This window comes from Oncorhynchus keta, chromosome 26 (genome assembly GCF_023373465.1).
Source record: "Oncorhynchus keta strain PuntledgeMale-10-30-2019 chromosome 26, Oket_V2, whole genome shotgun sequence".
Lineage (NCBI taxonomy): Eukaryota > Metazoa > Chordata > Actinopteri > Salmoniformes > Salmonidae > Oncorhynchus > Oncorhynchus keta.
The window spans coordinates 25124553-25412910 of record NC_068446.1 but is presented as its reverse complement, the minus strand read 5'-3'; the positions used below and the strand labels follow the sequence as shown (position 1 = coordinate 25412910).

General features: G+C 43.3%; 7 protein-coding genes and 1 long non-coding RNA gene across 16 annotated transcripts in view; 6 read left to right on the top strand and 2 right to left on the bottom strand.

Annotated features, from left to right (window-relative positions):
* LOC118359149 (leucine-rich repeat-containing protein 7-like) overlaps nt 1–6025 on the bottom strand; it is a 225930-nt gene extending 219905 nt beyond the window's left edge. The window contains exon 1 of the mRNA XM_035737450.2: nt 5780–6025. The gene's annotated coding sequence lies outside the window, so the exon portion shown is untranslated. The remainder of the gene's footprint in view (nt 1–5779) is intronic.
* Nucleotides 6026–27000: 20975 nt separating this feature from the next.
* Nucleotides 27001–48852, top strand: LOC118359148 (retinal Mueller cells isomerohydrolase). 4 transcript variants are annotated; one of them, XM_035737445.2, is made up of 15 exons: nt 27001–27214; nt 37525–37662; nt 38066–38148; nt 38276–38426; nt 39854–39961; nt 40083–40224; nt 40318–40465; nt 40564–40645; nt 40738–40870; nt 41012–41151; nt 41239–41368; nt 41486–41600; nt 41753–41847; nt 41967–42078; nt 44346–48852. In XM_035737445.2, exons 4-15 carry the CDS (start codon nt 38380–38382, stop codon nt 44492–44494), a joined length of 1401 nt encoding a protein of 466 aa, XP_035593338.1. In that variant the 5' UTR covers nt 27001–27214; nt 37525–37662; nt 38066–38148; nt 38276–38379; the 3' UTR covers nt 44495–48852. The 4 variants fall into 4 exon arrangements, with proteins under 4 accessions (XP_035593338.1, XP_035593336.1, XP_035593339.1 ...); XM_035737443.2 differs by having other exon boundaries at nt 37525–37670; XM_035737446.2 differs by having other exon boundaries at nt 37525–37670; nt 38066–38152.
* A 6058-nt stretch (nt 48853–54910) lies between these two features.
* Nucleotides 54911–131498, top strand: LOC118359147 (formin-binding protein 1-like). 2 transcript variants are annotated; one of them, XM_052480443.1, is made up of 15 exons: nt 54911–55110; nt 107844–107959; nt 111422–111472; nt 119135–119282; nt 119770–119832; nt 120603–120707; nt 120828–120956; nt 121119–121265; nt 122641–122850; nt 125204–125313; nt 125463–125595; nt 126376–126470; nt 126823–127010; nt 127522–127680; nt 128475–131498. In XM_052480443.1, the coding sequence occupies exons 1-15, from the start codon at nt 55087–55089 to the stop codon at nt 128480–128482; spliced, it is 1686 nt and encodes a 561-aa protein (XP_052336403.1). In that variant the 5' UTR covers nt 54911–55086; the 3' UTR covers nt 128483–131498. The 2 variants fall into 2 exon arrangements, with proteins under 2 accessions (XP_052336403.1, XP_035593332.1); XM_035737439.2 differs by lacking the exon at nt 128475–131498 and having other exon boundaries at nt 127522–127998.
* Nucleotides 131499–131836: 338 nt separating this feature from the next.
* Nucleotides 131837–232048, bottom strand: LOC118359145 (breast cancer anti-estrogen resistance protein 3-like). Of its 5 annotated transcripts, none has more exons than XM_035737435.2 (14): nt 231656–232048; nt 215555–215755; nt 203498–203612; nt 179414–179771; nt 165468–165510; nt 144440–144568; nt 139625–140070; nt 138898–138998; nt 137639–138402; nt 136281–136396; nt 135995–136166; nt 135324–135435; nt 135033–135239; nt 131837–133068 (listed from the first exon to the last, which is right to left on the bottom strand). In XM_035737435.2, exons 2-14 carry the CDS (start codon nt 215642–215644, stop codon nt 132893–132895), a joined length of 2829 nt encoding a protein of 942 aa, XP_035593328.1. In that variant the 5' UTR covers nt 215645–215755; nt 231656–232048; the 3' UTR covers nt 131837–132892. The 5 variants fall into 5 exon arrangements, with proteins under 5 accessions (XP_035593328.1, XP_035593327.1, XP_035593329.1 ...); XM_035737434.2 differs by having other exon boundaries at nt 215555–215696; XM_035737436.2 differs by lacking the exons at nt 203498–203612; nt 215555–215755; nt 231656–232048 and adding an exon at nt 187517–187673.
* Nucleotides 142362–143785, top strand: LOC127912024 (uncharacterized). The gene is made up of 3 exons (XR_008080164.1): nt 142362–142489; nt 142644–143427; nt 143477–143785. It is a non-coding gene; the product is annotated as an uncharacterized LOC127912024 (long non-coding RNA).
* A 14891-nt stretch (nt 232049–246939) lies between the features above and the next one.
* On the top strand, nt 246940–250988 carry mrpl55 (mitochondrial ribosomal protein L55). Its single transcript, XM_035737433.2, has 3 exons — nt 246940–247134; nt 250376–250577; nt 250701–250988. Exons 1-3 carry the CDS (start codon nt 247091–247093, stop codon nt 250848–250850), a joined length of 396 nt encoding a protein of 131 aa, XP_035593326.1. The 5' UTR covers nt 246940–247090; the 3' UTR covers nt 250851–250988.
* A 1822-nt stretch (nt 250989–252810) lies between these two features.
* LOC118359143 (glutamate--cysteine ligase regulatory subunit-like) lies at nt 252811–261772 on the top strand. Its single transcript, XM_035737431.2, has 7 exons — nt 252811–253081; nt 253950–254018; nt 258807–258891; nt 259628–259684; nt 260160–260362; nt 260455–260569; nt 260690–261772. Exons 1-7 carry the CDS (start codon nt 252956–252958, stop codon nt 260857–260859), a joined length of 825 nt encoding a protein of 274 aa, XP_035593324.1. The 5' UTR covers nt 252811–252955; the 3' UTR covers nt 260860–261772.
* A 1283-nt stretch (nt 261773–263055) lies between these two features.
* On the top strand, nt 263056–271152 carry dnttip2 (deoxynucleotidyltransferase, terminal, interacting protein 2). The gene is made up of 7 exons (XM_035737430.2): nt 263056–263220; nt 266640–268855; nt 269147–269285; nt 269475–269570; nt 269738–269902; nt 270070–270179; nt 270355–271152. The coding sequence occupies exons 1-7, from the start codon at nt 263146–263148 to the stop codon at nt 270446–270448; spliced, it is 2895 nt and encodes a 964-aa protein (XP_035593323.1). The 5' UTR covers nt 263056–263145; the 3' UTR covers nt 270449–271152.
* Nucleotides 271153–288358: the final 17206 nt, after the last annotated feature.

Sequence of the window (288358 nt, the reverse complement as noted above, 5' to 3'; positions counted from 1 at the left end):
ATTGTCTATGTCTAGTTAGCAGCAGCAGCAGCAGCAGCAGCAGCAGCAGCAGCATTATTATTATAGCTTCACGTTTGTTGTTTTGTATAGTTAAGTGTTCTTCATTAAAGTATGTATTAATCTTACGCTGCGCCTTGGTCTCCTCTGTACAACGAACGTGACAGAATAACCCACCACAAAAGGACCAAGCAGCGTGATAAGGAGGAACAGCGCTTTGTGGAATCGAGGACTCGGGATGAAATACTAGACGGTAAAACATCCTGGACCTGGGAGGAGGTAATGGCAGGGGACAAGACCCTGCCATGGAAGCAGGTGGAGAGGGCACAGGAGGAACGGCGACAGTATATGGGTACAAGGATAGCATGGAAGCCAGAGAGGCAGCCCCAAAACATTTTTTGGGGGGAGCACACGAGGAGTTTGGCTAAGTCAGGTAGGAGACCTGAGCCAACTCCTCATGCTTACCGTGGCGGGCGTCGTACTGGTCAGGCACTGTGTTATGCGGTGGAGAGCACGTTGTCCCCAGTACGCGTGCTTAGCCCGGTGCTCTACATCCCAGCTCCCCGCATCTGCCGGGCTAGGGTGAGGATCCAACCAGGGTAGATGGTGCCAGCCCTGCTCTCCAGACAGCCAGTGCGTTTCCTTGGGCCAGGATATCCTGCGCCGGCGTTGCGCACTGTGTCACCCGTATGTCTGCACAGACCAGTACGTCCTGTGCCTGCGCCCCGCACGTGCCGAGCTTGAGCGACCATCTAGCCAGGACGGGTTGTGCAGGCCATTAGCTCGAGACCTCCAGTGCGTCTTCACGGTCCGGTCTATCCAGTACCACCAGTGCCAACACCACGCACCAGACCTCCAGTACGCCTCCACAGCCCAGTACATCCTGTTCCTCCTCCCCGCACTCACCCTGGGGTGCGTGTCTCCAGCCCGGTACCCCCACCACGCACCAGGCCACCACTGCGCCTCCAGGGTCCAGTACTTCCTGTTCATGCTCCTCGCACTCGCCCTGAGGTGCGTGTCCCCAGCCCGGTACCACCAGTGCCGGCACCACGCACCAGGTCTATAGTGCGCCTCGGCAGTCCAGTATGCCCTGTTCCTCCTCCTCGCCCTGAGGTGCGTGTCCTCGGCCCAGTACCGGCACCACCCATCAGGCTTACAGTGCGCCTCCCCAGTCCAGAGCGTCCGGCAACAGTACCCAGAGCGTCCGGCAACAGTACCCAGTCCGGAGCGTCCGGCAACAGTACCCAGTCCGGAGCGTCCGGCAACAGTACCCAGTCCGGAGCGTCCGGCAACAGTACCCAGTCCGGAGCGTCCGGCAACAGTACCCAGTCCGGAGCGTCCGGCAACAGTACCCAGTCCGGAGCGTCCGGCAACAGTACCCAGTCCGGAACCTACCACGACGGGTCGCTGTCCGGAACCTACCGATCCGCCAGAGTCTCCCTCCAGTCCGGGTCCGCCAGAGTCTCCCTCCAGTCCGGGTCCGCCACTCACTCCAGACTCGACCATCAGTCCAGTGGTGTCCTTTAGTCCGTGGTCGGCGGTGAGGGTTCCCGCTCCAGAGACATTAAGGAAGGATGAAGTGGAGCGGGGTCCACGTCCTGTGCCAGAACCGCAACCTCGGAGTCATGCCCACCCACACCCTTCCATATACGTTTAGGTGTGCGGCCGGGAGTCCACATCTTTGGGCGAGGGGGGGTACTGTCACGCCCTGACCTTAGTATCCTTTGTTTTCTTTATTGTTTTGGTTAGGTCAGGGTGTGACATGGGTGATGTATGTGTTTTTGTACTGTCTAGGGCTTTTGTAGGTTTATGGGGTCGTTTACTATCTAGGTGTTTGTTTGTCTATGGTTGCCTAGATTGATTCTCAATTAGAGGCAGCTGTTTATCATTGTCTCTAATTGGGAGCCATATTTAGGCAGCCATCTTCTTTGGGTATTTTGTGGGTTATTGTCTGCTTAGTTGCCTATGTCTGCACTAGTATTATTATAGCTTCATGTTTGGTTTGTTTTGTATAGTTTAAGTGTTCTTCGTCTTGGTCTCCTCCGTACAACATCACATTGAGTTTTTGTTGTTGAAATAACGTGCAAACCACATTGATTCAACCAGTTTTTGACCAGTGGGTAAATACGAGATTCACGACACAAAAGGCACATCTCTCCTTCCATGCTTATTGTGTGTCTTAACTTTCAATTAGCGCTGCATGAAATTGTCACTTTTCCTCTTGTTTTTAAGGACACACCTCAAATATTGGCTCCCCTCCCACCTCAGCACAAGAAAGCTGATGTTAGACAGGTGTATTGCCGAACCTGGCGGTAGCGCTGGAAAGGGCCAGTGTGCCAGGTTTTGCATGACGTAATTGCAAGCTAATGTGCCTTCGGCAATTGCGCCTCCTTAGCGCCAGCAGAAAATAAAGCCAACAATGAAAATAGCCTTAAAATTTCACGACACAATCAGAATGATTATGCTGTTTTTATGCTTGTTACCTATATAAGGAACAAGAAGTGTGCAGTAATAATGCCTAAAGCCAAACCATTCAAGCCATGGTACTCATTATTGACAAGGCAGTAATGGAATAGCATTTAGCATTACATAAATAACCTGATTAATGTATTTCAGATCATACTAATTGGAATATACAGAGCTCAACAGGCTATCCTAATACTGTACACTCCTTAGGGCACTAATGGAAAAATATCATATCCAGGCTGCATCACATCTGGCCGTGATCGGGAGTCTCATAGGGCGGCACACAAATGGCCAAGCGTCGTCCGGGTTTGACCGGGGTAGGCCATCCATTGTAAGTAATAATTTGTTCTTTAACTGACTTGACTAGTTAAATAAAGGTTAAATAAATACAAATAAAAAATATCAAAACATGTTCAATGTATGAAATGAAGAATGGACATTCATTACTTGGTGAGGTATCAGGTTAATGTTATTGACCTGCACTGCTTGCTTATTGAAGATTGTATTACATTTTACAACTGTTTTTTTTCCACCAAACAATAATTGGCCCTATTTTATTTCACGATTTGTTTGTGCATTAGGGAAAGGTTAATTGGATTTGATTGGAAGTAGCTGGAACTTAACCCAGATTGCGTCTAGTTTGAACAGGCTTTGCAATGTAATTAGGAACGTCATTACAGAGTATGCATGGGTAGTAGATCCCAAACCTATTTTATTACTGTCTGAATATCTCAAAAAATAGAAAAGTGTTTCTCTGTTTGTCCTTATAATGCTGTGTTCATGTAATGTTGGACACTCAGGACCTCTGAGTTCAAATAAGCGTTAGTTATTTGTGTAGAGTTTCCTATTGGTTGATTCTGATTCCTCGCAAGTGGGAAACTTGGAATGCGACACTTCCACCTAAGTTAACAAGTTGGAAATGTCAGAGTTGCCGATATGACGTGAACGTGGCATAAACCTCTACACTACCATGTGCACTGTAGAGTGCCCGTCATGTGGGACATTTCACTTCGCTATCCCCAGCATAATGCCCTTTTCACGTCAAGTCAGAACTCCGAAATGTCCGACTTGCTTACCTAGGAGTCGGATTGTGAGGTTCCCACTTGAGAGGTATCAGAATCAACCAATAGGAAGCTCTAGTCTACGCAAATAACTTCCGTTATATTTAACTTGGAGGTCCCAAGAATCCGACATGAAGTGAACGCAGCATTACACACGTGCCATGTTCAACCAGTTAGCAAATCAAACATTTTCGAATTTCCTGGTTCCAACTAGTACGTGAACCCAGCATTAGCACAAAACACAGATTCTAAATGTTTGCAAATGTTTGTTCATGATGCGAGCGATTCCAAACATGAATTGTTATACAAAATTTCACAAGCTATTAGAACTGTTAACATTGTTTAAAGTTAGGCTACTAAGTATACAGTTGAAGTCAGATGATTACATACACTTATGTTAGAGTCATTAACTAGTTTTCAACCACTCCACAAATTTCTTGTTTACAAACTATAGTTTTGGCAAGCCGGTTAGGACATCTACTTTGTGCATGACACAAGTAATTTTTCCAATAACTGTTAACAGACAGATTATTACACTTATAATTCACTGTATTACAATTCCAGTGGGTCAGAAGTTTACATACACTAAATTGACTGTGCCTTTAAACAGCTTGGAAAATTCCAGAACATGATGTCATGGCTTTAGAAGCTTCTGATAGGCTAATTGACATCATTTGAGTCAATTGGAGGTGTACCTGTGGGTGTATTTCAAGGCCTACCTTCAAACCTCAGCTTGACATCATGGGAAAATCAAAAGAAATCAGCCAAGACATCAGAAAAAAAATTGTAGACTTCCACAAGTCTGGTTCATCCTTGGAAGCAATTTCCAAACATCTGAAGGTACTACGTTCATCTGTACAAACAATAGTACGTAAGTATAAACACCATGGGACCACGCAGTCGTCATACCGCTCAGGAAGGAGACGAGTTTCAGATTTCATCTGACTCATAATGATTCGCACCCCCTGACAAGACCGCCTAGGGTCCACTATCTTACACATTGGTACCTGAGAGGCTTTAGTAGCTGACACATTTTCCAAATAAGGGTCCGTTTTTCTAAGGCCTAAAAAGATACCATATCCAGTTCTGTGAGTACCAATAACATAAGTAAAACAACTTTCGTTACCGGATATTGTTTTACTGGTAATAATTCAATACATTGCCTTTTGATTTCAGCTCTGGCCTGTGAGAGTGGTGTCTCAGCCCAACTGAGCTGGCAAGGACATGGAGAACCCCTCCCCTCCATAAGAAACAAATAGCTTAGGTCAGCTAGCATAAAATATCATTGTCTAATGTGAAAAATATATTTCTTACAACGGCAAAAAAAAGTTAGATCACTTATAGCACAAAAACATTTGATATGATCATTGGTATTCGGCTGAGAGCTTGGGGTGGGTTTTCCAGGGCAAATATTTTGTTCTGGAAGTTTATGAGGCATGAAGGCAAGAAGTCTATCCAGTACAGTTATGTAAAGTGCTCTTAAGTCTCAACTGTACTAGTACAAAAGTGCTAGTAGTGATAGTCGAGAGCTGCCAAACACAAAATATACACAAAGCGGATGATCTAAGATGACAGACTGCTTTCCAATCAATCCTCGCCCTACTGGAATACAGCCTGATGAATTATATTATTTTGTTCCCCTCATATGTAATTACCTCATTAGTCAGTCCCGTTGACATAATGTAAGGCATCAGCAGCTTTACACAGCACTGTGAATGGTGTTTTTAGAGTCAGAATGGATGGACTTCAGAAATCATATAATTTGGCATAATAGGGATGAGGTCAAGTCTGTATCGGCATCCACTCTAATATATGCCTATTCATAGGAGGCACCGCTCCGGGCACAGAAGCAAAGCTGTCTAAGAGCTTGTGATGTTCACATGCAACAATGACACCTGCAATGTAACCAATGTAAACTGCCCCTTCACTATTGCTGACAACCCTCATATGCAAATAAAGCGTTGCTGGAGTTTGTGTTGAAGCTTGTGTAATTCCTTGAAGTTGGGTATCACTGTATCGGCTCAGAGTAAATATTAAATAAACAACTGAGCCAAGACATTCGCTTTACTAAAAACAAGTGTTTACCTGAATACACGTAATCTGCCTAATTCAGTAGGTGTAGTTTCTCCTCCACAATGCAGATACAGTACAGTAGACTACATCACTGGACCCGTACAGTAATATGATGTAACGAGCCTTCTGCATAGCGTAGAGAACATGCACATGCATAATCACTTGTTTAAAAAATGACCTACCTTGTTGAGCAGGTCGTAGGATACCTTTTCATAAAACCCTCACAAGGGTAGTATAGCTTACCCTCTGTCAAATCCTCTATTTTACGAATGAATCACGTTCTTAATAAAATTTTCCCAAATGCCTCCTTTCGGGATTGTGACGGTTGGAGTAAATGTAGGTATGTGTTATCGCTACTTCCTCGCATGGTCTTTAGATTTCTTAATAATTTATCTACATATTGAGCTGTGAAATATTTGCTGCGATTGGCACAGTATGCTGCGCTATGGACTTTCAAAGTCAATCACACAGGTTCATTGGCAATTGGAGCTCCCACCCCTATAACGCGGATTGGCTCATTATGTTTGATTGACATTCATTTTTAACGTAACTGCACCGATGTTCACATACTGGAAGACAGATTGTAAACTCACAGGGTGCAGGTTGTTGCTACAGATGGTTACATTCCATATTTTATTATATGTATCCACGATGTATGCAGACATTTTCTGAGCAATACATATTTTCTAATCACCTCGGATAATTGGAGGGAAATTACGTTTTATGATATTGTAGCGATCCTCGCTATATGAGTCACGTTACAATTCCCATCAAATAAATAATTATATTTGCGCGATGCGTAGGGTGTTTGCCTTTCACCCCAGCGACCCCCGGTTCGCTTCCCTGACCTACCGGTCGTTACTATAACTACATAGGCCCTATAGGTGTACTTGCAACAATACCTGTTTGTGTTATTACACAATTACATTTATCATGTATATGATTTACAAAAAAACAACAAAAATATATGGGGTTAGAATAGGCTTAATGCAAATTGTGAGTTTAGCATTGTTGTACATGTGCAATTTATTGGCCACACTTGAATTGCACTGTACTTAGATGGGAATTATTACAGTGTTATAATAGCATTGCCAATAATACAATGAAATCGGATAGGCTATTCCAGACCCAACCCAGGTATCCCCATGTGACAGAGCAAAAGTAGCACCCTGTCACATAAACCTATAACATAGTTACTCAAGATAACAAACTCTTTTCATTATCCACAAGCAGGAGAATTCCATTAAGTGTATAGACTTCAACAATCTATAAAGACATTTCTTCTAAATATAATTTTATCTTGCTTGTGAAAAAGGCCATCATAATCACTCCCCTCCAAATCCTCCCACTCCTATGTAATAATCGAAAGGCCCATATCTATGCTGTGAATATGAAGTGGAGGGTGATTGGTAGGAGGCTATCTGACTTCAGAGGTTTTCTGCTTTATTTTACAGTTGCCTAGCAACAGTCTGATCTGTAGAAAGTGAAGCAGAGATGTGGGGAAAAAACTGTTAAGAGCTGATGGTCTTTAGTTAACAAGTTGTTGACTCCAGGGCCGTTTGAAATGTTTTTATTTAGTCGGAATTTAGAATATTTCAAGAACCTCTGTATATTAATTGTTGTTTCTTACTTTTTTTATGTAGCACCTTGAGAGGAGATATGCATGAATTAAGCTACTCTTTGGATATGTGCTATTCAAAGGCAATACATTATACTACTGTATCATATGCTTGTATTACGCATGCCTCTTCATTCATCACAGCCAAAAACATAGTAAAGCTCTTATTCCAACACAATTTATTGGCCACACTTGAGGCTGAAAAGATTTGTCATCCATGCTCAGATCCTCAAAAAGTTCTATAGCTGCACCATTAAGAGCATTTTGACTGGCTGCATCACTGCTTGGTTTGGCAGCTGCTTGGCATCCAACCACAAGGCGCTACAGAGGGTAGTGTGTGTGGCACTGGAGCCGAACTCCTTGCTATCGAGGTCCTCTATACCAGGCGGTGTCACAAGAAAGCCCTAAGTCATTGACTGTTCTCTCTGCTACCGCACGGCAAGCAGTACCGATGCACGAGTCTGGAACCAACAGGGCCCTGAACAGCCTCAAGCAATAAGACTGCTAAATAGTTTGTTAAATAGTTAACCAAATAGATACGCAGACTTTCTGCATTGACCCTTTTGCACTAACTTTTTTTGACTCATCATATACGCTTCTGCTACTGTTTATTATCTATCCTGTTGCCTAGTCACTTTATTCCTAGCTACAGTTGAAGTCGGAAGTTTACATATACTTAGGTTGGAGTCATTAAAACTCATTTTTCAACCATTCCACACATTTCTTGTTAACAAACTATAGTTTTGGCCATTCGGGTTAGGACATCTACTTTGTGCATGACACAAGTCATTTTTCCAATAATTGTTTACAGACAGATTATTTCACTTATAATTCACTGTATGACAATTCCAGTGGGTCAAAAGTGTTAAATGCACTAACTTGACTGTGCCTTTAAACAGCTTGGAAAATTCCAGAAAATTATGTCATGGTTTTAGAAGCTTCTGATAGGCTAATTGACATCTTTTCAGTCAATCGGAGGTGTACATGTGGATGTATTTCAAGGCCTACCTTCAAACTCAGTGCCTCTTTGCTTGACATCATGGGAAAATCAAAAGAAATCAGCCAAGACCTCAGAAAAATAATTGTAGACCTCCACAAGTCTGGTTCATCCTTGGGAGCAATTTCTAAACACCTAAAGGTACCACGTTCATCTGTACAAGCAATAGTATGCAAGTATAAACACCATGGGACAACGCAGCCGCCATTATACCGCTCAGGGAGGAGACGTGTTCTGTCTCCTAGGGATGAACGTACTTTCGTGCGAAAAGTCCAAGTCAATCCCAGAACAACAGCAAAGGACCTTGTCAAGATGCTGGAGGAAACAGGTACAAAGTATCTATATCCACAGTAAAACAAGTCTTTGTCGACATAACCTGAAAGGCCATTCAGCAAGGAAGAAGCCACTGTTCCAAAACCACCGTAAAAAAAACAACTATGGTTTGCAACTGCACATGGGGACAAGATTGTACGTTTTGGAGAAATGTCCTCTGGTCTGATGAAACAAAAATAGAACTGTTTGGTCATAATGGAGGAAAAAAGGGGGAGATTGCAAGCCGAAGAACACCATCCCAACCGTGAAGCACGGGGGTGGCAGATGTGTTGTGGGGGTGCTTTGCTGCAGGAGGGACTGGTGCACTTCACAAATAGATGGCATTATGAGAAAGTAAAATTATGTGGATATATTAAAGCAACATCTCAAGACATCTGTCAGGAAGTTGAAGCTTGGTTGCAAATGGGTCTTCCAAATGGACAATGACCCCAAGCATACTTCCAAAGTTGTGGTGAAATGGCTAAAGGACAACAAAGTCAAAGTAATTTGTAAGTCGCTCTGGATAAGAGCGTCTGCTAAATGACTTAAATGTAAATGTAAATGTAAGGTATTGGAGTGGTCATCAGAAAGCCCTGACCTCAATCCTATAGAAAATGTGTGGGCAGAACTGAAAAACGTGTGCAAGCAAGGAGGCCTACAAACCTGACTCAGTTACACCAGGTCTGTCAGGAGGAATGGGCCTAAATTCACCCAACTTATTGTGGAAAGCTTGTGGAAGGCTACCCGAAACGTTTGACCCAAGTTAAACAATTTAAATACAATGCTACCAAATACTAATTGGGTGTATGTAAACTTCTGACCCACTGGGAATGTGATAAAAGAAATAAAATGAAATAAATAAATTCTCTCTACTATTGTTCTGACATTTCACATTCTTAAAATAAAGTGGTGATCCTAACTGACCTAAGACAGATAATATTTGCTAGGATTAAATGTCAGGAATTGTGAAAAACACCTTAGCCAAATAAATGTATTTGGCTAAGGTGTATGTAAACTTCTGACTTCAACTGTATATGTACAGTACATATCAATCTCAGTTACCTCATTACCAGGCACATCGACTCTGTACTGGTACCCCGTGTATATAGCCAAGTTATCGTTACTAATCGTGTATTTATTATTACTTTTATAAATTGCATGCTATTACTTTTCGTTTATTTATATTTTTCTTTCTCTCCACATTGTTGGGAAGGGCCCCTAAGCATTTCACTGTTAGTCTACACCTGTTGTTGACAAAACATGACAATTTTATTTCATTTTAGATGAGACTGAAATCGTCCACTGCTGACCAAGAGCTGTCGAACAGTTATCCTCAAATGAAATGATCGGCATCACAGCCTCATGCCCTTTCTTCTCTGTCTTTACATCACTTTCACTCAGTGGCAGACTTACCATTAGGCAACTAATGCAATTACCTGGGGCCTCACACCATCAGTGGGCCTCGTGAACTTGGCATAATTAGTTTAATTATACAGTGTTTATGTGTGCTATTTAGCAAAATTCTCCGTTTCCGTTTCCTTCCTCTGAATTTGGCTCTAGCTTTTGAATGGTTGGGGCTATTAGTTATTACGACCCCATTCCTGAAAGCTATGACTCTCAGGAAAACGTACATGTCTTGTCTACTATTTCCTTCTACGATGCGCACAAGCCGCGCAGGACACTAGAAGGGACTGTGCTCGTTCTACAAACAATTATTACCTGATGATCTTCCCTGATGATTTCTTGAACTTTCCAATACCTTTTTGAGGCATTCTTCTTTCCAATATTCAAGCTAATTTAAATAAAAATCTTATTAGCCTTATGCAGTTTGTATTTGTGCTAGAACGGTAAAAAAGTCGATAAAATTAAGAAGAAAAATATCGGTATTGATCGATATTGCAAAGACAAAATCAGGTATGGGTGTCGGGTGTCATGAATCCCTAACTTGATAGTGCTATAAACAGATTGAATCTGTAGAAATTATAATGGACCTACAGTACAGTGCCTAATGAAAGTCTACACACAACTTGCACAGTCTGAAAGGGGATTAAGTTTGTTTTTTCCTACAGATCTACACAACCTGTACTCTACATTTTCAAAGTGAATGAAAATCATAGAAGCATTTCCAAATTAATTGTATTCCTTTGTCCAGCGGACTACCAAAACGCAACAGGCAGTAGCCGCAGGAGATGAGGTGGAGTCCTGTTGAAATTGAGGCGAAGAAAACCCTTCATTCTATAGGCAAATGTCCAGTCACTCGAGAATAAGATGGATGAGCTTTATTTGAGAGTATCCTATCAGAGATTTGAAAAGCTGCAATATTAAATGTCTTACGGAAACGTGGCTGGATGATGACGCTATGCACGTAGTACTCGGTGGATACTCCATGCAGCGGCAGGATCGGCTTTGGGGAAGTCAAAAGAATGTGGAGTGTGTTTTTTCATAAATAACAACTGGTGTGGTGCTTCAAGTGTGAAGGAAATGTCAAGCTTTTGCTCAACTGATAAAGAATACTTAATGGTAAGCTGCAGACCCTTTTATCAACCAAAAGAGTTCTCATCCATAACCATCACAGCTGTCTACATCCCTCCACAAGCCAACACCACTCTGGCACTCAACAAACTGTATGGGGCCATAAACAAACAAGAAACCGCTTACCCAGAAGGAATACCAGGGAGTGTTCTCAAAACATGCGCAGACCAGATGGCAAGTGTCTTCACAGACATTCTCAATCTCACCTTGTCCCAGTCTGTAATCCCAACATGTTTCAAGCTGACCATCATTGTCCCTGTTCCCAAGATCTCCAAGGTAACCTGCCTAAATGACTATCACCCTGTATTACTCGCATCTGTAATTATGAAGTGCTTTGAAAGGCTGGTCATGACACACGTCAACACCATCATCCCAGACACCCTAGACCCACTCCAATTCGAATACCTCCCCAACAGATCCAAGATGACGCAATCTCAATTGTACTTCACACTGCTCTCTCCCACCTGTGAGAATGCTGTTCATAGACTACAGGTCAGCATTCAACACCATAGTCCCCTCCAAGCTCAACAGCAAGCTAGGGACCTTTGGGACTGAACCCCTCCATCTGCAACTGGATCCTGAACTTCCTGACTGGTCGGCCCCAGGTGGTGAGGGTAGGCAATTACTCCTCCGCCATGCTGACCCCCAACACGGGTGTCCCTCAGGGGTGTGTGCTTATTCCCTCCTGTACTCCTAATTCATCCACAACTGCGTGGCCATGCACAACTCCAACACCATCATCAAATTTGATGATGACACAGCAGTGGTAGGCCTGATCACCGACCACAAGGAGTCCGCCTACAAGGAGGAGATCAGAGACTTAGCAGTGTGGTGCCAGGACAACAACCTCGCCCTCATCATCATTAAGACCAAGGAGCTGACTGTGGACGATAGGAGAAATAGGGAGAGCACACCCCCATCCTCATCAACAGGGCTGTTGTGGAGCGGGTCAAGAACTTCAAATTCCTTGGCGTCCACATCACTAAGGACTTAACATAGTCCACACACACCCGCACAGTCATGCAGAGGCTGAAAAGATTTGACAGCTGCATCACCGCTTGGTATGGCAAATGCACTGCCCTTAACTGCAAAACGCTACAAAGGGTGGTGCGGACAGCCCAGTACATCACTGGGGCTGAGCTCCCTGCCATCCAGGACCTCTATACCAAAGACTCCAGCCATCCAAGCCATAGACTGTTCACTCTGCTATCATCCGACAAATGGTACTTAAGCATCGGCCCTCAGACCAAAAGGCTCAGAGACAGCTTCTACCCCCAAGACAAAAGACTGCTATGTAGCCAGACTGTTAAATAGTCAATTAATGGTACCCAAACTATCTGCACTGGCTCTATGCACACTCACTAGACTATATATACACACCATATACACACACACTCACACACACTACATTGACACTCCCACACAAAACCCACACATATAACACACACACACACACACATGCATATTGACACAATACAAACACACATACACACACAATACACACACACACACGCACACACGCACACACTCATCATTCGCTGCTGCTTGTCTGTTCTTTATTACACTCTTACTCATAGGGCGGCGCACAATTGGCCCAGCATCATCCGGGTTGGGGAAAGGTTTGGCCAGAGTAGACCATCATTGTAAAATAAGAACTTGTTCTTATACTTATACTTGTTCTTGTACTTAATAACTGACTTGCCTACTTAAATAAAGGGTCAATAAAAAATAAAAAATATATATTTTTATTATCTATCCTGATGCCTAGTCACTTTACCCTGCCTTAATGTACATATCTATCTATCTCAAACACCTCGTACCTCTGCACATTGATCTGGTACTGGTACTCCCTGTATATAGCTCCACATTGATCTGGTACTGGTACTCCCTGTATATAGCTTGACATTGATCTGGTACAGGTACTCCCTGTATATAGCTCTATTCTTGTGTATTTTGTTTTATTCCTCGTGTTACTATTTTAAACTCTGTTTTGTTGGGAAGGGCTCTGTAGCAAGCATTTCACAGCAAAGTCTACACCATATGTATTCGGCCAGTTTGACAAATAAAAATTCACCCAACTTATTGTGGGAAGCTTGTGGAAGGCTACCCGAAACGTTTGACCCAAGTTAAACAATTTAAAGGCAATGCTACAAAATACTAATTGAGTGTATGTAAACTTCTGACCCACTGGGAATGTGATGAAAGAAATAAAAGCTGAAATAAATCATTCTCTCTACTATTACTCTGACATTTCACATTCTTAAAATAAAGTGGTGATCCTAACTGACCTAAGACAGATAATATTTGCTAGGATTAAATGTCAGGAATTGTGAAAAACACCTTAGCCAAATAAATGTATTTGGCTAAGGTGTATGTAAACTTCTGACTTCAACTGTATATGTACAGTACATATCAATCTCAGTTACCTCATTACCAGGCACATCGACTCTGTACTGGTACCCCGTGTATATAGCCAAGTTATCGTTACTAATCGTGTATTTATTATTACTTTTATAAATTGCATGCTATTACTTTTCGTTTATTTATATTTTTTCTTTCTCTCCACATTGTTGGGAAGGGCCCCTAAGCATTTCACTGTTAGTCTACACCTGTTGTTGACAAAACATGACAATTTTATTTCATTTTAGATGAGACTGAAATCGTCCACTGCTGACCAAGAGCTGTCGAACAGTTATCCTCAAATGAAATGATCGGCATCACAGCCTCATGCCCTTTCTTCTCTGTCTTTACATCACTTTCACTCAGTGGCAGACTTACCATTAGGCAACTAATGCAATTACCTGGGGCCTCACACCATCAGTGGGCCTCGTGAACTTGGCATAATTAGTTTAATTATACAGTGTTTATGTGTGCTATTTAGCAAAATTCTCCGTTTCCGTTTCCTTCCTCTGAATTTGGCTCTAGCTTTTGAATGGTTGGGGCTATTAGTTATTACGACCCCATTCCTGAAAGCTATGACTCTCAGGAAAACGTACATGTCTTGTCTACTATTTCCTTCTACGATGCGCACAAGCCGCGCAGGACACTAGAAGGGACTGTGCTCGTTCTACAAACAATTATTACCTGATGATTTCCCTGATGATTTCTGGAACTTTCCAATACCTTTTGAGGCATTCTTCTTTCCAATATTCAAGCTAATTTAAATAAAAATCTTATTAGCCTTATGCATAGAAAGTTTGCAGTTTGTATTTGTGCTAGAACGGTAAAAAAGTCGATAAAATTAAGAAGAAAAATATCGGTATTAATCGATATTGCAAAGACAAAATCAGGTATGGGTGTCGGGTGTCATGAATCCCTAACTTGATAGTGCTATAAACAGATTGAATCTGTAGAAATTATAATGGACCTACAGTACAGTGCCTAATGAAAGTCTACACACAACTTGCACAGTCTGAAAGGGGATTAAGTTTGTTTTTTCCTACAGATCTACACAACCTGTACTCTACATTTTCAAAGTGAATGAAAATCATAGAAGCATTTCCAAATTAATTGTATTCCTTTGTCCAACGGACTACCAAAACGCAACAGGCAGTAGCCGCAGGAGATGGGGTGGAGTCCTGTTGAAATTGAGGCGAAGAAAACCCTTCATTCTATAGGCAAATGTCCAGTCACTCGAGAATAAGATGGATGAGCTTTATTTGAGAGTATCCTATCAGAGATTTGAAAAGCTGCAATATTAAATGTCTTACGGAAACGTGGCTGGATGATGACGCTATGCACGTAGTACTCGGTGGATACTCCATGCAGCGGCAGGATCGGCTTTGGGGAAGTCAAAGAATGTGGAGTGTGTTTTTTCATAAATAACAACTGGTGTGGTGCTTCAAGTGTGAAGGAAATGTCAAGCTTTTGCTCAACTGATAAATAATACTTAATGGTAAGCTGCAGACCCTTTTATCGACCAAAAGAGTTCTCATCCATAACCATCACAGCTGTCTACATCCCTCCACAAGCCAACACCACTCTGGCACTCAACAAACTGTATGGGGCCATAAACAAACAAGAAACCGCTTACCCAGAAGGAATACCAGGGAGTGTTCTCAAAACATGCGCAGACCAGATGGCAAGTGTCTTCACAGACATTCTCAATCTCACCTTGTCCCAGTCTGTAATCCCAACATGTTTCAAGCTGACCATCATTGTCCCTGTTCCCAAGATCTCCAAGGTAACCTGCCTAAATGACTATCACCCTGTATTACTCGCATCTGTAATTATGAAGTGCTTTGAAAGGCTGGTCATGACACACGTCAACACCATCATCCCAGACACCCTAGACCCACTCCAATTCGAATACCTCCCCAACAGATCCAAGATGACGCAATCTCAATTGTACTTCACACTGCTCTCTCCCACCTGTGAGAATGCTGTTCATAGACTACAGGTCAGCATTCAACACCATAGTCCCCTCCAAGCTCAACAGCAAGCTAGGGACCTTTGGGACTGAACCCCTCCATCTGCAACTGGATCCTGAACTTCCTGACTGGTCGGCCCCAGGTGGTGAGGGTAGGCAATTACTCCTCCGCCATGCTGACCCCCAACACGGGTGTCCCTCAGGGGTGTGTGCTTATTCCCCTCCTGTACTCCTAATTCATCCACAACTGCGTGGCCATGCACAACTCCAACACCATCATCAAATTTGATGATGACACAGCAGTGGTAGGCCTGATCACCGACCACAAGGAGTCCGCCTACAAGGAGGAGGTCAGAGACTTAGCAGTGTGGTGCCAGGACAACAACCTCGCCCTCATCATCATTAAGACCAAGGAGCTGACTGTGGACGATAGGAGAAATAGGGGAGAGCACACCCCCATCCTCATCAACAGGGCTGTTGTGGAGCGGGTCAAGAACTTCAAATTCCTTGGCGTCCACATCACTATGGACTTAACATAGTCCACACACACCCGCACAGTCATGCAGAGGCTGAAAAGATTTGACAGCTGCATCACCGCTTGGTATGGCAAATGCACTGCCCTTAACTGCAAAACGCTACAAAGGGTGGTGCGGACAGCCCAGTACATCACTGGGGCTGAGCTCCCTGCCATCCAGGACCTCTATACCAAAGACTCCAGCCATCCAAGCCATAGACTGTTCACTCTGCTATCATCCGACAAATGGTACTTAAGCATCGGCCCTCAGACCAAAAGGCTCAGAGACAGCTTCTACCCCCAAGACAAAAGACTGCTATGTAGCCAGACTGTTAAATAGTCAATTAATGGTACCCAAACTATCTGCACTGGCTCTATGCACACTCACTAGACTATATATACACACCATATACACACACACTCACACACACTACATTGACACTCCCACACAAAACCCACACATATAACACACACACACACACACATGCATATTGACACAATACAAACACACATACACACACAATACACACACACACACGCACACACGCACACACTCATCATTCGCTGCTGCTTGTCTGTTCTTTATTACACTCTTACTCATAGGGCGGCGCACAATTGGCCCAGCATCATCCGGGTTGGGGAAAGGTTTGGCCAGAGTAGACCATCATTGTAAAATAAGAACTTGTTCTTAATAACTGACTTGCCTACTTAAATAAAGGGTCAATAAAAAATAAAAAATATATATTTTTATTATCTATCCTGATGCCTAGTCACTTTACCCTGCCTTAATGTACATATCTATCTATCTCAAACACCTCGTACCTCTGCACATTGATCTGGTACTGGTACTCCCTGTATATAGCTCCACATTGATCTGGTACTGGTACTCCCTGTATATAGCTTGACATTGATCTGGTACAGGTACTCCCTGTATATAGCTCTATTCTTGTGTATTTTGTTTTATTCCTCGTGTTACTATTTTAAACTCTGTTTTGTTGGGAAGGGCTCTGTAGCAAGCATTTCACAGCAAAGTCTACACCATATGTATTCGGCCAGTTTGACAAATAAAAATTCACCCAACTTATTGTGGGAAGCTTGTGGAAGGCTACCCGAAACGTTTGACCCAAGTTAAACAATTTAAAGGCAATGCTACAAAATACTAATTGAGTGTATGTAAACTTCTGACCCACTGGGAATGTGATGAAAGAAATAAAAGCTGAAATAAATCATTCTCTCTACTATTACTCTGACATTTCACATTCTTAAAATAAAGTGGTGATCCTAACTGACCTAAGACAGATAATATTTGCTTGGATTAAATGTCAGGAATTGTGAAAAACACCGTAGCCAAATAAATGTATCTGGCTAAGGTGTATGTAAACTTCTGACTTCAACTGTATATGTACAGTACATATCAATCTCAGTTACCTCATTACCAGGCACATCGACTCTGTACTGGTACCCCGTGTATATAGCCAAGTTATCGTTACTAATCGTGTATTTATTATTACTTTTATAAATTGCATGCTATTACTTTTCGTTTATTTATATTTTTTCTTTCTCTCCACATTGTTGGGAAGGGCCCCTAAGCATTTCACTGTTAGTCTACACCTGTTGTTGACAAAACATGACAAATACAATTTTATTTCATTTTAGATGAGACTGAAATCGTCCACTGCTGACCAAGAGCTGTCGAACAGTTATCCTCAAATGAAATGATCGGCATCACAGCCTCATGCCCTTTGAAGAGGAAAAAGAAGAAGAAAAATATCGGTATTGATCGATAAAAAAAAAAAATCAGGTATGGGTGTCGGCCCAGAATTTATACATCATGAATCCCTAACTTGATAGTGCTATAAACAGATTGAATATGTAGAAATTATAATGGACCTACAGTACAGTGCCTAATGAAAGTCTACACACAACTTGCACAGTCTGAAAGGGGATTAAGTTTGCTTTTTTCCTACAGATCTACACAACCTGTACTCTACATTTTCAAAGTGAATGAAAATCATAGAAGCATTTCCAAATTAATTGTATTCCTTTGTCCAACGGACTACCAAAACGCAACAGGCAGTAGCCGCAGGAGATGAGGTGGAGTCCTGTTGAAATTGAGGCGAAGAAAAAAACGGGCTGATGTGGTACTGGTACTCCCTGTATATAGCTTGAAATTGATCTGGTACAGGTACTCCCTGTATATAGCTCTATTCTTGTGTATTTTGTTTTATTCCTTGTGTTACTATTTTAAACTCTGCTTTGTTGGGAAGGGCTCTGTAGCAAGCATTTCACAGCAAAGTCTACACCATATGTATTCGGCCAGTTTGACAAATAAAATGTGATTTTGATTTGAGTCCCTGCCGGTGACAAGCATACCCATAACATGATGTTGCCACTACAATAGTCAATTTTATTTTTAGGCAACAAAATGTGAATAGTGTGCAAGTGTAACGGATGTGAAACGGCTAGCTTAGTTAGCGGTGCGCGCTAAATAGAGTTTCAATCGGTGACGTCACTTGCTCTGAGACCTTGAAGTAGTAGTTCCCCTTGCTCTGCAAGGGCCGTGGCTTTTGTGGATTGATGGGTAACGATGCTTTGTGGGTGACTGTTGTTGATGTGTGCAGAGGGTCCTTGGTTCGCGCCCGGGTATGGGCGAGTGACGGTCTAAAGTTATACTGTTACACAAGGGATGTTTAGACTTTCAGTAGTGACTGTATTTATTGAAAATAACTGCCCTTTTTCTCAAAAATTGCCTTTAACCTAAAAATCTGTGTAGTCCTCCGATTAATTTTAAATCCTGATGTGGCCCTCAAGCAAAAATTACTGCCCACCCCTATTCTATGTTTAATATTTATTTATTTAGTTGAACCTTTATTTAACTAGGCAAGTCAGTTAAAAACAAATTCTTATTTACAGTGACGGCCTACCAAAAGGCAAAAGGCCTCCTGCGGGGACGGGGGCTGGGATTAAAAATGTCAAGATTAAATATAAATATAGGACAAAACACACATCACGATGAGAGACAACACAACACTACATAAAGAGAGACCTAAGACAACAAGATAGCAAGGCAGCAACACATGACAACACAGCATGGTAGCAGCACAACATGGTAGCAGCACAAAACATGGTACGAACATTATTAGGTACAGACAACAGCACAAAGGGTAAGAAGGTAGAGACAAAAACACATCACGAAAAGCAGCCACAACTGTCAGTAAAAGTGTCCATGATTGAGTCTTTGAATTAAGAGAATGAGAAACTGTCCAGTTTGAGTGTTTTTTGCAGCTCTTTCCAGTCGTTAGCTGCAGTGAACTTAAACGAGGAGCGACCCAGGGATGTGTGTGCTTTGGGGACCTTTAACAGAATGTGACTGGCAGAATGGATGTGTAAGTGGAGGATGAGGGCTGCAGTAGATATCTCAGATAGGGGGAAGTGAGAGAGTTTTAATAAATAAGCATCAACCAGTGGGTCTTGCAACAGTAATGATGGCGCCGACAGAGATGGGCGCCTCGCTTCGCGTTCTTAGGAAGCTATGCAGTATTGTGTTTTTTTAATGTATTATTACATACATATTACACTGTTACCCCAGAAAATCTTAAGTCTTATTACATACAGCTGGGGAGAACTATTGGATATAAGAGCAATGCCAACTTACCAATATTACGACCAGGAATACAACTTTCCCGAAGCGGATCCTCTGTTTGGACCACCACCCAGGACAATGGATCGGATCCCAGTAGGCAACCCAAAACGACGGCGCCGCAGAAGGGGCAGATGGAGCAGTCTTCTGGTCAGGCCCCGTCGACGGACACATTGCTCACTGCTCCCGAGTATACTACTCGCCAATGTCCAGTCTCTTGACAACAAGGTAGACGAAATTCGAGCAAGTGTTGCCTTCCAGAGAGACATCAGAGATTGTAACATTCTCTGTTTCACGGAAACATGGCTCACTCGGGATACGTTTTCAGAGTCAGTACAGCCACCCAGCTTCTTCATGCATCGCGCCGACAGAAACAAACATCTCTCTGGTAAGAAGAGGGGCGGGGGGGTATGCCTTATGAATAACGTGTCATGGTGTGATCATAACAACATAGAAGAACTCAAGTCCTTTTGTTCACCTGACCTAGAATTCCTTACAATCAAATGCCGACCGCATTATCTACCAAGAGAATTCTCTTTGATTATAATCACAGTCGTGTATATTCCCCCCTAAGCAGGCTCCTCGACTACCCTGAAAAGTCGATATCTATAACATATATCTAGTTAACAGAAGAAAGGAAGACAAAATAAGGACAAAAGAAGGACAGAAGAAAAAGGAAAAGAAAGAGGACAACAAAGTGAAACAGTCAGCACTTCTATTGCAACTTCGTATTTCGTCGTCCTAACGTAGTCTACACTGCTATCTGCCCAGCAGCTACCCAGCTAGCAAACGTCCACCGTCTACCGAATAGCAGCACTGTAGAAACTATTACACTCAACTGAACGACTTCATTAGTGTAGTGTTAGCTAGCTACATAGTTGTCTTTGCTGTCTTCGTATCCAAGATAATTGTGTAGTTTAGAGCGTGTAGTCTTAGAGTGATTATTTTAATTTACCGAGGTTAGCTAGCCAGCTATTTGTCGTCCTTAACGTAGGAGACACTGCTAGCTAGCCAACAGCTAGCCAACGTCTACTGAATAGAACTTCCGCACTCAACAACCCGGTCGCATTCCGCTTCACTCCACAGGTAGTATCACATTTTCATTTCATTTCATTACAGCACAACGGTTTGATTTGTTTGATCGTAGCTAGCTACATAGCTAGCTACATAGCCGTCTGTGTATCAAAGATAATTGTGTAGTCTAGAGCGATTTTCTAGGTTAGCTAGCCAGCTATTGTCGTTCTTTTAACGCAACGTAACGTAATCAACACTGCTAGCTAGCCAGCTAGCCCCGAATAGCAGCACTGTAGAAACTATTACACTCAACGGAACGACTTGATTAGTGTAGTGTCAACAACGCAGCCACTGCCAGCTAGCCTACAAAGTCAACAACGCAGCCACTGCCAGCTAGCCTACTTCAGCAGTACTGTATCATTTTAATCATTTTAGTCAATAAGATTCTTGCTACGTAAGCTTAACTTTCTGAACATTCGAGACGTGTAGTCCACTTGTCATTCCAATCTCCTTGCATTAGCGTAGCCTCTTCTGTAGCCTGTCAACTATGTGTCTGTCTATCCCTGTTCTCTCCTCTCTGCACAGACCATACAAACGCTCCACACCGCGTGGCCGCGGCCACCCTAATCTGGTGGTCCCAGCGCGCACGACCCACGTGGAGTTCCAGGTCTCTGGTAGCCTCTGGAACTGCCGATCTGCGGCCAACAAGGCAGAGTTCATCTCAGCCTATGCCTCCCTCCAGTCCCTCGACTTCTTGGCACTGACGGAAACATGGATCACCACAGATAACACTGCTACTCCTACTGCTCTCTCTTCGTCCGCCCACGTGTTCTCGCACACCCTGAGAGCTTCTGGTCAGCGGGGTGGTGGCACCGGGATCCTCATCTCTCCCAAGTGGTCATTCTCTCTTTCTCCCCTTACCCATCTGTCTATCGCCTCCTTTGAATTTCATGCTTTCACAGTTACCAGCCCTTTGAAGCTTAACATCCTTATCATTTATCGCCCTCCAGGTCCCCTCGGAGAGTTCATCAATGAGCTTGATGCCTTGATAAGCTCCTTTCCTGAGGACGGCTCACCTCTCACAGTTCTGGGCGACTTTAACCTCCCCACGTCTACCTTTGACTCATTCCTCTCTGCCTCCTTCTTTCCACTCCTCTCCTCTTTTGACCTCACCCTCTCACCTCCCCCTACTCACAAGGCAGGCAATAGGCTCGACCTCATCTTTACTAGGTGCTGTTCTTCCACTAACCTCATTGCAACTCCCCTCCAAGTCTCCGACCACTACCTTGTATCCTTTTCCCTCTCGCTCTCATCCAACACTTCCCACACTGCCCCTACACGGATGGTATCGCGCCGTCCCAACCTTCGCTCTCTCTCCCCGCTACTCTCTCCTCTTCCATCCTATCATCTCTTCCCTCTGCTCAAACCTTCTCCAACCTATCTCCTGATTCTGCCTCCTCAACCCTCCTCTCCTGCCTTTCTGCATCCTTTGACTCTCTATGTCCCCTATCCTCCAGGCCGGCTCGGTCCTCCCCTCCCGCTCCGTGGCTCGACGACTCATTGCGAGCTCACAGAACAAGGCTCCGGGCAGCCGAGCGGAAATGGAGGAAAAACTCGCCTCCCTGCGGACCTGGCATCCTTTCACTCCCTCCTCTCTACATTTTCCTCCTCTGTCTCTGCTGCTAAAGCCACTTTCTACCACTCTAAATTCCAAGCATCTGCCTCTAACCCTAGGAAGCTCTTTGCCACCTTCTCCTCCCTCCTGAATCCTCCTCCCCTCCCCCTCCTCCCTCTCTGCAGATGACTTCGTCAACCATTTTGAAAAGAAGGTCGACGACATCCGATCCTCGTTTGCTAAGTCAAACGACACCGCTGGTTCTGCTCACACTGCCCTACCCTGTGCTCTGACCTCTTTCTCCCTCTCTCTCCAGATGAAATCTCGCGTCTTGTGACGGCTGGCCGCCCAACAACCTGCCCGCTTGACCCTATCCCCTCCTCTCTTCTCCAGACCATTTCCGGAGACCTTCTCCATTACCTCACCTCGCTCATCAACTCATCCCTGACCGCTGGCTACGTCCCTTCCGTCTTCAAGAGAGCGAGAGTTGCATCCCTTCTGAAAAAACCTACACTCGATCCCTCCTGATGTCATCAATTACAGACCAGTATCCCTTCTTTCTTTTCTCTCCAAAACTCTTGAACGTGCCGTCCTTGGCCAGCTCTCCCGCTATCTCTCTCAGAATGACTTTCTTGATCCAAATCAGTCAGGTTTCAAGACTAGTCATTCAACTGAGACTGCTCTTCTCTGTATCACGGAGGCGCTCCGCACTGTTAAAGCTAACTCTCTCTCCTCTGCTCTCATCCTTCTAGACCTATCGGCTGCCTTCGATACTGTGAACCATCAGATCCTCCTCTCCACCCTCTCCGAGTTGGGCATCTCCGGCGCGGCCCACGCTTGATTGCGTCCTACCTGACAGGTCGCTCCTACCAGGTGGCGTGGCGAGAATCTGTCTCCTCACCACGCGCTCTCACCACTGGTGTCCCCCAGGGCTCGGTTCTAGGCCCTCTCCTATTCTCGCTATACACCAAGTCACTTGGCTCTGTCATAACCTCACATGGTCTCTCCTATCATTGCTATGCAGACAACACACAATTAATCTTCTCCTTTCCCCCTTCTGATGACCAGGTGGCGAATCACATCTCTGCATGTCTGGCAGACATATCAGTGTGGATGACGGATCACCACCTCAAGCTGAACCTCGGCAAGACGGAGCTGCTCTTCCTCCCGGGAAGGACTGCCCGTTCCATGATCTCGCCATCACGGTTGACAACTCCATTGTGTCCTCCTCCCAGAGCGCTAAGAACCTTGGCGTGATCCTGGACAACACCCTGTCGTTCTCAACTAACATCAAGGCGGTGGCCCGTTCCTGTAGGTTCATGCTCTACAACATCCGCAGAGTACGACCCTGCCTCACACAGGAAGCGGCGCAGGTCCTAATCCAGGCACTTGTCATCTCCCGTCTGGATTACTGCAACTCGCTGTTGGCTGGGCTCCCTGCCTGTGCCATTAAACCCCTACAACTCATCCAGAACGCTGCAGCCCGTCTGGTGTTCAACCTTCCCAAGTTCTCTCACGTCACCCTGCTCCTCCGCTCTCTCCACTGGCTTCCAGTTGAAGCTCGCATCCGCTACAAGACCATGGTGCTTGCCTACGGAGCTGTGAGGGGAACGGCACCTCAGTACCTCCAGGCTCTGATCAGGCCCTACACCCAAACAAGGGCACTGCGTTCATCCACCTCTGGCCTGCTCGCCTCCCTACCACTGAGGAAGTACAGTTCCCGCTCAGCCCAGTCAAAACTGTTCGCTGCTCTGGCCCCCAATGGTGGAACAAACTCAATCACCACCTTCCGGAGACACCTGAAACCCCACCTCTTTAAGGAATACCTAGGATAGGATAAAGTAATCCTTCTCACCCCCCCCCCCTTAAAAGATTTAGATGCACTATTGTAAAGTGGCTGTTCCACTGGATGTCATAAGGTGAATGCACCAATTTGTAAGTCTCTCTGGATAAGAGCGTCTGCTAAATGACTTAAATGTAAATGTAAATGTAACCCACTATAGATGGTTAAAATGGCTTACTTACTTAATTGGACTCTATGTAAACTGGAAAACCCATATCCTGAGGCTGCATTTATTGTAGTTGGGGATTTTAACAAGGCTAATCTGAAAACAAGGCTCCCTAAATTTTATCAGCATATCGAATGCGCGACCCGGGCTGGCAAAATTCTGGATCATTGCTACTCTAACTTCCGTGACGCATACAAAGCCCTCCCTCGCCCTCCTTTTGACAAATCTGACCACGACTCCATTTTGTTGCTCCCAGCCTATAGACAGAAACTAAAAGAGGAAACACACGTGCTCAGGTCTGTTCAACGCTGGACTGACCAATCTGATTCCACGCTTCAAGATCGCTTCGATCATGTGGACTGGGATAAGTTCCGGATAGCCTCAGACAACAACATTGATGTATATGCTGATTCGGTGAGCGAGTTCATTAGCAAGTGCATCGGTGATGTTGTACCCACGGTGACTATTAAACCATAAACCGTGTATTGATGGTAGCATTCGGGCAAAACTGAAAGCGCAAACCACTGCTTTAAATCATGGCAAGGCAACTGGAAACATGACCGAATACAAACTGTGTAGCTATTCCCTCCGCAAGGCAATCAAACAAGCTAAGCGTCAGTATAGAGACAAAGTAGAGTCGCAATTCAATGGCTCAAACACGAGACGTATGTGCCAGGGTTTATAGTCAAGCACGGATTTCAAAAAGAAAACCAGCCCTGTCGTGGACACCGATGTCTTGCTCCCAGACAAAGTAAACAACTTATTTGCTTGCTTTGAGGACAATACAGTGCCACTGACATGGCCCACTACCAAAACCTGTGGGCTCTCCATCACCGCAGCCAATGTGAGTAAAACATTTAAACGTGTTCACCCTCGCAAAGCTGCCGGCCTAGACAGCATCGCTCGCCGCGTCCTCAGAGCATGCACAGACCAGCTGGCTGGTGTGTTTATGGACATATTCAATCTCTCCCTATCCCAGTCTGCTGTTCCCACATGCTTCAAGAGGGCCACCATTGTTCCTGTTCACAAGAAAGCTAAGGTAAATGAGCTAAACGACTATCGCCTCGTAGCACTCACTTCCGTCATCATGAAGTGCTTTGAGAGACTAGTCAAGGATCATATCACCTCCACCCTACCTGACACCCTAGACCCATTCCAATTTGCTTACCGCCCCAAGAGGTCCACAGACGACACAATCACAATCACACTGCACACTGCCCTAACCCATCTGGACAAGAGGAATACCTACGTATGTAAGAATGCTGTTCATCAATTACAGCTCAGCATTTAACACCATAGTACCCCCAAACTCGTCATTAAGCTCGAGACCCTGGGTCTTGACCCCGCCCTATGCAAGTGGGTCCTGGACTTTCTGACGGGCCACCCCCAGATGCACAATCGAGAGCATCCTGCTGGGCTGTATCACCGCCTGGTACGGCAACTGCTACACCCACAACTGTAAGGCTCTCCAGAGGGTAGTGGGGTCTGCACAAAGCATCACCGGGGGCAAATTACCTGCTCTCCAGGACACCTACACCATCCGCTGTCACAGGAAGGCCAAAACGTTCATCAAGGACAACAACCACCCGAGCCACTGCCTGTTCACCCCGCTATCATCCAGAAGGTGAGGTCAGTGCAGGTGCATCAAAGCTGGGACCGGGAGACTGAAAACAGCTTCTATCTCAAGGCAATCCGACTGTTAAACAGCCATCACTTACATTGAGTGGCTGCTGGCAACATACTGACTCAATCTCTAGCCACATTAATAATTAAAAATAGGATGTAATGAATGTATCACTAGTCACTTTAAACAATGCCACTTTATATAATGTTTACATACCCTACATTTGTCGTCTCATATGTGTATACTGTACTGTTTACCATCTACTGCATCTTGCCTATGCGGTTCAGCCATTGCTCATCCATATATTTATATGTACATATTCTTATTCATTCCTTTACACTTGTGTGTATAAGGTAGTTGTTGTGAAATTGTTATATTACTTGTTAGATATTACTGCACGTTCAGAACTAGAAGCACAAGCATTTCGCTACACTCACATTAGCATCTGCTAACCATGTGTATGTGACCAATAAAATGTGATTTAATTTATACAGAGATTACCTGTTTACAGAGGAGTATACAGTGCAGTGATGTATCCTATAAGGAGCATTGGTGGCAAATCTGATGGTCGAATGGTAAAGAACATCTAGCCGCTCGAGAGCACCCTTATATGCCAATCTATAAATTATGTCTCCGTAATCTAGCATGGGTAGGATGGTCATCTGAATCAGGATTAGTTTGGCAGCTGGGGTGAAGGAGGAGTGATTATGATAGAAGAAACCAAGTCTAGTTGGACACTAAGAAAGCTTTGTTGTAAAGCATTTAACAGCTAAGACTGTATCATCTGCATATAAATGGAGAAGAGAGCTTCCTACTGCCTGAACTATGGAAAGTGGTGTGGTAATGAAAAGGTTGTTACTAGTAAAGAGCATTTAAAGTATATTCAGTTAGCCTTTTCATTCTGCATAGTTCACCTAAAAGAGATGGCTCAGAACAGCTCTTCATTCAGTAGCCATGAATGTGTTAAACATGGGTGGGGGGTTTCAGACTGGCCTCTGCCTGAGTCCTCCAAATCACTAAAGGCGTCTGCATGCCTCAGTACGGCTGGCGCCTAGCCAAGTGGCTGGCCGAACCGAACAAGTGTGCTCCATACTCCCTTAAAAGATCTTAGCTTAAAAAAATTGAAAAAGCGGCAATAGTACTGTTTGTCCATTTTGAGACGCCGTAGCCAGTATGCGCACCCTCAAAATAGTCTGAATGAATTTAAGATAACTCAAGAAATCTGTCATTAATTTTTACCGATGAGATCTTTTACATTTAACTAAGATGCTTGGTGCAGTATTTTTCATTTGCAGGAAAACGAGTCGTCTCTCGTTGAATGACAATAAAGACTTTATTGAAGAATCCCAGCTGTTGACCAATCAACGAGGAAGGTGCGTAGACTTCGGCTCCGAACTCCGGGTTGCCTCCAGAATTGTTTTTTTGTGTTCAATATTAACAAAAACGTCACAAAATGTCGTAATATATGGAGGAACTGTTTCAGCTGGGAAGCATGGGGACGCCTTAATTTCGCCCCTGCCTTCACTTATGTCCATATATGTCATATATGTCATTGGGGCGCCAGCGTAGCCTAGTGGACTAGTAACCGGAAGGTTGCGAGTTCAAACCCCCGAGCTGACAAGGTACAAATCTGTCGTTCTGCCCCTGAACAGGCAGTTAACCCACTGTTCCCAGGCCGTCATTGAAAATAAGAATGTGTTCTTAACTGACTTGCCTGGTTAAATAAAGGTAAAATTAAATTAAAAATATACCTATCTTACTGCAGTAGACTGCTCTGCTGCAGATCTAAATCACTGCTAAAGAGAGTTTGGTGGCTTGTGGAGATGGTTGCACATATACTGACATTAGCAAATCTAAACCTATCCTTTTATTTACTTTCATATTTCATATTTTGTGTCACAGCAATGCCTAACTGGATAACGTACTGCAGGAGGTGGTTGTTATGAGCCTAGAGAAAACCATTTATATAATATCACTGTTTTCTTTGTGCTATTCTGCAAAAAAGAAGGGAAAGAAAAACAAGTCAAAATTGCTATACACATTGGTTTATTAGTTAATTAGAAAATGTTAGAAGCATAGTTCAGAAACATTTTTAAAGAGACAAAAGGAGAGGGCCTCATTAGATGATTTACACATCGTGTTGCTATCCAGCTGTGTCCCACTGTAATTTAACACACCCCAGCCTTTTGTTATACAAAGTAGAGTGACTTTCTTTATTTTCCCACCCTTCTGTCAAACTCTCCCCACCCTCAACATATTGTTTTTCAAAGGTTTCACGAAGATCTATGCAACAACAAATGATTACCATAATACCCAAATAACATATTGTTATTGTTATCCTGATATTGCACAGGGGTAAAGACATTCTATGGCTTTATAAACACGATTACAGTTGTTATTCCCACACAACAGTTCCCTGCTGTGTTACTACCTTTCCCATGTCCTGAGGAAAGGTGCATCCATAATTCAATATTGCAACATATGATTAGAATCTAGAGTTAAGTTGTAGAATAATATTACTATTAGACAAGGGAGGACTTGTCTACGGGAACCAGGTAGTTACCCTGGATAGTGGAGGCCCTCGGTGATGAGATGATAGTATTAGAGGTTCCTGTCCTGCACAACTCAGCAGGAGGGACTTGTATGTAGTTCTGAAGCTGCCTCCTCTGAAGATCTGATCAGAGAGAACCACACTAGTACACTTTCAGCTCAGCAGATCTGTTCCCCAAAGCCCATTTCTTGAAGTTCCAATACAGCCATTTTTATCTCAATGTCAAAACATTTCTGGGTAACAATGAAGTACCTTACTGGGATTGTTTTCAATTTACATTTTCAAAATTAATAAAAATAACTTCTTAGCAAATAGCAATTTCTCAAGCAAGAATTTTGCTAGCACTGTCTGGGAGTGGTCTGAGTGAGGGGACTAATTGGTCAAGCCTAATGGGAGGGATATGTAACCTGAAAATGAACTGTTATTGGAATAGAGGTTTGAAACTCCCTTTGTTATTGGTCTATTAACTTATATTGCCTGGTGATGTCACCAAGTAGGCTAAAACTGAAATTTCAGGTGGTCTTTTCCAACAGCTTTTACACTAAAAGGGCATTATCATCATTTTCACAATTTCACAGGAATTATTCCAACCAGACCTGGGTCCAAATACTATATCCCAATTACCTTCACATACATTTCGAAGAAAGTATTCATATATATTTTATTTGAAAAGACAAGTAGGTGAAAATGTTCATGTATTTGGAAATACACTTGGAAAGTATTTGAAAAATTGTAATACACTGACTCCAATACATTCCCATGCATTTAACCCAGGTATTTGAAAATCCTATTAAATACAATTCCATCAACTATTTGGTTTCTACAATTAACCATTGAAATGTAGGCCGTCATTGTCAATAAGAATTTGTTCTTAACTGACTTGCCTAGTTAAAATAAGGTTTAATAAAAATAAATAAAATCCTCAAATAACTGTACTGATTTTGGGTTGTGTAATTGAAAATACTCAAATAGACAGAAAAAAAATATTTTTAATAACAGATACTCAAATACACATGCATTTGAAATCAGGTCTTATGCCAACTTCATAGTGTGGAAATATATATAAAACACAGGAAAATCACGTTTGACTGTACAGGGCCTTTAACACCTCATTTTCTTCCTTCTTTCAATAGTGGAGTTTCATTTCCAATGCAATATTTATGACCATTTGCACAATTTAGCCTGCAGCTTTTATTGAGCAGCTTTATTGTAGGCAGTTTAGACAACAACAAAAAACTCAGTACCAAAGTTGGATGCCAATCACATCCAACTTGGGCTCCCGAGTGGCGCAGTGGTCTACACCACTGCATTCCAGTGTCACTGCAGTACCTGGTTGAAATCCAGGCAGCATCACATCTGACTGTGATTGGGATGCCCAGTGTTGTCTGGGTTTGGCTGGGGGAAATAAGAATTTGTTCTTAACTGACTTGCCTAGTTAAATAAATAAAACATCAAAGAACAGTAACTACCAGTTACTGAATGTGTCATGAATGGTAACATGTCACTCAATAAGTTATTCCTGCAGGCATATAGTTTATATATGCTAATGTTTACAGTACTGGCTCACTGTAGGTAGGTTTAGGCTATATTAATTAACTAAACTAAGCCAAAACAACAGCTTGTAGTGGCTTACTGTATGTACTGCTTTGTTGGTTGTAGGGTCATAGTGCATGCACCAGGTGGCAGTCTACATTCAATGTTTCACTATAAATTCTGGTTCTCAGAATTCACTGCTACATGATATATCATTTTGATAATCTCTGAGGAGATTTGATACATTGTTGCCCGTGTTGGCGTAATCACTCATGGGTCTTGCTTGTCAAAGGTTTCACCAATTTGTACAGTACTCTTTTATTGTTCCGCCTATGAATAGTCACGTGACAAATGTTCAATCAGCTGCCCCCAGAACAAGGCACATCATTAAAATAGTGTGTAACGCCAGTGAACTCTTTATTCGATCTGTGTCTTCGGCGTCGTTGAGAATGTGTCAAGTTGGCCCCTGCTAGCAACAAACTAAGACAATGTGTGTTTTTGCATGTTGATTGTCTTCCGTTTCTAGCTTCAATATTATGAGTTCGCTTGTCACTCCTGGTCCTTACAGGGCGACAAGACTGGTAATATTTTATTGTTACGAAGTTGCCCGTTAAATTAGCTTGCTAGCCAGTACAATGTGGTGAAATAAATAATGCTGCAAGTTGACTGGGAAGTAGTTAACTAAAATAACACTGTCTTTTATGTTTAATTTTTAGCCAGACAGACAACCCCGAGCCAACAATATGTTAGGATTAGCAGTAAAGCTCTCGATACAGAGCCTTACGAATAATTAGGCCTTCTTTTAGAATGTTGAATATTGTTTTATTTCTAAACATGCAGAAAGGGGGCGCGGGGGTAGTAGTATGTGGCCAATATACCATGGCTGACGCTTCGAACACACCGACAGTATCATTGCGCAAATAGTACCAGCATCAACTGGATATGTATGCTACAAAAGTTCGACATTGACTTTCTGCTACCATTTCTGTCAAGCCGTCTAAACATACAGTTTGACTCACACGTTTCGTATACTCCACACCGAACACAATGCAAACGCAGCGTTTCAATTTGTACCAAAATGCAAAGAGCGTACGGGTTGCTCTTTCGCAACGCTGAGTGCCTGGATACCTTAGCCGTGGTATATTGGTCAAATACCACGAACCCCGAGGTGCCTGAAGATATCAGCATGTTTCAGTTCGGCTGACGTTGGCTATGCGAACCTAGCGTTTGCATACTCCCTTAAAATAACGCTTGAAAAATAGAAAAAAAACACGAACAGTATTATTTGTCCATTTTGAGACATCGTAGGCAGTATCCACTTCCTCAAAATAGTCCGAATTAATCTAAGGTAAACTCAAGAATTCGGTCATTAATTGTTATGTTTTTGTCGTAAATCTTAGTTGCGAAATTTTACATCAAACTAAGATGGTTGGCACACTATTTTCTCTCGTTGAATGACTACATTATTGAATAATCCCTACAGTTGACCAATCATGGACGATGGGGCGTTGACTTCGGCTCCCGAACTTCGGGCACACAATTTTGTTGAGGCCAGCCGAACAGCCGAAAGTCACAACAAAGCCCAAATCCAACAAAAATGTCAAAAGGTATCTTAGTATATGCACTCTAACTTCCTGTTTGGTCTGGGAAACACGAGGGCACCTTTATTGCTATTATAAACTAATATAAATAGAACACTACAACAAATGTTTTGTCATACCCGTGGTAACCCGTACAATTGCCTTTATTTTAGCGCCCCAAAAACATAATACTTCCAGATCAACTGTAATGTCAATACCACGGTAAAGCACAATTTCTTTCCTTTCCAACAGAATCAATTACATGACCTAAACACTGCCCGTTTCTGCATAATTCAAGCAGGCAATGAGCCCCTTTGGGTCTTTTTAAAAATGGCGGATGGGGAAGTGAAACTAATGTGTGATGGAGAGATGTTGTGTGGGAAAATTGCTTTTTTTCACTCTCTGTCCAACTTATCACCTCTGAAATGTAAATAAAACTCTATAAAGAGTTTATATAATGTGTCATTACATACCTATTTGAAGGTTTGTGTCGAATTTGAATCGGGTTTTTAGGGTGGCGCTAAAGTGATCTTCGAAGTAAACAGCGGCTTTGAGCATGATGATCGCATACAATGATGATGCAAAAAATGACTACCCCCGTCACTGTCCATTTCTTGTTTTTAAAGGATGAGAGAAGTGCTACACCTGGTGGAGAGAGATTGTAAGACAGAAATAGTTGCTTTATTCGTGCTGTACGTTATGACACGCCACGATGTAACGGAGGGTTCGTCTTTTTCAACTTTTCTCCAATACTATAGAACCATTACCATGTCGATCAGCGCTTGAATAGAAACCTAGTTCACACCCCCGATTTTGAAGTCAACACAGTCGCTACAGTCCCATTAGTTTTCTGTGTAGCCTCGTTTGAATGTTGCGATTGCGCACATTTGTACGGAATGGGGTGAGTTTATACGGTCTGATAAACCAAGGCTGTCAGCACATCAGCATTCAGGGCTCGAACCACTCAGATTATTGTGTTTAAATATTCCCCATGTAATGTTAATGGGGAGCTAACATGGCTGCCATAGAATGTTGAAGTGTTATGTAAATGCATCATAATGCTCAAGTCATACCCTGATGTTGACAGCAGATGGGAATTGTATTCATAACTTGACTGGTTAACATGCATTTAGAGAAAACAAGTTATATTGAGTGGCTGACTAGCATTAGCATTGGCTAGCTAACCAGCAGAGCTAGCAAACATGTAACAAAAGTATAATTTCAGATTGGAAGAATACTCCAACAGACTGCATTTCAGGAATAAACAGTAGCAAGTGCCCCCCCATTTGAGTGCTGCCATTGGTTGCCCCAATGTCCAGTGTGGGACTTAGCAAAGGGTCAATTCACCCGTAATGTCATTTGCACTCCATCTTTAGCAACATTTGCAGTTATTTGTAAATTAGAGTACACATCTCAGTACACATCTCAGGTGTGGTTAATGGATTCAGGTTTACATTAGTTAATATGAGTAATGTGAATGGTGTTTTACATTTTCATCCATCTCTATGAAACGCCTCTGTAAATGGGAAAACAACTTATTTTGGATGAGATATTGTTTGAGACATATCTTCACTCTCCAGTTGAACAATACGATTGACCATATCTAATACAAGCAGCATGAAACTGCAACTGGTTTATTTGCCTCATAATAGAGGATGTCTCGACTGCGCTGTCACTTGTGTTATTACTAACTCTTGTGTCCAATTTAGCCCCCCAAGAAATGTGGCCACTCTTGTTTGTCCTGCTGGCTTCACAAGTTTTGTTTTTGTCTGGTCCCTTGCTAGTTTTATGTGGCTACGTTTTGGCTCCTAAAACTAAGGGAAGCGAAAAGGCGCTGTCAGTGCTCTCTGGACCTGTCTAGGCCGACCCTTGCTCTGCCTTCGGTGTCCACTTATGCACAGTACCGGAGTCCTAAGCAAAGTAAGCCTGCGTCTGCAAATCAAACTTTGTCTTGTGCCGAATACAAGTGTAGACTTTCCTGTGAAATGCTTACTTACCAGCCCTTAACCAACAGTGTAGTTCAAGAAGAAGAAAATATTTACCAAATAGACTAAAGTAAAAAATAATAAGTGACAATAACGGGGCTATTTACAGGGGGTACCGGTACCGCGTCAGTGTGTGTGGGTACAGGTTGAGTTCATTTGTACATGTAGGTAGGGATGAAGTGACTATGCATAGATGATAAACAGCGAGTAGCAGCAGTGTACAAAACAAATGGCGGGGGAGTGTCAATGTAAATAGTCAGGTGGCAATTTGATTAATTGTTCAGTAGTCTTATGGCTTGGGGGTAGACACTGTTGAGGAGCCTTTTGGTCCTAGACTTGGTGCTCCGGTACCGCTTGCGGTGCGGTAGCAGAGAAAACAGTCTATAACTTGTGACTGAAGTCTCTGACAATTTTATGGATTTTCCTCTAACACCACCTATTATATAGGTCCTGGATGTCAGGAAGCTTGGCCCCAGTGATGTACTGGGCTGTACGCACTACCCTCTGTAGCACCTTATGGTCAGATGCTGAGCAGTTGACATACCAGGCGGTGATGCAACCGGTCAGGATGCTGTCTGGTGCAGCTGTAGAACTTTTTGAGGATCTGGGGACCCATGCCAGATCTTCTGTGTCTCCTGAGGGGGCAAAGTTTTTTTTGTTGTGCCCTCTTCACGACTCATGGTGTGCTTGGACCATGATAGCTCGTTGATGATGTCGACACCAAGGAACTTAACTCTCCACCCGCTCCACTACAGCCCCGTTCATGTTAATGGGGGCCTGTTCAGCCCGCCTTTTCCTGTAGACCATGATCAGCTCCCTTTGTCTTGCTCATATTGAAGGAGAGGTTGTTTTCCTGGCACCACACTGCCAGTTCTCTGACCACCTCGATATAGGCTGTCTAATCGTTGTTGGTGATCAGGCCTACCAATGTTGTCAGCAAACTTAAGGATGGTGTTGGCATCGTGTTTGGCCACGCTGTTGTGGGTGAACAGGGAGTACAGGAGGGGAGCAAGTACACACCCCTGGGGGGAATCAGCTTGGCAGACGTGGTGTTGCCTACCCGTACCACCTGGGGGCGGCACATGAAGTCCCAGGATCCAGTTGCAGAGGGAGGTGTTTAGTCCCAGGGTCCTTAGCTTAGTGATGCGCTTCGTGGGCATTATGGTGTTGAACGCTGAGCTGTAGTCCGTGAACAGCATTCTCACATAGGTGTTCCTTTTGTCCAGGTGGGAAAGGGCAGTGTGGCGTGCGATTTGAGATTGCGTCATCTGTGGATCAGTTGGGGCGGTATGCGAATAAGAGTGGGTCTGGGAGGATGCTGTTGTGAGCCATGACCAGCCTTTCAAAGCACTTCATGGCTACTGACGTGCGCTCTACGAGGCAGAAATCATTTAGGCAGGTTACCTTCGCTTCCTTGGGGACAGGGACTATGGTGGTCTTCTTGAAACATGTAGGTATTACAGGAAGAGGTTGAAAATACCAATGAAGATACTTGCCAGTTGGACTTTGTAGTCCGTAATAGTTTCCAAGCCCTGCCACATCCGAGTGTCAGAGCCGGAGTAATAGGTTTCAATCTTAATCATGTATTGACACTTTGCTTGTTTGATGGAATAGCGGGATTTCTTATAGGCGTCCAGATTAGTGTCCCGCTCCTTGAAAGCGGTAGCCCTAGTCTTCAGCTCGATGCGGATGTTCCTTGTAATGCATGACTTCTGGTTGGGGTATGTACGTATGGTCACTGGGGATGACGTTGTCGATGCACTTATTGATGAAGCCGATGACCTGAGGTCGTATACTCCTCAATGCCATTGGATGAATCCCAGAGCATATTCCAGTCTTAGCAAACCAGTCCTGTAGCATCCGCGTCATCTGACCACTTCCGTATTGAGCGTGTCACTGGTACTTCCTGCTTTAGTAGGAATCAGCATGATATAATTATGGTCAGATTTGCCAAATGGAGAGCTTTGTATGCATCTGTGTAAAGATGGTCTAGTTATTATTATTTTTATTTATTTTTCCCTCTGGTTGCATATGCTGGTAAAAATTTGGTAAAACTGATTTACATTTGCCAGCATTGAAGTCCCATGCTACTAGGAGTGCTGCTTCTGGGTGAGCATTTTCTTGTTTGCTTATGTATGGCCTTATTGAGTTGCTTGAGTGCTGTCTTAGTGCCAGCATCAGTCTGTAGTGGTAAATATATTGCTATCAATAATATAGGTATAGAACTCTCTTGGTAGACAGTGTGGTCTACAGCTTATCATAAGGTGCAATACCTTGAGACTTCTTTATTAGATATCGCACACCAGCTGTTATTGACAGACACCCCCACTGAGTTTGATGAAGAGTTTGATGAGTAGAAGCTGAGTTTGTCCCAGAAGAGCAAGCCACCATTGCTGATAAGTATGAAGAGACCACAAGCTTTTAGTATTAGAAACTGAAGGTACATTTTTGTTCTTGCAGCTAAATGAAAGGTGGGAGGAATATACAGGTGAGATCACCTCCCAATTTAGACTGCAAGTATGTAAAAAATATCTTTAGGGTTGAATTATGCATATTTATGTTGAGTAATGTGTTTTTGTGTATGTTATTTTGAAACTACTGCAGTAGTTATCTTTAGTGCACCAATTAAGTTACTTTGATTTCTTATGGAGTATAATAAGAGACTAAAGCAAACCAAGATTAGATTTGGTGTTTTTCTGTCAATGTTGCAATTGATCTACATTCATACACTACCGACTACTACTACAGAGTATACAGTATTCAAACTTTAAAACGGTTGAGCTGTTTTAGGGATTACATTTGTTACTAAGTGTGATTTGTCTACCTAGTTCATTAGGTTTGTATGAAGTGCTCATAACATTTTGTGTCTGTTTCACTTTTTTTCTTTTTTTCTGGCATTGCACTTTTCTGTAGTTCTTTCATCTAATGTATTTTTTTAAATTCCATAACATTCTCTTAATGTTAAGCTCAAACTGCTTTATTATATATTTTGGGCTTGGGATTTGTCTCTATTTTCTTACCTGGCAAGTTATGTTCAGCCATTTCGGATACAGAAAAGTTTTGCACTATTTTCTGTCATTTTAAATGAATGGTAGCTTTGACCAATCAATACAATTGTTAATATATATATATATCTGCCATATTATGTATTTTTTTTGCCATCGATGAAGTCTTTAATAAACCTTTTGGAATCCGTTTGATGCATTTTCCGAATACCTCTATGGCTGTATCCTTACCTCAAAGGAAGAGCCAATTACAACAGTTATTAACTTTTGTGTATTATCTCCTTGCCAAGAATCTGTTATGCTACATTCTTAGGAGAATGTCCAACTGTAAAACAACATGTTTTCTCCTTACTAATCATGCAAATATATTGGCTTAATGTTTTGACGGATGTGGTTTATTTCATATTTGTTTACCTTTGTGTCCTTGTACTGTCTGGCACAAGAAGGGAGAGCAATGGTTGCTACTCAGACAGAAATACTGCCTTGCATCACTATTTACTTTTTAAAATGCACAAATTCCACAGTATCATTGCACTATCCCTGGAAGGATGTGGCAGAGAAATCTCTTATAATTCCAAGTGCATTGCAACCCAAGTCTGACCAACTGACCGCTTCATTCATCTAGATCAGGATGAAGAAAAGGAAGACGGCGTTAATCATACTCATCCATAACACCCTCCGTGTGGGTGCCTACAGAGAATATTGATTAAATATAAACTTGTTTTCATCTGGAATCCATCAAATTAGTTAACTAGAGTAGGAACGTCTTTCCCTGACAAAACGTGTAGGACACATATTTGAAACCAAAGATATTGCATAATGAACTGCATTATTTTCCTGTTCACTTCAATGAAGTGTTTGTTGTTTAGCCCCTTTTGTAACCTTTTGGGGCTTTCAGGTGAGCAAATGTGGTTCTGGTCTTAATTAGGCTGAGAAATTCCTTGCTGGGGTAGAATTGTGTGGTGGTGGTGGTGGGCTAAACTTCACTGGAAACTGAATGGTCTGGACACAAAGGAACTTTTGTTTCAGAGACCTCTGGTTTGGGGGTAGATTCTCAGACTCCCGGCGCTCTGCATGGGAATGGAACTGTCTATAAAGGCTGCTGCTCACTCCGCATTTCAGACTGGGCTTCCTGCACACAAGCTGTTTATTCTCTAAAGGAAAATGGTTAGTCGGTGAGTAACTCCTTTTTGTAAATTTTTCTTCGCTTCGCATAACTTTCCAATACAAGAATATAGTAAGTTGGTGAGTAAGCAAACTTTTTGCAGACTTTCCGCGTTGTGTAACTGACAGGAGTATGTAAATTGTTGATTAACTGTGTTGTGCTAAGTTATATAAAAAAAAGTATTTATACCTTCTCATTACTATTTTACTGCATGCTACTGTCAAGCAGTTGAACATTTCTTTTTCTGGTCTGAGATTGTAGTTTTTGGTTTTGATGAAGTTAAACTTCACATTTAGGGCAGAATGAGGTACCTCATTTTGATTTTTAGGTTGGGCCAGAAAAGTCAGATCACCAGCCTATGCTTTTGTGAATGGATGTTTATTTTCACTTTTGTTTCATTTTCAGAATTCAGCATCCGGCTGGTGGGTACAAGAAAATATTTGAGACGTGTGGAGAATTGAATGAACCTATTCCTGCTATCGTTGTAGGTAGGTGAGGAACAGGTCTTAGACTCCACTCCCTTTTGGTTTACAAGCAAGAAGGTTGGTGTTATATCATGGCTGAGTGAGGCTTGAACACGACAGGGTAACATGGATAATTTCATGCTGTGTTCAGGTGTGATTCCAGAATGGCTGAGTGGCAGTCTATTGCGTCTGGGACCCGGCCTGTTCGAGGTGGGGGCTGAACCTTTCTACCACCTTTTTGATGGCCAGGCCCTCATGCACAAGTTTGACCTAAAGAATGGCCATGTGACCTACTATCGGAAGTAAGCCCCTGCGTGTTGACGTCAGTGATGATGCATAACTTGTTTACACTGGCGGTGGTGAAATCTATATTATGAGGAGGGGGCCATGCAATCATTTTACAGTAACACACTGGTAGTAATTGTGGAGTTTTGTGAAATGTTCCCCTCGGCCAATAAATGTGACTGGAATGTTTTGGGCAACCTCAGCGTGGGCTGTTTCTAATTAAAACAGTGACTAAAGCACAGAGACCTTCTGCTCTCAAAGGCTTCTGAAAGCTAAAACAGAAGTGGGCCTATCAATTCCCAATCTGTATGTTCCAAGCTACATGTTAATTGTTTTTAATGTCCAATGCAGCTGTTTTTTTTTATCTCTATCAAATCATTTCTAGTTAACAATTCAGTACCTTGTTTTTTTTTTACTGTTTAAATTTAAAAAGTAATTTCTCATGCAAGAATTTTTGTTAGGACTGTCTGGGAGTGGTCTGCGTGCGGGACCTAATTGGATGAGCCTAATGAGGGAGAGACAGTATCTATCCTGAAAACTAACGGTTATTGGCAGAGGTTTAAGTCTTTCTTGGTCAATTAACTTCTACCACCTGGTGATGTCGCCAGGCAGGCCAAAACTCCATCCCTCTAAAACAGGCTGAAATTCCAAGTTTTTATTATTTTATTTTCCTTCTTCCCCACCACCTACTCTTACACTAACAGGGATTATCATTTTCACAGTATTATTTCAACTTCAGAGTCGATGTCCGCGCACCCGTGCAAATCTAATTGGCATAATAAAAAATACCCACAAGTCAGTTTTAGCTAGAGCTATATGTTTTTTTTGCATTGGACGAGTCTCAATCCACTGCATCCTCCAGTCGCACTTCCGCATCTGCGGTGAAAGGTGACCGAGCTAGAGCGGAGTTTGTCAGACCATAAGACATCCCGAAAATGAGTCGTCTTACAAAATCGTCTGTAGTGTACACAAATGGGACTCTCACAAACAATGGTGTTTTGCTTTATGACCCCCACAAGCATCTTGGGACTTGTCTGAAGTGGGTACAGCTGATCTGACAACTTCTGTCTGGAGTGTCCGAACAGTTTAGGATACGTGTCATACATGTTGTTTTGCTCTAGGATGCTCACAAGACTCGTCTGAAGGTCCCCCGGCACCAGTTGTGGGGAAAATATTAATGGAAGTACAGTGTATATATGGAGACTGTTTAGTGCCAAAAATAAGGCACTAAATGTAAAAAATAAAATAAAAATAAAAAAGTCCTGATCTTATATCGCTGATCAAGAACAGACACTTCAGAACCAACTTTCTTTGGATTTTTTTGGGGGACTGTTGTTCCATGTAGTGAAACTGTTATTCAATGTGTTTGGATGGGCTAATAAGGCAGTAAGGCCAAAAATTACAGGGCTTAGACTGTTAAGTTAACCCTTATCTTCCTCTGTAGATTTGTCAAAACAGATGCCTATGTGCGAGCCATGACAGAGAAAAGAGTGGTCATCACTGAGTTTGGAACAGCAGCCTACCCAGACCCCTGCAAAAATATATTCTCACGGTCTGATTTGCTCTAATTTTATGATAAAGTAAAACAATGTCCTCACAATTCAGTTATTAGGCATTACATAAATTATCCACGCTTTCCTCATTTCATGAACCATTTTCTTCTGTCTTTGTAGGTTTTTCACCTACTTCAAAGGGATTGAGGTGACAGATAATTGCTTAGTGAATGTGTACCCTGTTGGTGAGGATTTCTATGCCTGCACAGAAACCAACTACATCACCAAAGTGGACCCAGACACACTGGAGACTCTGAAAAAGGTATGTGCTGCTTACCCTGGTTAACATCAGATCGATTGAACATTAGAACTGTCGTACGTCACAAAGGAGAAGTCTCACAAACTGTTTCTCCAGGTGGACCTGTGTGATTACCTCTCGGTCAATGGGGTGACGGCTCATCCACACATTGAAAGTGATGGAACGGTGTACAACCTTGGGAACTGTTTTGGGAAGAACATGTCATTGGCCTACAACATTGTCAAAATTCCTCCCGCACAGAAAGGTTAGTTCTGCATACAGCATTGAGACTGTTTTTCTTGAAGTGAGATGTCCCTAAATTAAGTGCATTGGGTCTTGTCTTTTTCTGATGCTTGTTTTCAGACAAGTCAGATCCAATTGCAAAGTCCAAGGTTCTTGTGCAGATACCCAGCAGTGAGAGATTCAAGCCCTCGTATGTTCATAGGTTAGTGGCATCGTTGATTGAGTTCACATTCTATATTGGAACATTTGTGCTTATTACATTTATTTCAGTGCTTTTTCTGTGTCGTCCATCAGCTTTGGAATGACAGAAAACTACTTTGTCTTTGTTGAGACTCCAATAAAGATCAACCTTCTGAAGTTCTTGACTGCTTGGAGCATCTGGGGCACAAATTACATGGATTGCTTTGAGTCAAACGAAACCATGGGTGTAAGTAAACTTGTAGACCACTATTCTCTAACTGTGTACAAAGCCTGTTAGCGTTTCACTTTTGATTAATATAGCGCCAATATATCAATCTCACTATTACAAATGTCTTCATCACCAGATAATAGTATTTTTCTTATATAGACATGGTTCCATCTGGCTATGAAGGACCCAGCTAAATACATAGAGCATCAATTCAGGACCTCTGCCTTCAATCTCTTCCATCACATCAACAGCTATGAGGACGATGGCTTCATCGTTGTTGACCTGTGCACTTGGAAAGGGTAGGTAATTGACCAGTTGTTGTAATGACTTGAGAATAACATGTACCAGACAGTTATCCAGTGCCCCTTTCTTTTGTTTGGTTTCAGTCATGAGTTTGTCTACAACTACCTATATCTGGCCAACCTGCGGGAGAACTGGGAGGAAGTGAAGAAAGCTGCTATGAGGGCACCTCAACCGGAGGTCCGGCGATACGTTCTGCCCATAGATGTCCACAGAGTAAGCTTTGTGCCCTTATTCTTGTCATTTCTGAAATAAGTAGTAATCACTGCTTTGATGTTATCATCTCAGGATAGAGGACTATATCAGTGAAGTCTTTCCCTTTTGTACTTGCAGGAGAAACAGGGGAAGAATCTGATATCCCTTCCGTACACCACAGCCACTGCAGTGATGCGCAGTGATGGAACCATCTGGCTGGAGCCTGAGGTTCTGTTTTCTGGACCACGACAAGGTAACCCACACACAGCGTGTTTCATTAAACTTTGATGGTTCCCCTATTCTTATACCATCTGATGCCACTAACGATCTGTTCTTTCATATCATCAGTCGTAAGATTTTCCTTATTCGGTAGAATCAGTCATTGAAAATCCTTTATCACTGCAGCATTCGAGTTCCCTCAGATCAACTACAGTAAGTTCTCTGGGAAGAACTACAGCTATGCCTATGGACTGGGTCTGAACCACTTCATCCCTGACAGGGTAAGTATAGCACGCAGGCGAGAACTAGTAGTACATTATCCAACTCTGATTAGGTTTATGATTAAAACTAACCTGCTGATAGTCATTCAGGGAGTGAGTTTGATTGTGTCCTGCTCCAGGTTTGCAAACTGAACGTGAAGACCAAGGAGACGTGGGTGTGGCAGGAGCCAGATTCGTACCCCTCAGAACCCATCTTTGTGCAGACCCCAGACTCTGTGGAGGAAGATGACGGTAAACAGAAGGGTTTTAGGCGACTCTATAATATCACAATCTGTTGTCTAACATTTCAACTGGATCAGGTGGCATGAATTACCATACCTAAGCAGTGTTAGGTTCTAAATAACAGGATAAAAACTGCCGGACAACTATAAAAGCTCAAACCAAGTTTATTCACCCAATGTGTCAGGCAGCTGAACAGACAGACATGTTCCCACCAGCACAAGTGTGTGTGTGTGTATATACAGTTGAAGTCGGAAGTTTACATACACCTTAGCCAACTACATTTAAACAACTCAGTTTTCACAATTCCTGGCATTTAATCCTAGTAAAAATTCCATCTTAGGTCAGTTAGGATCGTCACTTTATTTTAAGAATGTGAAATGTCAGAATGATAGGAGAGAGAATTATTTCAGCTTTTATTTCTTTCATCACATTCCCAGTGGGTCAGAAGTTTACATACGACTCGATTAGTATTTGGTAGCATTGCCTTAAACAATTTAAACTTGGGTCAAACGTTTTGGGTAGCCTTCCACAAGCTTCCAACAATAAGTTGGGTGAATTTTGGCCCATTCTTCCTGACAGAGCCAGTGTAACTGAGTCAGCTTTTCCAGGTCTGCCCGCAAATTTTCTGTAGGATTGAGGTCAGGGCTTTTTGATGGCCACTCCAATACCTTGACTTTGTTGTCCTTAAGACATTTTGCCACAACTTTGGAAGTATGCTTGGGGTCAATGTCCATTTGGAAGACCCATTTGCGACCGAGCTTCAACTTCCTGACTGATGTCTTGAGATGTTGCTTCAATATATCCACAATTTTACTTCCTCATAATGCCATCTATTTTGTGATGTGCACCAGTCCCTCCTGCAGCACAGCACCCCCACAACATGATGCTGCCACCGCTGTGCTTCACGGTTGGGATGGTGTTCTTCGGCTTGCAAGCCTCCCCCTTTTTCCTCCAAACATAACGATGGTCAAACAGTTATTTTTTTGTTTCATCAGACCAGAGGACATTTCTCCAAAAAGTACAATCTTTGTCCCCATGTGCAGTTGCAAATCGTAGTCTGGCTTTTGGAGCAGTGTCTTGGAGCAGTGTCTTCTTCCTTGCTGAGCGGCCTTTCAGGTTATGTCGATATAGGACTTGTTTTACTGTGAATATAGATACTTTTGTACCTGTTTCCTCCAGCATCTTCACACGGTCCTTAGCTGTTGTGATTGATTTGCACATTTCGCACCAAAGTACGTTCATCTCTAGGAGACAGAACGCGTCTCCTTCCTGAGCGGTATGATGGCTGCGTGTTTATATGATGGCTGCGTGTTTATACTTGCGTACTTTTGTTTGTACAGATGAACGTGGTACCTTCAGGTGTTTGGAAATTGCTCTCAAGGATGAATCAGACTTGTGAAGGTCTACAATGGTTTTTCTAAGGTCTTGGCTGATTTCTTTTGATTTTCCTATGATGTCAAGCGAAGAGGCACCGAGTTTGAAGGTAGGCCTTGAAATACATCCACAGGTACACCTCCAATTGACTCAAATGATGTCAATTAGCCTATCAGAAGCTTCTAAAGCCATGACATCATTTTCTGGAATTTTCCAAGCTGTTGAAAGGCACAGTCAATTTAGTGTATGTAAACTTCTGACCCACTGGAATTGTGATGCAGTGAAATAATCTGTCCGTAAACAATTGTTGGAAAAATTACTTGTCAGGCACAAAGTAGATGTCCTGACCGACTTGCCAAAACTATAGTTTGTTAACAAGAAATATGTGGCGTGGTTGAAAAACAAGTTTTAATGACGCCAACCTAAGTGTATGTAAACTTCCGACTTCAACTGTATATGTGTATCTATCTCCAGCCCACAATATGGGGGAAGTTTCCTCCTTCCCTCTAAATATTACACATTTATTGCTAGGCAGGAAGTTAGGTTATGTGGGTAATAAACTGTTCCTTCTCGCTTAATGGGACCTGAACTGAACTCGGCCCCATTCCTCACTAATCCACAGCTCTCCACCCTTATCAGTGACCGCAACCATATACGTTCCTCCTACAGATAACCATTCACTTCTGTTCTAGAAACCAGACTGTGGCCCTTTCCATAGGATACCTGATGATTTAACCGTATTTCAAGTTTATAAGTCAGAACCCATCAGTGGGATTCACCTTAGTGAGACGTAAAATGCTGACATACCGGCAGTATACAACTTGAAATACAAATGTAGGTATGCCTCTCTCGCACACTTCTGGTTTTGTGGTTGTGATACTGCTCTCTTTTCCTCCTGCTAGGGGTGTTGTTGAGCATCGTGGTGAACCCTGGAGCAGACCAGAGGCCAGGGTACCTCCTCATCCTCAATGCCAGAGATCTGACAGAGATTGCACGGGCTGAGGTGGAGGTTATCATCCCTGTCACCTTCCATGGAATGTACAAGCCTTAGGACCACTTTCTCAACACATCTACAGAACAATCATAATACTAAAACTGTTGGATTATACTTTACACAAGACATCTAGTTACAGTGCATTCGGAAATTATTCAGACAGCTTCCCTTTTTCCACATTTTGTTAACGTTACAGCCTTATTCTAAAATTGATTAAATAAAAATAGTTCAGCAATCTACACACAATACCCCATAATGACCAAGTGACATATTTTAGACATTATTGCAAATGTATTTATCAAAATACAAATACCTTATTTACATAAATATTTAGACATTTTGCTATGAGATTTGAAATTGAGCTCCGGTGCATCCTGTTTCCATTTATCATCCTTTAGATGTTTCTGCAACTTGATTGGAGTCCACCTGTGGTAAATTCAATTGATTGGCCATGATTTGAAAAGGCACACACCTGTCTACATAAGTTTCCACAGTTGACGGTGCTTGTCAGAGCAAAAACTAAGCCATGAGATCGAAGGAATTGTTCGGAGAGCTCCGAGACAGGAATGTTGAGGCACAGATCTGGGGAAGGGTACCAAAAACTGTCTGCAGCATTGAAGGTCACCAAGAACACAGTGGCCTCCATCATTCTTTAATGGAAGAAGTTTGGAACCACCAAGACTCTTCCTAGAACTGGCTGCACGGCCAAACTGATTAATCGGGGGAGAAGGGCCTTGGTCAGGAAGGTGACCAAGAACCCGATGGTCACTTGGACAGAGCTCTAAAGTTCCTCTGTGACGATGGGAGAACCTTCCAGAAGGACAAACATATCTGCATCACACCACCAATCAGGCCTTTATGGTAGAGTGGCCAGAAGGAAGCCACTCCTCAGTAAAAGGCACATGACAGCCCACTTGGAGTTTGCCAAAAGGTACTTAAAGTACTCTGACCATGAGAAACAAGATTCTATGGTCTGAAGAAACCAAGATTGAACTCTTAGGCCTGAATGCCAAGCATCACATCTGGAGTAAACCGGACACCATCCCTACGATTAAGCGGGATAGCAGCATGATGTGGGTATGTTTTTCAGCAGTAGGGACTGGGAGACTAGTCAGGATCGAGGCAAAGTACAGAGATCCTTGATGAAGTCCTGTTGCACTCTGGAGCAGGTTAACAACCCTAAGCACACAGTCAAGACAACGCAGGAGTGGCTTCGGGGTGTCTCTGAATGTCCTTGAGTGGCCCAACCTGAGCCCGGAGTTATCATATCAAACATCTTTGGAGACCTGATAATAGATATGCAGCAACGCTCCCCATCCAATCTGACAGAGCTTGAGAGGATCGGCAGAGAAGATTGGGAGAAACTCCCCAAATACAGGTGTGCCAAGCTTGTAGCGTCATGCCAAGAAGACTCACGGCTGTAATCGCTGCCAAATGTGCTTCAACAAAGTACAGAGTAAAGGGTCTGACTATTTAGGTAAATGTGATATTTCAGTTTTAAAAAATTGCAACATTGTCTACAAACCAGTTTTTGCTTTGTCATTATGGGGTGTTAGGTTTTAATTCTCAGAGTAAATAACTCAAGGACACTAGAGAAGCTTAGCCAAGTTGAATTCTTCCCAAAGGGTCGATACAGCTGTAATTCAGACATGGCTTCCAAGGGAGGGTTGCATCATTCTTGCTAAGCAGGGAACTAAGTGATATGAGCCTTCAACGGTTTCTCCCCTTATCAGTACTGTCACATGCGATTGTTTTCCCTGCACTCAGTCCCTCCCAAGCTTCATCATGGCACAACTAATTTCTCTTTCGTAGCTAATGTTCCTATACTTCTGAGTATAACAATGTTCCAAGTTTAGCCCTGAATCCAAAAGGGGTATTGAGCGTAGATTGAGGTGGAAAAAAACTATTAATCCACTTTAGAATAAGGTTGTAACTTAACACTGTGGAAAAAGTCAAGGGGTCTGAATACTTTTCAAATGCACTATCATTTGAGTATCTATTTGTTGAGGCATCGCTGGTGTTGCCTATGGAATGTACTGTTTGATCATGTAGCCTGTTCATTTGCTTAGTCCACTTAGTAATGTAAACTCAGAAAAAAAGAAACATTCCTTTTTCAGGACCCTGTCTTTCAAATAGAATTCATTAAAATCCAAATAACTTCACAGATCTTCATTGTAAAGGGTTTAAACACTGTTTCCCATGCTTGTTCAATGAACCATAAACAATTAGTGAACATGCACTTGTGGAACGGTCGTTAAGACACTAACAGCTTACAGACGGTAGGCCAGTTATGAAAACTTAGGACACTAAAGAGGCCTTTCTACGGACTCTGGAAAAACACCAAAAGAAAGATTCCCAGGGTCCCTACTCATCTGTGTGAACGTGCCTTAGGCATGCTGCAAGGAGGCATGAGGACTGCAGATGTAGCCAGGGCAATAAATTGCAATGTCCGTACTGTGAAACACATAAGACAGCACTACAGGGAGATGGGACAGACAGCTAATCGTCCTCGCAGTGGCAGACCACGTGTAACAACACCTGCACAGGATCGGTACATCCGAACATCAGACCTGCGGGACAGGTACAGGATGGCAACAACAACTGCCCGAATTAAACCAGGAATGCACAATCCCTCCATCAGTGCTCAGACTGTCCTCAATAGGCTGTGAGAGGCTGGACTGGGCTTGTAGGCCTGTTGTAAGGCAGGTCCTCATCACCGGCAACAACGTCGCCTATGGGCACAAACCCACCGTCGCTGGACCAGACAGGACTGGCAAAAAAGTGCTCTTCACTGATGAGTCGCGGTTTTGTCTCACCAGGGGTGATGGTCGGATACGCGTTTATCGTCGAAGGAATAAGCGTTTCACCGAGGCCTGTACTCTGGAGCGGGATGGAGGTGGAGGGTCCATCATGGTCTGGGGCGGTGTCACAGCATCATCGAACTGAGCTTTTTACAATTGTAGGCAATCTCAACGCTGTGCGTTACAGGGAAGACATCCTCCTCCCTCATGTGGTACCCTTCCTGCAGGCTCATCCTGACATGACCCTCTAGCATGACAATGCCAACAGCCATACTGCTCATTCGGTGTGTGATTTCCTGCAAGACAGGAATGTCAGTGTTCTGCCAATGCCAGCGAAGAGCCCGGATCTCAATCCCATTGAGCATGTTTGGGACTTGTTGGATCGGAGGGTGAGGGCTAGGGCCATTCCCCCCCAGAAATGTCCGGGAACTTGCAGGTGCCTCGGTGGAAGAGTGGGGTAACATCTCACAGCAAGAACTGCCAAATATGGTGTAGTCCATGAGGAGATGCACTGCAGTACTTAATGCAGCTGGTGGCCACACAAGATACTGACTGACTTTTGATTTTGACACCCCCTTTGTTCATGGACACATTATTCAATTTATCAATCAGTCAATCAAATTTTATTTATATAGCCCTTCGTACATCAGCTGATATCTCAAAGTGCTGTACAGAAACCCAGCCTAAAACCCCAAACAGCAAGCAATGCAGGTGTAGAAGCACGGTGGCTAGGAAAAACTCCCTAGAAAGGCCAAAACCTAGGAAGAAACCTAGAGAGAAACCAGGCTATGTGGGGTGGCCAGTCCTCTTCTGGCTGTGCCGGGTGGAGATTATAACAGAACATGGCCAAGATGTTCAAATGTTCATAAATGACCAGCATGGTCGAATAATAACAAGGCAGAACAGTTGAAACTGGAGCAGCAGCACAGTCAGGTGGACTGGGGACAGCAAGGAGCCATCATGTCAGGTAGTCCTGGGGCATGGTCCTAGGGCTCAGGTCCTCCGAGAGAGAGAAAGAAAGAAGGAGAGAATTAGAGAATGCACACTTAGATTCACACAGGACACCGAATAGGACAGGAGAAGTACTCCAGATATAACAAACTGACCCTAGCCCCCCCATCTTATTCACATGTCTATGGAACTTGTTCAGTTTGTCGGTTGTTTAATCTTATGTTCATATAAATATTTACACGTGATAAGTTTGCTGAAAATAAACGCAGTTGACAGTGAGAGGACGTTTCTTTTTTTGCCGAGTTTGTCTTAACCTTGACCCTGTAACTGTGTTGCATAATGAGGCCTGGTGCTCATTAGCTATAATGGAACCATGTTATGTCTGCACCACATAATGAGAATTTACACCAGACCTATTTGAGATTTCTATGGTACATGTTTCAACTTGTATTTACAATTGTATTCAGCTACTTTTATACAAATAAACAAAATTGCATTGATAGTGTTATTATATTACGAATCTCAACAAAAACATTTTTGTGTGATGGTACACATTGTTTAGCTAATTAGTTCCTCTGTAAAGGTGTTTTGTCAAATAGAGATTTAACATTATACTTCTGCTAAAGGTAATTGTTTAAAATAAAAACCAGTGAGTCAGCTTCACACAGAGTAATGGCGTACTTCATTTGTCTTTGGAGAGCTGGTATTCCTGTTTGATTTTCAGGCAATTACTCAACCTGATGAGCATGAAGTAAAACATGGAATGGGCATGTGTAAACTGATCAGGATTTCCACTCAAAGGATTTGCAACACTATTTGTTTCGTTAACCTACCAAGTGGCATTCAATAATCCTGCATTTTAAACGCAAACCCCCAAATAATGACTTGTGATGGCCAGCGCCAAATAAACTATGCCATTATGTAATGGTTTTGGTTTTTCCAAGGAAAACCTCAACAGCTGCTTCCAGTCAGTGAGGACCAGCCAATACTCTGTGAACCTATATAAGTGTCAGGTATGATTCTCAAAGATTTACCTTCCCTGCAAAGTAACATACTACACATGACTTCAGAGTTCTGGCTCTGCGCTTTCCAGCGCTGTATGGGTTTTGACTGACCGCTGTTCTGAACTTGAACACTGCATGCGACAAGAAGTTTGCAAGTTTTTGGTTTCCTGTGGGAATTGCTGTAAATTACGATCACTATGTATTTTGAAAAGATGAGGATTATAATAAATACTGCTGTGTCATACAAACAAGCCAAACCCCTGTGAATCCGAACGCGCACTTCTCATTTCTATATAAAACAAATGTTATATACAGTGTCAACGTTTATGATCACTATGTTTGATGTAAGGTTACAAGATGACATAGCATTGGGCTGTCCTCAACAGAATGAGCCTATCTTTGTTGCATTGTGAAGAAAATTTGCTGTGGACCAATCATCTGAATGCGCACGACTCCATTCTATGCGCACCAAAATGATCTGTTTCTCTGAATTTCTTTGTGAAAGCCTAACACTGTAAGATATATTTTATAATTTAGCTAGTCATGTTGGCAATAGTACAAGCTTTAATCGTACACGCTTTCATGTGGGCTTTATGCCCACATGAATCAGATTGCAATTTATAATGGACTGTTTTTGGATTGCGTAAACAACAGTAATTGTGTAAAGATGGAGATGCAGGGTTGTGTTCCAAACAAAACAACTACAAGTGTTTTTGCTCTAATTCCCCAATGGCACAGCTAGGAGAGCTAAACAAAAACAAAGTTGAAGACTTCTTTTGAGTCATAAAAGTGCCTTGAAATTACTTAGGAACCGTGCACATATTGGGGAGGTGTGTGGCCACTTGGAAACACCAGTTAGCCTCTCACTCAAACCCTTGTAATTTGGGGGTTTTATGTTGCACCAACCCCACATTTTACAATAATATTCTTATGTTACTTATGTTAATTTCCCCATAATCTCCAAACTGTTCCCTTTTAATTGCTACCATGGTTATGTGTATGCTTTCCATAGTTCTTTCCATATTTTTGCTTTCCATATTTCTTTCCATATTTTTGCTTTCCATATTTCTTTCCATATTTTTGCTTTCCATATTTCTTCCTGAAACACGCGAGATAAAGAAAATCACACACAAAAGACAGGGACCAGTTTAGTTAGTATTTTCAATATATAAAGGAATTGGTGTCTAGGCACAAGGCAGATTTTCATTGTGACTACTACTGGCAATATTGGACAAACCATAGTATAACTGTCAGGGCCATGGCGACAGTGATTTTTGGAACGGAGACATTTCACAGCAGACGTCATGGAACCCTGAGCCTTTAGTCTGTTGGTCTCTGCCTACAGGAGAGAGAGGATAAATACTCACAGATCTGTTCCATGACTAACACCAGCCAACCTTTTTAAGACACTGACATGAAATTCCACAGCCATGTTTAAGAATGAGTGTGAGAACTGAGCGCATAAGTGTCTGCTAAATGACACATGTAAAATAACATTCTTATGACATGGCGATTTTGAATTCAAGACCTGATTCTAATCATAGTGCTATATAACAGAGCTGGCTGAGTTCCACAGGAATGTCTGTGTGTTTACAAAGGCATGTTGAGATGCCTCACTGTGCTCCTCTTCACCAGTTGTTGTGATTCATAACAACATGTTGTTTCATTCTGTGGTGAGTGCTCAAGGTGGCCTGCAGTGCCACACCTGGGTTTAGAAAAGGGTCCACTCTGGCGTTGGAACGGTATTCTGTAGAAATATCAGGGGGATGTCTCCCTGGTCACACAGCTAGACAGAGTGGCTGCCTTTCAATGATGCATTCTGCGTTAGCTCCCCATTACTCGCCACATTGCCAACCTGATGCGTGAAGAAAAACATTCAAATCAGGCAATTACACTTGAATAAAACGTATTGCCTTTATACATTTTTTTGGTACTTTAAGTGGAGTTTTTAAAAATGAAAAACTGAAGTAAACTTTCTGTCGAGATTTATTGAGGTTTTCAACAAGTCATTTCTGTTATCCTGACCGACTGTTTGAGCACCATCACCTGATCAAGATTGCAATACCCTCTGCATCTAGAATATTCCACTGCCATGGCAATGAGCCGCTCTCAGAGAAGCTCTTTGTAAAAGCAGATGAAAGCTGGCTGGAGATACTTATTTTCCTTGTTTTCTCCATTCTCATTCAAAAAGATTGCCCATCTTAATCTGGTTCTTGTTTTGGTAGGGAAAGATATGATTGGTCAGAACACACCAAACTGATTTGCAAATGAACAGGGTTAAACTTTGGGCAGCAGGTAGCCTAGTGGTTAGATAGTTGGGCCAGTAACTGAAAGGTTGCTAGATTGAATCCCTGAGCTGACAAGGTAAAAATCTGTGGTTCTGAACAAGACACTGTTCCTAGACCGTCATTGTAAATATGAATTTGTTCTTGACTGACTTGTCTAGTTAAATAAAGGTTAAACAAAAACAAAATACTTTATTGTCCTGATGCTCTTTTGTTGAACATTCTGCTTAAAAAATGTGTCAGGTAATTAATATTTTATTTGAACATAGATCATTTATGAGGTTCCAATATGCATGTACTTTATGAAGCAATGAAAGACTGCATGAAAATATAATTAAGTTAGTTGTAAAAGTATTTTTGTTTCTCTGGGTGTGCCTCTTTACTGCATTCTCTCCACCCACTTCTTTAAGTATTAAAGTATTAAAATATACCTGCAAGGGCCACCATAGTCTGAAGGCTGGTACAATACAGCACAAATGGAAAACTAGTTGATACACTGACATTGCTGAGTGATATGGAGTTTCTACCTACCTTTGTTGGCATGCCTGGCTGTTTCGTAGGTTAGCCTGGAATCAGTAGAGGCTGGTGGGAGGAGCTATAGGAGGATGGACTCATTGTAATGGATAGAATGGTATAGATGGAACGGAGGGAGTCAAACGTGGTTTCCATATGTTTGATACAGTTCCCTTAATTCCATTCCAGTCATTACAATGAGCCAGTCCTCCTATAGCTCCTCCCACCAGCCTCCTCTGCCTGGAATACTTCATTGTGAATTGGCTGGAGGGCATCATCTAAAACTGGAAAGGCACTTAGCAATCGCCTTCTGCGCACACTGGTGCTCATCAAGTATGAAGACACTGGCTGCTGTTTAGCTCGGCCTGACAGAATCTGTGCCAAACGTTGCCATAGGTTGCCTGCTGATATGCTTGAGTGTAAACAGCGTTCTGGACACCTGGGCATGCTAGATGTGCACGGGTCAACGTTCCATAGAGTTGACTGAGATGAGCTATAAATAGGAGTCTGCCTTTGATCCTCAAACCCCTGAAAAGCAATGAATAGATGACATGGTTTTTATAAATCACATTTTATTGGTCACGTACACATATTTAGCAGATGTTATTGCAAGTGTAGCGAAATGCTTGTGTTCCAACAGTGCAGTTGTATCTAACAATTCACAACAATACACACACATTTAAAAGTAAAATAATGGAATTAAGAAATATATAAATGTTAGATTGAGCAATGTCGGAGTGGCATTGACTAAAATACAGTAGAATAGAAAACATTATATACATATGAGATGAGTAAATCCGTATGTAAACATTATTTAAACATTATTAAAGTGACTAGTGTTCCATTATTACAGTGGCCAGTGATAACTGGCTACCACCCAGTTATTCAATCCAGCCTCTAAGGTGCAGGGTTGAATAACCGGGTGGTAGCTGGCTAGTGATGGCTATTTAACAGTCTGATGACCTTGGGATAGAAGCTGTTTTTCAGTCTCCCGGTACCAGCTTTGATGCACCTGTACTGACCTCGCTTTCTGGATGATAGCGGGGTGAACAGGCCGTGGCGCATGTGGTTAATGTCCTTGATGGTCTTTTTGGCCTTCCTGTGACATATGGTGCTGTAGGTGTCCTGGAGGGCAGGTAGTTTGCCCCTGGTGATGCGTTGGGCAGACCACCCTCTGGAGAGCCCTTTGGTTGTGGGTGGTGCAGTTGCCGTACCAGGCGGTGATACAACCCAACAGGTTTGTGAGGGTTTTAGGGGCCGAGACAAATTTCTTCAGCCTTCTGAGGTTGAAGAGGCGCTGGGGATCATTGGGGATCATTCAATATTCCCTTTCTTTTGTTGTTCAGTGAAATCATCCCATGTGAAGAGTCAACTCATTTAATTAAAGTTAAATTCGTAACTAAATTATTGTTTTTTTCTATTGGAAGGATTTCATCATTTGCAATTTGTCTACTTATGATAAGGTAAAAGGTTTATGTTTCTGTCTCCATATGATATGGCTAATATATCCAATGCAAAAAACATCTACATTTAAATGGTATTAATATTAATTTACATATATTTCCGTTAATTCCCATATACATGTATTCCCATTAATTCCCACTGAAAGTTTCCACCTCTGAATATTCCCCAAAATGTGCAACCCTAGCAATAACACAAGGATAACCCTGATAAAAGAGTTTCAAGACAAAGTTTCATACTTCTAAATGTCTTGAAGGATGAAACTACATGACTTTTCATAGCCTACTGTTATATTACACAAAGACAAACCCAGTTGGTCAGATGATCATCAGTTTTCTCTGGACGATGCAAAGCACACATTGAGCAGTCTTGTTTCGCATTGAAGACTGGAACAAAAAGAGGACCACATTTGTATGCATTGTTGACATGTTGACATATTTAAAGACGCTTTCTGGAACCCATCAAGGTTGTGCTTCAAAGACTAAATCTGTCCCTCACAGTTGCATACTACATTGTTCTCTCACTGTCTGTGCTTTGCCCCCTTCCCACACCCTGTAGCAAAGTGTCCCCCAAAGATTGTCTTTCTGCTTTACATTACCTATTGGAGACAAAAGTTTATCTCAAAAACACCTAGTCAACCTTGTTGTAATCTACTGTAAGTCTGAGAATTTCCCTCTGTTTTTCTGTATTTCCTGTTAGCCAAATGCAGAATAAAAATAACACCTCCCCTAATGGCTAAAACAGGAAAACAGAAAGGTTCCATGAGATCACCATGTGGGATTATGGCACATGAATTACAACAACTACAGTAGGAACATCAAACCTACATCAAAGTACATTATACCTCCCAAAATGTATTTTCCGGTATCAGTATTTCCTTTTTCAGGCTTCCCTTAATGCGCCTATCTGATTGGCCTATACTCCATACATACCACTAAATGGCGCCATTTACTAATCAATAAAACAGATTAAGCTTGTTTATCAATCGCAGAGTTTATAGGCGTCGGTGCAAATCATAAAAAATGTGACATTAGTCCCCTGACATTTCCCACTAAATGTATATTTATAAATTAATTATATTCAACAGTAAGAGTTAAATACATGAAAGGTTAATTACTTATTGTGGATAACTTTTGAGGCCAAATTATTCTAACAAAATCATCAAAGTGATTGTGGTCGATAGCAGCTAATATGAATATTTCAACAAAATTAATGAATTGATGATGCAATTTATTCAGAAAGTCTTCCTCTTCCCACCACATTTTTGGAATTTAAAAAATACTGTGCAGAGGATCATGTCATCAGCATAGTTCTAGAATAGCAAATGTAATTATTTTATGTGTTGAATTAAAGTTATATAATAGTATTATATTATATATTTGTTGATGACTAAATAATAAGGAATAACATGCATGCATTTAACATTTTATTGGCGAACCTGAACCTCCCGGTTCTCTGAATCCTAGATCCCAACTTCCTTCGCTGGAGCTGAATTTAGACAGCTCCTCAGGATGTGAGCAAGGAGTGTGTGTATACCACAGACGACAGCAGACGATTGGAAACGCAACATTGGCGAGTTTTCGAGCGGGGAATACACTGACAATCTGGGGGTTTAGCAACCAGGGGAGTCCACAATGACTTGGGGAACGGAGCTTTGGGTAAGTTTGCTATTGGTATAAACAATGTTGCTCTCTTCTTTGTTCTTGTGTTGATAACACGCTTGCCAAAATTTAGCACGAATTCGATGAAGGTGCTCGGTTACCTTAGCATTGTGTAAGCTGCTAGCCAGCTAAGCCTGGCATGCACCTTTACCATAGTACTACAGACGGTAAACAATAGGCAAGACGTGTAGAAATGTCCGCCAGGCAAAGGCGATCATTTGGGTATCTTTGTCTAGTACTTGTTATCATAACACTGTCTCTAACAGGGGCTTGATTGATCAGTTATTGTTTTATGTTTGAAAAGGGAGTCTATCACACCCCTCTTAGTTCACACATAGACTAGCAAGCTAGCTAACGTTAGCTATCCCCCCAAAAAGGTGGAGACAGGAGGTTATAACGCAAGTAACCACCTGTACTATTTTTCTCTCGATGCTTTTATGGATCTGATGGCTACCAGCATGAAACCATGCACGTACACATTTCGTTTAACTTGGTTTTAAAGCTCGAGTGTTTATTTATATATGGCTGGATCTGAGTGACTCAAGCTGCTTGACCAGCATTGTTCCCAGTTTGCAATGAGATTGCGCAAGTCAAATAGTTAAACAATAGTAGACTTGAGGAAATCAAGCATTTTTCTTCTCCCAAATATAACAAAAAACTACCCACCCATTGAACAGACGTGGGGGGGGCTTATTCCAGGTACGGTCTTATTCCAGGTACGGTCTTTGTCATGTTCTGTCTGGTCTGACTTGCCCTCTGACAGCCAGGCCCCTGGCTACATCACCCGGCTTGCCCAAGCGGTTTATCGTCCAAATTATTTTTTGTGACTATATCTAGCTACCATGTTACTGCAGCAAAAATCTGTTCCACGTTATTTGGTTAGTGAGAAAATAATCTGCACCTATCGAAATATTCCTCACCAGGGACATTGAACTCCTTTGACATGTATTCCAGTTACATGGGTGTTGCCCATAAAACGTTCGGTCACCCCCAGTATCCTACCAATGGGGCAGCTTCTCCCCCTAATCATTCTAAAATGTATAGTTGCGAAGACTGCAGTGTTGCTGCCAACATGATAGCTAGTAAATAAGTGATGAGCCTGTTTCATACCAATTACATTGATCTCTAACATTGATAGAGGTAACTGCACTGTTATGTAGTTTGAGGGAAGAGAACATTATATTGAAGATTTATTCAACATGTGACTGATGTGGCTTATATGGGTTCACTTCAGTATGATTAACCTTTGAACCTGTTCTGTTGATAAAATGTACATTTACTACGGTTTTTCCTTGAACGATTCAGTTACTGCTAAATTAACTCTCTCAAAAGCATGTCGGTGTCCTGAAAAGACTGGAGTATGTACACTGCTCAAAAAAATAAAGGGAACACTAAAATAACACATCATAGATCTGAATTAATGAAATATTCTTATTAAATACTTTTTTCTTTACATAGTTGAATGTGCTGACAACAAAATCACACACAAATTATCATTGGAAATCAAATTTATCAACCCACGGAGGTGGCAGATGGTCTCCTGAGAGATCTCCTCCCAGAGCTGGTCTAAAGCATCCGCCAACTCCTGGACAGTCTGTGGATGGAGCGAGACATGATGTCCCAGATGTGCTCAATTGGATTCAGGTCTGGGGAACGGGCGGGCCAGTCCATAGCATCAATGCCTTCCTCTTGCAGGAACTGCTGACACACTCCAGCCACATGTCTAGCATTGTCTTGCATTAGGAGGAACCCAGGGCCAACCGCACCAGCATATGGTCTCACAAGGGGTCTGAGGATCTCATCTCGGTACCTAATGGCAGTCAGGCTACCTCTGGCGAGCACATGGAGGGCTGTGCGGCCCCCCAAAGAAATGCCACCCCACACCATGACTGACCCACCGCCAAACCGGTCATGCTGGAGGATGTTTCAGGCAGCAGAACGTTCTCCACGGCGTCTCCAGACTCTGTCACGGCTGTCACATGTGCTCAGTGTGAACCTGCTTTCATCTGTGAAGAGCACAGGGCACCAGTGGGGAATTTGCCAATCTTTGTGTTCTCTGGCAAATGCCAAACGTCCTGCACGGTGTTTGGCTGTAAGCACAACCCCCACCTGTGGACGTCGGGCCCTCATACCACCCTCATGGAGTCTGTTTCTGACCGTTTGAGCAGACACATGCACATTTGTGGCCTGCTGGAGGTCATTTTTATTTTGCAGGGCTCTGACAGTGCTCCTCCTGCTCCTCTTTGCACAAAGGCGGAGGTAGCGGTCCTGCTGCTGGGTTGTTGTTCCTACGGCTTCCTCCTCCCGTCTCCTGATGTACTGGCCTGTTTCCTGGTAGCGTATTTTATTAATAAAAATTAAAAAATTCAGATATTTATTTGTAATAATGACAATTACAACAATACTGATTGAACAATGAACACTTATTTTAACTTAATATAACACAGAATTAAAATCAATTTTAGTCTCAAATAAATAATGAAACATTTTCAATTTGGTTTAAATGCAAAAACATGGTGTTGGAGGAGAAAGTAAAAGTGCAATATGTGCCATGTAAAAAAGCTAACGTTTAAATTCCTTGCTCACAACATGAGCACATATGAAAGCATGAGTCTTCAATATTCCCAGTTATGAAGTTTTAGGTTGAAGTAATTATAGGAATTATAATGCGTTGGCTATTTCTCTCTATACCATTTGTATTTCGCATACCTTTGACTATTAGATGTTCTTATAGGCACTTTAGTATTGCCAGCCTAATCTCGGGAGTTGATAGGCTTGAAGTCATGAACAGCGCTGTGATTCAAGCATTGCTCAGAGCTGCTGGCAAACGCAGTAAAGTGCTGTTTGAATGGATGCTTACCAGCCTGCTGCTGCCTACCACCGCTCAGTCAGACTGCTCTATCAAATATGAAATCATGGACTGAATTATAATATAATAAACACACAGAAATACATGCCTTTGGTCATTAATATGGTCAAATCTGGAAAATATAATTTCGAAAACAAAACATTTATTCTTTCAGTGAAATATGGAACCGTTCTGTATTTTATTGAACGGGTGGCATCCCTAAATCTAAATATTGCTGTAACATTGAACAACCTTCAATGTTATGTCATAATTATATAAAATTTCCTGCAAATTAATTACGGTCTTTGTTAGGAAGAAATTGTCTTCACGCAGTTCGCAACGAGCCAGGTGGCCCAAACTGCTGCATATACCCTGACTCTCCTTGCACTGAATGCAAGAGAAGTGACAGTTTCCCTAGTTAATATTACCTGCTAACATGAATTTGCAGGTTCAAAAAATATATAATTCTGTGTATTGATTTTAAGAAAGGCATTAAATTATGGTTAGATACATTTGTGCAAAAAAAAAACATTTGTAGTGCTTTTTTTTTGCAAATGTGCTTTTGTTAAATCATCACCTATTTGGTGAAGTTGAGGTAGGCTGTAATTCGATGATAAATTAACAGGCACCGCGTTGATTATATGCAACGCAGGACAAGGTAGTTAACTACACATGGTTGATGATATTACTAGGTTAACTAGTGATTATGTGATTTTTTTTTTTTTTACAAGATACGTTTAATGCTAGCTAGCAACTTTCCGTGGCTCCTTGCAGCCAAAATGTCCTTTTGATGCTGTACTCGCGTAACAGGTGGTCAGCCTGCTACGCACTCTCCTCGTGGGTTGCAATGTAATCGGCCACAATCGGCGTCCAAAAAGGCAGATTACAGATCGTTATGAAAACTTGAAATCGGCCCTAATTAATCGGCCATGCGGGCATAGTCTGATTGTCTGGCTGCATGTGTTAGGCCCTTATCCCTAATATTTGAACTGTGTGCAATACGGGCACCAACTTGATTCAAAATGCTCATTCCATATGGTTTTACTCTTAAATCTCTATCAGGAATCCCTTCAAGACCTGATGGGATTATTTATTCCCCGGATTCTCTGGTTCACTGAAAGGCATCTCTAGTAACATACAGTAGATTGAATTTGCATCTGTAGCACAGTAACACTGATGTCTGTCTTGTCTCTTTTTATGAATGAAATTCATTTAGCCCTGATACCTTCTGGTTCCTACCTAGACATTGAGTCAGATTAATATAATAGTTTGATTAGTGTTGGCACATGCGGCAGATCAAATGCACAACTGAAACACTGATTTTTAAGCTGTTTACATGTCCTAATAATTAGAATGATTATTCGGGAAAGCAGGTATTTTAATCGCCGTGTGCTTACTTAGATTATGACCTTAAGCTGATGAAGATAAGGTGTTTGCATGACTAACGCCATACTCGGCCTACTGCCATAATCAGTTTAATATCGAGTTATTAGTGTGCATGTAAGTGTACTCCAAAGAGTATTTAAAAAGGAAACTAACCACATTGCAATGATGCAAAAAAAACACATCTGGGCCTGTCTGAAGTGAAGGAATGACAGGTGTGATATTGACATGATTTTAGGCTCTGATGGGCTGTTACTGTAGGCCATATGTGTGCATTGCACATTTATCTGTTCACATGTCAAAGTACTATCTGTCTGCCTGGCATGTTGGCATTCATCCATGGCTTTGAGACCTAAAAGCCTGAGACTAACACATCTTATTACATGGGGTTGGCATTTCCCCAGCAGCTAACTGACTGAGACTGATCCACTGGAGATGGTTTGTGAATGGAAGCAGTGTGTCTACAAAATGTTGCCATGCTGAGCACACAGGCTATCAACAGTTATTCTAGCATTCTTTTTCATAACAGATGTCTTATAGGCTAGGTTATGTTCTGTTGACTGCAGCAGCTGTTAACATATGATCATGGTTAAAGTCTTGCTTGTTGTTTTGTGCAATGAAGAGTGACAGAGTTTGAGAGAGTTCAATTAAGGACACAGATGTTGAGTCACAGCTGAGACCTGCCATTGCATTCAGTTCACAGCACCCAACATGAAATCCTTCTCCGCAGTGAGTAGAGGGGTGTGATATCATAGGATTGTGTAGGGGAGTGTGTGGGTGGATGTCGTCCTTAATAAAGGGAAGTTGTGCTAGCAGGTATGGCTCAGGGAGGTGTTGATCAGGGAGAGAGTGGAGGGAGGTAGACAGGGTCGTGGAGACAGAGGGTTTGGTGCGTAACGTGTGTTCCCATGCATTCCCAGGGGAAGACTGGGAACATTGAGGGGAAATGCTGCCCTGCCCAAGTAAATTACACAGGACAAAACAAAGGAAATATGTTAAAACAATCAATGAGAGGTATATCAGGAGGAATCACAAGAGAACAGGGATTTGATAGGTGGAGGCACTACTACATTTCCAGAGTGCCTGCAGCATTGGATTGCATGCATTTGTTTATTTTTGCTTCACCTGCACAGATTTACCATGTAAATCCATTGGTCATGTTTGAGCTTTTAGTTGTGCAGTTTTATGGTAAATAGTATAGGTCATTGGCTGAGGCATGTCAGGCCATTGGACCTAATATTGAAGGAAAGAGTTTGTTGTGGTTTATGATGGCTTAACCTGATTTTGTCTACACTTGTTTTGCAAACTGACCTACTGTATGTTTTTAGAGATACTGTCAGGGGATTTCTCTGATATAAAACAGTGCAACATGAGGTTGCTATTAGAGGTCGACCGATTATGATTTTTCAACGCCGATACCAATTTACTGGACGACCAAAAAAGCCGATACCGATTTAAATCGGCCAATATTTTTTTATTATTATTTTTACATCTAATTTATTTGTAATAATGACAATTATAACAATACTGAATGAACACTTATTTTAACTTAATATAATACATCAATAAAATAAATTTAGCCTCAAGTAAATAATGAAACATGTTCAATTTGGTTTAAATAATGAAAACAAAGTGTTGGAGAAGAAAGTAAAAGTGCAATATGTGCTATGGAAGACAGCTAACGTTTCAGTTCCTTGCTCAGAACATGAGAACATATGAAAGCTGGTGGTTCCTTTTAACATGAGTCTTCAATATTCCCAGGTAAGAAGTTTTAGGTTGTAGTTATTATAGGAATTATAGGACTATTTCCCTCTATACCATTTGTATTTCATTAACCTTTGACTATTGGATATTCTTATAGGCACTTTAGTATTGCCAGTGTAACAATATAGCTTCCGTCCCTCTCCTCGCTCCTCCCTGGGCTCGAACCAGCAACACAACGACAACAGCCACCATCGAAGCAGCGTTACCCATGCAGAGCAAGGGGAACAACTACTAGAAGGCTCAGAGCGAAGGATGTTTGAAACGCTGTTAGCGCGTGCTAACTAGCTAGCCATTTCACTTCGGTTACACCAGCCTCATCTCGGGAGTTGATAGGCTTGAAGACATGAACAGCGCAATGCTTGAGGCACAACGAAGACCTGCTGGCAAAACGCACGAAAGTGCTGTTTGAATGAATCTTTACGCGCCTGCTTCTGCCTCCCACCGCTCAGTCAGATACTTAGATACTTGTATGCTCAGTCAGATTATATGCTTGTATACTCAGTCAGATTAAATGCAACGCAGGACACGCTAGATAATATCTAGTAATATCATCAACCATGTGTAGTTAACTAGTGACTATGATTGATTGTTTTTTATAAGATAAGTTTAATGCTAGCTAGCAACTTACCTTGTGGAGGCACAGGCAGTGTCCTTGTGGAGTGCAATGATAGAGAGGCAGGTCGTTATTGCGTTGGACTAGTTAACTGTAAGGTTGCAAGATTGGTTCCCCCGAGCTGACAAGGTGAAAATCTGTCGTTCTGTCCCTGAACAAGGCAGTTTACCCACCGTTCCTAGGCTGTCATTGAAAATAAGTTCTTAACTGACTTGCCTAGTTAAATAAAGGTATAAAATAAATAAAATAAAAATCGGCGAATCGGCGCCATAATGACTGATTTTCGATTGTTATGAAAACTTGAAATCGGCCCTAATTAATCGGTCGACCTCTAGTTGCTATGTCAAACACTCAGAAGTGGTGTCCTCATACATTTTTATTTTCAGACAGTATGAAGTTATTTAGCGTCGCTACTTGGGCTCCGTCCCCTAGGCCCTATAATTTGCATCTTGTCAAAGCCTGCCCTGGACACACTGGACTGCCTTTGGAGTCTTTGCTTTTTACAAGGTAAATAAACCATAATCTGTCATAATGATCAGACAGACTATTTTTCTTTTATGATTATTAGGGAGGTCTAAGATGGGTTCTTACTATGGGGGGGTTGCTGCGCATGCTATCCAGACGCAGCGTGAGTCTCCTACCCAGACGGTGCATTGTAACGCCTCACTGGCGGTCAGAGCTTTAAGAACGGAGTCACAGAAACAGCAGAGCACAGTCAAAGACGGTTCAATTAGTGCTATTCCTCCAGACTGGGCTGAATCATCATCCTGGCCTTGTGATTCTGTCATGTTTTTGACAACTTGAACTCCTTCTCCATTATAGGATTTAGTATAAACTTTTTGGCAGATGTTTCACGCCCTAATGCAGATTTTCAGAGCATCAATTTGTGGTATTTAGCTGGTTTACAGCCATACAACATGTCTTTATATATTTCTCTCTCTCTGACAGGGCAATCCCATGTCCTCTGAATAATGTAGACTGTGCCTACCTGTAATATCTTGTTAAAAAGATGATTCACATTCTGGGTTGTTCAGTTCCTCCTATGGTTTGTGGGTTGGCTGGTGAACCTCATTTGTCCAGGCTTCCTTCTTAGTGTTAATCTGGACAACATGGGGTTAAATCAGGTGAGGCCAACTGGCCAAGATTAGAGCTAAACTCTCTCCCTGCCAGTCTGTCTGGTGGTGCTGCCAGCCTGCCTCACAGAGGGGCTTTCAAGGCTTCCTTCCAATAACAACCATGGTGAATGAAGACTGGGTAATGACTAATGAGTAGGCTGTAGTTGGTCTGTATTTGGTACTTAATTCTATCAAGTTTTTGAGATCTGGTCACATCAATTGAAGGCTGACTGTGGCCATGGTTCACCATGATCCGGCATATTTATTTTCTCTGATCTATTTCCAGTCAGGTGCAAAGTTAATGGTTTTACATGAGCACACATTTCAAATCCATTGCTCATAGGGTTAAAACAATGGGGCATTGACCAAACTTAAAATCTCAGCTGAAGTTATTTTATTTTGCAGTGTGAAAATACTCGTGTTTGTCTACATGCCATGGCAATCTCCTGTCTGTGATTTTCCCCTCCAATCTGTGGTTTTTGGGATCATGCGCTTGAATGTGGAGAGATTGTGTTCTCCTAAGATGTCTTGGCACAGTTCGGATAAAAAAACTGATTTAAAACAAATTTGTAGAATCATGTTAATATTGTTAAATTTTTGTTTTCAGCCAAGCTTCTTTTAATTTTTTTTAAAAATTGGAACTTTACACCTTTCCTGCACAGTACAACCCCAGGATAATGAGTGCAATCCAATAGAGATTTACACACAATTATAGCGTTGTACCTTTTAATACTCTCTGCTGGCACTGTCTACGTCCTCTGACAATCACATTGAAAACACACCTGCTGGGTTCTTGCTGGTGCGCTCTGTAAATGTGACGCCACTCTTGTCCCTGCAACTCTTCTCATCTCTAAATTGATTTTATATGTCATGTAACCTCAATTTCTATGCTCTTTCATACATTCCATTTTTAAGCTTATCAGCAACATGTAACTTAGCCATACAGTTGGAAGTCGGAAGTTTACATACACTTAGGTCATTGAAACTCGTTTTTCACCCACTCCACAAATTTCTTGTTAACAAACTATAGTTTTGGCAAGTCGGTTAAGATATCTACTTTGTGCCTGACAATAAATGTTTTCAACAATTGTTTACAGACAGATTATTTCACGTATAATTCACTGTATCACAATTCCAGTTGGTCAGAAGTTTACATACACTAAGTTGACTGTGCCTTTAAACAGCTTGGAAAATTCCAGAAAATTATGTCATGGCTCTAGAAGCTTCTGATAGGCTAATTGACCTAATTTGAGTCAATTGGAGGTGTAGCTGTGGCTGGATTTCAAGGCCTACCTTCAAACTCATTGCTTGACATCATGGGAAAATCAAAAGAAATCAGCCAAGACCTCTGAATAAAATTGTAGACCTCCACAAGTCTGGTTCATCCTTGGGAGCAATTCCAAACGCCTGAAGGTACCACGCTTATCTGTACAAACAGTAGTATGCAAGTATAAACCCAATGGGACCACGCAGCCGTCATACTGCTCAGGAAAGAGACGTGTTCTTTCTCATAGAGATTAATATACTTTGGTGTGAAAAGTGCAAATCGATCCCAGAACAACAGCAAAGGACCTTGGGAAGATGCTGGAGGAAACGGGTACAAAATAATCTATATCCACAGTAAAACGAGTCCTATATCGACAACCTGAAAGGCCGCTCAGCAAGGAAGAAGTCACTGCTCCAAAACTGCCATAAAAAAGCCAGACTGGTTTGCAACTGCACATGGGGACAAATATTGTACTTTTTGGAGAAATGTACAATATTTGCAAGGAGGCCTACAAACCTGACTCAGTTACACCAGCTCTGTCAGGAGGAATGGGCCAAAATTCACCAAAGTTATTGTGGGAAGCTTGTGGAAGGCTACTCAAAACATTTGACCCAAGTTAAAAAATGTAATGGCAATGCTACCAAATACTAATTGAGTGCATGTAAACTTCTGACCAACTGGGAATGTGATGAAAGAAATAAAAGCTGAAATAAATAATTCTCCCTCCTATTATTCTGACATTTCACATTCTAAAATAAATTGGTGATCCTAACTGACCTAAGACAGGGAATTTGTACTAGGATTAAGTGTCAGGAATTGTGTAACTAAGTTTCAACGAAATGGACTTGTACTGAGACAGCTTCTGTTTGGATAAATTGAAGGTGTTACGATTGTACCTGCTCTCCCCTACTCTTTGTTATCTAATCAATTAGTAATTTATAGTGTTGTATTCATGTGCTGTTGTGATATTGGGGTCTGACACACTGAGCTCATTATATTCGCTATCTAGTTCTGTGTAATTTTCACACTTTGATTTAGAGTGAGAAAGCGCATGTCATAAGCCACATTAGTACAGTGCTAAAATGATAGTATGATACATCTGAGGAAAAAATGCATTTGGCTTTAACACAACTCTTATGCAATCATGTGGGAGAGGGATTCATTTGGTGAATAATAGCATCATGAGTTTCTGACATCTGGCCTTAGAGGGACAGCCCTGTGTGCTCTGTTATCATCATTTAATTGAGTGGTGTTAGTTCAGCACTACAGCTGTGTGTGGCTGGGGGTCTGCGCAGGAGGATGGGGTTGGAGGGAGGGCGGGGGGCAGACCATGAGGCCTGCATCTCCCCCTTCTCTTCCTGTCCCATTCAATACAAGGGGCTCATCACCCCCACACAATTTCAAGGTGACTTTGACCGGTAAGCAGAGCTTTAAACCATCTCTCTGCTGGGTAAACCGAGTAGAGGAGACACCAGTGGTGCGTGTGAAACTGTCTCAGATTATGAGTGTATGAGACTTTGGCCCCATATGCCTCTGGCACTGCTGAGCGGTTGAACCGGAATGTCGGTCATTTTTTGTTTTTTAAACAACTAATTGACAGATGTTGGTTCAATTATTTGAATTCCATTTTGGTTTTTGGTTTTCCTGAGCTCAATGCTCTCATTGCACTGCAGTTTCTCTAGAGACAAATCTGATCATATGCCCGAACAGTGTGATTGTATTAGGGAGTTGTAGTTTCAGGCCAATGTTCTACATAGTTTAGCATAGAAAACTTGGTAATTAACTACAATCACCATAATCCATTGCGTTGCTAAACTTGTCCGGCTTGTGTTTCCTTTAAACCTGCTATGTATGAAACGGAAGAATGCGCAATCAAGAGGGGATACATAGAGAGTAGGGATGTACTATATATCGGTGAACATATTGAAATCGTCCGATAGTAGCTAAAAATGCCAACATTGGTATCGGCCCGATGTCTAGTTTAACGCTGATGTGCATACCTATATAACGTAGGTAGAGGACATAATGACGCCACGTAAAACTTTGCGCTGTATGTGCAACACAGCATTCCTAAACTAGCCCACAATGTCTGCTGTATGGATCGAGCAGTCATTTGAACATTTCAGTGAGACATCTTAAAGGTGAAATCCATTAAAGCCAAGATAAGTGAATTCATTGCCCTAGAGACAATCAACTGTTCTCTGTCATGGGTGATGTTGGTTTTCGCCGACTGGTTGAGCACCGGTACACACTACCAAATGCACTATTTTTCAGATGTTGCCCTACCAGAGTTATACAGTAATAGCATCACTGCTATTAGCTACACAACATGCATACTCCCATTTGGGTCTTTGTGTGTCAAAGATACAGTAGCACTGTTAATGCTGTACAAAAAAATCAGCAAACAAGCAAACCCCGGCCACGAAAGATTGTGTTTATTGTGTTTACAATAACGCTTTACAATAACGTTTACAATAACGCGTTGGTAATACATAATTTGTTCGACCACAACTTCTGGGGTAGCTAGCTTTAGCTTGGTACCTAGCTAGCACCAATACAACCAGCCTGAAAACAATGACCAGTAGCAACTGCAGTCATTTTCATTATTGTTAGCAATGATTTAAGAATCCTTGTGGGTAAGTATTAGCTAGGTTGCCACTTGTTGTTCACCTATTGAAATTAAACTTCAGTTCATGAAAATAAATAGCTATCCAGCTACTTAAACCTGTTACCCAAAGCTAACGTTATAAGCAGCAAGCTAGCTTCATCTGGCTAGTGAGGCTCGAACGCACCAGGTTATGTGTTGTGAAGCTTGCCACAATAAGGATTAGGCACAAAAGTGGAATTTGCAGTTAGCCTTCAAAATAAAAGTTTGACAGTGGTGCAAATGAATATAAATAGTAGAATTATGCCATACTTTTATTTTGAAGGCTAACCGCAAATTCCGCTTTTGTGCCTAGTCCTTATTGTGACTAGCTTCACATAGATTGGCCCAACCACCATTAATAAAATAAATAAGAACTGTCTTATAAATTAGGGTTATTTTAGATGATGACACCTAGCTATATAGTTAGCTAGCTAACTATCGCTACTTTAACAGTTTGTCGTTTTGCTATGTTTTTGTTGAAGAACATTGTTTGCATCCATTTTTAATGACCAGCACAGTTGTTGCGCAAGTCAACTTTACCAGCATCAAAGCAGATGAATCGTTCTGACATATGAAATACGAGTGATAGTGTAATAGCTACGTAAAAATGAATCAATGCATTAAATTATTATGTGATGTGCAGTCATATTCAGGTCCTGATTGGTCAGCAAGCTTATTTGACTTGTTAAATGGTATATTTTTTGACACGCAAAGACCCAAATGGCGTTCCATAGAAATCCTGGTTGAGAATGAAACGACTGAACAATGAAACAGCACAGCAAGTAAGTGAAAGAAATAGGTTTTGATTGTTCCCATTACCACTAAAACATACACAAATGCCAACAACTTTTTTATGTGTGTGTGTGTAACCTTTTATTTATCGAGGCAAGTCAGTTGAGAACAAATTCGCATAACAGTTGTGGAGTGCAACGAGAGAGAGGCAGGTCGTTATTGCGTTTGACTAGGTAACTAAGGTTGCAAGATTGGATCCCCCGAGCTGACAAGGTGAACATCTGTAGTTCTGACCCTGAACGAGGCAGTTAACCCAATGTTCTTAGGCAGTCATTGAAAATAAGAACGTGTTCTTAACGGACTTGCCTAGTTAAATAAATAAATAAAATCGCCGCCCAAAAATACCGATTTCTGATTGTTATGAAAACTTGAAATCGCCCCTAATTAATCGGTCGACCTCTAGTCTGAATACTTTCCAAATGTACCATATGTTGACTTTACACAACAGTACAAAACATGACATACGTGCTATAAATATTTGGCACATCTTATTCAAGTCTGCGGGCGGCATGTAGCCCAGCGGTTAAGTGTTGGGCCAATAACCGAAAGGTTGCCGGTTCGAATCCCTGAGCCGACCTAGGTAAAATCATGTCTGTTGAGTATGCCCTTGAGCAAGGCACTTAAGCCAAATTGTTTCTGTGCTAAAAGACTAAAATAGATTAAAAAAAATAAAATAAAAAAAAGTTTTAAGTGTCTTAGTCACTGTGTCAACTAGAGTGTAGGTTAGTTAGTAAAACCCTGCTTGGCATGCTTTGCTAATCTACTTCTCTGTTAATGATTTAACTTCTGGAGATGAGGCATACATTTCTTGTACTGCTAAAGTATTGTCTTGTAAAACACAGCCTGCAACATGCAGCCTGCGGGCCAAAGTTTTCAGTGGAAAAAAAAGAAGAGTTTAGCTAAATGAGTTTAAGGAAATCTGTTCCCATGTATTCCTGTGAATTTAAAAAAAGTGGCATGATTGTTCCTCAATATGATCAAGGTATGAAATGATTATATTTGAAAATGACAAACTCCACTTAGTTGTGTTCAATGATCATGATTATATTAATGTTCTGGTACCCTGATCATTCGCTCTGACAAAAATTGTCCTGCAGCTGAATCTAGTTGCCTACCCTGGCCTGCAGGATATGGGCTGATCCTGATACTCAGAACTTGTCTGGTCTGGGCCATTTGTATAAAAAAAAAAAAAAAAAATTGTACATGAGAAAGTCCACTACCTGACTTTAAAAAATATATATGAGTCAGTCTTCTTTCAGAGGAGGGTAACCTAGCACATTGTGTACTAAAGTGTCAGCTTAGTGACATTTTGCCTGGGATACAAACAACCCCCTGTCTGTCCTATGTTTCCACAGCAGCAACAACTCCCAGTCAACACGTTAGTATGCAGGTCACTAAAACACAGCCTGATAATTCTCCTTTCTTACACGTGCCTTCTTCCTACTTGGGTCATTGTCTGTCTGGGAAGAAAAACAACAGCCTGTGAATCAATAGGTAAGGTAGGTAGGTAAGAAAAAATGTCTAAACAACAACTTTCCTGGAATCTTGGCACACACACACACACACACACACACACACACACACACACACAACTCAATCCCCCCTAGATTACGTGGTTCAGTCTGTATTTATCTGGCCAATAAGCAATACATTGCTTTGTCATGTCAACAAAAAGGTGAAACAGTGCTATCTGCTTTCTCATGTTTTTTTCCCCCCACTTCATGTAAACAGACCCAAACTATTAGTCAAGCTGCAAGAGGCCCAGTATAAAAACGAATGGGGAGTAAGTGAACAATAAACTCAGTTACCCTCTTATACAACTCAAGCCCACTCCCAGAGAGCCCATGCTAAAGCTAAATTCATTTTCCATGCTCGCAGAACAATGGCTGCCAAATGCTCATAGTTCTTGGAACAAAAGCATAAATTAATAAAACAGAAGTGGGACACCAGGACAGAGTTAGTTTGGCACACAATAACTTGCGCTGACACTACTCAATCTGCATTCAATGTTTCAAATGCATGGTCATACCTTGTTTTATTTTTGTTAATTACAACATCAAACGATGCCCGGTTTAAAGAGTTACTGAATATGGTGCAGCACAAGAGTTCAGGTGATACAGTTGAAGTCGGAAGTTTACATACACCCTGACCAAATACATTTAAACTCAGTTTTTCACAATTCCTGACATTTAATCCTGGTAAAAATTCCTTGTTTTAGGTCAGTTATGATCACCACTTTATTTTAAGAATGTGAAATGTCAGAATAATAGTAGAGAATGATTTCTTTCTTTCATCACATTCCCAGTGGATCAGAAGTTTATATGCACTCAATTAGTATTTGGTAGCATTGCCTTTAAATTGTTTAACTTGGGTCAAACGTTTTGGGTAGCCTTCCACAAGCTTCCCACATAAAGTTGGGTGAATTTTGGCCCATTCCTCCTGACAGAGCTGGTGTAACTGAGTCAGGTTTGTAGGCCTCCTTGCTCGCACATGCTTTTTATTTTCTGCCCACACATGTTCTATAGCATTGAGGTCAGGGCTTTGTGAAGGCCACTCCAATACCTTGACTTTGTTGTCCTTAAGCCATTTTGCCACAACTTTGGAAGTATGCTTGGGGTCATTGTCCACTTGGAAGACCCAATTGCGGCCAAGCTTTAACTTCTTGACTGATGTCTTGAGATGTTGCTTCAATATATCCACATAATTTTATTTTCTCATGATACCATCTATTTTGTGAAGTGCACCAGTCCCTCCTGCAGCAAAGAACCCCCACAACATGATGCTGCCACTCCCGTGCTTCACGGTTGGGGTGGTGTTTTTCAGCTTGCAAGCCTCCCCCTTTTTCCTCCAAACATAATGATGGTCATTATGGCCAAACAGTTCTATTTTTGTTTCATTAGACCAGAGGACATTTCTCCAAAAAGTACGATATTTGTCCCCATGTGCAGTTGCAAACTGTAGTCTGGCTTTTTTATGGAGTGTTTGGAGCAGTGGCTTCTTCCTTGCTGAGCGGCCTTTCAGGTTATGTCGATATAGGACTTGTTTTTACTGTGGCTATAGATACTTTTGTACCTGTTTCCTCCAGCATCTTCCCAAGGTCCTTTGCTGTTGTTCTGGGATTGATTTGCACTTTTCTCACCAAAGTACGTTCATCTCTAGGAGACAAAATCTCCTTCCTGAGTGGTATGAAGGCTGCGTTGTCCCATGGTGATCATACTTGCGTACTATTGTTTGTACAGATGAAGGTGGTACCTTCAGGGGTTTGGAAATTGGTTAATTCTTGGGAGCAGACTTGTGGAGGTCTACAAATGGTCTTTCTGAGGTCTTTTGATTTTCCCATGATGTCAAGCAAAGAAGCACTGAGTTTGAAGGTAGGCGTTGAAATACATCCACAGGTACACCTCCAATTGACTCAAATTGTCAATTAGCCTATCAGAAGCTTCTAAAGCCATGACATATTTTGGAATTTACCAAGCGGTTTAGATGCATAGTCAACTTGGTGTATGTAAACTTCTGACCACTGGAATTGGGATACAGTGAAATAATCTGTCTGTAAACAATTGTTGGAATAATTACTTCTGTCATGCACAAGGTAGATGTTCTAACCGACTTGCCAGAACTATAGTTTGTTAACAAGAAATGTGTGGAGTGGTTGGAAAAAACGAGTTTTAATGACTCCAACCGAAGTGTATGTAATCTGCCAACTTCAACTGTATGCATGTTTGTAGTGAGGATGTCCACAGCACAGATAAGGATCACAACAAATCACCTGGCGGAGTTTGCATGCTGTTTTGTACACATTGAGGAAAGGCATTAGATGGACGTCAATCCCAGCAGTGTCAAAAGCCTTCAGTGCTCCAGAGCAATATTCTTTCTTTACACCTGCAGGATCCTCCTACTGTGTTGTGTGGAAGAGTCAGAAGGTCTTCTACCGGTATGAACGGTAGTCTACCACTTTATGAGTGTGTAAATTAGAGGATGGTCAAAGGGGTTTTCATTCACCTTATCAGAGGCATTTTAGCTGTGTTCACAGAAGCTACAACAAGAATTTTAGAGCCTATGTTCCAAACTTACATTTGGCAAAAAAAAAGCTGACGTGAGAGTAATAATAATGACTGTTTTAAGAATATTGCTTGTTTTTTGGAGTTGGAGTTTTTGCAACAATTACCACTCTTTCCAAATATAATTCCAAATGCTTTGATGTCTTTTCAAACTCAGCAATAGAAAGCGGAACCTGACGCGTCATCACTGAACTGGCATCCATTCAAGAGGATCTACAGTGCATTCGGGAAGTGTTCAGACTAGGGATGCACGGTATATCTGTGAACATAATGGAATCGACCGATATTAGCTAAGAATGCCGGCATTGGCCCAATGTCTAGTTTAACGCCAATGTGATGTCAAAGCTACCGGGCGTGCCTATATAACATTGGTACATGACGTAATGACGCCACGTAAAATGTTATGCTACATGTGCAACACGGCATTCCTAACCTAGCCCACAATGTCAGCTCCGTGGATCGAGTAGTCAACAAGTCGAGCAGTCATTTTGAAAGAGTAAGAGAATTTCAGCGAGACAACTCAAAGGCAAAATCATTGACGCCAAGATAATAGAATTCATTGCCCTTGACAATCAACCATTCTCTTTGGCATTCAGGTTTCATCAGACCAGAGAATCTTGTTTCTCAAGGTCAGTGACCAAGAACCTGATGTTAACTCTGACAGAGCTCCAAAGTTGCTCTGTGGAGATGGTTGTCCTTCTGGAAGGTTCTCCCATCTCTGCAGCACTCCACCAATCAGGCCTTTATGGTCACATGGATGCCACTCCTCAGTAAAAGGCATACACCAGCCCACTTGGAGTTTGCCATAAGGCACCTAAATGACTCTGTGGAACTGCTCAGGACTGCAGCACACTGAAATTACATTGTCAGATTGTGTAGGGAAGATTTTAATTTACGGTACATTTGGCTGACTCAGCCTGCTGCGCTGGACTGAACCGGAGGACTTTTTACGTTCACATTACTGTTGACTTTTTCTATGCCATGTATTATGTTTTGGAAGCAGGCTCTGGAGTGAGCTAGGAAGACAGCCAAGTGACACAAGGGCACAACAGATTTGCTTACCCCCCTTTCAGTCCTGGCTGCCCCCTCAACCTCTACACCAGCTGTGCCAGGATCGTCCTCTGATTTAAAATGTCCTGAAGATGATTTACTGGGACGGCAGAACATACAAACATTCTCATCCTGACTATTGAAAACATTCTCTCCTCTCTGGCTACTCACTCAGCAGGGAGACTGAGTGAGAATGGATGTGCTGTCATAATACACTCATAGAGGGAGAACAAGAGTTTCCGTTTGGTGCAGATAAGAATAGCTGTGGTTGTCAGTGGTTCATGTTTGTGGCTTGGGCAGGTCACCTGGTTGAGGTCAGTGCTGCTGCTGCTTCCTCGGTACAGTAGTTGGTAACAACCCGGCTGGGCTAAAGCTGAGGCTCCTGCTACATGGAGATACTACTCCTCAGTAAACGAAACTCTGAGGCCAGTCAGTTGTGAACTTGTGATGTGGCCCTGCTGTGCCGCATTATGGCAGTGCCAGTGTCATGTGGACTGTGTCCTCCCCCCCATTCTCTATTTCTGTCTAACCCTCTCTCTGTTCCTGTATTTCTCTATTCTCTCTGCCTATCTTATTTCTCTATTCTCTCTCTACAGCTCTGTCCTCTGTCTCCTCTTTTCTTTCATTTCTATAGTCTTTCTTTCTCTCCTCTGTCTCAAGTGGATGTCAGGAAGGATACTGCTTCCTGCTGGAGCTGAAATGGGGCTTTTTTTTTTTTATGGGTGGGGCTCCTTAAAGGTAGCCAATGGCTTTAGTAGTAGTATGAACTCACTGAGATCCACTGCACTGTGTGCTATTAGTCATGTCAGCCGTGGCATTTCTCTGTATTGCCCAGCAGGCCGAGAAAGGAGGAGGATGTGATGACTGTCTTGTTCAAGGGGCACTTTAACCATACTTCAGAGAGTCAGGAAATTAGGTGGCTGTTAGACGGAGAGTGAATGAGAGAGAGGGATAATCAGTGGAGCTTCTCCTTGATTGTACTTTGTAGTTTCCTTCAGTTGGTGTGTGTCAGGGTTTCCTTTATGAAAATGTGGCTCTGAACGTTTGACCGGCAGCATTTGAATTTGCAGGACATTTGAGAAATTTACCAATCCATACTGCCCCATCAAGCAAAAAGGCAGTAACTGCTCATAGCGTGGAACTGAGAAATTGCTTTTATTTACTTTGGTTTCACAGTAACTTTATACAGTTACTGCTAATATCACCCACATTTTCTCCAAAACGCAATACATTAGAGGCAGGATACTTGTCCGCATGTATTTAATGTAGCAAATACAACCAAATGACCAAATGGGCTGTTACTGCCTTTTTGCTTGGTAGGGCAGCATAGGCCTATGCATTAGGGCGTCCACCCACGGTACTCAGAAAGATAGAAATCACATTTTAGATTATGGTAAGGCATCTTTACCTCTCTGGTATCATTGGGACGCTAGCGTCCCACCTCGTCAACAACCAGTGAAAGTGCAGGGCGCCAAATTCAAACAACAAACATACAAGTATTATACACCATTTTAAAGATGAACATCTTGTTAATCCAACCAAAGTGTCCGATTTCAAAAAGGTTTTACGGCGAAAGCACACCATGAGATTATTTTAGGACAGCGCCTAGCCACAAGAAACCATACAGACATTTTCCAGCCAAGGAGAGGACTCACAAAAGTCAGAAATAGCCATTTTTAAATGAATCACTAACCTTTGCTCTTCATCTGGTGGCACTCCCAGGACTCCCATGTTACACAATAAATGTTTGTTTTGTTCGATAATGTCCCTCTTTATGTCCAAACACCTCCGTTTTTGTTGGTGTGTTTTTAGTTCAGTAATCCAAAGGCACAAAGCGCGCTCTCAATATCCAGACAAAGTCAAAAAAGAACAATAAAAGTTTGTAGAAACATGTCAAACGATGTTTAAAATCAATCCCCAGGTTGTTTTTGTCATAAATAATCAATATTTCAACCGGACAAAAGCTTTGTCAATAGAAAAGGAGAAACAAGAAAGGCACACTCCCGATCACGCTCTGGACTCCTGTCTGGAAATTTCCACTGTCCACTCATTGAAAGTGCTGTATTTCCCTCATTTTTCCAAGTAAAAGCCTGAAACAAGGCCTAAAGACTGGCCACATGTAGAAGAAGCCATAGAGATCGTGAACTGGGTCCTCAGTCTTTGTATTGTGGATAGGCTTTCAATGGAAAACAGCCTTTCAAAATAATAGTACTTCCTGGATGGATTTTCCTCAGGTTTTCACCTGCCATATCAGTTCTGTTATACTCGCAGACAATATTTTAACAGTTTTGGAAATTTTAGTGTTTTCTATCCAAATCTACCATTTATATGCATATGCTAGTTTCTGGGCCTGAGTAACAGGCAGATTTAATTTGGGCTAATTTAATTCTAAATACATCGCTGACAGGATCACCAGAAAAGCAGCCCCACACCATCACACCACCACCTCCCTGCTTCATGGTGGGAACCACACATGCGGAGATCATCTGTTCACATACTCTGCATCTCACAAAGACATGGCGGTTGGAACCAAAAATCTCAAATTTGGAGTCGTCAGACCAAATAACATTTCCTCTGGTATGATGTCCATTGCTCATGTTACTTGCCTCAAGCAATTCTCTTTTTGGTGTAATTTGACCAGGAAGGCTTGGTTCACTCAATCTCTTCTGTTCAGTAGATGTTGAGATGTGTCTGTTACTTGAACTCTGAAGCATTTATTTTGGCTGCAATTTCTGAGCCTGGTAAGTCTATTGCATTTATCTTCTGCAGCAAAGGTAACTCAGGGTCTTCCTTTCTTGTGGCTGTCCTCATGAGAGCCAGTTTCATCATAGTGCTTGATAGTTGTTGCGACTGCACTTGAAGAATCTTTCAAAATTCTTGAAATTTTCCAGATTTACTGACCTTCATGTCTTAACGTAATTATGGGCTGTCGTTTCTCTTTGCTTATTTGAGCTGTTCTTGCCATAATATGGACTTAGACCTATTTGGTAAAAGACTGTTTTCTGTATACCACCCCTACCTTGTCACAACACATTTTGTGTTTGGCTCAAACGCATTCATTTGTGGAATTTCTTTCCTTCTTAACTAGTTACAAGGTGCACCTGGTAATTGAAATGCATTCCAGGTGACTATCTCATGAAGCTGGTTGAGAGATTGCCAAGAGTGAGCAAAGCTGTTGTCAAAGTATTGAGTGGCTACTTTGAAGAATCTCATATAGTATATTTTGATTTATTTAACACTTTTGTTTACTACATAATTCCATGTGTTATTTCATAGTTTTGATGGCTTCACTTATTCTACAATGTAGAAAATAGTAAAAATACCTGGAATATGTATGTGTGTAGGTGTGTCCAAAAATTTGACTTCTACCGTGTATGTATGTACAGTGGGGCAAAAAAGTATTTAGTCAGCCACCAATTGTGCAAGTTCTCCCACTTAAAAAGATGAGAGGCCTGTAATTTAGCATTGGTACACTTCAACAATGACAGACAAAATGAGAAAGAAAATCCAGAAAATCACACTGTAGGATTTTTAATGAATTAATTTGCAAATTATGGTGGAAAATAAACTTTTATTGATCAAATACTTATCTCAATACTTTGTTATATACCCTTTGTTGGCAATGACAGAGGTCAAACCTTTTCTTTTAAGTCTTAACAAGGTTTTCACACACTGTTGCTGGTATTTTGGCCCATTCCTCCATGCAGATCTCCTCTAGAGCAGTGATGTTTTGGGGCTGTTGCTGGGTAACACGGACTTTCAACTCCCTCCAAAGATTTTCTATGGGTATGAGATCTGGAGACTGGCTAGGCCACTCCAGGATCTTGAAATGCTTCTTACGAAGCCACTCCTTCGTTGCCCGAGCGGTGTGTTTGAGATCATTGTCATGCTGAAAGACCCAGCCACGTTTCATCTTCAATGCCCTTGCTGATGGAAGGAGGTTTTCACTCAAAATCTCACGATACATGGTCCCATTCATTCTTACCTTTACACGGATCAGTCGTCCTGGTCACTTTGCAGAAAAACAGCCCCAAGCATAATGTTTCCACCCCATGCTTCACAGTAGGTATGGTGTTCTTTGAATGCAACTCAGCATTGAAAATAAGAATGTGTTCTTAACTGACTTGCCTAGTTAAATAAAGGTGTTAAAAAAAATTCGCTGTCTAAAAATACTGATTCCGATTGTTATGAAAACTTGAAATCGGCCCTAATTAATCGGCCATTCCGATTAATCGGGCGACCTCTAAAAAATATATGTGTGTATTCAGACCTTTCCCTTTCCCACATTTTGTGACTTTACAGCCATTCTCTAAAATGGATGATATAAAAATTATAAAACTCAATCTACTCACAATACTCCATAATGACAAAGCGGAAACAGATTTTTAGACTTTTGCAAGAACAAATGAAAAAAATGTAAGTCTTTGGGATAGGGGGTGGTGATTTTCACGTCCGGATTAAAAGTGTTCCCAAAGTAAACTGCCTGTCACTCAGGCCCAGAAGCTAGGATATGCATATAATTGGCAGATCTTGTTAGAAAACACTCTAAAGTTTCTAAATCTGTTAAAATTATGTCTGTGAGTGTAACAGAACTGATATGGCAAGCGAAACCCTGAGGACAAACATCCCCAAAAAATAATATTTCACCTTACCACTATTTTCAATGGCTAGTACTATAATTCCTCCCAAATTGCAGTTCCTTGGGCTTCCACTAGATGTCAACAGTCTTTAGAAAGAGCTACAGGCTGGTTTTTGGAAAGATGACCCAGAAATTGTAGTTTTTCTAGGAGGCTCCCATTTTGACTGTAATGTTTCCAAGCGTATGGAAGAAAGAGCCTTCTTTCTTAGTTATTTCTGGTATTGAACGTACTATTCTCCGTCTTAAATTCTATAGTTTATTGGCGTATTAGGATACCTAAGGCTTGATTATAAACTTTGTTTGACTTGTTTGGAAAAGTTTATTAGTAACGTTTGGGATTAATTTTGTATGCATTTTGATGGAGGGAAACTGAGTCGATTATTGACTGAAGCGCGCCAGCTAAACTGAGTTTTTATGGATATAACGAAGGACATTATCGAACAAGAGGACCATTTGTAAGGGCACTCCAAAAGGTCCTAGTTACAACAGAAGATCTTCAAATGTAAGGCATATATTATATCGCTATTTCTGACTTTGGTGTCCCAACTCCCTGGTTGAAAATGATTTGTTATGCATTTGTGTGCTGGGTGCTGTTCTCAGATAATCGCATGGTATGGTTTGCTTTCGCCGTAAAGCCTTTTTGAAATCTTACACGGCGGCTGAATTAACAACAAGTTAAGCTTTATTTTGATGTATTGCACTTGTGATTTCATAAGTCTAATATTTCTGTTTTATATTTACGCTAGCGTCCCTCTGATCCGCAATACGTTTTAAGTAAATAAGTATTCAGACCCTTTGTTTCCATTGATCATCCTTAATGTTTCTACAACTTGATTGGATATGATTTGGAAAGGCACACACTTGTCTATATAAGGTCTCACAGTTGACAGTGCATTTCAGAGCAAAAACCAAACCGTGAGGTCGGAATTGTCCGTAGATCTCTGAGAGGATTTTGTCGAGGCACAGATCTGTGTAAGGGATCCAAAACATTTCTGCAGCATTGAAGGTCCCCAAGAACACAGTGGCCTCCATCATTCTTAAATGGAAGAAGTTTGGAACCACCAAACTGAGCAATCATGTGAGAAGGGCCTTGGTCAGGGAGGTGACCAATAATCCGATGTTCACTCTGACAGAGCTCCAGAGTATCTCTGTGGAGATGGGAGAACCTTCCAACAAGACAATGACCCTAAGTATGCAGCCAAGACAGTGCAGTAAAAATGTCTCTATGTCCTTGTGTGGCCCAGCCAGAGCCTGGTCTTGAACCTGATCGAACATCTCTGGAGAAACCTGAAAATAGCTATTCAGCAACGCTTCCCATCCAACCTGACAAGGCTTGAGAGGATCTGTAGAGAAGTATGGGAGAAACTCCCCAAATACAGGTGTGCCAAACTTGCATCATCAAACCCAAGAAGACTCAATGCAGTAATCGCTGCCAAAAGTGGTTCAACAAAGTACTGAGTAAAGGGTCTGATTACTTATGTAAATGTAATATTTCCTTTTTTTATTTAAAATGTTGATAAATTAGCAAACCTGTTTTTGCTTTGTCATTATGAGGTATTGTGTGTAGATTGATGAGAATGTTTTATTCAATTTTAGAATAAGGCTGTAACGTCGCAAAAGTCAAGGGGCCTGAATATTTTCCGACGGTAGTGAATATGCACAGTGCGCACTCACTGGTGACGTGGCCGATGTTCTCTGCTGGTGCCAGTAAGACTAGGCTGTAGGCCTACCTTTGTTCGCTCAATTAAGTTGAGAATTGTGTTTACTAAAAGACAGGTTAGAGTATTTTCATTGTCTTCTCTATTCCACAATAGCCATTTGCTTTCCGAAATGTTTTCCCGCAATTGAATTTAGAAATATTGTTATATGCCTAGCTTGGGCCTCTTTTCACTGACAAGTTGCAACTCTCATCTTTTATTTGGTTTTTGCTGCGCACGCTGCCTTTTCTTCCGACTGTAGGTATTGCAATTTTTAAAACAATCCACAACTTACTTTATTTTAAAGCTAGGGGAAGCTAATGATCCTCTGTGGCCAAATCATGCTTTAGTAGCCCAATTTTATTTATTTATTTATTTATTTATTTATTTATTTATGTATAGACAAGAGTAGGCTATATAATTTTGGCAATTTAATTCAATAAATTTAGGGAATGGTTTACCTAGCCCTTTGGATGTGCTGCCTATAAGCCTATGTCAATCTACTATCCCCCATAGTAGAAAATTAGACTTATTCTATTGATCAGGTTGTTGAAAAAGAAATGGCCCAAACAGACTCTGCCTAGGCTACTTTGAAGCAAGGTAAAACATGCCTCGTAGTAAAATGTTCAGGTTTCAAACAAGTTAAGTAGCTATATGTTTTCAAAATGCATACTGCCTCCAGCTCATTGCAAAGTGGTGTGACGCACTGATGAAGCCTGCCTTCGGTTGCCTATGCAATTACCAGTTGAGATTAAAAATAGTAGCTATTTTTAATTGTGGCACCAAACACGATTTTTAACACACGATTGCATATAGAATCGTTGCTCAATGATATTGCTTATAAAAGTCTGGCAGAGTCTGTCTGGCAGAGTTTCCGCTCAAAGTATCTGTATGCTGTGCGCGTTTGATAAATAAGATGCTTAACAAATATAAATGTGGTAATTTAATTCCACAAAATGATGCATATTAACCTATAGACCTATAAGCATGACCGGTCAAATGTATTTATGTCAACTGGTATATCCGCCAATGAATAGGCTATAAAGTATTATTTCGCAATGGTATTTTTTTTATTTTTTTGTGCTTTTTATTGGCTATTTTTTTAAATATTTTTTATTTATTGGCTATTACTGGCTAACGGAATCCCTGTTGTGTGTATTAAGTCAGTAAGTCATCATGGCCCAGCAATAGTACAGATACTTCAACAACCCAACACCATAGTCACAGACAACTTCTGTGGTTTCTTGATAACTCCTAACATTGGAACTCTGATTTGACTTTAAGGCATGGCAGGCCTTTCTATTTGTATCCTGTGTGTCTGGGCATTAGCACAGTTCTCTTATCACTCCTAACAGGCCAGGGTGTTGACAGGCTTGGAGGTGTTGGGTATTCCATGTCATGCAGGCAGGGCTATTCTCTGCTTACTGATATATGAAAGCTGTTAGGTTAGCAGCCAGCTGTGGAGGTGCCCTTTCTACACAGACTTAGGCCCTGAGGCTGGACCATGACGTCACGTGTGTGTGTGTTTAACTGTGTTGTGCATGTGACGTGTGTGCGTTCGTGCAGCAGCCGTAGCTTAGGTTCTGATTCGAAGCAGGGGACTTTGTCTCCCAAAAGGTGTTTACCCTCTGGCCATGCCTTGCCCTCTTAGCCAAACAATCATTGTGCCACCATTCGACTAACCGAGAGGCTATGTCAGGCCAGGGGCCACATAACTGTATGGAAGTAGTTTGACCAGTGTTCATAGATAGATAGATGGGTATTTGTAGTGACAATTACAACAGTACTGAATGAACACTTATTTTAACTTAATATAATACATCAAAATTAATTTAGCCTCAAATAAATAATGAAACATGTTCAGTTTGATTTAAATAATGCAAAAACAAAGTGTTGGAGAAGAAAGTAAAAGTGCAATATGTGCTATGTAAGAAAGCTTCCTTGCTCAGAACAGGAGAACATGTGGTTAGTGGTTCCTTTTAACATGAGTCTTCAATATTCCCAGGTAAGAAGTTTTAGGTTGTAGTTATCGGAATTATAGGACTATTTCTCCCTCTTCCGTTTGTATTTCATATACCTTTAACTATTGGATGTTCTTATAGGCACTATAGTATTGCCAGCCTAATCTCGGGAGTTGATAGGCTTGATGTCATAAACCGCGCAATGCTTGTAGCACAGCGAAGAGCTGCTGGCAAATGCAGCAAAGTGCTGTTTGAATGAATGCTTATGAGCCTGCTGCTGTTTACCACTGCTCAAACATCAAATCATAGACTTAATTATAATATAATAACACACAGAAATACGTGCCTTAGGTCATTAATATGGTCAAATCCGCAAATTATAATTTCGAAAACAAAACGTTTATCCTTTCAGTGAAATAAGGAACTATTCCATATTTTATCTAACGGGTGGCATCCCTAAGTCTAAATATTGCTGTTACATTGCACAACCTTTAATGTTATGTCATAATTATGCACAGTTCTGGCAAATTAATTATGGTCTTTGTTAGGAAGAAATGGTCTTCACCCTGACTGCTTGCACAGAACGCAAGAGAAATGACACAATTTCCCTAGTTAAAATAAATTAATGTTAGCAGGCAATATTAACTAAATATGCAGGTTTAAAAATATATACTTGTGTATTGATTTTAAGAAAGGCATTGATGTTTATGGTTAGGTACATATTGGTGCAACAACAGTGCTTTTTTCCCCCACGAATGCTCTTGTTAAATCATCACCTGTTTGGCAAAGTAGGCTGGGATTCGATGGTAAATTAATTAAATTAATTGGTCAACCTCTTTTTATTTTTTATTTATATCACACACACAAAATAAGAAAGATACACAAGAGCAGATGTGCCTTTTTGATAGCCCTACATGCAGCAACATGGGTTGGCCTCTTACTTCGGACACTGCGCTGATCATATCAACAGGGAGTCATGGAACAATGTGTCATCAAAGCAGTTTTGCTGTATGACAAGGAAAGTCATAGACGGGCACATCCTTTCAATTTGTAGGGTGATTCTATATGACGACAGGCATTTCTCTTTGACTGAACTCTGTTACATCCAGGCGAGGTGAATTGGTCAATCACTAGTCCTGTTTTAGTCCTCTCTCTGCCATGTTGTGTGTGTGTGTGTGTGTGTGTCATTAGGCCCAGAGGCTGATAAATGGCATGTGCTGACCTGGCACTCAGGCTGCCTGTCTGGCCTCCCTATCCACTCCTCACAGCGCCTTCTGCCACCCTACATGATACATGCTAACTCAAAGGAACCTGAGAGCACAATAACAGGTGCAAGATGAGACATGTCTTATATTTACTGCCAGGACAACATTATAATCAAGCCTTCATGTTTAATTGATGAACAAGAAAGAAATGGGCTAATCATTTTTAGTGACAAACGGTGACCAGCTGTCTCTTATAAACACGATCAAGTATTGAACTTGTTTATCTGTATCTATTTTCATTAGTTTACAGGAAGAGCCTGTAACATCAACAACCACCATTAGCATTTGTGTGCTAATATTGCACTGATATTCTGATTTTTCACTAGCTTCCATGTAACTCCACAGGCGTTGATTGCTCGTGACAGAAATGTCACCCTCACCCAGCCATGCCTGCTTCCTTACTGGAAGCTGCAGAAAAAACATTTGACTTGCACAACAGTGTTGTTCTTTCTTTTGGGGGTGGGTGCAGAAGGAGCAGAGCAGACAATGGGTATATTGGGTTGCTATGAAACTCGTCCAGGTATTTTATATGGATTAAATATAGAGGTGTGTAGTGTAGCTATGGCAACTCTAGAGTAATCAAATATCTGTGATATGACAAAAAAAAACACCCACAATTGAATTCAGTCGGGCTCTATCTAACGACAGCCAAGAGACCTCTGGATGTGGACATATAAACCGCACACCTGTCACAAGGTTACTAAACCACACTACATGGCCTCAGGATGACTGGCTCCGTGTTGATGTGTTCTGGTACTAAAAGTAATTGTTAGTTGGGTTGACTGTTAATGAACAGGTCTCTCTGAGCTTTGATTCAAGTTTCTCTCCCACAGTAGATGTGTGTGCTGTCCTGGGCCATCACGCTGAGCAGTTGGGACAGAACAACATTCCCAAGCTCGTTATTAGAACAGGGACTTCACGTCCAGGGCACATAACATGGCAGGTTGCAAGGTCATGGAACGGACATATTTAAATTGTACTGTATAGAAGTGGGAAAGGATGGTACTGTTGAGGTGTGTGTGTGGATGCACAATCGTGACTCATTTTTTTGGAAACTAAGTGTGTGTCACTACTTCACAGGAGCACCATTTGAACGTAAAACTTTTTTGAAAAAACAAAATGTTTTTTGGGGGGCAGAAATGCCTTCTGGAGCATGTGAACTTTCATGTGCCTTAATAACATATGTGTATGCCATTATTTAAATACAAAGACAATTGTGAAATTACGAGCCTAATTGGTTTAACCACCGAAAGTCAGCAACCTTCCCGCTAGCCATGATTGGCTGAGATAATGAGTGGGCTGAACATGCCGAGAGATGCATTCGGATTGGTCTGCCATGTAGCACGTTTCTGTCTATAATATGAGCTGTTCAATATGTGTAGGTAATCCTTTCTAACGCACCTTTTTTGAAAGATATGATACAGTAGAACTGCATGAGTGTTGCTCTCCACATTCTGGAGGACCGAGTTTTGAAATCAGTGGAATTGGAGTATGATAGCTAAGAAGATGGAGAAAATTCTGGCATTTGATTGCAAATATGCAGATGGGGTTGAAAAGACAACACAGAAGGCTGTTGTATAAAACACTTGTCTCCGGATTACATCCTCCAACTAAGGGCAACCATGGCAGAGAGGGAGACGCGTCCATCCATGTATACGGGTAAGAGTCTAGCTAGCTACATTTTCAGATATTACACATTCCTAATTTTGTCAGTCGTTTTCATTTCAAGCTAGCTAGCTAGCTAACAGTACACTAACGTTACGTGTATGATCTGTGTAGTAATATTATTTGTATCTCAGAGCCATTTGCATTGCTAGTTATAGCCTAATGTTACCTAGCTAACATTGAAACTGGTTGGTTAACTACCTGCAGATACATGCAGGGTAGTAAAGTTAGGAGTTGGGATTATGGTTCATTGTTTTGCTAGCTACATGTCTAACAAAATACTCCACAATGCAAGTAACTATTTCAATATAATGTTTGTCACTGCGGCAACAGAGCAAATTTACCAGCTTCATCTATTTACTCTGATTTCAGAGTACCCTCGTCTGAGTGTGCCAGAGCGCAGAATAACTGACGTTTACAAATGCTCAACACCTGTTGAATATGGCCAGTGTCAGTAAACGTTGGCAAAAAAAGCGTAATTAAATTGTTGGCAGCAACACAGTTGCAGTCACCAACGCTCTGGATAACATAAAATAAGCCTAACCAGCTCTGCTAGAGTGAGTAAAATGGTCAGTGAGCTGTTCTCTCATTTGTGTCTAAGTATACTACACTGAATGGGTGTAGACAAACAAGAGCTCTCCAGTAGGTACCAAAACATTGTATTTCACACTCAAACCAGACGTGTCCTTCTAAAGCATATAAATATGTCTGGATTTGATTGGCATGAAAATGTAAGCATGGGGCTGATGAGCCATACATTAGACATTTTATGATCCAAAGCTCAAATGATTGTGCCGTTATCCAATACCAATATGATATATAGGCTACTACACATTACACATGATGATAAAAAATGAAACTATTTCCAGTAGACTAATCTTTTTGAGTGTGGACTGTATTACTGTATTATACTGTAATTTATGGACTTGAATTACACACATCGTTTAAACCATGAAGCTGGGAGAGAACATGTGATGCTGGTGCAGGACATGCGGCCTACAAAGTTACAATTATTTGCTAGCAAATTTGAATTTTGAAATATAGGGCCTATTTTACATTTATCATTTAGTAGGCTGACTCCTATGACTTTCGTAATATTTCCCCTAATGTTGTGCGTCGTAAATATTAGCCTACCAAACCTTTCTCTCTATTGTTACTTCATTCCTTTCTCGCTTTCAACAGTTCAAATACATTTTGTTGTCCTTATCTTCATTTTAATGACATGTTTAAATAATATAGGACTTGAATAGGATGCAGACGGCTAGCACTTGTCTTCATGAAGATTTAAATGGTTATGCGTCTAAATAAATGACTGCTATAGCATACTGCCATTGTGCGCTCTCACTTCTTTCAAACTCCCCATGAGTTCTATTGGCTGCTCTGTAACATTCAGCAAATACGAGCCTGCATTCCTCTTCGAATAGTCTATTAGAAAAGTAGAAGAAAAAAAATCCTTTAAGCTATTCTAGTCTAGTTTTTCATGAGGACTGCCACATTAATTAAAATTAATGTTCGGTCATACCCGTGATTACTGGCTGATATACCATGTCTTTCAGCCAATCAGCATTCAGGGCTCGAACCATTCAGTTTATAAATCTGTCTTGAATAGGCTTGGGCGGTGTCCAGATTGTTATCCTGACTGTGTTTGTTTATCCTATGTGTAACTCTGTTTGTCGCACTGCTTTGCTTTATCTTGGCCAGGTCACAGTTTTAAATTGGGCCTACCTGGTTAAATAAAGGTGAAATTATTATTATTATTATTATTATTATTTAAATACCTTCATACTGGGATATTCTGTAGTACCGGCACTGAACACAAGGGGTGCTGTTTTCAAACCCCACTGATACTCTCTAATCCCAAGGTTAGCAATGCGGACAAGTAAATGTTTAATCCCATAGAGAATGCTAACTCAATTTTATTACAAGTGCGAACATTTTGTATGGTTTCTGACCTAAATTATACAAGTTACTCAAAAATGCTACTCAAGGTTTGCCGCATGCACAAAACAAAATATTAGCTTGATCCAGGAGGGGATTCTCTCTGCTGTTACCAAGCAAATACTTGATTTTGGCAGATGCTAACCACTTCCGGTCTCTCGCCGTTGTGTGTTTAGAACACGTGACTGGGGACTACCGTAAGATTCATAATAATGTGACCGGTGAAATGAAGAACACAATGTCCTTTATCTCCTAACGTATTGCACAAGTTTACTACAGGTATATACTTAAAGTAGCTACAAATATTCCAATGTATAAAAAAACGTAAATAGTTTTACCGTAATTGACTGTATCAAAAAACAACTTCCTGTGTTTTTTTCCAAATATCCCGCTATACCGTATATCATTTACCGGTTGCTCGCAATTATTAATCCCAGGAAAAGGGAGTGGGTTTGGTTGGGATATGTCAGTAACCCTGGTCCCGCTATTCAACACTAGTGGACTTTTTTTTATGGGAGCCTGGCTGCAGTGCTGGGTCCACACTGTCAGAATTCATTCCCTGGTCCAGGAGCAATGATGAGCTCACCAGCTCAGGCCCAGATGGTGTCAGGCAGGCTAGGGTCAGCCCTGTATTTAGACTGCTGTTCTACAGCCAACAGCCAAACAAGGCAAGAGGGAATCACATAACAGGGAAATGAGATGTCTGCTTAAAATCTCTCTCTGAAAATAGTATGTTTTTAGCCTAGATTTTCCCTATTCGTCTGACCTCGGGCAGAAGATGGATGCGTTTTATTGACATGTATATTTAAGGTATATACTTTTCACAACATGTATTCAACCCTTGGAAGTACCACTGATTTTATGTTGCGTGCAATAAACAAATCTCTGAGCTAAATGTTTTACAGACATAGTCTTTAAAAACGGTCTTTCTTCCTCTCTATATAAAGTCATATCTGGCTGAGACCCGCTAGGGCTCTGTGTCATGTTAAAGGAATTAGTATTAGTGTTTAATAAATTACTATTGTGGTGTGTAGCCAGGTCACTTAAATGCTGTGTCATTAACTTTATTAGGCCAATCTGTCTTGCTCATTATGCATGACTAGAGTGCTACTGGGTGAATAACACTCTCACATGCTGAAGGGCCTGTGCTCTGAGAAAACAGGGCCTAGTTTATGTCCCTCAGGCCCCCATCCTTCTCATAAGGGTTAGTTAGTCATACACCACAGTATGTCTTTTATTCCAAGGCTGGGGTATGAGTATATATGAACTAGCCAAGGCACTACTAGTATGACAAGAAGCCATTGTTTCTGCGAGCCCGTGGTGGTAGTAGGACTCATAATGTCAGTGTCTCGGTTGAAATTCCACTGACATCCCTCCCCCCTCCCCCAATGACTCACTAAAGACATCGGCTACTTCCTCTCCATCAATGTTGTCTTTCTGCACACTAAACATTTAGCCTCTGTGCCATGCAGTGAAGCACAATGTTCCTTACTTGTGAACTTGTGTATATTTTACTAAAGTCATTGCATAAATATTGCTGAAATACTGGGTCATGCACAAAATAGCCCTTGTGTTCCTTCCTGTCAAATTTAACTCATCAGTTTGTCCCAAATGGCCCATGAATGAGCTCACATTTCACCAAGTATATTCATTGGTAACCAAAATCTAGACAAATATGCAACTGTAGTGCTTCTGAATCGTAGGCGTATCGTCTGGAAAGCATACGATGGGCCTATCTTGTTTCACTATTCCCTGCATCTCAAACTACTGTAACCCCTCTAAAGGGTCAGTTCTCAGGCAGTTGAATGCAAACCCTGATGCTCCTGAAGACTCCTGAGGTTGTTAATCTGATCCACCTGATCATGTCCTGGACAAGCCAGAGTTCTGTCTGCCACATCCGCTACTCTTCGGCCCCAGGAGTGTCGATGAGAGATCATGACAAACACAGCACGAACAGAGGCAGAGTTGTAGACCGATGCCACTTCAGCGAGTGGAGTAAAGGGGGGTGAATTACCATCTCGCTCCATGTGACTGCCTGACTGCCATCAGCCTGGAACTTACTGTCAGAGGAGCCCGTGAGTCTTCAAGGCTGAGTGCATGGGGCTGCGGCCTGCAGCACCAGTGGGAAACTTCTGCCAGTACTATAGTCATTGTGTAACATTAGTCCCTGGGCCCTGCAGCCTCTTCCTGTCCCAAGTCCTCCTACGCATGATGACATTCATCTCCAGGGTCTCGTTTGATCAACAGCCCCACTGTCTCTCCATCCAAACAGCAGAATCCTCTCCTTCTCACTAGCGTCTTCCAGATGTTCCATGTATCAGCAAGGCATACTCATCCAAGCAAGAGACTCATCCAAGGCCCACAGGGATTCTGCTTCTAGAACGCTTTTGAAAATAAATTGCCATGCTTGAAGCCAGGGAGCCAACTGCAGGCATAAAGACAATGTGGTATGGCCGAGACATGACGTCTCTTAGCCTGCTCACTGCATGTTGAAAGTGTGTGCTTTAAATGACCCCTCATCCCTCCCTTGACCCCTGCTGTGTACAACCAGATTTTTAAATATTTTTTAATTTTTGTTATTTTTACTCTTATTTTACCACATAGTGCCTTGCAAAGTATACATCCCCCTTGGCATTTTTCCTATTTTGTTGCATTACAACCTGTAATTTAAATGGCTTTTTATTTGGATTTCATGTAATGGACATCCAAATTGGTGAAGTGAAATAAAAAAGAAAGACTTAAAAAATAAAAAATAAAAAATGTATGGGAAAGTTGTGTGTGCATATGTATTCACCCACTTTGCTATGAAGCACCTAAATAAGATCTGGTGCAACCAATTACCTTCAGAAGTTGCATAATTAGTTAGTCAATCTGTGTCACATGATCTCAGTGTGTGTGTGTGTGTGTGTGTGTGTGTGTGTGTGTGTGTGTGTGTGTGTGTGTGTGTGTGTGTGTGTGTATCTATATGTGTGTGTATATATACCTGTTCTGAAAGGCTCCAGAGTCTGCAACACCACTAAGCAAGGGGCACAACCAAGCAAGCGGAACCATGAAGACCAAGGAGCTCTACATCAGAAACTTTGAACATCCCACGGAGCACCATTTTTAAAATCGATTCTTAAAAAATGGAAATGATATGGCACCACAACAAACCTGCCAAGAGGGTGCCGTCCACCTAAACTCACAGACCAGGCAAGGAGGGAATTAATCAGAGGCAACAAAGAGACCAAAGATAACCCTGAAGGAGCTGCAAAGCTCCACAGCGGAGGTTGGAGTATCTGTCCATAGGACCACTTTAAGCTGTACACTCCACAGAGCTGGGCTTTACGGAAGAGTGGCCAGAAAAAAGCAATTTCTTAAAGAGAAAAATAAATAAACATGTTTGGTGTTCGCCAAAAGGCATGAAAGAAGGTACTCTTGTTAGATGAGACAAAAATGTAGCTTTTGGCCATCAATGAAAACGCGATGTCTGGTGCAAACCCAACACCTCTCATCACCCCGAGAACATCATCCCCATAGTGAAGCATGGTGGTGGCAGCATCATGCTATGGGGATGTTTTTCATCGACAGGGACTGGGAAGCTGGTCAGAATTGAAGGAATGATGGATGGGGCTAAATACAGGGAAATTCTTGAGGGAAACCTGTTTCAGTTTTCCAGAGATTTGAGACTGGGACAGAGGTTCAACTTCCAGCAGGACAATGACCCTAAGCATACTGCTAAAGCAACACTCAAGTGGTTTAAGGGGAAGCATTTAAATGTATTGGAATGACCTAGTCAAAGCCCAGACCTCAATCCAATTGAGAATCTGTGGTATGACTTAAAGATTGCTTTACATCAGCGGAACCCATCCAACTTGAAGGAGCTGGAGCAGTTTTGCCTTGAAGAGAGGGCAAAAATCCCAGTGGCTAGATGTGCCAAGCTTATAGAGACACCCCAAGAGACTTGCAGCTGTAATTGCTGCAAAGGGTGGCTCGACAAAGTATTGACTTTGGGTGGGTGAATAGTTATGCACACTCAAGTTTTCTGTGTTTGTCTTATTTCTTGTTTTTCACAATAAAACATATTTTGCATCTTCAAAGTGGTAGGCATGGTGTGTAAATCAAATGATACAATCCCTGAAAAAAAACAATTCCAGGTTGTAAGGCAACAAAATAGGAAAAATGCCAGGAATGTGAATACCTTTGCAAGCCACTGTAGGTTGGCTGCAAACACATTCTCATTTAGAGCAACGACCTTAAGGGGATGAATGATACAGTCAGTGCTCTGCTCTGCATGGGAGTTGGATTACCACCTCCACGGTGCTGGTGCTGCTGCAGCCTCTGTCTGCACTCTGCATGGTCAGCCTCCAGGCTGACTAACTTTTCCGGCTTACCTGCCTGCCGGCAGAACAACTAGGGATCGACTAACCAGAGTCATAAATGTTGCAGGCAGCCAGGCAACTTAATACAAGGAAATGAAGACTGGAGGCTGCATAGTTTCACCTTCCCCCGCTACATTCAACCCAGAGCCTGAGCCTCTCTTTTCTGGATGTTGTCAAAGCCAAATCATATCAAAGTTTATTGGTCACGTACACAGTTCAGCAGATGTTACAGGGGGGGCGGGGCGGGGCAGAGAAATGCTTATGTTACTAGTGCCTAACAATGCAGTAAAATGTCAAACAAGTACATGAATAAAAAAAAATATTAACAAGGAATCAAGAACAAATCCAATTAACCCGAATAGAACTGTAACAGTATTCCAAATGCAATCTATACATATATACACAAGATATATTAATGATATGTACAGCAGTAGATGCACAACATGACCAAAAGTATGTGGACACCTACTTGTCGAACATCTCATTCCAAAATCATGGGCATTAATATGGAGTTGGTCCCCCCTTTACTACGTTTAACAGCCTTCATTCTTCTGAGAAGTCACGAGATGTTGGAATCAGTGATCGATGTTGGACGATTAGGCCTGGCTCGCAGTCAGCATTCCAATTCATCCCAAAGGTGTTCGATGGGGTTGAGGTCAGGGCTCTGTGCAGGCCAGTGAAGTTCTTCCACAGCGATCTCGACAAACAATTTCTGTATAGACCTCGCTTTGTGCATGGGGGCATTGTCATGCTGAAACAGGAAATAGCCTTCCCCAAGCTGTTGCCACAAAGTTGGAAGCGCAGAATCACATAGAATGTAAACCATATAGAATGACATTATTCCTCTTCCACCAAATTTACAGTTGGCGCTATGCATTGGGGCAGGTAGCGTTCTCCTGGCATCCACCAAACCCAGCTTTGTCCGTCGTATTGTCAGATGGTGAAGTGTGATTCATTACTCCAGAGAAAACGTTTCTACTTCTCCAGAGTCCAATGGCGGTGAGCTTTACATCACTCCAGCTGACGCTTGGCATTGCGCATGGTGATCTTAGGCTTGTGTTTGGCCATTGAAACCCATTTCATGAAGCTCCCAACGAACAGTTCTTGTGCTGACGTTGCTTCCAGAGGCTGTTCGGAACTCGGTAGTGAGTGTTGCAGCCAAGGACAGGCAATTTTTATGCGCCAGAGTGTGCTGGTTGAGAGACTGCCAATAGTGCGCAAATCTGTCATCAAGGCAAAGGGTGGCTACTTTGAAGAATCTCAAATATAAAGTATATTTTGATGTAACACTTTTTTTGGTTACTACATGATTCCATATGTGTCATTTCATAGTTTTGTTGTCTTAACTATTATTCTACAATGTAGAAAATAGTACAATAAAGATAACCCCTTGAATGAGTAGGTGTGTCCAAACCTTTGACTGGTACTGTATGTCGAGAATACTGTGTATATAAATGCACAGTATAAAACTCCATAGCAAAATTGATAGAATTGTTGGAAATTAGCTTCCGGACCAGAGTCTGGAATACTGTATATACAGTGCATTCGGAAAGTATTCAGACCCTTGACTTTTTTCTCATTTTGTTAAGTTAGCCTTATTCTAAAATGTTTTACATTTGTCCCCCCCAATGTACACACAATACCCCATAATGACAAAGCCCCCCACAAAAAACCTACATTTCTGCAAATGTGTTAACAATGTTTACATGTGTTTTCATACCCTTTACTCAGTCCTTTGTTCAAGCACCTTTGGCAGCGATTACAGCCTCAGTTCTTCTTGGGTATGATGCTATGAGCTTGGTACACCTGTATTTGGAGATTTTTTCCTATTCTCTGCAGTTCCTCTCAAGCTTTGTCAGGTTGGATGAGGAGCGTCACTGCACAGCTGTTTTCAGGTTTCTCCAGAGATGTTTGATTGGGTTCAAATCCGGGCTCTGGCTGGGCCACTCAAGGACATTCAGAGACTTGTCCTGAAGCCACTCCTGCGTTGTCTTGGCTGTGTGCTTAGGGTCGTTGTCCTGTTGGAAGGTGAACCTTCACCACAGTCTGAGGTCCTGAGTGCTCTGGAGCAGGTTTTCACCATGGGTCTTTCTGTACTTTACTCCATTCATCTTTGCCCCGATCCTGACTAGTCTCCCAGTCCCTGCTGCTGAAAAACATCTGCACGGCATGATGTAGACACCACGATGCTTCACCGTAGGGATGGTGCAAGGTTTCTTCCAGACTTGGCATTCAGTCAGTTCAACAAGTTCAATCTTGGTTTCATCAGACCAGATTATCTTGTTTCTCATGGTCTGAGAGTCTTTAGGTGCCTTTTGGCAAAATCCAAGCGGGCTGTCATGTCTTTTACTGAAGATTTGTTTCCGTCTGGCCACTCTACCATAAAGGCCAGATTGGTGGAGTGCTGCAGAGATAGTTGTCCTTCTGGAAGGTTCTCTCATTTCCACAGAGGAACTCTAGAGCTCTGTCAGTGAGACCATTGAGTTCTTGGTCACATCCCTGACAAAGGCCCGTCTCCCCTGATTGCTCAGTTTGGGTGGGCCGCCAGCTCCAAGGAGGGTTTTGGTGCTTCCAAACTTCTTCCATTTAAGAATGATGGAGGCCACTGTATTCTTGGACTTTCAATGCTGCAACATTTTGTTGGTACCCTTTGTCAGATAAGTTCCTCGGCACAATCCTGACTTGGATCTCTACGGACAATTCCTTCATCCTCCTTTGTTTTTGCTCTGGCATGCACTGTCAACTGTGGGACCTTTTTATAGAGACGTGTGTGTGCCTTTCCAAATCATGTCCAATCAATTGCATTTACAACCGGTACACAACTTTTTTATACAGTGCCTTGCGAAGTATTCGGCCCCCTTGAACTTTGCGACCTTTTGCCACATTTCAGGCTTCAAACATAAAGATATAAAACTGTATTTTTTTGTGAAGAATCAACTACAAGTGGGACACAATCATGAAGTGGAACGACATTTATTGGATATTTCAAACTTTTTTTAACAAATCAAAAACTGAAAAATTGGGCGTGCAAAATTATTCAGCCCGTTTACTTTCAGTGCAGCAAACTCTCTCCAGAAGTGAATGACTAATGACGATAAATACAATCCACCTGTGTGTAATCAAGTCTCCGTATAAATGCACCTGCACTGTGATAGTCTCAGAGGTCCGTTAAAAGCGCAGAGAGCATCATGAAGAACAAGGAACACACCAGGCAGGTCCGAGATACTGTTGTGAAGAAGTTTAAAGCCGGATTTGGATACAAAAAGATTTCCCAAGCTTTAAACATCCCAAGGAGCACTGTGCAAGCGATACTATTGAAATGGAAGGAGTATCAGACCACTGCAAATCTACCAAGACCTGGCCGTCCCTGTAAACTTTCAGCTCATACAAGGAGAAGACTGATCAGAGACGCAGCCAAGAGGCCCATGATCACTCTGGATGAACTGCAGAGATTTTCAGCTGAGGTGGGAGACTCTGTCCATAGGACAACAATCAGTTGTGTATTGCACAAATCTGGCCTTTATGGAAGAGTGGCAAGAAAGCCATTTCTTAAAGATATCCATAAAAAGTGTAGTTTAAAGTTTGCCACAAGCCACCTGGGAGACACACCAAACATGTGGAAGAAGGTGCTCTGGTCAGATGAAACCAAAATTGAACTTTTTGGCAACAATGCAAAACGTTATGTTTGGCGTAAACGCAACACAGCTCATCACCCTGAACACACCATCCCCACTGTCAAACGTGGTGGTGGCAGCATCATGGTTTGGGCCTGCTTTTCTTCAGCAGGCACAGGGAAGATGGTTAAAATTGATAGGAAGATGGATGGAGCCAAATACAGGACCATTCTGGAAGAAAACCTGATGGAGTCTGCAAAAGACCTGAGACTGGGACGGAGATTTGTCTTCCAACAAGACAATGATCCAAAACATAAAGCAAAATCTACAATGGAATGGTTAAAAAATAAACATATCCAGGTGTTAGAATGGCCAAGTCAAAGTCCAGACCTGAATCCAATCGAGAATCTGTGGAAAGAACTGAAAACTGCTGTTCACAAATGCTCTCCATCCAACCTCACTGAGCTCGAGCTGTTTTGCAAGGAGGAATGGGAAAAAATATCAGTCTCTCGATGTGCAAAACTGATAGAGACATACCCCAAGCGACTTACAGCTGTAATCGCAGCAAAAGGTGGCGCTACAAAGTATTAACTTAAGGGGGCTGAATAATTTCGCACGCCCAATTGTTCAGTTTTTGATTTGTTAAAAAAGTTTGAAATATCCAATAAATGTCGTTCCACTTCATGATTGTGTCCCACTTGTTGTTGATTCTTCACAAAATACCGTTTTATATCTTTATGTTTGAAGCCTGAAATGTGGCAAAAGTTCGCAAAGTTCAAGGGGGCCGAATACTTTCGCTAGGCACTGTATGTGTGTGTGTGTATATATATATATATATATATATATATATCTCTATCTAACTTACGGATGATCAACGGAAACAGGATGCACCTGAGCTCAATTTCTAGTCTCGTAGCAAAGGGTCTGAATACTTAGGTGAATAAGGTATTTCGTTGTTTAAAAAAAAAAACATTTGCAAGAAATGTTAAACTTTTTGCTTTATCATTATGGGGCATTGTGTGTAGATTGATGAGGAATTGGTTTTATTTCATCCATTTTTAGAATGAGGCTGTAATCTAACAATGGTGAAAAAGGAACGTGGTCTGAATTTCCAAAGGCACTGTATATATGTGAATGGTGAGTATGGACAGTATGTGAATAGAAATGTGTGTACAACTGTAGTTATATAGGGTGAGCCATGACTAGAATACACCTATATACATATAAAGTGGGTAAAACAGTTTGCAAACATTACTGAAGTGACATGTGTTCAATGACTATGTTGGGATGCAGTCTCTAAATTGCAGGGTTGGGTAACTGGTGGTAGCCGTTTAGTAACGGTGACTAAAGTTCAGGACCGTGTACTGGGCGGAGGCCAGCTAGTGGTGACTGTTTAACAGTCTGATTGCCAGGAGATAAGTGTTTCTCAGTCTCTCGGTCCAAGCTTTGATGCACCTGTAATGTCTGTGCACACACTCTCAAACTCTCTACAGGCAGGGCTTGATGCCAATGTTTTAGACAGGGTGACATTTTCCACCCTGCTCCCTGCCCCGCTCCCCCAGCAACTGGCTGCCTGTTTTTGACACTGCCCCAGAACACCAGAGCGTAATGAGGGCATTGTCCCTGCGGCTACAGTGCATTCAAAAAGTATTCAAACCCTTTGACTTTTTCCACATTTTATTACGTTACAGCCTCATTCTAAAATGAATTTAAAAATCATTATCAATTTACACAGAATAACCCATAATGACAAAGCAAAAACCTGTTTTAGATTTTTTTTGGAAATTAAAACAAATACCTTATTTACATGAGTATTCGGACCCTTTGCTATTAGGCTTGATGTTGAGCTCCGGTGCATCCTGTTTCCATTGATCATCCTTGATGTTTTTACAACTTGATTGGAGTCTACCTGTGGCAAATTCAATTGATTGGACATGATTTGGAAAGGCACATACCTGTCTATATAAGGTCCCACTGTTGACAGTTTGTCAGAGCAAAAACCAAGCCATTCGGTCAAAGGAATTGTCAGTAGAGCTCCGAGACAGGATTTTCTCGAGGCAAAGATCTGTGGAAGAGTACCAGATTTTTTTTGCAGCATTGAAGATCACCAAGAACACAGTGGCCTCAATCATTCTTAAATGGAAGAAGTTTGGAACCATAAAGACTCCTAGAGCTGGCCACCCGGCCAAAGTGAGCAATCGGTGGGAAAGGGCCTTGGTCAGGGATGTTACAAATAACCTGATGGTCACTCTGACAGAGCTCCAGAGTTCCTATGTTTAGATTGGACAACCATCTCTGCAGCACTCCACCAACCAGGCCTTTATGGTAGAGTGGACAAAAGGAAACCACTCCTCAGTAAAAGGCACATGACAGCCCACTTGGAGTTTACCATAAGGCACCTAAAGGACTCTCGAACCATGAGAAACAAGATTCTCTGGTCTGATGAAACACAAATTGAACGATTTGACCTGAATGCCAAGTGTCACGTCTGGAGGAAACCTGGCACCATCCCTATGGTGAGCCATGGTAACACCATTTGTGCTACTGGGATGTTTTTCATCAGCAGAGACTGGGAGACTAGACAGGATCGAGGGAAAGATGAACGGAGCAAAGTACAGAGAGATCCTTGATGAAAACCTGCTCCACAGCACTCAGGACCTCAGACCAAGGCGAAGATTCAGCTTCCAACAGGACAACAAACCTAAGCACACAAGCCAAGTTTTATTTTTTTATTTTACCTTTTATTTAACTAGGCAAGTCAGTTAAGAACAAGTTATTATTTTCAATAACTGCCTAGGAACAGTGGGTTAACTGCCTGTTCAGGGGCAGAACGACAGATTTGTACCTCGTCAGCTCGGATTTGAACTTGCAACCGGTGGCCCGTTCCTGTAGGTTCATGCTCTACAACATCCGCAGAGTACGACCCTGCCTCACACAGGAAGCGGCGCAGGTCCTAATCCAGGCACTTGTCATCTCCCGTCTGGACTACTGCAACTCGCTGTTGGCTGGGCTCCCTGCCTGTGCCATTAAACCCCTACAACTCATCCAGAACGCCGCAGCCCGTCTGGTGTTCAACCTTCCCAAGTTCTCCCACGTCACCCGCTCCTCCGCTCTCTCCACTGGCTTCCAGTTGAAGCTCGCATCCGCTACAAGACCATGGTGCTTGCCTACGGAGCTGTGAGGGGAATGGCACCTCAGTACCTCCAGGCTCTGATCAGGCCCTACACCCAAACAAGGGCACTGCGTTCATCCACCTCTGGCCTGCTCGCCTCCCTACCACTGAGGAAGTACAGTTCCTGCTCAGCCCAGTCAAAACTGTTCGCTGCTCTGGCCCCCAATGGTGGAACAAACTCCCTCACGACGCCAGGGAGTCAATCACCACCTTCCGGAGACACCTGAAACCCCACCTCTTTAAGGAATACCTAGGATAGGATAAGTAATCCTTCTCACCCCCCCTTTAAGATTTAGATGCACTATTGTAAAGTGACTGTTCCACTGGATCTCATAAGGTGAATGCACCAACTTGTAAGTCGCTCTGGATAAGAGCGTCTGCTAAATGACTTAAATGTAAAATGTAAATGTAACCTTTCGGTTATTAGTCCAACACTAACCACTAGGCTACCCTGCCGCAGTGGCTCAGGCAGAGCCTGGACTTTAACCCAATCGAACATCTATGAAGAGAACTGAAAATAGCTGTGCAGCATTCTTCTGCAGAGAAGAATAGGAGAAACTCCCCAAAAACATCTGTGCAACGCTTGTAGCGTCATACCCTAGAAGATTCAAGGCTGTAATCGCTGCCAAAGGTTCTTCAACAATACTCAGTAAAGGGTCTGAATAGTTATGTAAATTTGATGTCAGTTAAAAAAAACTAAAATATTTGCTGCCAAAAAAAACTGTTTTTGCTATGTCATTTTGTGTAGATCGATGAAGGGGGGAAAACTATTGAATCTATTTTAGAATAAGGCTGTAACGTAACAAAATGTGGAAATACTTTATAAAGGCACTGTGCGTGTATGCAAATCGGACCCCTTTATTATCTACACGGAGCAGAGCATTTCTAGAAGAGAGAGACCTTGGTAGTCCTGAGATTGTTCCAGTGATGACATCACTTCCTGACATTCTTAGTTGGGCTGTTTTCCTCTGGCCTAGGGAGATTCCTTTCCAGATATGCTTGTGTTCCTCTGGGGTTGTGGCTAGTTGCTGCTCGTCTGCAGTTTTGGGCGGCTGCCTTACATGATCCCTTTGTTTTATTCAGTGAAAGTTATTGCGTGGTCAGTAATGTGGTCTTATGGTCAGTAAAGTCTTTACTGAAATGTTAGCGGTATGGGTACTGAATTTCATCAAATCATGTTTGCTCTGTATCTTTCATCATGAGAGGAAATGTAAGACGGTCATCTGTTTTCTCCTGTGCACTGCCATTGTGCTAACTGGGCTCCCACTCTGGGAAGAGGGATAACTTTACAAGACCGAGAAATTATATTGAAACCCAACCATCGGACCTCTGCTAAAACTGACTCTGGTTGAGATAGAGAGTGAGTGAAAGGGAAAACTGGGCTGGCTAAATGGCATAGTAGTGATGTTGGCACTGCCCTGTGTGTCTCAACACATCATCCCCAGACATTGCAAAGAGAAACATTGGAGAATGAAACCTGAACACTCAAAAGAGAAAGCCGATCTGCTGAACTGGCATTTTGGGAATCTCCAACCAAATTCCTGGGAATCCAGGAATCCAAGGACGTTTCTCCCCTCCTCACACCAAAAAATACATTCCTTTCAGTCAGTCCAGCCCCTGAGAGTGAGAAACTTGGCTTGAAGTCTCTCTCCCAGACAGATCCAACGGTCTCTTGGCTTGTGCTCTGGCCTCCATACTGCTGTTCCCCCTCAGGCTTATCCATAGCGAGATCCTAGTGGTGACAGGCTTCTGTGTGGAGGTCAAGTTACTGAAAGGTGAGCTCTGGGCCCGGATCACTGGCCAGTCCATTCTGCACTGCGCTATATTGTGCTGCATTGCACTGTGAAGCTTTGTTCTGTATGTTGTTACTGTATGGTGCGTCACAGTACAGACGTGGATGTGGTGAGCCAGAGAGGAGCAGGCAGGCAGACGATGGGATGATGAGCTCAGGGAGTTACTTATTCATGAGTATTGAGCGATAGAAAAAAGCTGACGTGGGACAGACGCTCTCGGGAACATGAACATTTTCTCCTGCTCTGTCAGCTATGGCTGGTAGTTGTGTTAATTAGTAATAGTATTCTGCACTTTGATGGCACCAGTAACCTATATCATCACAACACTCAAAAGCGAGGAGCAAAGATTAACAGAAGTTCCTGAGTCAACAGGAGCCTTTGGAGTATTGGTCAAAGCTGTGTTTCTGCTATAAGACGGGAGCCAGTCTGTCCTGAGCCTAGCCATAAGTCCTCAGTTGTCTCCTCTTTTCATGAAGTCAACACAGTGGCTTATAGGAGACTGAGGCCTATTTATTTTAATGCTCAGATTATTCCGATGAATTCTACTTGTTTCTTAATGCAGCTCATAGCCTGCACGTTGTCTCATAGAAAGTTACTTTCAATAGCATTTTGCCTTGATGTTGTCATTGGTCGATTGAAACCTCTTTTTCTCAGACTGAAGAGGCTCTGGCTGTGTTCTGTGTTGTAAGGACTGGCTGTGTTCTGTGTTGTAAGGACTGGCTGTGTTCTGTGTTGTAAGGACTGGCTGTGTTCTGTGTTGTAAGGACTGGCTGTGTTCTGTGTTGTAAGGACTGGCTGTGTTGCTGTTTCCCAACTGACGCATTGCTGGCGCTAAACACCACTATATATTGGGCCAGAATCAAGCTCTTCTTTGGCTCTGGACCACATTCAGCATATTGTGATATCTCTGCCGCAGAGAGAGAATACTATCACTTTGAGATTAAGCAGTGAGCGGAGAATGAAAACACAAGCTGTCCTCGTAGTACACAGGCTGTCCTGGGAGGAGAGGAGGCTTTGCTCCCAGGCTCACAATGTTGAGTTCAAACTGCCTTGAGTTATATAAAACATCAGTTAGGTCCAGCAGTGCAGCTATGCCAGGGGACCCATATGGGAATGGGCTAGTGTTAGTAAACAGGCTTGTCTCAGGGGAAATGGCACAGCACCAACAACTGAAGTTCCATTCACAGGGTGTCTTAGTTCAATCAATCTGTGAAACAAACCTTGCTGCTGTAACAACATATATAAATTCTATTTTTTGCGACCTGCTTATTTTTTTTTTCATCAAGGCCCCCCCCGGCATTATTGCTTTATTGCAAGGTTGTTACCCGGCGTCGTCATAGTAGTCACAGGGTTGCTGAGCTCAGTCCATTTGAAATATTATTTTGGGGACTTGAGGTTCTTGTGGTTTTCTTCCTATCCCCTTATTTTGCCTCTTCACACTGTAAATACCTTACCATCTCATGTTGCTGTCATGGCACAAACCATGTGATCGTGGTCTGTCCGACTCTTTGCGTGCGTATGCTGCCCTGATTTTCCTTTTAGCATTGTTTTGTATGCAAGCTGCTGCTGTCGGTATGAATTCAGGTAGACCACACCTGTATCAGGGACTGAGTTGAACTTGCTTAGTTGAGGAAGTGTGGCTGCTATATACTGTAGCCTACATGCAGACATGCCGTCACCTGCTGGATGAGTCGGGTGCTTTTACAACCATTTCACTCATGTCATAACTCTGATCAGGCCATCCCTGGAGGTTAAGAGTGTCGAGCGGTGTTGTTGAGGGACAAAACACAGGCTTAGCGTTGTACTCAGCTGTGTCTGCTCTGTGCACAGCATACCCGATGTGATGGTTGATAGGGTCCTCATCTGAACTTGCTATGCAATCAGGAGGAGAGAAGCTATCATAGAAATATTCTGACTTTGTTAATGTCATTCTTTATGGTTATGATACTTATCACTGTCATGCTCTAACAGTACCGTGGGCCTGTAAGAGTTGGTGGCTGGCAGACAGTCGCGTGGAGTCCTATTGTTTTTCCACTTGAGCAGAGCACCAGTCTCCTGGTAAAGTCATTTCCTTGGGAGGCATGCTGCAGGGGCTCGGGATTGTGCTCACTGTACCCTGAGTAATCCCTAGCTGTGTCCATTACGCGCGCACACACATTGACAGAATATGACGTACATCAACTAACTCCGTCTCATGTAGTTTGTCATGAACTATTTATTTGCATATGTAGAGGAATGGGATCATAATAAAAAACAATCTAATCTGTTTGGGTTTGGAAGAAATCAGAACGTGGAGGGTAAGGAGGAGCTGTTTTACCTGCTGACATTAATGGAAGGTAGGACACCCCGTCTGACCCGATCTTTCTAAACCTCTTTTGTTTCTAAACCTCTTTTGGTGTAATGATCTGACCATCCGCAATCGTGTCCGTAAATTGACTCTTGATAGTCAGATTAGATGATATGTCGTAAAAGGGAAAGAAGGAAGTTGGCAATAGGTTTAGCTACCTAAGGATCTTCCTGCATTTTTATGGACAAAGAAACCGGTAGATCAGCATGCACGTCCTCTTTCGCTCTCAAACTATGGGCAGAACGTGCATTGACGTTAAATCGCTTTCCTACCCTCACTCTCCTTGTGAGATGTGCACATGTTAGGCTTGGTAGCAGAAGACATCACCATTGAGCTAGTTAACAAAGTAGCTATAAACAGCAGCCAGCAAGTGATATGAGCGATGGAGAGAGATGTGAAAGGAAATGGAGTTACAGCCTCGCTCTATCCTATCGTAGCAGTAGGCTCATTTCTTGACACATAGCTGAACTAGCCAATGGAGTGGTTTTAATTTTTTTTGTCCTGGCAGCTGAGTAAAAAAAAAAGGTGATGCATTTTCAAATATATTGATATTGAATATTGGTCTAAAATATCGGCCTCCTTGACCCTCAAATCGGTATTGGCATCGGCCCAAAAAATGTGATCTTTCTCTAATGTCAACAATCATTAACTCAACCAAAGGAGTTTTTCTGTTGGTTTACTGTGTGAAAAGACCGAGGACAATTAAGCAGAAGTGAGAATAATTGGTTCTTGTTGTTATTGGAGGCACAAGGCCTCCTTCTCTGTTCTCCATTCCCCCCCATAGGTTGTCATGAGTACAGGACCCTGACATGTGCTCGGCATTTAAGCTCTGGAGAGCCTGAAATGGCAAAAGAGGAGAAATGATTTCCATCCAGGCAGCTGAGTGAGCCGTGTGAATGAGAATGTAGCAGCAGCAGGGGCCTGGCCGCTCAGGCAGACCTGGTCACAGTCGATGCTCCAGAAAATACTTTTTAGCCCCTTGTTTTTTCTTCTCTCTCTGTCCTCTTTCGCTCTTTCTCTGTGTCTGTGTGTTGGTGTGAAACGGTTGCGAACATCTCATTTGGCATGCTTTGCCTCGTCACAGGATGTACTTCTGGAATGGTTGTCAATTCCGTATCTGTTGTTGATTTTATAGATCCTACAGGGTACGGATACTTACATGTTCATGATTATTTTTTTACATGAGCAACACATCTTTGTCCCTGAGCCAGAGGAAGGTAAAGTTATGGTATTAGTCATAGTATTAGACCATGATCTGTGCTCACATTTTCTGAGAATGGGTTTCATGTATGGTTTAACAGGCCCATGGATTTGACTGTAGCTTGCACATTCTTTTTCTCCTCCCTCCCTGTGTGCATATGGACTGAGTCTGTGAAGCGTCTGTGAAGCGTCAGTGAGGAGGGATCCGTTGGGACGGCCTGCTTATTGTTCTCTCACAGGGGAAGTGTGTTGGCTGGAGTCCACCAGTCAGTCTCTGTGGGTCTGTCTAGGTCCTAAGCCAATCCTGAACACAGCCTCGCTCCCAGGCAGGGAACAAGCCATGGGAGAGATTGAGACACCCCTTCCCCTCTCTCTCTACTTTTCTTCTTCTCTCCCTTTCTCCCCTTCTCCTCCAGCACAGCTCAAACATGCGGAGAGGAGACGACACCAGAGCTCTCTTCAGACAGACCACTTCAGGGTGAAACTGGAATCCATCCCTCGTTCTCTTTCCCTCTATATTATCCCCCTCTCTTTCCCTCTATTGTCCCCCTCTCTTTCCCTCTATTATCCCCCTCTCTTTCCCTCTATATTATTCCCCCTCTCTTTCCCTCTATATTATCCCCCTCTTTCCCTCGGTATCCCAGAACACAGCATGGGAGTTACTCACCTCACCTGACTCAGGTCTGGGCTGTGTATATATCTTTGGTGGGGATGATACTGACAGTTTCTCACCACCTATTCTCAGCCTCCAAACAAGCTCTGAAGTAGGAAGGTTAGCCCTCAGGTGAAATCAAAGGCTGTCAGTATGCGGAGTCTGACTGACTTTGGTATGGCTCCACTGTTCGCTCCTAAACCTACCTAGCTGTACTGTACAGTATCCAGATGTTCTTACCGTCCTTAAGGGGGTGCCTAAAAACCGTGCATAAAATCCCATTGGTTGTCTATTACCAGAATGCAAAGAAAATTAGCACAAGTATGAATGAATTTCCATGGAGTTACATTTTTAAGTCATTAAGTCATTTTTGGTGAGTTGGACATTTTACAAGCGAATGTGAATGAGAGATACTGCGCAAATGAACAAGGTTTTGACACATGCTTGGCTGAAGGAAAAACTCTTCTGTTAGCTTCATTGTCATCAGATAACATTTTCTGCCTAAATGTGTTGCACTGATGTATTTTCTGTGAAGGAAAACTATAGTTGCATGTCCCTGATCACGCTAATGAAGCAAAAAAAAAAAACATTTTACATTTTACAAACATTGACGCGACCCCTGTCAATGCAAAGCTGAACTAACCTGCTCCTGCTTTCTCCCGTTCTGCTATTTACAAACAAACACATGACTGGCGCAACTGTTCTGGGGTACTATGGTAACCTTCATAATGTAAAATAATAATGTGACGTGTAGGGCTGACCCCATTTAGTCAACTGGTGGATTGTTTGTTAGTCGACCGAGATTTCATTAGTCGGGCAGTAGCTAAACATTTAAATCTAAAATCATGGTGTACAAGACACCCGTCTGAGTGGACTGATTCATTGTGGAAGACATGGGGATGGCACAGTCCATCACTCTAAGACGTGATATTGAAAATGTATATGGTTGTATTACGTAAGATGAATTGTTATTATTTATATAACAAATGTGCTTTCTCCTGCGTTGGATAGTGAACGCTCTTCGCAGTTCAGAAACGCATCAGTGCGCTGTTGAATTGGCAACTTTTCATTAGAGGTCGACCGATTTAATCGGAATGGCCGATTTAATTAGGGCCGATTTCAAGTTTTCATAACAACCGGTGATTTTGGACACCGATTTTGCCGATTTTACTTTTTATTTATTTAACTAGGCAAGTCGGTTAAGAACACATTCTTATTTTCAATGACGGCCTAGGAACCGTGGGTTAACTGCCTCGTTCAGGGGCAGAATGACAGATTTTCACCTTGTCAGCTCGGGGGATCCAATCTTGCAACCTTACAGTTAACTAGTCCAACGCAATAACGACCTGCCTCTCTATCATTGCACTCCATAAGGAGACTTGCCTGTTACGCGAATGCAGTAAGTCAAGCAAAGTTGCTAGCTAGCATTAAACTTATCTTATAAAAATCCATTATAATCACTAGTTAACTACACATGGTTGATGATATTACTAGATATTATCTTGCGTGTCCTGCGTTGCATATAATCTGACTGACTGAGCATACAAGTATCTAAGTATTTGACTGAGCGGTGGTAGGCAGAAGCAGATGCGTAAACATTCATTTAAACACGCACTTTCGTGCGTTTTGCCAGCAGCTCTTCGTTATGCGTTAAGCATTGCGCTGTTTATGACTTCAAGCCTATCAACTCTCGAGATGAGGCTGGTGTAACCGATGTGAAATGGCTGGCTAGTTAGCGTGCGCTAATAGCGTTTCAAACATCACTCGCTCTGAGCCTAGGAGTGTTTAAAAAAAATATATATATTAAAAATATATATAAATAAGTGGTTGTTTCCGTTGCTCTGCATGGGTAACGCTGCTGCTTCGAGGGTGGCTGTTGTCGTTGTGTTCCTGGTTCGAGCCCAGGGAGGAGTGAGGAGAGGGACGGAAGCTATACTGTTACACTGGCAATACTAAAGTGCCTATAAGAATGCCTATAAGAACATCCAATAGTCAAAGGTTAATGAAATACAAATGATATAGAGGGAAATAGTCCTATAATTCCTATAATAACTACAACCTAAAACTTCTTACCTGGGAATATTGGAGACTCATGTTAAAAGGAACCACCAGCTTTCACATGTTCTCCTATTCTGAGCAAGGAACTAAAACGTTAGCTTTTTTACATGGCACATATTGCACTTTTACTTTCTTCTCTAACACTTTGTTTTCATTATTTAAACCAAATTGTTTGTTTATTTCAGGCTAAATTGATTCTACTAATGTATTATATTAAGTTAAAATAAGTGTTCATTCAGTATTGTTGTAATTGTCATTATTACAAATAAATAAATGTTAAATTGGCCGATTTTAATCGGTATCAGCTTTTTTTTGGTCGTCCAATAATCGGTATCGGCGTTGAAAAATCATAATCGGTCGACCTTTTCTTTTCATAGACCATGTTGCTATGTGAATAATAACAAAGTTGACCACCCTATTGGTGTTGAAAACAGTGAGTGGAGGCAGCAGCGGTGTTCGGAGACGAGAAACAGGCCTTGTCTTAATTGTAAAGAAAAATAAAGTGAGGAGGGTTTTAATTGTAAAGAAAAATAAAGTGAGGAGGAAACCCTAACTGTTAAATGTGCCTGGCTTTATAAATCATCCATATTTACCTACAGAAATAAGACAGATCCTGATTCTGTTGCCTGTTTTGAGTATTTGTTTAACACCCTACAGGATTCCGTGGGCACCAAGCCTCACACAACCACAATATCGGGTAAACAATTTCACAAATTTGGCTGTTTTTAATCTTTGCCATTCTGTAATGAAGGCTTTACAGTCTCTGGTATTATTTATAATTGATTTAGTGTTTACACTGTTCCAAATTGTCAAATTATATTTATAATAATGATAACCCTCCCTTTTCTCGTTATTATTATTATGATCATTATAATAATAAGTATAACCACCATTGAGCTGTAGGCCTAAGAGCGTGTCCTGTTTAGTTTTAATGCCTATATTTCAATATTTATAGAGGCTACTGTATCAATCATTCATTCATTTGACATCACATAGCATACGAGTCATTCATGATTTGAAATGCAATCAAGCATTTTAGTTTTAAAATACAATAAAGCGACCCTTGAATAATTAGTGTAAAGAATAAATCATTCTGTTTCAGAAATTGCATTCACGAATGTATGCGACTGTTTTTAGTCTTTGCTGTAATAAAGGCTTTAGCGTTTTTATTTTTTACAACTCTCTTGTACGCTTAATTTATTTATTATTGTTTACGTACCAATCGTTCAGGAAAATTATATTGTAATCTAACAGCACAAGTTTGGTACACATAATATGCACGCAGCACTTGCTCCTTGCCTTTTCTTGATCTTCCAGTGTTTTCCACAACTAGTCAAATTTATTCCACACATCTGACTTCCCCTTTACCTCCTGAGCAACCAGTAAACATTCCCCCGTTTTTTTGTCATGTTCTCTGCATCCATTTTGCTGTCACGTGGTACGGCATTCAGTTTGTTATAACCAATTTATTGATGTGATCATGCTATAGGTCAACATGTGATGCATACATGTGTCACGTAAAGAGAGCAATGGTTGAGGGAATAGGGATTTTTTTTTCCTAAACAAATTAATGATTTTGGTAGCAGTAATGTTCAGTCAGTAATGGCTATAATTATGTTGCAGCTTCAACCACGCAATAAACACTTGATGTTTTGTGGTGGTCACTGCAGCAGGAAGGAGAGACGATGGGGGCGAGTCACAGTCAGTGGCTGTCCTTTTTTAGCACAGCGAGTCTGAGCCCAGCGCTGCACAGTGAAATCAATTGCGGTCGTACTCCCTCTAGTTATTTGTCTTAATTATTTCATAAAACGGTGTGCTTAAAGCATCAGACAAGCTTAGTGCATATAGTTGATTTGACTTAAAACACACAATGTGTCTATATATGGAAAAATACACTTTTAAAAAATTTCAGCCAAGAGGGTCACATGAGGAGAGGTTGTCAGCTGTGTTGACTGGTGTGGTTTCAACATTTTCCTCTCAGCCCAACACTGTTATAAGGCATCTCTCGAAACGATACAACGTTGACCTTGTATGGATATTCATCTCAGGCTGCTTAAAGCATCTAAAATATACTGTAAAGCCTGTTCTGCCTTAAAGGGACATTTAAAAATAAAAATAAAAATCCACTTCATATTCATCATCTCTAGCAGCACCCCAAAATCAACATATGTGAGAATGGAGCAGTTCTATGTTTTGTAGTCAAAAATATAGAGAAAGATGACTTTCCAACGACAACATATTTGTAGGCAATTCATATGCGATGCGTACTCACAATTGGTCAAAATCACACGATGCGCACTGATGTCATTGGAAACACTTATCTACCTATGTATTTTTTTTTACTACAAAACATAGAAACGCACCAGGTTCATATATGTGGATGTTGGGGTGCTGCTGGAGATGATGAATATGAAGTTGAAAAATGGTAAAGTTTCCGTTTAACTCTCGAAACGATAGGTTACCGGTTCTTCTCTTAGGCACCTTGGAATTCTCATCTGTAGAAGTATGGAGTATCTAGTCTGTATGCCTGTGCTGTGTGTCTGTATGCCTGTGCTGTGTGTCTGTATGCCTGTGCTGTGTGTCTGTAGCTTTCCTATCATTTGACATACTCTTGATAGTACCCAGTGTGATCATTGAGGAAGTACAGCCTAGCACAGGAATAGTGACTCAACATGTGCTTGTTATTCAATGTCAGAAGACTGGGTTCTCATTCATGCCTCGTTTAATTTAATCCATCATATGCATGCCACTGTAAGCACTCATATAGTCATCTCTCTCCAACCCTAACGTCTCTCTTTCTCCCTCTTTTCTCCATCCCTCTCTCTCAGGACCAGTTTGAAAACCTTGACAAGCATACTCAATGGGGGATCGACTTCCTAGAGAGGTATGCAAAGTTTGTCAAGGAAAGGCTGGAGATTGAACAGACCTATGCAAAACAGTTAAGGTAAGAATGTGGCTTTTATCGTTCAGTTCCATAGAACTGTTTTTGAGGGGTTTTGCCTATACTTTACATCATTAATTGAATGAGTATTCTGTGTAGAATATGGTATTCTGTGTTATAGATGTAGACGTACAGTGGGGCAAAAACGTATTTAGTCATCCACCAATTGTGCAAGTTCTCCCACTTAAAAATATGAGAGAGGCCTGTAATTTTCATCATAGGTACACTTCAACTATGACAGACAAAATGAGAAAAAAAATCCAGAAAATCTCATTAAAAAAATCCTACAATGAATTGATTTGCAAATTATGGTGGAAAATAAGTATTTGGTCACCGACAAACAAGCAAGATTTCTGTCTCTCACAGAGCTGTAACTTCTTCTTTAAGAGGCTCCTCTGTCCTCTACGCGTTACCTGTATTAATGGCACCTGTTTGAACTTCTTATAGGTATAAAAGACACCTGTCCACAACTTCAAACAGTCACACTCCAAACTCCACTATGGCCAAGACTAAAGAGCTGTCAAAGACACCAGAAACAAAATTGTAGACCTGCACCAGGCTGGGAAGACTGAATCTGCAATAGGTACGCAGCTTGGTTTGAAGAAATCAAGTGTGGGAGCAATTATTAGGAAATGGAAGACATACAAAAGCGTCTGCTAAATGGCATATATATATATATATATACACACACACACACAAGACCACTGATAATCTCTCTCGATCAGGGGCTCCACGCAAGATCTCACCCCGTGGGGTCAAAATGGTCACAAAATGATCAACAGTGAGCAAAAATCCCAGAACCACATGGGTGACCTAGTGAATGACCTGCAGAGAGCTGGGTCCAAAGTAACAAAGCCTACCATCAGTAACACACTACGCCTGCCAGGGACTTAAATCCTGCAGTGCCAGACGTGTCCCCCTGCTTAAGCCAGTACATGTCCAGGCCCGTCTGAAGTTTGCTAGAGAGCATTTGAATGATCCAGAAGAAGATTGGGAGAATGTCATATGGTCAGATGAAACCAAAATATAACTTTTTGGTAAAAACTCAACTCGTCGTGTTTGGAGGACAAAGAATGCTGAGTTGCATCCAAAGAACACCATACCTACTGGGGGGTGGAAACATCATGCTTTGGGGCTGTTTTTCTGCAAAGGGACCAGGACGACTGATCCGTGTAAAGGAAAGAATGAATAGGGCCATGTATCGTGAGATTTTGAGTGAAAACCTCCTTCCATCAGCAAGGGCATTGAAGATGAAACGTGGCTGGGTCTTTCAGCATGACAATGATCCCAAACACACCGCCCGGGCAACGAAGAAGTGGCTTCGTAAGACGCATTTCAATGTCCTGGAGTGGCCTAGCCAGTCTCCAGATCTCAACCCCATAGAAAATCTTTGGAGGGAGTTGAAAGTCTGTGTTGCCCAGCAACAGCCCCAAAACATCACTGCTCTAGAGGAGATCTACATGGAGGAATGGGCCAAAATACCAGCAACAGTGTGTGAAAACCTTGTGAAGACTTACAGAAAACGTTTGACCTCTGTCATTGCCAACAAAGGTTAATATAACAAAGTATTGAGAAACTTTTGTTATTGACCAAATACTTATTTTCCACCATAATTTGCAAATTAATTCATTAAAATTCCTACAATATGATTTTCTGGATTTTTTTTTCTCATTTTGTCTGTCATAGTTGAAGTGTACCTATGATGAAAATTACAGGCATCTCATCTTTTTAAGTGTGAGAACTTGCACAATTGGTGGCTGACTAAATACTTTTTTGCCCCACTGTATATTTGACATGGATGCATTAGTACTGTATATTAACCTTCAATATGCTAATCATCTAATATCAATGTAGAATTACCGGTACTGAAATAATGACTAGGATAATTATCAAATGATGTGATTTGATGAGTATCTAAAAGTGTCCACTCAGCCTGAACAATAGGGCCAGCTCAGCCCAATCTGACATGGTTGTGCTGCCATTAATAGATTTTTGGAGGGCCACAAATCAATATAATAGATATCTAGGAGGTGGCTACTGGCCAGTCTCGAGACAGTAGAGGAGTAGGCAGATGCCAACGCCCCTCCAATGGGAACGCTGGAGTTTGTTACAGATGTAAACCCATTTATATGCTGTTGGATTGCACCCTCAAGGCTGTATCCTCCCTGACAACCATGTTATCACCTTTGGAGCAAATCTACCAAGGAGAAGAAAAAAAACAACAACAAAGAGTTCTAAAACGACGAGTTATTGAGTTTGTGAGACCACTGGTTTGACAAGATGAGGAAGATGTAGGCTAGGTTGGTAAACCATAGGTGATCCCGCACTGATCAGATGCATATAGGTACATTCTAGCCCACATAAAATGCAACCTGCCGTAAGTATCTCTGTTAGTATGATTTAGAAACTGTGCAGTCCCCATGGAGCGGTGGTCATCCCTGGAGCTGTGGTCGTAACGTAGAAACTCCAGCTGTGGCCTCTGCACCCCCACCAGGCTCCACCCCCCCCTCCTCCTCCTTTGGGTGTTGCCTAGTTACAGCACCAATATGCTGAGGATTATTTTATTTTAAAGAAATGCGTCTGAATGACGACTAAACTGGGAATGTTTAGTCACGGCGTGTGTCACCCAGTGAATATCCAGCTATGAATCATGGGCTGAAGAAGAGCTTTGTGATTTCGCCCTCATGCATTCTTAAAACATGTGCATTACATGCTGATCTGCTTCACGCTGCTACCATTTTCAGCACTCCTCCTCTCTACCGTTTCTGTGGACGTATTTCTCCCCAGTCTCTGACTCCCTAGAGTGTGTGTGTGTGTGTGTGTGTGTGTGTGTGTGTGTGTGTGTGTGTGTGTGTGTGTGTGTGTGTGTGTGTGTGTGTGTGTGTGTGTGTGTGTGTGTGTGTGTGTTTAGCCACTCCCAGGACTGGGAAACCGAGTGCTGTTTGGTGTAAGCCCCTTCATTAGTTGGTCTCAGTGGGGACTGATTGGAGGAGGGGGCAGGGCGGCGGCAAGTTCTGAAAACCTCTCTGTATTCCTCCTCTATTCATCCCTAAAGAGCGAGTGGAACCTGAGCACTGCATGCCTGAAGAGCACCACAGCACAGCCCCACACTACAGAAGCCCCTCTCCAGAGGGACTACTTTATCAAAGACAACCATGTCTTTTGTGTTGCTCCTCCTGCATGTGTTCTGTAGGGAACAACCGAGGAGAGTGCAGGAATATCACACAGTACCAGGTTATCTGTGTCGGTCTGACCTACTTTTATCTAGTCTCTCTCTGAGGAGCGTCTGAATGCGAGAAACTCAGCCAATCATTTTATCATATTCACATACAGAAGGAAATACTGAAATAAAGAAAGAGCTGTAATTTTGGTTAATGTGCTCCTGTCTTGGGGAGTAAAAAAGGCAGCGTTCTGTCTGTCTCACTCTCATCTGTCTCTGACCATATGTATCCTCTCTCCTCACAGGAACCTGGTTAAGAAGTACTGTCCCAAGCGCTCCAAAGATGATGAACCTAGGTGAGTAGATTAGACCCATTTGTATTAAATGGTTGACAACCTGTGAACGGTATCAGCTTTATGCCACACACACTGGGCCTTTCCACTAAGACCGGTCACCAAAAACACAGACTGCCATGGCAACACAGCACTTTTTAAATGTTTAATTGCTTCCATAAAATAGAGTAACAAGTCAGCAAGAGTTAGCAAGTCCTACAGCTGTGTAGGATATCTGACTCTGACGTAGACATTATTGGCTGCTATCGCACAGGAATGATATCAAAGGTCTGTGAGTGAGGGAGAGACTGAGGGAAGGAGGGAGAGACTGAGGGAAGGAGGGAGAGACTGAGGGAAGGAGGGAGAGACTGATGGAAGGAGGGAGAGACTGAGGGAAGGAGGGAGAGACTGAGGGAAGGAGGGAGAGACTGAGGGAAGGAGGGAGAGACTGAGGGAAGGAGGGAGAGACTGAGGGAAGGAGGGAGAGACTGAGGGAAGGAGGGAGAGACTGAGGGAAGGAGGGAGAGACTGAGGGAAGGAGGGAGAGACTGAGGGAAGGAGGGAGAGACTGAGGGAGGGAGGGAGAGACTGAGGGAGGGAGGGAGGGAGAGACTGAGGGAAGGAGGGAGGGAGAGACTGAGGGAAGGAGGGAGGGAGAGACTGAGGGAAGGAGGGAGGGAGAGACTGAGGGAAGGAGGGAGGGAGAGACTGAGGGAAGGAGGGAGGGAGAGACTGACTGACTGAGGGAAGGAGGGAGAGAGAGAGACTGACTGAGGGAAGGAGGGAGGGAGAGACTGACTGAGGGAGGGAGGGAGGGAGGGAGAGACTGACTGACTGAGGGAGGGAGAGACTGACTGACTGAGGGAGGACAGACTGACTGAGGGAGGGAGAGACTGACTGACTGAGGGAGGGAGAGACTTACTGAGGGAAGGAGGGAGAGACTGACTGAGGGAAGGAGGGAGAGACTGACTGAGGGAGGGAGGGAGAGACTGACTGAGGGAGGGAGGGAGAGACTGCCTGAGGGAGGGAGGGAGAGACTGCCTGAGGGAGGGAGGGAGAGACTGACTGAGGGAGGGAGGGAGAGACTGACTGAGGGAGGGAGGGAGAGACTGCCTGAGGGAGGGAGGGAGAGACTGACTGAGGGAGGGAGGGAGGGAGAGACTGACTGAGGGAGGGAGGGAGGGAGGGAGAGACTGACGGAGGGAAGGAGGGAGGGAGAGACTGACTGAGGGAAGGAGGGAGGGAGGGAGAGACTGACTGAGGGAGGGAGGGAGGGAGGGAGAGGGAGGGAGAGACTGAGGGAGGGAGAGACTGAGGGAGGGAGAGACTGACTGAGGGAGGAGTGACTGACTGAGGGAGGGAGAGACTGACTGAGGGAGGGAGGGAGGGGGAGAGACTGACTGAGGGAGGGAGGAGAGACTGACTGAGGGAGGGAGGGAGAGACTGACTGAGGGAGGGAGGGAGAGACTGACTGAGGGAGGGAGAGACTGACTGAGGGAGGGAGAGACTGACTGAGGGAGGGAGTGACTGACTGAGGGAGGGAGAGACTGACTGAGGGAGGGAGAGACTGAGGGAAGGAGGGAGGGAGAGACTGAGGGAAGGAGGGAGGGACAGACTGAGGGAAGGATGGAGGGAGAGACTGAGGGAAGGAGGGAGGGAGAGACTGACTGACTGAGGGAAGGAGGGAGAGAGAGAGACTGAGGGAAGGAGGGAGGGAGAGACTGAGGGAAGGAGGGAGGGAGAGACTGACTGACTGAGGGAAGGAGGGAGAGAGAGACTGACTGAGGGAAGGAGGGAGAGACTGACTGAGGGAGAGGAGGGAGGGAGGGAGAGACTGACTGAGGGAAGGAGGGAGAGACTGACTGAGGGAAGGAGGGAGAGACTGACTGAGGGAAGGAGGGAGAGACTGACTGAGGGAGGGAGGGAGAGACTGACTGAGGGAGGGAGGGAGAGACTGACTGAGGGAGGGAGGGAGAGACTGACTGAGGGAGGGAGGGAGAGACTGACTGAGGGAGGGAGGGAGAGACTGACTGAGGGAGGGAGGGAGAGACTGACTGAGGGAGACTGACTGGAGGGAGACTGACTGAGGGAGGGAGAGACTGACTGAGGGAGGGAGAGACTGACTGAGGGAGGGAGAGACTGACTGAGGGAGGGAGAGACTGAGGGAAGGAGGGAGGGAGAGACTGAGGGAAGGAGGGAGGGAGAGACTGAGGGAAGGATGGAGGGAGAGACTGAGGGAAGGAGGGAGGGAGAGACTGACTGACTGAGGGAAGGAGGGAGAGAGAGAGACTGAGGGAAGGAGGGAGGGAGAGACTGAGGGAAGGAGGGAGGGAGAGACTGACTGAGGGAGGGAGGAGGGAGGGAGAGACTGACTGACTGAGGGAGGGAGAGACTGACTGAGGGAGGGAGAGACTGACTGAGGAAGGAGGGAGAGACTGACTGAGGGAGGGAGGGAGAGACTGACTGAGGGAAGGAGGGAGAGACTGACTGAGGGAAGGAGGGAGAGACTGACTGAGGGAGGAGGGAGAGACTGACTGAGGGAGGGAGGGAGAGACTGACTGAGGGAGGGAGGGAGAGACTGACTGAGGGAGGGAGGGAGAGACTGACTGAGGGAGGGAGGGAGAGACTGACTGAGGGAGGGAGGGAGAGACTGACTGAGGGAGGGAGGGAGAGACTGACTGAGGAGGGAGGGAGAGACTGACGGAGGGAGGGGAGGGAGAGACTGACTGAGGGAGGGAGGGAGGGAGAGACTGAGGGAGGGAGAGACTGAGGGAGGGAGAGACTGACTGAGGGAGGGAGAGACTGACTGAGGAGGGAGAGACTGAGGGAGGGAGTGACTGAGGGAGGGAGAGACTGACTGAGGGAGGGAGAGACTGACTGAGGGAGGGAGAGACTGACTGAGGAGGGAGAGACTGACTGAGGGAAGGAGGGAGGGAGGGAGAGACTGACTGAGGGGAGGGAGGGAGAGACTGACTGAGGGGAGGGAGGGAGAGACTGAGGGAGGGAGGGAGGGAGGGAGGGAGAGACTGAGGGAAGGAGGGAGGGAGAGACTGACTGAGGGAGGGAGGGAGAGACTGACTGAGGGAAGGAGGGAGAGACTGACTGAGGGGAAGGAGGGAGGGAGGGAGAGACTGACTGAGGGGAGGGAGGGAGAGACTGACTGAGGGGAGGGAGGGAGAGACTGACTGAGGGGAGGGAGGGAGAGACTGACTGAGGGGAGGGAGGGAGAGACTGAGGGAAGGAGGGAGGGAGAGACTGAGGGAAGGAGGGAGGGAGAGACTGAGGGAAGGAGGGAAGGAGGGAGAGAGAGAGACTGACTGAGGGAAGGAGGGAGGGAGGGAGAGACTGACTGAGGGAAGGAGGGAGAGACTGACTGAGGGAGGGAGGAGGAGGGAGGGAGAGACTGACTGAGGGAGGGAGAGACTGACTGAGGGAGGAAGGAGAGACTGACTGAGGGAAGGAGGGAGAGACTGACTGAGGGAGGGAGGGAGAGACTGCCTGAGGGAGGGAGGGAGAGACTGACTGAGGGAGGGAGGGAGGGAGGGAGGGAGAGACTGACGGAGGGAAGGAGGGAGGGAGAGACTGACTGAGGGAAGGAGGGAGGGAGGGAGAGACTGACTGAGGGAAGGAGGGAGGGAGGGAGGGAGAGACTGAGGGAGGGAGAGACTGAGGGAGGGAGAGACTGACTGAGGGAGGGAGTGACTGAGGGAGGGAGAGACTGACTGAGGGAGGGAGAGACTGACTGAGGGAGGGACTGACTGAGGGAGGGAGAGACTGACTGAGGGAGGGAGAGACTGACTGAGGGAGGGAGAGACTGACTGAGGGAGGGAGAGACTGACTGAGGGAAGGAGGGAGGGAGGGAGAGACTGACTGAGGGGAGGGAGGGAGAGACTGACTGAGGGAGGGAGGGAGAGACTGACTGAGGGAGGGAGGGAGAGACTGACTGAGGGAAGGAGGGAGGGAGAGACTGACGGAGGGAGGGAGGGAGAGAGAGACTGACGGAGGGAGGGAGGGAGAGACTGACTGAGGGAAGGAGGGAGGGAGAGACTGACTGAGGGAAGGAGGGAGGGAGAGACTGACGGAGGGAGGGAGGGAGAGTGACTGAGGGAAGGAGGGAGAGACTGACTGAGGGAAGGAGGGAGGGAGAGTGACTGAGGGAAGGAGGGAGAGACTGACGGAGGGAGGGAGAGTGACTGAGGGAAGGAGGGAGGGAGAGTGACTGAGGGAAGGAGGGAGGGAGGGAGAGACTGACTGAGGGAAGGAGGGAGGGAGGGAGAGACTGACGGAGGGAGGGAGGGAGAGACTGACTGAGGGAAGGAGGGAGGGAGAGTGACTGAGGGAAGGAGGGAGAGACTGACTGAGGGAAGGAGGGAGAGACTGACTGAGGGAAGGAGGGAGGGAGAGTGACTGAGGAAGGAGGGAGGGAGAGTGACTGAGGGAAGGAGGGAGGGAGGGAGAGACTGACTGAGGGAAGGAGGGAGGGAGGGAGAGACTGACTGAGGGAAGGAGGGAGGGAGGGAGAGACTGACTGAGGGAAGGAGGGAGGGAGGGAGAGACTGACTGAGGGAAGGAGGGAGGGAGAGACGGACTGAGGGAAGGAGGGAGGGAGAGACGGAGGGAGGGAGAGACTGACTGAGGGAAGGAGGGAGGGAGAGACTGACTGAGGGAAGGAGGGACTGACTGAGGGAAGGAGGGAGGGAGAGACCGACTGACGGAGGGAGGGAGGGAGGGAGAGAGAGACTGACGGAGGGAGGGAGGGAGGGAGAGACTGACTGAGGGAAGGAGGGAGGGAGGGAGAGACTGACTGAGGGAAGGAGGGAGGGAGGAGAGACTGACTGAGGGAAGGAGGGAGGGAGGGAGACTGACTGAGGGAAGGAGGGAGGGAGGGAGAGTGACTGAGGGAAGGAGGGAGGGAGGGAGAGACTGACTGAGGGAAGGAGGGAGGGAGGGAGAGTGACTGAGGGAAGGAGGGAGGGAGGGAGAGTGACTGAGGGAAGGAGGGAGGGAGGGAGAGTGACTGACTGAGGGAAGGAGGGAGGGAGGGAGAGACTGACTGAGGGAAGGAGGGAGGGAGGGAGAGACTGACTGAGGGAAGGAGGGAGGGAGGGAGAGACGGACTGAGGGAAGGAGGGAGGGAGGGAGGGAGAGACGGACTGAGGGAAGGAGGGAGGGAGGGAGGGAGAGACGGACTGAGGGAAGGAGGGAGGGCTCCCATTTGCCTCAGCCTCACAGCACTGATATTTGGGACACCACCCTCTGAATTCTCTGAAACTCTTCCCCTAATTAATTAAATTATCCCTACATCATTTGGCCCTGTGTGCTAAAACTGGTGCTGTAACAGGACAGGGAGAGGACAAGGGAGGGAGTGAAGGAGGCCCTCTAAAGGATGCATAACATAAACGTCCCTTTTTCAGGACCATGTATTTCAAAGATAAATCGTAAAAATCCAAATAACTTCACAGATCTTCATTGTAAAGGGTTTTAACACTGTATCCCATACTTGTTCAATGAACCATAAACAATTAATGAACATCCACCTGTGGAACGGTTGATAAGACACTAGACGGTAGGCAATTAAGGTCACAGTTATGAAAACTTGGGACACTAAACAGGCCTTTCTACTGACTCTAAAAAACACCAAAAGGAAGATGCCCAGGGTCCCTGCTCATCTGTGTGAACGTGCCTTAGGCATGCTGCAAGGAGGCATGAGGACTGCAGATGTGGCCAGGGCAATAAATTGTGAGACGCCAAATTGAGGACGGAAATTGAGGACGGAAATTGAGGACGGACAGCTGATCGTCCTCGCAGTGACAGACCATGTGTAACAACACCTGCACAGGATCGGTACATCCGAACATCACACCTGCGGGACAGGTACAGAATGGCAACAACAACTGCCGGAATTACACCAGGAATGCACAATCCCTCCATCAGTGCTTAGACTGTCCGCAATAGGCTGAGAGAGGCTGGACTGAGGTCTTGTAGATCTATTGTCTGGTGAGGACCTGCCTTACATCATCGGTAACAACGTTTCCCATGGGCACAAACCCACCATCACGGGAGGATGGTCAGATTCGTATTTATCGTCAAAGGAATAAGCGTTACATAGAGGCATGTACTCTGGAGCGGGATCGATTTGGAGGTGGGGGGTCCGTCATGGTCTGGGGCAGTGTGTCATAGCATCATCTGACTGAGCTTGTTGTCATTGCAGGCAATCTCAACGCTGTGCATTACTGGGAAGACTTCCTCCTCCCTCATGTGGTTATCCTTCCTGCTGGCTCATCCTGACATGACCCTCTAGCATGACAATGCCAACAGCCATACTGCTCACTGTGCGTGATATCCTGCTGGAATGTCAGTGTTCTGCCATGGCCAGCGAAGAGCCCAGATCTCAATACCATTGAGCACCTCTGGGACCTGTTGGATCGGCGGGAGAGGGCTAGGGCCATTCCCCCCAGAAATGTCCGGGAACTTGCAGGTGCCTTGGTGGAAGAGTGGGGTAACATCTCACAGCAAGAACTGGCTAAAATGGTGCAGTCCACGTGGTGGAGAAGCACTGCAGTACTTAATGCAGCTGGTGGCCACACCAGATACTGGCTTACATTTGATTTTTATCCTCCCCTTTGTTCATGGACACATTATTCAATTTCTGTTAGTCACATGTCTGTGGAACTTGTTCAGTTTATGTCTCAGTTGTTGAATCTTATGTTCATACAACTATTTACACATGTTAAGTTTGCTGAAAATAAACGCAGTTGACAGTGAGAGGACGTTTTCTTTTTTTGCTGAGTTCATGTCCCTATCCCTCCTTCCTTGGTCCTTCCTCAGTGGATGCATGTGTGCAGTGTTGGAAATAGTACACAATTTTAATACTTGAGTAAAAGTAAAATACCGTAATGGAAAATTACTAAGTAAAAGTCACCCAGTAAAATTCTACTTGAGTAAAAGTCTGTCAAAAGTAAATGTTATTGCTAAAATATAGAATGTAAAAGTATAAAGCATTTCCAATTCCTTATATTAAGCAAACCAGATGTCACCATTTTCTTGTTTATTTTATTTACGCATAACCAGGGGGCACTCTACCACATTCAGATGTAATTTACACACGAATCATGTGTGTGTAGTGAGTCCTCTAGATCAGAGGAAGTAGAGATGAACCAGGGATGTTCTCTTGATAAGTGAGTGAATTTGTCAATTTTCCAGTCCTGCTATGCATTCAAAATGTAACGAGTACTTTTGGGTGTCGGGGAAAATGTACTTTTTACTCCCTACAATCTTTTAAGGAATGTTGTGAAGTAAAAGTAGTCAGAAATATGAATAGTAAAGTACAGATACCCCAAAAAAGTACTTAAGTGTGGGGGGGGGGGGTAGGAGAATTCTAATAAAGGGAGCTGGTGATGTCACTAAGGGGAGGTGGTCTGTTATCAATATTATCACAGAGTCCGACATGTTATTGGCCTTGTAGTTCCCACTAGGCCTCATACTCTCTGTGTGATACAGAGGGGGAGCCGGTCTCTCTTTTTAATCAGAGCCTATGTCCAGCATAGGACCAACCATATTATAGATCTGTCCATAACCACTGCCATCTGATCGGTCTTTCTCTCTATCTCTCACAAATTAATTTCTAAAAGTTTACTTGCTAATATCCTTGTTTGTTGTGCTGAGTAACCTGTCCTGTGTGTTCAGGTTCTCGTCGTGCATGTCCTTCTACTCCATCCTGAATGAGCTGAATGACTACGCGGGGCAGAGGGAGGTAGTGGCCGAGGAGATGGGACACAATGTGTACGGAGAGCTGATGAGGTATTCACAGGACCTCAAGTCAGAGAGGAAACACGTGAGTGGCTTTACCAGTAGGACAATAATCCCTGGATGTACGTATTGCAGGCTTCATTATGTACAGTGTTATGTTGTGTATAGTGCACCTGTATGAACAAGAGTATCTACTATCTTAATTTATATAACGGGTGGGTCTAATCCTGAATGCTGATTGGATAAAACCGCATTCCAGCCGGTGTCTATTCCACAAGTCACCACCGGCTGAATCTGACGTTAAAAATGCCTATTTACTCTGTTCCATCACAAATGCAAATTGTAGTGTATTCAAGGTTTTAAAAGGGCTTCTAATGTTTGTTTCCACTTTAAAATGTCAACCTTGATTTATCCTAGCTAAATGTATCAAACCCTACACGAAAATGTCCATTTAATTAGAATCCACATAATAATGAACATTTCCTGTTGCTGCAGGATTATTTTCCTGCTGTGAGAAACTAGTCAAATTAAGATGGTACATCTGTGTGTTGAGTTGTGTTTTGACTCCACAGCACCTTCAGGAGGGCAGGAAGGCCCAGCAGTATCTGGACCAGTGTTGGAAACATATGGACAATGTGAGTGTGTGAGAGGAGGCAGGGAAGAGATGGATGGATGGAGGGAGGGAGGGCCACGTGGCACAGGGCACGGAGAGGACAGGGAAGGCCCCTCGCTGGGAAGGAGGCCTGTGTGACACGTGGACCTCCAGCAGGGACCTGCTCCCCTCTGCCGACAGCCAGACGCCCAGTCCTGCTGGGCTGCCTGTGAGAGAGGGCCAAGAGGATCTCCACTTACCTCTGCGCGCACACACACACACACACACACACACACACACACACATACACACTTAAAGGAGTGCATACACACACACTGGAAGATGCATACATAAAAGAACACATCGGCACACATACACAAACATACACAAACATACACACACTGATGAGAGAAGTATTCCTGCATTACATGCCTTTCCAGTTTGCCTGTGTGTCACATTGTCAAAGGCTGAATTATTTTTGCTGCTCTTAGGGCTTGTGTGATTGCAGCCAGCAACAGTTGAATCTCATATTGCAAATGTCAGTGTTGTAATGCCTTAGTTATTCCACTTTGTTGCACTGTCACGTAATTCAGTACAGATTTTCTAGCAGGAGGAAAGCATACATTTATTTAGAGGTTTTTCGTTTGCTCTGCTGCCTGTTTAACCACAAAGTGTTTCTGCTCTGTTTTGCTCTCCTATGTCGTGTAGAAATGGTAGAGGCTTGCATTCATTACAAGGCAGGATTGACTCCTGGTTTAGAGAAGAGGTCAATATGTCTTGACTAATAATCTGTCTCCTATTTGACTTTCTTAGAGCAAGAAGAAGTTTGAGCGGGAGTGCAAGGAGGCAGAGAAATCACAGATGAGCTACGACAGGTTAGACAACGACATCAACGCCACCAAGTCAGAGGTAGAAAAGGTAAGTCCTGACCTGGCTTGAGCCTTGACATGTAAACTACCTACAACCATACACACATGGGAGGTTGTCATTTGCTGTGTGTATTGAGTGGTCCTGAATTTTCCATCTTGTCCACTGCAGGCAAAGTCCCAGTTGTACCTGCGCACACACTCGGCAGACGAGAGTAAGAACGAGTACGCCGCTCAGCTGCAGAACTTCAACGGGGAACAGTGGAAACATTTCAATGTGTCCATTCCACAGATATTCAAGGTAAGCCACGGTCCAGCCATTCTCCTCCAGGCTCCAACTTCTGTCTCATCCCGCATTGGCCGGAGAGATGGAAATCTGAGCTGTGATTGGCTCACAGGACACCAAAAGGTCAGAGGTCACGGGGTGTGTGTGTGTGTGTGTGTGTGTTCCCGACCTCTCCAGAACCTGCAGGACATGGACGAGAGGCGGACAGTGAAGCTGGGAGAGACGTACCGGAGCTTTGCCGAAGTGGAGCGCAGAGTCGTCCCCATCATCTCCAAGTGTCTGGAGGGCATGGTGACTGCTGCCAAGGCTGTGGACCAACGCAAGGTGGGTCTGGAGCATGGTGCCCAATGTTATGATGCTATGGTGGCCTACACAGTAGCATGATTCCCTTATAGCATGAGCATATGTGACGGTGCTCTATAGTTTGAAGCAGGATGTACACAAGACTTTGCTTTAGCATGGTGACTCTCTAGCACAGAGCGGAGGCAGCTCATGGGTGGAGCAGGATCAGTAGTTAGTCATCCACCCACCAGCCAGGCCAGCGGTGAGGCAATGCCTCTCTAAACACTGGAACCGTCATAGCTCGACGGCCACTGACGCTTTGATTTTGTAAATAGATAAAAAATCTGCCAAAACAAAATGCAACTTCTTGCTCTTTCTTTGACTTTTCCTTAAATGTTTATTTTTACATTGCTCATTTTTCAGAAGTTTGAACTCACAAATGTTTTAAAAGTATTGAACATTTTCACCAACTTGTGCTGTAGGACGTTGGTACCCAGCCAGGCGCTAATGTGTGTCTCCTCACTGAATGAATGACATGGATGAATGGGCGATAATTGTGCACTTTACTTCACAATTGAATTTCAATTAGGCCTAACTGAATGATACAGCCTGGAATTGAACCAGGGTCTGTAGGGAAGCCTCTGACGTTTTAGACTGCTGCGCCACTCAGGAGCCCAATAATAACTATTGTTATGTTTTTACATGGATATATTTCCACTAATATTTCTTCATGCAATTTATAATTTACAGTTGTTTATGCACTGTTTATCAAACTTTGAAGCTTGTGTTTGCGCATATGCATCTGATGCGTATGCTATAGGAACGCCCGGCAACGTTCTCTAGCGGATGCTGAAAGGCCATGCGGTTCTAGTGTTATATGGATACTTTGTGATTTTTCCAATGAGGCCCTTTGTCTACTTCCCCAGAGTCAGATGAACTCGTAGATACTGTTTTTATGTCTCTGTGTCCAGTATAAAGGAGGTTAGAGGTAGTTTCGCGAGCCAATGCCAACTAGCGCAATGACTAGAAGTCTCTGGGCATCTGCTAGCATGCTAGCTGTGGTGTATCAGTCAGCCTCTGCCTAGTCTCCAGCCTCTGTCTCCTCCAGTGTTTGTGTTGCTGGCTGGCCCCGGCAGACAGAGCCTCCTCTCTCCTTCCCACCCACGGGCCTACATACAGCCTGGCTGGTTCTACAGAACAGAGCTGCTCCCACTCAGTGGGCCATGTTTTTCTTTGATTGTTCTTTATGCACACAGCGCATGCTGCACAGTGGTTTCCACCAGGGGCTGAGCTGTACTCTGCACTCGGGTCATGGTGTCCCAGAAAACATCATTTTTAAAGAAATGTCAGTCTGTAATGTTTGTTCTTCACTATATCTTAGTCTCACACTGCCTTTTTTTTTTTGTCTCTCTGTCAGGACTCAGCGATTGTAGTGGAGTCATTTAAGTCAGGCTTTGAGCCTCCGGGGGACTTCCCATTTGAGGACTACAGTCAGAACCTTTCCCGGACGGGCTCAGACAACACCATCAGCACCCCCAAGAACGAGGGGGTGGTCAAGCCAGACCCCAAACACTCGATTAGCAAGGTGGCCAAGAACAAACTGTGGCTCTTTGGGAAAAAGCCCAAGGTGAGAGATTCATTATCACATGCTATCAAGACCTCTGCTCGCTGTTTCAATAGTGAACAACTTGTATGTATGTATGTATGTATGTATGTATGTATGTATGTATGTATGTATGTATGTATGTATGTATGTATGTATGTATGCATGTATGTATGCATGTATGCAAGCATGTATGCATGCATGTATGCATGTATGCATGTATGCATGTATGTATGCATGTATGCAAGCATGTATGCATGCATGTATGCATGTATGTATGCATGTATGTATGTATGTATGTATGTATGTATGTATGTATGTATGTATGTATGTATGTATGCATGTATGCATGTATGTATGTATGTATGCATGTATGCAAGCATGTATGCATGCATGTATGCATGTATGTATGCATGTATGCATGTATGTATGTATGCATGTATGCATGTATGCATGTATGCATGTATGCATGTATGCATGTATGCATGTATGCATGTATGTATGCATGTATGCATGTATGTATGCATGCATGCATGCATGCATGTATGTATGTATGTATGCCCACTCACTGATTTTTGTCTGTTTTTATCTTGTAACAGAGTCCACTGGTAGGTTTATACCTTACGGTAGCTGTCTTTTTATAACAGTCACCTGAATCTAGCATTTTCTATCTCATTACATAAATCACTACACTTTGACCTACCAAAGGCAATACCGTCTGTTAATCTATAACTTTTTGTAGGTTTGTGTGAGAGTAGCTAACCATTTTTCAAATGACTTACAGGGGGTGTTGGTGCTCATATTGACTTTGATTTGCCTGCTCTTGTCTTATGTCCATTCTGGTTTCTCACCCGAAGGTCTCTCAGATTTCATATTGCATGATCTTCCTTAACTGGTGTTTCTCCTGTCGAGATTTGTTTTGTGGGAAAATACGTTGGATAACCACTTTTTTATTTGTTTTACCTCTGTCTCACAACACCATGACTTTATGTTCCATCGTTACAATTATGTTACTAGTTCCAAAAGTTTTCAGGTTGATCACTCCTTTTTTGTCGTCCCAGTCTCCCCCCTCCTCTCCTCCCCCTGCTCCCCACCGCCCCGACCTGGCTACCACCAGCCACTGTCAGGCTCCTAAATTTGCTACTGACCCCATAGCTTTCTGTCTGTCTGAACTGAGAACGGTCAAACCCAGGATAGCCTCTTTCAGGGGTCTTAAACGAGGGGTAAGATGAAGAGCATGTCAGTGTGTTTGGGTTTGCAGTGATTTAAGTCTTTTTCTCTCTCTCTCTCTCTCTTCTCACCTCCCTCTCTTCTGTCTCTCTGGTTTTGATCCAGTTAGTTATTCTCTAGTTAGGAACAGGGGGGTGTTGAAATCACAGGAGGGCCATTGTAGAGAGTGTCGTGTGACGTGTAGGAAGTGATACTGTAGCTGTAGGTGGTATCTGGATAAGGAGAGGTTACGGTGGTATGTCGAAATGACATGAAGATCAACTGGACCTCCTCATGAGCCAGCCAATATACTGTATGACGGCTAAACAGTCTAATGAATGTCACGCAGTGGTATTACTGTGCCAGACCATTGATTGTGTGTCACCCCTGTGTGTCCCATTTTGGTTTCTGGCTGAAGGACCTAGTTTGATTTCCTTAATGTATGAGGTGACTCATGGTTGTCTGCAGTATGGAGACAGACTTCCTGGAAACAACCTTCTTCCTGCTTCAAATGGCATCGCATCATCTAAAGAGGGCTTTTAAGATGTCAACTTGTTTTTAGTGGAATTAAAAGGATATCTTGAGAACAGTGTATTCTCCTTGGAAGATAGCCTTTCCAATACATGATACACCACATTCTATGTAGTGTTAAGATTCAATAAGTTCAATTATTGAAATATAATAACAGATTACGTAAGTATAACTTCACCCAGATTGACACACTAATAGGGCTCATCAGATTCTGTGCATCTTTGTTCCTGACAGCTGTGGGTAAACCCCGGCAACCTCTTGACTCTCCTTCCATAGTCACACCCTTGTGATGCTGTGCTCGTAGTTACCGTGACAACCTACATGAGCCACGTACGTTTTGATAACCGTTCCATCTTTTGCTTTTTCTTCTATTGTAACCCAAACCTGCCCAGTGGTCAGTGAAGGTGAGTCCGTGATGTGAGGTCCGGTCTGCCGTAGTTAGCTGTACGTGTCTCACCTTGTGGAGTTCTATAGCACAGGTCTAGTGTCACGAGCCGTTCTAGAGTGAGGCTCTCCAACCTGTTCGTTCTCTGGTCTCTACTAGTATAGTTCTCGTAGGTTCTTGCTGTGAGAAGGTCTCTAGAGACCACGAGTGACTGTGTCATTGTAACTGGATAGTGTCCTGATGCGATTTCAGGCTCCGTCACTGGAGGACTTCAGCCATCTGCCTCCCGAACAGAGACGCAAGAGGCTGCAGGCTCGGATCGACGAGCTCAGCAAAGAACTACAGAAAGAGGTGGACCAAAGGTAGGCCATGGGAAGACTTACTTTAACACTGATCTGTGTCTCTCTTATACTGTCCACATTTCATTAGAATTTCATTGGCATGTCAGTGTCATTTGTTAAATTCTTTGTTACTATGTGTTCACATTGTGACTGCGTGTATGTTTGTGAAGAGATGCACTGAACAAGATGAAGGATGTGTATGAGAAGAACCCTCAGATGGGTGACCCACAGAGCCTCCAGCCCAAGATCTCTGAGACCATGTGCAACATGGAGAAACTACGCTCCGAGATCCACAAGAATGAGGTAAGCCTCCCCAGCCAAGAGCCCTGAAGGATGGGTGAAGGAGAGCGGAAGAAAGGCATAACAGTACATCTGGAGAAATAGTGACTGGGCGACGGTTTCCTGTGCCGAGTTAGCCCCCTCTGGGGGATGACTATATGCACGGCTTCCCTTTGTCAACAGAACACTGAGTAGAACAGGATAGGAGTTCTTTGAGAGTCCGAGGGTTACATCTACCACACTATATTGAAAGACTGTTTGAACAATGGCATATCCAGGATAAGAATGAGTGTATCCATCGTGGGGGTATTAACAGCAATATGAATGTTATGTCTGTCTACCTATTAATGTCCTTTTCTCTCGCTCTCTTTGTCTCTCTCTGTCTCTCTCTCTCTGTCTCTCTCTTTGTCTCTCTCTGTCTCTCTCTTTGTCTCTCTCTGTGTCTCTCTCTCTGTCTCTCTCTCTTTGTCTCTCTCTCTTTGTCTCTCTCTCTGTCTCTCTCTCTTTGTCTCTCTCTTTGTCTCTCTCTTTGTCTCTCTCTCTGTCTCTCTCTCTGTCTCTCTCTTTGTCTCTCTCTTTGTCTCTCTCTTTGTCTCTCTCTTTGTCTCTCTCTTTGTCTCTGTCTCTCTCTCTTTGTCTGTCTCTTTGTCTCTCTCTTTGTCTCTCTCTTTGTCTCTCTCTCTGTCGCTCTCTCTCTGTCGCTCTCTCTCTGTCTCTCTCTCTTTGTCTCTCTCTTTGTCTCTCTCTTTGTCTCTCTCTTTGTCTCTCTCTTTGTCTCTCTCTCTGTCTCCCTCACACACACAGAGCTGGCTGTCAGAGGTGGAGGGGAAGGTGAGCACCAGAGGAGATCGAAGACCCAGTGCCGACGTCAACCATCACACACCCCATGGCAGAGAGAGGTCAGAGGGCACAGAAACACGTTGTTTATGTGGTAGTAATAGATTGTAGACTAGAATAAGTATTAATAGTAGTAACATAGTAGAGTTATTGTGGTGAAAGTAACGTTCCCCTGGGCCATAGCGTAAATTGAACAAATCCAATCTAACAGGTTCACCAGATGTCTGTATATAAATAGAATGACACACCTTGTTCTTTGCATCTTTGAAAGATTAACATGGGTGGAGTCTGACTCGGAACGCTCGGTCACAGTCTGTCTGGAGCAGAATCCTACAGCTTGAGTGGCTGAGATGGCACTGACTCTCTCATCCATCTCTTCTCCCCACCCTCTTCTTCTCTTCCTCCTCTCCTCAGCCCTGAGGGCAGTTACACAGATGACCCCAGCCAGGAGCACCGCAGCCCCCCTCACCAGCCAGACCCCCGACAGGCCCACCAGCCAGACCCCCGACAGGCCCACCAGCCAGACGAGTTTGATGATGAATTTGACAACGACGACCCCCTCCCAGTCCTTGGCCACTGCAAAGCGCTCTACTCCTTTGATGGTATAGTACAGCCGAGCCAGTGGTGCGCTTTATGCACTTCACTGTCTTACTGTGTGGTGACACTGTGTGTGGTGGGTTGGGCATTTCAACTAGCGATATTGACTCAAACACTGGAGCAGTTTTTAGCATTTGCATGAATGTGAATATGGCATGTTAATGATGTAATGTGGTATTCCCGTAAGGTGGTTATTTGTGCGCTAACAGAATGTCTCTGGTCTGTGTTGTGGTTCTTTCTCTGTGCGCTAACAGAATGTCTCTGGTCTGTGTTGTGGTTCTTTCTCTGTGCGCTAACAGAATGTCTCTGGTCTGTGTTGTGGTTCTTTCTCTGTGCGCTAACAGAATGTCTCTGGTCTGTGTTGTGGTTCTTTCTCTGTGCGCTAACAGAATGTCTCTGGTCTGTGTTGTGGTTCTTTCTCTGTGCGCTAACAGAATGTCTCTGGTCTGTGTTGTGGTTCTTTCTCTGTGCGCTAACAGAATGTCTCTGGTCTGTGTTGTGCTGTTGACCCCCCAGGTCAGAATGAGGGAACACTGTTGATGAAGGAGGATGACGTGCTGTACATCATCGAGGAGGACAAGGGCGACGGCTGGACGCGAGCCAGGAAGCAGAGCGGAGAGGAGGGCTATGTGCCCACGTCCTACGTGGAGATCGCCATGGAGAATAACAGCAAAGGTGCAGTCACCTACATCTGATCTGACCACCTGCATGGACTCATATTATAAGCCCTCTTCCTCTGGGGAGTGCTGGTCTGAACAGCAAGTCCTCTTTGTTCACTGTGTGAGCTCACGGACAAACAAACACTCTACAGTCCTGCTATTGTCGTGACCCTCTAGGAGCTCAGTATCAATGAATTAAGCCATGTGTGTCTGTAGGACGACATATCCATAGCCATCATGCTCTATGGCAAGGGGACTCATCACCCCTTAGGCCTGATTATTTTATTTAATATTTCAAAAGTGATTTGTTGTTTTTAGTTCATGTATCTTTTTTTTTTTAATTTTTGAGGTAGATGATAAAATGCTCTTCTGGTTTTAAGATCTTTCTACTTTGGATCAAAGTGATTTGGAAAATAGGAAAAGTGACTTATACAGATTTGGCCCATTGTATTGTTATCACTCAGCTGTTGTGAGCCTGGTATGTTAAGTACTCTGCTCCACCTATTAAGACAGGAATGCAGTAATACGTCCCGGTAAGGAGTGGCCTAGTTTGTGCCTATATGACTCATATTTCCCACCACCATACTACCCTTTAAGATAATTGTACACTTCTTCTCTCTTCCTTTGATTTGTATGTGTGTGTGTCACAACAATGCCCTCTGGTGGCCAAGGTTATATTACACCCAGGGGTGTGGTTCTTCAGTGTGTACTACTTACTGTTCGCTATCTGTCTCTGTCCTAGGGGTGGGGGTCGGTACAGTAACTCCTCTCCTTTCTCTCTCTCTCTCTCTCTCTCCTGTTGGACTGCAGGTTCCTGAGTGGAGCAGTGTGGCGAGGTCTTTGGTGGAGGGTACATGCTGTGTCTGGTGGAGCTAGTGGCAGACAGGGCTTGACTTGGGAGGGGAGGGGGTTGGCAGGTCACATGTTTGCATGCACACATCCATGGCCATTAACATCATTCCATAGCAGTGGAGATTCCTGAGGTGGTAGCTATGCCTCTATAGGAGGGGAGTGTTCTTCTAAACTGTCTATACACAACACAGAGTAACCAATCCACTGCAGCATACCAGCAAGATCAGGGACCAAGGAGGAGGCTTATAGTTAGCGACTCACAACATCTTTTATAATGAGAGATAAGCAATGAATACACTACTACTCCACTATTACATTCTCTTAATGTTGTATTTCTGCTCTTCAGGCAACATCCAGCACTAACAGCCTGCCTTGTTGTTGCATTGTTACATTCTCATTCCGTTGTTTGGGAATGTCTGCCTGACTGTGCTACTCGCCTGCAGTCGCCTTACCTTAACGTGCTTCAGCATGTCTGTAATATGAACTGTTATTACGTCATACAGGAAGGAATGCAGCGTCTTGTATGTAACTCTGTGGTTGCCCCCGCCGCCCGTTGGTTCACTTCTAATCTTCCTGTCTGTCTCCTTCATTCATCCATGATTTTGGTTTCTTTTGTCTCTCCGTTTCTTTTCTTTCTGTGTTAATCGAAACATTCCCATCATGCTGTGTGTGTGTGTGTTGAGCGTCACCTCTGTCGTGCTCTTGTTCAGGATCTCATGTGGCACGGCCACTCAGATCAGCGTAGGAGCAGTACTTCTTTAGAAACAGCATGCCTGCCCTTACACTACCACTTCATCCCCTCCTCCTCAACCCTGCAACAGCACCGCAGACCGGAGAAAGGCAGCATGCCAGCAGAGGGCCTTCCTCCCTCACCAGCCAATCATCACACAGCAGCTCAGGCTAGGAAACCTGGAGGCTGAGCTGAGACAAATGACAGGGCACCCACCCGCAATTCAACAACAACACTCCAAATCTCCTTGCAGTCTCTGCCTTAATACTAACTCTGGGAGTGGGGATGGACCTGCTGATTGCTCTTCCATCACTCTCTGCCGCACACAAGGGCTCCAAACGACAGTCTACGGTGGCTTGCTGTGGTGCTCCTCTGGGCCCCATCCAGACTCCTGCCGCGTCTCTTCTCCTTGGTCTCACAGGAGCATCCTGGGGCTTTGCTGCGTGCGGTCTCCACGTGAAAGAGTGTTGCATTCCCATACCGTTCCTGTTTCAAGCGCATATTGTAATTGTGAATGTGATTATACATATGTATGCGTACTAATGTGTGTATGCATATACGTAGTTTGTTTTATTACTAAATTGTATGTATTAACATCTCTTTTATTTCATGCTGAATGTGTTTTTATTGTGACTTTTTATAGGGATTTTAATCAGATGAATGACTCACTTCTCAGAATCGTGCCGTTAGCTCAAAGTAACCATGCATTGTTGTCAGAACATCCTTCTGAATAGGGACATGGTCTTCACTGATGCACTTTTGCCCTATAGCATTTGAATCGAATATCAATGAATAAATGAATGAATGAAATGGACTCTGTATGCTACCTTTTGTACAAATGTAAGGTGACCACTGTTATTATAGGAGGTGTAGAGTTCAGAACTACCACAAAATAAAGGCATTTACTGTAGCTAGCCATGTAAATGCTTTTGATACGAACCCTCTTGAATTGAATGAATTTGAAAGTGAATTGAATTTGCATATGAGCATAATTGACACGGTGAGTGATTGGACTTTAATCAAAGAAGTTAAGTAGCTTTTATGAGACCGACACAGCGTTTTACCCTTGGCAGGGTATAATATTAGCTATTAAAAACAACTTTTTCTGCGGTAAATTTGATGGTCCCACTTTGAAATGCTCATACGAGCAGTGCTTTAGTTCTTAATCAATACTTAAAGCTGTGAAAGGGACATTGTTATTATATCATGATATGCTCATCTTACTTGAACTGTACCTCTGAGCTTCCTAAAGAACCCCATGTTCGTACTTCCATTGGATGTCTTGATTAAGACCGATCTGCTTCGTTGATTAATGTGCACTAACAAAGCTCATGCAGATCAAATGGAACAGTGCATGTTATATAAATCCTGTGATTTTTTTTAGTTTATCATGTCAATTCCATTGCCTGCATGAATGCTCTCATTTGAATCATCACTCCTCTCTTGTTGAACTGGTTAATAGGTGTGTTATCAGAAAGTGGGGGTTGGAATCCTCCCTTTCGTTTCAGTGAAATTCCCTTGAGTGGCTTTCAGAGCATGAAGGTGCTTGACTCAACATTTCTGGAGCTTACAGCAAATATGTATTGACCCTACAATATCATCCAATATCATCCAATATCTAGAACATGGCATTGTAGATCTCTGAATCAGGAGAAGCTGTCATGGTGTAAGTAGTTGATTTGAATATGAAGCACCTTAACCCATTAATTTCAGCAGTGTGTGTGTCTGGCTATCCTTCATTAGTAGGATTTTGACACGCTTTTCGCTAATGGCCTAAAACAGTGCGGACCGTATTCTTGGCACCTTGGTGCAAGTGGCCTTCAGTGGTGACAAAGTATGACGATAGATAATGCTGTAGGTTTTTCACTAGCAGCCTTAGGCAAAAGTTATGTGATTTTCACTTTGGATTAAAACTGTGAGCTAAATGCTGTAAATGCTGTAATTCTGATTATTATGCAAAAAAAACTCAACAATATGCTTTAAGATATCACGGCAAGGAGCAAATTGTGTTATCTACCAACCTAGCTGAGTTGGCATGGTAGCAAATTCATTTAATTTCAAAAAGTAGATATGATAATCTCACTGACTCTTATTTTAACACATTGTAATAATCAATGGCAGTACTTCTATTTCTTCATGTTGTTGTGCACATCTCTTTACTTTTTCATGTTGTCAAGACACTTTGTGGGGGTAAAAAAAAATCTGTTTTTTTCTCATTGTTCTAATAAAACAAACATGAACATACCAAAGAACATTTAGCATCTTATTGAAGCCTTCATTAGGGTTGTAAAATTCCCTGGTTTTCCAAAACTCCTGGTTGGATTTTTCTGCTTTTCTTTTCTCCTAATTTACACAGGGCTGGATTCAATCTGTATAAGATCCATGTTGAAATATAAAGGTCTTTTCCAACTGAGACGACATTGCAGTTTCCCGTCAATACAGTCTCTACCTTTTTACAGTTCAATCGAGCAAGAACTCTGATCTTCCACAATACTTACGTGATATGCATTGAATCCAGACCATTTTTTTTTTGCATCCTAATACTGTGAAATGTTCCACGGTTGTTGTTGTTACTCAGACACCACCTGCATGTAATTTCTTCTATTTATTCATTTCTTGACACAATAATTCATATAAAGATATTGCAATTATACTCGACTCTATTTACAAGTCAATATTTAAGAGGGAAATATATTACAGTCTAGCATTCACATGATTATGTATTATGTACACCATTCACCATTCAGGATTATCCAGATGAATACCATCTGAGGAACATGGAACACAGTTGAAGATCTAGTTAATGTACATACAGTATATAGTATTGAAGATATACGGTTAAACTGCCTCTATTGTATAGCGACCAATCGTTTTCCTCCTTCCACTTCTGTCTCGTCATTCTATGTTCTCCTTTCAAAGTCTTTGTTGTACCGTTATAACAAGAGTGTATAAATCACTACTTTAGTGACACATTCATACATACATTTTCCATCTGACAAACACTTTCAGAAACACTTCCTGAGTCCCCTCTGTGGTCAGTGTGTGTTCCAGTCTGTAACATACACTAGGATGACTAGGGACCAGGGTCAAAGGGCTACACTACCATATATGGTGTAAATGCCCCCCCTCCTAACCTGGGTGACAGTCTGTTTGTGCTACTGTGCCAACTCCCTGACACTCATTGTCATGCCATTGGCAACGGAGTATTTTTTATAAAAAAATTACCTTTATTTAACTAGGCAAGACAGTTAAGAACAAATTCTTAGTTACAATGACAGCCTACCGGGGAACAATGGGTTTAACTGCCTTGTTCAGGGGCAGAATGACAGATTATTACCTTGTCAGCTCGGGGATTCGATCCAGCAACCTTTCGGTTCCTGGCCCAAAGCTCTAACCACGAGGCGACCTGCCGACCCCAAATAGTGGGCAAGAGCACAAACAGATCTGGGACCAGGCAACCCCCCCCCCCTTCCTGCGTCAAGGAGGGACATTTTCCCCCTTCATATCAGCACACTCAGATCGGTGTCCTGCCAACGATGAGTTCCAGATGGATCTGACTCACTCCAGTGGACAGGTTGGGAAAGGACAGCGGTCTCGCTCTGTAACAATCTTCCTCATCCTCTGTTAACCAGCCTGACTGTCCTGTTCAGAGTTCTGTGTGTTTTACTGCTGGCTCTAGCTTCCTGGACAGAGCAGTCAGGATGAGTGTGAACTTGTCGTATCTCTCCGTCTGGTTGACAGCCGCCCCTCTGCTGCCCCACAGCAGACGCAGCTGGAAGTCTGTTTTACAGATCTCCAACAGATCCTCATCAGCCTGGAAATCTGTAGCCAGAAAGAAGAGCACATTATCATTGGCCTTGTAACTCATCATACCTGCCGAGACATGCAGAATGGCATTTGTTATAGTGTGAAAAACGCTAAGTGCAAATGTGAATACAGGTCGTTTTGGACAAGAGTATTTGCATAGCAATTCATTTGGACAACTGTTAGATGTGTATCTAGAGGTAGGTGTGTATCTAGCGGTGGGGGTGTATCTAGCGGTGGGTGTGTATCTAGAGGTAGGTGTGTATCTAGCGGTGGGTGTGTATCTAGCGGTGGGTGTGTATCTAGCGGTGGGTGTGTATCTAGCGGTGGGTGGGTGGGTGTGTATCTAGCGGTGGGTGTGTATCTAGCGGTGGGTGTGTATCTAGCGGTGTATCTAGGGTGTGTATCTAGCGGTGGGTGTGTATCTAGCGGTAGGTGTGTATCTAGCGGTGGGTGTGTATCTAGCGGTAGGTGTGTATCTAGAGGTAGGTGTGTATCTAGAGGTAGGTGTGTATCTAGAGGTAGGTGTGTATCTAGAGGTAGGTGTGTATCTAGCGGTGGGTGTGTATCTAGCGGTGGGGGTGTATCTAGCGGTGGGGGTGTATCTAGAGGTAGCGGTGGGTGTGTATCTAGCGGTGTGGCGGTAGGTGTGTATCTAGAGGTAGGGGTGTATCTAGCGGTAGGTGTGTAGCGGTGGGTGGGGTGTATCTAGAGGTAGGGGTGTATCTAGAGGTAGGGGTGTATCGGTGGGTAGAGGTAGGGGTGTATCTAGCTGTGGGCGTGTATCTAGCGGTGGGCTAGCGGTAGGTGTGTATCTAGCGGTGTGTATCTAGCGGTAGGTGTGTATCTAGAGGTAGGGGTGTGTATCTAGCGGTGGGTGTGTATCTAGCGGTGGGGGGGGCGTGTATCTAGCGGTGGGCGTGTATCTAGCGGTGTGGCGGTGGGTGTGTATCTAGCGGTAGCGGGGGGTGTATCTAGAGGTAGCGGTGGGGTGTATCTAGAGGTAGGTGTGTATCTAGAGGTAGCGGGTGTGTATCTAGATCTAGCGGTAGGGTGTATCTAGAGGTAGGTGGTAGGGGTGTATCTAGCGGTGGGTGTGTATCTAGAGGTGGGCGTGTATCTAGCGGTGGGCGTGTATCTAGCGGTGTGGCGTGTATCTAGAGGTAGGGGTGTGTATCTAGCGGGGGCGTGTATCTAGCGGTGGGTATCGTGTATCTAGCGGTAGGTGGGCGTGTATCTAGCGGTGGGGGTGTATCTAGAGGTAGGGGTGTATCTAGAGGTAGGTGTGTATCTAGAGGTAGGTGTGTATCTAGCGGTGGGTGTGTATCTAGAGGTATCTAGAGGTGGGGTATTGTATCTAGCGTGTGTATCTAGAGGTATCTAGCGGTGGGGTGTATCTAGAGGTAGGCGTGTATCTAGCGGTGGGGGTGTATCTAGCGGTGGGTGTGTATCTAGCGGTAGGGGTGTATCTAGCGGTAGGGGTGTATCTAGCGGTGGGGGTGTATCTAGCGGTGGGTGTGTATCTAGCGGTGGGGGTGTATCTAGCGGTGGGGTGTATCTAGAGGTAGGGGTGTATCTAGCGGTAGGGGTGTATCTAGCGGTGGGGGTGTATCTAGCGGTGGGGGTGTATCTAGCGGTGGGGTGTATCTAGCGGTGGGTGTGTATCTAGCGGTAGGGGTGTATCTAGCGGTGGGGGTGTATCTAGCGGTGGGTGTGTATCTAGCGGTGGGGGTGTATCTAGCGGTGGGTGTGTATCTAGCGGTGGGTGTGTATCTAGCGGTGGGGGTGTATCTAGAGGTAGGGGTGTATCTAGCGGGGGGGTGTGTATCTAGCGGTGGGGGTGTATCTAGCGGTGGGGGTGTATCTAGCGGTGGAGGTGTATCTAGCGGTGGGGGTGTATCTAGCGGTGGGGGTGTATCTAGCGGTGGGCGTGTATCTAGCGGTGGTCGGGTAGCTAGTGTGGGTCCGTTGGAGTGCATTACCTTGCAGGACTCGTTCAGTGTTGGCGGTGTATGAGTCAGCATTGTGTGCCACGCTGCGAGCCTCCTCCAGGTGGCGTAGCAGGATTTCACAGCCCTGGTCGTTGCTCTCCCACAGCTCCATGCCCTCGAACGCCACCGCCGGGCGCTCCATCAGCATCAGCAGTGGCATCAGTAGAGGCACTGTGGTGCCAGTCAGGGGCATGTCCACTAAACACACACACAGGGACACGGTCAGAGACTGCAGCCACTAACACACAACTACAACTGAAGGCTCCAATCATGTGCATTTACCTGTTCCTTCATACAGTCCCTTGTAAAATGGCTTGAGAGACTTCTCATATATGATGGCAGTCTGAGTGTACTTCCTCCTCAGCATGGTCCAGGTCTGGTCCAACCGTGTGATCTGTGGTCAAGCGCAGTGTTAGGAAACAAACACCACAATATCTCCAGGAATCTCCGCTTATGCCTGCAGCCCTTTACACTCGTACCTGTATACATGTTGAAAAGGGCAGATTTGGACACTGATAGATGCCTAAATTGGAACGCAGTGGCTGTACAGTAACGTCCATGAAAAACCTCTCACTCAAACCCCTTGTCATTGTTTGTCTATGTACCACCTACTCCACACTTTCCAGGAATATGAATATGTTACTGAATGTATCCAGAGTATTGTCAGATTTCGTGATCAACAAATACAGCGAAAGGTACAGTAAATGTAAAATGCACATAAAATCAACAGTGTGATGTTAATCATTCAGTCTGGTCAGGTGAACTGTAACCTGTTCCCTTTCAATTGCTACCATGGTTACGCATATGCTTTCCATATTTCTTCTGTAAGAAACATTTCAATTTAGCCCTATCCATATAGGCCAACTCCCACGAGGGTGAAGGGTTAAAGACTCAACTCGGACCATGTGGTGGACCATGTGGTGGACCGTGTCCAGTTGTATTGAGTGGGGTACCTGAGGCATGTCCAGTGCTTTCATGATGGAGGAGAAGGCATATAGGTCCCCCATGGAGTCCTTCAGTTCTAGAGCCACCATGATGATACGGTTCAGTGTGGCGCTCCGCTCCTCCAGACTTCCTGTGCAGCCCAGGATGTCCACGGCAACCCCGATGGCCATGGTGTGGTGCCTGGGTTACACAACAGAAAGTTCAGTCATAAGTCCCTCGAACCTTTTGCGTCTACATGAGGAGTCCCTAATACCCGAGGAGGAGTGTCAGGTGGATTTGGGGGTGTGTGTTTACCTTTCCATCAGGTCTTGCCGCAGCTGCCTGCCGTGGGGTAAGGTCACCAGCTCCAGACCAGAGGACACACCCATTTGACCTTTCGCCTCCTCAGAGATGCCATGTACCCTAGCAACCTGTCAGGTACACCATTTTTGTTGTTGCATTAATGTGGTTTTAGAAGTGTTTTTAGTATGGTCATGTTTGGGGAAATCGTTGATCATTAGCTCCTTCTGACTGAATTAAACAAGAGACACCTCAAAGCCACATCTACACAACTGTGTATCTAGCTGTCTTTAACAGCGCTGGGAACATGTTTCCCTCAGACTAGACACCTCAAAGCCACATCTACATAACTGTGTATCTAGCTGTCTTTAACAGCGCTGGGAACATGTTTCCCTCAGACTAGACACCTCAAAGCCACATCTACATAACTGTGTATCTAGCTGTCTTTAACAGCGCTGGGAACATGTTTCCCTCAGACTAGACAACCCAGTCAGGGATTTGGCTGCAGATCATTTTTGGTGCGTCTTACTAAAGTTAAATTCACTGGTTTGGTTTTGCACTTTATGTGGTGTAGCAGACAGACATAAGACACCTGACTGTAAAAGGCCAAATACCAACGAGAGGAAATGAATGAATGTTTTAGAGTTAGATGTTGCTGAATGAGGCCTGAATCCAAACTCATCACACTGTCCTGCAAATTTACACTGAGTGCACAAAACATTAAGAACACCTGCTCTTTGCATGAGACCAAATGAAAGCTATGATCCCTTATTTATACGTCACTTGTTAAATCCACTTCAATCAGTGTAGATGAAGGTGAGGAGACGGGTTAAAGTAGGATTTTTAAGCCTCGAGACCAGTGAAACATGGATTGAGGATGTGTGACATTCAGAAGGTGTATGGGAAAGACAAAATATTTAAGTGCCTTTGAATGAGGTATCGTATGGCGGTAGGTTACAGGCGCACCGGTTTGTGTCAAGAACTGCAAAACTGCTGGGTTTTTCACACTCAACAGTTTCCCATGTGTATCAAGAATTGTCCACCACCCAAAGGACATCCAGCCAACTTGACACAACCGTGGGAAGCATTGGAGTCAACATGGGCCAGCATCTGTGTGGAACGCTTTCAACACCTTGTAGAGTCCATGCCCCGATGAATTGAGGCAAAAAGGGGCGTGGTGCAACTCAATATTAGGAAGGTGTTGCTAATGTTTGGAATTCTCAGTGTATATAATCAATTCATGATGTACACTGAAATTTGAGTTATGATCTCTGTTTGGGATTCAGCCCAGAGTGTTCAGACATCTGGTAGGACTAGTGGTGTGGTGAACATAATGTGGGTACGGTGTGTAGTGGGACAGTACAATGCAGTACCTGGCAGTCTGCCATGAGAATGTGTTTGGCGATGATGTGATGGTCTTTATGGACCAGCAGCTCTTTGGCTCTCTTCAGTACACTCATCTCGAGGGGTTTGTTCTCTGCAGGCAGCAGCCTCGACTCAAACTCCCCCGGCCGGAACGCAGACGCAGTCTCAAACACCGGCCGCCGGAAGCTTCTCTCCTTCTCCTCCACAGTCTCCTCTATCTCTTCCATCCCTCCTTTTCCACCTCCTTCCACCTCCTCTTTGCTGCCATTCTCCAGGGCTTCGATGGCGTGGTGGTAGGAGCTGCGGTCCAGTCTGCTCCTCTGGCTCTCCTCCGTCCTCAGCCTCTCTACGTAGCTGTTGTTGTTGGGCTGGGGCCCTGGGGCTGGGGCCTGGAGCCTGTCCAACTCTGCTGGGCTGCAGGGGCTGAGTTCACAGTAATTCACTTCTGGGCTGGGGGGCTGCGGAGGCTGGAGAGCCTGGATCACATGCTGCTTCTTGGGTTTCAGTGGGGGTACAGGGGGACCCGGGGCTGGGGCAGCCAGGGGCTGCAGACGTGGGGAGTGGGGCATCCTGATGGACGGCACCTTGCTGGGCTTAGGGGGCGGCTTGGGGCAGAGCTGGCTGTCTGAGCCCCGTATGGCCTCCCCAGCCTGGGTCTCAAAGTCCATCCTCCTTGGCACGGTGGGGCTGAGTGCCGGCTCACTACCCGTCCTGAATACTGGAGACTTGGGGCTTGGCTGGTGCTCCATGAGCTGGGGCTGGGGCCTGGAGCCTGGGGAGAGGGTGAGCGAGTAAACATCATTATTTAAACCTGCACACTGCAGCCTAGCAACACCACCATGCTGTGTTCTGTAGCTGCTGACTGGGAGTCCTGCTGTCTATTTGAAGTCTGACTGCAGAGAAAGCTTAATTACATTGTCAGTCACAGAATGGAATGCAGCTTTTTGAATCTCTCTGATCTCTCGTCTCTTTTATTCCAAAGACTCAGACTTCAAGCGCATCTATCGATTCCCATTTCAACTTTTATCTGTAATCCTTTCAGAAATACATTTATCTTCATCTCCAGCTCATGTCACACTTTGCACTTCTGAGTTGAAAGTGTACAAAGCGACGTTTTGAAGAAGAAAATGTTTACATTTGCCTTTGAAATATTCCCACCCCTGTGCAAAGAGTGCATGTTCACGGAAACAAGGCTTTTTCAGGCTCGTCAGAGCTGTACATCCTCTGACTGCAGCATAATGAGTAAGAGAGAGGGGATGGTACATACCTAGCGGGAGGAAGCTCTCTGACTGGTGGGTTTTGAGGGGCCGTCGTCTCTCCTGAACGTGGTTCAGACACGCCGGCTGACTTCCACACTTGTCTTTGTTCCTGAGAGTGAGGAAGAGAAGGAGAAAAGGAGTGTTCAGTTGGACTGATCCCTCTAGCTACCAACTGAGACATGGCTACTGGGCACACCACACCACTAACCCCTAGAGAAACCTGATACATTGTGTGCACTGTTTGTTATGTAAAATGGTACAGTGTAATTTGATGGGGTATTTTTTGTCCTCGTTTGCCTTGGTATTGTGCTCAGAGGTTGGGATTCTGCATCCAGGCTAAACACCACTCCTTATTTTACCTCAGGAATGGTTTATTGTAGACGTGTACTTATCTCTGTGACTCCCACATTAGTCTTACAAATTTGGAGTGCACATGTTTGCATGTTAGGCTATACATGAAATTATACGGAGCCAATTCCATTTGGACAAACCCCCTACAAAATTATATTTTATAGCTACTTATAAGTTCCCGGCATATAAATGTATGGCATAATGTACCGTGTCTATATAAACTCCTGGCTGCAGAGGAAAATAAAGCGCACTTTATTGCTGTATTGGATCTATATGGATCTTGCGCCTGCCAGAAAGCATCTCCATTGTAGCCTACGGCTCACAGACAATTTCCAACCACATACACTATGTACAGGCCTGAGCCTCTGTAGATAGCCTACTAACCTAAGCAGGTTCCCCCGTCCGAGGCTGTGGTCCTGGGTGTGTCCGTTCATGATGTTGAGGCTCAGGCGTTTAGATGTCTGGCCCTTCCTCTCGGGCAGGGTCAGGCCAGCCTCCACACGGACACAGGCCACGCCATACTTCTCCTCTAGGCAGCGCAGGGGCAAGGCCCTATTGATGGGCTGGAAAATGATGGCCCCCACCGCCTCCGTCACTGGCTTCCTGTTGCCAACGTAGTAACGCACCAGGGCAGGCACGCTGTCGAAGCCCTCCTTCTCGAACAGGTACTGCACCCGGGAGTAAGCCTCGTTCATGGCCACCACCTTCTTGTTGATCTTGAAGTGTTGCGGGCTATTCTTCCACTGGCAGGTCAGGACATAGTTCCCAGGGCTGGACAGAGAGTCCCGGATCAGGAAGTCCCCATCTCTCTGGATCAGGTTCTCTGCCACCTGGACACCAGAGGACACATGTTGAGCACACATACACACAGACATGTAGCTCACACACTTGGTTGTATTTTCAATATCACACAGTTAGAACTGTGTCTAGCGTGTTTTCAGTTTGTCACACTTGGTCTCACCGTTGGATTTGTGGCGACAGGCGCTCTACTCCCTCACTGAATGTCCTTCTCAGTAACATGCTTGGCTCACTGAATGTTTTCACTAGCACTACTGTTACTGTACTGTAACGTCATGGTACCTCCCAAAATGCCACACAGCCAAACTGTAGGGTCAAATGACCAAAAGCCCCAGTATTGTGTAGAAACACATTGGTCTACACACTTCACTCATGTTGTTCTTCCAAACATTTAATTACCTTTTTAATTAAGATGGTATTTAACTTAGTAATCATGTTTTGGAGTCGGAAGGTGAAGGGTTTTTAATTAAAAGTTTAAAAGCCCTCTTTTCACAATCTGGCCGCAGTAGCACCAGGAAGGAGCTTATTAAACCTTACTAGGATCACTAGGCAGCGTGAATGCTGTTTTACCTTGTCCTTACGTAAAGTAAAGTCCCTGTTCTGCTGAGGAGGTGCAGCATGTAAAGCGGAGCATGTGTGTGTTTACTAGTCTTATGCCATCCTGTCACATGCCCGCAAGGACAAGCTCAAAAGAGCTCCATTTCTTATTCAGGTCCCATCTGTGATTTTACACATGAGGTGATGCTTTAAGATTTTAAACCCAGTCTGACGCATTGAAAGTAATATGATTTATACCTCATGAAATAGCTCATTGAAATTGTGTTCCGTATTACATCCATTAGCTATGCAAAGTTATTTATACATTTCTGACAGATAACCGTTGTAAAATGTTTTGTTGTGAAATTATATGGAAATTGAAATTGTTTTCAAACAGCTATGAGTATTATTTTTACAGCAGGGAAAATGGGAACACAATCCCATTGCCAGCACAACTCGTTGAGCAACTTGAGTGGCCAGTGTTTTTCCGTGTGACATACATGCACTGTGACAACATTCACTATCCCTGATGCACTGGCATGGGGAGGGGGGGGGGGACTCCTCCATCACCTGAAGCTGCTGATGTATTCTCTAATGGTAGAATGGGAGTTGACTGAGCTGGTCTTACTAGTTCTAGTAGTTCTAGTTCAGAGACGCCCAGTCCTGTGGGTAAACAGGACAGCGTGTGCAGCTACTGTAACCAGGGACTGACAGAGCCATTGTGACTCTCACAATGCCTAATGGAGGGCTGTGATACATGCTGGCTCACACCCCTTACAAGGTAACAACGTAAGACATGGAACAAGGCTGCAGGGCTCCCTGGCCTATATACACTCCACTGAGAGATACAGTAGGATGGAACCAGAAGGGGACAGGTGTACTGGGAAATGGGATGGGTGGCACAGTGAGCACAGATGAGATGTTATCTTAGGGATGATGATTAGACTTATAGAGGTGTGGTCCCTGGCAGATCAGTGGACGGCTATAATAGAAGAGGTTAATAAATAGCATCATGTCATTTGATTGCACCCATGTGTTGTTACCATCCAATTAAGAGCTGTCGCTCTGTGTGTGTGTGTGATGAGGCTGGGGTTCATGGACCGAGCTCTGTGTGTGTATGCTGAGGCTGGGGTTCATGGACCAAGCTCTGTGTGTGTGTGTGCTGAGGCTGGGGTTCATGGACTGAGCTCTGTGGCCTGAGCTTTCACTACTAAGTGTGTGTCAGCGCCGCTCTGTTCACACTGACAAGTTCTCAGTGACAAGCTCTTAGTGAGATACTGATGAAAGCACAAGGTTGAAATTAAGCCCATTTCAATGAACCATTCAGCCACAGTATGTCAAACTGACAGTGAGTCTGCCCTTTTGTCACTGAGCCTCACACAGCCTAATGGACTTAATACAGCCAGTGCTGTAGAACAGACCTGTCAAGATAAATACTTATTTCCGTTGTTGACTTGTCCTTATTTGTCTGATTCTGATCTGGCTCAACCAGTTTCAGACAAGTTGTTGCCTGAGAGTGAATCATAGGAAAAAACACAGTCTCTGATTTTACTACTCTGTGTACAAGCACTTATTTGAGCTGAGCTCTGGGTGTTGAGGTGGGTCTTCATCACTAACACTCCTCAGACTTTACATCCCTGTGTTCAAAACAAGGCTCAGCCCCTAGAGCCCTTAAACTCAACTCTGGACCTCAAAGCCAGTTCCACTGTGTTTTTTTCTTCTGCTGTTCTTCTCTAATCAGGGGCTGATGTAGACCTGGGACACCAGGTGGGTGAGTCCCCTCTAATCAGGGGCTGATTTAGACCTGGGACACCAGGTGGGTGAGTCCCCTCTAATCAGGGGCTGATTTAGACCTGGGACACCAGGTGGGTGAGTCCCCTCTAATCAGGGGCTGATTTAGACCTGGGACACCAGGTGGGTGAGTCCCCTCTAATCAGGGGCTGATTTAGAACCTGGGACACCAGGTGGGTGAGTCCCTCTAATCAGGGGCTGATTTAGACCTGGGACACCAGGTGGGTGAGTCCCCTCTAATCAGGGGCTGGGACCTGATTTAGACCTGGGACACCAGGTGGGTGAGTCCCCTCTAATCAGGGGCTGATTTAGACCTGGGACACCAGGTGGGTGAGTCCCCTCTAATCAGGGGCTGATTTAGACCTGGGACACCAGGTGGGTGAGTCCCCTCTAATCAGGGGCTGATTTAGACCTGGGACACCAGGTGGGTGAGTCCCCTCTAATCAGGGGCTGATTTAGACCTGGGACACCAGGTGGGTGAGTCCCCTCTAATCAGGGGCTGATTTAGACCTGGGACACCAGGTGGGTGAGTCCCCTCTAATCAGGGGCTGATTTAGACCTGGGACACCAGGTGGGTGAGTCCCCTCTAATCAGGGGCTGATTTAGACCTGGGACACCAGGTGGGTGAGTCCCCTCTAATCAGGGGCTGATTTAGACCTGGGACACCAGGTGGGTGAGTCCCCTCTAATCAGGGGCTGATTTAGACCTGGGACACCAGGTGGGTGAGTCCCCTCTAATCAGGGGCTGATTTAGACCTGGGACACCAGGTGGGTGAGTCCCCTCTAATCAGGGGCTGATTTAGACCTGGGACACCAGGTGGGTGAGTCCCCTCTAATCAGGGGCTGATTTAGACCTGGGACACCAGGTGGGTGAGTCCCCTCTAATCAGGGGCTGATTTAGACCTGGGACACCAGGTGGGTGAGTCCCCTCTAATCAGGGGCTGATTTAGACCTGGGACACCAGGTGGGTGAGTCCCCTCTAATCAGGGGCTGATTTAGACCTGGGACACCAGGTGGGTGAGTCCCCTCTAATCAGGGGCTGATTTAGACCTGGGACACCAGGTGGATGAGTCCCCTCTAATCAGGGGCTGATTTAGACCTGGGACACCAGGTGGGTGAGTCCCCTCTAATCAGGGGCTGATTTAGACCTGGGACACCAGGTGGGTGAGTCCCCTCTAATCAGGGGCTGATTTAGACCTGGGACACCAGGTGGGTGAGTCCCCTCTAATCAGGGGCTGATTTAGACCTGGGACACCAGGTGGGTGAGTCCCCTCTAATCAGGGGCTGATTTAGACCTGGGACACCAGGTGGGTGCAATTAATGATCAGTAGAACAGACAACCAACAGGCTCCTGACCTCCGAGGGTAATAGTTGAACACTGCTGCGCTAGTTGTCAGAGGGCAGGGATCTGTCACAGCCCCCTCCTAAGTCCAGACCCTCGGCCATGTAGCTTTTACTCTTCAGTCCACATGAAAGAGACACAGATCCCCTCTAGAAACCTCTAGTCACTGGGAGTTTTCACATATTTATGACAAGAGCTGCCTGCCAAAGTGTCTGAGCTCCCTGACTCCATTCACATAATACCCCAGTGTGACCAGACAAAGCATTGTGTTGGATGTCATTACAGAGATTTTTGGTTGAGCTTGGAAACGTGTCTGTCTGGCCAGCTGTCCTGCTCTGCGTGGGTATGCAAGGTTTTGCATGGTTGCCATGTTTTCAGAGCGCCAGTGCTGTGATTCCTCCACAGGGTGGGAGTGACAGGCCCCTGAATGAAATCAGTGTGCAACTGGACACCCGGCCGTAGCTGTTGGCAACAGAGGAACGCCTCCCCTCTGCATGCTTTCATTGGGCTGGTCGTGTTTCACAGTAAGCCTCTCTTAGCTCCATCTCTTTATTTCAATATCCTCTTTCACAAAGAGCCAGCATGTGCCGCCGGCCACAAAAAAAATACTTCATCAAGAATCCTTTGACTCAAGCTAAATCATTGGACTCTAAAACAGGCATGGCAAACAGGCAGCTGAGTTGTCCCTCCAGAGAAAGAGAGAGAGTGTGTTTTGTGGGTTTTTTTTATTACCTGTCTGGGGATGGCACCATGGTACCAGGCGTGGCTGCGTGGTTCCTCACTGCCCAGCTTCAGCTCGTCTTCCAGCTCCTTGCGTAGTTTCTCCGGTGGGCCCTCCATGATGTACTTGTCCCTGGAGAACTGCACATAGACAGGAAGAACAGGCTCTTTCAGTACTGGTATCCTCACAGACATGGTTGCTGTACTGAGGGTGCACACTGTGTGCACTGCACTGGCTGTCTGCATCTATCTGTCGGTCTGTCTATATACCGGTAAAACTTTGTAATATAACTCTCCCTCTACTGTTTCTAGCTACCTCTCACACACACTTTATTTTTCTCTCTCCCTCTCCCTCTTCGTCTTTTTTTCTGTGTAATCATGTGTCATACAGAGCTCTCCTCCCCTCTTTGTTTCCTGGGCTGTAACTTCCCAGAGATACACTATGCCGAAGACTCCAATTGGCCGAGGGCTCTACCTGCCTCTGCTTTGACTGCTGTGTCATATCCTGGCCTTGTTGCCATGCCCCTCTGCCCTGTTCTGCCCCAGCAAGAGGCCTCCGGGTGGAGCAACAACACACTCACCTGAATACAGTGACACACACACTCATACACACACAGTCCACTATGCCAGGCTGCTGTGATTCACACTAGGATTTACAGTCTACTTGCATAGTTCAAAACACACATTGTGTCAGTCATACAGCAAAAAGGGGACATGGGATGACCTCATCTATCATAGCAGGTTCCTGCCAGGAAATACCTCTCAGGTTGATAATACAGAGACTCTTCTCAGTCGTGCTTTGAGGAAATCCTCTTTCACAATCAATAGACTTCCCCTCCACACTGTCTTCCTGCTTTGGCTTTATATGTTCTAAACGCATTATAAAAGGGTTGGTCTGTTGCACAACTTGTCTGTCTGCCCGTAATATATGTCGTACTGAGTTAGACGTAATACTTCTGGAGACATAATGACATTTCACTCCAGTGGCGCCACTTGTGGGTTTGAACCGAGCATCAGTTTTCCACTTTTTTAGCTCGAGGTCCGTTAGACCCTGAACAACAACAATGTTTTAAAACTCTGCTGCTTTTTAAACCAACCCCCTGGAGATGGCAGGCAGCATTAGACTGGGGGAAAGTACTGTAGCCATTGTGTTCTTCTGGGATGTTGGCACCCAATCTGCATCTTTCCAAAACACAATTTGAGCATTACAAGGGGCTGCCAAGACCTGGATCATAAAGAAATGTTGTGGGGGGAGGGAGTTGACTGGCAATTCAGCGTCAGCCCTAAGGGTGAGCAATGACCTGAAGGGTTATTGTGTTCCATCAACTCAATACCTTCCTGCAGTAACCAATATTATACTTGGTTTTCTAATGCATTAACCGTACTTACCTAGTGCTGTCTTTGTCCCTGCACACTAAAACAATGGTATTTATGGCGGATATTGACATCACCAACAATAGCCTTGAGTACAGAAACTCTTCATAAAGCTCTGTTTTTCCCTTTAAAGGAATGGGACAGGAACACACCCATTTGTCCCCAACTAAAATAGCATGAGGCCTTCTTGTCATTGGCTAACTGTTCGGAATGTTCAGAATGCACAGTGTTTGGCTTCACTGACCACTTACAGAAGCAGACACTGTATTGTGCTGCTCCTAACAGGCAATTTGCTACTACTGCTTAACCTAGGGCTAAATCTGTTAGGCTGCGCTCACCCTTGTCCCCAGAGAGAACATTTGAAGGACTGTAAATTTCAGTTTTTTATGTTGTGGTCGACTGAATTATATGCCAACTAAAACTGAATTAAGGCTCCAGGAAATGGTTTTATATTGGCAGGAGGCGGGTGCAGGGGGTAAGCATGGGAAACTCTAGCATGAGTTAATATGGCGCTATTTGTTTTAACAGAGAGCTAATTTAGCTACGGGTTGCTGCTTTATATATCTGTATACATCTTATTAGACCTGTTGGGGAGACAGTGGGCCTGCTGCTCATCAGATTCAAATAGGTTTTATTGTTACTTGTCTCAAGGCAAGTCTCAGACTTAATTATGAGAGAGAGTGGGAGAGAGACTTCCTCAAGTGAGGATACAGATGACTGAGACTGAACCCGTACAACATGAGAAAGCATCCCAAATCCCTCCCCCTTACAGACATACATGCTGAACTTAGTGGTGAGCAATGTATGTGAAGCACACAAGATCTGTCCGTGTCATGACAGAAGTAGTTAATATTCTTCCTACGCTGCATCCTTTGAGCTGGCAGGCCTTCACTCTGCTTTACTGTGGATACGCACATACACACAAAAACACGCACGAGTGTGCCTGCACACACACACAAACACCCTGGGGGAGAAGGGGCTGGCCGCAGCCTGTCAGCCAGGTGTGATGCCCGCACGGCCTAACACTCCCCTAGAAACGGCCCACTACCCTGGGGCAGCTGAGGAGAGAGCGCCTGCATCTCACAAACACGGCCGGACAGAGCATGAGATCTTAGATACTATTGGTGGCCTGTGTCCTCGACAGCTACAAGTCTAGAAGTTACAGCTAATGGTAAGGTTATGGTAAGATTATTCCGAATGGTCAGAGACAAGATTTTGGTCCATATTGTAACAGAGTCCTGATGGATGTTATATACTGTAACTCCAGTCTTGAGTATGGTATCTATCCTATACCAGGCCCTTTGATGGTCTGAGAGAGTGTTACATGGAGAAAAATCTGCTCTAGGGGGCTGAAAATCATTCTGTTCTGATCCCTTGTGTGTACTCAATGAGAGCTGATCAATTATAAATGGCTAAAGGGCTGTTCTTATGCACGACACAACACGGAGGTATATTGGCCAAATACCACAAACCTCCGAGGTGCCTTATTGCCATTATAAACTGGTTACCAACGTAATTAGAGCAGTAAAAATAAATGTTTCGTCATACCCAAGGTATACGGTCTGATAAACCATGGCTGTCAGCCAATCAGCATTCAGAGCTCGACCCACTCAGTTTATAATGGCATATATACCACAGCCGCTTGGGCCTTATTGCTTAACTATAACGTACTTGTATAACATGAATGCCCGTGTGTCAATCAAATCAATAAATTATTGGATATGCCCTGCTGTGCATCACAGCTGAGGGACCTCCCTGTGTGGCTCTGTCAGAGCAAGTGCAGCCATCCAGTGAGAATAGAGAATATTATAGGACAAGCATGTAGTTCAGTGTAGTGTTTCACTGTCCTGAAATATCAACCAAAGTCATATTTCTGGCTCTGGCATTAGCCTCTGTCACAGGCTTACAGGCATCATGCTATTTCCATGGATACGCTGACAGGGTGAAACCGTCTCACCGTTGCAGAAGAGTATGTGTGGTATGTGTCAGAGCTGTACCGTGTCGTTGCATGACTCTGGTGTGTGCCCCCAGGGGTCCTTCATTGAACTGAGTTATGACGAGTGAAATAAAAAAGCAGGTTGGCATTTATTGTCATGAATCTTGCCCTGGAGGCATCTCTGCAGAATGGTCACTATAGCTGGCACAGCCACAAAGCCATACAATCTCATTTTGACCCTAACCACACTTCTAACTCGAAAACCTGACCCAAAAGCACATTTGAGTTTTCATGATTTTTTACGATAAATGCAATTTTGACTTTGCAGCTGGCCCACCTGGCTGAAATCGTTAAGTTCTGCCTCCAGGGCAAGATTCATTACAATAAATGTCAACCTGCAATAAAAAAAAAATGCACACCTGGCTAGGCCTGAATAGTGTGCAATGCAATATTACATACAATACCACAGAAAAGTAAGCAAACATAGCATGGCCACTACTGTATGTCAATGATGTAATGTAAATATCGCTATCTCCTCTTGAGTATATATACACGTCAGCCATAGAGGCTTACAATCGCAGGCCTGGGCAGGCGAGCACAGACTGAAATAACCACTGATGGCACTGGCATTGTACTGAAGGATGGGCGGCCATGCCGTGGCAGGGTAGGCAGGCATTCTCTCTCTATGTTGTCAACAGTCTTTAGAGGCCTTCAGACCCAGCCAGCACCGCTCAACCTTAAAATGACCAGGCGCTCCATATTCACACAGCAGCCTAAGAAAAGCATCTATCAAGGAGCTGTTTGTCTTTACTTCAGTCGTTACTTTTTTCAATTCATTACATAATACTACCGAAGACCTTCAACCTCCATCCAAACTCACAGAGTTCCTCCTCTCCCTCTCCTTGACACTTAGCCCTGTTGATTTAAGGGTGTTTTATAGCGGTATGGGGATCTTGACGCCAACTGAAGTAGATTTTGTTGGCATTTCCTGGCTTTTCAACAGCACTGAGGCACCACTTTACGATGCTGAGGAATTACAGCATGCCCTGGTCCACTTAGCTGGAGGCAATCACCTCTTAACCTGAGTTTTAAAATAGCTCCGGTATAATTACTTCTGAGGAGCCTGATGATACGATGGCCATAGTTAATCCTTCAGGGTAACTACATGCATTCAATCAACTAAATGTCATTTGCTTTTAATAAACTGCCCATTTATATTGTTCAGCGCTGCACACATTATGCCGGCATGTTCACACATTTGTTTGACTGATCATGTGGTTGCTTTTTAAAGGCCTTCCCTTTACTGTCCATGTCATCACCTTGGAAAGCACCCGTCCATATTAGGCTGACTCTCAATCATGAGTGTGTCAAGTGCATATCTCTGGCTGGGCTCAGTCACATTACCCTGACTACCATTCCCTAAAACAGTTAAGTGGTGTCACCTTCATCTTCACCCAGATTACTAGCTAAATAGCACAACCCCCAGAATGACACAGAGGCAAACACAGCAGGACAGTGACAGAAGTTTCATCCTTCCAGATGAACACGGGCGATAATTGTTTGTTTGTTCTGAGGGCTGTGAGTTACTGGAAATGCGTGAGGTTCATTGTCTGATTTATTGACTTGAGGAAATAGTGATGAGTTTAGTGGGTTCTCCTCAGAGAGCTGGCCCCTTCACCCCCTGCTCCAGATGATGGTTTCTGTAGCGGTTTGTTATTAGTAATCTCTCTGGGTTTTAACCGGGATCTAGCTTACTAGGGACCGCTGGCCCTTGTCTTTGACAAGATGATTGTGAACAGCCAGGACCTTGCCCCATATTCATCTCGTGAGTATCATTGATTTCTCAGAATATAATATATATATATATATACTGTACATACACTGCATGACCAAAAGTATGTGGACACCTGCTCGTCAAATGTGTAGTTGGTCCCCCCCTTTGCTGCTGTAACAGTCTCCACACTTCTCAGATGTTTTTCACTAGATTTAACATTGCTGCGGGTACTTGCTTCCATTCAGAAACAAGAGCGTTAGTGAGGTTTGGCACTGATGTTTGGCGATTAGACCTGGCTCGCAATCAGTCTTTAAATTCATCCCAAAGGAGTTTGAAGGGGTTGAGGTCAGGGCTCGTCCATTGGAATGCCAGATGGGGAAACCAAATAAACTAATCAACTAATTTGTATATATAGTGTATTTTATATACTGATATAAATACCCCTTCAAATTTCAGCCACGTCCTTTGCCCGACAGGTCCATAAAATCAAACACACAGCCATGCAATCTCCATAGACAAACATTGGCAGTTGAATGGCCTTACTGAAGGGCTCAGCGCAACTCAATATTAGGAAGGTGTTCATAATGTTTTGTACACACAGAGATGGCAACACAGGGCTCAGTGGACCCTAGGGTCAGGCTGCTATTAAAGGGAAACTTCACAAATTTTCAACTTCATATTCATCATCTCCAGCAGCATCCCAACATCAACATGTGAACATGGCGCATTTCTATGTTTTGTAGTATAAAAGGAAAGAGGAAGATTAGTGTTTCCAATGACATCAGTGTGTATCATGTGATTTTTAACTAATTGTGAGTAGACATTGCCTGCTAATTGGTTTATGTCATTGGAAACACTTATCTTCCTCTATATAGACAAGTCAGTTAATGAACAAATTCTGTTACAATGACGGCCAAACCCGAACCCGGACGACGCTGGGCCAATTGTGCCCTGCCCAATGGGACTCTCAATTACGGCCGGTTGTGATACAGCCTGAAATCGAAGTCGGATCTGTAGTGACGCCTCTAGCACTGAGATGCAGTGTCTTAGACTGCTGTGCCACTCGGGAGCCCATAGACGATGATGAATATGAAGTAGAACATTTTTAAATGTCCCTTTTAAGCTGACGGCCCATTCATTCAGTCAGTCTCCAGTCCCTCTAGTTAACAGAACCATCATAAGCCGCTTGGAGATAATGACCGCTTGGAGATAACGATTTCTTATTCCTAATCCCGGTCCTTACATTGCTAACCCTGTAGTATACATCAGTAAACATCCGTGTTTCCCATCTCCAGTGCTCAAGTACCCCCAACACTACGCATTTTTATTGAAGCCCTGGACAAGCACACCTGATTCAACTCGTCAACTAATCAACAAGCCCTCAATTAATTAAATTGTGTATGTTTGCCCAGGGCTACAACAAACATGAGTTTGGAAAAACTGGCCTAAATGGTTGAAACTCTAGTCAGTTGGCAGTGCAGATTTAGGATTACATGTGGAGCTGAACCCAGGGGGACCTATAATACCAATGGCCTAGTATACATCCAACATTTGTCACAGAAATGTGATAGCCAGAATGTTCCCTCAGAACATCAACCCTGTGGGTGATTACTGAGTTTCCTGTGGAGATGGGGGGAGAAGGACACTGCGCTACAGAGGTTAAGGAAAAGGGGGGAATATTTGTGGTCTTTCATGGCCTTTCTATCATTCTCATCTGTGATTTGCTATGTGGGCTCACCCTTCCTGTGTAGGGGTAAACTGATAGGACCATCAGGGCATCCTATCTCTGTCTGAGGCCCCTCAGGAGACCTGCTGCAGTCCACTCACCCTCCATTATCTCTTGACCTGTTTACGACAACTGGGCTCCATGGCCATGTCTATCCACAACAATACACTGGTAATATAATGTCCAGAAACAGGACACATCCACACAGGAACGCATGCGACGTGATGGATATGGAGGAGAGGACATGAGCCTTAAAGGGGCAATCTGTAGCTTCTACATCCCTCTGGAATTATATGTACCCATTGATCCTTCAAGAAAATAACTTATCAATGCCTCATGTGCTAGTTCAACTGTCGTACCCCATCAGATCCCACCATATAAGCTTATTTTACTCCAATGTTTGTAAACAAAGTAAATGTAAACACACACTACACTATTTAGCTTCAAAACATGGTTAAATCTATCATTTTGATTTCATGGATGGTCAGTCCTTGCATCCATAGCTCTGTCTGAATTTGACAGTGGTTACATTTCTCCAGCCTCATCCCTCACCTTTATCTCAAAACAGGGGCGGGAAAAACAATTTGTTATTGTTTCAACTGCTGATTGCTGCTTTAAAGTCCGCATTTCTCTGAAGCGGCGCTGTTCTGATCGGTTGTACTTCTTCTAATTCGTCACTTTGTCTAAAAGATGAAAGCCTTCCTTCAGAGTTTTGTTATGTTTGCCATTTGGAAGGATTTGTAAAACCTCATTGTTTAGATGGAGTAGAAGAATGCGGGGTTTTGTGTCCACCTTGGCTGTGTTAAATCAGCACCTTCCAGAGGCTTTTCTCTTATTTGTACTTATTCATGTAACCTTTATATAACTAGGCAAGTCAGTTAAGAAGAAATTATTATTTACAATGACGGCCTACCAAAAGGCAAAAGGCCTCCTGCGGGGATAGAGGCTGGGATTAAAACTAAAAATAATACAAATATAAATATAGGATTGCTGTGCTCCCCCACAGCAATCCACTCAGCCCATCACATTAAAAGCACTATACATTATGTGGGTTGAATGCTGTAACAACACAGAATAAAACAATGAATAAAAGTCCCATGATGGTAGTGACTACCCATTATTACTTTACATGTATTAACCATCATAAAGTCATCATCTCATCTCTGTAGAGCTGCTGCCTATGCTGTCTGACAAAATCACTATCTTAGTAGTTCTTCAAAGTAAATAAGGCACTCTCTTATGACTGCTGAGTAGTAACTATCAATCACTTAGATCATGTACTTTCAGACTCCTGAAGCAACTGCTTTCTATCCCTCTCGATCGCTCGTTCTCGCTTCTCGGTCTCCGTATCTGCTATACACAGACCGGACAAGTTTAAGCGGCGCAATGGATTATGGTCATTGTAGTTTAATTACCATGTTTTCTGCGCTAAACTATGTAGAATATTGGCCTGTTGGAAAATACAACTCCCTACTACATCGCCAATTCAGGCTTGATCTAATTCACCTCTACAGAAAATGCACATCGAGCTCACAGAAAAAAAACTGAATGAAATGGAATTCAAATAATTGAATTGTTTAAAAACTGAAAAATAACTATCATTTTGGTTAATTGCTTAGCACTACTACTCTAACCTTGCAGAGTGTGTGTGGTGTTTGCACACTCCGCATACAGTACAGCTCCTTGGAGCTACATGGCTGTCGTCCACTCCCAGCTGTGCTGCTGAGCTGCCTGGGTCCTTTATTAGTGCTTAAGCCGCTGCTGGCTGTTGTTTTAATGGAGAGGAAATGAGTGAGATGTCTTTCAGTAGCTAGCACATAGCACAGGCCCCAGAGTAATTCTCCTTACTTGGCTACCCATCCACATCGTTCCGGCCAAACTGATGTTTCTTCTCCACGATGAGTCTGGATTTGCCTCACCCACATACAATTTCTAGAATGGGAACACATTGTGACCATTCGGATTGGTCCCAGAGCCAGCCTGATGACATTATCAACTTCTAGGATGGGAGATTCAGACTGAATGTACGTAGCGATTGACAGTCCGTCAGGCAATAATTCTCCCTCTGTAATGGCCCCATGCACCAGAGCCCAGAGCCCCAAGGCCCAACACTGCCCACTGTGTTACCCCCTGTGACCCCGACACACAGACTAACGTGTCCGAACCAGGTATTTACATGGAACTATTTTAAGCCTGGGCCAAACAAAACAGAGCCAATGTCTAAGCTAACAGACTATCTGGACTCTCTAGGGTCCGCTGGGCCCAAACAGCCAGACTCCAGGAGCAACAAACTGTGGGCTATTTTGGGGCAAATATCTCTCCTTAAAATAATAGAATCAGATTTATCATAGACTTGTACAAAACATGCCGTTCTCCACTGTGGGTGATGATGAGAGAGGGTCACCAAAGAAAAGAGAGAGAGAATCGAGAAAGAAATAGGGATGGAGGGATCACTAGCCCTACGTGATGGACGAGTGTGAGAGCCAGCATAGATGTAGATGATAATTATGATGAGGAGGAGGACTAGGGGTGAGGGGCTGAGCTCACTGTGGTTAACACTGATGAGCTTTGGGGCAGTAGACCTCCAGGGAAAAGTCACTTCCTATAAGCCTTTCAACTAATTTGCAGCAATTTTTACAACCCACTTGTATTACACGCTGTGTACAAGGTGTCTCTGCAAGTACTGTACTGTACAGAATAGGCCTACAGTATATGGAATTCTTCAGCCAGCCACAAATAATTGGCATAACTGATAATGGCTATTAATAATGTCAGTATTTTGGTCCATCTCATGACCCCCTTGCCCCTTCTGAAGTTACAGGCCTGTGTCACTTCCATAAACGCTGTTGGGACAGATATAGGGCCTCTCTATAACACTCTTGGGACAGATATAGGGCCTTTCTATAACACTGTTGGGACAGATATACTGTAGTGTCTCTCTCTTTCCAGCCTCACCATCCAATTGACTTAATGCCACTGTAACAATCCCCCTGATGTCATAAAGGACAGACCACTTTCAATGGGACATATTACAAAGGAATATCAAAGCCATACTTCAAAACAAAGAAAAGTAAAGAATATCATTAACTTAAGTGGATTGTGAGATACATTCTAAATCAAATACACAGATTATACAGATGAGCTCTCACACATTTATAGTCCAAGAGCATAGTCTCTCACACACGCACGCACGCACGCACACACACACAAACACACACACGCACGCACACACGCACGCACACACACACACCATCACGAACACACTTAGCATCACTTTCCAACTCCCATAAGTCGTCACATGGAATGGGATATCTGGCTGACCTCTTCACTTACTATAATGAAAATATCTAAACAGCAGGTCTGATCTGGGAGGAAAAAAACAACCAGCACTGACTAACAGGGCTATTTAAAGCTTTCACTCAGACACATGTGCCAGGCAGCACAGAGCATATAAAAACACAGAGAGCAATTAAAAGTTCTCTCCATCCCACAACAGTGACAGACTCTAAACCACATTAACTAGTCAATACAGAGGAGAAAGCTCCTCCAAAAACGACATTCAGCACTCACACAGCCCAGAGGGCACATTCATCACACCCAAACATTCAGGCTACAGTAAGGGATCAAGGATAAAAGCCTCTTTTTAAAGGAGCAACTGATGATTCATCTACATTACCATTGGCTAAGCCTGTTTGCCCAAAGAAAGCTTAGAATAAGATTACAGAGAATGAATCAAAGCCCTTTTCCAGGTTTGATTCATGTTTCCTTTTCACTAAAGTACAGAAGTAATTCCAGGAAATTCGGGCCAGGCAGTTAAGATGACCTGGTTTCAAAACATGCAAGACACTGACTATGAGAACACACAGTAGGCTATGATGTGAATGCTGACAGATGACCGTGTGACACGAACAGTGGCATGACGTCACTCACCTTGGCCCTGATGACGGAGCTCTTCTGGTAGAAGCAGCACAGGGCTGCAGTCAAGGTACTCAGAACGTTGCATCTCTCTGACATCCTTCGCACCTTTCGGGTTAACTCGCAAAAACGGCCTCACAAACAAATCTTGGCATGAAAAAAGCACAGAGATTCTCAATTAGCCTTCACCTCTGTCACACCGAGGGGGAGAGCATTGCAGCACCTTACTCTGTGGCTCTCTCTCGTCTCCTTTTCAGTCTAAGCAGCCCTGCTGTCTGTGCTCTACACGGTGAACACACTAATCCATGCTGCTTCACGCAGTCCCGGAGCTCCATGTATGGGAGCGGTGGAAGCTCCATGTGATCTTGCTCTACCACTAATAAAGTCAGAGCCAGCTTGGAGGGCACTGCCTCTACTGCCTCTACCAGGACTAACCCCTGCCGCCCCCTCTTACCACTGGCTGAGTTTAGAGGGAGGGGAGAAGCTCCTGTGTGTTCTTCGGAAGCCCGGTACCCTACCAACAGTGCTGCTCTGATTAACACCGCCACCATAAACATGCTGTGTGATTCTTCTGTTCTTTTAACACACTGCTGTTTTGAACTGTGAAGGTCTTTTTTTTTCATACTTGATCTAATACTAAGTCGGTCAGACATAGTTGTTGAACAGAGAAATAGGCAAATGATCTGGTTTCTCAGTCTATATTTAATTTGTCTCTCTGAACAACCATTGAGCAGAATGTAGTAGTACACAGATGGGAAGCAGGAATAGTGATGAGTGACAAGATACATATTCACCGGGGTCAGAGCAATGACTCTGTGTCCTTCAATGCTAAGGCCACTTAACTTCAGTCAGAGAGATGGTTGGAGTATAACTGAGCATGTCCAGAAGACTGTATTCTTCATTAGAAAGCAAATGGCACTTTGCAGGTGCTTTTACCCAAATGACTTACAGGGCAATGACTGCATACATATTATGTCGGTGGATCCTGCAGGGACTTGAACCCAAGACCTTGATGTTGTGAACACTGTTACCGACTGAGTCACACTGGCGCAACAGGAGGTGGTGTGGCCGGCCCAGTACATCACTGGGGCAGAGCTCCCTGCCACCTAGGACCTCTATACCAGGCGGTGTGAGAAGAAGGTCTGGAAAATTGTCAAAGACCCCAGCCACCCAAGTCATAGACTGTTCACCTTGTTCACACCTGAACCGCTTCTACCCCAAAGACTGCTGAACGGTTCATCAAATGGCTACCAAATGGCTGACACACACACACACACACACACTATCTATACATATGCTCACACACACACACACACACAAACACATTTTCACACTCTTCACATATGCTGCAGCTACTCTGTTTGTTATCTATCCTGTTGCCTAATTACATTTACCCCTACCTACATGTACATATTACCTCAATGACCTCGTAACCCTGCACATTGACTCAGTACCGGTACTCCTTGTACAGTATATACAGTAGCTTCGTTATTGTTATTTATTGTTGCTATTTTCTATTGTTATTAGCTCATTTTCATACTTTTTAGCTCTGCATTGTTTGGAAAAGGCTCGTAGTTAAGCATTTCACGGTCAAGTCTCCATCTGTTGTGTTCGGCGCATGTGACAAATAACATTTGATTTGATTTGACACAGAACCACTTTTTGTCAACTGCCCAAGTAATGCCGACAGAGTGGAATGTCAACCACTCCAACAACTACAGGAATTGACCAACCGCATTTCATTGGCGTTGGGCTCTCAAGCTGTCCAGGGAATGTTTGGTTGGACCTCCAATACCATGACATCAGCTGACATCCTAACGTGTGAGCGGTCAAATCCAGCTTAATTCAGTTGTCCGTTGAAAAAGCTTTAGGGGAAACTTACAGCCTATTACCGGCATGTGGGGAAAAAGACAGATCGCTAGTCGGATGAAAATATACTACAGCAATCATTAGATACAGCCTCACAGGACTGGCTTGCTTCATCCCTATGAATCAGAGATACGGTCCAACTACAGGTGAGGGGGAGTGAGAACCGACTGACCTAATGATGCAGATGTGTGACAGTGAATGACTGCAATGCATACCGCTGCTCATCCATTTACACAATGTCAACAACAACAAAAAAGGAAATCTATGTAAAGTGAATACTCTATTAAGTATGTTATTCTACTCCATCTATCTCCAATATGGAGCACATCTGGGGCTCTACAGGACAAATCAGTCATCCATGTGCTTTGTTTTCATGTTGTATAATAGTTTTAAGTGGTCCTCTCTGTCTTGCGCCATTCATAAATCTGTTGTAAGAACAAAAAACTCCCGTTGTAACCGCACTGGGAAAGGGTCAGGAGATCCAATGAGTGCTGGAGTGTAATTACCCAAGAGCCATTAAGAATTGCAAACAGTTGGCTATCTATCGGCTGGGTTCCATTCCCCTGCCTCCGAAACGCTCAAGTGTAAACAAAGACATTAGGGAAAGCAGGCTGGCACTCCCTCTTCTCTACACAGTGCAGAAATGCTTTCCTGCAGGAAACACATCAAACAAGTTCATTGCTTTCATTAAAACCCCAGAAGACTGCCTGGGAAAGAGAGGAACCTGTTAGAGAGTTTTCACAAGCTTCAAATGACCAGCTTTAAGTAAAGTACCCCCCAAAATACACACATTTATTTCTCTAGACAAGTGGAATGGAGGAACAGCCAACTCAGAATTCTTTACTTTTGACTGACATCCAGTTGGCCTGTATGATCATTTGAATTGTATTACACCTTTATTTAACCAGACAAGTCAACTAAGAACAAATTGTTATTTAACAACAAAAAACTATGTAAGACAAAACAGACAGAAGATACTGGAAACAGAGCAAATACAACCGCAAACAAACAGTGTATGTGTAGGATGAGGAACTCAACTCGAGGAAGTCCGGGGAGGCAGGAGGAGCAGGTAGCTGACTAGTGGTGGCTGTTCAGCAGCCTGATGGTCTGGGGGTAGAAGCTATTGGCCAGTCTGCTAGTTTTAGCCATGATGCTCCTGTTCTGCCCACGTCTGAGTGATTGAAGCGGGGAGAACAGCCCGTGGCTGAGGTGTCTGTGTGGTTTGACCATTTCAGCTCCTCTGAGACGTGTATGTGAGTTTTTTTCCCGTCTCCACGGCGGCCCCGTTGATGAGGATGGGGGGCGTGCCCCACCTGGTTCCTCCTGAAGTTCACAATCAGCTCCTTTGTTTTGCTGACATGGAGGGAGAGGTTTTTTACTTGGCACCGCACCATCAGAGTACCTACCTCCTCCATGTATGCCATCTCGTCGTTGTTGGCAAACAGGCCTACTACTGTCCCGTCTCACTTGATGATGGAGTTGGAACTGTGAGGCCACACAGTCGTGGGTATACAGGAAGTACAGGAGGGGACTGAGGACGCACCCTTGTGGGGCTCATGATGCACTGTCATTTGTCAGTTGCATAGGGAAGAGTTCAGTCCCAGGGCTGTGAGCTTTGTGGTGAGTTTAGAGGGCACTATGGTACTGAAGGCTGAGCTGTAGGCAATGAACAGCAACCTCACATATGTATTTCTCTTGTCCAGGTGGTTGAGGGCAGTGTGCAGTGCAATGGGGTTTGTGTCATCCGTGGATCTGTCAGGGCGGTAGGTGAAGTGGAGAGAGTCGAGTGTCTCGGGAGGGAGGAGGTGATGTGGTCTTTGACTAGCCTCTCTAAGCACTTCATTATGACGGAAGTGAGTGCTGCGGGTCGGTAGTCATTCATTTCAGTTACTTTACCATTCTTGGACACGAGCATAGAGGCAGATGGATATAGAGCCAGATAGAAGTGTGCAACCAAGCATCAGTAAGTGATGAATTTATCAGAATGCCTTTAGCATGTCAGTGACACTGATGATGACAACGCTGTGATGAAAGCTGAGACACACAACACTAACGCTGGCACAGAACCAAAGAGCAGTATTGACCAGTGCCAAGTGTGCCATTATAGCACATCACATACAACATCCACATTTGTCTCTTGGTCATGTCTAAAAGATCTAGAAACTGTGTGTAATGTCTATCTGTCCTTTAGACTTTTGGAAACTGCAATGGATAACACAAATACCATTTCCCTGGAAAGCATATTGGCACATCTTTTAATTCAACTCCAGAAAATAAAAAGAGAAGAACAGACTATCAAGAGATTGACTGGAATTATGGGTGCACTTCAATACTGTCTGTCCAGCTGTTCTGCTGTGTAATAAATGATACTGTAGTACTTCAATCAAACCACTAGAGATTGCCATTTCTCTTACATTGTGGTATGAACTGTGGACTCTGTGGCTGCATTTACACAGAGAGCCCAATTCGGATCTTATGCCCAATTATTGTCAAAAGAGCTGATCTCATTTTCCAAGAGACGCAATTAGTGAAAAAAATATCAGAAATGGGCTGCGTTAATGCAGCCCAAGACCCTGCTGAAGGGCAGAACTTAGTTCTAACGAGTCTAAGATACAGCCAGGTACAGTAGGTAGGAGCAACAGGGAGAGATGAAGGATGGATCCCATCCTCATAATCTTGCTGGCATCTGCCTCTAACTGGGAGCAACTGTCTGTGTCTGTCTCAATCACACCTGTGCTGCATATCCTAGCCACACCATATGCACATTATGTATGAATGTTCTTATTTAGAAGTATTGTGAGATATCTAAACTTATGTCTTTGCAGTTCTGGCAGTTTCTTTCTTCAAATTGGTCAGTCAATCTCTCTAACCCCCGGGAAATTGACACTTCTGGCTATTTCCCTGAACGCAACACAATTCTCCTTATCTACAGCAAGATCACTTAAACTCCACAGCCTTTGACCCTGCAGTAGAAAACGTTTTACGTGCTGGGCAAATTCATTTACTTGGTATTTATGAAGATGATAGGACTGCAATCCTACATACAGGCTGTCTAGTCTGGTGAGTTGTCAGACTGTCAGATCTCACCCTGCCTGTCACAAATAGTGTGTATTTCTGTGTGTATTTCTGCAGGCTGCGCGTGCTGTTCTGTGCTGTGCAGGCCACACGGAGGGCCAAAGGGTCTTCATCTGGTGTTTAGCAAGGGCTGGAGATCTCACAGGAGGCACAGAGAGCCATTGTTCCCTTTAAAGCTCTTTCATAAGCAGTTAGCTGCTTACTGTTCAGCCGGTTCTAAGAGGAGGAGAGAGAGAGAGAGGCTGTGTTAATGCCTCGTGTGAAAAGAAGTAAAGAAATCCCTTCATCGGGGGCCCGTGGAAACCAACAGGTCAAACAATCCACTAGGCCTGATGTTCTCCATCCTGTCTTTTCTTGTCCTCCGGTTCTTCTCTTTCACTCTCATTCTCTCTCTTTCCATTCTTCTCACTAGGTCACTCTCAATCAGTCTTTCACGCTATACCCCTCTTCTCTTCTACACTCCAGCCACTGGGCAAAAACTGGTTCAATCAACGTTGTTTCTAAGTCATTTTAACGAAAATCACTTTGAATCAATGTGGAAATCTCATTGGATTTGCAAAAAGTCATCAACGTAAGGCCATATAGAATTTTTTTCACCCAACTTTGAACCTAAATCCAATGACATGGTGACTTTTTTGGTTGATTTCACGTTGAACTCACATTAGTTGACAACTCAACCAAATGTGAATCAAAACTAGACGTTGAACTGAAGAGTCTACTGGAGTAGCAGGTCCTGGCCCTTTGTCCTCATCTGACACCCTTTTCTCTTTGTGACTGTGTCTCTGAGTCACTCTGACAGTTAATCTCAATCTAATCCATGTAGAGACACATGACCATGATATAAAACCTGTTTCTCATAAACACCACACACTCCCAGAGGGAGAAGTTGGGCTCCATCCAGCAAAAAAGTTGTATTTTTAGGCATTGAGTCTTTCTTGAACAATTTCCACTCTCCCGCCTTCCAGATTGGCTTTTGAAGATAGTCGCCATGTGAAATTGGAGGCAAAACAACAAGACTTTCACAAAGAACAGTTTGAAGCTACACTGGTGCAGCATTCAGTCATTCTGTGTGTCTCTAGTCCACCCACCTAAACCACTATCCCAGTGGTTGGTTGCAGTAGGATTGTGGGTATTACCCTGACCAGCTCCGTGTTGCAACACGGGTCACCTACCCACAGGAAATTACTTTGGCACACTGGCCTTTGATGCTTCCTGTTCATGTGTGGCAAACATTCATTGTTGTTTAAATAGCTTGTTCATTTAAGGCCCAGCTGGGTGGAAAAACAAACACACCTGGATGGGCTGTGTTGAGGTGTGGAGCTCACAGTAACAGTGGATAAAGTATCATGGGCGTTATGTAAGGCCTGGGCCAGACAGTGCAGTTCAGCAGGAAGGACCCCACACACAGCAGCTGGATCTCCAACAAAAACAATGGGAGAGATATTAACAGGAGGTGCTCTAGTCTGCTGTACTCCTGCTGTCCTCTGCACTGTGGCTGCCCAGAATAACACAGTTGGATGAGTCTGTTGCGAGGCGGGCTGTGCTTCGTCGGGCCTCTCTAGCGTTGGTTAAACACCACAGGAGAAACTCCACACTTACTACCCTGAATCTAGTGATACTCACCACAGAGTTTGTGTGTGTGTGTGTGTGTGTACCTGTGTGTGTTTATTTGTTTATTTCACCTTTATTTAACCAGGTAGGCCAGTTGAGAACAAGTTCTCATTAACAACTGTGAGCTTGCCAAGATAAAGCAAAGCAGTGCGACACAAACAACAACAGAGTTACACATGGAAAAAACAAACATACAGTCAATAACACAATAGAAAAAAAGACTATATACAGTGTGTGCAAATGGCGTGAGGAGGTAAGGCAATAAATAGGCCATAGTAGCGAAGTAATTACAATTTAGCAAATTAACACTGGAGTGATAGATGAGCAGATGATGATGTGCAAGTAGAAATACTGGTGTGCAAAAGAGCAGAAAAGTAAATAAAAACAATATGGGGATGAGGTATGTAGATTGGATGGGCTATTTACAGATGGCCTGATGTTTATGTTAGTGTGTGTGTGTTAGTGTACGTGCTTGTAGATGTGTGTACAGTACCAGTCCAAAGTTTGGACACAACTATTCATTCAAGGGTTTTTCTTTATTTTTACTATTTTCTACATTGTAGAATAATAGTAAAGATGTCAAAACTATGAAATAACACATAAAAACCCTGGAATTAGTAGGTGTGTCCAAACTTTTGACTGGTACTGTACGTGTACGCGCTTGGCATAGATGACTCTTGTCTAAGAATGAGGCCCTGCATGGTCTCAGTTGCACCCTCACCTGTGTAATCTCTCTGAGGTGAGCTGAGATGAGGACAGGGCTCAGCGTTTGGGATGTTTCATCCTCATATAACACTTTCTGTCATCAACCTTAGTCAGACGAGGCTGGCAGCTCTCTCCATCATCACTTTTAGTAATGAGGGAAGAGGTGGTCCATGTGGTTGCCTGTTCCAACATGTTGAGGTGACTGAATGAGCATGACTGAATGGAGATGGTAGTGACATAATTCATATTTGACATAAAGGGTAGATAACAATGGACTGAAGAACTGACTTTCTGATTTGGGCCAATTTCTCTTTTCTAAGGCACATTGAGCCAGCGCCCTGAGTAGCGGTTAGGACTATTTACTACCGATGTTTTGACACCTGAGCAAATTTCAGATCTGCTGAACGCTAACTTGAACATGAAAATGTGCAACTTCCGGCATACGTTTACAGTAAACACTGAGGCTGTACCCACTTTACCCACTGTACCCACTGTACCCACAGTGTACCCACTGTGGCTATTTGATCATAATGTAGGCCTATCAGAGTGGCCTACCATCAAAAAATGGAGAAAATGCATCCCATAACATTTGAACAGCTGTTCTATCATTCAGACTACAGTAGCAGCAAATGTGTGGTGTTCAATGAAGGCCAACATTCCATGAGACTTTGGAAAGAAACATGCAGGGCTTGACATTACCCTGTTTATCCACTTGTCCTTCAGACAAGGTGGTGACTGAAAATGTTATGTTGTTTAATGCAAGAAAACACTTTACAAAATAAAAGTCATTATTATTATTTCCACCATTATTACAGAGAATCAGACAAATGATGCTACCCTCTGCCTATTGGCTACTTAGCTTATTCAAAAAAAAGCTATTTACCTGACTTGCTTCTAAAGACGGCTAGAAATGCACAAACGTTTTGCTGTTGTAGGAAGCAACCAGAAATGATCTATAACCGGGCTAATAACTCACTAACTAGCAAAGAATATGAACAAAAGTGCACAGCTGGCTGCATGCAGCCCCTGGTTTGATCTCAAAACAAGCGCATTGAGTTCAAAGTGAATGGCACAGATCCATATATGGCAATGGCTATTTGCATATAGGTCTACTGCACCTATGATTGGTTATGGCGCACTGGTCTGTGTAGAGTACGGTCCTGAGTCATGCCTGTCAATGCAATAGAATCCTACCCCATTGCGCTCTGCCTACAAGAAAATCTCTTGCATAGTTAGTTTTATTTTCCGAATGCTACATTGAAAGTGGCTAACATTGCATTGATTCAAGCACAATTCCCACAGTAGTGTGAAACGTTGATAGTGTAAACTAAAGAGGAAAACTCTAGAACGTGAAGGGAAGTTCAATCTCGTGCATCTCTGCTCGGGCTGATATTTCATCTGTCCAAGGGGAGCTGGCGCAGCTTATAGGGAACATTGCCTACTACCCTAGTGAGGTAGCAGAGCTGTGTGTGTGTTCATGAAAGGCTGCCATGGCACCTGATATGAGAGCTGTTTGCTCTCCTGACCTGCATGTGAAGAACCACTATGTTTGCTTTTCACACTGACCTGAGAGCATCCTATCGTATGAGGCAAGCAGACCAGGGTATTAGTGACAGTGGGTGAGGGGGAAAAAGGGAAGGACTGGGTGAACGAGCATGTGTGTGAAAGAGAGTGAGAGAGTTGTCAGGCGTGTGGTATCAGAACACACAAACCTCAGTCACCACTCAAGCCCAATCACAGTGAGCAGGGACACAGGTGAAGGTAATAGGGAATATGATTTGGTCGATACGTTGACCTATTTCTGAGACAAAGTGCCTCGTAGCCTGGAGAGAAATTAGATTAGTGTACTAGACAGAGCACATTTCCATGTCCTTTTCCTTTTGAGACTTCTTGACAGCCTCCCCCTTAGAGAGTAGAATCATTTATGCTCACAGCAACCTTACATAAAGAGGAATTATAGCTAGAGCCAACATCAGTTACTTAGCTACTTAAACATGTACTATGCAAAACTTTTAGAGCACTAGATTTCAAAAAAGTCTAAAGAGAAATGTCTCTCTTCTTGGTGGAAATGCAACATTGTGTGTTCCACATCGTTTCCATCTAAGAGACACTCCTTTCTACCCAAGTGGTCTCTGCTACTTTTTAATCAAAGAGACGTTACTCCACTGAAGATGTTACTCAGCTCCTTAGCTACAGATGAGTACAGCGTGGCTCCGTCTGAGACAAAACACAACAAAACTAGTGATTACAGTCTCCTGTCTGCCTATTGTTTTCCTGTGGCATTGCGGTAACATTTGAGAGCTTATGAGGGCTACGTCTAGATCTTCTCTCCTTTTCAAACAAATGCCCCTTTCTCTCTCTAACCAATGGGTATACTAGATGATGTCTACACAGGAAACAAAGCTTGAAGAGGACACTTTTACACAGCGAAACGTTCTGAACTGAAGGCTCAACCTGTCTGGAGAACAAAAAGTTCAACCTCTTGTCAAAAGAATAGTGTGTTACAAAACATGACATCATCAGGCCTTATAACTCAAACACACGAACACACACATGTACACACACACACACACACACACATACTGTACACACATCATGTCTTCTCCATATATACTGTACACATTTACTGTCTTAATCTTTCTTTGTAGCTCTTTAAAATCCTGGAAAAATAAACCAAGACACTTCATATCCTTGATGTCAGATCAACATCTTGTGTCAGAGGTCCTTGAGCGCTACTAGCATTCTTGCCCTATTTCACTGACCTCGTGAACAAAACGAGTCTCAACTGTTTTGTAGGAATTAGCGTCATATCAACTTCAAAAAGCTGAACTATATCCTTACAGTATTTGTTGTCTGGTAGAAAACATAAACCTGTATGACTGGTCTTGTCAGTCCTGACTAAAACACCATTCAGATAAGTGATGAATCAAACCTCAATATTTCTGACCGCTTCTGAATCAGTTTAAAAACAAAGTGAGATAACAAAACAATAGTGACACCTGTTCAGCCCTGTGTCTCACTCAGCCATATGTGTAATGGTTGAGTGGGTTCCTACCTTGACATACTCCATGGTGGGATCCATGCTGCTGCTGAGGTCCCTGGGGAACAGAGACAGAGACAGGGTTCTGTTGAGTGAACACATTTCTACTGGCTGCTGCTGGTCCCATCCACTCCCTCCCTGTGCTGTGTTGTGTCTGCAGAGCTGCTGCTACTACCCTGGCTGCTGACTGAGATTCTACCTCCTCTCTGACAGGAGTGGCAAGCTCAGACACCACCTGCCCCCACCCACTTGTCTACCCAACCAGCCCCCACACAAGTCACAGCCACATGTCCCCTTCTTCTGACCTCAGTGGCAAATTCACAGAGGGGTAAGAAACTCCCACATGAGTCCTTTCTCTGTTACATTAGATGAGAAAAAGGGGTTTAAACTTTCCCTGTCATTAGCAGGGCTAGTCCTCCCTAAATTCTCAGAACCAACTCGAGACGTCCATAATGGATTTTGAGAAGAAATCAGTTCAAAAGGCTGAGAGGAGTTAATTTCAAATCCCTGAGGACGAGACGATGCCTCCTCAGGGTTCTGCTAAACATTCTGTTTATTTGAGTTCTGCCTCTCTACTCTACTTTTTTCTCCAATATTCTTTTTTTTTTTTTGTGTGATTAAAGAGTAGTTTAATCCAATCCCTTGATGCAGAAGCCTTACAGGGGGGGAATTAATTCCTTGAGCCTTTCACCACTTTTCCCATAGAGATTGTGAAGGGGAAACAAAACACAAACATCATATTATGGCATTGAACTGGGAGGATGTGTTTTTAGTCTCCTGCCAATTTCGGCTAAACTTATTTTGATCTCTTATTTTTATTCCTGGTAGCATGAACACCGATTTTCTTGGACAATTTCAGGCGTATCTACATCCATTATGAATCGACTTAAACATAGTCCTCCAAAAACAAGAAGAACATCTCGCATCGACAACGTGGTCCAGGGTAGGCCAGTTAGCCCTGCTAATTCAGCCAGCTCTACTAAACCCAGCAAGCCCTACAAGCTCCTCACATCACAAGTCCGACATGACAACCAGCAAAGTAGACAACCAGAACCAGAACTAAGGGGTTTTGGAAGCAATCTCTGCCATGAGGGCGGACTTTTCCGCAAAACACAAAGGTGTCCTAACAGGGTTTAGTGAGGTTAAACGTGACCTTCAAGCCTACTTCACGCACTTGGATGAAGCAGAGGAACACATTAGCATGGTAGAAGATACTGTCGTCACTGTCAAAACAACGACCGAAAAGTTGGATAAACAGGTGGCGGACCTTACTTCAAAACTATACTCGAGAACCACCACAGGAGGTCTAATTTGAGACTGGTTAATCTACTTGAAAAAGTGGCAAATGGTGACGCAGTGGCATTTCTCGCTCTCTCTGTCTTGCATTTCTCTCTCTCTCTGTCTTGCATTTCTCTCTCTCTCTCTGTCTTGCATTTCTCTCTCTCTCCCTTGGAAGCTGATGTGCTCTTTCAATGCGCAAGGGGTACGGAAAGTTGTCCGGCCCCAATGAGTTGAAAGAGCCCATCTGCTTCCTGCTCCTACAGGCCAGAGAAACCATCCCTCTCCTTGAGTCCTTAACATTAAGTTTCTCAACTTTCAAGACAAAGTCCGAGTGATGTGGAAAGCCAGGGCTATGGGCAAGGTGATCTACGGGGACAAAGAGATCTTGTTCTTTCCTGACCTATCTGCGGTTCTCCGCCGAAAAGGAAAAGGCTACGACAGGGTCAAACGACCAGCTCAGGTCCCTCAACATTGTCAATGGAATATCTGACCGACAATGGCTGGTCACACGATGTTTGAATCTCCCTCTCAAACCGAGGCGTTCATCCATTGCATATAACATAAATCTTCTTCCAAGTCATGTTGTAGCTGTGACGTTTACCACCACTCTGGACTATGGAGAATTAAACCCGCTTGGATTACTGTTGGCAAGCTAACTAACAATAAATCATGTATTAACTGCTACTGTAGCACTGTAGCTAGCATAACTGTTAAGTGAATAATATGGTGAGCTCGCCCACTCAGTTTTCTTATATTATTTGTAGCCTGTATGTGCTCATCACTTAGCTCTGTTTGTTCAATATAACAGGCGAGATAGCTTTCCATTGAACATTGGATGTCATGTTTAAGTTGATTTATGTTATGTTAATAATTCTCTTCCATTGGATTACATAAAACTCTGTCAAATGTTTTCTTTAACCTTTATTTAACTAGGCTTGTCAGTTAAGAACAAATTCTTATTTACAATGACAGCCTAGGAACAGTGGGTTAACTGCCTCATTCAGGGGCAGAACGACAGATTTTTACCTTGTCAGCTTGGGGATTCAATCTAGCAACCTTTTGGTTACTGGCCCAACACTCTAACCACAAGGCTACCTGCTGCCCCAAAATGCTGATGAAGATCTTTAGCTCCATGTCAATGGACACATCGGGACCTTATTCATTCATCCTGCATTACCGAGAAGCATCGGGACTACATTATATGAAGACTTAAGTTTCAATCATTTCCTTGGACTAAAATGATTGACACTCATGTGCAAGCCTGACTTCTACATCATGTGCTAGGGCCTTTGGGTAATGTAGCACATATTCAAGGGTATATTTTTTTCTCACATAGCCTGTTAATTTCTGATCTTTGATACTTTTTTTTGGTTTATAAATGTATCATGGTATACTACGTTAATGCTATATGTATGGGCCATTTTGTTACATGGTAGCTACTAGCTATTTTGGACTGTCCATACTTTAGCGTTAGCCAGGCTTCACTGACTAGCATTACTGTTTTAGGTGGAGCTATTGTTTGCTACTTTTCAAAAGAATACTATGTGATACAGTGAAATACTGTGATCATCTTGCTAGATATGTGGTTTGTTGTGATATTTCACATAACATCTTGCAAGATGGGCCTTTTGTTTTGTTTGTGAGGAGTAATGGCAGAGAGACGGTAGGAGACACTGTTTTATTTAGGGTCGCTTAGGTTAGACTGCTCCCTTTAATGGATCAGTCGTCCACCAGGCTACACTCTACGGTTAGGGGGAGGTTGGAGAGGAAGCGATGGGTGTCTCGGTTAGGGAGACAAGGGAATGGTGTTCAGTGTTTTACTGTTAGGATAGATTCATGTTTGTTTGTTCCAACAGATCTTTACATATTTTTCTCACTATAAAATATTCATGCAGTCCGTGTAGTTACTAAACATATTTTAGATATGCCTTTATGCTATAGCTTATTCCATGTTTACATCTTCGGTTAAATTACTTCAAATGTCAACCTTAATTTAACTTTGGGGAATGTCTGTAGAGTTTGTAAACTATCCAAGCTTTAAACAGGTTATTACTGGGCTTCAACAACTTCATTCATCTATTATGTTCCTACAAGAAACTCACGGGTTGAAGGACGAGCTACTTAAAAGTACGCAGGAGATGGCGAGGGCAAGTAAAAGCATCCTGTTTCTCCTCTCATTCTCGTGGTGTTACGGTTGTAATTCACAAAGTTGTTCCGTTTCAAGTGGAAAATATTATAACTGATACAGCAGTTAGATAGATTCTGAACAGGGAACTCTTTTGAATGGGCGTATTAATCTGGTTAATGTTGATGGTCCTAATGATGCTATTCCCAAATTCGTTAGGAATGTATTTCTATTGATAGCCTCCCTTCCTGATAAAGTCATAATAGCAGGGGGTTTTAATTGCACTCTTGCTCCTCTGGTTTAGACACTTCCCACTCGCAGAGTCGAAAGACATTACAGCATTTCATTACGGACTTAAATCTATTTTAATTAACCCTGGAGGACTCAGAACCTGAGTAAAAGGGAGTCTTCATGTTAAAAGTAGTATAGACTACGTTTTAGTTTATTGCTCATTGCTTCCCAATGTAGCAGGACGTGGATATAATAGTATTGTTCTGAGTGACCATTCTCCTGTGTCATTATTCTATAGGGTTACAAAACTAGTAAAAGGATCCTCTCGATGGCGTTTGCATCCCAGATGGTTACAGGACCGAGACTTCTTACATTATGTTGGAGTCCATATAGATGTACATTTTACATTGAACACTGACCAATCGTCAGCGAGTCCCAGATGGGAGGCTTTCAAAGCCTATATATTAGGGGGCAAATTATAAGTTTTACCAGTTTCAAATCAAATAAATTACATCTGAAAATGAGAGCGATGGACAGCAAAATCAGAGAGTTGGAGAGGGAAGCTTTTTTGGATACCTCACTAGAAGTAAACAAATAATTATTTACTCTTAAAGCTCAGTATGAAGAACTTTCCAACTCAAAGGCTGCAAACAGCCTAACGAGGCTGAAACAGTCCTTCTATGATCAAGGTGAAAAACATGGCGAATTGCTGGCCTGGTGCATTAAGCCATTAATTGAATTCCTAATTTCCAAGGACAATTATCAATGGATCCTGTAGAAATAAACCGAACATTTGCTTCCTACTACAACACACGTTACAACTCTGAATCTTAACTTAACTAATCAGACATCATTTTTGGATGGTCTTGATTTTCCCTCTATTTCAGAAGACACAACATTGGATCTGGAAAGGAATTGAATGGTGTTGAAATATCTGATGCTAATTCTTATATGAAGGGAGGTAAAGCAGCAGGTCCAGATGATTCTCCTAGTAGATATTTAAGGACAAACTACCAGATCCACTTTTGGATATGCATGCTGAATCCTCTCAGCAAGGTTGTTTCCACCTCTCTCTAAGGAGTGCTTTAATCACTCTTATACAGAAGCCTGATAAATCCCCAACAAAATGTGAAAGTTAAACTGATTTCTCTTCTGAACTCTGACTCAAAAATGATTGCTAAAGCTTTAGCCAGGAGATTGGATAGAGTGCTCCCATTTCGAACACACAAAGACCATAATGACTTTGTGAAAAACCGTCAAGGTTTTCACAATGTGAGGAGAGTACTAAACAGTGCACATGTGAAGGGTCCCCTGATACTGTCATACTCTCACATGATGCAGAGAAGGCATTCGATAGAGTTGAGTGGTCTTATTTATTTGAAGTGCTTAATTAAGAGAGTTGGGTTTGGGAACTACTTCCGTAAATGGATTAAGATATTATATACCGACCCCACAGAAGTTGCCACTAACAACTTGATTTCACAACCTTTTATGCATTTTTGGGTTTCGAGACAAGGATGTCCGGACAGTCCAATACTCTTTATTTTAGCTATAGAACCCTTTGTCATTGCAGTAAGGTCCCACCCGTCAATTAGTGGAATTAAAACATTGGATTACAATGATGCCAATGATACCCTCTTATTCTTAACAGATCTAAATAATTCTATCTCTTCCCTCTCCAATATAATTAATAACTTTGGTCAGGTTTCTGGATTTAAAGTTAATACAACTTTAAACCTCTTCTATCCTTTTCCTCAACAAGCAAGAGAGACTGAATCTAGTTGTACAGCATCCATTTGCGAATACAGAACAAGGTTTCACATATATTGGTATTAAAATCACACCAGAAATTGGCTCCTTGACTTCAACAAATGATGAACCCATGGTAATGAGTGTAACCGAATCCATCAACAGATTGACATCATTGCCTATATCTATTATTGGTCAAATAAATATGATTAAGATAAATATTCTGTCCAAATGTCTTTCTTTATTTCAATCAATTCCTCTGGCTCCACCACCTTTATTTTTTCACAAAGATCAGAAAGATACTCTCAAATTTGATCTGAAGCAACAGAAAACCAAGGCTTAGACTTCCTCTTCTTTATTTGCCCTATGACAGAGGGGGGTTGCAACTTCCACACCTACAGTGGTATTACTGGTCTGCACAACTTAGGGCTGCAATGTTTTTGTTCTCCAAGAAACCATACTTACCCAGGCTGCAGACTGAAATGCTGTCCACAAAAGGCTTAACTCTGTATGGATATTTGTACTCTGCTCCCTTTAAGAAGCTAAAGAAGAATACTACTAATCCCTTTGTTAAAAACATCCTAACTATGTGGCCTGAAGTACAGCAATATCTGGGCGAATCCCCTGTATTGTCCAGTTTAACACCAATTTGGGGCAATGACAATTTCACACCTAATAAAAATGACTTGGGGTTTAAAGAATGGCCAAGAAATGGTATTGTTAAAGTAATGGATTTATTCAATTAAAAAGGGCTCATGTTGTTTGAAGAAATAAATGAAAGATTTAGCTTACCACAAAAGCCTTTTTCCAAATACTTACAATTGAGAAGAGGTATTTTTTCCAGTCTAAAACAATCTTCCCTACAACGTCCTTTGACCACTTTAGAAACTCTCTCTGTTAGTGTGTTATGGGAGAGTCATTATATGAGAAAATGGTAGATACTCAAACTCTGATAGTAAGAGACTTCAGTGGATACAAGATATGCAGGAAGATATTTCAGCAGAGGACAGGGGTAGGATATGCTCTAGAGATCAGATACAGACAATAAACACCTGCCTGAGATTGTTGCAATACAATTTGATAATGAGAACATATATCACCTGTTAAGCTCCACATATTTGACCCTAATATCCCAGACCTGTGTTAAATGTGACATGCATTTAGTAGGCACCTTGTATCATTGCCTGTGGGAATGTGCTGAAATACAAACGTTTTGGAGCTCAGTACTGCACTATATCTCTGAGATTACCTCTACCCCAATACCATTAATCCCTACACTTTGCATCCTAAATCTTTACCCAAGGAATTTCTCTTTACATAGGAAAGAGAAGAAAATGGTTGATCTCTTGTCTATTACAAGCTAGACTTTCAATTGCTCTGCACTGAAAGTATGTCAGCTCACCCTCACTTGGTCATTGGTTAAAATAATTCATGTCAATCCTGGCTCTTGAAAAATGTAGTTATATAGTGAAAAAGAAAGCCCCAGAGTTTCATGATATTTGGGATCTGTTTTGTGACTTTTTGCAAACCAGTGATATTTTAGAAGAATTGTAAGGTGAATATTAGGTGAATATTGGCTATAGTCGAAGCGTAATCTGCATTATCTACGACTGAATATAATACTTTTTATGTATTTTTATTAGTAGAAATGTGTCTGTGAATGTTTGGTTGTTATGCTTTTGTCTCTTTGGGTTGGTGGGGTATGTGTGGAAATAAAGAAATCCATGTATTTCTGTAATTGATGATTTGGAACTAATAAATATGTGTTCAAAAAAGTGTTTTAAGAAGAGCCTCTGTGGAATAGAAAACAGTGGAATGTTGCCCCTTATTCCATACAAAATGTTGGCTAAGCGAACAGGTATCCGAACCAAAGAATTTACAGTAAGATTACAATCTAAAAGTAACTCACCAAACCAAACTTTGATGGCCCTTGGTCTTTCCTTTTCTCCCTAATGTTCTGAATAGGGCGTGAATGCAGCAGGAAATACGGTGGCGAATAAAGTCAACTGGAAAGAGGATGTTTGCTGCATCCTGAGAAGTTCAGCGTCGGCCACTAGCTCTTAAACAGCTCCTCTCAGCTCTTTCTCCATTTAGCTTCTGTACGACCGCGTCTCATCTACTCACTGAACTTGGAGAACTGAACTTTCTCTCCTCTGCATATTCTTTCATGTCAGCCCACACAATAACCTGGCTTTTCTTTCAGCAGGGTGAGTGGGTGGTTGTATGTCAAACCACCTCAGAGGAACACAACACAACACAGGCAGGCTGCTGCGCTGGCTGGTTCAGCTCTGAAGTCACTCCCTCCGAATAAAGAGCTGGCCTTGTTACTCAACAACTATAGCTACAGTGTTAGGTAACATCCCAATCAGTTCACAGTGAGGTGGTGTCATACAGTTAACAGTGTGGTGGTATCATACAGTTCACAGTGAGGTGGTATCATACAGTTAACAGTGTGGTGGTATCATACAGTTCACAGTGTGGTGGTATCATACAGTTCACAGTGTGGTGGTATCATACAGTTAACAGTGTGGTGATATCATACAGTTCACAGTGTGGTGGTATCATACAGTTCACAGTGTGGTGGTATCATACAGTTAACAGTGTGGTGGTATCATACAGTTCACAGTGTGGTGATATCATACAGTTCACAGTGAGGTGGTATCATACAGTTCACAGTGTGGTGGTATCATACAGTTCACAGTGAGGTGGTATCATACAGTTCACAGTGTGGTGATATCATACAGTTCACAGTGTGGTGGTATCATACTGTTCACAGTACGGTGGTATCATACAGTTCACAGTGTGGTGGTATCATACTGTTCACAGTGTGGTGATATCATACAGTTCACAGTGTGGTGGTATCATACTGTTCACAGTGTGGTGATATCATACAGTTCACAGTGAGGTGGTATCATACAGTTCACAGTGTGGTGATATCATACAGTTCACAGTGAGGTGGTATCATACAGTTCACAGTGAGGTGGTATCATACAGTTCACAGTGAGGTGGTATCATACAGTTCACAGTGTGGTGATATCATACAGTTCACAGTGAGGAGGTATCATACAGTTCACAGTGAGGTGGTATCATACAGTTCACAGTGTGGTGATATCATACAGTTCACAGTGAGGTGGTATCATACAGTTCACAGTGAGGTGGTATCATACAGTTCACAGTGTGGTGGTATCATACAGTTAACAGTGTGGTGGTATCATACAGTTCACAGTGAGGTGGTATCATACAGTTCACAGTGAGGTGGTATCATACAGTTCACAGTGTGGTGATATCATACAGTTCACAGTGTGGTGATATCATACAGGTCACAGTGTGGTGATATCATACAGTTCACAGTGTGGTGGTATCATACAGTTCACAGTGTGGTGGTATCATACAGTTCACAGTACGGTGGTATCATACAGTTCACAGTGTGGTGGTATCATACAGTTCACAGTACGGTGATATCATACTGTTCACAGTGTGGTGATATCATACAGTTCACAGTGAGGTGGTATCATACAGTTCACAGTGTGGTGATATCATACAGTTCACAGTGAGGTGGTATCATACAGTTCACAGTGAGGTGGTATCATACAGTTCACAGTGAGGTGGTATCATACAGTTCACAGTGTGGTGATATCATACAGTTCACAGTGAGGTGGTATCATACAGTTCACAGTGTGGTGATATCATACAGTTCACAGTGAGGTTGTATCATACAGTTCACAGTGAGGTGGTATCATTCAGTTCACAGTGTGGTGGTATCATACAGTTCACAGTGTGGTGGTATCATACAGTTCACAGTACGGTGATATCATAATGTTCACAGTGAGGTGGTATCATACAGTTCACAGTGTGGTGATATCATACAGTTCACAGTGTGGTGATATCATACAGTTCACAGTGTGGTGATATCATACAGTTCACAGTGTGGTGGTATCATACAGTTCACAGTGCGGTGGTATCATACAGTTCACAGTGTGGTGATATCATACAGTTCACAGTGTGGTGATATCATACAGTTCACAGTGAGGTGATATCATACTGTTCACTGTGCGTTGGTATCTTTCAGGACATACAGTATATCCCCAACCTCTTGGGTCTGAGAGGCTAGAGAACAGAGATGTTGGGAGGCATAGTGGAGATGTTATTATTTTTCACAGAAAGAGGATGAGCGAGGCCGCAGGCCAGCCAAAGAGCCTCTCCCTCTGAGCGGTTGAGTGTCAGCCAAACCACCGCTGCATCGTTTCGCAGAGAGAAAATGTGTACCCTACAAAACCACTGACTTTCCTCAAACCTCAAGTTCAAATGGATCTCAGTCAAGCCAAGGACAAGAACAGACCAGGTCACACACAGACGACCTGGTTATAATTGGATTTCCCGCACACAACCTCCCCTTCTCTGACTGACTGACAGAGAGAGGGGCACTTGACATGCAACACTCCCTCAGCCCTACAGAGGAGTCAAGGGTTGTTCTGGACGCCTAAGGCACATGCACATTACTGACTCAAGGGGCAGTGTGACTCTATTGGCAAATCCCTCAACTTTACAGTACAGTGAATCAGCACTCTACGGGGCACAAAATAACTTCAATCAAGTCATCTTATTGAAGTCATTTTCATGAATAAATGCATACATATACTACTCACACTGAGTGACCATCTGGCCATGGAATAGTTAATACAGGAGAAACTGGGGGAGGTGAAGGGGTGTGAATGATTGGCCCAGGGTGAGTCGGATACATCTCTTTATTTTACAGGGTAGCAGCAGGTGTGTGTCCCCTCAGATAGAACATGTTCTGTCCCTCAGCCTCCTGCTGGCTGGTTCAGCTGGGGAGAAGGACAAGTAGCAGCAGGTTTGTGTCCCCTCAGATAGAACATGTTCTGTCCCTCAGCCTCCTGCTGGCTGGTTCAGCTGGGGAGAAGGACAAGTAGCAGCAGGTTTGTGTCCCCTCAGATAGAACATGTTCTGTCCCTCAGCCTCCTGCTGGCTGGTTCAGCTGGGGAGAAGGACAAGTAGCAGCAGGTTTGTGTCCCCTCAGATAGAACATGTTCTGTCCCTCAGCCTCCTGCTGGCTGGTTCAGCTGGGGAGAAGGACAAGTAGCAGCAGGTTTGTGTCCCCTCAGATAGAACATGTTCTGTCCCATCAGCCTCCTGCTGGCTGGTTCAGCTGTGGAGAAGGACAAGTAGCAGCAGGTTTGTGTCCCCTCAGATAGAACATGTTCTGTCCCTCAGCCTCCTGCTGGCTGGTTCAGCTGGGGAGAAGGACAAGTAGCAGCAGGTTTGTGTCCCCTCAGATAGAACATGTTCTGTCCCTCAGCCTCCTGCTGGCTGGTTCAGCTGGGGAGAAGGACAAGTAGCAGCAGCCTTCCAAAAGCAGAACCAGCACCTGATGGTCTGGGCTGGGTGAACATTATAAACAGAACTACAAACACACTGACAGCCAATCAATACAAATGATGGTGTACAGTAAATGTTTGTTCTGTGGCTGTGTTTGATACTGGAATTGAAGGTTCACTGTACCTAACCAACCACAGCATGATTTGATCATAACAATAGCATATTTTTCCTGGATTCGGGTTAGCGCACAGCGTCCTTGGAAACATCTGGGCCTGGCATCATGATATATCTCTGTTGTGATCCCGAGGATAGCCTTGGCATGGCCGGAAAAACAACAATACGTTCCTTGAAAGAATGTGGTGTGTGTGATGTCTATTCGCCTACCCACATGGTCCTATCAATGTACTGTACATACTGCAGCTGCAGCTCCATGTTTTTGTTTTGGATCAGAGTGGTTTATTCCGAACTGACCCTGGCAGTCAGATATCTGGAAAAACACTCTTTTAACCTTCACCACTGTTCCCCATTCTCCAGCCTTGCCTGTTACCATACAGGGGTCTGGCCCAAACGCAGCAGCAGCCCATTTCTCAACGGAACAAACAGAGAAGCTCAGGTCAGTCTAGATTCTGAGCTCACGGCCAGCTCCAACTTTAATCAGCCCTTTCATCTCCTCTACGAGGTTGTAAATCTCCTCTCCAGCTCAACCTGAGACCAACTCGTAAAGGATTTGCAGGCACACCGCAGCCAGAACTGTCTATCTCTCCCTGGAGCAGAGTGAGTGAGCCCTGGGTTATAGGGGCTATCTGGCTTATACATACGCACACAGACAGACTGAGGTCAGGGGTCACCTGAAAAATGTCTCCCTTTGTGGATCAATCCAGATAGTGTCATCGATACAGAATAAACACTGATTAAGTAGCGTGTCACTGAAGGATGGAGCACTGTCTGGGGCAAGGGTCAACAGACAGTCAGGGAGACTAACAGGTCAGCACAGATAAACATAAGTTTATTTAAAACATGTACAATATCCATGGAACAACAATTAGCCAAGTAGTTCAGTCAGTGAGCAGAAATGAAGTCATTCACTCATATAATCTCCATGAAAAGAGATGATAGAGTGGCATAACCTCCCAACAGAAGTTAAGGACGGACCTATCTTTTCAGAACAGAACAGGACAAAGACCTTTGAGTAATCCTGAAATCTCCCCCTCTAGCCAGCCACAACCAGTCAACCAGTGGCCTTAAGATAGACACAATGGGGCTGCAGTCCTGTCCTGTAGCAGGCAGCTCAGTGCAGGCAGAATGGGTCGCTAAGAACTAAAGCTTTTACAGTGTTATGTTAGCCTTCATCCATGTCCCCACATCGGTGTCTAGAGTTACAGCAGCAGCCACAATCGGATAGCCCATAGTCCAGCCGTAGTGCGTGTCCTTAATGTCACAGGATCCCCTGTTCAAATCAAATGTTATTGGTCACATACACATATTTAGCAGATGTTATTGCGAGTGTAGCGAAATGCTTGTGTCCCTAACTCCAACAGTGCAGTAGTGTCTAACAATTCACAACAATACAGACAAACCTAAACGTAAAATAAATATATAAATATTAGGACGTGCAATGTTCTGAAGAAGACACTACACCTCAGGGCTCTCTTCAGTACCTCTCTAACCCTCCTCTGCCTCCCTCTCTCACCATCTCTCCCTCCCTCCTTCTCTCTCTCTCTCTCTCTCTCTCTCTATCTCCCTCCTTCCCTCGCTTTGCTGCGCCAGACAGTCCTCTACCCTTGTTGCTCCTCTTCACCTCCACTGTGTATCCCATAGTGCCAGAATGGAGGTTGTTATGGAAACCAGTGGCTAATTTATTCTCTTTCCCTTTTGTTTAGATTTTACCTCCACTAACCTCACCAGCTTTATGGGGATGAAATACTAGACCAATATTAGATAACCTTCAAATGTCAAGGGATGGACGCAGCCTTTTCAGTTGTAATTAACACCCCCCTCGCACCCCGACCCACTGCCTCCACCCAGGCCCAGACATATTCTATCTGCCTGCTCAGAGTGTGTCTAAAGAGGGGGGCTGTGTTTCATTCTGTCCCGCCCCGCGCTGCTGGGTTGCTCTGGTCTACAGTGTCACATAAAGACATCCTTCAGTGATTTTAAAAAAACTTTTACTGTTAAAAAAAGCGACATCTCAAGTATAAATACAGTTACTTTCACACACTAAAGGGTAAAAACAATGTTTGAGCAAAATATATATATATATTTTTTTTTTACACAACTGCATACTTCCAGGAGTAGGGCATTCAATGAGTTGGTCTGATGGGAATCCATGATGTCATTGGACTCCCCGTTGCTTAAGGAACATTAAAGGAGCAATAGAGAACAAAAGATGAAAGCCCCCCTCCCCACTTGTGCTATGTAATGATTTGCCTGGACAACCTATTGAGATGTGCCTTTTGTTAAGTAAATCAGGTGTTAAATGAGGTGAAAAGGAGACTGGAGTGCCACTTTGAGACTCTGCCACACAGGATCTAACTCACAGCCAGGGCTGTCTGGGCCTATATCTCTCAACTAGAGACAAGCTTTGTTGTTGTGTTGGGTGGTTTATATCACCCTAGCCTTCCCATCACTCCATCTCTGTGAGATGTGTGTATGTTTTATTATGTCTCTGCCCACAGCTTTCTGGGCTAATCACATGAATTGATGCTGTGGAACTTCTACCTTCACTTTCTGTGTTATCTGAGATCAAGCTAGCCCTATCAGCAGTCTGACACTGTTGTGTTTCAGTAGTGAGTGCAAGGTGCTGTGGGGAGAAGGAAGGTCCAAGCCCCGGATAACATCTAGAGGGGGCCAGAGTGAAGCTGCAATGCAGTGACTCAACAGGGCCTGAGGGATATGACAGACAGTAGCAGAGAAGCTAACATGTGCTGCTCACGGATGAGATCTCAGCTGACCTGCTTACCATGACAGATGCTTGAGCTGGGACACTATTTCAGAGTGAAGTAGTCTCAGTCAGTCAGGGGGGTGATAGCAGCACAGTACTCAAGTAGCTTTGAAGAGCGACCCCTAAGTGTCTTATTTTACAAAACATAACTCTTTCTTTTAGATTGCGTGATATGAACAAAGGAAAATGTAGTATTTAGTATTTATTAGGACTCCTATTAGCTGCTGCCAAGGTAGTCCTAAACTACTCCTAAATATAAAGCACAGCACTGGAGCATTAAAGGATGTGTGTCTGTACCTGTATGCAGAGCGGCCTTCCCTCCCTGTATGGTAAGGCTGGTGTTCCTCTATGATGTTGTGAATGAGTGGAGAGGAGGGCAGGCGGGTGCGGGCCGGGTGGGGAAGGGTGCCCATGTGGCTGTACATGTCCCAGGAGCGGGCAGGGCCCTGGGCAGGGGCTGAGGACCCTTTCTTCCTCCTTGGCAGAGTGCCATGGATGGAGACACTGTGGTATCCGGCTGGGGGCAGCTCTGGTACTGCAGGCCTGGAGGTCAGCAGGTCCATGGAGGAGGCCAGGGGACACTGCCTGCTGCCCACGCCCATGTGCATATTCCTGGGCAGACTGGCAAACTTCCCCTCCGCCATCATCCTCAGCTCTGAGAGGGAAGAAAGAGAGAGACACACATCAGAACAGATGGCAGGAAGAGTGGACTGAGGACCTACTTCCACCTAGAGGTTATATAAGGCTGGTTATCGCAGATGACTGTGTTTTCTCCTTGTTGTGACAATATCACAGAGACATGGTGTCTGGGACAGTAAACAGGTGCTGCTGATGCACAAGTTGGGTGGCAACATTTACGTGCGTGCCTTTCCTCTTAAGCTGTCAGTATAGTAAAGCACAGTGACAATGGCATTGCTACTGGATATGTTAAGATCATGTTATATACGTAATGATGCCAATGGCACAGAGACCACCATCCTTCATTTATCCAAGTCATAGTTCCACTGATGATCCCTCCCTCTCCATACAACCACCCAGAGAGAGAGGAACAGCAAGGAGCATGGAGACACAACTCCAGGCTATCAGTGAACCACCAGCCAGTCTGACTCTGACAACACAACAGCAGATAGGGATCTCTTGTTCTCGGTCTTCTCCAAAAACATGTTTACCTCAGTTTGGACCACTACGCCTCTAATTGGACAATGAAATAAAGACTTCTTTCTAAGCCGAGAAGCTTTTCTGCTCAGCTTTCTGCTTTTATCTGTTGCCTCCAGCCAACTCCTTAACATGCTTAACAAGCAGAGAAACCAAATGCCCTCCTCAGCAGAGAGGGGATGACGTCACTTGTTGTTGCGGCCGCTGTTTCCTCACCTGCTCCTCAAAGAGCAGCAGCACAGGATTATTCATAACGTTTCATTTCCTAAACTTGACGTGGCATGTGAAGGTTGAGTGAGTGTAAAACAAAATGGTATGTCAATCATCTCAGGGTTTAGCTGTAATTTAGGTTGTTTGATTATCATACTGTAAGGGGTCAACTGAGGATAAAGCCTGCGGTCTTCATTCAAATGCAATTGTGTGGTGATGGAAGATAAAGAAAACCTTTGGTTAAGATCGCCTGGCACTTTGATCGTTTCTTAAAAAACAACCTAGACAAGACTGGTTACCATCCTTCACTGTATTTTTGCTGGTGACCAGCCTTCACTGTGTTTTGCTGGTGACCAGCCTTCACTGTGTTTTTGCTGGTGACCAGCCTTCACTGTGTTTTGCTGGTGACCAGCCTTCACTGTATTTTTGCTGGTGACCAGCCTTCACTGTGTTTTGCTGGTGACCAGCCTTCACTGTATTTTTGCTGGTGACCAGCCTTCACTGTGTTTTGCTGGTGACCAGCCTTCACTGTGTTTTGCTGGTGACCAGCCTTCACTGTGTTTTGCTGGTGACCAGCCTTCACTGTGTTTTGCTGGTGACCAGCCTTCACTGTATTTTTGCTGGTGACCAGCCTTCACTGTGTTTTGCTGGGGTCTTTGTTGTGTTTTTGCTGGTGCCTTCACTGTGTTTTGCTGGTGTCTTTGTTGTGTTTTTGCTGGTGTTTTTGCTGGTGCCTTCACTGTGTTTTTGCTGGTGCCTTCACTGTGTTTTTGCTGGCGCCTTCACTGTGTTTTGCTGGCGCCTTCACTGTGTTTTTGCTGGTGCCTTCACTGTGTTTTTGCTGGTAACCAGTCTTCACTGTGTTTAGGACACTGGTGACCGGCATGGTATGCTGGTGACCAGTATATTCTGGTATGCTGGTCACCAGCAAAACCAGCATCAAAGTGCTTCATTATTTAAGACAGAACATTACATGTACTATAAGGCCTTACTTTTCAGGTTCTAGGAACAACCATTTCAGTAACAGGTACAATAAGTCCAACTAACAGATTGGATTAGTTTATAAACATGTATGTTATTTATCATTGTGTAGCATAAGCAAAAACACACAAAAAATGTGAAACAAACCATTTAAAAAAATCTAACTGCAGTAGAGAATTCTGGGAAATATGATAATGATGGGCATGGTTTTGCCAGGCCAGCTTGACCAGTTAGACTATTGTGGACCAGCATAGATCGGCATGGTCACAAGCATACCATCATAAACTGGTCACCAGCATCACCAGCTTGACCAGCTGGTCGGCCAACCTAACCAGCTAGACCATGCTGGTCAGACCAGCTTGACCAGCTTGAAATGTTAATGCTTTACACATTCATGTATGGATGTAAACCTCTGTGTGATTAAAAAAGCAGAGTAGTGCAGAATGCGTGTAAAACAATGGGCGGTGGGTTGAGGGAGCAGCAGTCCTATAGAAACACCCCCTTGGGGAGGATGGGGACAAGGAGAGGTGGAGAAACCACTGACCCAGACAACAGCTGAATGTGACCACGCACTGACCCTATTAACTAGCGCTATTCAACACACATACACACACGGTCACCGTGACCCCAACACACACACACACACACACACACACACACACACACACACACACACACACACACACACACACACACACACACACACACAAGGCCTGGTGCTGCTTTCAGAGCCTTTGTCCTCTTTCTGCTGTGTGAAATGTAATCTGAGCCAGCGCTGGTGTCAGTGTTTAGGTCTGGTATTAACTCTGTGACCTGTCTCTAACTGAGAGGGGGAGATTAAGGCCCTGCTTCACATCACTAAAACGGTTCATCCTCCCCACAGGGATTGCAGTGCAACTAGATATGTTCTTCTATGGGGAGATGCTTCGCTGTTTAACCCACTGGCTGAGTGCCAGGAGGGCAGCAGAAGGGAGGACTACTCTGTAGCATGGGAGGAATTCCCCACCATCACGGGTACTGCTGACTGACTGACTGACTGATGGGAGAGTACCATAATCTGCCCTGTGATGACAGCACACTTCCAAATACACAGACACACTCATTCCTATCATGCAAATGCAATTAAAATAGTATTACAACATAGTCCTTCAATTGACGTATGCGAAGATCTCTCTGTTCTATGTCTCCTTACTCAGCATAGCAGCATCAAGGAGATGATAGAATGCCAGTACTGTAGACAAAAATGGAGCTACTTATACTGGGAAATAACCATGGTTAACAACAGGTTTGAATCTCAAGCGAATTTAGGGCATTTCAGGGTGAAATTGGATCAGAAACACTTTTAATCCACCTACTCTGTTCCAGGTGTATTGTGAGACTAAAGATCAGAGCAGAGTACCGGCTTTCACAGAATGATTTGGTACGGTTAGCTATCCAGAATCAAAAACTCCACTATATATTTTTTTAAGTCTCCCAGAAATTGCTTAACACCTCTAATATCATGTCGATCACATGTCCTGACGTGGATCTCAAATCACCACAGATGTTTATTCCCCTGCTCTGTGTCCAGACTCATCATGTGGGCTCAGTCACTGAGCACGTTCCACTTACTCATCATCATCCTCAACATCATACCACAGAACAAACACAAATTACAGTCTATGGGGGTGTGACAAATCACACAACTCACCCAGAGAGGAAGAGGCGAAGCGAGAGGTTTTACTCTGCCCAAAATCTGTCCACGAAAATAGCCCCACGAAATGAGCAATTTTTGTATGGCGGTCAATGAGGGAGTGTGGAATTTGTTTAAAAAATAAATAATTTAACCTCTAACTACAAAGCAAAATCAGGTTCTGAGAAATTTTAGCAAAACCGTGGGATGGTGCCAGGTTTCCTTCAGATGTGACGTTTGGCATTCAGGCCAAAGAGTTCAATCTTGGTTTCATCAAACCAGAGCATCTAGTTTCTCTTGGTCTGAGAGTCCCTTAGGTGCCTTTTGTGAAACTCCAAGCGGGCTGTCATGTGCCTTTTTCTGAGGAGTGGCTTCCGTCTGGACACCCTACCATAAAGGCCTGATTGGTGGAGTGCTGCAGAGATGGTTGTCCTTCTGAAAGGTTCCCCCACCTCCATAAAGGAACTCTGGAGCTCTGTCAGAGTGACCATCGGGTTCTCGGTCACCTTCCTGACCAAGGCCCTTCTCCCCTGATTGCTCAGTTTGGCCAGGCGGCCAGCTCTAGGAAGAGTCTTGGTGGTTCCAAACTTCTTCCATTTAAGAATGGTGGCCACTGTGTTCCTGGGGACCTTCAATAATGCAGAAATGTTTTGTAACCTTCCCCAGATCAGTGCCTTGACACAATCCATAAATCAGAGCTCTACTGACAATTCCTACGACTTCATGACTTGGTTACGGCTCTGACATGCACTGTCAACTGTGGGACCTTATATCGACAGGTGTGTGCCTTACCAAATCATGTCCAATCAATTGAATCTACCACAGGTGGACTCCAATCAAGTTGTAGAAACATCTAAAATATGACCAATGGAAACAGGATGCTCCTGAGCTGTATTTCGAGTGTCATAGCAAAGGGTCTGAATACGTATGTAATTAAGGTATTTCAGTTGAATTTGCTAAAAATTAAAAAAATAAGTCAGAATACTTTCCCGAATGCACTGTATTTCTTTTGTTAGAGCGGTCACTTGACTATCTTGTCAATATAATAAACTATCTTTGACTCAATCAAACACCCGACCTTAACCAACAGCACCCACCTAGTGCTAAGCAGCCATTTTGTGCCAGACCACTCTTCAGTGGCCAGGTGAGGATTCCTATAGAAGCCAGTGAAACTGGTGGGGCTGGGGCAAGGGGTTAATTGGCTGGTGCCTGAGGGCTTAGGGCTGGTCAGTGTGTGGAGGCTCGCTGTTGACCTCAGAAAAAGCAGAATGAGAAACCAGCAGTGAGTCAGTGTGGCCAAAACCAGGCACATCTGTTCCCACTCAAGGAATGCTGTTTGATAATTACTTCCCTGTGGTGAGTCTGTTGCACGTGCTGGAAGACAAAGGGTTAACTCTGTCTGGGCTCATTAAGACAACATGAATATTCAATATTCTGATAAAATAAATGATTAATGTGAAATTATAGAAGAGGTGACAAGGTAATCGCTGTTATTTGAACTGAGGTGTGAGTGTAGAAAATCACCACCGTCCCTCTTCTTTTGTCCATCTCCTCTCTGCCTCATGATGTCACTCCGCTTTACCTCACACTGTTTCACTTCCTTTCTCTCTTTTGTCTGTCTACCTCTCACAAGCACAATGGTCTTTCTCTGGCTCTCTCTGTCTCTGTCCTCCCATCACTTTAACTGCTGCCCACTGCTGACATCATTCTATGCATATTTCACACACACACACACACACACACACACACACACACACACACACACACACACACACACACACACACACACACACACACACACACACACACACACACACACACACACACACACATTAAAGTTCTGGCTCATGGCACTTGTCATTAGCTCATGTCAACAAACACAAATATTGTTTTTTTTACTGTACTTATAGTAGGAGCATTGTGTCCTGCACTAGTCATACAGCATCTACAAATATGTTACCTAATAGCGAGCAATGACAAAATTGGCCTTGATCAGAAAGATATGTGAGTCAAAATATAAAGGAAATGAAACTATAAACGTCAAAACTAAAGCTTATTAGAGGAGTTACTAAAAAGTGGAGGAAGAGAATATTCCAGTGCAAACTGGCCAGTATAATCAGAGTTATGTTGTTTTCTCCAGACTTCCCCCACACTCACTCCTCCATGTGAATCTAGTGAATAATGCAAGTCCCCTTTAATGAATTCAAACCTGCGTTGAGTGGACAAAAGGCCAGAGAGAGGCTGTGGGCCACGAGAGTACTCTGCAAAATAAAAGCTCTAAAACATTTGGCACTATAGGGCTGACTGCTATGCCCATCCAGCTTCTCCCATCCATCCCATATCTGACAATGGAAACAGGCAGTTCTGAGGGAGACAAAACAGTTTGGTCTAGTCTAGTTTAGAATATCAGCCTGTTGTACTCCGTGAACATTTGGGCTGACCATACATCTCTCCCCCCATCAGACCCATCACACCCAGGGCTTTGGGAGTTCTCTCTCCCCGCATTTACGCTGGTCCTCCCCTCAGTACACAAATCACAGTGAATCAGGCTGGATACAGGCTCTGAGCCGGCTTTCAGGGTTTCTATAGCAGGGTGTCCAGCTTGCATCTTATCTAGTTTACAGGAAGGAACAGGAAGCCGTGGAGAAAGGATCTGACTTGGGAATAGCTCACATGCCCAATCAGCTGAGGTGTGGAGGCAACAGGCAAGGCAGGGAGATCCGGATGTCTTTCAGCTGGGGCTCTAAAAGCAGCAGCCAGCAGACACTTCACAGCTCTAGGGACCTATAAAATCTGTTTCATTTTTGCCTGATTTAATTTTTCCCTCTTATAATCATACTTATTTTTTTTATAGAAAAACAACACAATGAGGATGTTCTAAGTCCACAATGTTTCAACCACATCAGGGGACCATTTTTGACGTCTGGGAAGAATCTAATAGATGTTGTGAGCACCAGCAATAAACCATTGTTTGGGTAGCAGTGCTTCTGTAGCACTCATCTCATTGCAGAGTTTGCAAAACAAATGGCCACTGGGATTAATGCAAAGTTATGGTTGAGATGGAATCATTAGCATCATCGCTAGCGGTTACACAAAGTGTAGACATACACGTGCACCGCACACACACATAAACAGGGGCATTCCTGTGCCGTTTCACAATGTTGCAGGAAAATACGAATCACTGATACATTTTGTTCGTGACTTATGATTAACTTGGGCCAATTAATGCATTTTCTAATAAGTTCAATAGATTTAGTTGATTTCCTACTACTAAATCCAATACATTTTTAAATATTGCTTTATGCAGTTTTAATGTCTGGATTCTGTACACATTCTCTGCGACGCAGATTTTCTAAGGCCCTACAGCTCCAGCTCTGTCACATGCTGCAGGCCTGGCCCCTCATTACCCAGACAGCAAAGCAGACACACAGGGAAAGCTAATGAGTGGCACAGGAAAACAACGCCACAAATAAAAATCATGCAGGGAAATGAAGAGGGATAAAATTAACCAGAGGAAACTGATTGAGTGAGGTTGCCCTTCCTCTCTCACCGCAAACTGGAGAGAGTGGATGGGCGGAAAACTGAGGACAAACAAGCTTGCACACAGACATTAGCATAAACATACACGCACACACACACCAGTGCATTACTGAAGCATCCCCTGGCCAGTCTTTCTCTCCAGATCTCTGAAATGAACAATGAGCCCAACTGTCACATGACACTTGTTTGGGCCCTTCTTTTGTTGAGAAAGGGGGGTGTTTGATATTAACTCAGATCTTCCTCTCCTCCTCCTCAGAGAGAAAGACAGCTACAGAGAGCGAAGAAGCAAGAGAGAGAGAGAGAAACCCGCTGAGTCTTAGTTTATGGGCTGCATGGCTGGTCTGTGTGTGACATATTAATCGCTAGTTATTAAAGCCCACAGCGGTGGCTGCCACTCCATTCCTCACCAACAAGACCAGCTACTGTCATCTCTCTCCTACACACACAGCATCTTAGGTGGCCTATTTCCCAAGGGAAAAGTCTCAGAAAGCAAAGTTCTTGAAAGACATTGATTCAGTAGTCGAAATGCTTATCTTATGATATTGTGTCAAATAAAGGAAAAACGTTTTAGGAAATATTTGTAAAAGTTTGACCTTGTTAGTGAGAAAAGGCTGCAAAAACTGAATTGACTGAAGTAAACACGATTAAAAACAATACTAAGAGTTTCCTGTTGTTGTGAAGACGTGTAAAGTCTGAATAAATCAACGTTCTTTGAAGTCGTAAACATACTAGAGAGATAGATACTGCCCACACCTCTGTAACTCCTATCAGCATTTAGATACAACACCACACTCCAACACTCCCTGTGACTTCCATTCAGTATCATTTCCAGAATTCCTTACCTGTCTATTAAAGTTGCACTTGTTTTGAAAAAGAGCACAGCCAGAGATTTCCTCCTCACTTTACTTGAGTAGAGTTCCTCCTGAGCTGTAGCACTACAGAGTCCAAGGCATAGTAGACTGACTGACCAGCACAAAGACTCACACAGACAGGCAACAACAAGACCAGCGTGCAGAAACAAATTCCTTCCTCATCTCTCTCTCTCTCTCTCTCTCTCTCTCTCTCTCTCTCTCTCTCTCTCTCGCTCTTGCTTTGTGTCCCTGGGCCTCCCACAGTGGCTGTGTTGCCCTCCTATTCCCCTCAGTAGTATGACATCTATCTCTCAATTCAATTCAAGGGGCTTCAGTGGCATGGGACACAAAATCAACAACAAAAAGAAACGTCCTCTCACTATCAACTGCGTTTATTTTCAGCAAACTTAAAGTGTAAATATTTGTATGAATATAACAAGGTTCAACAACTGAGACATACACTGAACAAGTTCCACAGACATGTGACTAACATAAATGGAAATATGTGTCCCTGAACAAAGGGGGGGGGGGTTCAAAATCAAAAGTAACAGTCAGTATCTGGTGTGGCCACCAGCTGCATTAAGTACTGCACTGCATCTCCTCCTCATGGACTGCACCAGATTTGCCAGTTCTTGCTGTGAGATGTTACCCCACTCTTCCACCAAGGCACCTGCAAGTTCCCGGACATTTCTGTGGGGAATGACCCTAGCCCTTACCCTCCGATCCAGCAGGTTCCAGACTTGCTCAATGGGATTGAGATCTGGGCTCTTCGCTGGCTATGTCAGAACACTGACATTCCTGTCTTGCAGGAAATCACGCACAGAACGAGCAGTATGGCTGGTTGCATTGTCATGCTGGAGGGTCATGTCAGGATGAACCTGCAGGAAGGGTAACCACATGAGGGAGGAGGATGTCTTCCCTGTAACGCACAGTATTGAGATGGCTGCAATGACAACAATCTCAGTCCGATGATGCTGTGACACACCGCCCCAGACCATGACGGACCCTCCACCTCCAAATCGATCCCGCTCCAGAGTACAGGCCTTGATGTAACGCTCATTCCTTCGATGATAAGCGATAAACGAATCCGACCATCACCCCTGGTGAAACAAAACCGCAACTCGTCAGTGAATAGCACTTTTTGCAGTCCTGTCTGGTCCAGCGAGTGAGGGTTTGTGCCCACAGGCGACGTTGTTGCCGGTGATGTCTGTTGAGGACCTGCCTTACAACAGGCCTACAAGCCCTCAGTCCAGCCTCTCTTGCCTATTGCGGACAGTCTGAGCACTGATGGAGGGAATGTGCGTTCCTGGTGTAACTCGGGCAGTTTTTGTTGCCATCCTGTACCTGTCCCGCAGGTGTGATGTTTGGTTGTACCGATCCTGTGCAGGTGTTGTTACAAGTGGTCTGCCACTGCGAGGATGATCAGCTGTCCATCCTGTCTCCCTGTAGCACTGTCTTAGGCGTCTCACAGACATTGCAATTTATTGGCCTGGCCACATCTACAGTCTTCATGCCTCCTTAAAGCATGCACAAGGCATGTTAACGCAGATAAGCAGAGACCCTGGGCATCTTTCTTTTGGTGTTTTTCAGAGTCAGTAGAAAGTGTGAAGTTATTTTGATTTTTACATATTATCTTTGAAAGACAAGATCCTGAAAAGGGGACATTTATTTTTTTATGTTAACATTGCCAAAGTAAGTGAAGTAGATAATATACAAATGTGGGGAAAAAACTATAAAAATGAACAGTAAACATCACACTCACAGAAGTTCCAAAAGAATAAAGATATTACAAATGTCATATTATGTATATATAGTGTTGTAACAACGTGCAAATGGTTAAAGTACAAAAGGGAAAATAAATAAACATAAATATGGGTTGTATTTACAATGGTGTTTGTTCTTCACTGGTTGCCCTTTTCTTGTGGTAACAGGTCACACATCTTGCTGCTGTGATGGCACACTGGTATTTCACCCAGTAGATATGGGAGTTTATCAAAATTGTGTTTGTTCTCGAATTCTTTGTGGATCTGTGTCATCTGAGGGAAATATGTGTCTCTAATATGGTCATACATTTGGCAGGAGGTTAGGAAGTGCAGCTCAGTTTCCACCTCATTTTGTGGGCAGTGTGAACATAGCCTGTCTTCTCTTGAGATCCAGGTCCGCATACGGCAACCTTTCTCAATAGCAAGGCTATGCTAGTCTGTACATAGTCAAAGCTTTCCTTAACTTCTCTAGGGTAGGGGGCAGCATTGGGAATTATGGATGAAAAGCATGCCCAAATTAAACTGCCTGCTCCTCAGCCATAAAAGCTTAGATTTTGATAGAAAACAGTTTCTAAAACTGTTTGAATGATGTCGGTGAGTATAACAGGACTCATATGGCAGGTATAAACCTGAGAAGAAATCCAAACCGGAAGTGGGAAATCTGAGGTTTGTAGTTTTTCAACTCTTGGCCTATCGAATACACAGTGTCTATGGGGTCATATTGCACTTCCTATTGCACTTCCCTTTTCGGTCTGCTCCTAGTGATCGCGCGTCATGAATTTGGAACACTGGGCTAAACGCGCAAACAAATAGGAGGTGTTTTGACATAAATGATGGACATTATCGAACAAAGGTAAGTGAATATTTATAATGCTATTTCTGACTTCTGTTGACTCCAAAATGGCGGATATCTGTTTGGCTTGATTTATTGTCTGAGCGCTGTACTCAGATTATTGCATGGTTTGCTTTTTCCGTAAAGTTCTTCCGAAATCTGACATAGCGGTTGCATTAAGGAGAAGTGTATCTATAATTCCGTGCATAATAGTTGTATCTTTTATCAATGTTTATTATGAGTATTTCTGTAAATTGATGTGGCTCTCTGCAAAATCACCGGATGTTTTGGAACTACTGAACATAACGCGCCAATGTAATCTCAGATTTTTGGATATAAATATGAACTTTACCGAACAAAACATACTGTCATGATCGTCGTATGGAGGGGACCAAAGCGCAGCGTGGTGTGAATACATTCTTCTTTATTGAAATGAAGAACAAGAAGAACACTTAAACAAAAAACAACAAAACGATTAAGACGAACGTGACCGCTATATAAACAATGTGCAAACGTATAACATAGACAATAACCCACGAAATACCCAAAGAAGATGGCTGCCTAAATATGGTTCCCAATCAGAGACAACGATAAACACCTGCCTCTAATTGAGAACCAATCTAGGCAACCATAGACCAACATAAACACCTAGATGAAATCAACCCCATAAATCTACAAAAACCCCTAGACAGTACAAATACCCTAGAAAGTGATAAAAACACACATATCACCCATGTCACACCCTGACCAAACCAAAATAATAAAGAAAACAAAGAATACTAAGGTCAGGGCGCGACACATATATGTATTGTGTAACATGAAGTCCTATGAGTGTCATCTGATGAAGATCCACAAAGGTTAGTGATTCATTTTATCTCTATTTCTGCTTTTTGTGACTCCTCTCTTTGGCTGGAAAAAGGGCTGTGTTTTTCTGTGACTTGGCTCTGACCTAACATATTAATTTGGTGTGCTTTCGTCATAAAGCCTTTTTGAAATCGGACACTGGCTGGATTTACAACAAGTGTATCTTTAAAATGGTGTAAAATACTTGTATGTTTGAGGAATTTTAATTGTGGGATTTCTGTTGTTTTGAATTTGGCGCCCTGCAGTTTCACTGGCTGTTGACGAGGTGGGACACTAGCGTACCCTAGAGAGGTTAAGTTTGGGTCAGTCATGATGGTCAGGTATTCAGCCACTGTGTACAGCCACTATGCCAAATAGCATTCTGTTTTTCTGTTAATTCGTTCCAATGTGTCAAGTAATTATCTTTTTGTTTTCTCATGATTTGGTTGGGTCTAATTGTGTTGCTGTCCTGGTACTCTGTGGGGTCTGTTTGTGAACAGAGCCCCAGGACCAGCTTGCTTAGGGGACTCTTCTCCAGGTCATCTCTCTGTAGTTGATGGCTTTTTTATGGAAGGTTTGGGAATTGCTTCCTTTTAGGTGGTTGTAGAATTGCTCTTTTCAGGATTTTGATAATTAGCAGGTATCTGCCTAATTCTGCTCTGCATGCATTATTTGGTGTTTTACGTTGTACACAGAGAATATTTTGTGGAATGCTACATGCAGAGTCGCAATTTAGTGTCTGTCCCATTTTGTGAAATCTTGGTTGGTGAGATGACCCAAGACCTCACAACCATAAAGGGTTCTATAACTGATTCAAGTATTTTTTGCCAGATCCTAATTGGTATGTCAAATTTGATATTCCTTTTGATGGCATAGAATGCTTTGTGGAAGTTACCTGTGGCGCTGATGTTTAGGCCAAGGTATGTATAGTGTTCGTGTGCTCTAGGGCAATGGTGTCTAGATGGAATTTGTATTTGTGTTCCTGGCAACTGGACCTTTTTTGGAACACCATTATTTTGGTCATACTGATATTTACTGTCAGGGCCCAGGTCTGGCAGAATCTGTACCGAAGATCTAGGTGCTGCTGTAGGCCCTCCTTGGTTGGTGACAGAAGCACCAGATCATCAGCAAACAGTAGACATTTGACTTCATATTCTAGTAGGGTGAGGCTGGGTGCTGTTCTATTGCCCTCGTCAATTCATTGATATATGTGTTGAAGAGGGTCGGGCTTAAGCTACATCCCTGTCTCAACCCACAGCCCCGTGGGAAGAAATGTTGTTTGTGTACATGGATTTTATAATGTCGTATGTTCCCCCCCAACACCATTTTCCATCAATTTGTATAGCAGACCCTCATGCCAAATTGCGTCGAAGGCTTTTTAAAAAAATCAACAATGCATGTGAAGACTTTGCCTTTGTTTTGGTTTGGTTTGTTTGTTTGTCAATTAGGGTGTGCAGGGTGAATACGTCGTCTGTCGTACGATAATTTGGTAAAAAGCCCATTTGACATTTGCTCAGTACATTGTTTTCACTGAGGAAATGTACGGGTCTGCTGTTAATGATAATGCAGCGAATTTTCCCAAGGTTGCTGTTGATGCATATCCCACAGTAGTTATTTGGGTCAAATTTCTCTCCACTTTTGTGGATTGGGGTGATCATTCCTCTTTCTCTCTGAAACACACACACACACACATGCCCCTGCACCTCCACACACACGGCCCCATAGGGGAGTGATTTATGACTTCCCAGCCACACCCTCTGGGTTGGGTGGAGAAAGCAGAGTTGTCTCCTGACCGGCCCCGGCCTCTGCCCCTGACCTCCCACCATCCTCCTTCTCACCCTCACCCCCTATCCTCCCACTGCCCCACAGCACTGAAAACTTCCCTCTCCTCTTCCCCCCTCTTTCCCTACTCTCCTCTTTCAGCAAAGCCCAGGATAGAGGACAGAGCAGCCTAACCCTCCCAACAACAGCCTTTGTTACTGCCCAGTTTTACTCCACATTATGTCATGGCAGCTAGAAACAAAAAGGTCTAAGTAGTGATAAATATATTTTAATGTTCTTTGAACAAGACGTTACTGTCACTTGTCATTATACAGACAGTGCAACAGTGGGCCTATGATGTGCAATCTGGTCACATCTCTGAAAACATTAAAATAATTTGTATACAATTTTAAGGTAGCTAGTATCGTGTCTTGTAACAGAGGAAGTCGTGTTTGTCTTGACTGTGGTACTGAATACACTTTCCCCTGTCTTTGTCCTCTAAATATTCCACATTGTCTTCTAAATATAACACACACCCCAGTGTGTGTGTTTTTGTGTGTGTTCCTTCCTGGCTCACCCTTGCAGAGGATACCAGTACCGTGGCCCCATGATTGAGAGCACAGGTCAAATCAAATCAAACTTTGTCACATGCACCGAATACAACAAGTGTAGACCTTACCGTGAAATGCTTACTGCAGGCTCTTAACTTCTTTGGGACTGAGGAGCAGTATTGAGTAGCTTGGATAACAAGGTGCCCAGAGTAAACTGCCTGCTACTCAGGCCCAAAAGCTAGAATATGCATGTAATTAGTAGATTTGGATAGAAAACACTCATACGTTTCTAAAACTGTTTGAATGATGTCTGTGAGTATAACAGAACTCATATGGCTGGCAAAAACACTCATACATTTCTAAAACTGTTTGAATGATGTCTGTGAGTATAACAGAACTCATATGGCAGGCAAAAACCTGAGAAAAAATCCAAACAGGAAGTGGGAAATCTGAGGTTTGTAGTTTTTCAAGTCATTGCCTATCGAATATACAGTGTCTATGGAGTCATATTGCTCTTCCTAAGGCTTCCACTAGATGTCAAAAGTCTTTAGAACCTTGTTTGAGGCTTCTACTGTGAAGGGGGAGATAAAGAGAGCTGTTTCAACCAGGTGTCTGGCAGAGTGCCATGACCTTATCACGCACATTCCCGTGAGAGGTAGCTGCATTCCATTGCATTTCTAAAGACAAAGGAATTCTCCAGTTGGAACATTATTGAAGATTTATGTTAAAAACATCCTAAAGATTGATTCTATACATCGTTTGACATGTTTCTAAGAACTGTAATAGAAATGTTTTGACATTTTGTCTGAACAAGTGATCGCGCATTATGCATTTGGATTACTGGCTAAACGCGCAAACAAAAAGGAGGTATTTGGACATAAATGGTGGACTTTATCGAACAAAACAAACATTTATTGTGGAACTGGGATTCCTGGGAGTGCATTCCGATCAAGATCAATAAAAATATTTATAACGCTATTTTTGACATTTCTGACACCTCTCCTTCTTTGCAAAATGGCTGGATGTTTTTCTGTGACTAGCGCTGACCTAACATAATCGCAAGGTGTGCTTTCGCCATAAAGCCGTTTTGAAAGCTGACACAGCGGTTGCATTAAGGAGAAGTTTATCTATATTTCCATGTATAATATGTGTATCTTTTATCAATGTTTATGATGAGTATTTCTGTAATTTGATATGGCTCTCTGCACTTTCACCGGATGTTTGTTTGAGACAATGCATTTCTGATCATAACACACCAATTTCAAATGAGGTTTTTGGACATAAAGACATAAAGATCAACTTTATCGAACAAAACACATTTATTGTGTTACATGAAGTCCTGTGAGTGCCATCTGATGAAGATCGTCAAAGGTTAGTGATGAATTTAATCGCTATTTCTGATTTTTGTGCGGAAAATGGCTGTATGGTTTTCTGTGACAAGGTGCTGACCTAACATAATCTTTTGGTGTGCTTTCATCGTAAAGCCTATTTGAAATCGGACACTGTGGCTGGATTTACAAGAAGTTTATCTTTAAAATGGTGTAAAATACTTGTATGTTTGAGGAATTGTAATTAATATTAGACATTGCACACCAGCTGTTATTGACAAAAAGACACACACCCCACCCCTCGTCTTACCAGACAATGGGCTTCTCTGTACTGGCTGTGCATTGATAATCCCCCCATGTCATGTATACTACCTCTCTGCCCTCTAGGTCACCAGAATGCTGATTATTACGCACACCTGTCACCATCGTCACACGCACCAGCGCTTATTGACACTCACCTGGACTCCATCAGCTCCTTGATTACCTGTCCTATTTATGTTACTCCCTTTGGTTCCTTCCCCAGGTATTATTGTTTCTGTATCTGTTTCATGTCGGTGCGCTGTTCGTGTTTCTTGTTCATGTTCGTTTATTTATTAAATGTATTCACTCCCTGAACTTCCCGACTCTCAGCGTACATCGTTACAGAATAATGCCTCACCAAAGAGAAGCATCAAGGCGTGTTTCTTGTTTTTGTGTTGGAGGTGTAGTTGGGTCTGGGTTCTGCCGGCTTTTCAGGCATTCATACCTCAGTTGATACAACAGGGTATCAAGACTCGTTTGCCGGGTCAAGCGTCTGTTGCCGAGTCTACCGAGGATGCCTCAGCTAGCTCTTCAGGCTTCCATGCCTTAGCTAACTCGTAAGGTTTTCAAGACTCGGTAGGCTCGGCAGGCTCCCATGCCACAGCTGGCTCGCCAGGCTCCGGTGCTTCAGGCTGCTTGTAAGGTTCCTGTGCCTTTACGGAGTCAACTGGTCTGCTCCTGATCCCCGGGAACGTCCCTCTGGTCGGCGTCCTGCGGTCGGAGCCACGTTTCGGAGAGGGGGTGCTGTTCTGTTTCCTTCTTCGGCGCTCTAAGTCGCTGGGCTCCCGCGCCCCAGCCGGCTCTACAGGTTCTCGCACTCTGGCAGAGGTGGCCGGTCTGCTCCTGATCCCTGGGATCGTCCCTGTTGTCGGCGTCCTGCGGCTGAAGCCGCGCGTCAGGGAGGGGGTACAGTCACGTCACCTCCCTCTCTGGCCTCTAGGTCACCAGACAGCTGATTATGACGCACACCTGTGTTAAGGGAATTTTTATCTATAATGACTAATTATGTATACATTTCAATCAGGATGAATTAAAAGACTTATGTTACTGTACATGTATGAAGTTTCTCTGTTGCTCTCAGTATTGAATATAATGTAGTCAGGAGTTTAGTACAATGACGGTCTGTTCCTTTGTACAAATGAATGTACTATCTCCAGATGGCAGGGACGGACTATCTCCAGACTGTCTAAAATGCTAATCTACACTGACTGACCTTGGCTCTAGGCAAGGAGGGAAGGCTTGAGATCTATAGAGCCTTTCTAACAGTGTCAAGAAGAGACGGAACATTTAGAAAACGCTGACGTCATTTTCAGTTTATAACCTCCGGCAAAATGTGTATGAACTGAGTACTCTTGAATTAAAGGCTGTTACCTGACTTTTAAGACCGGGGCTCTGTCCATTCTTATAAAATATAGGGTCTTACAAACCCTTCGAATGCATTGACAGAGTGTTTAATTTGATTGGGATTTAAAGGAATTTAGAATTCCTTCAACAACCTGTCACCAAAATCATGGGCACCAGCGCTTATTGACACATCACCTCCTTGATTACCTGCCCTATTTATGTTACTCCCTTTGGTTTCTTCCCCAGGTGTTATTGTTTCTGTATCTGTTTCATGTCAGTGCGCTGTTCCTGTTTCTTGATTTGTTCATGTTTATTTATTAATGTACTCACTCCCTGAACTTGCTTCCCGACTCTGAGCGTACGTACATCGTTACACTCCTGCTCTATATTATCCGTGTCGTCGTTCAGCCACGACTCGGTGAAACATAAGATATTGGTAAGTAGGGTAATCGTAGGTCATCAAATTTATTTTCCAATGATAGCATGTTAGCAAGTAGAATTGATGGCAGTGGGAGTTCACTCACTTGCTTTCGGATTCTCAAAAGGCAGCTCGATCGGCATCCTCTTTCCTCCATATTTTATTCATGCAAATGACAGGGATCTGGGCCTTTTCCCAGGAGAGAAGTATATCTTTCTCGTCGGACTCGTTAAAGGAAAAAGCTTCTTCCAGTTCGTGGTGAGTAATCCCAGTTCTTATGTCCAGAAGTTATTTTTGTTCATAAGAGACAGTAGCAGCAACATTATGTACAAAAGAAGTTGTAAAAAACTGAACAAAATAGCACAATTGGTTACGGGCATGTAAAACATCAGCCATCCTCTTCGCCGTCATCTTAAGTCAGGTGATGTTTGTTTTGTGTAACGTTATGGTAAATCTGCCACGGTGACTCAGGGTCAGGGCTCTGTGTGTGTGTGTGTATATATATATGAATGTGTGTGTCTCCACAGAAGCCTTCAGCACATGAGACCCAGCTGGGTCTTTTGTCAGGAGCAGTGTTTGATTTGGGCAGGAGCTCACCAGAGCTGAGTACCGGCATCTCAAATGTTCTACTGCATTTCCTCTTATAGAATATTAGCTAAAAAGTATTATGGAGCTCCTGCACCTAAATATAAACAGTAATGGCATCCCACATGAGTAACGTCAACTGTTTCAGTCAAAGTCAGGCATTGGTCAGGAGGACACACACACACAGAGACACACACCAGGCATACACTGGAAAGATATCTGTAAACAGACAATCTCCAGTTTCACTGCACCTGCCAGGACTATACTCTAGATGAGTATACCCCATAACACCCCTCATTTATTAAGATGTCAGGTATCTAAACATGTTTCACACATTACAAATATGAAACGTGTTTAGTGTAGAAATGTTACGTAAACAGAATGGCATACTATGTGATGTAACTTCAATCAGTCAAAGTCATGTTCTTTGACATGAACCAATTACAGAACTGTTGATGTATACAGTGTCTGTGTGTTCTCCTTTATGTATTGGTGAAGTCTGGCTTGGCACAGCTTGTTATTGAGTGACACCGTACAGACCTGGTGCCATCTTTTGACCTGGGTGTCCTCATTTCAACTACATACACACATGCATGCACGCAAGGGACACACACACACACACACACACACACACACACACACACACACACACACACACACACACACACACACACACACACACACACACACACACACACACACACACACACACACACACACACACACACACACACACACACACACACACACACACACACACACACACAAACTCTCTCCAGTGCATATGCACTCACCAAGGGAACGTTTGGATGCCAGGTGCTATGCTTTTTTCCCCTCTGAAAAGATCCAAAAGTCATGATCCATCCCATTTCTCACATGGTTGTAAACAAAGGAGAGCATTTCCAGGAAATCACTCCTCTGATCACTCCTCCGCCCATTATATGCTCTGAGTCAAGACCCTGATCTGTAATCTGCTGGTGGTTACTCACAGCACTGCCTGTTGATGCACATTGACAGCTACCATGACTCAGGAGCCAGCCATCCCATGTCCATGAGCTGTCAATCATAACCAAGTTCCCTCTGGGAAAAATACAGTGATTTTGTTCTGTAAAGGGAAATGTTTTTGTACAGGGATGTACTGGATGTCGACTAAGACTGTTTCTCTAACAGTCTTTTCCCTATGCTGTAGTTTTGATCTGAGTAGAGAACAGTATGTAAACCTGAAGATGTTCCTCTCTGTACCCAAGGCTGAGAAGAAGAACAGTTTATCAGCACATGTAAACTATCCTTGTTTTAAAGAACGCCTCATTCCATAACTTTTAACAGCGTATAAATTCAAGGATGTGTTGTACTTCAGTTGGCATGGAATCCATTTCTTTGGAAGAGTGGATATTTAACCTGTGATCAAACAGATCATCCTAACTCTGTTGGTGAACACTCTTCTGATAACAGAACAACGTTAGTGGGACCAGGTTAAGCTGAATATGACTCAACTACAACACCAACTCGGTATTATGACCAATGTTTGGTCCACGGTCTCCATGGTGGAATTCTCTCACCGTGGTAACTCGTGTTTTCCGTCAGGGACAAATAACAGCTCATCGGCATGCTGCTGAATTTCTGTCCATCTATCTTCTCACACTACTGACGGCCTGTTTTCATTTTTTAAATATTATTGAACCTTTATTTAACTAGGCAAGTCAGTTAAGAAACAAATTCTTTATTACAGTGACGGCCTACCAAAAGGCAAAAGGCCTCCTGCGGAGAAGGGGGCGGGGATTAAAAATCTAAATAAATCGAATACAAATATACGACAAAACACACATCACGACAAGAGACACAATGCTACATAAAGACAGGCCTGAGACAACAACATAGCATGGTAGCAACAAAACATGACAACAACATGGTTGATACAAAACATGGTAGCAGCATAAAACAGGGTACAAACATTATTGGACACAGACAGCAGCACAAGAACAACTGTCAGTAAGAGTGTCTTTTAGCCTGTCACCAAGGGGAAGTCCACACACAGTGTGAAGAGGAATGCGCTTGATACCCAACAGCACAACAAAACCTATGGCTGTCAGTCAGCAGTGAGTGTTGTAAAGATAATGGATGGCCCTGTGTCAGTGACAATGCTGGGTAGCATGGTGGCTAATGCAGCAGGCTGGTGGATGGCCTTGGATTAGACACGCTGCTTCAACTTGGTTTGCGCTCACATTGCATGGTGACATTTGTCACACAAGCCTGGTTGATAATATACCTGACCAGTAATTTCTAGTTGGAGTGGCTTGTGACTGTTTTACAATCAGCATTAAGAAAGAGATAATTAGGATGTGTTATTTCAAACGGAGCTAGCTCTCTCTCGCTCTCTCTTTATGCAGCATGCCCAGCTGTTGACAATGGAGGACTGTGTTTATGTTGGTGACGATCATAGCTAGTCTGGTCTGGACAGACTGGACTCTCTCACCACTAACCGTCAAACCTTCCACTGTCCCGCCCCATGTGACAGAGGAGACACGGGAACTGGGACCACTCTGAGAACGCCCTCCTCAATCACAACACATTGATCCCATGAAGTTTCAAAAGTTTCACATCGGACACGTCAATCTCTTTCTATCCAACCCACAAGCATTTCATCCCCATGCTGTCATAATCTGGATCTCACAATAGTTTCCATAACCATCCCATCAATCATGGCCATGTCTGTGACATCACATGTCATCTTCAGGACCTGAGGGGCAATGCAGAGAGGATTGCTGTATGTCATGATGAGATTAAATTATCATAGAGTGGGACTCACTGGGCAAAGTCTAGTATAACATTGATCTTATACCTTTATTTATTGCAGCTAACTTTTTTTTTGCAGTGTTTCTAATTCTCAGAGATGAAAGTGCTATGTCTTTCAAATGCTCTTATCTGGGTCACAAGATGAGTTTGCATTTTCCAAAGGATGCCATTAACTTTAACAAATACTGTACATAGACAATCTACCCTAATAGAAGGGAAGGCAGCATGCCAACTCTCCATTTAATGGTAGGCTTATACTACCGATACTCTGGCCTGTCATCTATGTCGATGCTGTGTGGTGACTTAAATGCTCAGTAAGGAATCTTATAGGAGCATTAGGAACAAGAAACGGGATGCATTATAATGTTTTTTTCCCAAGAAAAGCAATGTTATGTATGTTTAGAAGTCTGTAGAATACTAAAGGAATAAATTAATTATAACAAATATTATGAAAACCTATTTTAAAAGTCTCTCTAATCGAAAAGAGGATTTGTTTTATGACTCTAAATACAAGGCATTTGAATCTTAGCCTGATACTAATAACATATATTTGGCTTGGAAACAGTGGGTTATGAGAGGGCATTTCACAAAAGTCATAAAGCATGAAATGACAATGTGCTTGAATGTTTAAAATGATGATCATTTGATCATATTCTATTTAACCAGAAGTTCTGAAAGTTGCACTCATATGAGTCAAAAGTGGTCCCTGAAAATGGTGTACAACGTCACATATGTGCACCATGTCATTGCTCTGTCTTTCGCACTGCTGTGGGTTTATCAAGTGCATCTTGCTTGCTGTCACTCATATGGCGAGGGGCTGAAGCTCATTGGTTGAACTCAAATTGTTAAGGGGCTGGCCCATGTGGGGGAAAATTTGGGAGAAATGGCGCAGCACAGCTTCCAGAAAAACAGTCACTTTCAAATGAGGAATTGCGTGGCTAATTGGGGTAAAACAGTAATCCTGCTCATAGATTAAGCATTTATGAACTACACATTGTCACAACCAGCAAACCGCCAAAGTTCCGGAGCTTGTCTTTAAATTTATCATATGAAGAAAACACCCAGCATGACTGAAACATTTCATCTACTTCTGTGGAACACACAGTACTGCATGGGAAATATGTTCAGTAGAAATGCAACGTTTCAATAGTGACAATTCCATTCTAATCGTTTTGAGGCAACTAATCCATCTGCTTTACATTTTACTGAATCACAATGTCGAATGTGTCATATTTGTCTCATAGGGCTCAGACTCCTCAAAGAGAAAAGATAACAGTCAGAATAACAGAAGGCTAATCTATTTTAGTCTGGCTAACACCTAACAAAGTCCTCCTGACCTCAAGAGTCTGGAAAGGCTATTTTGATGTTGTCGGGCACGATGGTTGATAATGAAGGGGATGTGCTTTTTTTCTGATTGGTTCTCCTTGTGTCTTTCTCACTGAAACACCCACATGGACAGCCACACACAGCCTATGAGCACCGCCCCTTCCAATACAACTGTTGGATTTTCAAATCCAAACAGCGTTAGGTACTAACACATTTGTTTTTTCAAAGAAAACATTCAAGCTGTTCAAGCAACAGTCTCCTGTCCAGACCAGTGTGTCACAGCTCCCCCTCGCTGTGAGTCACGTCAGCCACACTCAGTCTGTTTAGCACTATCCCTGAATCCACACACCATGGACTAACACTCCCTGCAAGTTTGCTTTTCTGATCGTTAGTGAGAGATGCATTTAAACTTGTGGTGTGGATGGATGGTGCAACAGGAGAATGGATGACCCTTTTACCACAAACCCTCTCAGGTGCTACAACAGGATTTACCAGCAGCCCAAAGCCACTTATTGCAGACACATAAAAACAAGAAGTGTCTTTTATTAGGAATGGAATATTGACAAAACGGCCTTACTAGAATGTTCTAAACCAAATGTCATTCTCTTGGCAGTAGCCATAGCAACAGTAGGGAGTTGGCGTATAATGCATGAGTCATCCCCACTTCTCTAGAGTTAATTATACACAGCAGGGCACCTGCCTCAGGGCAGTCACCACTGCTCCAACTCTTACAGCTGCCTGGATAGACCCTGTGTGTGTGTGTGTGTGTACGTGTGTGTGTGTGTGTGTGTGTGTGTGTGTGTGTGTGTGTGTGTGTGTGTGTGTGTGTGTGTGTGTGTGTGTGTGTGTGTGTGTGTGTGTGTGTGTGTGTGTGTGTGTGTGTGTGTGTGTGTGTGTGTGTGTGCGTGTGTGTGTCACAGGACACTGCTGAGGGAAGGATGGCTCATAATAATAATAGCTGGAATGGAGTGAATATGGAAACCATGTGTTTGATGTGTTTGATACCATTCCATTTATTCTGTTCCAGCCATTACTATGAGCCCGTCCTTCCAATTATGGTGCTACCGGCCACCTGAGGTGTTTGTGTGTTCCACTGTGGTTGTAGGAGTATAATGCTGTGATATGTGCGGAAGCATGCCTTTGAGTGACACAATACCTGTGTTTACAGTAAATGAGACTGTTTTGATTTCCTCCTCTGTTCCCAGGAGCATGATGCCTGTCTGTCTTATCTCAGTAATCCCTGCGTGTTGCCATCAGCCTCCTGGTGCTTTCATGACTTATAGCTGAACACCTCATTAGATTCTCTTGTCTTTATAGGTGGCGTCAAGGGATAAGAATAGGAGAAAAAAAGAAAAAAAACATCAACTGTTGACTCATCAGTGACTTGATGAGGATAATCATGTCACTGGTGACTTTATTCACTCAGATGGCCAGGAAAAAGTCTCTTGCCTTTAACTAGGGCACATTGTTTTCCCTGGTGACTATAAGGAAAGTGTCAGCTACTATTCAGCACATCACTGTTTCTCTGGAGGGGCCTCTCCTCTGACCCCTGGACCAGAAAGGTGGGGCCGTGGGGTGGCAGTGGCTGGTGGGAGAGTGCCGGGGGTCTTGTTCCTCACTAGGCCTATCCTCTCTATTCTCTCTATACTTCCAAACACATTATGGGGCCTGCGCTTCCCAACACAAACAGAGGACCGGACAGGGGGAGACAGCGGGAGGGAGGGCTGGGAACCAGACAAACAGGGCCTGAGCCAGTCTGTGAAAACAGCCATGATAAGGCCTGCTCCTGTTAGGTCAGCCGTGTGAGTGTTGGAAGAGAAAGACACTTGTCTTGTTAAAGTACTGCCACTTTCCCTACTTTCACATCCAAACGAGTGTAAGTGCAGTGAGTTACAGTATGTGGCATATGCACACGGCATATTGCATTTAGCAAACTACAGCTCAAAATGTATGCTGTAATCTTGTGGCTTTCAAAAGGAATAACTGGGAATATTTCAGTGGGAATTACTTTTCAGGATTTGAGTCACAACAACAGTGACTCATAATGTGAACAGACCAACAAAGTATATTTTTCATGAACAGGTTTGGTATAGGAAGATAACTACCAGTGAGATGTTGAGCCACTGACCTCTCCTCCTCTCGCTCTCCTGCAGTATCTGGATGCTTGTGAGGAGGTGGATGCGGTGGAGGTGGTTACGGACGCCCAGCTCCAGCAGATCCAGCTCATTCAGATGCAACAGGTCCTGCAGAGATGGATGGGTGAAGGGTTAGGAAATATGAAGGAAAGAAAGCTTGCAAATTAAAAGCCCGCGAAGTATACCAAACTCTACCACAAAGCAGACAACATTTCAACCACAACAGCCTTCTTCGGGGGCTAGACAGGACTGTTTTTAGCCAGGCAGACACCAAGGACACCTTTCCCCTCCCTCCAAACTGAGCGTGTCCTCTCCTCCCCCTAATCTAGTCAGGCCGGCACCCCACACTGCCTGTCATTACTGGGCTGCCACTCTGCTGCCAACGGTGGGGGGCTTGCTTTGGTTTCAAAACCATACATTCTGGGTGGTGTCTTCACAAACACCACCCTGTTTCTCTCAGCGTTCCAGCGTGTATTGTTCCCCAGCAAGACAAAACAGACAAGTTAAATGATAGGTTTGGTTAGAAGATATTTTCTGCTGTTTGGAACATGCCTTTCAGCTTGTGTTAACAATACTGAAATATCCAAACAGAGGAAATTATTCTGCGTTCATGTACTTAATGAGATCAGGGTTAGCTTACAAATAATTACAAATCATTGATAACGTATATTATTGATGCAAGTGAAGTGACCAAGTTCGCTTTAGTCACATGATAATAACATCATTCATAACGACACCGTGCAAAGTTCAAATTCTCAGCTAGGCTGTTTGCTTTGCCTTTATCGTCCCTGGCGCAATGGAGCAGTGATCTGGACCAGATTGTTTTAAGGCATCAGAGAGTTAGTTTTCCACCACAGTGCATTAGAGTCTTTGTCCCTGTCATCTGTGCTCTATCCCGGTGGAATCTCAGCCAGGATCTTTGTGATCACCAGGCATTCTTCTGCATTGTCCTGCCTCTGTTATGACGGGGGGACGGAGCCCAGGCACAGCCAGCTTCCCAGGGCAGCTGGGCAGGTGTGTGTCTGTCTGGGTGCCCTATGCTGGTAAGGGTCCATTATCCCCTGATGGCTCTTAGGTGTACACTGCTTACCCAAAGAGGCCCCTAGTAGTTCCACACCCTCTTGCCCACTTCCTGACATCAATAGGCAAAAACAGCCCTTGGTCTGTCCTGAAGACTCTCCTATGCATTATCCGACCGTGCCATATGTAGTCACATAAGTACCTTTAGAACTGGCAGGCATTTCAATCAATTCCTCATGTAGATATTTGAATAGTTGTCTTTGTCTGCGGGATTGTGGTTTGGTCTGGGTCGTTGTTTTCTTGTCTGGTTACTTGAGACGACGATGTTGCAGAGAGAGGAGCACCGGCGGGTCTGACTGACTGGCAGTTAATGTAACTCTGCCGCTCACCAGCGTTAAAATGCGGTGTAGCAGAACTCGTCCCCAGGGGCTGAGGAGCAACTGCGGATATCTCCCCATTACTCTCACTACAGGGCGGGTTATCAGGCTGCAGAGCCCGAAAGGCAGAACGCAGAGAGGAAGGCAGCCATGCAGCCATGCGTTTCCCCTCATCTCCATCACCTGTCTGAGCAGCAGTGGAGCAGAGAGACGTGACACACAATCTCCTGGCTGATTGATGCTCTCCAATGGTTGATAGAAAGGCATTAAAAAAAAGCACGTTTGTGTTAGAATTGTATCATATTCAACCATTAAAATAGAAGGTCCGTTCTAAAAAATGTTTTAGAACTTGTACCCCTCCCTCTCTTTTCTCCCTTAATTCCACCACTAATGGAGCAGTAATGGAGATTCCATTATTGCTCTCCATTATCTCTGTTTCACATTACTGAGGCATTGTGGGCCTTCACTAGTAGAAGCAAGACATGGTTGGAATAACTAACAACTATTGATCCGAGCATATAACAAAATCAGCTACACTCATTTATGTTGAGATCTGAAGAGTTCACTCTGTAGTCTCTCTATTCTGTAACGGTGGGATAGAAGGTTTACAGGCTGGTGGTATAAAGATACCCTCACTAATAGCCTCTCTGTTCTTGTCCTGCAGCCTGATTAACATGGGGAACACTGTCTATCCATAACCACAGCATGTGACCCTACCAAGGTTATTTGTGTTGCTTATTATCACAACTCAATCGCTGGTTGAAAACTGTTTTCTGCCCCCTCTCAAAAGATAGAATTTTTAGATAATTGGCCCTCTTTCTGGGACTCACCCACAAACAGGACCAAGCCTGGCCTGCTGAGGAGTGACGGACTCCATCCTAGCTAGAGGGGTGCTCTCATCTTATCTACCAACATAGACAGGGCTCTAACTCCTCTAGCTCCACAATGAAATAGGGTGCAGGCCAGGCAGCAGGCTGTTAGCCTCGACCTAGGATGGGCAAAACTAAACAATCTCACTAGGATGAAGACCTCCTCCATTCCTGCCATTATTGAAAGAGATTGTGATACCTCACATTTCAAAATAGGGCTACTTAATGTTAGATCCCTTACTTCAAAGGCAGTTATAGTCAATGAACTAATCACTGATCATAATCTTGATGTGATTGGCCTGACTGAAACATGGCTTAAGCCTGATGAATTTACTGTGTTAAATGAGGCCTCACCTCCTGGCTAGACTAGTGACCATATCCCCCGTGCATCCCGCAAAGGCGGAGGTGTTGCTAACATTTACGATAGCAAATTTCAATTTACAAAAAAAAGAAAAGAGGTTTTCGTCTTTTGAGCTTCTAGTCATGAAATCTATGCAGCCTACTCAATCACTTTTTATAGCTACTGTGTAAATGCCTCCTGGGCCATATACAGCGTTCCTCATTGAGTTCCCTGAATTCCTATCGGACCTTGTAGTCATAGCAGATAATATTCTAATTTTCTGTGACTTTAATATTCACATGGAAAAGTCCACAGACCCACTCCAAAAGTCTTTCGGAGCCATCGTCGACTGTCTCTGGACCTACTCACTGTCACAGTCATACTCTGGACTTAGGTTTGTCCCATGGAATAAATGTTGTGGATCTTAATGTTTTTCCTCATAATCCTGGACTATCGGACCACCATTTTATTATGTTTGCAATTGCAACAAATACTCTGCTCAGACCCCAACCAAGGAGCATCAAAAGTCGTGCTATAAATTCACAGACAACAAAGATTCCTTGATGCCCTTCCAGACTCCCTCTGTCTACCCAAGGACGCCAGAGGACAAAAATCAGTTAACCACCTAACTGAGGAACTCAATTTAACCTTGCGCAATACCCTAGATGCAGTTGCACCCCTAAAAACGAATAACATTTCTCATAAGAAACTAGCTCCCTGGTATACAGAAAATACCAGAGCTCTGAAGCAATCTTTCAGAAAATTGGAATGGAAATGGCGCCACACGAAACTGGAAGTCTTCCAACTAGCTTGTATCGAAGAGGCCTCACTGCTGCTCGATCATCCTATTTTTCCAACTTAATTGAGGAAAATAAGAACAATCCTACATTTATTTTTAATACTGTCGCAAAGCTAACTAAAAAGCAGCATTCACCAAGTGAGGATGGCTTTCACTACACCAGTAATAAATTCATTCACTTCTTTGAGGAAAAGATCATGATTATTAGAAAGCAAATTACGGACTCCTCTTTAAATCTGCGTATTCCTTCAAAGCTCAGTTGTCCTGAGTCTGCACAACTCTGCCAGGACCTAGGATCAAGAGAGACACTCAAGTGTTTAAGTACTATATCTCTTGACACAATGATGAAAATATTCATGGCCTCTAAACATTCAAGCTGCATACTGGACCCTATTCCAACTAAACTACTGAAAGAGATGCTTCCTATGCTTGGCCCTCCGATGTTGAACATAATAAATGGCTCTCTATCCACCAGATGTGTACCAAACTCACTAAAAGTGGCAGTAATAAAGCCTCACTTGAAAAAGCCAAACCTTGACCCAGAAAATATGCATCTGTCCTCGTGCTCCTAGACCTTAGTGCTGCTTTTGATACCATCGATCACCACATTCTTTTGGAGAGATTGGAAACCCAAATTGGTCTACACGGACAAGTTCTGGCCTGGTTTAGATATTATCTGTCGGAAAGATATCAGTTTGTCTCTTGTGAATGGTTTGTCCTCTGACAAATCAACTGTAAATTTCGGTGTTCCTCAAGGTTCCGTTTTAGGACCACTATTGTTTTCACTATATATTTTACCTCTTGGGGATGTCATTCGAAAACATAATGTTAACTTTCACTGCTATGCGGATGACACACAGCTGTACATTTCAATGAAACATGGTGAAGCCCCAAAATTGCTCTCGCTAGAATTTTGTGTTTCAGACATAAGGAAGTGGATGGCTGCAAACGTTCTACTTTTAAACTCGGACAAAACAGAGATGCTTGTTCTAGGTCCCAAAAAACAAAGAGATCTTCTGTTGAATCTGACAATTAATCTTAATGGTTGTACAGTCGTCTCAAATAAAACTGTGAAGGACCTTGGCGTTACTCTGGACCCTGATCTCTCTTTTGACGAACATATCAAGACTGTTTCAAGGACAGCTTTTTTCCATCTACGTAACATTGCAAAAATCAGAACATTTCTGTCCAAAAATGGATGCAGAAAAATGTATCCATGCTTTTGTTACTTCTAAGTTAGACTACTGCAATGCTCTACTTTCCGGCTACCCGGATAAAGCACTAAATAAACTTCAGTTAGTGCTAAATACGGCTGCTAGAATCCTGACTCGAACCAAAAGATTTGATCATATTACTCCAGTGGTAGCCTCCTTACACTGGCTTCCTGTTAAGGCAAGGGCTGATTTCAAGGTTTTACTGCTAACCTACAAAGCATTACATGGGCTTGCTCCTACCTATCTCTCTGATTTGGTCCTGCCGTACATACCTACACATACGCTACGGTCACAAGACGCAGGCCTCCTAATTGTCCCTAGAATTTCTAAGCAAACAGCTGGAGGCAGGGCTTTCTCCTATAGAGCTCCATTTTTATGGAATGGTCTGCCTACCCATGTGAGAGACGCAGACTCGGTCTCAACCTCTAAGTCTTTACTGAAGACTCATCTGTTCAGTAGGTCCTATGATTGAGTGTAGTCTGGCCCAGGAGTGTGAAGGTGAACAGAAAGGCTCTGGAGCAACGAACCGCCCTTGCTGTCTCTGCCTGGCTGGTTCCCCTCTTTCCACTGGGATGCTCTGCCTCTAACCCTATTACAGGGGCTGAGTCACTGGCTTACTTGTGCTCTTTCATGCCGTCCCTAGGAGGGGTGCGTCACTTGAGTGGGTTGAGTCACTGATGTGATCTTCCTGTCTGGGTTGGTGCCCCCCCTTGGGTTGTGCAGTGGCGGAGATCTTTGTGGGCTACACTCTGACTTGTCTCAGGATGGTAAGTTGGTGGTTGAAGATATCCCTCTAGTGGTGTGGGGGCTGTGCTTTGGCAAAGTGGGTGGGATTATATCCTTCCTGTTTGGCCCTGTCCGGGGGTATCATCAGATGGGGCCACAGTGTCTCCTGACCCCTCCTGTCTCAGCCTCCATTATTTATGCTGCAGTAGTTTATGTGTCGGGAGGCTAGGGTCAGTTTGTTATATCTGGAGTACTTCTCCTGTCTTATCCGGTGTCCTGTGTGAATTTAAGTATACTCTCTCTAATTCTCTCTTTCTTTCTCTCTCTCGGAGGACCTGAGCCCTAGGACCATGAAAAGCCAACAGAACTACCTGGCATGAGGACTACCTGGCATGAGGACTCCTTGCTGTCCCCAGTCCACCTGGCCGTGCTGCTGCTCCAGTTTCAACTGTTCTGCCTGCGGCTATGGAATCCTGACCTGTTCACCGGACGTGCTACCTGTCCTAGACATGCTGTTTTCAACTCTCTAGAGACAGCAGGAGTGGTAGAGATACCCTTAATGATCAGCTATGAAAAGCCAACTGACATTTACTCCTGAGGTGCTGACTTGCTGCACCCTCGACAACTACTGTAATTATTATTATTTGACCATGCTGGTCATTTATGAACATTTGAACATCTTGGCCATGTTCTGTTATAATCTCCACCCGGCACAGCCAGAAGAGGACTGGCCACCCCTCATAGCCTGGTTCCTCTCTATGTTTCTTCCTAGGGAGTTTTTCCTAGCCACGGTGCTTCTACACCTGCATTGCTTGCTGTGTGGGGTTTTAGGCTGGGTTGCTGTACAGCACTTTGAGATATCAGCTGATGTACGAAGGGCTACATCATTTTTTATTTTTTATTTTTTTTTATTTGATTATAAAACGCTTTTAGAGGACAACTGGGAAGCTTTATGAAGCCAGTTTAAATCCTCATACATAGCATGGTATGTGTTATAATGTGGGGACAGGTGGAACTCTTAGGTCTCTTACTGCTGTTCTGTTAGGCATGGACTTTAATACGGATTCCAAACAATATTTACTGTATTTAATCCTTCATCATAGGAATTGTTCAAAACATGTTTTGAACAAGCTGAGTATATCTACTGTAAGCTAGTAAGTCATCATATACTGTAGGTTAATCATCTCATAACATATTGCCAAAACAGAAGTGAAACAAAGGGATGGGGTAACGGTAACCACAGGCAACATATCATCCTCAGACTACAAAAACAAGCAGTGTGAGTCAAGGTTAAGTACAAGTTGAAGCAATATGGAGGCCTTGGCAAGTAGCTCCTTCACTTGACATGAGTCAGAGTGCTAGGACATCCCATTGATATGGTCCCTTACGAGACGCTTGACAAGCTCATTCTGATTTGATCTCCTTTTCATACGTTTTACTCATTTAGCAGATACTCTTATCCAGAGTGACTTACAGGAGCAATTAGGACACATCGACAGATTTTTGTGCTAGTCAGCTCAGGGATCAAACCAGAACCCGTAACTGGCCCAACGCTCTTAACTGCTAGGCTACCTGCCACACTTTTCACTGGGATCAAGAATGAGATAGAACTTTCACCCTTTAATGAGATCTGATTCAAGCCTATGTCCGTTAACCCTTCACCATAGAGTCACATCACCGCAGAGGAAATAACTTACAGTTGTAGCAGGACAGGATCAGCAGTGGTGTAAAGTAATTAAGTAAAGATACTTTAATGTACTACTTAAGTCATTTTTGGGGGGTATCTGTACTTTACTATTTATATTTTGGACAACTTTTACTTTTACTTCACGACATACCTAAAGAAAATGATGTACTTTTTACGCCATACATTTTCCCTGACACCCAAAAGTACGTGTTACATTTGGAATGCTTAGCAGGACAGGAGAATGGTCCAAGTCACACACTTATCAAGAGAACCTCCCTGGTCATCCCTACTGCCTCTGGCGGACTCACTAAACACACATGGTTTGTTTGTTTGTAAATGATGTCTGACTGTTGCAGTGTGTCCCTGGCTGTCTGTAAATATGAAGAAAAAAAATAAGAAGATGGTGCCGTCTGGCTTGCTTTAATGTAAAGAATTTGAAATGATTTATACTTTTACTTTTAGTTTTGATACTTAAGTATATTTGAGCAATTCCATTTACTTTTGATACTTAAGTATATTTAGAACCAAAGACTTTTCGACTTTTACTCAAGTAGTATTTTACTGGGTGACTTTCACTTTTACTTTGAGTCATTTTCTATTAAGGTATCTTTACTTTACTCAAGTATGAGTCATTTTCTATTAAGGTATCTTTACTTTTACTCAAGTATGAGAAATGGGGTACTTTTACTTTTTCCACCACTGAGGATTAATCTTGGGGAGAGAGGGTTAGCTCTGGCTTAAGTCCCTTTTGCCTCTGTGACAGTCAGCAGACAGCTGGGTCCAAAAACGAACAGTTAAGTGGGTGTCATAAATCCCCAGTAATAAGGGTCTCTGAGATGACTGCAGTTCTGCTGCTGCCTCCTAGGGATGAGGGAGGGGAAGCCCTGGAGAGATGCTGGGTGCATTGGGTGGAGGGGAGAGAGAGGAAGGGAGAATGAGAGGGAGGTGGAGAGAGACACAGGGAATGAGAGAGGAGGTATGGATAAGATACACGAGAGAAGGAGACGAGAGGAAAGAGAAAGGGGGAGGAGACCAGGGGGGGGGTGGTCAGGGAGAGTGAGAGGAAGACAAGGGAAGGAAGACAGAGGTTGAGAGAGATTGGGGTGGGAGAAGACAGGCGGGAGCCAGTGGGAGGGAGACAGTGGGTGGGTGGGCGGTTATGAGAGGCAGAGGGAGAGGGAATGTCCACAGCAGCCTGGTTTGGAGGTCAGAGGGGGGACAGCTACTGTTTACAGGCTCCAAACAGGTCCATCACCACGACAGCCCAGGGCTCACACACCATCAAACACTCCTGCCTCGCAAACACACATTCCTCACATGTTCACCTGGGCCTGGGCAGCCACAGCTTTAAATGTATACCAAGAATTGTATTTTAGGCCTGCAGTTTAGGGATCCAGGGTAAGAGGTAGTTCTTCTCAGAGAAGTGATGGATTTCCCAGGGCAGTGATATTGCTATCTGTTTTTGTATTCCCTGGATTGACTTGTGGAAAAATTTGAGGATTGCAGACTGCATTCTCTGAGGAGATTGAATCTATAAATCAAAACATATCTACAGTATGGCATTGGGAAAAAGTTAATGAATCACATTTCTATTAAATGGACTTCCGTTGACTTTAGTTATATTTTATAAATATAAACGCAACATGCAACAATTTATACGATTTTACTGAGTTACAATTCATATAAGAAAAGCAGTCAATTGAAATACACAAATTAGGCCCTAATCTATGGATTTCACATGACTGGGAATACAGATATGCTTCTGTTGGTCATGTATACCTTTAAAAAAAAGGTAAGGCTTGGATAAAAAAAAAACAGTCAGTATCTGGTGAGACCACAATTTGCCTCATGCAGCACAACATCTCCTTAGAGTTGATCAGGCTGTTGATTGTGGCCTGTGGAATGTCCCACTCCCCTTCAATGGCAGTACAACGTTGCTGGATATTTGTATTTGTAGTTATTAGGGATCCCCATTAGCTGCTGCCATAGGAACAGCTACTCTTCCTGAGGTCCAAACACATTAAAGCACTTACATTACAAATAAAACAAGAGACAAAACAGTACATACATTATTACACCACTACATATCTACAATACACAATGTACAATAAAAACAAAAACGATTGTGATCACTACATCCTATGGATTTGGACAGTGCTTTATAACACATTTCTGCAGCATTAGTAAAGATGTGATCAATACACGTTGATGATTTCATTCCTGTGCTGTTTATAACTACCCTAGTAGGTTGACTGACAACCTGAACCAGGTTTAAGGCACTGGTAACAGTTTGACGTTTTTTCATGAGTGGGCAGCTTGATGAAAGCCAGTCAATATTTAAATCTTACAGAAAAAAACACTGTTGACATCATATACATTATCAAGCATTTCACACATATTATCCAGATACTGACTGTTAGCACTTGGTGGTCTATAGCAGCTTCCCACAAGAATGGGCTTAAGGTGAGGCAGGTGAACCTATACCATATTACTTCAACAGTATTTAACATGAAATCGTCTCTAAGCTTTACAGGAATGTGGTTCTGAATATAGACCCCAACACCGACCCCGTTGGCATTTCTGTCTTTTTGGTAGATGTTATAACCATGTATTTCTACCACTATTATCAAAGGTATTATCTAAGTGAGTTTCAGAGATAGTCAGAATATGAATGTTATCTGCTACAAGCAAGTTATTGACTTCATGTACCTTGTATCTTAGGCTACATATGTTAATATGGGCTATTTTTAGCACTTTTCTGGGTTGCTTGATTGCTTTTAATGCTTTACTGGGAAGCTTATCAGAAGTAGACTTTCTAATGTTATTTATATTGGAGCTGCACACAGTGGACGTCCTACTAGGGCACACCTCAGTGCTAACAGTGTAACTCTGGTTCATAGGCACACTGCATACAATAGCTGTAGGATCAACGGAGGTATTCAGAGCAGTTAGTGGGACATTAATTAAGTTACTTACATTGGGTCTGCAAAAGCCACTGGGATGATGTACATTACATGCAGCATTATGACGACTCATTGTCACAATGGTAGGTATTAACTGAGCTGGTGTTGGCTCATTGATAAGTCATTGCCTCAATGGAGCCTTGAAATGCGAGGAGACAAAATGATTTGGATGGACTGTAGAGTATCTTTCGTTTCCAGAAGGTGTCAAAGTTATCTATAAAAGTGATTCCAACAGAGCTACAGTAATCTTTTAGCCAGATGTGTAATTCCAGTAGCCTGCTGAATCTTTCACACCCACAGCCCAAAAATGGTACCGGACCTGAAATGTTTGTCTGCTTTTTGGAATCTTTCAATGCTAGAATCAGTTCTTTAAAATCAATGTTCAGAAGTCCATTTCCGAGCTTGCCCTCCTGATGTTGTTTGACCCCAAATGGACGGCGTCGGCTCCCGGCATCTGTCGTAGAACAGTCGGAAGCAACCTTGTAATGTCCTGTACTTGTGCTCCTGGGTAGCACAGGGTTTTTGCACTGGAAACCAATTTGTTTCTCACCATAGAGCTGCCGATGATGACAGCTGGTGAAACCGGGGAGGACCGGCTGTTCTTTCACCTCAAGTGGTTTAGAAGACCCTTCGAGGACCGAAGGGCGTTGGGGCCCAATGGAATCGAGCCGGCTGTAGTATCCATCGTGGATGATGGGCTGTCTCAAGGTCAGGCAGTCGGAGAGGAGAAAGAACAGAGGACAAAGTCTGGTAACTCCAGATCCGGGTGGGAGCCTAAGAAGAAGATCGGACCTCTGGATCCGTGGAGAAAAGAACAGAGGACAAAGATAGCATCCTAACGTTCCAGATCCGATGGTGAATCTGGGGTAGAAGGAAGTCCCTAGCATGGAAGAAGATGCCGGAACCTCTGGATCCGTGTCCGTTAGAACATCTCCATGGAAAATGAAAGCCATCTCCATGGCTGGTTGGTTTGGTCTCTCTACCGAGAACAGGAACATCCACCAAGTCATCCAGTAGCATCCTACTAGCTCCGTTCTCCAGGGAAGGGAGGGATCCTGTGCTACATTCCACATTTTCCTAAATCTGCATAGCTAGGCTAGCTGGGCTTCCGTGTCTCTCTACTTGGCTATTGGCGGGAATTAGATGGTCAATGGGTGACATGTCTGGTGAGGGAGGCTGTGCATTATCATGCTGAAACATTAGGTGATGGCGACGGATGAATGGCACGACAATGGGCATCAGGATCTCGTCACTGTATCTCTGTGCATTGAAATTGCCATCAATTAAATGCGTTAATTGTGTTCACTGTCCGTAGCTTATGCCTGCCCATACCATAACCCCACCACCACCATGGGGCACTTTGTTCGCAACATTGACATCAGCAAACCGCTCGCACACACAACATCATACACGTGGTCTGCGGTTGTGAGGCCAGTTGGACGTACTGCCAAACTCTCTAAAACGAAGTTGGAGGCGGCTTATGGTAAACAACTCTGACAACAACTCTGGTGGACATTCCTGCAGTCAGCATGCCAATTACACGCTCCATCAAAACTTGAGACATCAGTGGCATTGTGTTGTGTGACAAAAATGCACATTTTAGAGTGGACTTTTATTGTCTCCAGCACAACGTGCACCTGTGTTGATCAGATCTTTGATATGCCAAACCTGTCAGGTGGATGGATTGGGATGGAAAAGGAGAAATGCTCACTAACAGGGATGTAAACTAAATTTGTGCACAACATTTGAGAGAAGTAATATTTTGGGAATATTGAAAATGTCTGAGAACTTTTGTTTCAGCTCACGAAACACTTTGCATGTTGCATTTATATTTTTGTTCAGTATACTTTAACTGCTTTTGGTAAACTAAGTAGTTCATTTGAGACCCACTGCTGTGCTTTAGCAGTCTTTTGCACTGACCTGCATAGGCAGCGGAGTCTACGTATGTGTCCTTTACTGTGCATGCTTTTATGTGTGTGTCTGTGTTTGTGTGTGTATGTACGTGCCTGAGTCTGCAGTGTCTACATAGTGAATCAGGCTGAAATCTGCTTTTACCTCCACCCCATCATAGTCGTCGTCAAACAGAGTGCAGTACTGCGGCAGACCCAGCTGACTGAGCCACTTGGAGATGGCTAGGTGCTTCATGCTGCCAGCCTACCGCCAGGCCAGCCTCTCCCTCTCCTGGGGCCTCTGTCACCTGAGGAGAGGACCAGGAACAGCATCACCATTATTACCCACTCAGGATGGCTGCTACATCTGTTTGTAGTGAAGAACAAAGAGGCAAACCAGTCATCAAAACCACATTAAAGGAACCAACAGCAGATGATGTCATCCGCTTTCATTTTTACTCTGCATAATGGGGAATATACAGTGCAGCACTATTGGCCGACTCACAGCCTGAAGACCCTGCCATGAACGAATAATTGAGCTGTCAGTTCACACACTTTTCTCATATGAGAAAAAAGCTTTCCTCAATGTTCAGAAAGGTTAGAAATGTGTGAAAACAGAAATAAGGGTTTAATAAGATACTTATCAAACATTATCTAAAACATTGTCATCAGTTTCAACATTTTTTTTCTGTAATATAGGGATTACGTGTTAAACAATACAACTTTAATAACTTGGCAAAGAACGAGAGATGGCCATTGGAGAGAGGCCATTATAATTATTACTTGGGCTTGCCAGCCAGGTAAAGGCCAGTCTGGTCAACTCTCAGGCAGAGAAGTGCTTTGTCAAGTGTTCTCTATGCCAGCTGAAGTGTCCTCTTCCCACCGCTCAGCTCAGCCAGACACACTCCATCACAACCAGGCTCACTCTGACTGACCAGCAGCATCACAGCAACACGAAATGAGAGGTGGCGTGTATATCAAGTTGGACAACAGACAACTTTAGCTTAAAGCACTGCCAGTCTTTACTGTATATTAATCATATTGTAGCTGTATCATTGCTTGACGAGAATTCTTGCTGTTACAGGAGGCATCATATTGAAATATTCCTTTGCTCTCTCCACTCCAACCAATGGAAACTTGTGCCAAACTCCTGCAGAGTGCAGCCCTTTCCAGACTATAACAGGGCCTCTCTCTACATACTCAAACAATGCTCTCTCTATAAAGTGGAGATGGAGGCTCATAGCATGGGTCATAAAACCTGAAGGGGACAATGAGGTGGTAAAGTTGTAGTTAGTTAATCCAACCTGCAGTGTGTTCCCCCAGCTGAGCCCACTGACTGGGATGGTGCTCCTGGGGTGAAGCAATCAGCAGAGTAAAACAGGGGCAGGTTCATCCCCCATTCATCTCAATCATGTATGTCAATGTCAGACAGAACACACAGTGAGGCGCATTGCGTCTTCACAACCCTGGGATGGAATAGCTGAGTAGGCTCTTCCCTGGAATTGTTGACACTGGGGAAGCATCCAATGGTGTCACACACTCTCTCATTACCATCATTATGGTCATGCTGTTTTACAGAAACACACAGAAAATGGAGTTGGATTGTAATACACAACGTCTGTCGGTACAATGAACCATGCCAAGCCATTAGGAAATGCCTGTTCAACATGTCATTTGTTTAAAAATTCCATAAACTACTGTTTGCAGTTGCATAACACATGGAAAGCAGCATTTTTGAATCAGTGGCTAAACAGAGGAGTAAAATAAAAAACAAAGCTCGGTCAAGAATAAATGAATTGATGGCCAGTAATATAATTAGTAATGACGTTGCTTATTCATCTACTATGGCAAAGTTACACCCAACCACTGACACCCATCGACACTCAACCATAACTAATGAGGAACCACCATATGATTGACAAAGGTATTAGTGCTGTTGCCCTAGACATGACATCCACATCAGAATGATCCAATTCCCTTAAGAGCCACTGAGTGGTTGGTGTAGTAGGTGTCACCAGGTCCTCTCTGCCTCCTCAATCACGCTAAGTGATTTTTACATTTACATGTACATTTGAGTAATTTAGCAGACGCCCTTATCCAAAGCGATTTACAGTAGAGTGAATACATTTTCAAATGTTTTCGATGTTGCGTACGTACATATGTGAAGTCATGTGTCCTGTGGGTCCCCACCTGACTGGCTTGCTGAGGATTCACTTTCTCAGCTCATACAGGAGTAATACAAGCCTAGTTCACAAATGTTGTGATTTTTTGTTTTTGTGTCTATATACAGTACCAGTCAAAAGTTTGGACACACCTACTCATTCAAGGGTTTTTCTTTATTTTTACTATGTTCTATATTGTAGAATAATAGTGAAGACATCAAAATTATGAAATAACACACAGTAACAAAAAAAAGTGTAAAACAAATTAAGGACTATGATAGTGTGGAGGTAAAAGCAGGAAGCCACCCTTTGCCTTGATGACAGCTTTGCACACTCTTGGCATTCCCTCAACCAGCTTCACCTGGAATGCTATTCCAACAGACTTGAAGGAGTTCCCACGTATGCTGAGCACTTGTTGGCTGCCTTTCCTTCACTCTGCGGTTCAACTCATCCCAAACCATCTCAATTGGGTTGAGGTCGGGTGATTATGGAGGCCAGGTCATCTGATGCAGCACTCCATCACTCTCCTTCTTGGTCAAATGGCCCTGACACAGCCTGGAGGTGTGTTGGGTCATTGTCCTGTTGAAAAACAAATGATGGTGCCACTAAGATTGGACCAGATGGAATGGCGTATCGCTGCAGAATGCTGTGGTAGCCATGCTGGATAAGTGTGCCTTGAATTCAAAGCACCCCCACACCATCACACCTCCTCCTTCATGCTTCACGGTGGGAACCACACATGCGGAGATCATTCGTTCATCTACTCTGCGTCTCACAAAGACACGGCGGTTGGAACCAAAAATCTCAAATTTGGACTCATCAGACCAAAGGACAGATTTTAACCGGTCTAATGATGTTGAGATGTGTCCGTTACTTAGCATTTATTTGGGCTGCAATTTCTGATGCTGGTAAGTCTAATGAACTTATCCTCTACAGCAGAGGTGACTCTGGATCTTCCTTTCCTGTGCCGGTCATCATGAGAGCCAGTTTTATCATAGCACTTGATGGTTTTTGAGACTCCACTTGAAAGAATCTTTCGAAGTTCTTGAAACATTCTATATTGACTGACCTTCATGTCTTAAAGTAATGATGGACTGCCGTTTATCTTTCCTTATTTGAGCTGTTCTTTCCATAATATGGATTTAGTATTTTACCACCCCTACCTTGTATACCACCCCTAACTGATTGGCTCAAATGCATTAAGAAGGAAGGAAATTCAACAAATTAACTTTTAACAAGGCACACCTTTTAATTGAAATGCATTCCAGGTGACTACTCCAGTAAGCTGGTTGAGAGAATGCCAAAAGTGTGCAAAGCTATCATCAAGGCAAAGGGTGGCAACTATGAAGAATCTCAAATATAAAATATATTTTAATTTATTTAACACTTTTTTGGTTACTACATGATTCCATATGTATTATTTCATAGTGTTGATGTCTTCACTATTATTCTACAATGTAGAAATTAGTCAAAATAAAATAAAAAATATTGAATGATGTGTCCAAACTTGACTGGTACTGTATTTTCCGTCATGATATCCGTCATCAGAGAGGCTTTCAGAGCAACAGCTCGACCCCTCACAACAGATACTTGATCTGTTTAAAAAAAAATTATGTCAAAATTCAAAAATATTTTTGTTTCCCCACAATATTGGTGATTATAATCCTCATTTCAGTAGATCAGAAAATTAAAAATATATGACACAGAGAAGATAGTAAAAAAAATATATAAACTCAGCAAAAAAAGAAACAACCCTTTTCAGGACCCTGTCTTTCAAAAAAGATAATTCGTAAACAATTAATAAACCATTAATGAACCATAAACAATTAATGAACATGTACCCGTGGAACGGTTGTTAAGACAATAACAGCTTACAGACAGTAGGCAATTAAGGTCACAGTTAGGAAAACTTAGGACACTAAAGAGGCCTTTCTACTGACTCTGAAAAACACCAAAAGAAAGATGCCCAGGGTCCCTGCTAATCTGCGTGAACGTGCCTTAGGTATGCTGCAAGGAGGCATGAGGACTGCAGATGTTGTCAGGGCAATAAATTGCAATGTCTGTACTGTGAGACGTCTAAGACAGTGCTACAGGGAGACAGGACGGACAGCTGATCATCCTCGCAGTGGCAGACAACGTGTAACAACAACTGCACAGGATCGGTACATCCGAACATCACACCTGCAGGACAGATACAGGATGGCAACAACAACTAACCAAGTTACACCAGGAATGCACAATCGCTCCGTAAGTGCTCAGACTTGTCCTGAGGGCTTGTCAGCCTGTTGTAAGGCAGGTCCTCACCAGACATCACCGGCAACAACGTCGTCTATGGGCACAAACCCACCGTCGCTGGACCAGACAGGACTGGCAAAACTGCTCTTCTCTGATGTGTCTGGGTCTCACCTGGGGTGATGGTCGGATTCGCGTTTATCGTCAAAGGAATGAGCGTAACACCGAGGCTTAAACTCTGGAGCGGGATCGATTTGGAGTTGGAGGGTCCGTCATGGTCTGGGACGGTGTGTCATAGCATCATCGGACTGAGCTTGTTGTCATTGCAGGCAATCTCAACGCTGTGCGTTACAGGGAAGACATCCTCCTCCCTCCTCATGTGGTACCCTTCCTGCAGGCTCATCCTGACATGACCCTACAGCCTGACATATTGCTTGTTCTGTGCGTGATTTCCTGCAAGACAGGAATGTCAGTGTTCTGCCACGGCCAGCGAAGAGCCCGGATCACAATCCCATTGAGCACGTCTGGAACCTGTTGGATCAGAGGGTGAGGGCTAGGGCCATTCCCCCCCCAGAAGTGTCCGGGAACTTGCAGGTGCCTTGGTAGAAGAGTGGGGTCACATCTCACAGCAAGAACTGGCAAATCTGGTACAGTCTACGAGGAGGAGATGCACTGCAGTACTTAATGCAGCTGGTGGCCACAACAAATACTGACTGTTTCTTTTGATTTTGACCCTCCCTTTGTTCAGGGACACATTATTCCATTTCTGTTAGTCACATGTCTGTGGAACTTGTTCAGTTAATGTCTGTTGTTGAGTCTTGTTATGTTCATACAAATATTTACACATGTTAAGTTTGCTGAAAATAAATGCAGTTGACAGTGAGAGGATGTTTATTTTTTTTATGAGTTTATGTTGTGTCACTACTGTATTACACTAGGGGCTCTATTTTAACAAACCTAACACAATTCGGCTAGTGGCTCAGAATATTCTCCTCCTAGACCATTGTGGATTGATACTACAGTTTAAATAGCATAGGCTTCAATAACGTGATAGCAACAGTAAAATATCTTTGCAGTGTTGACAGTCAACATTGTTGTAATTGGCTTCAAAGAGTAGGCCTATTGGCCTTTAGGCGCTGCACTTCTCCTCAAATAAAAAAAATACTTAGACTCCTTTAAATTGTACTGTATGTGTGTGGCACGTTCTCAATAAGCAAAATATAGCCTGCAGGCCTACCACTGACATGCCATTATAGGACTGAAACATTTTAATAGCCGAAGTTTGGAGGAGAGTGTCTTTGGTAATCATACAAAAAGGCGCTCTTTGGAAATGCAGATGGATACAAGCCGAATGGAGTATGGACTGCAGGTAGGCCTATATGAATTGTGAATGGAGTATGCACTGCAGGTAGGCCTATGTGAATTGTGAATGGAGTATGCACTGCAGATAGGCCTATGTGAATTGTGAATGGAGTATGCACTGCAGGTAGGCCTATGTGAATTGTGAATGGAGTATGCACTGCAGGTAGGCCTATGTGAATTGTGAATGGAGTATGCACTGCAGGTAGGCCTATATGAATTGTGAATGGAGTATGCACTGCAGATAGGCCTATATGAATTGTGAATGGAGTATGGACTGCAGGTAGGCCTATATGAATTGTGAATGGAGTATGCACTGCAGATAGGCCTATATGAATTGTGAATGGAGTATGCACTGCAGATAGGCCTATATGAATTGTGAATGGAGTATGGACTGCAGGTAGGCCTATATGAATTGTGAATGGAGTATGGACTGCAGGTAGGCCTATATGAATTGTGAATGGAGTATGGACTGCAGGTAGGCCTATATGAATTGTGAATGGAGTATGCACTGCAGGTAGGCCTATATGAATTGTGAATGGAGTATGGACTGCAGGTAGGCCTATATGAATTGTGAATGGAGTATGCACTGCAGATAGGCCTATGTGAATTGTGAATGGAGTATGCACTGCAGGTAGGCCTATGTGAATTGTGAATGGAGTATGCACTGCAGGTAGGCCTATGTGAATTGTGAATGGAGTATGCACTGCAGGTAGGCCTATGTGAATTGTGAATGGAGTATGCACTGCAGGTAGGCCTATATGAATTGTGAATGGAGTATGCACTGCAGGTAGGCCTATATGAATTGTGAATGGAGTATGCACTGCAGGTAGGCCTATATGAATTGTGAATGGAGTATGCACTGCAGGTAGGCCTATATGAATTGTGAATGGAGTATGGACTGCAGGTAGGCCTATATGAATTGTGAATGGAGTATGCACTGCAGGTAGGCCTATATGAATTGTGAATGGAGTATGGACTGCAGGTAGGCCTATATGAATTGTGAATGGAGTATGGACTGCAGGTAGGCCTATATGAATTGTGAATGGAGTATGCACTGCAGGTAGGCCTATATGAATTGTGAATGGAGTATGGACTGCAGGTAGGCCTATATGAATTGTGAATGGAGTATGCACTGCAGGTAGGCCTATATGAATTGTGAATGGAGTATGCACTGCAGGTAGGCCTATATGAATTGTGAATGGAGTATGCACTGCAGGTAGGCCTATATGAATTGTGAATGGAGTATGGACTGCAGGTAGGCCTATGTGAATTGTGAATAATGCAATTCGGCAAAAGCCTCACAAGTAGAACATTATAAATATTTTATGGATAGGCTCCTTGGCTAATGAAAGGCCAGGATAAGAAAGACACCAGATGCATTGTTGTTGAACAAGCTTTCGTTATAGTAGGGTAAGTAGGGTAAGGGTGGCCTTGTTTTTTAATCAAACGAAACGGAAAACACGCAAATATTACAGGAAAATAACTTGAATGTTTTTAATTGAATGTCAATGGATTTTTTAATCTCTCATTTCATGGCATATAGCCTATATGGAGGGGTTTTTATGCACATACAAAATTATAACAGAAGCTGGCTAAAATAATGTAATAGCCTACATAGATAAAAAGGGGATGTCACTGTTTGCTGCTGCCAAATCTTTGAATAAAGCTTAAAGCTTGAGACTGCTTTTTAAATCAGTCTCACGAGCTAAACCCTTTACTGATAGTCTTGACTACTTGGCGAATGCATTGGATATGACAAAAAACAACTGCTTTTCAGTAAGAGGATGGGAGACTACGCTTGTTTATTTAATCAAATGAAACAAATGGAAAAAAACATTACATTTTTTATGTTTCTAAATATGAGATTTATGGGCACAAAAACCACATCTCTTATTCTATGTGCATATGGGCAATGTGTGTCACGGCTGGATAGGCTGCGCTTCCGCTGTCAAAATCCATGCCATAACCCACTGTGTTATCAACAAAAAGAATCTAACTAAACTCTCATTGTTCTATCTATTTCCTCTCATGTCCCGATCACATCGAAGCGTATTTCATTTCATTACTGAGTAAGTCATCTTCATGGAGTCTTGCCCCGCTACTGAACAAACAAGTGTAGTGTTTGTAACACATGATGGAGGAGAGCCTGTCTCTCATCAGAGATTGCATTTATTTTGGACTTTTAATTCCAGACAGGATAAATATATTGTTTCAGGTAATAATAAAACATGTTTTGTTTTGTTACTTTTTCCTCAACTTGTTTCTCTAATTGCAAGTCAAACTAGCTTGTCGATGTGTGCAGAGGGTCCCTGGTTCAAGCCCAGGTAGGGAAGAGGAGAGGGAAGGAAGCTAAACTGGTTGTGCCTAAGTCATGAAACTATTTAGTATTGACTTGTCCACAGATGAATGCAGTCTTTCTGGTGAAAGGTAATGACTTCCAACTGGTTTTAAGTACAAACAAAATCATCAGTTGCTGAGAGTTGAAACATAAGCATTCTCTATACTGTAGAATGTGCCAGGTTACACTATGTATGTGACTATAAAGCTGACTGCAAGAATCCTGTGTGGGAATATGTTTTTTATCCCGTATTAGAATATATTTCCCTAGAGAGGTTCCTTTGAACCACCAATGACGATTAGCATGCCTCTCTCAATTAGAGACAAAGAACAGCTGTAGAACACACACAAGTGTCACAAACTTCAAAATGAGCGGACCAAGGCGCAGCGTGCATTGAGTTACACATCTTTTTAATACAAAGTGAAACTAGAAACAAAACTTAAAGAACGTGAAGACTTAGTGCCCAAACACATTAACACAAACAATATCCCACAAAGCAGGTGGGAGATAGGGCTTCCTAAATATGATCCCCAATTAGAGGCAACGATTACCAGCTGCCTCTAATTGGGAATCATACAAAACCACCAACATAGAAATACACATTCTAGAACACCCCCCTAGTCACACCCTGACCTAAACCACTATAGAGACTCCAAGGGCTCTCTATGGTCAGGGCGTGACAGTTGATTGAATTCCTTATCTGATCCCAACTCTGTCAACACGTCGCCTTAGACAATGTTTGTATCTCAGCAGTCAAATCAAATCCAATTTTATTTGTCACATGCTTCTTGAACAACAGGTGTAGACTAACAGTAAAATGCTAACTTATGGTCCCTTCCCAACAATGCAGAGAGAAAAATAATAACACGAGGAATAAATACACTATGAGTAATGACGAGGCAAGAGGATAGATAATAAGCAGTAGCAGTGTTCAGCACCCTGAACAGCTGTTCAGGGTGCTGTTGGTTCCAGACTTGGTGCACCGTGAGCTCTTGCTGTGTGGTAGCAAAAAGAACAGTCTATGACTTGTGTGGCTGGAGTCTTTGATCATTTTTAGGGCCTTGTTCTGATACCGCCTGGTATAGAGTCGTGTATGGCAGGGAGCTCGGCACTGGTGATGTACGGTGGTGGACCGCACACTCTGATCTAACACACTCAATGCTGTCATGGTAATCACCATTCACATGTGCGCTCACACACACACACACACACACACACACACACACACACACACACACGCAAGCAGGATGTTTACGTTAATCAACAGTGCTCTGGTGCTGTTTCTCTGCATTGTTCCATTCATAGAGGCCTCGCGGGCTTCCACTAGTACAGTACTGTAGACATCTGGCCCTGAGGAATCTGGAGATGTGACCACTGAACAGAACAGACCCATTATTTCAGAAGAGATTCATTATTTTCCTATTTTCTTATTCCCTCCAGATCTCTCCAGATTTTCTCCAGATTCATATTATCTCCAGATCAACAGAAATGCCAATCTTAACCTGGTATAGTTATTTAGTCTGTATAGAGTTATGGCTGGATAAGAAATGATGTTCATATCCAATGATACTGTCAAGACATGCTGTTGTTGTCCTTATTATCAAACCGGAGTTTATCCAAAATATTTGTAGTATTTTACTGGAGGGATATGTGTGTTTGTCTGTGTGTGATTTGGCCCCAGCTGTTAGAAGAGAAGACTCATAGTAGAATTGTCTGTTTCATTTCTGCTGAGAACAATAGGTGTCCAGAGTCAGGCTTGTAGCCTCTATGGTAAGGTGTTCCAGCACATCCCCACACAGACAGCTTTGGGAGGGATATTTAGGCCAGCTCTGAATAGAACCATCTGGAGGGACATGAATGGCCTGCACCGAGGCACTAGGATTGGGGCCTCAGTGTATGTTTAGGTCTAGGGAAGGAGTTCAGGAAATTAGGGCCATAGAAAATCCACCCCGACTGGTGTTTCCACCCAACAACAGATGATGTAGAGCAGGGGCCGGCAACAGGCTTGCATGGTAATAATACCAAACAATGAGGAGCTATCAAATAGTGGCCACTTGCCCAGCTACAGTATATAGCAGTACATGACGCAATACACTGCATCATCAGGTGTGAGTCATTGAAGACATGAAGGGAGGGAGGGAGGGACACTGGACAAAGCATGTTGTGGGAACGGGTATAGTTTTTAAAGTGCTAGGAGAATGTGAACTCAATAATCCTCCAAACTCCACAGTAGCCTGTCTTAAAGTTTGCCTATTAGCAAAAAATAATATTAAAAAACATATATATAGATATACAGTACCAGTCAAAAGTTTGGACACCTACTCATTCAAGGGTTTTTCTTTATTTTTTACTATTTCTATATTGTAGAATAACAGTTAAGACATCAAAACTATGAAATAACACCCATGGAATCATGTAGTAAGCAAAAAAAGTGCTAAACAAATCTAAATATATTTTATATTTGAGATTCTTCAAAGTTGTCACAATTTGCCTTGATGACAGTTCATTTGTGGAATTTGTTTCCTTCTTAATGCGTTTGAGCCAATCAGTTGTGTTGTGATAAGGTAGGGGTGGTATACAGAAACCACTACTAAAGGACACCAATAAGAAGAAGAGACTTGCTTGGGCCAAGAAACACGAGCAATGGACATTAGACCGGTGGAAATCTGTCCTTTGGTCTGATGAGTCCAAATTTGAGATTTTTGGTTCCAACCACCATGTCTTTGTGAGACGCAGAGTAGGTGAACAACTGAGGAGGAGGAGGAGGAGGTGTGATGGTGTGGGGGTGCTTTGCTGGTGACACTGTCAGTCATTTATTTATAATTCAATGCACACTTAACCAGCATGGTTACCACAGCATTCCGCAGCAATACGCCTTCTCATCTGGTTTACGCTTAGTGGGACTATCATTTGTTTTTCAACAGGACAATGACCCAACACACCTCCAGGCTGTGTAAGGGCTATTTGACCAAGAAGGAGAGTGATGGAGTGCTGCATCAGATGACCTGACCTCCACAATCACCTGACCTCAACCCAATTGAGATGGTTTCGAATGAGTTGGACCGCAGAGTGAAGGAAAAGCAGCCAACAAGTGCTCAGCATATGAACTCAAGACTGTTGGAAAAGCATTCCAGGTGAAGCTGGTTGAGGCAATGCCAAGAGTGTGCAAAAGCTGTCAACAAGGGGTGGCTACTTTGAAGAATCTAAAATATATTTTGTTTTGTTTAACACTTTTTGGGGTTAAATGTAGAAATTTGACTGGTACTGTAGCCCCAAGCACAGTTCTTAAGTTTATTGTTACAAATAATTGACTGTACAAAGCTCTACTAAACTGAGCCCATTATATAAGGGGTGATGTCATATCTTTGAATAGACAGTATTGACCAAGAGCCACTTGTCAAGCCTTTAGTCAGGGACTTTACCAGCCAGGTCAGCTGTTATCTCCAACAGTAACCTGATATCAATCAAGGCTGGAGAGATGGAGGGACTTTATTTAGATTTTGGCAGTCATTTAGCATGACCCATTCAGTACTGACACTGACCCTGTCAGAGAGATGCCATCCATGTGCAGTGCACTGCAGAAGATTTACTATCAGCATTATGCAGTTGAGCGTTCTGGTCCAAGTCTCCTGAAATCAGTGCACTTGATCTGGAGTTCTGGACATGAAGTACCCAGAACTGGCCATTACCCGTAATCTGCCAGTTCATAGCTCTATGGTAGAGGCTTGTGTAATAGAGGTACATTTCACAAGGAAGCAGAGCCAAGCGGAGGTGGGTTTTCTCCCTGGAGTGAGTGCCATGCTGAATCACTGAGTGCCTGCCATGCCTGAGCCGTGGCATTAAGGCCAAGACAGCTCACCACATTCTCTGACTTGACTCATCGTCTCTGACATGCTGTTAGATAGCGCTGGTATGTCAGGTTTGTAGTGTACTGTAAACACTATTGGAAGACTCTTAGTCCTGACTGAAGGGGAGAGTTTGCACCCGGCAGTACATATGACTGTGCTGATGAGTTAGGCCTGGAACACTCCCAGCACACTGGCTTTGGATTCCTAACCCCAGCCATTGACATGGTCCCATGTATCACACAGTTAACCATTCAAACACAAATATGATGCATACTTTCCAGTATAGCACCAATGCTAGTACACAAACCCAGACTGTACACCGGAGTAATCTGGGTCAAGTTGTGCTGTGAAAGTCCAAACACTCACGTTATTTTCCTTTTCAGTTTGGTAACGGGTCCGTCCTCAACTCCACACAGGAAAACTCTGCAACTCTATGTCAATACTGAGGCTGAAGGCCATAGAGGTTCTAAGGGATTACCAAAGGTCAAAGATAATGATAAAAACAGAGCCATTTAGCCCTGTTTCCCATGTCCTATTTTACTGTGGGTCCATGAAGTCCCTTTATGAGCTGCCAATATCAGCTAAAGTCAACGAAAAGGGCTCCATGTCAAGAAACTGGCTATTCAGAAAGATTTACTTTTGTCCGTATATAATTTTCTTAAAGTCTTCTGGGTTTCAAATGTCTAAATTGCTGGGTATCCTTATGAGATTGTTAAGTTTCTCACGAAAACAGTACATCTATAGACGGGTTGGCTGACAATGACAAGAAGCTGCCATGTGGGAAAACATAGGTGGCTCGTTTTAGCTAGTTTTATCTTGTTCTTGATACCATCCCACTGGGTACAGACGTTAATTCAATGTCTATTCCACGTTGGTTCCGTGTAATTTCGTTGAAATGATGTGGAAACAACATAGATTCAACCTGTGTGCGCCCAGTGGGGTGTCTTGTTTGGAGGTGTTTTGACTGATGTCAATGCTAATATGGCAACAAAAAAAATGTACTAGCTAGCTAACCAACAACTGTAACAATGTACTTGAGAGACAACAAGTGCACATTGTGCAAATGTATTAATTTGTTCAATAAACATGGAGACAAAATATAGTTTACATGTTGTCAATCTAAGCCAACCTCGACTATTTTGCCCCATAGTTGCGAATGCGTCAATTTTGTTGCTAAACAACCAACCCTCCATTAGAAGGCTGGACTCAGGCCCAGACAGATTGACAGTCTCAGACAGCAGAGGGTAGAAAAATGCTGAATACACTTGGCAGCAATGGAGAAGCATTAGAGAATTCACAATGTGACCCTAACTTTGGTCGGTGGTGTAAAGTACTTATGTAAAAAATACTTTAAAGTACTACTTAAGTAGAATTTCTGGGTATCTGTACTTTACTTTTCTGTTTTGGACAACTTTCACTTTTAATTCACTACATTCCTAAAGAAAATGTACTTTTTACTCCATACATTTTCCCTGACACCCAAAAGTACTAGTTACATTTTGAATACTTAGCAGGACAGAAACATGGCCCAATTCACACACTTATCAAGAGAACATCATCCTTCCTGCTTCTGATCTTGCAGACTCACTAAACACAAATGCTTTGTTTGTAAATGATGTCTGAGTGTTGTAGTGTGCCCCTGGCTATCCGTAAAATAAATAAATAAATACTTTTTAAATGGTGCCGTCTGATTTGCTTAATATAAGGAATTTTTAATTATTTATACTTTTACTTTTGATACTTAAGTATATTTTAGCAATTACATTTACTTTTGATATCCGTAAGTACATTCAAAACCAAATACTTTAAGACTTTTACTTTAAGTAGTATTTTACTGGGTGACTTTCACTTGAGTCTATTTTCTATTATTCTATTCTTTACTTTTACTCAAATATGACAATTGGGTACTTTTTACACTACTGCATATAACTGCCTCTGCAAGGTCTACAATTGTTTTATTGAATTAAGTTAGAGTAAAATTAGAATGATGTACACTAAACATGGCCGGGGTAAGCCGCCATTTTAAATAAGAATTTGTTCTTAACTGACTTGCCTAGTTAAATAAAGGTTAAATAAAAATAAAAACATAGCAATGTTTGTGTTAACACTGGCAGTAGTTGTGGGTGAATGACAAGCCAAAGTCACTATTACAGTCATCTGAAATAAAGTGAAAGGACCAATAAGACACAATTCAGTTTAGCTTTTTATGTAATGTGTTGTTTTTTAAAGTCAAAATGCCATGTTTCTTGATTTGTCTTCACCCTGAGCATGCCTCAAATGATTCAGTTCAGAAGTTCCGAGGGAACATGTTCCTCAACAGTTATCATTACACATCTCTTGACTACTGCATAACTTCAAATCCTCACCACGTTGGGGGGGAGAATTGAGATAGTTCAGTTGACAGCATCCTGGGGAGCTGTGAGTGTGAAAGCTGTGGGAGCAGAGTGGAAGAGCAAAATGTCTTCAGTCGCCTGCCCGCCAGCCTCCCCATCGTGCTAAGGCATGATGCAGTGTGCCACATGTAAAGCCCTCAACATTCTGCAGCGCTGTGGTGTGGTTAGCTCCTAAACACTGCCAGAAGGGGCTCAGGTCTCTGTCTCCTGAAATTACATCCATAGCGGTAATAACCCATTCCTCAGTCCCCCTGGCATCCACGTGCCTTCCAGTGAGAAATATCACATTTCTTTAATGTGGAGAGATTAGCACTTCTGGCTCACATGTCTGGACTGATACAAGGTCTCTGTACCAAACATGTGATCATGAGGATGACAGGAGACCCTGGGATCAGAGGTGGCTTATTGGTACTGTGGCAGAGATCTTTCTATGTTAACTGCATAACTGGGCTTATGAAGAAGACATGGTACTAATGTTAATGCAGCAGGTGATTTTCACTCTCCACAGTGATGCCCCCTAGGGATAAGAATAAAAACAGCCAAGCATAAAAACACCATATGTATTATCCATGAAAAATTGAAATTCTCTTGTAAGGTCTCCCTAATGTTTTTTTGTTAAGGCATCTTGATAAACAGATTTTAGGGGAGAGATTTAGGGAAAAATATGCAATTTTTTACATTTAGCATCACTCCATCAAAGGAAATATAGTATTCGTTCTAACAAAGATGATATCTACATATGTTTCAGGATGTTGCGTATCACTGGAAAATAACATGAATTCATGTAAACATTAAAGTTTTGAAAACGGTGCTTGTCGAAGAAAATAACTTACCCCGGATATGGAGTAAATTGAGCCCTAAATTAAGTTGCCTCAAAATGTCTGTACTGAATTAAATATTACCACTTCCCTCAACACAATCACAATCACTTTTTTGTCTTTTAATAATTTTAAATATATACACCTGACAAACACTTTGTACTTTTAAACAATTTTAACATATGCAAGGTAACAACAGGGCCTGGCCTAACTCCTGGGAAGAAAACACTTCAGTTTGCTCAACTTGCCATTGGCTCAACCATTGGCTCAATTTACCCCATGGCCATTGGTTCAACTTACCCCATGGCCATTGGTTCAACTTACCCCATGGCCATTGGTTCAACTTACCCCATGGCCATTGGCTCAACTTACCCCATGGCCATTGGCTCAACTTACCCCAAGGCAAACATCTTGACTATATTAGCCCACACAGCTACAAGGATACATTTTCATGCTATATTTAGGACCTCATATTGAAGCTTATAGAGACCCCAACTGATGTATAGAACAATCTTAAAATGATCTACTTTGGTTTAAATACAAGCATCAGGAAAACTCTTAACACAATAAATGTGTTTTTTGGACATAACTTGCTTACAACATTTTCCATGTGGTTTCTTCCTTCGGAGACTCAATGAAAGGATTACCTACTAAATACTTGGTCAAATTACTAATTTTGTGTATGGTTTCCTAGAGACAAGGGTGGCTCAACTTGACCCTCTGGCTCTCCGTACCCCAGTTTGTTTATATCATAAGGGTTACAGAAAATCCTTATGAAATGGTGATGTGTTCCACCCTATCATTTACATAATTTGTCTAACATTCTTGTGGGATGCAAGTGAGCACACATCCCCTTGCAATAAATCACAGGAGTCAGGACTTTACATGTATAGCTTCTAACCTCATGCCATGCTACAACATGAGCAGGTGCATGTGGAATGAATATTTCCCCACAAAACACATTTTGAATGAATATTTTCTAAAAGTACATTGCATGTACATTTCAGCATCAAAAATGCTAAAATAAAATCAACAAGCATTCTATTTCATTTGATTAACACACGTTCATCATGCACACTTGAAGGACAGCCTTAGAAATAAACACACAACGTACCTTGAAATACTCGAGAAATTTAAGGTAATCCAAAACACAAGAGCAGTCCGAAAAGAGTAGTTGAAGAGTAGTTGAATTTTATGAGAAAAGTGTCTTTCTTTACCAAGAGGATAACCATATCGCCCTTTGGAAGACAGAAAACCTGTGGAGAGCACATACTTCAAAGATGCACGCCATTGGATAAAAGGTCAGGTTTGATGCTACCGAGATAACAGCAAATGCCAACTCCAATCTACACTGACTGGGCTTCAGGTTGCAACTGCATCTCGCTTGATCTCACTTTCGCGCCGCGCTGGGAGCTCTTCATGCGCTGTGCTGTCGATTGCTCTTCATTCACATTCCTTTCATACGGCCGCTAACCTGCCAGTGTTCTACCTCTCTGAATCAGTTTAGGCTATGTGTTTACAATGGCCACCTTTTACAGATGACAAAATAACATCAATGACATGCCATCATCACATCTAACCGCCCCTCTCAGTAAAACTAAATCCATTGTCACTTGCCAGAAATGATGCAGAAACAACACACTAGAAAGTGGGAAAATGCTGTTGTTAATCTAACGTGCTTTTACTGATTGGAATCATTTAAACTTTGGTTTATTCAACCTATTCTATTAAATTTGTCTGAAATCAAATTACAAGATCAATGTGATTTTTAAAATTGAAATGAAAGCTTCTAAACTGCTTCTAAACATTTTGCGCATGCGCATTGAATAGCGGTGGGGTAATGAAAAATCGGCAGACAGAAATAATATTTGGGGGTTTATTGGGGGTGTAGCTATCCGTTTATTCTTTTTGCCAACCCATACAAGTGAACGTCAGTCAAGGTAATGTGGTAGTGACTAGAGTGAGTACAGTTATGAAAGGAGGTGACTTTTCGTTGAGTAGGGGTGTTTAAGATAACCCTTACAATATACATTTTCCTAACCTGCCATGTTAATGATCTTAACTCTAGCTTAAATTCTCATAACCTGTTAAGAAAAAGTCACTTACAGTCGTAGCTGTACTCCCTTTAGTCAGAATCAGTTAATGTGTCTATTCTTTTCATCATTTAAACGTATTATTGTACACTGCCAGAATATGTAATGATACTTGCAAAAGTGCATGTGATACTAAAGGGTCTGACATCGTCCTGAAATGTGACATTTATGAAGTATTTTTTTAAACCTCCTGCTTTGGGCTGGATGTGTCAATGTGTAGTTCAAATCAAATCACATTTTATTTGTCACATGCTGCAAATAATAATAGGCAAATACAACCTTACTGTCAAATCCTTACTTACGAGCACGTAACCAATGCAGAGTTTTAAAAAATGTAAGTATGAAACGTTTGCTAAACTAAAGGAAAAATACACAATAAAATAACGATAAGGAGGTTATATACAAGGGCTACCCATGCCGAGTCAATGTGCAGGGATTTGGGTTAATAGAGGTAATTGAGGTAATATGAACATGTACTGTTGAATTCGGAAGTTTACAGACACCTTAGCCAAATACATTTAAAATATTTTTTTCACAATTCCTGACATTTAATCCTAGTAAAAATTCCCTGTCTTAGGTCAGTTAGGATCACCACTTTATTTTAAGAATGTGAAATGTCAGAATAATAGTAGAGAGAATTATTTATTTCAGCTTTTATTTCTTTCATCACATTCCCAGTGGGTCAGAAGTTTACATACACTCAATTAGTATTCGGTAGCATTGCCTTTAAATGATTTAACTTGGGTCATAATTCTTGGGTAGCCTTCCACATGCTTCCCACAATAAGTTGGGTGAATTTTGGCCTATTCCTCCTGACAGAGCTTGTGTAACTGAGTCAGGTTTGTAGGCCTCCTTGCTCGCACATGCTTTTTCAGTTCTGCCCACAAATGTTCTATAGGATTGAGGTCAGGGCTTTGTAATGGCCACTCCAATACCTTGACTTTGTTGTCCTTAAGCCATTTTGCCACAACTTTGGAAGTATGCTTGGAGTCATTGTCCATTTGGAAGACCCATTTGCGACCAAGCTTTAACTTCCTGACTGATGTCTTGAGATGTTGCTTCAATATATCCACATACTTTTCCTACCTCATGATGCCTTCTATTTTGTGAAGTGCACCAGTCCCTCCTGCAGCAAAGCACCACCACAACATGACACTGCCACCCCTGTGCTTCACTGTTGGGATGGTGTTCTTCTGCTTGCAAGACTCCCCCTTTTTCCACCAAACATAACGATGGTCATTATGGCCAAACAGTTCTATTTTTGTTTCATATGTTTCATCAGAGGACATTTCTCCAAAAAGTACAATCTTTGTCCCCAGTTTGCAGTTGCAAACTGAAGTCTTGCTTTTTTATGTCAGTTTTGGAGCAGTGGCTTCTTCCTTGCTGAGCGGCCTTTCAGGTTGTTGATATAGGACTCGTTTTACTGTGGATATAGATAATTTTGTACCCGTTTCCTCCAGCATCTTCACAAGGTTCTTTGCTGTTGTTCTGGGATTGATTTGCACTTTTCTCACCAAAGTATGTTCGTCTCTCGGAGACAAAAACATGTCTCCTTCCTGAGCGGTATGACGGCTGCATGGTCCCATGGTGTTTATACTTGCATACTATTGTTTGTACAGATGAACGTGGTACCTTGAGATGTTGATGGATGAACCAGACTTGTGGAGGTCTACAATTTTTCTTCTGATGTCTTGGCTGATTTGTTTTGATTTTCCCATGATGTCAAGCGAAGAAGCACTGAGTTTGAAGGTAGGCCTTGAAATACATCCACAGGTACACCTCCAATTGACTCAAATGATGTCAATTAGCCTATCAGAAGCTTCTGAAGCCATGACATAATTTTCTGGAATTTTCCAAGCTGTTTAAAGGCACAGTCAACTTAGTGTATGTAAACTTCTGACCCACTGGAATTGGGATACAGTTTATTATAAGTGAAATAATCTGTCTGTAAACAATTTTGGGAAAAATTACTTGTCATGCACAAAGTAGATGTTTCAACCTACTTGTCAAAACTATAGTTTGTTAACAAGAAATTTGTGGAGCGGTTGAAAAACAAGTTTTAATGACTCCAACGTAAGTGTATGTACACTTCCGACTTCAACTGTAGGTAGGGGTAAAGTGGAAATGCATAGATAATAAACAGAGAGTAGCAGCAATGTGAAGAGTGTGAAGGAATGTGAATGTGTGTGTGTGTGTGGCGTCAATATGCGCTTGTGTGTGTGTGTGTGTGTGTGTGTGTGTGTGTGTGTGTGTGTGTGTGTGTGTGTGTGTGTGTGTGTGTGTGTGTGTGTGTGTGTGTGTGTGTGTGTGTGTGTGTGTGTGTGTGTGTGTGTGTGTGTGTGTGTGTGTGTGTGTGTGTTGGATTGTCAGTGTAGTATGTGTGAGTGTGTGGTTAGTCCAGTGTACATCAAGTCTATGCAAGAGAGTCAGTGCAAAAAATAAGAATAAAATAAGGGAGTCAATGTAAATAGTCCAGATAGCCATTTGATTAACTATTCAGCAGTCTTATGGCCTGGGGGTAGAAGCTGTTAAGGAGCCTTTCGGTCCCAGACATCACGCTCCAGCACCGCTTGCCGTGCAGTTGCAGAGAGAGCAGACCATGGCTTGGGTGGCTGGAGTCTTTGACTATTTTTAGGGCCTTCCTCTCACACCACCTGGTATAAAGGACCTGGATGGCAGGAAGCTCGGCCCCAGTGAATTACTGGGCTGTACGCACTACCCTCTGTAGCGCCTTGCAGTCAAATGCCAAGCAGTTGCCATACCAGGCGATGATGCAAACAGTCAGGATGATCTCGATGGTGCAGCTGTATAACTTTTTATTTATCACTCTTTTTTTCTCCCCAATTTCGTGGTATCCAATTGGTAGTAGTTACAGTCTTGTCTCATCGATGCAACTCCTGTACGGACTCGGGAGAGGCGAAGGTCGAGAGCCATGCGTCCTCCGAAACACAACCCAACCAAGCTGCACTGCTTCTTGACACAATACCCAACCAACCTGGAAGCCAGCCAATGTGTCGGAGGAAACACCGTACACCTGGCCACCGTGTCAGCTTGCACTGTGCCCGGCCCGCCACAGGAGTCGCTAGTGCGCGATGAGACAAGGATATCCCTGCCCACCAAACCCTCCCTAACCCGGACGACGCTGGGACAATTGTGCGCCACCCCATGGGCCTCCCGGTCGCGGCCGGCTGTGATAGAGCCTGGACTCAAACCCAGACTCTCTAGTTGCACAGCTAGCACTGCGATGCAGTGCCTTAGACCACTACTGTAGAACTTTTTGAGAATCTGAGATCCCATGACAAATCTTTTCCTCCCCTGTGGGGAATAGGCATTGCTGTGCCCTCTTCACGGCTGTCTTAGTGTGTTTGGACAATGATAGGTCCTTAGTGATGTGGACACCAAGGAACTTGAAGCTCTCGACCCGATCCACTACAGATGTGAATGGGGGCGTGCTCGGCCCTCATTTTCCTGTTGTCCATGATCAGCTCCTTTGTCTTGCTCACATTGTGAGAGACGTTGTTGTCCTGGCACGGTGATCAGGCCTACCACCGTCATCGGCAAAATAATTGTTTTATTTATTTAACCAGGTATGCCAGTTGAGAACAAGTTCTCATTTACAACTGTGACCTGGCCAAGATAAAGCAAAGCAGTGCGACAAAAACAACACAGAGTTACACATAAACAAACGTACAGTCAATAAGAGTAGGGAGGTAAGGCAATAAATAGGCTATAGAGGCAAAATAATTACAATTTAGCATTGACACTGAAGTGACAGATGTGCAGATGATGCGCAAATAGAGATACTGGGGTGCAAAAGAACAATAGGATAAATAACAATATGGGGATGAGGTAGTTGGGTGTGCTACTTAAAAATTGGCTATGTTCAGGTGCAGTGATCGGTAAGCTGTTCTGACAGCTGATGCTTAAAAGTTAGAGAGGGAAAAGAGTCGGCCCGAGAATTGAACCCTGTTTCACCCCCATAGAGACTGCCAGAGGTCCGGACAACATGCCCTCTGATTTGACACACTGAACTCTATCTGAGAAGTAGTTGGTGAACCAGGCGAGGCAGTGATTTGAGAAACCAAGGCTATTGAGTCTGCCGATAAGAATGCAGTGATTGACATAGTCGAAAGCCTTGGCCAGGTCGATGAAGACGGCTGCACAGTACTGTCTTTTATCGATGGTGGTTATGATATCGTTTAGGACCTTGAGCGTGGCTAAGATACACCCATGACCAGCTCGGAAACCAGATTACATAGTGGAGAAGGTACGATGGGATTCGAAATGTTTGGAGATCTGTTTGTTAACTTGCCTTTCAAAGATTTTAGAAAGGCAGGGCAGGATGGATATAGGTCTATATCAGTTTGGGTCTAGAGTGTCTCCCCCTTTGAAGAGGGGGATGACCGCGGCAGCTTTCCAATCGTTGGGGATCTCAGACAATACAAAGGAGAGGTTGAACAGGCTAGTAATAGGGGTTGCAACAATTTCTGCGGATAATTTTAGAGAGAGAGGGTCCAGATTGTCTAGCCCAGCTGATTTGTAGGGATCCAGATTTTGCAGCTCTTTCAGAACATCAGCTATCTGGATCTGGGTGAAGGAGAAGCGGGCAGGGGGCATTGGCAAGTTGCTGCAGGGGGTGCTGAGCTTTTGGCCGGGGTTGAAGTATCCAGGTGGAAAGCATGGCCAGCCGTAGAAAAATGCTTATTGAAATGATCTATTATCGTAGATTTATCGGTGGTAACAGTGTTTCCTAGCCGCAGTGCAGTATGCAGCTCTTATTCTCCATGGACTTTAGTGTCCCAAAACTTTTTGGAATTAGTGCTACAGGATGCAAATTGATAGTGTTGGAGTCGTGTGTGTCCACATAGTCGTGGGTGAACAGGGAGTACAGGAGGAGACAAAGCATGCACCCCTGAGGGGCCCCCGTGTTGAGGGTTAGCGTGGCGGATGTGTTGTCTACCCTCACCACCTGGGGCGGCCTGTCAAGGAATCCAGAATCCAGTCCCAGGGTCCTTAGCTTAGTTGAACACTGAGCTGTAGTAAATTATCAGCATTCTAACATGGGTGTTCTTCTTGTCCAGGTGAGAAAGGGCAGTGTGGAGTGCAATAGAGATTGCGTCATCTGTGAATCTGTTTGGGCATTACGCAAATTGGAGTGGGTCCAGTGTTTCTGGGACGATGGTGTTGATGTGAGCCATGACCAGCCTTTCAAAGCATTTCATGGCTACAGATGTGAGTGCTACGGTGCGGTAGGAAGGTTGCCTTGCCGTTCATGGGCACAGGGACTATTGTGGTCTGCTTGAAACATGTATTACAGACTGGTTCAGGGAGAGGTTGAAAATGCCTGTGAAGACACTTGCCAGCTGGTCAACACATGCTCTGCGTAAACATCCTGGAAATCCATCTGGCCCTGCGGCCTTGTGGATGTTACATTGGCTACGTCTGAAACAGCTGGTGCTCTCATGCATGGGGCGGCAGGTAGCCTAGTGGTTAGAGCGTTGTACTAGTAACCGAAAGGTTGCAAGATCGACTCCCCGATCTGACAAGGTAAAACTCTGTCGTTCTGCCCCTGAACAAGGTAGTTAACCCACCGTTCCTAGGCCGTCATTGAAAATAAGAATGTGTTCTTAACTGACTTGCCTAGTTAAATAAAGGTATAAATTTAAAAAATGGTTCAGTGTTGCTCACCTCGAAGCGAGCATTAACTCATCTGGTAGGCTCCTGTCAATGGAAAACTCACAGCGGAGTTTCTCTTTGTAATCTGTGATAATATGCCAGCCCTCTCACATCCGACGAGCATCAGAGCAGGTATTGTAGGATTTGTTCTTAGTCCAGTACTGACGATTTGCCTGTTTGATGGTTCGTTGGAGGTCATAATGGGATTTGTTATTAGCGTCCGGATTAGTGTCCCGCTCTTTGAAAGCGGCAGCTCTAGCCTTTAGCTCAGAGCATATGTTGCCTGTAATCCATTACTTTGGGTTGGAATGTGTGTGTACAGTCACTGTGGGGACGACGTCGTCGATGCACTTATTAATGATGCCACATCTGCTCCTGCTACGCCCTATGGTTTTCATCCAGTGTCTTCTTGACCTGCAGTTACTCCCCCTGTACTCTCTCTCTGTGTGATTGTGTGGTTGGAGACAGATGTGCTGGAGGCAGAGCAGATCCCTACAAGCTGCAACCCGTTCCATAATCAAGACCTCTACAAATACTCAGTCCTGCCACTTCCACTTTGCCAGATCGTAATCTCTGCTCAGTCAGTTATGATTCTAGCCATTTATGATTACCCAAGATCCTGTTACTCTGCTGTGCCTGTTTCCCTGCCTGACACCGTTTATCCTCTCATTGCACTTACCGCTCTGTCTCTGGCTCCTGCTCCACATCTCACCACCCAACTACCTTGCTCTGGATTTTACTCACCACCACTACCTTGGATTCCCCTCAGGACCTGTTCACCCTGTTCTACTCAGCCAACTCCAACCTCAGTCTCCACATCTGTTTTTTATGCAACTCATCCAAGCTACCCTGGATCTGCACTCCATATCTTTGTGTAACAATAAATATTTTGGTTCATTCATCCCCGTTTCCTCATCCGAGTTTGCTCTTGGGTTCCCCGGTGTCACTCCGCTTAACAAATGAAGCCGATGAATGATGTGCTATACTCCTCAATGCCGTCAGATGAATCCCGGAACATATTCCATTCTGTGCTAGCTTCCACTTCATCGGACTACTTTGCGTATTGAGATCATACATGCATCATCTATGAGCAGAATTACTGTCTTACCTTTATTAAACAAGAAATCCCTAGTTTGAAAGGAAAGGTTTTTGGAAACTGAGCTGCACCATTTCCCCCACATGGGCGAGGTCCCTAGCAATTCAAGTTCCACCAATGAGCCTTTAGCCCCTCACCATGAGTAACAGATAAATATAGGGAAAAACACACACCACAACACTACATAAAGAGAGACCTAAGTCAACAACATAGCATGGTAGCAACACAACATGGTAGCATAAAAACATGGCAGGGTTTTATAAATAAGCATCAACCAGTGGGTCTTGCGACAGGTATACAGAGATGACCAGTTTACAGAGGAGTATAGAGTGCAGTGATGTGTCCTATAAGGAGCATTGGAGGCAGATCTGATGGCCGAATGGTAAAGAACATCTAGCCGCTCGAGAGCACCGTTACCGGCTGATCTATAAATTACATCTCCATAATCTAGCATGGGTAGGATGGTCATCTGAATCAGGGTTAGTTTGGCAGCTGGGGTGAAAGAGGAGCGAATATGATAGAGGAAACCAAGTCTAGATTTAACCTTAGACTGCAGCTTTGATATGTGCTGAGAGAAGGACAGTGTACCATACTCCAAATTACATGTATAAGGTCAGGCTCTAAACCCTCAGAGGTAGTAATCACACCAGTGGGTAGAGGGGTATTCTTCTTACCAGATCACATGACATTGGTGTTGGGGGTGTTCAGAACAAGGTTAAGGGCAGAGAAAGCTTTTTGGACATTGAGTATAAGACTGTATCATCTGCATGTAAATGGAGGAGAGAGCTTCGTAATTGCCTTAGCTATGTTGTTGATGTAAATTGAGAAGAGTGTGGGGCCTAGGATCTAGCCTTGGGGTACTACCTTGGTGACAGGCAGTGGCTGAGACAGCAGATGTTCTGACTTTATACACTGCACTCTTTGAAAGAGGTAGTTAGCAAACCAGGCCAAAGACCCCCCAGAGACACCAGATGCACCCACAGCAGAGCGAGAGAGCGAGAGCAATGACGTAATGCACATATGTGACGTAGTATGCCATTTTTGGGGACCACTTTTGGCTTGTGAGCTCTACTTTCAGAAATACTGGCAAAAGGTTTACAAAAGTACTGGAGAATCCCTTTAAATTAGCCAATGCTTGGTTAGGATATTGTGACAACTAAATGTAATCATTTATTACATTTCTATAGAATGTCAAAGCACTTAAAAGTAAAACAGTTGGCATTGAATCATATTTGGTTTCAACAAATGTTATATATTTCAATTAAGAAAACGAACTCATTTAATTGTCATGACGTTGGCCTCTTTGGGTATAACAACCCCAACCCCGTCCCCCTCTCCCTGCCTCCCCCTTGCCTCCTTCAACTAGGCTGCTGTGGTCAGAGGTCATGAATTCCTGAGAAGATGCTGCCACATGGCCACATAGTAGAGAGAGGGTAAACTTTCATAGAGGACAAAGGAAATCCTTCCACCTCACAGAACTTGAGGTACGAACAAATTTCATGTTCCAGAGAAAGTATAAAAGATCGGTGAAGAATCCAGCTACAAACTGGTCCGTTTGTTACAACTTGGGAAGCTCATGGGAGACAGTGTGGCCACATTACCATAACGCTGTTTATATAATAGCCTCAGATATGAGGTTTACATCTAATTGTTGTATACGATGAATGAGTGAGTATGGTACTGTTTGTATAAATTGTGTAATATGATTGTGGACTGTTTAATGAAGAAAAATACAATTCCCTTTTGATTTGAACTAAATCAGAGGACCGCCCTTGAGCCCAGTTAGGGTCAGGCCTCCTGGGACAGCCCCTTTTCTGCCATTGCGAATAAAACCCAACTTTGAGAAATTATCAGCAGACCAAGCTTACCTCAATTACGACATGGCTAAAGGTTGCAGACCATGTTTTTCTCCATTAGGAGGACAAAGGTTGTAGACCATTGCTGAATCTTTTAACCATACCATGTGGTTAAACTCTTAGACTATCGATACCGACAGAGTAAGAACAAGTCTTTGATACTAATTACTAGTCTGCAGATAGGAATTCGGTATCATTGAACGCGAAGAACGACAACCACCGAAACATCCATTATATAACGAATGTCACTGAACTATCCCCTCTAACCAAGAGAGAGAGAGAGAGGGAGAGAGACAGACAATTCTACGAAAGACAAACTTTTCACCAGCGATCGAGATGACACACTGAGCGTAAATATATATATATATATTGATTGCAATTGTTCTCGAATGAGTGAGCGTTCATGTGTAAAGGATTAGCATTTCAATTGTTATAATTATCACTCTGTAGTGACTTCTTAGTCGACCCCACTTCCCCTTTTGTCAAACAAGCCACCATGCCGGTTCAGCCCACTAGGGCACATTCTCCTATCATTTCATGTAACCACATTTACCATGTTTGTTTGTTTATGCATGCATCTGTGAATTACTTTGTTAGTAATAAATAAATGATTTAAGACAAATGATGTATGGATGACTCATAGTGAAGACTGGTTTTCGTGCAGATAAACAACCATTTACAACGTTTGGAATTAGACTAATGTGAGGTACAGTAAATCATTCATTAATACGAAGACTAATTGATCAGATAAAATATCTGAAAAGTTATTTTAGGAAATGATAACTTTGTAATGTGAATAGTTTTCCTTGGTGCACCAACTTCCTAGTTAATTAGTTACGTGATTAATGATAGCAAAGACACGACACTTGTAACAAGTTGAAGTATTTTTATTTTTTGACTGATCAAAATAGTTTTTTTTTTTTACAGTGTAGACTATGGTCCAATTGATTAGGACAAAGTATAAATATTGAGCTATATGGGGTGTAGTCATCAATGCTTCATTAGGGCTCAGTCATTGTTTCTGTAATCAGCATAACAATGGTCACTCTCTCTGACTCACCACATGAGGTCTGCTATATAACTTTAGGACGCACTCTGCCACAGCTAAAGAACAATGGTAGGTGGAGGATTTAAATATCCTCACCTAAGCTGAATTCTACCTTTACCTCTTGACCCTTATTCTTTGCATGAAATGCTCTGTGGACAAGACCACTAGCACTTAGTTAATTAAACTTTCCCAATAAAGGGCTGGCAGCCAGAACCCATTCAGCTGTCTGAGTCTGACCATTGTTCTTGCTAAGATATGACCTTGGTTTATCATTTATCTCTTGTTTCATCAGGATGTGGGTCATATTCAAACTGGACCTCTATATATTTTAATCAGGAACTTCTGAAGACATCTTTAAGATATACAGTAGCCTAACTATACAGTTACACATTTACAAGTGTAAACTGTACAAACTGATGTAAACTTGCAAACTAATTCCAGAGTTCCTAATGATTTTTTGTTTTCACTAAAGGGAAGAAAAGTGTACAATAATACAGGATATACAGTATAAGCATACATTTGGAGACAAAACCAAATAAATAATACATTGACAATGTATCTCATATTTATAGTAACATATTTACAAATGCATTATTTGCAGTAATGCATTTGAATTAAATTCATTTTTCACATGGGGCTATGTTCTCTGATTCAACTGAATGTTCCAAGAGACTGGTGAGAGAAGAACTCTGTTATCATAGTTTAATACCCTTTCCCCTTTGTGAAGATGAGACTATTTGGCATGGTGTCTCAGGATCCCCTTTGATTTCTGCTGCGGCGCCAGAACGAACCCAACATCGATATGTAATTAGTCTGGGAGCGAGTCAACAGGCAGCCCTTTCTCTGTGTGATACAGTAATTGGGACTACAAATATTTACATGTCAGTTGTTGGTAACCATAGCAGATGACATGCTTGGCATGGGCATCTAGTGGAGTTGGAATGGCAGGAGGCAGGCAAGACTGCTCGTCTGCAGAGCCAAGAACGAGACACACAAAACAACACAATAAGCCCTCTGAAACACCCAACAACTGTTACATTGTCTGGGACCCATTTTCATTTGCCTGTGTAGGAGAGAAAGCACCCACAGAGATCAGTTATACAGAACACAAGCGTCTAGATGTTTTGTATTCTATGATCCCTATCGCTTACCACTACAGCTGTATTACATACTGTAACACTTGAAGGCCTTTCAAACAATATTCCTCAAACCAGTATTTTTCAGATGCTTTGTGTTTCACACGTGTTATTAGAAGGCTTCTCAACAGTCCGTGTATTGTCTTGAGCAACAACAATTTGTTGAAGGGAACTGCAATGGTGTACTGGTGGCATAAGGTGAAAGAAAAATATGGTTTCCCCCACAACTATCTTAAGTCAAACAAGCCACTCAGGGTGCCTGGGGCCCTGTCTGAAATTCCTTTGAGAAGGACATGGGGACTCCATGGGGGAGGCAGTCAGTCCAGATTGTGTGTACAGGGACAAACTGAAATGAGTTGTACTATTGCCCCTGGACAGTCCTGTCCTGACAAGTCACATCTGTAGGAAGGGGAAAATATAAAATATAAGAAAAACTACACTGTTAGTGTTCTCCCCCTTCAACCAAACATTCCCTGTTCCTCCAGTTTTTCTGCGCTCACTCAAGACTAAATTCAACAATTATGAGACATCTGGTAATTCAATTGAGACCTTAAACACACCTTTTAACAGTCAGTCAATGGGATTTATTATTACATATGCAAGTCTGATATCAAAGCTATGGTTTCATAAGAAAGTATTTAATGCAAATTCTCAGTTATCGTCTAAACAAATTATTATTATTATTATTTTTTTGTATGTTTTCCTTGCCAGCTTCCACTGTTTTGCTAAAAATCCAAGGGGTGTGGCTGGAGAAATGTAACCACTCTCAAATTCATTGATAGAGGTATGGATGCAAGGACTGACCATCCATGACATCAAAATAATAGTTCTAATCGTGTGTTGAGGCTATACAATGTTTGTTTACTTTTAGTTTGTTTACAAACATTGGGGTAAAACAAGCTTATGTTTTGGATTCTGATGGGGTTTGACTAAACTCATGAGGCATTTCTAAGTTATATTCTTTAAGAATAAATGGGTACACATCTTTAATTTATAAATCCAAAAATGAATGTAGCTACTGAAGATTGCTCCTTTAAACAGATAAGGTAAGGTTGAATAACAATGTCTAAATATGTGTGTTCTTACTCTTGGGATTAATCTATATAAACATGGACATGGATCCACAGTGTTCTCTGTCCTACCCCTGAAAAATAATGGGCCTGCTGTCTGGGTAGTCCTTTGCCATCTATGTCGTACAAAGCAAGCCTTTTCTCCTCATCAGACATCATTTTTTCCCCCCATACTCACCTGCCCACAGCCGCTGCACCATTCTGAGCCCTAGCTTTGAAGGGGAGAACCCTGGAATACTGAAAACTGAGACGTGTGCACAATAACACAGAAAGATTATAAATTAGACTGATGATAAGTTAATTTTACAATAAGGTCATTCATTCATCTAGGCTAGCAGAACAAAAGGCAAACTCGCATTGTGAGGAAAGCGAATGGCTTGCCTCTGCAGTGCCCTGGCTCTGTGTATGTGTTGAAAGGCCAGTGCTATACACAGCGATTGGGTGCAGACTGACAGTGCGGTACAATATTTCCTTTCCTTGGAGGGCTTGATAAAAGAGGGGGAGGTTGCCCTCTCCTACTGTTGAATCTAATTTCACTGTCATGCATTTACAATATGGTTTATTCTTGGCTAGGAAATAAACACAAACATGATGACTGTGAATAAATCTTTTTGACATCAACTTTTGAAAAAAAATACATATTTGAATGGTTTTCAGCCATTTCACAGTTCATTAATCATACAAATTAAAAAAGTCAGGCACTAGAGCTACGTAATACCATCATATCACAGAGATCATCAACCTGATTCAGCCACAGGCCGATTGTTTTCTTGAGTGGATGGTCTGGAGACCGAAACATAATTACAAATAATTTGTAGACCGCAAATTGACTGAAAGAAGCCCAAACAGATATATTTGAGTAAAACATAATAATTCAAACCTTGCTTAAATTGATTTACAATCTCTTTATTATGCATGGAAATAATTGGGAACATATTAACAAAATCTAAATCACGTGGAGACAAATGTCTGTTGCATATAGTCTTTTATGTCCCAACATTTTTGGGGGCAAATAAAACCACCCACGCCAGTTGGGTAACCCTGTCATATCAAATCTGACAATTCTGCTAATGCCGCAGGTAAGGTAACTACAGTATTAATAGCAACAGGTGATGGTGATCCACTGTGGATGGAAACTGCACCCCCTGAGAATCAGCCTCCACCATTATCAACACTCACTTATACCTGCCACACAATTCATCTTCTTTTGTTCAAGTGAATAATTGGTTCTGGAATTGAAGAGGAAAATAGTATTCATCATAATACAGTTCAACTGGCCTCCAGGGATATAAAGAAGCCACATGCACAGCCACCAACTGCACACACACCTCTAACAGTTCACTTTCAGCCGTTGTTTGTGAAGGAAAGTAGAGGGATTGTTACTTATTCCAACCAGCATCTGCTCATACCCTTGGCAGTAGAAAACATGGTTTCAGCATCTACTGGGAAACTAAAATATGCCCTGCCATGCGTTTATTTGTCTTTATTATTGTGTCATAAAGAAATTGTATTTTACGGTTGAATTACTTTAAAGCCAATGGGCAGGCCTTACACTCAAATATAGCAACAAACAGATCTGATCAGCAAATAAATGAAATACAACAGCTGAATCAAATAAGCCCTAATAGAGTTGCCGGTGTAACACTTCTCAAGTTGAGGTGATAGAGCGCTTTGGTTGACACATTGAAAACTCAATACTATCCTATGGTTGTGCGCTCTCTAGTGGTTAATGACAATAATGCAAATTTTCATTGTGGATGGAATGGCTGGACCAAGTCAGATGAATTGTAGATGTTTAATATATAGTAACCAAATATTACAATTCTACCTCCCTTCTCAGCTAAAATTTAAAAAAAAGTTAACCTAAATTAAAGTGAATGACTTTGCACATGTGGCCTATTGAAGTGTATAAGCTGACGGAAGGCTGATAAAAACCACGACAGATGACACTGTTTAGCAATCACCGAACATCTAAGAACATTAGTGAGGAATTCTTACATATATTAACTCTATGTATTATTAATTAGTAAAGAAAAATATTTCAACCATCCGCAATTTATTAACAAACAAGACTGAGGAGACAGTTAAGGGAGCCTTGTTTCTGGCTACAGAGAAATTAGTATTATACTACAGCATTACCAGCCGGCTTTTCAGCCTGTGGTTCCCTGCCCACAAACATCCCAGGAAGACTGAACTACACAGACAGAGCATATTAATATAACTAGGAATAAAGTATATCATGTATACATTTACGCATGAAGTTGACAATTTCTTCTTTAATAAACTCAACTGTATTACATTATTGTTAAATGTTGACATTTGATTTGATTCAAACCAATGACTGTATTCACGCAGGATGTGTTTTTATCACGCAGGACGTGGTTTATCACATGTAGGAACCATTTGGATGGTAACTGTTTCCTGACGTCGTTTATTTACCGGGACAACTGCGCACGACCTTCCACTTCCTGTTCTCTCTTTTAGAAATCTAAAACATAACGTTTAGCGAGATAACTAGCTAGAATACCAAAAAATTATATGTTCCGTTGAGAAAAACGCTAGCTAAAATCCGACATGGCCCTACAGAAAGTATGGACGTCGAAGAGTGTTTTAAACAGGTAAATAAACTAAATGTTGGTTTTGAAGACATTCATTGGGACGCACGTTAGATAACAAGTAGCTCTGGTCCAGGGCGTTACTTGCGGCTTGAGCCGTATTCAACGCCCTGTAATTTAAAACAAACAAAACATGTTTTTACCTTTATTTAACTAGGCAAGTCAGTTAAGAACCCATTTTTATTACAATGACGGCCTACCCCGGACGACGCTGGGCCAATTGTGCGCCGCAATATGGGATTCACACGGCCAGATGTGATACAGCCTGGATTTGAATCAGGGACCGTAGTGACGCCTCTTGCGCTGAGATACAGTGCCTTCGGCTCCCGAGTGGCGTTGCGGTCTATCTTGCCATTCATCCCTCCATGTAACCAGTTATTTTAGTGATTGGCTTCAATATACTTTCGTTACTCAAAGTAAAGTGAGTGGCGATTTTGCATGTAACCCGTGTAACAATACTGTAATGAAACAGCAGGGAGCAGGTCTCGAACCCTCGACCTTAAAGCCCGAGGTCCGGCGCGATATCGACTGTGCGGCAGAGTCGATTTCCGCGCTTATAAACCCAGGGTCGTTACACTACTCCCTCCTTTCAAAGAGCGCGTCCTCGCGCTAGCTTGCGACTCTACGTCTTACATGAACGCGCTCACCGGCCAAGCTCACGCACTGTCGTGGATGCAAGGTCCGATCACTTCCGACACCAGTGTAATGAAACAGGCAGGGAGCAGGTCTCGAACCTTCGAGCCAGAGGTCCGGCACGCTATCGACTGTGCCGCAAAAGCATGCTCAATGGCGGCCTAAGAACAGTGGGTTAACTGCCTTGTTCTTGGGGCAGAACGACTGATTTTTACCTTGTCAGCTTGGGGATTTGATCTTGCAACCTTTTGGTTACTAGTTCAATGCTCGAACCACCAGGCAATCTGCCGCCTCATTAAGATGTGAAAATAGACCAAATTATAATGGTGAAGCACATGGGCTACTAACAGCTTACCACACAACATACACTTAGTATTACTTAGCTACAGTATACATATCACCCTGGCATATTACATAATTTATGCAGCAGCATGCAATACATTTTTGGACTAGCCTTGTTGTGCTCGCTTGAACAGGAAGGTGGCATGGTGGTCCTTCTTGTGGGCAAATATTGTCATCAATGTCTGACATTCTCTGGATTTATGGTGCCTTCAAGACAACTGAGAACTCTGGGGGGGAACAAGGTTGAATTTGTGTTTTCTTGTGTAATTGTGTAATTTTTATGTCCAATTGCTGATGAGCACCGATACGTTTTATCTCTAACTTTTCTTCATATGACAAGGACTAAAAACGGTTTGCCAGTAGATTGCCGACTTGATTCATGATGATGACTTCTTCTCCATTTTGCTGGCTAAGATTTAGCTTGCTAGCTAAGTATGATGTTGACAGTCCAATCAAAGCTATGGTAGATATAACGTGATTTGATGTGATTTCATCTGTGGCAAATGACCTTGAGCCGGACTTGGATGGGCACTTCAAATGTAAATCTATAGCAGTACCCAAGGGGCTTGAATATTCAAGTTCTCCCCGTAGATTTTGCGGTGATGTCGTGTCCCCATGAGTGACAGAACATTGAGCCAATCACGGCGCAAATAGAGAACATTACCAACCCCTACGCTCTGTATTTTCTGCTGGCTCTCCCACAAACACAGAAAGCACTGAGCTTGGCTGAAACACTTGCATTTTGGACCAGCCTTGGTCAAGAAAGCAAAAAGAGACCATGTTTGTATGCGTCTTAATTTTTTTTATTTTTTATATACGTTTGAATGCCAAAATAACATACAGAACAGGCCTCTGTGCAGGGGTGTATTCATTATGCAGATTCTGTTGCAAAGTGTTTAGTCGGTTTTGCAACAGAAACCGTTTCTAACCGTTTATTCCAACGAAACCGTTTTGCAAAGAAAATGAAAGTTTATATTGGACAAATTCAGGTTTTGCTTTATTTGCTACCGTTTGGTTCTTAAATGGTAAACTGGTTCAGTTGCAATACGTAATGAATACACCCATGGGAGTGTATTTAATATGACGATTCTGTTGCAACACGTTTATTAAACGGAAACTAACTAAACGGGGAGGGACCTACCTGAATTTGTTCAATAGAACCCGACCAGGCCGGGTTTTGGGGAAGTCAATGAGAGAAGTGAAAAATGATTTCTTACATGCTGATTAAACTGTCTGTGTTGCAAAATAAATGTACATGTGCATGTTTGTGAATCATTTCATCCAAACTGCTCCTGCAGGCATGTGTAGCCAGGAGCTAAAATAGATGCTTGACATGCTACATGTCCCGCCTTTCCCAACTACTCATTGGTTTTTATGAGCATACTGACCCACATGATTGAAAGATAAGAGGTCCACACTCCAGTCCAGTTGGTGGTAGTATGCACCTTAAAGTTGGTTGCCAACCACCATATCAAATCCAGAAGAAGCGGAAAGATGAATGAGGAGAGTTTTTGTATTTTATTTTTTAGATATTAATCAAAGAGAACTAACTAGCTTTTTTCTGTGGATTAATTGTTGGAGTAGAGAACACATGATTTTGTATGACTCAAAATAGGTCAAAATTCTACAAATATCCAGCCAAAAAAGGACCATATGTATTTCAGGTAAAATAACAACCAAATATTTATATCCTAGGAAAAATGTGCTAGCAACAGCAAGCTCTGTTTCTAGCTCCTAAGCAACTTTGCAGTATTTATTTGTAATTTATTTGTTCTTACGTTGTTAGCCCGGAACGTTTTTTGTTTTGTTATTACATACAGCCGGAAATAACTTTAGGATATCAGAGTGAATATCCCAGAAGCTGCTCCAAGACGCTGCCGGTGAAGAAGAGGTATTCGGAGCGGACTTTTAGTCCGACTCACGAGGCATGCTCGCTATCCACTGCTTCCGAGTATATTACTCGTTAATGTTCAGTCCCTGGACAATAAAGTAGATGAGCTCAGGGTGAGGATCTCCTACCAGATAGACATCAGGGACTGTAACATACTTTCTTTCACGGAATCATGTCTCTCTCTGGATATACTATCCCCGATATACTGCTCTCATGCTTGCCTCGAAGTGAGCATAAAAGGCATTTAGCTCATCTGGTAGGCTCGCATCACTGGGCAGCTCGCGGCAAGCTTCTGAGTACATTTGCACGAAGCCTTTATATTAGTTTGTCCTTTCTAGATCCTAATTGTTTCAACATTGTGAATGTTTTGTCTTTTAGATGTCTACAAGAGATTGTTGCTCAGAGTCATTTCCTTTGTGTATCGAGTTTACACACAACAACCACTCAGCACAACTCCAACAAGACATCAATTGTACGAAGCAGTCGACAGAAGTATGAACGGTTGTATCCACTGTTGCTCGTACAACCCGATGGTTCCACAATTAACATTAGGTACAAAGAGCCCAAGAGGATACTCATGGTAAGCATCCTTGAACTGAAGAAAAAAAATTGATAATCTGTTTTTGCAGTGTTTGGCTATTCAGGAATACTACATTTGAATGCTCATCTGATGTGAGGATTTGGTATTGTATCCCTTCTCCAGATGCCTGTGGACATCAGTACACTCTCAGAGGAAGAAAGGAAAATGAGAATGCGGAAGCGGGATCCCAGGAAGGGAGCTGTTAAGCAGAAGACAGTGGAATTCGAAGATGATTTCAAAGTGGATGATTACAGCAAGTTTTGGAAGAAGTGATAGAGTCTGTTGTAGCTATTTAACTTTGACTATTCTGCCAATCAGGGTTTTCGGTTAGCCAACAATTGTCAGCTTTTGGAAAACAAATTAATCAATGAAAAGCTGTTAAATAAAACTGTTGCAGTCCAAAAAAACTCCCATTGCAAAATGTTATTTATTCATTGATGGAAATACATTTGACCATCATTCTTATCGGTCTATAGGTTAATTTGCATAATATAGTGGAATACAATTGGCGTGTGTATTTGCGTTAGTCATGTAGCCTATCTGATTTATCCAACATAACTATCACTCACACAGCATACAGAGCTTATTTTGAGTGGGATTCCTCCTGCAGCTCCTCAGTTGCTTACTGCAAGAGTAAAATGTGCTTTTATAAGCCCATTGCACAACAATTGTAAATGCAATTTTTGGTGTACAATTAAAAAGAGCTAGGCCTACTATTTTTATTTCTCAACTCGTAGCCTAATTGAAGCTCTCCTCCCATTCAACGTTCAAGTGCAGGCAAAAAGGCTATCAGCGTGTCACCACCACGCTACAATGTGAGCTGGAGGCAGGATGCATTTTGAAATTCATTGTTTGAAATCTGAATGTTTTACTTCATATTATGAGGCATGTCTTACTTTGCTTCAAAGTAGCCTATAGGCAAAATTCGACCATGGAAACGACTTCATAGGCGGCGCGTGAGTTTCAAGTTTGGGCAAGCTTACAATTTATACTACCATTTCAACCGATCTGTCTGCATAAGAACTGTTCGTCGGGAGCTTCATGAAATGTGTTTCCATGGCCGAGCAGCCACACAAGCCTAAGATCACCATGTGTAATGCCAAGTGTCGGCTAGAGTTGTGTAAAGCTTGTCGCCATTGGACTCTTGAGCAGTGATGAATCATGCTGTCCGCCGGTCGAATCTGGGTTTGGCGGATGCCAGTAGAACGCTACCTACCCCGATGCATAGTGTCAGTGAAGTGTGGTGGAGGAGGAATAATGGTCTGGGGCTGTTTTCCATGGTTCGGGCCCCTTAGTTCCAGTGAAGGGAAATATTAAAGCAACAGCATACAATGACATTCTAGATGATTCTGTGCTTCCAACTTTGTGGCAACAGTTTGGAGAAGGCCGTTTCCTGCTTCAGCATGACAATATCCCTGTGCACAAAGCAAGGTCCATACAGAAATGGAAGCCTTCCCAGAAGAGTGGAGGCTGATATAGCAGCAAAACGGGGAACAACTCCATATTAATGATTTTGTATTGAGATATCCAAGCAGCAGGTGTCCACATACTTTTGGTCATGTAGCATATTTTAGATGCTTTTCACTAACCGCCTCAAGTCAATAATCAGCCAGGCCTATTTCCACACTCTCTGCCCCCCCCCCACCTCCCCCAAAGAAAAGCTAATGATCCTCGTTTCATCTGGCTAAATCATGCTTTCTGGTGAAGTATTTTGAGTGATTTAATTTATTTCTGTATAGACAGGAGTAGTTATAAAGTTGAAGTGGGAAGTTTACATACACTTAGGTTGGAGTCATTAAAACTAGTTTTTCAACCACTCCACAAATTTGTTAATAAACTATAGTTTTGGCAAGTTGGTTAGGACATCTACTTTGTGCATGACACAAGTAGTTTTTCCAGCAATTGTTTAGACAGATTATTTCACTGTATCACAATTCCAGTGAGTCAGTAGTTTACATACACTAAATTGATTGTGTCTAAAAAAATGTATTGCCCAAACTGTCTTCTATGTGGGTGTGTTTGCCCTCTGATTAGGGTCAAGGGATGAATGTTAAATTAAAAAATTGAACATCTGGTCTCTTGAAACATGCTGTGTCATGATTACAGTGTACATTCCAATGTACAGTGAGTCATAACACCATTGTTGAGCTGTAACAATCTCTTGGTTAAAAAGAGTCCAGAACTCCATGCCTGATTTTGCACACAACACCCGGTTACAATGTGGGCGTCTTAAATAATCTACAAATGCAAGTCATTCTGATTCAGCGGTACCGTTTGGAAACGAAGTCACTCCTGTTAGAATAAAGTAACTGAAGTTGCTGAATAGTTCATAAAGGCTTTCTACCACGATACATTTATCGACTTACCAAGGACACCACATGGAAAAACACACCACCAGTGCTAAGGTGCTCCTCAACCATGCTACGATTTTGTATCTTCACACGGGGAATTTAGTAAACCGAAGCCGTCTCAAGAAAAAATGTCCGTCTTCACCTAGCGAAGAGGTAAGACTGACCATTGGATTCTGTCATAACTGACTGGCTAGCTGAAGTAAGATGTTTAAGAAAATAGTGCAACATTGGTCAGTTAGCTGGAGTGTAGTCATTAATCGCCATGGTCCAAAAACGGACAAGTTCAGGTAGGTCCCTTTCCCTCCCGTTTAAGAAACGTTTTTCAACAGAATTGGCAGAATGAATACACCCCTGGCAAGATGATGTTAACTAGGTATCTTGAAAAACTATAGCCTCGACGTCCAATAGCTAACTATATTGAACAAAATTAAACTTCAAATATTTTAAAGTTATATTTCATATAAGGAAATCAGTCCATTTGAAATAAATTAGGCCCTAATCTATGGATTTCACATGACTGGGAATCCAGATATCTGTTGGTCACAGATACTTTTCTGATCCAGGCCCCTACCTTTAAAAAACATGTATCTGGGCCAGGGTTCACCTGATAATGAGATGCAAGAATGCATGATACATTTGAGGACAATGACTTGTCATGTGTAGGTTCTAAAAGGCCAGCCTTTATTTAGCATGAATAACTGTCATTGAAGCTGTGCGCACCACCTGACTCTCATAAGTGTGACTAAGACTCTCCCTGCAGCATTTCATAGTTCTTGTATAACATGCTATAGCTCTGGCCACACATTTTCGTGCTGTTCAAATCACCCATTGTGCCCAGCAGTGTACAAAATAATCATATACTTTCCATATGACATCTTTCAAAGTAATGTTAGATAATTTAGCATCTTTGCATGATCTGTAGGTGTCCATGAAAGCCCTACCCAGTTACCACAAGTGTTTATAGCAACCCTGTTAGCACTGCTATTAATTTAGTCCCCTCAAGCATTTTTTTGCATTACAGATTCAAGACTGTGTTCGAGCCACTCTTAATGAGTGGTGTGCCACCATACCACCAACAACTTCACCAATGGTGAGACATCACTCTGTCCACACACTCACTACTCAATACCACATAGTTGTATTTCCCATGCATATTTTATTACACACATGGCTACATAACAGCTTTTCACCAACATCCAAACAGTATCAAGTGTCCATAATCCCTGTTTACCAAGTTCCCATAGTGACCAAGTGTCTACAGTACCTGCTAACATTTTACATCATCTAGCAGGGATGGACCCATAATGAAAAACAATTGTGTAACCATTGGTTCCCTTTCAGTCAGTCAAGTTTGGTACAACATACTATGGGGAGTCACACTCTTGCGACTAGAGTTAAAGGATCTACAATCACCCCTGACAAGGTCAATGAAATCCTGTCTCGCTGGAAGCACCGCCTTCCACAGGTGATAACAATAATGTATATAAATCCTGGATTGCTGATGTTATGTATTGGCCATTGGCTTTGAAGCACTGGTTGGCCATATTGGCACTCCCCAGTTGGAATAGTCCTCCATAGGAATGAACAGAATTCTATAGTATTTCAATTAAATGTTTCAAGGACCAAATAACATGCATTTTTGTTGTAGTGGGGCCAGTAACATTAGTACTCTTTTATATACACTGCTCAAAAAAATGAAGTCAACACTTAAACAACACAATGTAACTCCAAGTCAATCACACTTCTGTGAAATCAAACTGTCCACGTAGGAAGCAGCACTGATTGACAATACATTTCACATGCTGTTTTACAAATGGGATAGACAACAGGTGGAAATTATAGGCAATTAACAAGACATCCCCCAATAAAGGTGTGGTTCTGCAGGTGGGGACCACAGACCACTTCTCAGTTCCTTTGCTTCCTGGCTGATGTTTTGGTCACTTTTGAATGCTGGCAGTGCTTTCACTCTAGTGGTAGCATGAGACTGAGTCTACAACCTACACAAGTGGCTCAGGTAGTGCAGCTCATCCAGGATGGCACATCAATGCGAGCTGTGGCAAGAAGGTTTGCTGTGTCTGTCAGCGTAGTGTCCAGAGCATGGAGGCGCTACCAGGAGACAGGCCAGTACATTAGGAGATGGGGAGGAGGCCGTAGGAGGGCAACAACCCAGCAGCAGGACCGCTACCTCCGCCTTTGTGCAAGGAGGAGCACTGCCAGAGCCCTGCAAAATGACCTCCAGCAGGCCACATGTGCATGTGTCTGCTCAAACGGTCAGAAACAGACTCCATGAGGGTGGTATGAGGGCCCGACGTCCACAGGTGGGGGTTGTGCTTACAGCCCAACACCGTGCAGGACTTTTTTCATTTGCCAGAGAACACCAAGATTGGCAAATTCGCCACTGGCGCCCTGTGCTCTTCACAGATGAAAGCAGGTTCACACTGAGCACATGTGACAGTCTGGAGACGCCATGGAGAACTTTCTGCTGCCTGCCAGCATTAAGTCGCTTGGTTAGTCTAAATGGACCGTGCTGCGATCTGAGGCTAGCTAGTTTAGACTAAAAGCCTCATGGCTTACGTCGGCTATAGCATGCATAACTTCCGGCAAATTAAGCTTACTAGCTTTCCTCCGACGTTAAGGCAATCCTATTCCTAGAGTGAAGGAAGCGGGGCTTGCGGGCACCTTCAATGATGAAGCTGCCTCCGAGCACCGGGCATGGGTAACCCCTGGAGTGAGGGGCCTTCTCACGGGTCTGCGCAACCGGTGAGACCCTAAACAAAAACATTACGGTGATGTCAGTGCCCCCACGTTTGGTTACGGCCAAACGTGGGGGCACCGGGCTTCATCCAGGCAATAGTCTCACGGAAGCACAATTTAGTTTGGAATTTTGTCCATGTTTAAAGCTCCTCTGTTACCCCACGTTCCATGGTGTTCACAGGGCTCAAGGGGTATACCATTTCTCCTCATAGTGAGAGTAATAAGTTGGCTTTGTCCACAAGGGGGCTGGAAAATAGTTAATAGCGCTTTTCTACACCCGGGGAGGTTGTCCGGGTTTCAGCTCTGCTTGGCCCAGTTTAGGTTGGGGCGCACAGTAGTCTTTCACAAATTTCTGAGCCTACTGAAGTTGATGGCTTCTATGATAGTGGTCATTCCCCTGGGACTATTGTTGTGACTGTTCCAGTGCTGGTTGCTAGCCATGAGCTTGGATACATACTGCCACCTAAACCTCTCAATTCATGTATTCATGGGCACTAGCCCAGTGGAGGGATCACTGGCTACTGTCACAAGGGTTTCTCATGGTCCGTGTGTTCTGCAATATGGTCACGACAGACGTGTCCCGTCCCCCACCCCAAGGGTGGGGCGAGCTGTGCGAGGGTTACTCAATTCAGGGAGTATGGACGGTGTTGGAGTGCCTGGCATATTAGTTACCTGGAACTTCTGACACTGTACGTAGCGCTCTGGCGCTGCTTCCCTCGTTTGTCAGGCCGGCATGTGCTGGTCAGAGCCATCATGACGGTTGCATCCATCAGAAGGCGTGGGACACACGGTCCCTCCCCGCCTCACCTAGGCTCACACCCTGTTGCTGTGGAGGTCCTGTGTGGCTCAATTGGTAGAGCATGGCGCATCACACACCAGGGTGGTCGGTTCTATTCCCATTGGAGACCAGTATGAAAATGTATGCACGTGCTACTGTAAGTTTCTCTGGATAAATGACTGAAACAGAACATGTGGAGCAGTTTGCATTTGCTCTTCGAGTGATGCATGTTCCCGGTTGCCTCAACTCTGGGGGGTGCCCCCCTGGATAGCAGAAGTGGAGACTGCCAGATATGGGAGATTATGCAATGCAGACACAGGTCTTTACGCCTAACTCAAACGCGCATTGTCGTTTATTTTTCTTGATGAGAGAACAGTGCACCATTGGCAACTGATGCTCTGGCGCACCAGTGGCTTCGGACCCTCTAAGCGTTTCCACCAGTGGTTCTGATTCAACCCATGTTGGAGAGGGTGCGCCAGGAGAGCTTATCATTATTTTCTGCCTGGCCCCTGAATGGGCTAATCTGATGGCTAGAGGTTTACCTCCCGAATGTTATTGCTACCATTCAGTCCACAAGTGCGCTTCCACGTGAGGACCTTATGCATTTATCGCAAGTGTTTGAGCTCTGTTGATAAGATGGCATGCTGGTTCCTTTTCAGTGCTCTGAGGTACATCCATATGTTCCTAAAGGAGCTATTCGAGCAGGGACAGGCTTTCTTTTTTGGGGCACTGTGTGTCCCCTTTTGAGTCTCTGGAGTTGGTGGTGCTGAAGATCCTTCTACAAACCTCCCTACTCATGACTTTGGCCTCAGCTAAATATGTTGGAGACCTCCACGTGTTATCCGTACACCCTTCCTGTACTTTGTTTGCCCCGGGTGACTAAGGTGACATTGTTCCAAATGCAGCCTTAGCCCCGGAAGTCATGGCAATGTCCTACAGGTCCTTAGCTTTGAGTGAGTTCCCTTTTCATCTCCTTTTGCTCTGAAGAGCAACAAACGTTATATGCCCTGTGTCCGGTGCGAGCTTTATGCACATGCACTGAATGGTTATGGTTGGTTATGTGACCAGCTTTTTGTCTGTTTTGCTAATCTAGCTCATGTCAGGACACTCTCTTTTAAGGAGCGCATCTCCCACTGGATTGTAGAGGATATCTCCCTGGCACATTGCAGCAAGTGTTCCCTAGCGGTGTACTTGTTACCCCACCAGGGGTCTGGCAGTGTCTTGGCTGTTGTTTAAAGGATTGACTGTAGGAGATATTTGTGCTGTGGACAGTTGGGCATCGCCACACTTTTTAAACATTTTCTTGAGGTTTTATCGTTAGTCACTGCTCTCAGTGTATCCCACAGTGTGCTTATGGACAGGGGAAAGTCACTAGGTGTTTGCAATACCCAGACTGACGCATCTGGCTGGGTCAGGTCTGGGTGCTCTGCCATGGGCCACTTCATTCAGCTTGGGCAGTGACCGTAGTTTGTTGTACCGAAGTTGACTGACTGAAAGGGAGCGTAACGTTATGACTATAACAACTGATCCCTGAAGGAGGGGAAACAAGGCACAACACCTGTTTTGCCACCTGTCCCTGGGCTCGTGAAGAGTGATATTAAATTGAAGGAATGAATCCGAACCTCTCGCTTTTCAGATGTGGAAGGCGGGGCTTCCAGCGAGGCATAGATTTCATTGGCCCTGCGAGGCGTGATTGTAGATCACAAGCTTGATGTCATTGTGTGCTAGAAATTAGACCAAATACTAAACTTTTGACTACTTTTAATGCGCATAAGTGAATATGTTCCAATACTTTTGATAAAATGTGGGGACTATGTGCAAAATGTGCTGTAATTTCCAAACGGTTTACCCGATATGTGGCGTAAACATCCAAAACAACAGGAAAAAAGTCACTGTCCCAATACTTTTGGACCTCACAGTAGTCCTAATGTTACGATACTACTGCAATTGCGTTCTTCTGCTGGGAAAACAAAATAGCTGCACGTTGATTGACCGCAATGAATTTATCAGACTGATGAAAGGGAACTGTCATAGTAATCCTTCATGCAAAGTTGGCTGTGAAAGGTTCTACATGTGCTTCTGTTGTGAAGTTTGAGTGGCTTTGCCCTGTTGCTTTTCGGCTGGGGTCAGCTAATCTGCTTCCACACGCTCAGTGAGTACAGCGGGGGGTCTTACATGCACAAAGTCAAAGCGTATGTTCCCTGCAATGAAATTCCACAAGTTTGTGAAATCAAAAGCATGTGTTTGTATTTGGACAAAGTTAAGACAATATTGATGTTGGTTTTTTTTTCTTTGTATTTTTAAGCTACTCTTTTTCTTTGACTAACACGTTTGTTGTAAATTTAGGACCTACCAGACACCATTGACTGCTCCATCCCTCAAGCTACAGAAGCAATCACACCTGAAGAAAGGGAGGAGCTGAAGGTCTCTGGTGAGTTCTGGTATTCTATGACAGGGGGTTCTCAGTGGCACATGGACCCCACTTTTTTACATAATTATTACATTTTTTTTTTTAATGGCCAAGGGATCCCTGGAGTAAGTTTAGAGGGTGTAATACAATGCAATTATTAGTCTAAAATGTTATATTCTTAACCCTGGGCAGCATGGGCCTGGGAGACTTACAGGGATATTGGTATCTACAGTATTCCACAATTCTTTTCTTTTTTCATTTTTTTCATAACTGCAATATTTTCTCTCTGCCTCATTGCAAAATGTGAAGAATTGCAGGATATTAGCTTCAACAACCAGAAAATATCTCTGCCCCTTGACAATATCTGTGGAATTGAAGGAAATGTGCTTGAACACTCCCAAATGTTCTCTCCGTGCCAAGAAATGGGTTTTTAAAATGTTCCTTCTCAGGGATGGAGACTTGTTTCGTTGGGCCATGTGTTGCCAAAGTCACAGTAGAACTCTTTGTATGCTATTTTTTTTATTTTTATCTCACTTGAGTTGTGTTCTGATTATGAGTGGGGTCCCTGATGAATTTGCTATCAGAAAGGGGTCCCTGGCCTGAAAGTTTGGGAACCCCTGCTTTGATACCATAGTTTGGTGTGGCATTGGCATAAGGAATTATGAGCCCAGTGTGTGAATTTCATGACAAAAATACCATTCATGGTGCCTTACTGATTGTTTGTTTTTATTAACATGTCCATATTCTTGCTTTACAGTGAAACTATTTATTTGCGAGGCAGACCTCTCTTCAATCAAAGATGCAGTCGATAAGTGTGAGTATTACATTTACAAAACAGCAAAGGACCACTGACTCTGACTGTACGGAAAAGTCATTTGGCACAGGCACAGGTTGTCTGTAGACATGACCATGTCAAATAAAAATGCAACAGACTTTATCGGTGAACTGCTTTTGTTGGCATGCCTACTCCTTTCCTTACCTCAATTTGTTGTATTTGAAAGATGAAATCCGTACAGGCAGAAGATATCACGTCTGTTTGGGATATTGCAACAACAAAGATGTTGATCACTTCAAAAAACAAACTTTTTTCCCCCGACGTTATTGAATGTGCGTTAGAACACCAGAATATGTACTGAGCTGTGTATTTTTTTACCACGCTCCTGGAAGCTCCTCTTCTCTGTTTCATCTAAGTAAAACAAAGGCACTGTTTCCCCTTTTACAGATTTCAGCTTTAAGAAGTACGCACTGACTGTATACTAGTTTCATGCTCATAAGACTGTTTGTGACAGCTTGTCAGGTCTTGGCTGTGTCCCAGCTGGACTCTGTGATCATTGCACCCCCTGTTCTGCCTGAGGGGGAGAGCCAGACCCTGGAGAACCTGCAGCCTGCCTGGACGGAGCTGGAGGGATTGGTGCAGAGCCACAAGATCGCTGCCATCGGAACCTCCGACCTGGACAAGGAGCTCCTGGAGCAGCTCTACAACTGGGCCCGGGTGAGTGGTGATGCTGACGAGACCATCAGATTGTTGTAGGTTAGCGTTGGTGTATTTGGGGTTTTGAATTGTTTTATTTTCTCCTGGTCTAGGTGAAACCCAGCAGTAACCAGGTGAATCTGGCCTCCTGCTGTGTGATGCCCCCTGACCTGACTGCTTTTGCAAAGGAGTTTGACATTCAGCTACTGACTCATAATGACCCAAAAGGTGAAGATTGTGATCATTTCAATTTGTAATCTTTTCACTGTATAATCAGATAATACATGTTAAGGAAAGGCTGTGTGTGCTCTGAGGGGCACTGAATTAACACATTGTATTTTCCTGTAGAACTGATTACTGCTGCCAGCTTCCAGGAGGCAGTGCAGGAGAGCACTCAGGACCTGAAGGTAGCAGACTGGAGGTTGGAGTGGGTTTTGCGCTACTCCATCATTGTCAAAAGCAGGGGGATCATCAAAGCAAAAGGTTACCTTGTTCACTCAAAGAGAAACAACCTGTAGCATGTCCTCTGAAAATCTGTTATTCAGATGTTACTCATGTCCAATGCATTTAAGACGGGTACATAGGTAGCTAAATCTTTAACAGACACGGCTACAAAACTGAATTGGAACCACAGAAATAATTCAATTGTTTACATGGGTCACCTTGTTTTAGTACAATGTTAGAATGATTGCAAAGCAGTTTAAAGGTTAAACAGTCTCTAACCCACTACGGAAATGTCCCATGATATTTTTACATTATGTAGAGGTGAGTACTTTGGATCGGTTGTTAAAGCCACAGAGCGAGAGATGTAAAGTCCTAGTGCGCTCTGATGTGTATGAATAGCTCCTTCTGTTTTCTACTGTATAATACTGGCACCCTGTATAGTGGGGACAAGAGCCTAATTCCAATAGATTTCTGATGAGTGAAAAATGTATGGTTAGTTCATGAACTTCTCTTGATTTAGTGTACGGTAGTGATTTGATAAAACATTTAAAACTTTATGGTTGTTAGTGTTGTCTTGGCAAGTCTTTGTATATATATATTATTTTTTTTAAGCCCAGTGCTACTGACCGGGTATACCAGGATATGATTTGTCCTATACCCCTAACTGCTCATACTTATTAGAAAATGTGTCCCCATCTAAGTGGTAATATGAGAAATATCCCCAAATGAGGTTTACATTCATAGTAGGCTTGACACCTTTATCGTGTACGTGATAGTACTGGAGTATTCCAGATTGGCATGGGAAATGAATTCTAAGCTCTGAAGTGTCTGGGTGGATATCTTATTTATTAATCATGGCATGTCTTCCAGGCAGGGTGCACAATCCTAAGAAGTTTGAGTTCTCTATATTGTACTGTAATAATTCATATATTTAATGTTACCATTTTCTGGCTTGTTCTATTGGGTTTATTAAATGATTAAACACTTTTGAAGTGTTTTGTGTTCATTGGAAGAGATGGGTGCACATGATCACTATCACTATTTCTTTCAGATCACATAAGAACAGGGGGGAGTATCTATAAACTAAATCCTCCTCGAATGATACACTTTACTAGATTATAGTCTCATTGGAGTACTGTGATCCACACAAATGTGTTTGTTCCTTAGCATGCATCGCAAGTCGATTGGTCGGGTTTTGATCGAAGAAGCTAGATGGTGGTTGGAAGAGCTTGCTTGTTTGAAATGGAACCGCTTTGCGGTAGCATTTGATAAAGATCAAGATGAAGTAGCTGCTTTCTCGGTGGGATGTACTGTTGAGCACCACAGCCCGAGGGGTTCGTGCTGGTTGTGCAGAGATTGATTGCCGCTTAAATGGTGTACCTTGAGAAGGCAAGAATAAGATGTATGTCAGGAGAAGTGCAGTATTATAAGGAGCAAAATACTTGGAATACATGGGAGGAAAAAAGAGAGGCAGAGGAGGTCAGGGAGAGAGGATGAGATTGAGTTGGTTAAAAATTATGTTTAAAAAAAGATGGTAGAAAGTGTAAGAAAAGTGAGCTGAAGACAGGAGGCAAACTGGAAGTGAATGTGGTTGAAGTATCGGAGGCGGTAGGTGTGGTGAGGGGGTCAGGATAAAGATGAGTCTGACAGGAGTGAAGTTTTTAGAAATAGTGGACCCTTTGCCTTTTGGCTGATCCATTTGTGGTGAAAACTGCTGGGTGCTGTTGAATCGGTGAAGGTAACCAGAAGTGGTCTTGTGATAATTGTGTGTTTCTGCTGGTCAGAGGGAGAATCTGCATTAAACGAATGGGGGGGTGCCATTGAGAAAAGGGTGCCATTGAAAGGAGTGATTACTTGGGTAGCAGTACATGTAAAAGTTGACCAAGTGAAGGGGAAGATTCCTGGTGTTTATGATGCTTATTGTTTGTTGCCACGCAGTCAGGGTGGCGTGAGTGGTGAAATGAGAATCATTGCCTGTTATTTTGAGTTTTGATGTAGAGTCTTTTCCAGACAAAGTGATGTTAGAATATAGGTTTTCCTGTGAGCTTTTGTGCCAAATATGTTACCTTGTTACATGTGTCAAGCTTATGGACATGTGTAGGAGGGAGGTTCCTAGATGTAAGACGTATGCAGAAGGGCACGAGACAAAGGAATGTGTAGCGTTGGGGGAAAGTAGTGATATGTGTTGATTTTATTTTTCAAGCAAAGTATAAGGGAGTTGTACTCCAGTCTAGTAGGGGGCGGTAATGCTACATTTATTGGATGCCAACCGCCGTTAAACTTCATCGAAGAAGATTGGTGGAGTCTGGCTGACGTTGGGAACACATGTGGCAGAAGTGAGAAAGAACAGCGCGAGCAAGATGGTGGCCACCAGAAGAGGAGTACGCGTATGCTCTCCAACTAAAACAAACTCCGATGAATTTTCTGGAGTTACGGTAGGTTTTAATTGCGTGATTATGTGTATGATTTAGATACAGTTCAGCGCATTTCGTACATACAGGTCGTTTTCAGTGTGTAATACTTGATCGTTCATATTCACGTGGCAACAAGCTAGCTAGCCTAGCTTGAGTCCCTCATTTGTTTTGCTAGCATACAAATTTTTAGTTCACTATTGTTTTTAGGAGGCAATCCGTTGTATACAAAACGTACAATATTGCCATTTACACTGAAGTTACACACTCACAAATTAGTCCTGGAGAACTTGCTGCTGTTAACTAGTTAGAGTTAACAGTTGGCTAACGTTAGTCAATTACCACGTTTTCATCAAATCACATTTTGTCACATGTGCGGAATACCTTACCGTAACCAAAAATTTAGTAAAGAAAATATTTACTAAATACACGAACGTATTTAAAAATATATATATAAATATATACCCATACTAACATACTGTGTGTGGACGTTTTACAAACGACACGAAATAAGTACCAGAGTTTCTTCTAACAAATGTGTAAAGGCCTTTATTACTGCAAAGACTAAAGTTGCATTCATGAATGCAATTGCAGACATGTTGCAGTTCATTTGTTTAGGCTAGTTGTTCAAGGCTAACAAAGGTGTAATGCATCCACATAAAGCGTACTTAATGTTTTTAATTATTTTCACTGCATCAGGGTTAGCGTCAGGGAAGGCACCAATTCACGGAAGATGAGGCTGTGTTTCAGAACCGCAGACAGCAATCCTGGTGAAAGCCCATTTGTCACAAAATAATATTATTTTTAATAGTGTTGCAAAATTCCAGGAATTTTCAATTAATTCACTAGTTTTCCCATAACTCGTGGTTGGAGGAATCTGGATTTCCTGTTTATTCCATCCTGATTCTGGCACACATCCCCTGGTTTTCCCATAATCCCGGTTGAATTTATTTAAAGTTCCAGTAATTTTGCAACCCTAGTTGCTCCATTGTTCTTATAATACAATCATATACAATTTATGTAGGCCATGTCTTGAGCTGTGTTCAAATACCCATACTAACATACTATGTACTACACATAATGAGTATATACACGCACTACATACTAATAGTTCATTTTACTATACTGTAAATGAACGGTATCCTTTCAGTTGAGCGTACAAGCGCTTTGCCTGTCTACTGGAAGTTGATGCTGTTGCTATACAATTTCTTGCTAGCTAGCATAAAAAAATGACTAACTAGACATCGTACGACTCCATTAACAATGTCCACTGAGAACGCACAATAACTATAGCACTTAGCTAAGAATGAATTGAATAATCAAGTCAATACATGTGGGTAGTTAGTTCGACAGCATATAGTTAATATACTGCCATGTTCGATGTATTAGTAGCCAAGTAACATTATGTAGCTAGCTAATATATTGGTACACACAACTGCTGTAATGATATGCGATGCGATTCTTCAGGTTAGCGTATCTAACAAATTGTTAGCCAACAATGTGTAATGGAACTTGTTGAAAAGGCATTACTTTGTTACATTGCTCAACATTTCCTTAAATTTGTCATAATTTGTTAAAGCTATGAATTTGTATCCACTCTCGTCAGACTTCGGCTGCACATTCCCGCCATTGTCTTCTAATCTAAAATTGTGAAGCCACGCCCATTTTTCTTAAGAATCACATTATTGGCCCTAAAAGAAAGGAAATGTTTTATATATATGTAAATGTAAATAAAAGCAAGGGGGGGAAATTATATATCTTTTTTACTTTAGTGTATTTAGTAAATATTTTCTTAACTGAATTTTTGATTACGGTAAGGTGTAATACCTGTTGTATTCCTCACATGTGACAAAATGTGATTTGATGTAAACTTGGTCATTGATTAATGTTAGCTTGCTATTTGATTTAGGTGTAAGTGATGAGCTGAAAGAACTCTCAAATGTCTTCCACACATTGGACTTCCCCTTTCCCTCCTGAGCAATCTGTAAACATACCCCCTTTTCAAGTTTGTTTGTCACGTCCTCTGCATCCATTATGCTGCTGTGTTGGAGTTTGTTATAACCAATTTCTTGATGTCATTATGATGTGCTATAGGTCAGGCTCTATTGGTTATGTGCATGTGATGTGTACATGTCACGTAAAGAGAGCAAGGGTTGAGGGAATAGGGAATGTTTTTCCTAAACAAAAGAGGGATTTTGGTAACAACTTTTCAAGTAAGAAACTAGAAATGTCTTATGTTGCCGCTTCAGCCCCACCGACAGCATGATGAACACTTACTGTTCTATGTATGGTTGCTGCAGCAGGGAGATGAAAAAGCGACGGCGTGCGCCTGTCACACAGGCACTAGCTGTCTTTTTTAACACAGCAAAGCAAGTCCGGCCCAAATCAACTGCCGTCGGGCTCCCTCTGGAGTAATTTGTGTGTCTCATTTCGTTAAACAGTGTGCATATAGTTGACTTTATTAAAACATACAGGGTGTTTTTATATATGGAAAAATAAACGTTAAAAAAATGTGATTGGTCGAAAGAAGAGACCTCTTGGTCGCCCAAGGTTTGTTTTAGTTGGGGACATTCCTACTCCCTACCTTGTTGCCTTACCCAGTATCGAAGGCGTGGCAATTTCCCAATGTCATTAAACTTTTAGGTGTTTTGTCACGTGTCTCTTTCCATTCATCAAATGGCTGCTGCACAGTTTGGATTGATTGATTTTTGATCAGTTAGAAAAATTCATACAGTACCGATTAAAGGTTTGGACACCTACTACGGTGTTTTTCTTTATTTTGACTATTTTTTACATTGTACAATAACAGTTTTGATGTCTTCACTATGAAATAACACACATGGAATCATGTAGTACCCAAAAAAGTGTTAATAAACAAATAAAAAATATATTTGAAATTCTTCAAAGTAGCCACCCTTTGCTTTGATGACAGCTTTGCACAGTCTTGGCATTCTCTCAACCAGCTTCATGAGGTGGTCCCCTGGAATGCTTTTCCAACAGTTTTGAAGGAGTTCTCACATATGCTGAGCTGTTGGCATGTGAGACGTTACAGGTCTACAGTCAGTGTCCATATTTGTTACTATTCCATTTAACCCATATGAACTTAAATGAGGAATATTCTATTTTATTTATGGATACAGGGATCCTTGTGAGCGGGATATCAAAGGTGCATGTAGCTTATCCAGAATAAGACCGTGTATTGTGTGCATGTAAACGTGGTCAATGTCTTGATGAGTTCATTAGTTGTTTTAGCGCTGCTCCGCTGTCAAACAAACCTGTGTATTTGATGGTTGTCGATTCCCGAAACACCCAACGCTTTTCAATTGATTCATCATACCAGAGATTGATTTGATTTATATATATGCATGCTATAAAGTAATTTGTCTCTCTGTGACCTCTTAAGTTCAGAAGTACCGGTATTGACAAATAATATTTCTCCACAGGCCACTCCAGCGTCCACTCGGAGAACCAGGAGGACAGCTGATAAAGGGGAGACTGCAACCCAGTCTGAGGTGACCAGTGACTCCCAGCAAGATGTTCCCTCCAAAGCCCAGAGCACCACCGGGAAGAGGAAGACCAGGGTGTCTAAACGCGAAACTGACTCTGCTAACCAGGTAGACTCCACCCATGAAGCTGACGTGTCCGAGTCAGATTCCTGCTGTTCTGCTATATCAGATATGGAGGCTATCCCCGACACACAGCCAGCTCGCAGGGGCCAAAGGAGAGCTGCAGGTGGGGACAAGCCTGACTCTACGAAGGAGGGGGACGTGTCTGAGGTAGACTCTTGTTCATTGTCTGTCTCCAGAAGACCAAACACTCGCAGAGCTACCAGAAGTCTGAGGAAGGCTCTTCTCACAGACTCTGCCAAGAAGGACAATTATGTTTCAGAGGCAGAGTCCTGCAGCTCTGTGGTGTCTGAGTCCAAGGTGGCTGGCTCGCAGACCAGAGTGACCAGGAGGACTGCCATGTCCAGCAGCCGTGCTTCTTCAAAGTGTCACACCGAGGACACAGAGCTTTCTGATCCTGAGTCCTGTGTCTCTGGTGATCAGACCTCCACAGTGCGCAGAGTTACCAGAAGCAGGAGAGGAAGGTTTGTTGAAGCTATCCCCATGCATTTAGAGGAAACCACCGATGGCTCCAACTCTCCTCTACCCCGCAGGAGAAGCAGAGGTGTGTATAAAGAATGTCCCTGTGACCCCCGGAGTCCCCAGGACTCAGAGAGCTTTGAGTCTGGGCCAAGCATGACTCCCAGGAGGTCCACTCGCAGGCTGTCTGAGCTGAAACAAACAGGCACCACTGTTTCAGACTCTGAGTCTGACCTGACTGATGTGTATACCCCTCTGGGGAGCCCTAGGTCGGTGAGAGGTAGGGGCACTCCCTGCAGTAGTCGCACTGGATCCAACAGCAGTTCCAGGGCAGCACCAGTTACCCGGCTGACAGCCAAGGCCCTGGATATACTAGTTGAGAAAGCCCTATGCCAGTCAGATAAGGTGAGAGCATCCGGGGTTGCTGAAGAAAGTGTAGTGTTGGAGGACACCGTTGACGCTGATCCAGACTGCTCCATGATAGAAGAAGTGGGGGAAGAAAATAAGACTCTAACCGTTGAGGATGTAGTGATTGGTGAACCAGCAGCGCCCATCCAAAATTCAGCACCTGCTCGGGAGCATACAGGGAGTGTAACAGTCTCTGAGGATGCAGAGATGCCAAAGGTCACTAGTGTACAGCAGGATTCAGCCGAGACAACCGCCAGGGAAGACCCAAAGAAGAATACCTCTATGGTGGATGTCCCTGTTCAGGAAAACATACAGGAGAAGGTGACCATCAGTGAGAGGGCTGAGGCAGTCTGTGAGCCTGCAGTGGAAGCAGAAGACCAGCAGAGGGAGCTGTCCACTGAGGATGCAGCCGATGCGGACGCCCCAGTGATAATTGAACAGGAGATGATGATGCCAGCTGATTCACATGTCTCTCTTAAGCAAACCGTAAAAGTCGCAGCGTGTGAAAATCTAATGTCCCCTGTTATAGTGGTGTCTGAGGAAGCGGAGGAAAAGACTGTGGATGTAAACACCCACACAGATCCTCCATTGGAGGTAAAGAACCAAGAATGTCAGGCAGTGCCTAGTGAGGAGGCTATGGATGTCAGCAGCACACTAGTAACTGAGAATAAAACGGCTGACCAAGATGAAGCCCCTCACACCACAGAGCCCATTAAGGTGACCTCCAGCCTGAGCCTGAAGGTCAGTGTATCTGATGCTGACAAGCTAGAGGAGTCCAGAGACTGTGTCATCATACAGAAATCTGGCGTGATCAGTCTGCTGGAGAGCAGTGACGATGAAGAGGATGACGACGGCAACAGTCGGCATTCTGGGGAAGGGGATGAGAGGGAAAGACAAGGTTCTGATGGTGACGAGGAAGCTGTCTGTATTGAGGCGGCAGGCCCATCCAGACCCCAAGCTGCTGCTCAGTCTTCAGCTGATGGCCTGTTTGTCATAGACGCCCGGCCTGGCCTTCAGTCAGATGAACATTACTATGTGGATGAGAAGGAAGAGGGAGACACGGAGGCCATTGAAGAAGCGCAAGATGAGGAAGAGTTTGTTGATGAAGAGGGAGATGATGATGACGAAGATGAACGAGTCCTCTTCACAAGCAGAAATCCACAATTGTAAGTATCTGTTTTGGTCATGCAAATGTCAGTTGTCATCTGTGCTTTCAAAATGTCAATTTAATTTGACAGTTGTGGCTCCAGCACCACAATGCCATCTTATTCTGAATGGAAAGCAGGAGTTGTTTTTTTTAATCTAATGCAGTGGAGCTATTTTATTGAATTGCAATGCCAAGCACGTATAAAGAATTTTCACATTCATTTTAATTAATTAATGTATCAAGATTGAACCAGTTGGAGAATGGACAATGCTGTGCCTCCTGGGTAATTATTTGTTACAATCTGTTATAGGAAAGAGTTGTCCAGCCGTATTGACCCGGGCCTGAAAGTGAAGGAGCTTGGGGGATTATACATAAATTTCGATGGCAGCAAATCAAAGACAGTCTCTAACTCCCTGAAAAAACTGAAGGAACAGAAGAGCCAAGATGAGGTAAATGACTAATTGATTTTGTTTTGAAGGTGATATATGGTGTATAATTGGTAATAAATTGTGTAGTTATGCAAGGCTGGGTAATTCAATGAGGAAGTATTTCATGCAATTTCAAACCTTTCGACTTTAATGGATCTGTGTGTTTTTTAAATGTTCTCCTACATTGTGATTTATTTTCTCTGTTGGCAGTTGATGAAGAAGAGTGTTATTGGCCCAGAGTTTGAGAAGAGAGATTCTGTGCCTCCGTACAGGGAGTCCAAACAGGCTGCGAAACTGAAGCGCAAAGTGAGTACAAGTCCATATACCCTTGTTTATTAATTTAGAAGAGAAAGTAGCAAACTCCAACAGTGTGATGCAAGGACAAGTAGTCGTTATAGTTTGGCTATTTTTGTTCAGTTTGTTCATTCATCGACTATCCTGACTGATATGTTTCCTTGTCTTGCCATGCTCAGGAGGAGAGGGACAAGACCACTGGAGCCGGCTGGTTTAACATGAGGGCTCCTGAAATGACAGAGGAAATAAAGGGTGACCTCAAAGCACTGAAAATGCGTGGAGCAATGGACCCCAAGCGCTTTTATAAGAAGAATGATAGAGATGGATTCCCCAAGTACTTCCAGGTCAGTAAGCATCTAACCCTCAACTGTGCTCTGTTTTCTCAGTGATCCATGTTATTCAGGTAAATGCTAAATTCTACAAGTGTCTGGAACTGTTTGAGGGATGCGACACCATTTCCCCACAAGAAATTCCATAAAAACCAATTCCCAAAACCAATTTTCTGTCGCAGGTTGCTACAGTAGTAGATAGCCCTGTGGACTTCTACCATTCCCGTGTCCCGAAGAAAGACCGGAAGAGAACCATGGTGGAGGAGTTGCTTGCTGATGCAGAGTTCAGACAGTAAGTTTCGGTTTCTGTGTCATGTACGGTATTGAATTTCATAGCTTGTGTGTTCCTGAAAATATGCTTTTGGCAGACAGTTCATGGGTATGCAGAACAATTGAATTGACATCAAATACCTGATATGAGCTACTTGAATTGTCAAGCGCTAATACTTTCCCTTTAACTTCAACAGCAACAACAAGAAGAAATACCAACAGATCATGACAGAAAAAGCAGCCATTGGTGCTGGCAAGAAGAATAGGAAGAGTAATAAGTTCAGAAAGTAACAGTGACTTTGAGTGATGTAATACACAATGCAATCATATGACTGTATTGAGACCCATAATATGTTAATGTCTTAATCAAAGCCTATTAATTAAACATACAATTTAGTGGCTGCATGGAGCTAAAGCTCTTTATAAATTTGTCACGTAACATGAACAATCTATCAACATATTTTTACTTTGTAATTTAGAGGTTCACATTAGTAGCTATTAATAAAAAAACATCTAGATTTATACAGTATGTATGCATAGCCACAATAAGCCTATGCTATACTGGCTAAGCTGACAGGATTAATTTTTCAAACCTATTTTCCCTGACAAATATCTGATATGGATTGAGATTTATTGTTTTCGAAGTCAAATGACTAAAATACTACAGGATAAAACAAACAGGACACGTCTATTTTTAAAGAAAAGTTAGATGTAACTTTTTTTTTTTACTAGGCGAGTGAGTTAAGAATAAATTATTTACAATAATGGCCAAACCCAGATAACGCTGGGCCAATTGTGCGCCATCCTATGCGAATCCCAATCACGGCTGGATGTGATACAGCCTGGAATCGAACCAGGGACTGTAGTGACGCCTCTTGCACTGAGATGCAGTGCCTTAGACTGCTGCGCCACTCGGCAGCCCAAGCACTAATATTGTTGAGAACATGTCTGCTAGCTCAACTTTCATTGTTTTAATAAATCAAAACCAGTTTGAACCGTTGGTCGACATTCTTTGGCTCCATCCTGAGAAGCCAATTGAGTTGGCTGAACTGGCTGCATTGTGCCAAAGGGACTGTTTTACAATAGCTGTGTTGTCTGTAACCCTTCCCATTATCTGGAGCATCAAACAGATTTTCTTGTCTCTGCCGATGCAAATCCACATACAAAGAGATCAAATGAATAAACATCTGCTCACCCAGTTTCTACCCAGAAAAATCATGCCCCTGCTTGCCAGCCTCCTGTTGGCTCTGTGTTTGTGGCTAGCAGCTCCAGAGCGCTATTGGACGCCTGACGGATCACAGGGAGAGAAAAAAATAAAGACACTTGAGAACTGCACTGTCAAGTCTTCTGTCCAGGTGGCCCATTCTCTGGCTAAACCACAGGTGGTGGAGTCACTGGAGTGAATCCCCATCAACAGACTACCCAAAAGAACAGTCAGGAACCATGCTGCTGCCATCAGTAACATAAGGGTGAACTTCAAGACCTGCTCAAAAAAATAAAGGGAACACTAAAATAACACATCCTAGATCTGAATGAATGAAATATTCTTATTAATTACTTGTTTCTTTACATAGTTGAATGTGCTGACAACAAAATCACACAAATTATAAATGGAGATCAAATTTGTCAACCCATGGAGGTCTGGATTTGGAGTCACACTCTAAATTAAAGAGGAAAACCACACAGGCTCATCCAACTTTGATGTAATGTCCTTAAAACAAGTCAAAATGAGGCTCAGTAGTGTGTGTGGCCTCCACGTGCCTGTATGACCTCCCTACAACGCCTGAACATGCTCCTGATGAGGTGGTAGATGGTCGGTCTCCTGAGGGATCTCCTCCCAGACCTGGACTAAAGCAGCCACCAACTCCTGGGCAGTCTGTGGTGCAACGTGGCGTTGGTGAATGGAGCGAAACATGATGTCCCAGATGTGCGCAAATGCCAAACGTCCTGAACGGTGTTGGGCTGTAAGCACAACCCCTACCTGTGGACGTCGGGCCCTCATACCACCCTCATGGAGGGTGGTATGAGACACATGCCGACACATGCACATTTGTGGCCTGCTGGAGGTCATTTTGCAGGGCTCTGGCAGTGCTCCTCCTTGCACAAAGGCGGAGGTAGCGATCCTGCTGCTGGGTTGTTGCCCTCCTACGGCCTCCTCCACATCTCCTGATGTACTGGCCTGTCACCTGGTAGCGCCTCCATGCTCTGGACACTACGCTGACAGACACAGCAAACCTTCTTGCCACAGCTTCTTGCCATCCTGAATGAGCTGCACTATCTGAGCCACTTGTGTGGGTTGTAGACTCCGTCTCATGCCACCACTAGAGTGAAAGCACCGCCAGCATTCAAAAGTGACCAAAACATCAGCCAGGAAGCATAGGAACTGAGATGTGGTCTATGGTCCCCACCTGCAAAACCACTCCTTTTTTGGGGATGTCTCGCTAATTGCCTATAATTTCAACCTGTTGTCTATTCCATTTGCACAACAGCATGTGAAATTTATTGTCAATCAGTGTTGCTTCCTAAAGTGGACAGTTAGATTTCACAGAAGTATGATTGACTTGGAGTTACATTGTGTTGTTTAAGTGTTCCCTTTATTTTTTTTTAGCAGTATATATCCAACAAGGTATCAGTAATTGAAGATAGCTGGGGTTAACCGAATCAACAAATAAGACCGGAAAGACAGTTCTAATACAAGACAAATATTTAATCAGTGTCCTTCAAAGTACAGTTATTATTATCAGTTTACGGAGTAAAACATAATGCCTGTCTAGTTTGTTTTATATACTGTAATTGTTTGGGCACACAGATTGTGTGTGTGTATATATAGACACATAAAGTGTTAGGGTTATGGAAATAAAAGATCCCAGAGATGTTCCATATGCACAGAAAGCTTTATATCCCTGCTCATGAGCATTTCTCCTTTGCCAAGATAATCCATCCACTTGACAGGTGTGGCATATCAAGAAGCTAATTAAACCTCATGATAATTACACAGGTGCACCTTGTGCTGGGGGACAAGCATGTACCTGGCATGCTTACTGCAGGAATGTCCACCAGAGCTCGTGCCAGAGAATTGAACGTTCATTTATCTACCATAAATCATATTTGAGAATTTGGCAGAACGTCCAACCTGCCTCACAACCGCAGACCACGTGATGGCGTCATGTGGACGAGCAGTTTGCTAATATGAACAGGGTGGTGGTGTGGTTATGGTATGTTTAAAAAATATATATATTTAAAAAAGTATTAAAGATTGTGCAAAGCTGTCATCAAGTCGAAGGGTGGCTATTTGAAGAGTCCAATATAAAATATATTTTGATTTTTTTTTTAAACTTTTGTGGTTACCTCATGATTCCATATTTTGATTTTACCAGGTAAATTGACTTGAGAACACATTCTCAGTTCCAGCAATGACCTGGGGAATTATTACAGGAGGGGGATGAATGAGCCAATTGTAAACTGGGGATTATTAGGTGACTGTGATGGCTAGATTGGGAATTTAGCCAGGACACCAGGATTAACACCCCTACACTTTCAATAAGTGCCATGGGATCTTTAATGACCTCAGAGAATCAGGACACCCGTTTAACGTTCCATCCAAAAGACGGCACCCTACACAGGGCAGTGTCCTGGGGCATTGGGATACATTTTGTTTTCGACCAGAGGAAAGAGTGCCTCCTACTGGCCCTCCAACAACACTTCCAGCAGCATCTGGTCTCCCATCCAGGAACTGACCAGGACCAACCCTGCTTAGCTTCATAAGCAAGCCAGCAGTAGTACACAGGGTGGTATGCTGCTGGTCTTCACTGTTATTCTACAATGTATAAAATAGTATAAATAATGAAAACCCCTTGAATTAATAAGTGTTCAGAAACTTGTGACCGGTTGAGTGTGTGTGTGTATCTATATAAACTCAGCAAAAAAAGAAACGTTCCTTTTTCACGACCCTGTCTTTCAAAGATAATTTGTAAAAATCCAAATAACTTAACAGATCTTCATTGTAAAGGGATTCAACACTGTTTGCCATGCTTGTTCAATGAACCATAAACAATTAATGAACATGCACCTGTGGAATGGTCATTAAGACACTAACATCTTACAGAAGGTAGACAATTAAGGTCACAGTTATGAAAACTTAGGACACTAAAGAGGCCTTTCTACTGACTGAAAAACACCAAAAGAAAGATGCCCAGGGTCCCTGCTCATCTGTGTGAACGTACCTTAGGCATGCTGCAACGAGGCATGAGGATTGCAGATGTGGCCAGGGCAATAAATTGCAATGTCTGTACTGTTAGATGCCTATGACAGTGCTACAGGATGGACAGCTGATCGGCCTCGCAGTGGCAGACCACGTGTAACAACACCTGCACAGGATGGGCACATCCGAACATCACACCTGGGACAGGTACACGATGGCAACAACAACTACCCAAGTTACACCAGGAACGCACAATCCATTAGTGCTCAGACTGTCTGAGAGAGGCTGGACTGAAGGCTTGTAGGCCTGTTGTAAGGTAGGTCCTCACCAGACATCACCGGCAACAACGTCGCCTATGGGCACAAACCCACAGTCGCTGGACCAGACAGGACTGGGAAAAAAGTGCTCTTCACTGACAAATTGCGGTTTTGTCTCACCAGGGGTGATGGTCAGATTCTCATTTATCGCTGAAGGAATGAGCATTACACCGAGGCCTGTACTCTGGAGCGGGATCGATTTGGAGGTGGAGGGTCCGTCATGGTCTTGGGCGGTGTGTCACAGCATCATCGGACTGAGCTTGTTGTCATTGCAGGCAACCTCAACGCTGTGCGTTACAGGGAAGACATCTTCCTCACTCATGTGGTACCCTTCCTGCAGGCTCATCCTGACATGACCCTCCAGCATGACAATGCCACCAGCCATACTGGTCGTTCTTTGTGTGATTTCCTGCAAGACAGGAATGTCAGTGTTCTGCCATGGCCAGCGAAGAGCCCGGATCTCAATCCCATTGAGCACGTCTGGGACTTTTTGGATCGAAGGGTGAGGGCTAGGGCCATTCCCTCCAGAAATATCCGGGAACTTGCAGGTGCCTTGGTGGAAGAGTGGGGTAACATCTTACAGCAAGAACTGGCAAATCTGGTGCAGTCTATGACTAGGAGATGCACTGCAGTACTTAATGCACCTGGTGGCCAAGCCTTTGTTCAGGGACACATTACACCATTTCTGTTAGTCACATGTTTGTGGAACTTGTTCAGTTTATGTATCAGTTGTTCAATCTTGTTATGTTCATACAAATATTTACACATTAAGTTTGCTGAAAACAAACGTAGTTGACAGTGAGAGGATGTTTCTTTTTTTGCTGAGTTTATATACACTGTGTGTATATATACTGTGTATATACAGTTGAAGTCGGAAGTTCACATACACTTAGGTTGGAGTCATTAAAACTTGTTTTTCAACCATTCCACAAATTTCTTGTTAACAAACTATAGTTTTGGCAAGTCGGTTAGGACATCTACTTTGTCCATGACACAAGTAATTTTTCCAACAATTGTTTACAGTCACTTTTCACTTATAATTCACTATATCCCTATTCCTGTGGGTCAGAAGTTTACATACACTAAGTTGACTGTGCATCTAAATAGCTTGGAAAATTCCAGAAAATGACATCATGGCATTAGAAGCTTCTGTTAGGCTAATTGACATCATTTGAGTCAATAGGAGGTGCAGCTGTGGATGTATTTCAAGGCCTCAGCCTTGGCCTGAGCCAAGACCTCAGAAAAAAAATTGTAGACCTCCACAAGTCTGGTTCAACCTTGGGAGCAATTTCCTAACGCCTGAAGGTACCACATTCATCTGTACAAACAATAGTACGAAAGTATAAACACTATGGGATGACACAGCCGTCATACCACTCAGGAAGGAGACGCGTTCTGTCTCCTAGAGATGAACGTACTTTGGTGCGAAATGTGCAAATCAATCACAGAACAACAGCTAAGGACCCTGGGGAAGATGCTGGAGGAAACAGGTACAAAAGTATCAATGTCCACAATAAATTGAGTCTTATATTGACATAACCTGAAAGGCCGCTCAGCAAGGAAGACGCCACTGCCTCAAAACTGCCATAAAAAAGCTAGACTATGGTTTGCAACTTCACATGGGGACAAAGATGATACGTTTTGGAGAAATGTCCTCTGGTCTGATGAAACAAAAATATAACTTTTTGGCCATAATGACCATTGTTGTGTATGTTTGGAGGAGAAAGGAGGAGGTTTCAAATTGAAAAATGAAACGATGATTTATAGCATCTTAATTGAGGTGTAGATTACATCTCTGATTCCAGTGTTCAAACTTGTATACTAGGCTGTGTGGAATTTCTATTAATGCGACCAATGGCAATGTCTGCTTTAGGTATAATGTCAGAAGCCACTTGTGGATTTGATAACTCTAATATAGTTCCACCTCTGACACCACCAAAACAACTGCTATGATTTTGACTGAAGTGGATCTGATTGAATAGAGCCCATTGTCTTTCAGGTTGTTATCAAATGAACATGTCAGTGACAAAGTGTTTAAATGTACTATGACAAACACCCATCCTTGTCCTGAAAGCATGCAAACATGTTGTTTAATGTTACTATTATTGAGCATAACTGAAAAGATTAACAGATTATACACACCAAAGGCACATTTAAATCTGTATCGTCGAAGCTAGGTAATGTCCTATTGAAATGAAATCTGCAGTGTTTACAGGGAATTCAGTCTCCGCTAACAGAGGAACATTGCCTTTAAATTTAAATCACTCTAACACTGAATTTCTGCGATACGGATTGAATATTAGCAAATTAATTAATTGGACCATTTTATTATTATTATTTTTTAAAGACAGCGCTAGCAAAAATATTGCAAACGGACGAGGCTGTTTCACCATTAAGGATTCCAGCTTTAAAATCAAGCTCTTTCAGTTGTTGGATTTAATTGTCTTTAATCAAATCCCCCTCTGTCTTTCCTTTTAATTATGTGTGGATTAAGCCATTCTTCGTCTTGAAGCTCTGCTGTTGGCACCATGTTGAGGCTCCTTGGTACCGTCTCTCTTTTTATGCTGGGGAAGATGAGCCCTTAACAGCAGCTTACTGCCTGAAGATCTCCCACCCACAAAACCCTGTCTCTCTTTTATTTCAGAGCGGATTTCAGATAGCTTTAGAGAAATTAAACATATTTCACTTTGGTTTTGCCATCAATACATTTCAAACAGCAAAAGGTGGGAGGTGAAAAGTTTTTTTAACACACCTGCCAACCTGCCAGCTTTTTCCATTTGAGGCAAACCAATCCGAGCATGTATTTCGGGGCTTAAAATGAAAATTAAATGTGCAACACAATTAACACAGAGGTGAGAGGATGTTCAGCTCACTAAATAAGTAAAATAAAAGTGTGACTAGAAAAAGATGTAGTGCAGAACTAATGTCCCAGAACATGCATATTAAGCTTCATAACCAAGAAGAGTGCATAGCTCCATATTATAAATGTGTCTTATACATTCAGTACCAGTCAATATCAGTGGGGGCCTATGCTTTGTCTATCCTAAAAGGTCATAAGTTACTCACAAAATGTAGTTTCCTGTCAGTAGCATGGGTGTCGAGAATTGTCTGGACTCAACATACTACTATGGAACCTAGAATAATGACATCAGTGAGTCACATCACATTAGCTTCATACAAAAAGTATGTAACATTATTGTGGGTTGTGTCGTGGCAGAGATCTTTGTTGGCAACACTCAGCCTTGTCTCAGGATGGTAAGTTGGTGGTTGAAGATAAAGTGGGTGGGGTTATATCCTACCTGTTTGGCCCTGGGTATCGTCGGACGGGGCCACAGTGTCTCCCGACCCCTCCTGTCTCAGACACCAGTATTTATGCTGCAGTTGTTTATGTGTCAGGGGGCTAGGGTCAGTCTGTTATATCTGGAGTATTTCTCTTGTCTTATCCGGTGTACTGTCTGAATTTAAGTATGCTCTCTCTAATTCTCTGTTTTTATCTCTTTCTTTCTCTCTTCCTTTCTTTCTCTCTCTCATAGCACCTGAGATCCCCAGGACCATGCCTCAGGACTACCTGGCCTGATGAGCCCTTGCTGTCCCCAGTCCACCTGGCCGTGCTACTGCTCCAGTTTCAACTGTTCTGCCTGCGGCTATGGAACCCTGACCTGTTCACCAGACGTGCTACCTGTCCCAGACCTGCTGTTTTCAACTCTCTAGAGACAGCAGGAGCGGTAGAGATACTGTGAATGAAAAGCCAACTGACATTTACTTCTGAGGTGTTGACCTGTTGCACCATCGACATCCACCTTGATTATTATTATTTGACCATGCTAGTCATCTATGAACATTTGAACATCTTGGCCATGTTCTGTTATAATCTCCACCCGGCACAGCCAGAAGAGGACTGGCCACCCCTCATAGCCTGGTTCCTCTCTATGTTTCTGCCTAGGTTCTGGCCTTTCTAGGGAGTTTTTGAGCTTCTACACCTGCATTGCTTGCTCTTTGGGGTTTTAGGCTGGGTTTCTGTACAGCACTTTGTAACATCAGCTGATGTAAGAAGGGCTTCATAAATACATTTGATTGATTGATTGATTGTAAACAAGAGGAAAACAATCAAAATCTATCTATTCACTCAGAAAAGACACTATTCTATGTACAGTCAGGTCCAAAATGACTGGCACCCTTGATAAAGATGAGCAAAAAAAGACGGTATAAAAGAAAGAATACAAAAACAGCTATATTGTGTGTATTTTTTTGTGAAATGTATATTATTTTATACTAATACAATTGCTCAGAGAAATAGATCTGGTTTAACAAGTAATACAACATTTCAATAGCTCACCTAGCGAGGATAATGGCACGGAGTGGTTTTCTAAAATGTTTTATGAGATTGGAGAACATATTAGGAACGATCTTAGACCATTCCTCCATACAGAATCTTTCCAGGTCCTTGATATCCTTTGTATATGCTCATGGACTGCCCTCTTCAATTCAAACCACAGGTTTTCAATGCTGGTCAAGTCCGGAGACTGAGATGGACATTGAAAAAATGTTGATTTTGCGGCCAATTAACCATTTCTTTGATTATTGTGATGTGTGCTTGAGGTTATTGTCTTGCTGGAAAATCCACTTGTGGCCAAGTTTCAGCCTCCTAGCAGAGGAACCTATGCTAAAATATCCTGGTACTGGGTAAAGTTTATGACGCCATTGATCTTAGCAAGGGCCCTAGGACCAGTGGTAGCAAAATAGCCCAAAAAATGTAGATCCACCACCATATTTTACAGTAGGTATGGGGTTATTTTCTGCATTTGCATATTTATTTTGATGCAAAACACACCACTTGTGTGGGTGGCCGAAGAGCTCTATTTTCAACCCAATTAAAAACCTGCGGTTTGAATTGAAGAGGGCAGTCCATGAGCGCAGACAACGGATATGAAGGACCTGGAAAGATTCTGTATGGAGGAATGGTCTGAGATCCCTCCCAATATGTTCTCCAATCTCATAAAACATTTTAGAAAAAGGCTCTGTGCTGTTATTCTCGCAAGGTGAGTTATTGAAAGTTAATGAATTACAGGGGTGCCAATCATTTTGACCCTTATCTTTCTTAGCCAGGTCGCAGTTGCAAATGAGAACTTGTTCTCAACTAGCCTACCTGGTTAAATAAAGGTTAAATAAAAATATATATATTTTTTAAAGTATTACTTGTTATACAAAATATATTTCTCTGAGCAACTGTATTAGTATAAAATAATCAAATGTTCTTTATTTTAGCATACCATATAGGCCAATATTTGTATAATTTATTTTATACAGTCTTTTTTGCTCATCTTTATCATGGGTGCCAATAATTTTGTATTCTGACATTACTCCTTTTCTCCACTAAACTGTGCTATATCCCAAGGTAAGACCTGGGATACAAATATAAGTGGATATAACACAGGCATTAAACATGTCAACAAAAGATATACCACATGAAAAAATACAAAATGTACCCACTGTAGCATGTAGCTAACTGCTCTATATTATTGAGGCTTTGACTGTTTAAACTCTTCTAAAAATGTGATTTGGATCTCCGTTCTGATCCTAAGCAGTGTAATTTCAAAAGAAAATACTGTATTAGTCCAGGGACACAGACTTGTTTTATTATTTTTAAGTACAACATCAAAGTTCTGCTGTCCGTTAATGGCCAGGATGGCCATATAGAATAAAAGGAAGCTTACAAAGACATACAAAGTAAATACTTCTAAGTCCTGTATTACTTCCTATCCACATCTGATTGGTTAGTCTTGCCGTTTGGTGTTGCTAAATGTAGTCACTGCTTCAGATAGATACTCATAAAGGATAAATCATTAGAACATGAATAGACTGAGGGTGGATGGCAGAGTTGATGTGAGCATCTATCATTGGCTTTTCCATTAAAGACTTCCAGAAGACGTGCTCCTTCTCCCTTTGTTGGAATCTACAAAGCCCAGCTTAATCTCCAGCTCTGTGACTTCTGTCGCGTTTTCAATTGAGAGAAGTATCATTCATTTCCTACAATTTACTTTCCAGTTTAAAATTGTATATTGATTTTAATGTTTACTTAAGAACTGAAGCAGGGAGGTGGGGAGAACAAACAAACAAACATTTGTTGGTTTAGTTTCCACCTGTCCAGATCAATGACAGGGTCTCTCAGAATTTATTAAAGTGTGCGTCTGGTCAAATGCATTCGGTCTCGTTGAACCACACTCAATACCCTTTTCCCTTATTTTCTCAGGGATCCTTTTTTTTCTTTTAAGTAATGAACAAACATGACAAGACATCAGATCCTGTAATTTGAGAGAGGGGGATATTCATCTTGGCTGTCGAGTGTGATCAAAAGAAAGCTTAGACGTACACAGCCTGTTGTATCTGACCAAGCTCTCATGAGGTCCACATTCTGTCAATACCACATCATTGGAAATTCATATGGGAGAGGTGGTTTGCCCGCAATCCTTTCAACAGCTTTTGAGCAAACAAACGGTTTAGCTCAGAGCATGACAAAGTCTAGGCAAATTATACCCCAAACTTTTTTTATTCCCCTTTTTACTCAACTGGAAGAAAAACAGTTTTCAAACTAACTAATGACACACAACTTTAGATCTTGTCATTGTTGAACATCTGCACAAACTGCTTAGGGCCTAAACACCAAGTCATTAGCAGGGACTTTAATTATGCTCCTTATTATCAGACTTTATCTCAGGGGGACGGCTGTGTGGGAAACTAACATAGCAGAAAACCCACAGGAGGCCAGGACAGAAAAATATGTGAATTTTGAAATGTGTTCCAGTACGTGTGTGTTGTTACCTTTCTCAGGGAGGAGCGACTGAGCAGGGGACTGAGCAGTAGACTTCTCTGGCCAAATACTGGGGCGGAGGACTAGGCAGCCAGGGTTGACCAGGCCACCCTGACAAGGTTTCTGGAACAGTCCTGTCTAGAAGACTTCCCTAGGGATTTCAGACAGACAGCCAGTCCCTACCTTGAGAGAGACCAGAAGCCCTATGGTCAGCACTATTGAATGCACTGCATTAGTTATCTAAATCACATTAATAAATGTAGTTTTTCCATTCTTTACAAGCAATAGATAATGAATGGTCTGTTTTTCATGTGTTACATATTTTCAATATAAGGACCTACACTACTTTAACAGGCTTTGGTCTGTAGCAGGTGCCAAGGAGGGAGGAATGTTTATTTTTTGTCCCTTTTTCGCAACAACCAACTAACAACACAAAAGCAAAACGCCCACTAGACAACACATTCCCCAAGCTGATCACGGTTTCCACTTCTGGTGATCATGGTTTCCACTTCTGGTGATCATGGTTTCCACTTCTGGTGATCATGGTTTCCACTTCTGGTGATCATGGTTCCACTTCTGGTGATCATGGTTTCTACTTCTGGTGATCATGGTTTCCACTTCTGGTGATCACGGTTTCCACTTCTGGTGATCATGGTTTCCACTTCTGGTGATCATGGTTTCCACTTCTGGTGATCATGGTTTCCACTTCTGGTGATCATGGTTTCTACTTCTGGTGATCATGGTTTCTACTTCTGGTGATCATGGTTTCTACTTCTGGTGATCATGGTTTCCACTTCTGGTGATCACGGTTTCCACTTCTGGTGATCATGGTTTCTACTTCTGGTGATCATGGTTTCCACTTCTGGTGATCATGGTTTCTACTTCTGGTGATCATGGTTTCCACTTCTGGTGATCATGGTTTCTACTTCTGGTGATCATGGTTTCCACTTCTGGTGATCATGGTTTCTACTTCTGGTGATCATGGTTTCCACTTCTGGTGATCATGGTTTCCACTTCTGGTGATCATGGTTTCCACTTCCGGTTTTGTTTAATTTTATAATATGCAAAATCGGTATGTTGCTAGATAGTTCAGTCCTCCAGTTTGTTATTGAGGGTGAATATGAGGCTTTCCAATTGATGGCTATGAATGTTTTTGCAGCAATTAGACATAGATTACAAAACCTTCTCTGATATTGATCACCAATATTTACATTTTCCAACAGACATAATCGTGGAGATGGATATAAATTCCTAGACACAATGAAATGATAGCACATACATTATCCCAAATGATTATCTTTTACTATATGACTTAGTTATAGGAGCAGGTATGAGCATTTTCACATATCCAATCAAATCAAATCGTATTTGTCACATACACGTGTTTAGCAGATGTTAGTACGGGTGTTGTGAAATGCTTGTGCTTCTAGTTCCCGTAAATGCAGCAATATCTAACAAGAAATATCTAACCATTTCACAACAAATACTGTACCTAATACACACAAATCTAAGTCAAGGAATGGAATTAAGAATATATAAATACAGTGGGGAGAACAAGTATTTGATACATTGCCAATTTTGCAGGTTTTCCTACTTACAAAGCATGTAGAGGTCTGTAATTTTTATCATAGGTACACTTCCACTGTGAGAGATGGAATCTAAAACAAAAATCCAGAAAATCACATTCTATGATTTTAAAGTAATTCATTTGCATTTTATTGCATGACATAAGTATTTGATCACCTACCAACCAGTAATAATTCCAGCTCTCACAAAACTGTTTTTGTTTAAGAAGCCCTCCTGTTCTACACTCATTACCTGTATTAACTGCACCTGTTTGAACTCGTTACCTGTATAAAAGACACCTGTCCACACACTCAATCAAACATACTCCAACCTCTCCACAATGGCCAAGACCAGAGAGCTGTGTAAGGACATCAGGGATAAAATTGTAGACCTGCACAAGGCTGGGATGGGCTACAGGACAATAGGCAAGCAGCTTGGTGAGAAGGCAACAACTGTTGGCGCAATTATTAGAAAATGGAAGAAGTTCAAGATGACGGTCAATCATCCTCGATCTGGGGCTCCATGCAAGATCTCACCTCGTGGGGCATCAATGATCATGAGGAAGGTGAGGGATCAGCCCAGAACTACACGGAAGGACCTGGTCAATGACCTGAAGAGAGCTGGGACCACAGTCTCAAAGAAAACCATTAGTAACACACTAGGCCGTCATGGATTAAAATCCTGCAGCGCATTCAAGGTCCCCCTGCTCAAGCCAGCGCATGTCCAGGCCGGTCTGAAGTTTGCCAATGATCATCTGGATGATCCAGAGGAGGAATGGGAGAAGGTCATGTGGTCTGATGAGACAAAAATAGAGCTTTTTGGTCTAAACTCCACTCGCTGTGTTTGGAGGAAGAAGAAGGATGAGTACAACCCCAAGAACACCATCCCAACCGTGAAGCATGGAGGTGGAAACATCATTCTTTGGGGATGCTTTTTTGCAAAGGGGACAGGACGACTGTATTGAGGGGAGGATGGATGGGGCCATGTATCGCGAGATCTTGGCCAACAACCTCCTTCCCTCAGTAAGAGCATTGAAGATGGAACGTGGCTGGGTCTTCCAGCATGACAACGACCTGAAACACACAGCTAGGGCAACTAAGGAGTGGCTCCGTAAGAAGCATCTCAAGGTCCTGGAGTGGCCTAGTCAGTCTCCAGATCTGAAACCAATAGAAAATCTTTGGAGGGAGCTGAAAGTCCATATTGCCCAGCGACAGCCCCGAAACCTGAAGGGTCTGGAGAAGGTCTGTATGGAGGAGTGGGACAAAATCCCTGCTGCAGTGTGTGCAAACCTGGTCAAGAACTACAGGAAATGTATAATCTCTATAATTGCAAACAAAGGTTTCTGTACCAAATATTAAGTTCTGCTTTTCTGATGTATCAAATACTTATGTCATGCAATAAAATGCAAATTAATTACTTAAAAATCATACAATGTGATTTTCTGGATTTTTGTTTTAGATTCCGTCTCTCACAGTTGAAGTGTACCTATGATAAAAATAACAGACCTCTACATGCTTTGTAAGTAAGAAAAGCTGCTAAATCTGCAGTGAATCAATTACTTGGTCTCCCCACTGTATATGGACGAGCAACGTCAGAGCGGCATAGACTAAGATACAGTAGCTAGTATAGAATACAGTATATACATATGAGATGAGTAATGCACGATATGTAAACATTATTAAAGTGACTAGTGTTCCATTTATTAAAGTGGCCAATGATTTCAAGTCTGTGTATGTAGGCTGCATCCTCTCGGTGCTAGTGATGGCTATTTAACAGTGTGATGGCCTTGAGGTATAAGCTGTTTTTCAGTCTCTCTGTCTCAGCTTTGATGCACCTGTACTGACCTCGGTGTGAACAGGCAGTGGCTCGGGTGTTTGTTGTCCTTGATGATCTTTTTGGCCTTCCTGTGACATCGGGTGCTGTAGGTGTAACGGAGGGCAGGTAGTTTGCCCCCAGTGATGCGTTGTGCAGACCACTCCACCCTCTGGAGAGACCCGCGGTTGTGGGCGGTGCAGTTGCGGTGATAGAGCCCGACAGGATGTTCTCAATTGTGCATATATATAAGTTTGTGTGGGTTTTAGGTGACAAGACGAATTTCTTCAGCCTCCAGAGGTTGAAGAGGTGCTGTTGCACCTTCTTCACCACACTGTTTGTGTGCGTGGACCATTTCAGTTTGTCGGTGATACAGTATGTATGCAGAGGAACTTAAAACTTTCCACCTTCTCCACTGGTGTCCGATCGATGTGGATCTGGGGGTGCTCCCTCTGCTGTTTCCTGAGGTCCACGATCATATCTGTGATCAATGGTTCTCTTCAATTTCTTCCTTTAGATCTGTTCCCCATTTTTTCCTTATAGGTTCTGAACCATCAGGTAGAGTTTCAATCAACCCTTTATATAACTTGGCAATTAACTTATTTGGCGCAGCAGCTTCTTTCAGTATTTTGTCTATGCTAAATCCCTTAGGTTCATCCAGATTCTGTTGAAGTGATTGAACATGATTTCTGAGTTATAAGAACTTAAGAAATCGGCCTTGGATAATCCATATCTTACTTGTAATTGATTGAATGACAGTAAAGATCCATGTTGAAAAATCATGATGACACGGAGGGAGGAATCTATGGAGAGAAAAATAAGAATGACAGTACTGTACCATAAAGTGCAAAAGCGATAACCTGTAAGTTAGTCAAGTATTTCAGAAAATAGAATGTGTTTAAATCCACCTACACAGATATTATTACATATAATCTCATCTCCCGTCTGCAGCAAAGCTGGTGGACTTGCTGTGGGGAAGGCTTCTTTTGGTGGATGGGAGATGAGAAGATGGAGTCTCAATCATGGAGGCCCTCAGAGTACTTGAGACCTGTAGCAGATAAAAGATAAAACAAGACCAAACACCAGACCAAACACAGTACCCCCGCTCCCCAAAGGTGAGGAGTCCGGCCGTAAAACCTGAACCTATAGGGGAGGGATCTGGGTGGGTATCTGTCCGCAGTGGCGGTTCTGGCGCGGGACGTGGACCCCACTCCACCATAGTCTTTCTCTGCCTCTTTAACCGCCTCCGTGGCCTCTTCAGAGCGGTGACCCTCGCCGCCGACCTCGGACTGGGGACCCAAGCCACGGGTCCCAAATGAACGGGAGATTCCGGCAGCACCTGACGGGCGGGAGATTCCGGCAGCACCGGACAGGCTCTGGCAGCTCCTGGCTGACGGGCGGCTCTGGCAGCTCAGGACAGACGGGCGGCTCTGGCAGCTCAGGACAGACGGGCGGCTCTGGCAGTTCAGGACAGACGGGCGGCTCTGGCAGCTCAGGACAGACGGGAGACTCTGGCAGCTCAGGACAGACGGGAGACTCTGGCAGCTCAGGACAGACGGGAGACTCTGGCAGCTCAGGACAGACGGGAGACTCTGGCAGCTCAGGACAGACGGGAGACTCTGGCAGCTCAGGACAGACGGGAGACTCTGGCAGCTCAGGACAGACGGGAGACTCTGGCAGCTCAGGACAGACGGGAGACTCTGGCAGCTCAGGACAGACGGGAGACTCTGGCAGCGCTGGGCAGGAGGAAGACTCTGGCAGCACTGGACAGGCGGGAGCACCTGTAGGGAGGAGAGGGAAAGACAGCCTGGTGCGGGGGGCTGCCACCGGAGGGCTGGTGCGTTGGAGGTGGTACCGGATAGACCGGACCGTCTCGAGCACCGAGCCTGCCCAACCCTAACTGGCTGAATGTTCCCCGTAGCCAGGCCAGTGCTGCGAGGTGGAATAGCCCGCACTGGGCTGTGCTGGTGAACCTGGGACACCATGCGTAGGGCTGGTGCCGAGGAGACGCACTGGAGACCAGATGCGCAGAGCCGGCTTCATGGCACCTGGCTCGATGCCGACTCTAGCCCGGCCGATACGAGGCGCTGCTATGTATCGCACCAGGCTATGCCTGCGCACCGAGGACACCGTGCGCCTCACGGCATAGCACGGTGCTTGCCCGGTCCCCTTCTCTCCATGGTAAGCACGGGGAGTTGGCTCAGGTCTCCTATCTGACTTAGCCACACTCCCGTGTGACTCCCCCCCCCCCAAGACATTTTTGGGGCTGCCTCTTGGGCTTCCAACCGTGCTGCCGTGCTGCCTCCTCATACCACCGCCTCTCGGCTTTCACTGACTCCAGCTCTGCCTTGGGGCGGCGATACTCTCCCGGCTGTACCGAGGGTCCCTTGCCATCCAGGATCTCCTCCCATGTCCAGGAGTCTGGGGATCGCTGCTGCTGCCCGTTACCACGCTGCTTGGTCCTTTGGTGGTGGGTGATTCTATAACGTTCGTCGTTGGGAGAAAGAGAGTAGGACCAAGGTGCAGCGTGGTAAGTGTTCATCTTGTTTTAATAAGAAATACTGAACACTGAACAAAACAATAAAACGACAAAACGAACAGTCCTGAACGGTGAAACAAAACACAGAACAGAAAATAATCACCCACAACTCAAAGTGAAACCAGGCTACCTGAGTATGGTTCTCAATCAGGGACAACGATTGACAGCTGCCTCTGATTGAGAACCATATCAGGCAAAAAACAGAGAAATCCCAAAACATTGAAAAGGGAACATAGACAACCCAGCCAACTCACGCCCTGACCAAAAACAAAGACAAAGACATAATAAAAGAACTAAAGTCAGAACGTGACACAATCAGCTAAAGTCAGTCATTATAAGAGTAGTAGAGGGGCTAGGCAACATGTAACGACACACAGAGGCCTAATTTCTTCTGCTATATACATTTTATATTCAAGAGTTTATCCCTTCATATAAAGACTATAAAAAAGGTTAAACCAAAGAGATTAAAAGCTTGAACAATTAGAAAAAAGCATAAACCAATTAGATAAAAAGGTTCAACCAAAGGGTACTTCAATTAAACATGAATATTGTCACCCTCACTTAAGAAATTAGCTATTTGCTTCTACATAAACAACTGCGAGCAGGCTTTAAAACTATTTGTTAATCATGGTTTGACACTTAATTACCAAGGTTAATTGTAGACCCGGGATGTCTTCTGTAAAATGCTTCCGTTTTAAAAGCTCTATTCCATAAGATGCCGCACTGATATCACGGCTTAATTCCAATCTTTACTTTAATGACATTACAGCTTTGACATTTACATCTAAGGACTGGATGTTCTTTAAATTAACAATCAAACAGAAACATGAGGAGCCAGTGAAAGGCCTTCCAGTTGTTCTCAATACACTCCCAGGGGCTTGGGATTTATTGAGCTTGATCATAGCAGTACCCTATCTAAGACATGCAAATCCTTCAATCATGATACATTTACAATGTT

Excerpts from the sequence above, each read along its gene's own strand:
- LOC118359148 (XM_035737443.2), top strand. Across the intron at positions 38,427-39,853 it reads CATGTGACCTACTATCGGAA|ATTTGTCAAAACAGATGCCT; the intron begins GTAAGCCCCTGC and ends CTTCCTCTGTAG. Across the intron at positions 40,646-40,737 it reads AAGCCCTCGTATGTTCATAG|CTTTGGAATGACAGAAAACT; the intron begins GTTAGTGGCATC and ends GTCGTCCATCAG.
- LOC118359147 (XM_035737439.2), top strand. The coding sequence starts at position 55,087 with ATGACTTGGGGAACGGAGCTTTGG. Across the intron at positions 121,266-122,640 it reads AGGCTGTGGACCAACGCAAG|GACTCAGCGATTGTAGTGGA; the intron begins GTGGGTCTGGAG and ends TCTCTCTGTCAG. Across the intron at positions 125,596-126,375 it reads CCGAGATCCACAAGAATGAG|AGCTGGCTGTCAGAGGTGGA; the intron begins GTAAGCCTCCCC and ends TCACACACACAG.
- LOC118359145 (XM_035737435.2), bottom strand. The coding sequence starts at position 215,644 with ATGAAGCACCTAGCCATCTCCAAGTGGCTCAGTCAGCTGGGTCTGCCG. Across the intron at positions 140,071-144,439 it reads ATGGTGCCATCCCCAGACAG|GTGGCAGAGAACCTGATCCA; the intron begins GTAATAAAAAAA and ends TCTGGTGTCCAG. Across the intron at positions 135,436-135,994 it reads AAGCACTGGACATGCCTCAG|ATCACACGGTTGGACCAGAC; the intron begins GTACCCCACTCA and ends GCTTGACCACAG.
- mrpl55 (XM_035737433.2), top strand. The coding sequence starts at position 247,091 with ATGGCCCTACAGAAAGTATGGACGTCGAAGAGTGTTTTAAACAG. Across the intron at positions 247,135-250,375 it reads TCGAAGAGTGTTTTAAACAG|ATGTCTACAAGAGATTGTTG; the intron begins GTAAATAAACTA and ends TTTGTCTTTTAG. Across the intron at positions 250,578-250,700 it reads AGCCCAAGAGGATACTCATG|ATGCCTGTGGACATCAGTAC; the intron begins GTAAGCATCCTT and ends TCCCTTCTCCAG.
- LOC118359143 (XM_035737431.2), top strand. The coding sequence starts at position 252,956 with ATGGAAAAACACACCACCAGTGCTAAGGTGCTCCTCAACCATGCTACG. Across the intron at positions 254,019-258,806 it reads CACCAACAACTTCACCAATG|GACCTACCAGACACCATTGA; the intron begins GTGAGACATCAC and ends TTGTAAATTTAG. Across the intron at positions 259,685-260,159 it reads CAAAGATGCAGTCGATAAGT|CTTGTCAGGTCTTGGCTGTG; the intron begins GTGAGTATTACA and ends TGTTTGTGACAG.
- dnttip2 (XM_035737430.2), top strand. The coding sequence starts at position 263,146 with ATGGTGGCCACCAGAAGAGGAGTACGCGTATGCTCTCCAACTAAAACA. Across the intron at positions 268,856-269,146 it reads ACAAGCAGAAATCCACAATT|GAAAGAGTTGTCCAGCCGTA; the intron begins GTAAGTATCTGT and ends AATCTGTTATAG. Across the intron at positions 269,286-269,474 it reads AACAGAAGAGCCAAGATGAG|TTGATGAAGAAGAGTGTTAT; the intron begins GTAAATGACTAA and ends CTCTGTTGGCAG.